This window comes from Mixophyes fleayi, chromosome 12 (assembly GCF_038048845.1).
Source record: "Mixophyes fleayi isolate aMixFle1 chromosome 12, aMixFle1.hap1, whole genome shotgun sequence".
Classification (NCBI taxonomy): Eukaryota; Metazoa; Chordata; class Amphibia; order Anura; family Limnodynastidae; genus Mixophyes; species Mixophyes fleayi.
In genome coordinates this window covers 73,392,980-73,664,460 of record NC_134413.1, presented here as the reverse complement: position 1 = coordinate 73,664,460, position 271,481 = coordinate 73,392,980, and the positions used below count along the sequence as shown (strand labels likewise).

Here is a 271,481-nt window from a genome sequence, read left to right as displayed (position 1 = left end):
TGAGCAGCAGCAGCACCCACAGTAGCAGCAGCAGCAGCAGCACCCACAGTAGCAGCCGCAGCACCCACAGTAGCAGCAGCAGCAGCACCCACAGTAGCAGCAGCAGCAGCAGCACCCACAGCAGCAGCCACAGCGTGGACATCACCAAGACCAATCCAGACAGAGGAGCTACTCTGTCTGGTGAAGGCAGAGCAGAGCAGATAGTCACGGAGCCAGAGCACGGCAGGGAGCCCGGGCGGACAGCATTAGCAGGACCGAAGAGGAGCTACGCTGACGTTGCGAGCGGAGGACCTAGACCAGGTAAGACCCCAGTGGAGGACCACCTCTCCCGGGCCCACGCCCGCAGGCTATCGGACACTATTTACTCGGGCCCAGGGCCTTCTGCCGGCGTCCATTAAGTCCGCCTTTCCGTTTGGTAGCTCCCGTTAGACCCAATAGGGCACCAGGCCCTGAGTAGATCCCATAGGGCGCGAGGCCCTCAGGTCACCCCCAGGCTTTAGGCCCCGTCTTTGAATCCTGTCTTTGTTCCCTCTTTCCCTTTTCCTATCCGTATCACCCTTGGGGCAGAGTAGGGCAGGAACACACACACTCTGCTTTGATATTGTACTTTTCCGTGTTAATAGTGTCCTGGGTATTGTACTGTGCAATTGAGTATTGTATTGGGAGTATTGTATTGGGGGGTATTGTACGGTGTAGTGGGTGGTTGGGGCGTGTTGTGTCTCCCTGCAGGGGTCGGAAAGTGGTGTGTTGGGACTGATCGCCGGGTGGACTCAACTCGTCCCCGGGCCGTGCGTACGGCCTGGGAAGGGCAAGTAGGCGAGCTACGTCCCACCCCAGGGAGAAGGACCGAGGAGGGTTTCCCGAGCCGGTAAGTATTGTCTATCCCCTTTCCCTTCCCCCTTCCATGTAGACTCTGGTGGGGGCAGATTCTTGGGCGGCGGTGTGGCACGACTGGGGTAGATCAAGGTCTCCCTCGGTGCCTTGGAGGTAGTGTAGCACAGCCCTTCTGAGTTCCGAGGGCGGTTCGGCTGTTCCGCGGTTCCACTGGGGCAGTGCAGCCCTGCCCTTGTGAGCTCCGGGGTTGGTCACGGCCGTCCACGGTTCCATTGGGGTGTCTGGCCTGAGTTCCGGCAAGGTTGCCTGACGGTTCCAGGGCAGACGGTGTCTCGAGGGGTAAGACGGAGTCCGCCCGCACGCCGGCAGGAGACTGACGGTTCCGGGTGGGGACTGTGATATCTCGCGGCGCACTGCCGGCGGAGTGAGTCTTGTCCCCCACACTTGTGGCCCTCCCCAGAGGGGAGTAGGGAGTTCGGGCGAGAACGTTCTCTACCCGAACTCTTGGAGCCGCGTGGCTTGGCCAGAATAAAACGGAGAGTTGCCAAGCGGGGCTGAGTAACCCTCTAGTCCTGGGCGGCATTCCGGACACCCCCTTCCTCTTCCCCCATTGTTTTTGTGCCCTCTGTTCCTCTCGCACGCAGGAGGGACCGTGACTGCAGCAGAAGCCCATAGCGACCCTCGGGATCAGGTGAGAATCTTTCCTCATTACAGGGGACTCTTCGAGACGTTCATCAGGAGTACCGCCCTCACAGCAACAGGTTGCCAGATGCACAGCTTTTATGCCGCTATTATGATACGCTGAGACCATACTCTACATCAGTGTTGACTAATCTGTGGCACCTGTGAACCTGTGGAGAGATTGCATAGGAGCGAGGGAATAAAAGAGATAGAGACACAGAGAGAGAGAAAGAGAAGGAGAGAGAGGAAGAGATGGGAAGGGAGAGAAAAGTAGTGAGAGAAAAAAATTGCAAGAACAAGGGAAGAAAAGAGAGAGACACAGAAAGACAGAGGGAGAGAAATAGAGAGGAGAGAGGGGGAAGAGGGAGGCAGAGAGGGAGGGAGAGAGAGAGGGAGAAAGAGGGAGGCAGAGAGGGAGAGAGAGAGAGGGAGAAAGAGAGAAAGAAAGAGGAAGAGAGAGGGGGAGAGAGAGAGAAAAAAAAAGAGGGAGAGAGGGGAGAAAGAGAGAAAGAAAGAGGGGAGAGAAAGAAAGAGGAAGAGAGAGGGGGAGAGAGAGAGAAAGAAAGAGGAAGAGAGAGGGGGAGAGAGAGAGAAAGAAAAAGAGGGAGAGAGGGGAGAAAGAGAGAGATAGAAAGGGGAGAAGGAAAAGGGGAGGGGGGGAGACAGAGGGGTCTATATATTAAATCTGATTTTCATGTCAATTCCCTGAAAATGGCTGTTTTCAGGGAATAGCGGAAAATTGAAGTATGTTCCTAATCTATCAACAGTGCGTCGAGTAGATATCATAGATATCTGCTGCTTTGCATTTTTTCTAATTACAAAGCAGCCTCCATCGATGTCCATGGGGCCTCTATGTACCGCAATTTAAGTATTGAAAATGCTTTTACACATACAGTAACATACGCCAGCTCAGGCACATACAGCTCAGGCTGACGCACATTACCATAGGTGTAGATTTTCAGCTCTGCTGTATGGGGAGAGCATTGCAGTAGAGGGATCGTCAGATCTTCATCTTATCGCTCTTCTCTACGGTCACTATCGCAAAAGTGGGCACTTCGCGATAGTGACCATAGAAAAGATAGGAGAGGTGACTGCTGTTCCTGTTGAAGTTTTTTATTAAATACACATGATCTTTCAATCCTTATCCTTTATGATAAAGGATTGAAAAAAAACATCCTAGTAGGTTAATTGGCTGCTATTAAATTGCCCTTAGTCTCTCTCAGTCAGTGTGTGTATGTTAGGGAATTTAGACTGTAAGCTCCAATGGGGCAGAGACTAATGCGAGTGAGTTCTCTGTACAGCGCTGCGGAATTAGTGGCGCTCTATAAATAAATAGATGATATTGATGAAAATAGAAACTGCTGTATTTTATAATGAACACTAGAGGGCAGCAATCACCCAGATAAATATACAGAGACTGAAAAGAGTATTTTGTCGATATCTCACAATTATTGTATGGATTGCCTATGGAGAGAGGAATAAATAGCTCTTCTCTCTATGAATAAAAACATATTTGCCTGTCTAAGGCTGCGTACACACTACATGATTTTCCGACCAATGGGTTATCTACAACGATTGTACCTACAACTAAAAAAAAAGTCCTGATCAGTAGCCGATTCCTGTGTACACACTATACATGACTTACACGATTTACCGTCAGATCTGTGCTCTTCATCTGTCATAACCATTGGGTGAAAAGATGGTGACTCTGTAAATTCTATGGAGATCCTGATCCGTTAGTACATACACACTGCAGGATTGGAAAGACATCGTTTCATAGCTGAACAAGATTTATAGTTTTGTTGAACAATCAAATTAAACAATACCATGAGCTTTGGAACGATTCTCGCTCATCGCTGGAGCGTACACACCAATGCGGTATCGGGCCGAACGGTCATTTTTCGTTTGATTGACCCAATACTCGGCTGAAAACACTGTAGTGTGTACCCAGTCTAAGCTATATCTTACCTATCTAACCTCATATCTATTTAATATCTATCTATCTCTGAAATACCTTTCTCAGTAGTACCATTGTTCAGGATTATTTCAATTAGAGAAAAAGTGTGAAAAGCAGAACTGGTATCACACAGTAAAAAGTGAGCAGATATGTATTTACCATCTATACCGCAGCCTCTACGGCTGTACAAGTAGTGTGCAAAAAAGAAAAATACTTGAAACAACAATATAATTGAATAGAATGTTGGGTCACCAGGTAGCATTGAGGTTGTAGTGTTGCTTTGTGACCACCATTGCCTGGAATTGTCACTCAACTGCCACCCACCGCTGCCCTTTGCTGATGAAGTCACACGCTGACATAATATTTGACGACTTTGCTTAGGAAATATTAGCAAGTTGAGCTGTCTTGGTCAGTAAACCTACAGCTCAATGAGCCCCAAAAACTACCCCTCTTCCAGCCATAATTCCAGATCAGGGCAGTCCAGGACTGTTATATATGCCGCTGACATTATTTGCTTAATTAATGCATAAGCTATACCTGTGTGGAACTCTTGCTTTCAATATGCTTGGTGTCCCTCATGTATTCAGGTGTTTCCATCTCTGTCCATTATCTGTTGATAAAGGTCCGGTGAAAAGTGACAGCCCCCCTCCCCCAGGGAATGCTGGGACATGTTTGCTTATTAAAAGTACAGCATTACCTATGAACCTTCTGTATCTTGATGCAGAAGCTGCAAATCCTGATTACAATAATATACACAAGTTTATGTTATTTCTTTTTTTTTTTTTCATCCCTGAAAACAGTGAGAGTGTATCATCCATTCTGTGGGACATTTACTGTGTGTGTTATGTTCTCACACGAATATAAGTTTACAGTCATCTATCATCATCATCACCATTTATTTATATAGCGCCACTAATTCCACAGCGCTGCACAGAGAACTCATTCACATCAGTCCCTGCCTCATTGGAGCTTACAGTTTACATTCCCTAACACATACACACACACAGACACAGACAGAGACTAGGGTCAATTTTGATAGCAGCCAATTAACCTACTAGTATGTTTTTGGAGTGTGGGAGGAAACTGGAGCACCTGGAGGAAACCCACGCAAACATGGGGAGAGTTCTCTGTACAGCGCTGTGTAATTAGTGGCACTATATAAATAAATGGTGATGATGATGATGATACAAAGGAAAAAAAGTTATTCTAATGTTGATGATAATCGATTCAGCTATTAAGTAGTTTATAATAGGGATGAGCGCGCTCGGATTTCTGAAATCCGAGCCCACCCGAACGTTGCGGATCCGAGTCGGATCCGAGACAGATCCGGGTATTGGCGCCAAATTCAAAAGTGAAACTGAGGCTCTGACTCATAATCCCGTTGTCGGATCTCGCGATACTCGGATCCTATAAATTCCCCGCTAGTCGCCGCCATCTTCACTCGGGCATTGATCAGGGTAGAGGGAGGGTGTGTTAGGTGGTCCTCTGTGCTGTTTAGTTCTGTGCTGTTTAGTTCTGTGCTGTTTAGTTCTGTGCTGTTTAGTTCTGTGCTGTTTAGTTCTGTGCTGTTTAGTTCTGTGCTGTTTAGTTCTGTGCTGTTTAGTGCTGTGCTGTGCTGTGCTGTGCTGTGCTGTGCTGTGCTGTGCTGTGCTGTGTTCTGCAGTATCAGTCCAGTGGTGCTGTGTGCTGTGCTCTGTCCTTCTGAGGTCAGTGGTGCTGCTGGGTCCTGTGCTGTGTCCTGTTCAGTCCAGTGGTGCTGTGTCCTGTGCTCTGTGCTTCTAAGGGCATAGTTATTTCCCCATTATTCCCCTGTGTTTAAAAAAATAAAAAAAAGTTTTTTTTATAAAATACCAAAAACTACTTTAATATTTTTTAATTACCACAAAATTTTCACAACCAATCCTGCAGTATAAGCCCATTGGTACTGCAATATTACCAAGTTCACACATTCAGCAGTAAAAGTCCAGTGGTACTGCAATATTACAAAGTTTACACATTCTGCAGTATCAGTCCAGTGGTGCTGTGTCCTGTGCTCTGTCCTGCTGAGTTCCGTAGTGCTGCTGGGTCCTGTGCCGTGTCCTGTTCAGTCCAGTGGTGCTGTGTCCTGTGCTCTGTGCTTCTAAGGGCATAGTTATTTCCCCATTATTCCCAAGTTTGTAAAAAATAAAAAAAAAGTAAAAAAAAATAAAAAATTAAAAAAAAAAAAAAAAATATAATAATTATAACCAAATTTGCAAAACCAATCCAGCATTATAAGTCCATTGGTACTGCAATATTACCAAGTTCACACATTCAGCAGTAAAAGTCCAGTGGTACTGCAATATTACAAAGTTTACACATTCTGCAGTATCAGTCCAGTGGTGCTGTGTCCTGTGCTCTGTCCTGCTGAGTTCCGTAGTGCTGCTGGGTCCTGTGCCGTGTCCTGTTCAGTCCAGTGGTGCTGTGTCCTGTGCTCTGTGCTTCTAAGGGCATAGTTATTTCCCCATTATTCCCAAGTTTGTAAAAAATAAAAAAAAAGTAAAAAAAAATAAAAAATTAAAAAAAAAAAAAATATATAATAATTATAACCAAATTTGCAAAACCAATCCAGCATTATAAGTCCATTGGTACTGCAATATTACCAAGTTCACACATTCTGCAGTATCTTGTGCTACATATAATGGAGAGCAAAAATTTGGAGGATAAAGTAGGGAAAGATCAAGACCCACTTCCTCCTAATGCTGAAGCTGCTGCCACTAGTCATGACATAGACGATGAAATGCCATCAACGTCGTCTGGCAAGCACGATGCCCAATCTCCTAGTACAGGGCATGTAAAATCCAAAAAGCCCAAGTTCTCAAAAAACAGCAAAAAAAGAAACTTAAAATCATCTGAGGAGAAACGTAAAGTTGGCAATATGCCAATTACGACAAGTAGTGGCAAGGAACGGCTTAGGCCCTGTCCCGTGTTCATGACTAGTGGTCCAACTTCACCCAAGGATCAAAGCCCTCCTCCCCCCCCCTACAAAAAATTTAAGAGAGTTATGCTGTCAGCAACAACAACAAAACAGCAAAGAACTCTGCCTTCTAAACAGATGACATCACAAATCCCCAAGGCGAGTCCAAGGGTGTTGTTGGTTGTGAACCCTGACCTTCCCATCACTGTACGGGAAGAGGTGACTCCATCCAGCATTTGCAGCACGCCCTCTGCATATGCTGGAAGGATCACCCACAGTCCAGTTACAGATTTGGCTAATGAAGGTGTGAATGTTGTGCACTGGGAGGAGGATATTGATGTAGCTAGCGCTGAGGAGGATGTTGATGATTATGATGCAGACAGATACCAAATTGCATTTCTCAATTTCTATTTATATTCTAGATTATATAACGGCTGAAAAGTTTTCTGTTTTACTCCTAGTGGAGAGGGGATCTGATGCAGACAGATACCAAACTGCCTTTGTCCATTTCTTTGTATATTTGAATTGCTAGTTCTACAGTCTATGCAGGCTGCTTTATTTATATTCAACTACAAGTGTAGGGCGGGGGGGGGGGGGGGCATAGATAGCCACCAAAGTAACGTGGTCCATTTAATTTCACTTTCTAGCTCCACAGTCTGTGCAGCCTGCTTTTTTTTATCTTCAAAGTATTTATATTTACAAGCCTTGCAATCTAAATTAACTAGAGGTAGTGACGTGGTAGAACTCCAAAAGGCAGTTTGGAAGCCCCTGTACAAACTGGCTCTATTTTTTAACTGAGTTGTCCCCCCTCCAGTGTGTACTCGGAAAGAGTTTTTAGTGCAGCGGGGAACCTGGTCAGTGAGCGGCGAAGGAGGTTGCTTCCTCACAACGTTGAAAAAATGATGTTTATAAAAATGAATAATCAATTCCTCAATGAAGTACAGCACTGCCCTCCAGACAGTACAGAGGGACTGTGGTTGTGGAGTCCAGCGGGGACGAATTGATAATGTGTGAGGAGGAGGAAGTACACACTGTAGGGGGAGAGGAATCAGAGGTTGAGGATAAGGACGACATCTTTCCTCAGTAGAGCCTGTTTAGTTTGTACAGGGAGAGATGAATTGTTTTATTGGTGTGGGGGCCCAAACAAACCAATCATTTCAGCCACAGTTGTTTGGTAGGCCCTGTCGCTGAAATGATTGGTTTGTTAAAGTGTGCATGTCCTATTTCAACAACATAAGGGTGGGTGGGAGGGCCCAAGGACAATTCCATCTTGCACCTTTTTTTTTGGCATTATGTGACCATTCAACAGTCGTTTGCCATGTTCAAAAAGTAAAAGAAAATGCCAACAAATTCAATAAATTAAATCAAAAGTTAAATGCCCTGTCATTATTTAAAACAAGAGGTTTTGACGTGCTAGAATTAGTGTAGTGTTAAGATGTTATAAACACTACACTTGGAAATTGGAGGAGGTAATGTGGCCCCGGTATCAAATTGGGTACCGGGGCCACCCCACTATGCAGTCCAGATACTTGTTTGGTGGAATTCCGACACGTGGAGGGTTTTTAAATTATATTGTGGCCTCGGTACCAAATTGTGTACCGGGGCCACCACACTACGCAGTCAAGATACTTGTTTGGTGGAATTCAGACCAGTTGAGGGTTTTATTATTATATTGTGTGGACCACTCTATCTATACCACACTACAACTCTATACCACTCTATTTCCTACTTTATTTCTATTTAATTCTATTTCCTACTTTAATTCTATTACTAATTAATTAACATAAAGAGGAACAAAAAAAAAACAATTTTACCAAAAGTATAATATGACTTAGACTTACAAACACTACACTTGAAAGATCGTGCCTTTAAATGAAAAAGTAAGTCTTCATTGCACGACTATGTGCAACAGGGACAGTTTTTTTCTTTACAAAGTCAACTAATAACACTTGGACCCTGTCTGTCTTTAACATACTTAATGGGATCTCAATGACGAATTGTCTGTAGCATGTTTGGAGGAGGTATTGTGGCCCCGGTATCAAGTTGGGTACCGGGGCCACCCCACTACGCAGTCCAGATACTTGTTTGGTGGAATTCTGACACGTGGAGGGTGTATTTATTTTATTGTGGCCCCGGTATCAAGTTGGGTACCGGGGCCACCCCACTACGCAGTCCAGATATTTGTTTGGTGGAATTCTGACACGTGGAGGGTGTATTTATTTTATTGTGGCCCCGGTATCAAGTTGGGTACCGGGGCCACCCCACTACGCAGTCCAGATACTTGTTTGGTGGAATTCTGACACGTGGAGGGTGTATTTATTTTATTGTGGCCCCGGTATCAAGTTGGGTACCGGGGCCACCCCACTACGCAGTCCAGATACTTGTTTGGTGGAATTCTGACACGTGGAGGGTGTATTTATTTTATTGTGGCCCCGGTATCAAGTTGGGTACCGGGGCCACCCCACTACGCAGTCCAGATACTTGTTTGGTGGAATTCTGACACGTGGAGGGTGTATTTATTTTATTGTGGCCCCGGTATCAAGTTGGGTACCGGGGCCACCCCACTACGTAGTCCAGATACTTGTTTGGTGGAATTCTGACACGTGGAGGGTTTTTTAATTATATTGTGGCCTCGGTACCAAATTGTGTACCGGGGCCACCACACTACGCAGTCAAGATAGATAGATGCGTATCATAGATAAAGTACATTCAGTGGTGTGGGGCAAATTGAAAAATATTCAAAATGCACTGACATTATCAAAAACAAGAGGTTGTCACACGCTAAAACTCCAACATGTATATGATGGAGAGGATGGAGGAGCAGCCGTATGTGTAGTGTAATGCAGACCTGTTGAAGGTTTTTTATATATTTTATTGTGGTGCCCAGTGCCCACTCCTCTACGCAGTCCAGGTACATTTATTGGTGCGATTCATAAAAGTTCAGGGTTTTTAATATATTGTGGTGACCCACTCCTCTACGCAGTCCAGGTACATTTATTGGTGCGAATCAAACAAGTTGATGGTTTTCTTATTATATATATTGTGGTGACCCACTCCTCTACGCAGTCCAGGTACATTTATTGGTGCGATTCATAAAAGTTCAGGGTTTTTAATATATTGTGGTGACCCACTCCTCTACGCAGTCCAGGTACATTTATTGGTGCGATTCATAAAAGTTCAGGGTTTTTAATATATTGTGGTGACCCACTCCTCTACGCAGTCCAGGTACATTTATTGGTGCGAATCAAACAAGTTGATGGTTTTCTTATTATATATATTGTGGTGACCCACTCCTCTACGCAGTCCAGGTACATTTATTGGTGCGATTCATAAAAGTTCAGGGTTTTTAATATATTGTGGTGACCCACTCCTCTACGCAGTCCAGGTACATTTATTGGTGCGAATCAAACAAGTTGATGGTTTTCTTATTATATATATTGTGGTGACCCACTCCTCTACGCAGTCCAGGTACATTTATTGGTGCAATTCATAAAAGTTCAGGGTTTTTAATATATTGTGGTGACCCACTCCTCTACGCAGTCCAGGTACATTTATTGGTGCGATTCATAAAAGTTCAGGGTTTTTAATATATTGTGGTGACCCACTCCTCTACGCAGTCCAGGTACAATTATTGGTGCGAATCATAAAAGTTCAGGGTTTTTAATATATATTGTGGTGACCCACTCCTCTACGCAGTCCAGAAAGATACCTTGTTGCAACGTTTTGGACTAATAACTATATTGTGAGGTGTTCAGAATACACTGTAAATTAGTGGAAATGCTTGTTATTGAATGTTATTGAGGTTAATAATAGCCTAGGAGTGAAAATAAGCCCAAAAACTTGATTTTTAAACTTTTTATGTTTTTTTCAAAAAAAATCCGAATCCAATACCTTAAATCCGAACCGAGACCTTTCGTCAAGTGTTTTGCGAGACAAATCCGAACCTCAAAAATAACGAAAATCCGGATCCAAAACACAAAACACGAGACCTCAAAAGTCGCCGGTGCACATCCCTAGTTTATAACAATTTTAGATGCAGTTACTTGCTGTGGCCAGCAGGTGGCATGCTCTTCTCAATTTCTATTTAATCAGCTCATGTTTCATGGGGTCGGTTTGTGGTCAGTGGGTTTTCTTAGTGCAAGGGGCTTTTGGAATAGAAATAATAGTATTTGGAACATAGGCATGAGACTTTAAAGTATATTTCTCTCTTGAAGCACAATACAAACTGCTTATATTATATATTTGCTCATAATCTGTTCAATATATGGACTCCCTAGTGGCAGTCACATTATAAACAAATTAGAAGTGGGAGATTTAAGGTGATTACAAAATCAGCATACGTTACTGCTAACAACTAGAGATGAGCGGGCTCGGATTGCGCTAATCCGAGCCCACCCGAACTGTGAGGATCCGACGGGATCCGAGCAATGTTCGGGTATTTCCGGCGCCCAAAAAAATGAAAGTGAGGCTCTGACGTCCAAGTCTCACGTCGGATCTCGCGAGACTCGGATTGCATAAATTCCCCGCTCGCGGCCGCCATCTTCAGTCGGGCTCAGATCATTGAAGAGGGAGGTTGTAGTTTTAGTGGTGCTCCGTCCTGTGTCCTGTCACTCTGTCCTGCTTAATATCCAGTGGTTACTTGGTCCTGTGCTCTGTCCTGCTGATCAGTCCAGTGGTTCTTTTTTCCAGTGTTCTGTTCTGCTGAGTCCAGTGGTGCTGTGTCCTGTGCTCTGTTCTGCTGAGTCCAGTGGTGCTGTGTCCTGTGCTCTGTTCTGCTGAGTCCAGTGGTGCTGTGTCCTGTGCTCTGTCCTGCTGAGTCCAGTGGTGCTGTGTCCTGTGCTCTGTCCTGCTGAGTCCAGTGGTGCTGTGTCCTGTGCTCTGTTCTGCTGAGTCCAGTGGTGCTGTGTCCTGTGCTCTGTTCTGCTGAGTCCAGTGGTGCTGCCTGTGTCCTGTGCTCTGTTCTGCTGAGTCCAGTGGTGCTGTGTCCTGTGCTCTGTTCTGCTAAGGCCATTGTTGTTTTAAAATTATTAAAAAGTTATAAATAAAAAAAAATTCTAAAAAAAGTCTAAAAAAATTTCTACTGCAATATATATAAATACGTTCACTGTTCCTGCAGTCCAGAAATATTAGTACCAGAGATTAAACTACGTTCACTGCTCCTGCAGTCCAGAAATATTAGTACCAGAGATTAAACTACGTTCACTGTTCCTGCAGTCCAGAAATATTCGTACCAGAGATTAAACTACGTTCACTGTTCCTGCAGTCCAGAAATATTAGTACCAGAGATTAAACTACGTTCACTGCTCCTGCAGTCCAGAAATATTAGTACCAGAGATTAAACTACGTTCACTGTTCCTGCAGTCCAGAAATATGAGTACCAGAGATTAAACTACGTTCACTGTTCCTGCAGTCCAGAAATATTAGTACCAGAGATTAAACTACGTTCACTGTTCCTGCAGTCCAGAAATATTCGTACCAGAGATTAAACTACGTTCACTGCTCCTGCAGTCCAGAAATATTAGTACCAGAGATTAAACTACGTTCACTGTTCCTGCAGTCCAGAAATATGAGTACCAGAGATTAAACTACGTTCACTGTTCCTGATTGGTTTGTTAAAGTGCGAATGTCCTGTTTCAACAACATCAGGGTGGGTGGGAGGGCCCAAGGACAATTCCATCTTGCACCTCTAGCAAACTCTTGCAAACTGCCATCCTGTCTGCCACTGCAGTGCCACTCCTAGATGGGCCACGTGTTTGTGCCGCCCACTTGTGTCGCTTAGCTTAGACATCCAGCTACCTCGGTGCAACCTTTTGGACTAAAAACAATATTGTGAGGTGTTCAGTGTTCAGAATAGACTGGAAATTAGTGGAAATTAATGTTATTGAGGTTAATAATAGTGTAGGAGTGAAACAAAAACAAAAATATGGATTTTAGCACTTTTTATGCTTTTTTTTAAAAAAAAAATCAGAACCCAAAACTCAAAATCAGAACCAAAACCTTTCGTGGGGTGTTTTGGCAAAACAAATCAGGACCCAAAACCTCAAGCTAATCAGAACCCAAAACACAAAACACCAAAAGTGGCCGGTGCACACCCCTACTAACAAACCACCTGTTTGTTTGTTGATCCAATTGAATAACATGTGGAATTTGCTTTCACAAATATGATAGTGTGTAGCAAGTACCTTGTGAATATGAGTCTCAGTAAACATTGCTGTTATGACAAGAAGGCAAATGCAAGATAAACATTACACCCTTCTCTACTTCATGTTGAATTTAGTTTCACTTTTACACCCAGTTGACTAGACAGTTACTTGACATTACAATGTGATTTTTGACACAACAATTGGCCCATTTTAGTATAAGTTTACAAAAGAATAGTTTACATAATGTATAATTGTGTCCTTTCATCTGTTTGGATACTTTGAATGTAAGTGATAAGCATGATATTGTTGTTTTGTCGTGATCTATTCTCCTAAACATAAAATTTACTTTTTGTCACATTTAGCTCCACACTGTAGTGCATACGCTGGCCACAAGATGTCGACAGAGCCCTTCATTCCCAGGTATATTTATTTTACAATCATCATCTTCATGTTTATAGAATATAATATGACAGGACTCAAACATACTAAACCTGTGTATCCTGGGCCAGATTCATTAAGGAAGTTAAGCAAAAAATTGAGTAAGTTTGTGGACAAAAACCATGTTGCACTGCAAGGGGTGACAATTAGTTTATTATTTTGCACATAAGGAAAATACTGTCTGTTTTTTCATGTAGCACACAAATACTTCATAGCTTATTTGTACACTAAAATTTGAAGTTAATCTAGGGGAAAAAAGTCAGCATTTTCCTTATGTGCAAAATAATAAACTAATATGCACCCCTTGTATTGTAACTAGAGATGCTCAGGTTCGGTTCCTCGAGAACCGAACACACTCGAACTTAGGAGATCTGAGTACTGAACCGAGCCGTCTCGGTACTGTCGCGCGCCCTCGGAATTGAAAATGATGCAAAACTTCATTGTGACGTCGTCGGATCTCGGATCTCACAAGTTTTGAATTCCTTTTTAAGACCCAATGGACTCCCATTTTTCTTTTCTGCCACTGCTGTGTGCCAATGTGTCCTAGATGTGCTAGGAACTGCCGTGTGTTTGTGTCATTGCTCTGTCGCTTACCATCCAGCCAGGTCACTGCAGCATGTGTCCGAATGTGTATGAAAATAATATTGTGATCTGTGAGGTGGTCAAAATTGACTGCAAATGACTTGAAATTAGTGTTATTGAGGTTAGTAATAATGTAGGAACAAAAAAAAAAGAGCAAAATTATGTGATTTTAGCAAATTTTAGGATTTTATTAAAAAAATCCAAAACCAAAACCAAAACACACGAGGGCGGTTTTCCCAGAACCAAAATCAAAACACGAAGCTAATCTAGATCCAAAACCAAAACCAGTTCACGGGAGTCCGTGAGCAGCTCTAATTGTAACATGGTTTTTGTAAAGGAGAAAACTTAAGTAAAAAAAATAAATCAGGCCCACTGGGCTTATATTAAACATGTTATGTGGTATTTCATAAGAAATGTGGAATGGTGCCTGATAAAATCCTGTCTAGCTGTGATACTTTTGCATTCTACTAAACAATTTGCATTTGGAATACCCCTCCTCCCTGTATTTGCCCCTGGTGTCATGAAATACTTCTGATGGGGAATAATTAATGACTGGTTTGAAAGAATAGGCAAAGATTGGAATCAGTCTTAATGTCCAGGGACTGTACCCCTTCCATACATCCCACGGCTCCAGGGACTCTCATACATAACTATGCTGGAACTGTCTCCATTGACTACCAGATTGCTGGTGATGTAAAACATGTCCCTCATTCAGGGTACTGCTGTACTCAGCTCAGCTAACTTGCAGCGACCACCCCCCACCTCCTCTATGGGGCACTTCTGAGGGCTATAACAATGACGTCTTCTCCCCTCTTTCCTATGAGGATTCACTTGCAGGGATCTCACCTTCTGAAATATTGGTGCTCCATGTTGCAGTCAGGCAACACTCCCCCCCTTAATGCCTGGGCTTCTCTGACTGCCCTCTGTGGCTTAATATTCTTGACATTGGGGTCTTTACAGACACGCAGTAATGGGAAGGGGGAGTCCGGTCTGGGAATACAGTGATTGACTGACGGGCTGACAATGTCTGCTAGCTGTCTGCCCTAACTTCAGCTTGCATGCTGACCCTGTCTGCCTGGACTCTGCCTGTACATTAATCTGTCACCAGCTGTCCTCTCCTTGGTTTCTGTAGTTCTGCCTCTGGAGGAATTGGATATTTAGTAGCTTCGCAGGTGCTGATGTGCACCTGTAGCTCCGCAAGTGCTGCTGTGCACCTGTAGCTCTGCAACTGCTGCTGTGCACCTGTAGCTCCGCAAGTGCTGCTGTGCACCTGTACCTCTGCAACTGCTGCTGTGCAACGGTAGCTCTGCAAGTGCTGCTGTGCACCTGTAGCTCCGCAAGTGCTGATATGCACCTGTAGCTCCGCAACTGCTGCTGTGCACCTGTACCTCTGCAACTGCTGCTGTGCACCTGTAGCTCCGCAAGTACTGCTGTGCACCTGTAGCTCCGCAAGTGCTGCTGTGCACCTGTAGCTCTGCAACTGCTGCTGTGCACCTGTAGCTCCGCAAGTGCTGCTGTGCACCTGTAGCTCTGCAACTGCTGCTGTGCACCTGTAGCTCTGCAACTGCTGCTGTGCACCTGTAGCTCCGCAAGTGCTGCTGTGCACCTGTAGCTCTGCAACTGCTGCTGTGCACCTGTAGCTCTGCAACTGCTGCTGTGCACCTGTAGCTCCGCAAGTGCTGCTGTGCACCTGTAGCTCCGCAAGTGCTGATTTATTGCTTTTTATTATAAAGAACAAATGTCCACAAAAGTTGACCCTTCTTATAAAATGGGCAGCACGGTGGTTCAGTGGTTAGCACTACTGCCTCACAGCGCTGGGGTCATGAGTTTGATTCCCGACCATGGCCTTATCTGTGTAGAGTTTGTATGTTCTCCTCGAGTTTGTGTGGGTTTCCTCCGGGTGCTCCAGTTTCCTCCCACATTCCAAAAACATACTAGTAGGTTAATTGGCTGCTATTAAATTGCCCTTAGTCTCTCTCTCTCTCTCTCTCTCTCTGTGTGTCTATGTTAGGGGATTTAGATTGTAACCTCCAATGGCGCAGAGACTGATGTGAGTGAGAATTAGTGGCGCTATATAAATAAATTGTATGATAATGATAAAAATAGAAACTGCTGTATTTTATAATGAACACTAGAGGGCAGCAATCACCCAGATAAATATACAGAGACTGAAAAGAGCATTTTGTCGATATCTCACAATTATTGTATGGATTGCCTATGGAGAGAGGAATAAATAGCTCTTCTCTCTATGAATAAAAACATATTTGCCTGTCTTAGGCTGCGTACACACTACATGATTTTCCGACCAATGGGTTATCTACAACGATTGTACCTACAACTAAAAAAAAAGTCCCGATCAGTAGCCGATTCCTGTGTACACACTATACATGACTTACACGATTTACCGTCAGATCTGTGCTCTTCATCTGTCATAACCATTGGGTGAAAAGATGGTGACTCTGTAAATTCTATGGAGATCCTGATCCGTTAGTACATACACACTGCAGGATTGGAAAGACATCGTTCCATAGCTGAACAAGATTTATAGTTTTGTTGAACAATCAAATTAAACAATACCATGAGCTTTGGAACGATTCTCGCTCATCGCTGGAGCGTACACACCAATGCGGTATCGGGCCGAACGGTCATTTTTCGTTTGATTGACCCAATACTCGGCTGAAAACACTGTAGTGTGTACCCAGTCTAAGCTACATCTTACCTATCTAACCTCATATCTATTTAATATCTCTCTATCTCTGAAATACCTTTCTCAGTAGTACCATTGTTCAGGATTATTTCAATTAGAGAAAAAGTGTGAAAAGCAGAACTGGTATCACACAGTAAAAAGTGAGCAGATATGTATTTACCATCCATACCGCAGCCTCTAAGGCTGTACAAGTAGTGTGCAAAAAGAAAAATACTTGAAACAACAATATAATTGAATAGAATGTTGGGTCACCAGGTAGCATTGAGGTTGCAGTGTTGCTTTGTGACTACCATTGCCTGGAATTGTCACTCAACTGCCACCCACCGCTGCCCTTTGCTGATGAAGTCACACGCTGACATCATATTTGACGACTTTGCTTAGGAAATATTAGCAAGTTGAGCTGTCTTGGTCAGTAAACCTACAGCCCAATGAGCCCCAAAAACTACCCCTCTTCCAACCATAATTCCAGACCAGGGCAGTCCAGGACTGTTATATATGCCCCTGACATTATTTGCTTAATTAATGCATAAGCTATACCTGTGTGGAACTCTTGCTTTCAATATGCTTGGTGTCCCTCATGTATTCACGTGGTTCCATCTCTGTCCATTATCTGTTGATAAAGGTCCGGTGAAAAGTGACAGCCCCCCTCCCCCAGGGAATGCTGGGACATGTTTGCTTATTAAAAGTACAGCATTACCTATGAACCTTCTGTATCTTGATGCAGAAGCTGCAAATCCTGATTACAATAATATATACAAGTTTATGTATTTTCTTTGTTTTTTTTCATCCCTGAAAACACTGAGAGTGTATTATCCATTCTGTGGGACATTTACTGTGTGTGTTATGTTCTCACACGAATATAAGTTTACAGTCATCTATCATCACCATTTATTTATATAGCGCCACTGATTCCACAGCGCTGTACAGAGAACTCATTCACATCAGTCCCTGCCCCATTGGAGCTTACAGTTTACATTCCCTAACATACACACACAGACAGACACAGACAGAGACTAGGGTCAATTTTGATAGCAGCCAATTAACCTACTAGTATGTTTTTGGAGTGTGGGAGGAAACTGGAGCACCTGGAGGAAACCCACGCAAACATGGGGAGAGTTCTCTGTACAGCGCTGTGTAATTAGTGGCACTATATAAATAAATGGTGATGATGATGATGATACAAAGGAAAAAAAGTTATTCTAATGTTGATGATAATCGATTCAGCTATTAAGTAGTTTATAACAATTGTAGATGCAGTTACTTGCTGTGGCCAGCAGGTGGCATGCTCTTCTCAATTTCTATTTAATCAGCTCATGTTTCATGGGGTCGGTTTGTGGTCAGTGGGTTTTCTTAGTGCAAGGAGCTTTTGGAATAGAAATAATAGTATTTGGAACATAGGCATGAGACTTTAAAGTATATTTCTCTCTTGAAGCACAATACAAACTGCTTATATTATATATTTGCTCATAATTTGTTCAATATATGGACTCCCTAGTGGCAGTCACATTATAAACAAATCAGAAGTGGGAGCTTTAAGGTGATTACAAAATCAGCATACGTTACTGCCCATTTTAGTATAAGTTTACAGAAAAAAGTTTACATAATGTATGATTGTGTCCTTTCATCTGTTTGGATACTTTGTATGTAAGTGATAAGCATGATATTGTTGTTTTGTTGTGATCTATTCTCCTAAACATTAAATTTACTTTTTGTCACATTTTAGCTCCACGCTGTAGTGCATACACTGGCCACAAGGTGTCGACACAGAGCCCTTCATTCCCAAATGTATTTATTTTACATCATCATCTTCATCTTTCATGTAGCACACAAATATCAACTTTAAATGTCAGTGTACAAATAAGCTATCAAGTATTTGTGTGCTACATGAAAAAACAGTCAGTATTTAACTTATGTGCAAAACAGAATACTAATTTGTAAGGATGAGCGGGCTCGGATGTCTGGAATCCGAGCCCACCCGAACAGTGTGATTCCGAGTCAGATCCGAGCGATATCCGGGTATTCCCGCCGATTCCGAAACTTAAAACGAGGCTCTGACTCATAATCCCGCTGTCGGATCTCACGATACCCGGATCCTTTAAATTCCCCGCTTGCCGCCGCCATCTTCACTCGGGCATTGATCAGGGAAGAGGGAGGGTGTGTTAGGTGGTTCTCTGTCCTGGTAGATCTCGTGCTGTGCTGTGCTGTGCTGTGTTCTGCTCAGTCCAGTCCAGTGGTGCTGTGTCCTGTGCTCTGTCCTGCTGAGTCCAGTGGTGCTGTGTCCTGTGCTCAGTCCTGCTGAGTCCAGTGGTGCTGTGTCCTGTGCTCTGTCCTGCTGAGTCCAGTGGTGCTGTGTCCTGTGCTCTGTCCTGCTGATTCCAGTGGTGCTGTGTCCTGTGCTCAGTCCAGTCCAGTGGTGCTGTGTCCTGTGCTCTGTCCTGCTGAGTCCAGTGGTGCTGTGTCCTGTGCTCTGTCCTGCTGATTCCAGTGGTGCTGTGTCCTGTGCTCAGTCCAGTCCAGTGGTGCTGTGTCCTGTGCTCTGTCCTGCTGAGTCCAGTGGTGCTGTGTCCTGTGCTCTGTCCTGCTGAGTCCAGTGGTGCTGTGTCCTGTGCTCTGTCCTGCTGAGTCCAGTGGTGCTTTGTGCAGTGCTGTGTCCTGCTGATTCCAGTAGTGCTGTGTTCTGTGCTCTGTTCTGCTAAGGGCATTGTTATTTCTAAATTATTCCAAAGTTATAAAAAATTTATTAAAAAGTTATAAAAAAATAAATATAAAAAAAATAAAAAAATTATAAAAAAATTATACGAAAAAAAAAAATAGGTTGAAAAAATTAGGTAGTACTATTTCAATTCAAATTCACACTACGTTCACTCTTGCAGCTGTCACTAAAAATAGGTACTGCTGTATAACTCCAGTCCAGTGGTACTCTCCTGTGCCACAGATAATTTGTAAAGGCTTTGCCCAGTGTGTGTGGTTTAGGGGTACGCTCTCTTGTGCTGCATATAATGGAGACCAAAATTTGGAGGATAAAGTAGGGAAAGCTCAAGAACCACTTCCTCCTAATGCTGAAGCTGCTGCCACTAGTCATGACATAGACGATGAAATACCATCAACGTCGTCTGCCAAGGCCGATGCCCAATCTCCTAGTACAGGGCATGTAAAATCCAAAAACCCAAAGTTGACTAAAATTTCCAAAAAAAGAAAATTAAAAACATCTGAGGAGAAACGTAAAGTTGCCAATATGCCATTTACGACACGGAGTGGCAAGGAACGGCTTAGGCCCTGGCCCATGTTCAGGACTATTGGTTCAGCTTCACCCAAGGATCTAAGCCCTCCTCCTCCCCCCCTCTCAAAAAAATTGAAGAGAGTTATGCTGTCAGCAACAACAACAAAACAGCAAACAACTCTGTCTTCTAAACAGATGACATCACAAATCCCCAAGGCGAGTCCAAGGGTGTTGGTGGTTGATAATCCTGACCTTCCCATCACTGTACGGGAAGAGGTGACTCCATCCACCATTTGCAGCACACCCTCTGCATATGCTGGAAGGATCACCCACAGTGTAGATCCAGATTTGGATAATGAAGGTGTCAATGTTGTACACCGGGAGGAGGCTATTGATGTAGCTGGCGCTGAGGAGGAACTTGACGAGGAGGATGCTGATGTGGTTATTGTAAATGAGGCACCAGGGGGGGAAACAGCTGTTGTCCATGGGATGAAAAAGCCCATCGTCATGCCTGGTCAGAAGTCCAAAAAATGCACCTCTTCGGTCTGGAGTTATTTTTATCCAAATCCTGACAACAAATGTATGGCCATAGGTAGCTTATGTAAAGCTCAAATAAGCAGGGGTAAGGATCTTGGCCACCTAGGGACATCCTCCCTTATACGTCACCTGAATAACCTTCATAGTTCAGTGGTTAGTTCAGGAACTGGGGCTAGGACCGTCATCAGTCCAGGGACACCTAAATCCCTTGGTCCTGTTCGATACACACCACCAACACCCTCCTCGTCGACTTCCTCCACGATCTCCATCAGATTTAGTCCTGCAGGCCATGTCACCAGCCAGACTGAGTCCTCCTCAATACGGGATTCATCCGAGGACTCCTGCAGCGGTATGCCTACTACTGCCACTGCTGCTGTTGCTGCTGGTAGTCGGTCATCTTCCCAGAGGGGAAGTCGTAAGACCGCTACGTCTTTTACCAAACAATTGACCGTTCAACAGTCGTTTGCCATGAGCACAAAGTAAAACAAAATTAAAACAAATGAAACAAATTAAACTAAAAGTATAATATAACTTATAAACACTACACTTGAAAGCTTGAGCCTTTAAATGAAAAAGTCACTCTTCATTGCACGAAGATTTGCAAGAGGGAAAGTTTTTTTGTTTCCAAAGTCAACAAATAACACTTCGACCCTGTCTGTCTTTAACATACTTTATATGATCTCAATGATGAATGGTCTGTACCATGGTTGGAGGAGGTATTGTGGCCCCGGTACCAAATTGGGTACCGGGGCCACTCCACTACGCAGTCCAGATAGAGGCGTATCAGATATTAAAAAACGTTGACTGTTGCTGCCAAATCCAAAATTAATCAAAATGATCTGTCATCGTCTAAAACAAGAGGTATTGACACGCTCGAACTACACCCTGTATATGCTGCAGAGGATGTAGGAGCAGGCAGCTGTGCAGTGGAATTGAGACCATTTGAAGGCGGAGGTATTGTGGCACCGGTACCAAATTGGGTACCGGGCCCACTCCACTCCGCAGTCCAGAAAGCTACCTCTGTGCAACGTTTTGGACTAAAAAAAATATTGTGAGGTTTGAGGTGTTCAGAATAGACTGGAAATTAGTGGAAATGATTGTTATTGAATGTTATTGAGGTTAATAATAGCGTAGGAGTGAAAAACAAACAAAAAACTAGATTTTAGCACTTTTTATGCTTTTTTAAAAATAAATCAGAACCCAAAACCCTAAATCAGAACCAAAATCTTTCGTCAGGTGTTTTGGCAAAACAAATCAGAACCCAAAACCTCAAGCTAATCAGAACCCAAAACCCAAAACCCAAAACACTAAAAGTGCCCGGTGCACACCTTTACTAATTTGCACCCTTTGCATTGTAACATGGTTTTGTCCAGGAGACTGAAATAAGAAGTTTCTCAAGTTAAGATCCTTAATGAATCAGGCCCGTTATGTGGTATTTCATAAGAAATGTGGAATGGTGCCTGATAAAATCCTGTCTATCTGTGATACTTTTGCATTCTACTAAACAATTTACATTTGGAATACCCCTCCGCCCTGTATTTGCCCCTGGTGTCATGAAATACTTGTGATGGGGAATATTTAATGACTGGTCTGAAAGAATAGGCAAAGATTGGAATCAGTCTGGGAAGCAATTGGTTGGGAATCAGAAACACATGTTTTATTTGATCTCTGTCAATTGTCAGCCTCATTTATCCCAAGATGGTTCAACCTACCACTACCATCATTTAAAGCAGATGGAGGTGACAAGTGGTCTGACACTTGGCCTGGAACCTCTTATCTTTTACTCTTTGGGGTCTTTGGTCAACTATCCTACGTCTTGCATCTGATCTGAGTGAAGCAATGCTAATTTCCCCAGCATAGAATACAGCAAATGTGTAGGACAGATTGTGTTAGTTCATACTTGCCAACTCTCCCTGAAAGTCAGGGAGACTCCCTGAAATAGGGGTGATCTCCCTCACTCCCTGAAGAGTCTGGCATTCTCCCTGATGCTGAGCCAGTACAAGACGTGGTTGGCTTCGCCATCTGTGGCATGATGACACAGTTCAGAAATTGTGTCCTATGTCTATGTATTGATGCCTATGGAGGTGGCCATTTTCATGGAGACCAAGATTTAATCAAAGACTGACAGGTAAGACAACATGACTTCAGTAATGGAGACAGAAATGTAAAAGACACTTCAGTCTCTAGAGATTCATTAGCTGCTTTTCTTTAACGCATAGTTGCCTACTCTCCCGGAATGTCCAGGCGACTCCCGCATTTCTGGGAGACCTCCCGGGAGAGCAGGGCAACCTCCTGGCTCTCGTCCCCGCAATAGATAAGTGGCAGGGGGCGGGGCTTAATGACGCAAATATCGCATCATCTTAGCCACGCCCCCCTGGTGTAATTGGCCAAATTGTGGCAATCATTTAGGGGGCAGAGTCAAAATGATGCAATTCATCAAGCCCCGTCCCCGCACGCCCACCTCCCCCGGGATCTCCCTGAAGCCAACGAGGAAAAGTAGGCAAGTATGTGTTAGTTTACAAAAAAATATTCAATATCAAACATAGACTCAATCTGCACACGCCAAGTCCATTTGAGTTGAAAAACTGTTTGCTCCATGTACATCAACATTTATTTATACAGCCAGTGGTGGGATTCAAATAAATTAACAACCGGTTCTCTGCCCGAATGACCGTTTTAAGTATACAAAAAGATGATATACCGAAAGGTAGTTTAATATTTAACATTGAATCACAATAGGAATTAACTTTAAATATAAGCAATAAGAGAGTATAAATTATTTAGACATTACACAGACAATAGCAAAGTAATAAACAACAAATGTTATAAAAGCTGCATAATGATAAATTATTTATATCAATATCAAGAGACAGTTATCTAGTCAAACCCAGGTGTGTGTGCGTGTATAAAATATTTCTTATTTTATGCTGCTAATGTCACTCAAGATAATAATGGTAATGAGTCATGTTATGCCACACAGTAGTGCCCCCAATTCAAATTATGCCACAGTAATGCCCCAGTTCATATTATGTCACAGTAATGCCCCTCTTCATCACACTGTGCCATGCTGTCTGTGCTCCCCCTTCACACTCTGCCATGTTGCTTTTCTCCCCCTTCACACTCTGCCATGTTGCCTGTGCTCCCTCTTCACACTGTTCCATGCTGCCTGTGCTCCCCCTTCACACTCTGCCATGCTGCCTGTGCTCCCCCTTCACACTGTGCCATGCTGCCTGTGCTCCCCCCTTCACACTCTGCCATGCTGCCTGTGCTCCCCCTTCACTCTCTGCCATGCTGCCTGTGCTCCCCCTTCACACTCTGCCATGCTGCCTGTGCTCCCCCTTCACACTGTGCCATGCTGCCTGTGCTCCCCCCTTCACACTCTGCCATGCTGCCTGTGCTCCCCCTTCACTCTCTGCCATGCTGCCTGTGCTCCCCCTTCACACTCTGCCATGCTGCCTATGCTCCCCCTTCACTCTCTGCCATGCTGCCTGTGCTCCCTCTTCACACTCTGCCATGCTGCCTGTGCTCCCCCTTCACTCTCTGCCATGCTGCCTGTGCTCCCTCTTCACACTCTGCCATGCTGCCTGTGCTCCCCCTTCACACTCTGCCATGCTGCCTGTGCTCCCCCTTCACACTCTGCCATGCTGCCTGTGCTCCCCCTTCACTCTCTGCCATGCTGCCTGTGCTCCCCCTTCACACTCTGCCATGCTGCCTATGCTCCCCCTTCACACTCTGCCATGCTGCCTGTGCTCCCCCTTCACACTCTGCCATGCTGCCTGTGCTCCCCCTTCACACTCTGCCATGCTGCCTGTGCTCCCCCTTCACACTCTGCCATGCTGCCTGTGTTCCCCCCTTCACACTCTGCCATGCTGCCTGTGCTCCCCCTTCACACTCTGCCATGCTGTCTGTGCTCCCCCTTCACACTCTGCCATGCTGCCTGTGCTCCCCCTTCACACTCTGCCATGCTGCCTGTGCTCCCCCTTCACTCTCTGCCATGCTGCCTGTGCTCCCTCTTCACACTGTGCCATGCTGCCTGTGCTCCCTCTTCACACTCTGCCATGCTGCTTTTCTCCCCCTTCACTCTCTGCCATGCTGTCTGTGCTCCCACTTCACACTCTGCCATGCTGCCTGTGCTCCCCCTTCACACTCTGCCATGCTGCTTTTCTCCCCCTTCACACTCTGCCATGCTGCCTGTGCTCCCCCTTCACACTCTGCCATGCTGTCTGTGCTCCCCCTTCACACTCTGCCATGCTGCCTGTGCTCCCCCTTCACACTCTGCCATGCTGTCTGTGGTCCCCCTTCACACTCTGCCATGCTGCCTGTGCTCCCCCTTCACACTCTGCCATGCTGCTTTTCTCCCCCTTCACACTCTGCCATGCTGCCTGTGCTCCCCCTTCACACTCTGCCATGCTGTCTGTGCTCCCCCTTCACACTCTGCCATGCTGCCTGTGCTCCCCCTTCACACTCTGCCATGCTGTCTGTGCTCCCCCTTCACACTCTGCCATGCTGCCTGTGCTCCCTCTTCACACTCTGCCATGCAGCCTGTGCTCCCCCTTCACACTCTGCCATGCTGCCTGTGCTCCCCCTTCACACTCTGCCATGCTGCCTGTGCTCCCCCTTCACACTCTGCCATGCTGCTTTTGCTCCCCCTTCACACTGTGCCATGCTGCCTGTGCTCCCCCTTCACACTCTGCCATGCTGCCTGTGCTCCCCCTTCACACTCTGCCATGCTGCCTGTGCTCCCCCTTCACACTCTGCCATGCTGCTTTTGCTCCCCCTTCAAACTGTGCCATGCTGTATGTGCCCCCTTCACACTCTGCCATGCTGTCTGTGCTCCCCCTTCACACTCTGCCATGTTGCTTTTGCTCCCCCTACACACTCTGCCATGCTGTCTTTGCTCCCCCTTCACACTCTGCCATGCTGTCTGTGCCCCCTTCACACTCTGCCATGCTGTCTGTGCTCCCCCTTCACACTCTGCCATGCCACAGCGAACAGGTGAGTATTTTAATTTTGTTTAAAGGACCCTGCTCCCTCCACCAACGAAGAGGGTGGACTCAGTCTGTAGCCACCAGTTCACTGAACTGACCCTAAAATTAGGTTTCGGTTCTGGCGAACCGGTGAGAACCGGCTGAATCCACCCACTGTATATAGCGCCAGCAATATCCGTAGCGTTGTACAATTGGGAACAAGCACAGTAATAAAACAATACTGGGTAATACAGACAGAGAAGTAAGAGGGCCCTGCTCGCAAGCTTACAATCTATAGGACAATGCTAGTTTTGATTCATGAGGGTAAGTGCTACATATTGCATATTGATCCAGCCAGATTGCGAAGGTAAAAAGTATTCAGTGGGCTGTGTGATCAGTCACACAGCAATGTTGGTCAGACGGTTGCTGTCTTGTGTTAGCTGTGTAGATGATGGTTTTAGGGTAACCTAGGGAGATTAAGATGGGGGTTGAGGAATATTATAAGCTTCCCTGAAGAGGTGGGTTTTCAGAGAACGCTTGAAAGTTTGAAGACTATAGGAAAGTCTTATTGTGCGAGGGAGGGAATTCCATAAAGTGGGTGCAGCCCGAAAAAAGTCCTGTAACCAGGAATGGGAGGAAGAGATGAGAGTGGAAGAGAGACGCAGATCTTGTGCAGAACGGAGGTGTCGAGTTGGGAGATACTTTGAGACAAGAGAGGAGATGTATGTCGGTGCAATGATGATGGCCTTTTATGTTAGTAGAAGTAATTAATATTGGATTCGGTGAAAAACAGGCAGCCAATGTAGAGACTGACAGAGTAGCTCAGCAGAGGAAGAACGATTCTAGGAAAATCAATCTAGCCGCAGCATGCAAAATAGATTGTAGGGGTTTGAGTCTGACTTTGGGAAGACCAGTAAGGAGGGAATTGCAATAGTCGATGTGGGAGATGATGAGGGCATGAATTAATTTTTTGCAGTGTCTTGTGGGAGATACGTGCGTATTCTGGAAATGCTTTTTAGATGTATGTAACATGATGTGGGAAACAAAGGTTAGTTGTGAGTCAAGGATTACACCTAGGCAGCGATCTTATGGGGGGGGGTTATGGTCATGTTATCAACAGAAATAGAAACATCAGGCAGGAAGCTTCTATTGTTGGTTGGGAATATTATTAATTCTGTTTTTGAAAGATTGAGTTTGAGTTGGCGAGAAGACATCCAAGATATAATGGCAGAAAGACAGTCAGTAACGCGAGACAACACAGATGGTGAAAGATCAGGAGAGGTTAGAGAGATTTGTGTATCATCCGCATAGAGATGATACTGAAATCCAAAGGAACTTATTAGTTTTCCAAGAGAAGTGGTATAGATAGAGAATAGCAGAGGACCTAGGACTAAGCCTTGTGGAACTCCAACTGATAAAGGAAGTGGAGCAGAGGTGGATCCAGAGAAATTAACACTGAAAGAGCGATTAGATAGGTAGGATGAGAACCAGGATAGGACAGTGCCTTCAAGACCTAGGGATTGTAGCATTTGTATGAGGTGAGAGTGGTCAACAGTGTCAAATGCAGCAGAGAGATCCAGGAGAATTAGAAGAGAGTAATAACGTTTAGTTTTAGCTGTGATCAGATCATTGACAACAACCTTGGTCAGCGCAGTCTCTGTGGAGTGTTGGGAACGAAAGCTTGACTCAAGGGGATTCAGTAGGTTGTTTGCAGAAAGGAAGCGTGTGAGGCGAGTATAGGCAATTCTCTCGTGAAGTTTGAAGGGGCATGGGAGCTGGGAGATGGGGTAGTAATTTGAGAGAGAGTTTGGGTTAGAATTAGAGATGGTCACTGACGCCCGTGTTTTGGTTTTGGATTCGGTTTTGGATCTGGATTACCGTCGTGTTTTGGTTTTGGTTTTGCAAAACCGCCATTGCGTGTTTTGGTTTTAGTTTTGGTTTTGTTTGGTTTTGTTTTGCTATTTTGTTGGAAAAATCAATGTTTTTGGGCCTAAAATAACCCAATTTAGTGCTCCAACTGTTTTAGAGATAAGTAATCTAATTGTTGAGGTAATAAATCATCCAAAAAACAGTTTAATTCTTCGTTGGTAGGCCTTCATTTATTCTACACACAAAACAGATTGTCTTCCTCTCCATCTATGCATATTGGCAATGCAGCCATCGTCTTTGGATGTATATTACACCCTACACTTACAGTTAAATATGTAAAGAAATGGAAAAAGGCAGTTTGGTTTCTGGCTCTATAGGCCCCCCTCCACTTGTATAAAATACCAAAAAATTCAGCCGTTATAGACTGTACAATATTAATTGACATGGAGAAAGCCAGTTTGGGGTCACTCTGTCTATGACACCCTACCCTTAAGGATAAATTGCCCAAACGGCAGCCTTTCAAGACGGTATGTGATATGGAAATGCCACAAGTCCCTTTCCTCTTTGGGGGTAGATTGCACCCTACACTTACAAAGAAAGTTTTAAAAAGATGTTATCGTCATCATCCTTAGCTTCATCCTCACCCTCATCAGTGTGTACGTCATCATCACAGACTATCAATTCATCGCCGCTTGAATCCGCCATTAGAGAACAGTCAGTGCTTGGATGTCTTGGATGGTGAAGGCCTTCCTCGTGGAAGATGTAGTTCATTTTTATAAACATCATTTTCTCCACATTTTTGGGAAGTAACCTTCTACGGCGATCACTGACTAAGTTCCCTGCTGTGCTGAACACTCGTTCAGAGTACACACTGGAGGGTGGGCAGCTTAGGTATTGCAAAGCAAGTTTGTACATGGGTTTCCAAATGGCCTGCTTTTCTTCCCAGTAAGGAAAGGGACTGTCTGACATTTCCATATCAACTACCTCTTGAAAGTAATCCTCCACCATCCTTTGCATGTTTATACTCGTATTGGATGGAGTTATGGCAAAGTGATACATTTTTTTGAAAAATCCTTCAAACCAGCCCAGATGTTAAATTGTTCTGGTCTGCCCCCTGCGTCTTCCCTGCTTCTTTTTTGGAAATGTAATTTTTACGAGCAGCAGCAGCTTGAGAAAGTGAAGGAGGACGCATTGTCAAGCCGAGGCCCAGTTCAGCGGACAACTTGCTGAGCAATAGCTCCTTGCAAAAGTTCACATCTCGCTCGTTTACAAGTAAAGACTCAATGTAGGTTTTAAACCTTGGATCAAGCACAGTGGCCAAAACGTACTGATCCGAGTTCAAGATCTTAATAACTCGAGGATCATTGTGAAGCGAATTAAGTACTTGATCGACAAGGCCAACATACTTTGCTGAATTGCTTGCTTTCAGCTCCTCCTTCATTTTCTCAAGCTGCTTTTCCAATAGTCTAATTAAAGGAATGACTTGGCTCAAACTAGCAGAGTCTGCACTCACGTCACACGTCACAACTTCAAATGGCTTCAGCACCTTGCACAGGACTGAAAGGATTCCCCACTGTGCAAGAGTGAAATACATCCCCCCTCCTTTCCCAATGTCATGGCTTGTGCAATATGCTTGGATGGCTTTGTGCTGTTCCTCCATCCTCTGAAGCATGTACAGGGTGGAATTCCACCGAGTTACCACCTCTTGCTTAAGTTGGTGGCAGGGCAAGTAAAACTGCTCTTGGAGCTGCTGTAACCTCCTACATGCTGTGGCTGAATGCCTGAAATGGCCTGAAATTTTACGGGCCACCGAAAGCATCTCCTGCACCTCACGGTTAGTTCGTAGGAAGCTCTGCACCACCAAGTTGATGGTGTGAGCAAAACAGGAAATATGTTGGAAATCACCCAGCTGTAATGCTTGCACTATATTGTAGGTGTTATCAGAAATGACATATCCTGGGGAGAGTCCGAGTGGTATAAGCCATGCATCAATCACATCTCTCGGTTTGCGTAACAAATTGTCAGCCGTATGCCTGTTAGTGAAGCCGGTGATACAAAGAGTGGCCTGCCTGTGACAAAAGTTACGTAGTGGTGTACATGCTGCTGCTGTTCCTGCTGGTGAAGGTGAATGACCAACCCAGTGGGCTGTCACAGTCATATAGTCTTTGGTTTGGCCACTTCCACTTGTCCACATATCTGTGGTTAAGTGGACAGTGGGCAGAATGGCATTTTTCAGCGCAATCTCTAAATGTTTACACACTTTTTGGTATAGTTGTGGAATAGCTTTACGGGAGAAATGGTGTCGCGATGGAATTCTGTAACGCGGACACAAAACCTCAATTAACTGTGAAAAACCAGCTGCGTTTATTGTGGAGATTGGACGCAGATATAACACTAACATTGCAGCCATGGCGTCTGTGATTCGCTTGGCGACTGGGTGACTGCTGTCATATTTGCTTCCCCTCGCAAATGATTGTTTCACAGTTAATTGCTGAAATGTAGGACTGCTCATTTTCTTGACCTGCCTCTGGGATGACGATTCACCCCCAGCAGCAGCAACAGCAGCAGCAGGACTAACGCTTTCTTCAGAGGAATCAATAATAGTGCAGGAGTCATCCAGCCTTAAGTGGGATGCCGGGCTAACTCCGAGCGCTACTGAGGATATTGATGAGGATGGTGTGGTGGGTGTATTTTGTAGCCGCCGGGATGTCGGTGAGCGGAGGGTCTTAGCTGATGATGGAGTGCTTGTAATTTTTTGGGAAGAACTTTCAGCTTTTCTCAACACTTTGCCATGAACTTTCGTCAAATGACGTAACATAGACGAGGTTCCAAGATGGTTAAGGTCCCTCCCTCGACTGACTGTGGCTTGACATACACTACAAATGGCTATACAATTGTTGTCTGGAGTTGGGTAGAAATAATTCCACACATAAGAAGTGGATTTTTTTTGTTTTATGCCCAGGCATGACAATGGCCTTTTTCTTGTCACGTGCCAGAACTGCTGCCACTGGTGCAGGACTTACACAAACAACCTCATCCTCATCAACATCCTCATTAGCGCCCTCATCGCCTACACAAATCTCCCCCTCATCCTCTTCTAATTCCAAAGTGGCATCCTCAATTTGGGTATCACCGGCTACACTCGGGCTATTAAGGCACACATCAGCAGAATGCTCACGATTAGACATCCCACTGTTGGATGGACTCTCCACAGGGATTGTTGTCATTTGTGAATCAGAGCAAACATTCTCCTGTAATGCCTCACTGTTATCTTGCAACTCGGCTTTGACGCGTAACAGTAGTTGTGCACCAATTGTAGGCTGGGTAACTTTTTGGGATCTGCCACTAATAGCCAAAGGTGAAGGCCTCATTCTCTCTTTGCCACTGCGTGTGTAGAATGGCATGTTTGCATTTTTTTTTTTTTTATCGGCACTTAACTTTTGCTCAGTAACACATCTTTTTCGTTTCAATACAATAATTATTATTTTTTTTTTTTTCTTTTTTGCATTGATTTGGAAACACTCTGTTGTTTGACATCGCCTTGGCCAGATGACGTACTGGGAACACTAACATCAGGACTGGTGACAGAACCTGGTTGCTCATTCTGATCATATGTGGACTGCTTTGAATCCATTCTGAGCGCAAAGCACTTGTAGTGCTAAAAATTAGTTGGTAGATACTGCTGACAGATATGACTTTTGACAGACAGAAATATTTATGCACAATTAGAGAGGACACCCCAAAAGCACTGGGGAGTGCTAAAAATTAGGTGGTAGATACTGCTGACAGATATGACTTTTGACAGACAGAAATATTTATGCACAATTATGGGGGACACCCCAAAAGCACTGAGGAGTGCTAAAAATTAACAAAAAATAATAAACCTCTATCCTCCTCTCTTCTCTAGCGATTTTTGTTAGAGCAATTGCAAGAAGAATATTTGATTCTCTGTCCCTGCTCTAATCAGCCTGTGACTACACCCTGCTCTCTCGCTCTGTCAAATGGCGATGGATTGCTGTGGAGGCGTGTATTTATAATGTTGAAGTATCGCGAGAACCGAGCCCCGAGATCCGACGACGTCACAATGACATTCGGCCTCGATTTGGAGTCATAACGGGCGGGAGAGTACCGAGCTGCTCAGCTCGGTACTCGGATACCCAAAGTTCGGGTGGGTTCGGTTCTCGGGGAAACGGACCCGCCCATCTCTAGTAATAAGGGACCAAAATTTCTCATTGGCAACTGGTGCATGTTCTTGATATCTTACATACTTTCCAACCTTTGAAAAGTGAATTCCGGGAGATCCTGAGAAGGGCGTGGTGGGAGGGGGCAGGGCGCAGTCAGTCTACAACACAGCGCACTGCGGAGACTTTGAGTCGTGGCTACTTGGTGCAACATGTGGCCATAGGCTGGCATAAGAGTATGCGTCCAGTTAATTTTGAAAGGAAAAAAAAAGGTTTCTAAATTATAGCAACTATCATCATCAGCTATTTATATAGCGCCACTAATTCCGCAGCGCTGTACAGAGAACTCACATCAGTCCTTGACCATTGACGCTTACAGTCTAAATTCCCTAACACACACACAGACTAAGAGAGACTAAAGTCAATTTAATAGCAGCAAAGCAACCTACTAGTATGTTTTTGGATTGTGTGATGAAACCCATGCAAATGTGGGCAACATACAACCTCTACCCAGATAAGGTCATGGGAGGGAATTGTACTCAAGACCCCAATACTGCAAAGCAGAGGTGCTAACCACTAAGCCACTGTGACTGACTTCTTGTCTAGTCACAGTCGGAAAAACCCCCGGCTGTAGTCCTGGTGGGAAGTTTGGATTGTGGGTCAGAGTGGTGAGAGGAGACAATATGTAAGAAATGTGTATTAGTTTCCTCAAACAAGCCCAGCGTTGGAGGGTAGGGCCAGCTGTGGGATGTGGGGCAGTCTGGTGAGCCAAGGAGGAGATAGAGAGGGACCTTTAGAGTATAGCAGAATGGTGGCTCAGTGGTTAGCACTTCTGCCTCACAGCACTGGGGTCATGAGTTCGATTCCCAACCATGACCTTATATGTGTTGAGTTTGTGTGTTTTCTCTGTGTTTGTTCTCCCAGCTCAAGCGAAATCACAAACTTATTTCTGCAAGTCTGGGAGGAAGAGGAATAAGACTTTTAGTAGGGTGTTCATCTTGATAATATTAATCCTCCACAGAAGCCTTAGGAACACCATGTCCTATATTAAGAGCGTAACTTGAATATTAGTGGAATATAATTCCCCGTAAACAAATTTGAGCCTGCCCTGTTTTTTTATCTTGAATCTTCTTCAATCCACTGAATTCACCCAGATTTCTGACAAACTGAAGTAAAATCATTACTGTCACCCACTGATTTCAAATCAGTGCCACTGAACCTGGGTGATTTTACTAGATTTCTCCTGATTTCAGTGAATTAAGGAAAATTACAGATAAAAACAGGACTGGCTTTAAAAAGTCCTCCTTTGATGGAATTATACAAATGTACCTCTGCACACCTTCCTTTCCTTATGTCTGATATCCATTGTTCATGGGTTTTTGCATTCAATCAAATAAGACTGGAAGTATGAGCCAAAACCCCGTCCTGGTATTTTTCTTCAAATTTCTTCAGTTCACTGAAATCAGGGAAAATCAACTGAAATCACCCAGATTCAGTGAGATTGATTTCAAATCACTGCAATCATCCCTTGATTTCAAATCAGTCCCACTGGATCTGGCTGATTTCACTGGATTTCAGTGAATTGTGGAAAATAGCCAGAAAAAAATAGGACTGGGGTTTTATGTGTAGCTTTTCCAAGCCAGGCTTCAGTCTGGTGAGAACCGAGAGCAATAAAATACCCACTGCTTCTTTGTGTCTCCTCTCTGATATTCATTGTCCACAAATAACAATAAAATACCCACTGCTTCTTTGTGTCTCTTCTCTGATATTCATTGTCCCCAAATAATCAAGAATTTTAGCAATTCATCCAAACGCGGGCACTCGCTGTGGGCAGTCTTTAGACCCGAGGCAACGCTACAACACAGCGCACTGCGGAGACTTTGAGCCGTGGCTACACGCTGTGACATCGGGCCATTGGCCGGCGTAAGAGAAAAAGATGTGCCTAGTTAATTGTGAGGATAAAGTTTCTAAAGTACAGTAACTGTCATCGGCTATTTATATAGCATACACAGGGAGAGCGTACAAACTCCACACAGATAAGGCCATGGTCGGGAATTGAACTCACAACCCCAGTGTTGTAAGGCAGGAGTGCTAACCACTAGGCCACCGTGCTGTTCTCAATGCAAGAGCCATGTATGTATCATTTATTGATCTAAAATAAATTCCAGTGAATCCGGAGGATTTTATGTATTTTCCACTTAGTAAAATTCTCATGTGCCTGGGAATTAAAGGTAGATCTTGGCCTCTTAGAGAAACAACCCTACTAATAGAAGCTAGATACTAATTCCTAACAGCTTTCAGGACAAATACCTGCTGTGGGAGGGGCAGATGGGTGTCTTATAGGCGCTGTTGAGAGCTTATTGGCTGAATCATTGGCCCAACCCTCTGACTGGGCGGAGCCATGCAACCCCTTTAACTTATTTGGACATAGCAGGGAAGTCATCGATGGAGCAATGATTTCTGAAGCTTCGGATTTCAATAAGTAAAAGTTGCATGTGGGTTTCTGCCGTTGCCAGATGTCGAGGAAGAAGGAAGAGCAGTTCAAAGGCTATACCTGACAAATGACAAGAAACTCAGAACAAATTACAGGCAGCACGGTGGCTTAGTGGTTAGCACTTCTGCCTTACAGCACTGGGGGTCATGAGTTTGATTCCCAACCATGGCCTTATCTGTGTGGAGTTTGTATGTTCTCTTTTGTCTGTCCTCCCAGCCCAAATGAAATCACAAACTTATTTCTGCAAGTCTGGGAGGGGTAGGAAGAGGAATAAGACTTTTAGTAGATTGCTCATCTTGATCAAACTAATCCTCCCCAGAAGCCTTAGGAACGTCATGTTCTATATTAGGAGCGGAACTTGGGCATTAGTGGAATATAATTCACCATAAACAAATTTGAGCCTGTCCTGTTTTTTTTATCTTGAACCTTCTTCAATCCACTGAATTCACTCAGATTTCTGACAAACTGAAGTAAAATCATTACTGTCACCCACTGATTTCAAATCAGTGCCACTGAACCTGGGTGATTTTACTAGATTTCTCCTGATTTCAGTGAATTAAGGAAAATTACAGATAAAAACAGGACTGGCTTTAAAAAGTCCTCCTTTGATGGAATTACACAAATGTACCTCTGCACACCTTCCTTTCCTTATGTCTGATATCCATTGTTCACAAATAATTGGGTTTTTGCATTCAATCAAATAAGACTGGAAGTATGAGCCAAAACCCCGTCCTGGTTTTTTTCTTCAAATTTCTTCAATTCACTGAAATCAGGGAAAATCAACTGAAATCACCCAGATTCAGTGAGATTGATTTCAAATCACTGCAATCTCCTTTTGATTTTAAATCAGTCCCACTGGATTTCAGTAAATTCTTGAAAATAGATAGAAAAAACAGGACTGGGGTTTTCTGTGTTGTTTTTCCAAGCCAGGCTTCTTTCTGGTGAGAACCAAGAACAATAACTTACACCCTCCACCTCTTTGTGTCTCACATCTGATATTCATTGTCCACAAATAATCAAGAACTTTAGCAATTCATCCAAACGCAGGCACTCGCTGTGGGCGGTCTTTAGGCCCGAGGCAACGCTACAAAGCGCACTGCGGAGACTTTGAGCCGTAGCTACATGCTGCGACATCGGGCCATAGGCCGGCATAAAAGTATGTGTCCAGTTAATTTTTAAAGGTAAAAAAAAGGTTTCTAAATTATAGCAACTATCAATGTCGGCTATTTATATAGCGCCACTTATTCCACAGCGCTGTATAGAGAACTCGCTCACATCAGTCCCTGCCCCATTGGCGCTTACAGTCTAAATTCCCTAATGTACACAGATTGAGAAAGACTAAAGTCAATTTAATAGCAGCAAAGCAACCTACTAGTATGTTTTTGGATTGGGAGATGAAACCCATGCAAATGTGGGCAACATACAACCTCTAATCAGATAAGGTCATGGGTGGGAATTGTACTCAAGACCCCAATACTGCAAAGCAGAGGTGCTACCCACTAAGCCACTGTGACTGACTTCCTGTTTAGTCACAGTCGGAAAAACCCCCGGCTGTAGTCCTGGTGGGAAGTTTGGATTGTGGGTCAGAGTGGTGAGAGGAGACAATATGTAAGAAATGTGTTTTAGTTTCCCAAACAAACCCAGTGTTGGAGGGTAGGGCCAGCTGTGGGATGTGGGGCAGCCTGGTGAGCCAAGGAGGAGATAGAGAGGGACCTTTAGAGTATAGCAGAATGGTGGCTCAGTGGTTAGCACTTCTCCCTCACAGCGCTGAAGTCATGAGTTCGTTACCCAACCATGACCTTATATGTGTTGAGTTTGTGTGTTTTCTCTGTGTTTGTTCTCCCAGCTCAAACGAAATCACAAACTTATTTCTGCAAGTCTGGGAGGAAGAGGAATAAGACTTTTAGTAGGGTGTTCATCTTGATAATATTAATCCTCCACAGAAGCCTTAGGAACACCATGTTCTATATTAAGAGCGTAACTTGAAGATTAGTGGAATATAATTCCCCGTAAACAAATTGAGCCTGTTCTGTTTTTTTTTATCTTGAACCTTCTTCAATCCACTGAATTGACCCAGATTTCTGACAAACTGAAGTAAAATCATTACTGTCACCCACTGATTTCAAATCAGTGCCACTGAACCTGGGTGATTTTACTAGATTTCTCCTGATTTCAGTGAATTAAGGAAAATTACAGATAAAAACAGGACTGGCTTTAAAAAGTCCTCCTTTGATGGAATTATACAAATGTACCTCTGCACACCTTCCTTTCCTTATGTCTGATATCCATTGTTCACAAATAATTGGGTTTTTGCATTCAATCAAATAAGACTGGAAGTATGAGCCAAAACCCCGTCCTGGTTTTTTTCTTCAAATTTCTTCAATTCACTGAAATCAGGGAAAATCAACTGAAATCACCCAAATTCAGTGAGATTGATTTCAAATCACTGCAATCACCTTTTGATTTTAAATCTCTCCACTGGATCTGGGTGATTTCACTGGATTTCAGTGAATTCTTGAAAATAGCCAGAAAAAAACAGGACTGGGGTTTTCTGTGTTGCTTTTCCAAGCCAGGCTTCTTTCTGGTGGGAACCGAGAGCAATAAAATACCCACTGCTTCTTTGTGTCTCCTCTCTGATATTCATTGTCCACAAATAACAATAAAATACCCACTGCTTCTTTGTGTCTCCTCTCTGATATTCATTGTCCACAAATAATCAAGAATTTTAGCAATTCATCCAAACACGGGCACTCGCTGTGGGCAGTCTTTAGACCCGAGGCAACGCTACAACGCAGCGCACTGCGGAGACTTTGAGCCGTAGCTACACGCTGTGACATCGGGCCATTGGCCGGCGTAAGAGAAAAAGTTGTGCCCAGTTAATTGTTAATGGGGGAAAAAAAGTTTCTAACTTACAGTAACTGTCATCGGCTATTTATACATCAAACACAGGGAGAGCATACTTACTCCACACATATAAGGCCATGGTTGGGAATTGAACTCACAACCCCAGTTTTGTAAGGCAGGAGTGCTAACCACTAGGCCACCATACTGTCCTTAATGCAAGAGCCATGCATGTATCATTTATTGATCTAAAATAAATTCCAGTGAATCCGGAGGATTTTATGTATTTTATATATTTTCAACTTAGTAAAATTCTCTGTGTGTTCTCTTTTGTCTGTCCTCCCAGCCCAAATGAAATCACAAACTTATTTCTGCAAGTCTGGGAGGGGTAAGATCTACCTTTAATTCCCAGGCACATGAGAATTAGGGTTAGGGTTAGGCTAAAATTTATTTTAGATCAATAAATGATACATACATGGCTCTTGCATTAAGGACAGTATGGTGGCCTAGTGGTTAGCACTCCTGCCTTACAACACTGGGGTTGCGAGTTCAATTCCTGACCATGGCCTTATATGTGTGGAGTTAGTATGCTCTCCTACTTTAGAAACTTTTTTTCCCCCATTAACAATTAACTGGGCACATCTTTTTCTCTTACGCCGGCCAATGGCCCGATGTCGCAGCGTGTAGCTACGGCTCAAAGTCTCCGCAGTGCGCTGTGTTGTAGCGTTGCCTCGGGTCCAAAGACCGCCCACAGCGAGTGCCCCGCGTTTGGATGAATTGCTAAAATTCTTGATTATTTGTGGACAGTGAATATCAGAGAGGAGACACAAAGAAGCAGTGGGAATTTTATTGTTCTCGGTTCCCACCAGAATGAAGCCTGGCTTGGAAAAGCAACACAGAAAACCCCAGTCCTGTTTTTTTCTGGCTATTTTCAAGAATTCACTGAAATCCAGTGAAATCACCCAGATCCAGTGGGACTGATTTGAAATCAAGGGGTGATTGCAGTGATTTGAAATCAATCTCACTGAATCTGGGTGATTTCAGTTGATTTTCCCTGATTTCAGTGAATTGAAGAAATTTGAAGAAAAAAACCAGGACGGGGTTTTGGCTCATACTTCCAGTCTTATTTGATTGAATGCAAAAACCCAATTATTTGTGAACAATGGATATCAGACATAAGGAAAGGAAGGTGTGCAGAGGTACATTTGTGTAATTCCATCAAAGGAGACTTTTTAAAGCCAGTCCTGTTTTTATCTGTAATTTTCCTTAATTCACTGAAATCAGGAGAAATCTAGTAAAATCACCCAGGTTCAGTGGCACTGATTTGAAATCAGTGGGTGACAGTAATGATTTTACTTCAGTTTGTCAGAAATCTGGGTGAATTCAGTGGATTGAAGAAGGTTCAAGATAAAAAAACAGGACAGGCTCAAACTTGTTTATGGTGAATTATATTCCACTAATCCCCAAGTTCCGCTCCTAATATAGGACATGACGTTCCTAAGGCTTCTGTGGAGGATTAGTTTGATCAAGATGAACACCCTACTAAAAGTCTTATTCCTCTTCCTACCCCTCCCAGACTTGCAGAAATAAGTTTGTGATTTTATTTGGGCTGGGAGGACAGACAAAAGAGAACATACAAACTCCACATAGATAAGGCCATGGTTGGGAATTAAACTCATGACCCTAGTGCTGTAAGGCAGAAGTGCTAACCACTAAGCCACTGTGCTGCCTGTAACTTGTTCTGAGTTTCTTGTCATTTGTCAGGTATAGCCTTTGAACTGCTCTTCCTTCTTCCTCGACATCTGGCAACGGCAAAAACCCACATGCAACTTTTACTTGAAATCCGAAGCTTCAGAAATCATTTCTCCATCGATGACTTCCCTGCTATGTCCAAATAAGTTAAAGGGGTTGCATGGCTTCGCCCAGTCAGAGGGTTGGGCCAATGATTTTAGCCAATGAGCTCTCAACAGCGCCTATAAGACACCCATCTGCCCCTCCCACAGCAGGTATTTGTCCCTAAAAGCTGTTAGGAATTAGTATCTAGCTTCTACTAGTAGGGTTTGTTTCTCTAAGAGGCCAAGATCTACCTTTAATTCCCAGGCACATGAGAATTTTACTAAGTGGAAAATACATAAAATCCTCCGGATTCACTGGAATTTATTTTAGATCAATAAATGATACATACATGGCTCTTGCATTGAGGATAGCGCGGTGGCCTAGTGGTTAGCACTACTGTCTTGCAACACTGGGGTTGTGAGTTCAATTCCTGACCATGGCTTTATCTGTGTAGAGTTTGTATGCTCTGTTTGTACCCTGTGTTTGCTATATAAATAGCAGATGACAGTTACTGTACTTTAGAAACTTTTTCCCCCACATTAACAATTAACTGGGCACATCTTTTTTTCTTACGCCGGCCAATGGCCTGATGTCGCAGCGTGTAGCCACGGCTCAAAGTCTCCGCAGTGCGCTGTGTTGTAGCGTTGCCTCGGGTCTAAAGACCGCCCACAGCGTGTGCCTGTGTTTGGATGAATTGCTAAAATTCTTGATTATTTGTGGACAATGAATATCAGAGAGGAGACACAAAGAAGCAGTGGGTATTTTATTGTTCTCGGTTCCCACCAGAATGAAGCCTGGCTTGGAAAAGCAACACAGAAAACCCCAGTCCTGTTTTTTTCTGGCTATTTTCAACAATTCACTGAAATCCAGTGAAATCACCCAGATCCAGTGGTACATGTATTTTCCACTTAGTAAAATTCTCATGTGCCTGGAAATTAAAGGTAGATTTTGGCCTCTTAGAGAAACAACCCTACTAATAGAAGCTAGATACTAATTCCTAACAGCTTTTAGGACAAATACCTGCTGTGGGAGGGGCAGATGGTGGAGTATTACTGCTTTGAGGACAACGCTTGCGTCTGCGTCTACTGCACCTTGGAAAACGAGCATCGGGGACACCGGATGGTGCCGCTGAACGAGGCCTCCAGTGTAAAGAAGGAGACGCTGGACAATATCCTGAAGACGTTGACGGCAAAAAACGAGAGAGTCTGCGAGCTAATCCGCCCGGACCGAGCTGGCCCGGAAGATGCGTCACGTTGATTCGCTGTGTAAGACGGGCGATCCCTTAGCGGTCTTAGAAGAAAGGGAATCGGAAAGAGAGGACTTTAGTCAGGTTCGGGAGATTGATGATAAAAAGATAGACAGACAAGATGAAGAGAAGTTAACACCAGTTCAGTTTTGCTTTTTGATATTGATAATAGTGGTCGCGATATAGATATTTATTGGCAAGGAGGAAAAAACGTAATCCATAGATTTCCTGTATTTCAGACTTGTCACCGGGTTTGGCCAATAATGAGGACAACCGAGGCCTCTGTCTCAGGATCCAGATTTTCAGGGGCAGCAAATTATTACGGTCGCTAATTTTCTTGCTACAAAAGTCTAATTAATCATCTGTTACCCGTTTGTGCGACTGGTGAGAGAGGCCGCATCCGTGTTTATATCACACAACAAAATCCTTAGGCCAATCCGTGTCCTAGGTACTAACACATGTTTTCTACAGGTCATGGGTGACCTTTAATATCCTTTTCTTTTATTATGCATGTTTGGTATTATATTATACTATACTATCGTACATAAATGCGTTTTAGATAATCGGGATTGGTAGGAATATATAAATATTGTGCATGACATATAGATAGATATATATACAGGCAAACCAAGGGGGTTTCCTAATGCCTGGAAACCCCCCCCCCCCCAAGCCTGGGGCACTGTATAATTGAGGTGGCTGGACCCTGCCCCCGCTTCACACAGCTCTGCTTGTAAAGGGAGAGCTGTGTGCACCTAACAGTAGTGCAGGCAGCATTGCCCATGTATATTATGGGGATAGGAAGAGTTGGAGCTAATGAAACGGAAATAATAATCATTGCATAATAAGTACTAATAGATATTAGGGACCTATGATTGCTTTTTACACTGTATATGCTGGATCAGTTACTATCTCTTATATATTGTATTAAATATTTTATTAATATTGGCTTCTAGTTAATGTTTTTATTTTGTGTTCTTTACAATATAATGCTGTTTGGAGTTTACTATATATAAATCCCATCCTGTATTTTTGGCAAATACTACAATTCACTGAAATCTCTGGAAAATCAACTGAAATTGCCCAGATTCATTGAAATTGATTTAAAATCACTGCAATCATCCAATAAACAAATTTGAGCCTGTCCTGTTTTTTTTTATCTTGAATCTTCTTCAATCCACTGAATTGATCCAGATTTCTGACAAACTGAAGTAAAATCATTACTGTCACCCACTGATTTCAAATCAGTGCCACTGAACCCGAGTGATTTTACTAGATTTCTCCTGATTTCAGTGAATTAGGGAAAATTACAGATAAAAACAGGACTGGCTTTAAAAAGTCCTCCTTTGATGGAATTACACAAATGTACCTCTGCACACCTTCCTTTCCTTATGTCTGAAATCCATTGTTCACAAATAATTTCGTTTTAGCAATCAATCAAATAAGACTGGAAATATGAACCAAAACCCCGTCCTGTTATTTTTTCTTCAAATTTCTTCAATTCACTGAAATCAGGGAAAATCAACTGAAATCACCCAGATTCAGTGAGATTGATTTCAAATCACTGCAATCACCCCTTGATTTCAGATCAGTCCCACTGGATCTGGGTGATTTCACTGGATTTCAGTGGTTTTTGAAAATAGTCAGAAAAAAACAGGACTGGGGTTTTTCTGTGTTGCTTTTCCAAGCCAGGCTTCTTTCTGGTGGGAACCGAGAATAATAACATTACACCCTCCACCTTTTTGTGTCTCACTTCTGATATTCACTGTCCACAAATAATAAAGAATTTTAGCAATTCATCCAAACGCGGGCAATCGCTGTGGGCAGTCTTTAGACCCGAGGCAACGCTACAACACGGCGTACTGCTGAGACTTTGAGCTGTGGCTACACGCTGTGACATCGGGCCATAGGCCGGCGTAAGAGAAAAGATGTGCCCAGTTACTTTTTAAAGGAAAAAAAAAAGGGTTTCTAAATTATAGCAACTCTCATCTATTGATCTAAAATAGATTCCACTGAATCCGGAGGTTTTATGTATTTTCCACTTAGCAAAGTGAAATAAAAAAGATAAAAAACTGATAATCGGACAGTAACTTGCACCAACCAATCATCAATCCGCTTTCATACCTCTCCAGGTGTTGTGAAACTACAAGCCCCAGCATGCTTTGCCAGTAGACAGTCAGTCATCAGCTGGCAAGGTATGCTGGGACTTGTAGTTTACCCAACATCTGGAGAGCCACAGGTTAGAAAATTAAAGCAGACATCTCATTGGTTGCTTTAGGATATTGAAGATTTACCAACATATTGGTATTTCATTTACCAATATATTTATATGGAGAACGACAGACATCGATATGAATAGAAGCCGCCTCTACCTCATGTTCAAAGTTATAATCAGATTTACCCGGATCGGGGAAGGTGGGGATGGGTTGAGGCACTTATAAAAACTGGTCCACGGCTGTGCAAAAAATATACTATAACCTTTAGGAACCAGCTTGTTCAGCAAATGAGAGTTAATGTCCGGTTGCTACGGGTTACAGCAGCTTTTTTTTCTTTTTTTTGTTGCACCGGTTTTCAGCACCGTCCACAAAACAGAACTGATTTTCTATCTTTACATTTTGGGACTTGAGGGATCAGCATTAAAACATCATCCTCGATCTATTCTCTTCAATGCCAACAGAAATGACTGTCATTGATACAAGGGGTAATTGGCCCATGGCCGGCTCTCCAGGAATGTCCCTCCTTGATCCCGTTTCACGTTCTTCTGCCCTTGCTGAACTAGGGACCCCCCAACCACCACCACCACCACCCAATTGTGCGCTCTCCACCGCTTGAAATAGACTTAAATGTTCTTACACCACAAAACTCCTAATTTTGCCATTTGGTTCCAGTATCGGAGCATTGCTGTGGCGAGCCCACGTTCAACAAGAAACACCCCAAACCACCTAGTTCCCTCATCAGAGGTCACATGATTGCAATTGCCCTGTCAGTGTGCTGGGGGGCAGCAAGCTTGAGAGGTGAGGTTTATGGTCATGTTATCAACAGAGATAGAAATGTCAGGCATGCTCTTGTTGGTGGGTGGGAATATTATTAACTCTGTTTTAGAAAGATTAAGTTTGAGTTGGCGAGAGGACATCCAAGATATAATGGCAGAAAGACAGTCAGTAACGCGAGACAACACAGATGGTGAAAGATCAGGAGAGGATAGATATATTTGGGTATCATCTAGAAAGGATGTTGATTCAGCGCTCCCTATGCAAATAGATCTGTGTAAACTGCAGCCAGATGATACTGAAATCCAAAGGAACTTATTAGATTTCCAGAACAGCAGAGGACCTAGCACGGACCTAGCACGGAGCATTGTGGTACTCCAACTGATAGGGGAAGCGGAGCAGAGGTGGCCCCAGAGAAATTAACACTGAAAGAGCGATTAGAGAGGTAGAATGAGAACCAGGATAGAACAGTGTCTTGAAGCCCTAGGGATTGCAGTGTTTGTATGAGAAGAGAGTGGTCAACGGTGTCAGATGCAGCAGAGAGATCCAGGAGAATTAGGAGAGAGTAATAACGTTCAGTTTTAGCAGTGATCAGATCATTGACAACCTTGGTCAACGCAGTCTCTGTGGAGTGTTGAGAATGAAAGCCAGACTGAAGAGGATCCAACAGGTTGTTTGCGGAAAGGAAGCGTGTGAGGCGAGTGTAGGCAAGCCTCTCTAGAAGCTTGGAGGGGCAAGGGAGCTGAGAGATGGGACGGTAATTTGAGAGAGAGTTTGGGTCAGAATCTTGTTTTCTTAGAATATGAGTAATTACTGCATGCTTGTATAGTGATGGAAAGATGCCAGTAGAGAGCGAGAGATTACAGATTTTAGTTAGAGGTGAGATGAGCACAGGAGACAGGGATCTACCAATTTGCGAGGGAATAGGATCAAGAGGACAGGAGGTAGAGTAGGAAGATAAGAAGAGCGTAGAAACATCTTCTTCATTTGTGGGGTCAAATGAAGAGAGAGTGTCAGAAGATGCTGGGAAGGAATTGAGCTGATTGCTAGTTGAGGGAGATGATACCATTTCAAGTCTGATCTTATCAATCTTGTCCTTGAAGTAGGAAGCAAGATCCTGGGCACTGATGGTAGTCGGAAGGTTTGGAGTTGGAGGGGGGAGAACAGATTTAAAAGGCGTTTGGGGTTAGAAGCCTGAATGCAGCTGAAAGATTGGAAGTGTGTTTGCTTGGCAGCATCCAGACTCCATAACATGTACATGGGGGTCCTTTCAAAATGTTGCTATGCGGCTCACAAATGTCACATCTTAGGCACAGGAAAAGAACTGTCCTTGTACTTTTTTATCTTCCTCTTTTTACGTCTTTCAACTTTTGATTTGAAAATCTGAACGAGAAAGTAGGTGGTTCCTTCATGTGTACTTTTGTAGCGTTGCACTATGGGGGTGCCAAAATCACAAACGCATTATGCTAATCTTCCTTATTGACTTTAATTATTTTCAGTCAGGTACGTCTCATTACACTGGTGATGCAAATCTGCTGTTACTCTGACCAACCAATCAGCGATTAGCTTTCATTAGTCTAGTTGAAGTTAGACAATAAAAGCTGGGGTCTGATTGGTTGTTACGGCTTACTGTACATTTGTGCTTTGTTAGTAAATAACGCCACATGTCATTCAAGCCATTACGTGTATCAGTGTAGACAATTTAAAAAGTCCCTGCTTGATGGTATGAAATGTATATATACTAATAAAAAATAAAACTGGAAGGAACATTAACTAGACCCCCTATGCCTCCTTTTCCTCATTATCATCTGTCATGATATATGACAGTATCCTGGAACGGCACCAGCAAACCTTTTGGCATTACTCTGAAATAATCCATATATTCCCCGGCCGCTCATCAACCATCTGTAACTTACCCATGATGCTTAGCGAGGGGGGTCTCTGGGGGGTATTTTTACTGAGAACAATTGATGATTTTTTTTGATCCTGGAGCTCCTGCGCTGTCTTCATAGGTCTGGATAAAGTATGGCGTTAACTGCCTGGCATTCCTAGTAGTTACTGACATGTAATTACCGAGACCGGCGTGTCCAGTGTGCACTGCTGTAGAGGGGAATACAGGACATCATCATCATCATCATCATCATTTATTTATAAAGCGCCACTAATTCCGCAGCGCTGTACAGAGAACTCATTCACATCAGTCCCTGCCCCATTGGAGCTTACAGTCTAAATTCCCTAATATATACACACACTCACACAAAGACAGACAGAGAGGGAGACAGACAGAGACTAGGGCCAATTTTTTTTTTTTTTTGATTGCAGCCAATTAACCTACCAGTATGTTTTTGGAGTGTGGGAGGAAACCGGAGCACCCGGAGGAAACCCACGCAAACACAGGGAGAACATACAAACTCCACACAGATAAGGCCATGGTCGGGAATCGAACTCATGACCCCAGTGCTGTGAGGCAGACGTGCTAACCACTAGGCCACTGTGCTCAACATCCACCTCTCTCCGCCTTTGTTCTTAAGCTCACGGACTGTGATTAAAGACCCGCGACCAGTGAATTATTCTTAATAAAATACAGAAGCAGCCCAGCCTTATGATTGGCATCAGCTAGATTAGATCATGTGATCTGTAGGGTGTTATAGAGATACAGTAGGACATAGGATTGATATTACACTAGGATATAGTGCGCACCGAGGGTTGTAATTAGAGATGCTCAGGCTCGGTTCCTCGAGAACCGAACACACCCAAACTTAGGGGATTCGAGTACCGAGTCGAGCCGGCTCGGTACTGTTGCGCTTTTTCTGAATTGAAAACGAGGCAAAACGTCATTGTTACGTCATCGGATCTCGGATCTCGCGAGTTTTGAATTCCTTTTTAAGATCCAACATAAAGGAGGGTGGGAGGGAGGACGGACCCCCATTTTTCTTTTCTGCCACTGCTGTGTGCCAATGTGTCCTAGATGTGCTAGGAACTGCCGTGTGTTTGTGGAATTGCTCTGTCGCTTACCATCCAGCCAGGTCCTGCACATTGAAATTACTTCCGGGGAGCGGGTGGCCCTTACAGCCGTGATTCTGAGCGGCCCGGGGGGCCGATGCCCCCCTGCCCCCCGGCCCAGCCCGCCCCTGACCCCTGTCATTCTTGTTTTTTATGGCACTGAAAGCTAATATGTTATAATATACACGTTAGGCTATTATATGTAAAGACTTTCTGATGTCCTCACTTATAATTGTTGAATTCTGACGTCATGTCACCGTTCTTTCAGAAACAGTGACGTGATGTCACTTTATGTTATAAAGAATAATGCATCCTTTACCCTAAAAAAAATGAGATTAAAACAAATAAGAAAGTAAAATATATAAAAAAAATCAAAAAATGTCATATTTTTCAGCCACTCCTGTTTGCTAAAATGGTTTATTTAAACAGATGAAACATTTTTCCCCCTGTTAATTTCCTGTACTATTGCCATCCTGAGATGTGTTTTCACCGGAGAAAGGTCTTTTCTCCCTTTCATAAATAGACTCCTCGGTGTTTGCCGAAGTTGGCTTGGCTTGACGATGTGATTTGTGTCATCACGGCATTAATTCGGCCATCTTGCATGCTGGCAACTGCCCTTACGGGTGAATTGTATACTGTCTTGAGAGCCCTTGAGGTTCCCCCAAAGTTCAGGGGTCTCTCGGGCAGAGTAAGCAACTATGTTTGTGTTAAAACGGAAATGAAAAGACAAAAAATATTTTGACATTCCTGCGCTTTGCTGGGTCCACTGAAATCCAGAGTAACTTTAGCTGTTACTATACTTTACCTCAGTAAACACATTGTGCATGTCTAGACCTCTTAGCCTTTAGCTTCTCATACACAGTATGCAGAAATGTCCTCACGGCTTGCTTACGGCTTGTCTGCTAAAAACCCTAATCGCGCTTAAGCATTTTTACAATCCAGAACAGATCCCCTTCTTTTTCCGCTTAAAGACATTAGAAAATACATCTGCCGGGGGCCTTAGTCCACTCTAAATTAGTCACAATTACCATAAAGTGCACCTTTAATGTGTCTTTAGAGAGAATTGATGCTCCTGAGCACTGAGCGTCCAGCCTGGAGGGCGGATGACAGGGAAAAAATTAGGATACTTGGTTACAGAAAGGATGTCAGTCCTGTGCTCCCAGGGACAGTGATTTAACGGTCTTTATACATGACGACTGCAAATTTTCCCAAAACAGGCAACATCTACATGAGAGAAATAGGTGCATACATATATATATATATATGTGTGTGTGTGTGTGTGTGTATATATATATATATATATACATACATGTCTCTCTCTCTCTTTCTCTATAATATATATATATATATATATATATATATATATATATATATATATATCCCTGTATCATCAACATATAAAATGCTTTTAAATGTTTACAGCCCGTATAAAAGCTGCTTAAATCACTCCGTAGTCCGTATGGATTCTGACAGAACTGGTAAGGGAGCTGACTCTGCAATTTAGAATCCGCAAGATATCTTTATTTACAGTTCCCATTTACCACGCCTGAAACTTTCAAATGAAGCTTTTCTCTCATTGAGGAAATTGACAGGAAAAAATAATATATCGACCACGGTTTCGTCAGGCCTTCACTCTCCTCAGACCTTAAGTACAGTATATGGAGAGAGATTTATTTTTTGTGGTAAAGAGGGGAGGAGACTCGACCTTTTGGGTCCTGAGATGGAGCCAAACGTTAATTACATCTCACCGAGTTATACTCTTCAGTGGTTTCAGATGGATGGGAGCTTTGCATTTGCACAACTGAGATGAGGGAGAAAAAAAAATAGCCACTTAACTGATTTAACCATCAATGCATTGATACCGGTAAGAACCATTTGGCTTTTCTGGCCAGTGTCAATTGCTATGAAGAAAAAAAAAAATGTTTATTATGTGGTGTTAAATATTTTAAGGATATTATAACTCATTTTGTATATTACTAGGAAATTCATTATTTCCTTCATTATGTTTTACTCACACGCCCGTTTTACCGCACAGACTGAGAATTTTTCTATAATCTTTGTGAATATGTAATCCCAGTGTCAGACTGGAAAGGGCCACTGGGGAAATGTCGCACCACTGGAGGGGCGGGGCTTTCTGTATTGATAAATTTGGGTGATAGGAGAATTTATGTCACCATGATAAGCGGCGGTAGAAAGTCAGCCCTTTCGTCATATATTGCTAAATGGAACCAATAGTTCTTGACATATATGGTATATAATTTGTGGGACGGACACCCTTCTGGTGATGCACACACAAACAACTTCTTGCTTTGTACTTTGTTTTATTTGTCAGGATGGCAAAGTAACTCATAACATGAAGTTCCACACACATTCTATTGCTAAATTACCAGACTATCTCCCTAGTCACCGGCCAACTTATTTGGCATCAGTCACAACGCATAATGAACAACTCAGGTTTTTATACTATACACCCTTCCAACAGACGTAACTCGATGGACAGGTGGCAATCCCACCTTTGCCTTTATATGGGAGTTCTCTTTAGGTGCTCTGTTTGATTAGACTCACTGCAGACACACTCAGTCAGCTGCTGTTAGATGTGGAAAAGGATACCTATAAACCACTTCAAAACATGTAAGTTAAATCACACTCTATACTATTATTTTTTCACACATATGTCCTCCAACTGTATATCTATAACTTAGGTGCACTGTTGCACTGTTGCACAGATGTGTAACTCTGTTTGCAGCCTTTCTCTACAGACTGTCAGCTAAATACCCAACTGCTCTCTTAGAGGCCTGTGGAAAACCACTCCCTTTGTCACTATATATATATATATATATATATATATATATATATATGTTGTGATATGTATATCTTGTGACACTAACACCTGGCAGATGACAGATAAACTACTTCTTTCTTGAAGGACAGTTCTTTTATTGTACACATCACCAATCCAATAATACACAGCATGCACTCTTGTCAGGATGACCAGGCTACCCCAGGTCTGGCTAGACATAGACCTCCTGCCTAGTCACCGGGCAGCTAGCTCAGCATCGGTCGTGCTGCACAATAGAACAATAGAGGTTTAAATACAATCAACCCCTCCCCTTAGTCTATTTAACTCCTTAGACCCTGCCTTCCACCTGTGTATGTTCAGACTAGGACTCTCCTTCTGCAAGGATTTAACCCTATCTGCCACCTTATCCTGCAGATTGTAAATCAAACCCTTACAATTTGGGTCATAAAAGATTCAAGATCTACAGTGGCGCAGACAGGGGCAGTTATGTACTAGGGTTAATTACTTTTTTTGGTAGATTTACTAAAGCTTCTAAAAAGGAAAAATGGAGGTGTTGCTTAAATCAACCAGCCAGATTCTAGCTATCATTTTCTATCTTGTACTAGGTAAATGATAGCTAGAATCTGATTGGTTGCAATGGGCAAAACCTCCACTTTTCTTTTTTAGAAGTTTCATTAAATCTACCCCTTTATGTTTCTTCTTGAATCCTTGACTGTAGGGCGGGGCATTTCACCTTGACCCATCCCCCAAGGCTCAGAAAGGACCCCTTAGCCAACACCATAATCTATACACAGTTCCTACAAGTTTGTAAATGTCCTTATACACTACAGTAGGGAGTATAATATTCTTTGTAAAACATCAATAACAATATGTTATCTTTATTAAATACACCGTTGCATCTCCTAAACCATTTATACAGGTAAGAAACGTTTAAGTAACTTTTGTAACTAGACTCACTCTAGACTGGTCAAAAAAAACCAAAAAACTGATGAGAGTAATTAATCCGTTCTGTTATAAATATAAGACAAGGATTAAATAACGAGTACTCGCAATATCTTGTACGTATTAGTGACTATACGCTGCGGGTTCTATCAATCTGCCATCAAGTTCTAAATTTCACTCGTGTTGCCAGATTTTCATAATCTTGAACGTCCACAGGCATCTCAATGCGGTTTTTCCTCATTGTATTCGTTACCCTTCCAAGCTGTTTATAAACAATGTAAAAGTTATCCATAGTGAAAAACTACAGCCAAGAACCATCACGACGCACTATTTCTTGGAAAATATTGATTTATTGGAGAGGAGGTTTGAATACAAAGGACATAGCTGTGCTCTCATGTCTGCGCTGTACAATTACAAATAAATAATAATTATAGAGGAGCACATTAGGACAGTTTCGCTCAGAATTGATTTCTCGGCCTATGTCCAGGAGTAACAGCCCAGGGCGGAAACAGCCCACCCCAAAGCAGTTTTAAATAGGCCTAAGGAGGCCTGCACTGCTGATAAATAGGGCACAGAGGCGCTAAATGCTATCTATATAATTTACTGGAGGGTTGAATGGCTATTCTAGAGACTGAAGGCTCCACTTAAATCGCTTACCTCTGTGTCGGAGAGGCTTTTCCCAGACCCCATTGAGATTCTCTCTGCAGGTCGGGACTAAAACACAAGCTTCTGGTAATGGATCATGTCTGACACAGAGTGGAGGCTGCTGGCTAAATAGACATACAAATCTCACACATGTCTGCTGATATTTCCACAGCACAGGTAGCTGACACACATTACATAGCTCCATAGTCAGAGCCCTTTTGCAATCTTTTATCCTTTGTATCCTATCATCATCATCTATTTATATAGCGCCACTAATTCCGCAGCGCTGTACAGAGAACTCACTCACATCAGTCCCTGCCCCAATGGAGCTTACAGTCTAAATTCCATAACATACACAGACGGACTAGAGTCAATTTGGTAGCAGCCAATTAACCTACTAGTATGTTTTTGGAGTGTGGGAGGAAACCGGAGCACCCGGAGGAAACCCACGCAAACACGGGGAGAACATACAAACTCCACACAGATAAGGCCATGGTCGGGAATCGAACTCATGACCCCAGTGCTGTGAGGCAGAAGTGCTAACCACTTAGCCAACATGCTGCCCGTTAGATTTTCTTGTCTTTGTGCTTCTGTACATACTATATGAATATAGTGATAACTCTGCACAGAACCAACATGTATTATTACAGGCCTTCACAGATCGGGGGCAATTTGATCCTCCTCCACACACTTTGGGTCTGTGTGATGCCAAAACACAGGGCCTGCTACTACTATACTCCTACATCGGACTAAAACAATTTACAGAAGTACACATCGACACAGGGACACACACTTGACCTGGTTTCCAAAGGCCTCAGGTTTTATATTTATCTAACGTCTTCTTTGCGTTCCTGCACTTTTCCTTCAGTCTTCCTTTTCTTCTTCCGGCGTCTTCTTTCTTGTTTTCACCGCTGTCTCTTCTCTTTTCCTCTCCGGCGCCTTCCTTCTTGATCCCGCCAGCTTCTGTCTTGACCGTGGCGTCTTCTTTCTCGAGCACCATTCAGGCGATTCTCCTCCATAGAACTGATACTACGCCGCACAGGTAATGGCTATATAATAGCGATCACGTGGGCGCGGAGCAGTGACGCATGAGCACTGATTGGCGTCGCCAAAATTTCAAATGGCCGGAGGTGAGCCCTGATTGGCGCACGCCCTTACTGTAAATTGACTGCGGCCAAACGCCACTTCCCAGCCCCGTTCCCTTTCCCGAAATCACGGGTTATAGTAAGTGTACTATGCGTACGAAGACTGAGCCGACAGGACAGCACTTTTTGGCGTATGGGCCGGATTTGGACATGGGCACACTGATTTTGCGTACAATACGCTCAAAATTGGCAGATACATGCCTTAATGACTCAGGCCCTAAGTGTGTTGGCTATTGGCACTAGATTTCGTGAGAGGCAGCTTAAGAATGCTCATGAAAACTCTCTGAGCTTTTGTAAGCAGAAAAAAAACAACACAGGTACCTGACTAATATGTCATCACTCAACACTAATGTGATACGAGTGGAACACTGAAAACATTAATGACATCCAAGCATATGGTATGTGATGTTGACGCTTTGCTTTATCAAACGTTTTTGAAAAGTGATAAAAATGAAATTAATAAACTAATAAAAAATTAAAAAAAATAAAGTAAAAAAGTATGCACTTTTCAATTACAGTTTATTATGAGCCAAAACATAGTCAAACCCTCCAATAAAGTACTCATATTTGGTATCCCTGTATACGGTAATATAGTTGCAGATTAAAATAAGCAGTGTATTTTGTGGGCTCAATTTATTTCGTGAGAGTAGCTAAAAGAAGTGAAAAGGTACATTTTTTTTTAAAAAAAAATATCTGTCAATTTCCCCCCGTTATATTGCCCATATTTTCCAAAGATATTACCTGACTATTCCCGGTGATATCAACACAACACAAAAGGCAAAGAAACTTGTGTCCTGCCGTGTGGGGGGTAAAATCATCTCTGCAGGACCTCCTGACAAGACGATAAGGTTAAATAAGGCTAGGAAGACAATAGAGCTTTTTCGCCCAATAGTCGTGCAAAATAGTCAACATACGACCGTTCGGTGGGATGTCGTGTTAGTGTGTATAAATACATTATTATTATTATTATCGTTTACACAGCACAAACAGTAGACTATACAGGGTAAAACAATACAGAACAATAAACACAAAGTACCAGAACTTCAGAAACTCCAGGCAGGCAAATACTATAAAGACGGAGCGGAAGAACAGGTCTGGAGACAGGAGGGGAGAGGGGCCCTGCTCATACGAGCTTACATCCTAAGGGAGGGTAAACAGACCAGGCACAAGAGGAGCCAGTGAAGCAACGGGGAGAGTAAAAAGGAGCCAGGGGAGAACCAGAAGAGGTGAGAGGTTAAGTGGATGGTTGGTAGGCCTTAAGGAACAGGTGAGTTTTAAGTGCCCGCTTGAAGGAGCACAGATTGGGTGAGAGACGGATGGAGCGAGGGAGGTCGTTCCAGTGAAGGGGGGCAGCTCGGGATACATGACGGTCTAAAGTCGTCCCAAAGTGCCGATTAGATTGGTCGTACTGTTTAATATTTTCCTCCCAATTACCTAACGATTATGTAGTACGAGGGTATGATTTCGTGACCGATTCCTGGACGAAGCACCTCAAAAAGTGAATGTAGAAGTGCTGTAGGTGTAATAATTAATTTGTTCATTCTGAGACTGAAAATTTCGTTTCAGAGTCACAGAAGCTAGTGGAATTTATAGTTACATTGTGGAAAAGTCAAAGTGTATTTTGTTCAAATATCGTGCTGTCATTCTCTAACCGACTACACTGCTTTTGGACCAGATGATCTGAAGGCAATCGTGTATAGTGTGTATGCATGAATCACCCGACAGATCGGATTTTTAGTCGTAGGTACAATCGGTGTAGATAACAGGTTGGTCGGGAAATTCCCCAGTGTGTATCTAGCCTAAAGCCTGTCTTGAAAGGTGTTTGAACAGGTCATAAACAACTAATTTGCATTTACACAGACTTTATAGTTCTCATAGTGTACACACACTACAGTGTTTTCAGCAGAATATCGAAATATTAAACGACTGATTGGCCTGATATCACAGTAGTGCGTACCCTGGAACGATGAACGATTATCACATGAAATTGTTGATAGAGATTTTCAAACTGAGCTGAAAATCTTGATCAGTAATGGATTGATGTCCTCCCAATCCTGCAGTGTGTAAGCACTCAGGTCCGGCAGTGTCCATAGATCTCTATGGAGTGGGCAGAGTCACCATCTTTCAGCCGATGGTTATGACAGATGAAGAGCACACGGTAAATTATGTAAAACGTGTATAGTGTGTACACAGGGATTGGCATGCTGATCGGGACTTTTTTTTTATTAGTCGTTGGTAAAATCATTCTAGATAATACATTGGTTGCTATTGGATGCCAAATCTAGTCCTTTAGAGATCACTACCCTAACAAGCATACGCGACTTCCTTAAGGCCTGGGATACACTGAAACAATTAACTCCCGACTTTGCTCTGTCGATTCTAAGCCTCTCTATGTTGATCCCAAACTTGCACCCGTTGAGTTGAAATGCACAATGTATGATTAAATTAAATAACCTCTTTAAGGATGCTACCCTCATACCCTTCTCCCATTTACATGAACATTTTCATATTCCTACTCGGGATTTCTATAAATATTTACAGGTCGGCCATTAGATTAAATTCCGGACTTGTTCTTCATTCACCCTGATGCAAACCCTCCTTTCACAAACCATCGTTTGTCTTCACTTAATCGTACTAGTAGCATCTCCTCTTGGTACACGCTCCTTCTCTCCTCTATAGAGGCTTCTCTGGGTCAGAGGAGACGATTAGGTTTATGATAACTCTGGGTCAGGGGAGATCATTTGGTTTATGATAACTCTGGGTCAGAGAAGATCATTCGGTTTATGATAACTCTGGGTCAGGGGAGATCATTTGGTTTATGATAACTCTGGGTCAGGGGAGATCATTCGGTTTATGAAAACTCTGGGTCAGAGAAGATCATTTGGTTTATGATAACTCTGGGTCAGGGGAGATCATTCGGTTTATGAAAACTCTGGGTCAGAGAAGATCATTTGGTTTATGATAACTCTGGGTCAGAGAAGATCATTTGGTTTATGATAACTCTGGGTCAGAGGAGATCATTCGGTTTATGATAACTCTGGGTTAAAGGAGATAATTTGGTTTATGATAACTCTGGGTCAGAGGAGATCATTCGGTTTATGATAACTCTGGGTCAGAGGAGACCATTCGGTTTATGATAACTCTGGGTCAGAGGAGATCATTCGTTTATGATAACTCTGGGTCAGAGGAGATCATTCGGTTTATGATAACTCTGGGTTAAAGGAGATAGTTTGGTTTATGATAACACTGGGTCAGAGGAGATCATTCGGTTTATGATTACACTGGGTCAGAGGAGATCATTCGGTTTATGATAACACTGGGTCAGAGGAGATCATTTGGTTTATGATAACTCAGATGAAAGTAAATTGTGATTGATTAGTGTAAAGCAAATGCCAAAGTCTTCCTGAGTAAGAGTGTCTGCTCTTCACAAACAACCTTGGTGGTGGCATAATTGGTAAGACAGAGTTAGTGCCTGGCATAGACAAGGAAGGTGGAGTGATAGTCAATTACCACTTCACTTTGCTGGGCCAAGCTATACCTCTGTGTGCGTATGAGCCAGCTTAATTGTTTCAAACAGATTTGACCTTTCAGTTTCATTAGTAAAATAAGTAAAAAAATAAAGTTAAAATACATTGCATGATTGTATTAACTTTTGGAGAAAAACTAGAGAATGAGGTTATTTTATAAATAGACCCTATAATGTCAATGTGCCCTTTAAACACAGCATTAACAACAGGCTTCTATGCTGCCCTCCGGTGGACAAAATACAGTGTATGATTAACTTTTGATTCTATAATAATTAATTGGCCATTCTATCCATTTATTCCCGAGATGGTTATTTTTTTTTTTAGCTATTTTTGAAAAAGTGCTGATGTTGCCTATAGCAACCAATCAGATTCTAGTTATCATTTATTTAGAACATTCTACCAAATGATAACTAGAACCTGATTGGTTGCTATAGGCAACATCAGCACTTTTTCAAGCCCACAGTTTAGTAAATATACCCCTTTGTTTGAGCCCCCTCTTATCCACCCAACCATTTTCCATTTACAACCCAATGTATTGCTATCTGGGTGTGTCCAAGGAATCTAAAACACCCTGATCTATATGAAGCTGCAACAAAGCAAAGTGCATGACACTATTATTAAGTTTTTGTGCATTGCAAATATTCCATAAACATTGTATGTTGATAATACACACAGTAGGGCAGTGATGGCTAACCTGTGACACTCCAGGTGTTGTGAAACTACAAGTCCCAGCATTCTTTGCTAGCTATCAGCTAGTAATCTACTGGCAAAGCATGCTGGGGCTTGTAGTTTCACAACACCTGGAGTGTCACAGGTTAGCCATCACTGCAGTAGGAGATGAGAATCACCGTGTCTGCTCAGGTTACTGAGTGTGTTTTGGCTCAGTTAAATTACTCACCTTCCCTCTATATATAAAAGACTTGGATTTTGCACAATTATCGTGAGCTGATCGTCTACGTCCGCCACGATGATGATTCAACAGTACCATTTGCGATGCACTTTTTTAGTTGAATAAGGTGAAGTTAGACGGCCAATGGATTAAAATACCTCTGAAAGTTAAAACGCAATTATTTTACTATTGCCGCACCCTAGGGAGCTGATTCCAGGCCAATGCCTTTTAAATGTTGCTGATGAGTTGCAGAGCAGTGAAAGGGTCAACGATTTTTCCTCTGCAGTGTCCTATGTCCAGTGATTTTGTGGTCAGAGGTAATGCACTCCACTTACAGAGATGGAACAGTATTAATGTGCTCCAAATACAACCGGGTATTGATCGTTAGACAGAAAGATAAGGGAATAAAGAGCAATGGGCTGAGAGATGGTAGGACCTGGTTTGATCATCAACTCTCTCGATATTAGAACATTATTATTAGACAATGATATACTGAATTATCTATTGTGCATTATGGGCAGAGCAGATCAGCAACAAGTTGCATAACCTACTGTAGGGGAACTGGGAGATGCAAGTGAAAAATAATGTGCTACAAAGTCCTAACTTACCATGACATATGTTTTTATGCTAGTTATTCTTGCACTATTGTCCCTTTGTATGAGATAAATACACATTTTTGTCAAGCCATGGTGTTAGGCTGGGTACACACTACAGAAAACTTCTCCCGATACAATATCGTTAACGATTTTACCAACGACTGAGAAAAAAAAGTCCTGATCAGCAGCCGATTCCTGTGTACACACTGTACACGTTTTACATGATTTACCTTCAGATCTGTGCTCTTCATCTGTCATAACCATCGGGTGAAAAGATGGCGACTCTGCACCCTCCATAAAGATCTATGGACACTGCCGGTACTGAGTACATACACACTGCAGGATTGGAACAACATCAACATAGTTGAATGAGATTTTTATTCCGGTTTAAAAATCAAGTGAAACGATACAATGTGCTTTAGAGTGATAATTGTTCATCGTTGGAGCGTACACACTTAACGCGATATCGGGCCGAGCAGTCGTTTATCATGTGGCCCAATAATCGGCTGAAAAACCTGTAGTGTGTACCCAGGCTTAATCCATGGCTTGGATTGAAGAGAGAGAGTCTCACTGATTAAATAGTGTAGATAAAACATCAAACAGCTCAAGTTGTGTCACAGTATGGAAACCTTTACATGTACTTGTGATCACTTTTATATGCAGCGAGATCACCACACCGACTTGTTGGCAAATAACTCTTATTTATTTAATTATAAACGTAGCTGCAATGGTGGCGGGAGAACACTGTACTCGACCTTGTCCATCGATAACCGCGCACTGTTTCTTAAACTTAATAGGACATCCGTCCCCAGGCATCCCGGAACCTGCACCCCTCTGGGCTAATCATAGAGCATCGCAAGTACAGCCCAGATGAGCTGTACTTGCACCAAACCTAAGCCGACTCTTTGAAGGGTTCGGGTTCCAAACGCCTGACTACATGAATGTGTGCTTTAGTCACTTTGTTTATCCTGTACAGTGTTCATCTGCCAAATTAAACTCTGCACCAGCCACTGGTCGGCAAACCATGCCGCTTTCGCGCTTACCAAGCACCTCCTGTTACCTCCGGGGGTTGAACCACAACACCTGTACCATACCAACATGTGGTGCCAGGTACATCCAAAGCTGAACCACAGCCCATACCTACTACGGCTTTCAACATATGTACCATGCCAAGGCCCATTGACTTGTGGTGCCAAGTACATCCAGAGCTGAACCACAGCCCATATCTACCATGGCCTTCTACATCCGTACCATACCAAGGCCCATCGACATGTGGTGCCAGGTACATACAGAGCTGAACCACAGCCCGTACCTACTACTGCATTCGACATCCATACCATACCAAGGCCCATCGACATGTGGTGCCAGGTATATCCAGAGCTGAACCACAGCCCGTACCTACCACAGACTACAACATCCATACCGTACCAAGGCCCATCGACATGTGGTGCCAAGTGCATCCAGAGCAGAACCACAGCCCGTACCTACCACGGCCTTCATCCACAAGTCACCAGGTACATCCAGAGCTGAACCACCGCCCATACCTACCACGAACTACAACATCCGTACCATACTAAGGCCCATCGACATGTGGTGCAAAGTACATCCAGAGCTGAACCACAGCCCATATCTACCACGGCCTTCTACATCCGTACCATACCAAGGCCCATCGACATGTGGTGCCAGGTACATCCAGAGCAGAACTACAGCCCGTACCTACCACGGCCTTCATCCACAAGTCACCAGGTACATCCAGAGCTGAACCACCGCCCGTACCTACCACGAACTACAACATCCGTACCATACCAAGGCTCATCGACATGTGGTGCCAAGTGCACCCAGAGCAGAACCACAGCCCGTACCTACCACGGCCTTCATCCACAAGTCACCAGGTACATCCAGAGCTGAACCACCGCCCGTACCTACCACGGACTACAACATCCGTACCATACCAAGGCCCATCGACATGTGGTGCCAAGTGCATCCAGAGCAGAACCACAGCCCATATCTACCACGGCCTTCTACATCCGTACCATACCAAGGCCCATCGACATGTGGTTACAAGTGCATCCAGAGCAGAACCACAGCCCGTACCTACCACGGCCTTCTAACCATAAGTCACCAAGTACATCCAGAGCTGAACCACCGCCCGTACCTACCACGGACTACAACATCCGTACCGTACCAAGGCCCATCGACATGTGGTGCCAAGTACATCCAGAGCTGAACCACCGCCCGTACCTACCACGGACTACGACATCCGTACCATACCAAGGCCCATCGACATGTGGTGTCAAGTGCATCCAAAGTAGAACCACAGCCTGTACTACCACGTCCTTCATCCACAAGTCACCAAGTACATCCAGAGCTGAACCACCGCCCGTACCTACCACGAACTACAACATCCGTACCATACCAAGGCCCATCGACATGTGGTGCCAAGTACATCCAGAGCTGAACCACCGCCCGTACCTACCACGGACTACGACATCCGTACCGTACCAAGGCCCATCGACATGTGGTGCCAAGTGCATCCAGAGCAGAACCACAGCCCGTACCTACCACATCCTTCATCCACAAGTCACCAGGTACATCCAGGGCTGAACCACAGCCCATACCTACCACGGACTACAACATCCGTACCGTACCAAGGCCCATCGACATGTGGTGCCAGGTACATACAGAGCTGAACCACAGCCCGTACCTACTACTGCATTCGACATCCGTACCATACCAAGGCCCATCGACATGTGGTGCCAGGTACATACAGAGCTGAACCACAGCCCGTACCTACTACTGCATTCGACACCCGTACCATACCAAGGCCCATCGACATGTGGTGCCAGGTACATACAGAGCTGAACCACAGCCCGTACCTACTACTGCATTCGACATCCGTACCATACCAAGGCCCATCGACATGTGGTGCCAGGTATATCCAGAGCTGAACCACAGCCCATACCTACCACAGACTACAACATCCGTACCGTACCAAGGCCCATCGACATGTGGTGCCAAGTGCATCCAGAGCAGAACCACAGCCCGTACCTACCACGGCCTTCATTCACAAGTCACCAGGTACATCCAGAGCTGAACCACCGCCCGTACCTACCACGAACTACAACATCCGTACCATACTAAGGCCCATCGACATGTGGTGCCAAGTAGATCCAGAGCTGAACCACAGCCCATATCTACCATGGCCTTCTACATCCGTACCATACCAGGGCCCATCGACATGTGGTGCCAGGTACATCCAGAGCAGAACCACAGCCCGTACCTACCATGGCCTTCATCCACAAGTCACCAGGTACATCCAGAGCTGAACCACCGCCCGTACCTACCACGAACTACAACATCCGTACCATACCAAGGCCCATCGACATGTGGTGCCAAGTGCATCCAGAGCAGAACCACAGCCCGTACCTACCACGGCCTTCTAACCATAAGTCACCAAGTACATCCAGAGCTGAACCACCGCCCGTACCTACCACGGACTACAACATCCGTACCGTACCAAGGCCCATCGACATGTGGTGCCAAGTGCATCCAAAGTAGAACCACAGCCTGTACTACCACGACCTTCATCCACAAGTCACCAAGTACATCCAGAGCTGAACCACCGCCCGTACCTACCACGAACTACAACATCTGTACCATACCAAGGCCCATCGACATGTGGTGCCAAGTACATCCAGAGCTGAACCACCGCCCGTACCTACCACGGACTACGACATCCGTACCGTACCAAGGCCCATCGACATGTGGTGCCAAGTGCATCCAGAGCAGAACCACAGCCCGTACCTACCACGGCCTTCATCCACAAGTCACCAAGTACATCCAGAGCTGAACCACCGCCCGTACCTACCACGGACTACAACATCCGTACCGTACCAAGGCCCATCGACATGTGGTGCCAAGTGCATTCAGAGCAGAACCACAGCCCATACCTACCACGGCCTTCATCCACAAGTCACCAGGTACATCCAGAGCTGAACCACTGCCCGTACCTACCATGAACTACAACATCCGTGCCGTACCAAGGCCCATCGACATGTGGTGCCAAGTACATCCAGTGCTGAACCACAGCCCATACCTACCACAGCCTATGACATCCGTACCGTACCAAGGCCCATCGACATGTGGTGCCAGAGCTGAACCCCAGCCCGTACCTACCACGGCCTTCATCCACAAGGCACCAGGTACATCCAGAGCTAAACCAGAGCCTGTACCATGCCATGGCTTCATGCCATGGCTTGCTTTCTTTGCTGGCCCATTATACCTCCGGGGCTAAACCATAACACCTGTACCATACCATGGCCATATCTGCATGTTGGCCTAACATACCTCCAGGGTTGAACCACAACACCTGTACAATAGCACAAGCCCGTTCTCCAACTTGCTCCTAGTACCTCCGGGCCTTCACCCACACTCCACTGACAGAACTGGGCCGGTGATTTCACCCGTAGAATAGGTTATGGCAGACATCTCTCAGGATGAGGCCATCTGTAGAATTCATTACATAAGGGTATCGATCTAGGGTTCTGTTATACAGGGTGGTATCTAAGGACTTTGCTTTGTGATATATACACATATATTGGGGGTTAGGTATAGGAACAAATATATACTGCCTGGTTGGATGCCAGGAGAAGCTGGCACAATATCAAACAATCAACATCACTTCATTAACGATCATATGTAATCACGGGCTGCCTCCGTCAATTTTGCAAATACTCTTACAACAAAAATCTTTAAAGGCTCTTGTTCCAATCATTGATGCTCATCTTAAATAGACATTGTTAGTGCCGATAAATGAATTTTACATGAGATAAAGTCAGCCCTGGATTGATTGCTGGATTAAAGGGAACAGAGAGAATGTTGGAATGTCTGTGAATGTGATATGCCAATTTGTCTGTAGGTGTAATACATAAGTAGCCTTTCTGATGTCCATTAAATTAAATTACTGGTACATGGGTGTTTTTACTGTTATCATTATTATAATAAGTCTACAGTGATATCATGATCATCCTCTCATTAGATGGGGATATCACAAGTAATTCTGGTGTATTGGACAGTAGTAATCTGTTTATTACTTAATGGAGATATAAACTGGTGTAAATAATATTTGTACAAACATAACCTTGTGATGTTATCATTTATATTATTATTATTATTATTATTAATGTTTATTATTAATTTTTATTTATAGGGCGCCATTAGGTGTCCATAGCGCCGTACAGGGACAAATGAATTACAATACAAAGTGAGACAGCACACTACAGTAAACAATAAGCACAGTAACTCAGTAAGCTCAATGCACAGCTAGAGAGTACGGGGGAAGGGAGAGGGAAGATCCGCATACGACGGAGCCCAAGAGGGAGGGCGCGGAAGACAGGGAGACCCCCAGAGGGGTTGGGGGTGGGAGCGAGAGGGGACAGGGGGTGGAGGGTCCTTGGGGAGGAGGGCTAGGTAGCTGGAGAGCAGAGTTAGAAGTGGTGGAAACAGGAGGAGAGATATGATAAGATATGATATGATAAGAATTATGGACACTTATGCTTTATTAAGAATATAATATACCTGTTATAGATTATATAGGAGATAATGTTCCCCCTGTTGTAAATGATAAGGATATTAGAAATTACCAAGCCATTACGTGGAAGCATAAGGCTTTTATAGATATCACGGAAATCTGAGGTGCTTGTAACATCCATTATAAATGTATAATGTGCAGAAGGGAGTTCCAGATGGCAGCAAAATTTTGGCGGATGGTCCGGTGAAAAAACAGTATAGTTTTTTTTTTTGCCTTTTATTTAATCACCTTTATGGTTTTTAATAACCTTCGAATTTATACTAGGTGGTGCATTCTCCTCCTTTAATCAAACATTTAAGGCCTGATTTACAGATGAATGTAATGATTTGTCATAGAGCGTTTTCATGTCTGTATTTCCTACCTTAAGATACGTGCCACCTTAAATTTAATGTAGCTTAAATTAAGGCTTACCTCAAAAGGGTAACTTGCATCTGCCCGCCTATATATTGCTACACAAGGATGTAAATCATACTCTCCAACTTTGGCAAGTTGGCCTCTGGGAGATTCCGGGGGGAGGTGGGGGGGGGACTCGGCCTATCGCGTCATTTGGCCCCACCCCCTTAACCGAGATCACAATTTCTAGCCTATTACAGAAGGGGGTGGGGCCACGATGATGCACAAATCGCGTCCTCAGCTCCGCCCCCACCACTTAAGTAATGAAGTGACCAGGAACCAGGATGTTGCTCTGCTTTCCCGGGAGTCTTAGAGACCTCCCAGAAATTTGGGAGTCTCCCGGTTATTCCGGGAGTACAGACAACTATGATGTAAATACCTCTACTCTGCCTGTCCCAAGTGACTGCAAGTGCAAGATATATGTAAATGCAGATGCTATATGTGCACACACGCAGTGCATCAATTTTGTACCAATAATCATGGCAAAATGCACTTCCGGGCAACTCTAAATCGGGCAGAAATTACTTTTAAATAACCATAGGTGATAAGCCTTGTAGAAATCAGTGATGGTTATTTTCACCTCCTCGCTGGTAATCAGGATAGAAAATCTGAAAGAGGTTTTATTTAATGGATTATTTTTTTTATTTTTTTTCTAAAACATCCATAACTTTATTTTTACACCGTTAAAGCAGTCAGATTCTCCTCAGGTAATTTGCAAAATAAATCTATTTCACTTTTGGCCAGACTTTAATTAAACATGAGCTCTGGTTGACCACAGGGCACGATTATAGCCTATAGTACTTCCCAGTAAAACATCAGCCTCCTTATCGATGACTCTACAGTTTATTGTAAGTAAATCTATATGCTCCCAGCAGCACAGGGGTTAAAAAGTGTTTCCACATTAATATTTTTTCCATAGATGTGGCAGTGAGGTAAGCACCCTGATATATGGGCTTAAGCAGGTTTTTTTTTATTATTTTTTTTAAATGGAAACTGTTTTTGGCTAAGTGAGAACATCCAAGAGAGCTACGTTGAGGCTCATCACAGTTTCCATTTTTGCACTGTTGCAGGAGGTTCGGAGTTGAGCACTCAGTGGAGATGCAAATTACAAATAATTTATATGCTGAGATGGACTGGCCGAGATGACTTGCTAAAGGATTAAGTGTTTATAATATATTTTACTGAATCGACAGCATATTCTATCATCACCATTTATTTATATAGCGCCACTGATTCTGCAGCGCTGTACAGAGAATTCACTCACATCAGTCCCTGTCCAATTGGAGCTTACAGTCTAAATTCCCTAACATACACACAGACAGACTAGGGTCAATTTTGTTAGCAGCCAATTAACCTACTAGTATGTTTTTTGGAGTGTGGGAGGAAACCGGAGCACCCGGAGGAAACCCACGCAAACACGGGGAGAACATACAAACTCCACACAGATAAGGCCATGGTTGGGAATTGAACTCATGACCCCAGTGCTGTGAGGCAGAAGTGCTAACCACTGAGCCACCGTGCTGTCCCAATTTTAGGGCTTTGTCATGCTTGTCCCATGGTGGGAATGTTGGGGGAATGGAGGTATCTAATGGGTAGCCTAGCATTTTACAGTGCAGCCCTCTGGGGATGTGGCCATAACCCCGTCATGGCATGGCACACCCCCAGGGGAGGGCTGACAAATTTTAGCCTGGGGGGGCACGACTCAGCAGCCTATTAGAAACATTTTAAAGGAAAAAAATGCAAGTGGCCCAGTGACCCAGCCAAAGGTAGTCCACTATGGGACCAGCCCGGGGGTCAGATGCCCCCCTACCCCCCAGCCCAGCTCGCCCCTGTCACAATAGCTCCACCCAAGTGATATCTCTATTGATTTAGTAAATGTGCTGTTCAGGAGGAAATATTATGTTGCTATAAGCCTTTTTCACAGTGCTGCCCTCCAAGTTCAGCCAAACTAATATTTTCATTTATGAACGAGACAAGACTTATTCTAGCAGAAAGTTAATTTCCAAAGTATTGGCTGGAATTAATTCATTTTTATCAGGAACTATCAGTCTATGCATACTAACAAAAAAGGGATATTAGTCTACTGCTATCGTCTAAGGATTGGTGAAGAGTAACACCGGGTTCAATGTTGTGGCACATGCCAACGGCCCGATATCACTGCCTAACTATATTGTAATGTGTGAGGCTATTTCTGTCGGTGGAGGTAGTGTACTAAGATCACAACGTCCCAGGAACAGCCTAAAAGCAACTACAGCCCCTACCAAGTGCCTTAATTTGCCCACGGGCGCCGAGATTTCTGTCAGGGGACAAAGTTTAGTGGCCTAAGATGGACACATTTCGAGAGAAGCACTAATTCAAACTGTTAGAAGCCGCTCCAGCCACGGGCATTGCCGCGACTATTCTCTGGCCCCGCCTGGCGTCCTGGCCGCCTCCTTGATGACCGGGACGTCACTTCCTGTAGTTGGTCCCGCCTAAACAACAGCGCTTGTGCCCCAGCTATAGCAACCGGACAACAGAGCAACCGGGCGAGCCTCTGCAAGCCTGCGGGCTAATTAAGTTGGGCACTATTAGCTAGTCTCCTCCTGATTGTTATTAACAGGGCAAGTTCTGATTGGCCAGTATTAGTATTTAAGGCAGGGAGGGCTTAGCCTCCCTGCCGGTTCTAGCGCTCACTGACCCAGTTTGCTGACCTGCTCCTGTCTGTTTGTTGGATCCAGTCCTGTGGATACTCTGCCTGTTGGATTTCCTGTTGTGACCTTCTGTCTGGACTTTGGACTCTGCCTGTTTGCCTGTGACCCTGACCCTTTGGTCTGTACCTTGGACTCCGCTACTTTGCCTGTGACCCTGACCCTTCCGCTGTGGTTCTGCATTACCAACTCACAATACGCCTGGAGTCAAGTCTTGGGGGCATCTGAGTACCGGTGAGCATATAAAGCTCTAAGGGAAAGGCGGCTGCTATAGGTGAAGACCTCCGCCATCTTGTTCTGTGAGTTGATGATCAGACCGTCAGCCTAACACAAACATGCCAATTTGGGCATCCTTGTCACGTAAGGAGTAGGCGCTTTTGCCGAGCGGTGCAGAAACTAGAGTTCGTTTTGTGGAAGGAGTCTATTGAAATGAGATAAATATCTGGAGTTGGAGCGTTGTTAGAGGCGATCCTTGGTGTGTGAGGAGGCACATGGCAATTTAGACTCCACAAAACTTCTCATTTTGCACCTGCTCAGAAGTTAATTTCCAAGCGCGCCCCGATCAACATAACAGAAAGATTCCCAGACAAAATAGGTGACACTTGTAATAAAGAGAGTTGCAAGTCTTGCTTTGCAATATGGAGCCTCATTAAAAGGCTTAACGGTCAATGTTCTCACATAATAATGTCTTTTTGTTTTTTTTGCATACAGGGAAAATACTCCCTGCGTCTGCACATAGCACACAAATACCAGACAGCTTTGTTTTCACACTGTAATTTAGAGTTGAGCTAGGACATGCTACCTCCGAACTCTAGATCTCTCCAATCGTGTATTTTTATACCTGCTCCCACCAACCTAGTTTTGCTATCTCACAAATTTGCCCTTTTATGATTTGTTCTAAACTCTGATTCATTAAAAAATGCAAATGGCGATCCGTGCTATATTTCACGTTAATTTGCTCTGCGCATGCTGAGAAATGAACTATACGCCTGAGAACGTAACTATGTGCAAATCATCTTCGAGCGCAAAGGACCCTTACTACAGCCTACGATTTCATGGGCGTAACGGAGAGGGGACTGGGTGTGTGCACGTAGTCAATGTACAGTAAGGACGTGCCAAGCTCGGGCGCACGCAGCAGCACTGATTCAAGCTTTGGGCATCTCTCCGATACGTATCACTTGCACCAGCTGCAGGTCAGGTGTAAGTGCCGATTACTAGTGATGACGGCTGTGTGTGCATGCTAGAACATGTGTTTGCATGCTAGAACATGTGTTTGCAATCCGGAGCAACTGTAAGAATGCATTTTATGTACAGTAGACATTAATAACATCCTGATAAATGTATTTTAAGGGGAAAAAAGCAAAGTTTTTTTCTAATGTTTATCCACTAATGACTATATTATTAGCAGGTAACAATAATTGATTTTTTAATTTGTTTTGTCTGTGTGTTCTGATGAGACGTTATATTCCACATATGTATTGTACGCATCCAGCAGTGTGTTGTGTCTGGCTCTATATGGCAAATGCCGTATATGCAGAGCGTACCTACACCTGTATTTATCAAGAGAGGTTTCTTTGGATCCGCTTGTAGTTGAGTACGGACGTGCGTCTGCCCGAATTATGTGCATTTTAAAAAGAAAACTCACTATCCGTTCGTTTTGCATGCCTTAATGAATCAGGCCCCATATATCCCGTTTTCCCTTTGATCCCACTGTGACACTGTCATTATTTTTATCATCCTATATTGACAACGCACCAGAATACTGGACAGCTGTCATCATCATCATCACCATTTATTTATATAGTGCCACTAATTCTGCAGCGCTGTACAGAGAACTCACTCACAGCAGTCCCTGCCCCATTGGAGCTTACAGTCTAAATTCCCTAATATAGACGCACTCACACACACACACACACACACACACACACACACACACACACACACACACACACACACACACACACAGACTAGGGTCAATTTTTGTTAGTAGCCAATTAAACCTACCAGTATGTTTTTGGAGTGTGGGAGGAAACCGGAGCACCCGGAGGAAACCCACGCAAATGCGGGGAGAACATACAAACTCCACACAGATAAAGCCATGGTCGGGAAACAAACTCATGGCCCCATTGCTGTGAGGCAGAAGTGCTAACCACTGAGCCACCATGCTATGTACAATAGCTATGGCCCCGTGATCATCCATCAGTCTGCACAGAACATTTTATAATTTAGCAGGCTGCAGAACAATCATTTAAACTCTGGCTCCTATATTGGACTATAACATAAAGAAGCACCACCCTTCCAATCATCATGTTAGAGATTAGGGATGTTCACTGACCCCCGCGTTTTGATTTTGGTTTTAATTTTGGTTTTGGATCTGTATTAACTTTGTGTTTTGGTTTTGGTTTTGGCAAAACAGTCGTCACATGTTTTGGTTTTGGATTTGGATCTATATTGTTTTTTATTATTTTTTAAACATTTTTTTAAATTGATAAAAAATGCTAAAATCACAGAATTTGCCTCTTTTTTTGTTCCTACATTATTATTAACCTCAATTACATATATTTCCAGTCAAATTTTATCAAGTGACAAGAACACTGCTACCCCTCCTGTTTCTGTATGAGCAATGGCAATGAGCAATGTCACTGGAGACTGGAGAGTGACAAGAATACTGCTCCCGCTCCTGTTTCTGTATGAGCAATGTCACTGGAGAGTGAAAAGAACACTGCTACTCCTGTTTCTATATGAGCAATGGCACTGAGCAATGTCACTGGAGAATAGAAAGTGACAAGAATACTGCTCCCGCTCCTGTTTCTGTATGAGCAATGTCACTGGAGACTGGAGAGTGACAATTCTATTTCTGTGTGAGCAATGGCACTGAGCAATGTAACTGGAGACTGGAGAGTGACAAGACACTGCTACCCGTCCTGTTTCTGTATGAGCAATGTCACTGGAGACTGGAAAGTGACAAGAACACTGCTACTCCTGTTTCTGTGTGAGCAATGGCAATGAGCAATGTCACTGGAGACTGGAGAGCGACAAGACACTGCTAGCTCTGTTTCTATGTGAGCAATGGCACTGAGCAATGTAACTGGAGACTGGAGAGTGACAAGACACTGCTACCCCTCCTGTTTCTGTATGAGCAATGTTACTGGAGACTGGAGAGTGACAATACACTGCTACTCCTGTTTCTGTGTGAGCAATGGCGCTGGATCTCCTGGTGAAAGAGGTACTTACGGTATATAAAACCTGCGAGACACAATGACGTGATAACGATGATGTTTTGCCTCGATTCAGATCTGAGGAAGCGGGAAAGTACAGAGACGGCTCTGCTCGGTACTTTGATTGGTGATGTTCAGAGGGGTTCGATTTTTGCAAAACCGAGCCTGAGCATCTCTATTATAGATGACACCTGCTGGAATAGGAATAGGACAGAGAGCAGGAATATGTTTCCGCTTTGATGTGTAATAATGTCTTATATAGGGTTTAGTTGCTCATTAGTCAACACAGAACAATAGGAAGGTAACATGTGACCCTAAGTACACATGACTGCGCATTCACAATGTCCTGAGGACAGACGACTAAGATACTGCTTGGCAATCAGTGAAATCTATGGCCACTCAGTCAGTACTGACCCTCCCAGTTATATTCATCTTCCCTTCTCCACTAAGCCTTAGTGACAGCCATAAGTGTGCGTGCAGGGACAGACTGTGCTAAGCCCATCTGCTCTCCACACTGCCGGTTACAAGGCTTCTCTCCCCCCAGGGCACTGCGCGCCCAACAGGTACAAATGACAGGATCAATCTCAACCTAATGCAATGCTAGGAGATGGGATGTCTAACTATGCCAGCCTGGCAGAACGTCACAGCAGAGAGGGCACCTTGAATTGTAAAGAGGCTGCATCTCATCCACAGACATGCCATAGTAGTGTGTGGTCCTGACCAAGACAATGTCCAACAGAGGTTTAGTTTACTGTTTTCTCTCTAAAACATCCACGTATGTGGTCAAATCGGAACAACACAGTGCACAGGAAGTGTGGTCATGTGATGAATGCATATGTGTAATCCTTGACTCACACCCAGGCGCGGGCTGACGGACGTCAGCCCGGGGGGCACTTCCGGGATGCCACCCTGCCCCCCGGCCCAGCCCGCCCCTGCTCACACCTATCCTTTGTTCCCCACATTGACTCTATGGGGCATATTCAATTGTCCGGATTCCCCGCCACGTAAAAACTACTACCGTTATTACGGTAATAGTTAGCTGGATTTCAGCTCACGGCTCAGGGAGCTGAAATCCAGCGAGAAAACTACCGTAAAAACGTTTTTTCCGCGCACTATTACCGTAATAACGCAAGATTTTTGGTGTTTCCACCGACAATTGAATATGCCCCTATATCTAAATAATGTTACATACATCTAAAAAAGGAATTCGCACATATCTCACACAATACACTGCAAAAACCTTAATTCATGCACTTATCATCTCCCGCATTGACTATTGCAATTCCCGCCTTACTGGTCTTCCCCAAAACAGACTCAAACCCTACAATCTATTTTGCACGCTGCGACAAGACTGATTTTCCTTGCAAATCGTTATTCCTCTGTTGAATCACTCTGTCAGTCTCTACACTGGCTGCCTGTTTTCTACTGAATCCAATATAAAATACTTTTACTAACCTACAAGGCCATTAACAAAGCCGCACCAACATACATCTCCTCTGTTGTCTCAAAATATCTCCCAACTCAGCAACTCAAGATCTGCACAAGATCTGCGTCTCTCATCCACCCTCATTACATCCTCCCATTCCCGGTTACAGGACTTTTTTCAGGCTGCACCCACTCTATGGTATTCACTCCCTCGCACAATAAGACTCTCTTCTGGTCTACAAACTTTCAAGCGTTCTCTGAGAACCCACCTCTTCAGACAAGCTTATAATATTCCTCAACCACCCTCTTAACCTCACTACATTACCCTATTACCACCCGTTGCACAATTTCACACAAGACAACTACGCCCTGACCAACATTGTTGTGTGACAGGATCATTTAGCTTACAAATCACTTTTACCTTTCCAGTCTGGCTGGGCCGACTGCAAATGTAGACTTAACCTAATGTGTCAAACTCCCACTGTCCCATAGATTGTAAGCTTGGGAGCAGGGCCTTCTCACCTCTTTGTTTTACCCAGTTTGTTTATCAGTTTACTATGTTTGTCCCCAATTGTAAAGCGCTACGGAATATGTTGGCGCTATATAAAGAAATGATGATGATGATGATGATATGTGGTCATCATTTGGTTAGTGACAGCCATCCCAGGCAACATCTGAATAATCCTGATCAGAAACTGATAGGGATCAGCAATCTTTGTTTGGGGCCTGTACCCTCTGTATATACGGCCAATTAGGAAACTTCCCTTTACAATGCAGCGCAGCTTTAAATTTAATCGCCGAAGACGCTGAACACGCCGGAGATGAAGAATCCGGACATTAATAAATTTACCCCCTAGACTTAAAATGTAATTTGAAGTAATGTTGTCCGAAGTAGCTTAATGATAGGTAGCACGGATGAGTCCATCAGGACCCCAAATACTGACTGTTGCTTCTTCAGCCAATACTACTGCAAATGCATTTTAAATAAGTTTAATATTAATGGTGTTTTAGTCTAGAGGCCTCACTGAGTCTATACTATCTGATACCTAAATCAATAGGTTATCTTACCCGTCTCTGTTCAGCAATTTGGTTGGGGTCCTTCCTTAGTTATCCTACATTACCTTGTATTTACTGACGGCCCCCACTGTAGCTGGCAGAAAAGGCTGATCTTCAGCCAGCAGGTTTACATTTGGGAGGTTAGTAGGATTGTACTAAATGTAGTAGGTGATTGGCTGCATGTGATGACCAATCCGGAGCAGCTTTCACGTATATATCCCATAGATTGTAAGCTTGCGAGCAGGACATTCTTACCTCACTGTCTGTATTACCCAGGATTGTTTTATTACTGTGTTTGCTCCCAATTGTAAAGCGCTACGGAATATGCTAGCGCTATATAAATAACTTAAGGGTTTATACATATCTAATTATGTTAACCGTGCTCTCTTTCTGTTAGGAGGGAGGCGGACAAAGAGTGGCTAATCATTGGACAGATTTGCTTTGCATAAATGCACTGAGTGGATTGGTTGATTCATAGATAGGGGCAGGGCCCAAAGCTCAAGTCCTTCTAAACTTACTTTATAACTATCTTTAGTTGCTACATTAGTCAGCGGCAACTGTCTGAATTCTCTTATATGTGTCTACTACTCTTTATGAAGTCCCAACACATGGAATGACTGATCTGCAGTCTAAGATCCATTTAATAAAGTGTCATTTCTCAAAGTCCCCTCATGGTCTGTGACTCACCATGATCTATGGGTTGTAAATGTTGGTTTACTGTCAGTATCTTGTGTGACTGAATACATCAAAAGATACATTGTAACATCAATGCATTGCCAAGTTGAGGTGACTCTAACCAGTCTGCAGGCTAATCTATAATGGGATAGTTATGGGTACAGAGATAAGTGCATGAGACATTGGGTTCCTGCTGCATAGATAATGACATTAAAGGACGGAAATCAATCCTAGGTAGTAGATTCACAGGTATCTGGAAGGTCCATGTGGCCCCTGTTGCTAAACCTCTGATTGGCTACAAGCTAGTCTAGCCTTGTGAATGTTCTAAAGCTCTGATTGGCTAAAGATTGGTCTAGCTATGTGAAAGTTCTAATGCACTACATTAGGTTGGTCTAGACCTGTGAACAGTCTAATGTTCTGATTGGCTGCAGGTTGGTCTGGACCTGTGAATGTTGTAATGCTCCGATTGGCTGTAGGTAGGTCTAGTCCTGTGCATGTTCTAATGCTCTCATTTGCTACAGGTTGGTGTGACGACTATGTAGTATATCTAATGACTCATTGCTATTTTCTATTGAATTCATGTATGACAATGTATTTTGTATGTAACCTTGTAATATAATCTCAACGTGTGCTTTGCTAGATGACTTGAACTTATGCAATTGCCAGCAATCTTTTGAAACTAGCCAGGCTCGGGATAGATAAGGGTCTTGGGGGAGTTTGAACCTAAAGTTGTAAACTGTCTAGCCCAGCAAGAAGGAGCAGAGGTGAGAACTCAAGGTCTTGTGAACATTCCGATCTCCAGCTCACCTTAAAGCCCTGAGATATTTGAGAGATCAATCTGTCTTTATTAACCGCTAAACTCCAAAGGTGGGGGTGAGAGTTATGAGGAAAATGGGTTTAAAATCTTCTGCTCTTAGACATCAAATTGTTCATTTCTCTGAGGGAGCCTGTGAAGGCTGATATGTGCCATTACTCAATGTGTTTTCCTCACACGACAAATCCTGAACTTGTAAGTAAGGACTCTGGTTTTATTTCCTATTTTATTTTCCGAAACTCTTTTGCGCAAAACCTATTGTATGTCTGTTTATTACCTTTTTGTAAATAAGTCTTGGAAATATTTTTCAGATTCAACATATTTTATGTAGCGTATTTCTCCGTGATTCTTTGTGAACTTACGACGCCCAGAGAGGCTCATGCTACAGGTGTATGTGATTTAAGTGTGAAACAGTAATAAGTGGTTCTGCTGGACATAAGGATACCATAATAAATCCTTTGTGGAGGCGGAAAAGGTGTATTCATTGTTAATTAACTAAAGCAGCACCAGTCACGGACAACTGTTCAGATTGCTGTATCTTGGACAGGTTGGGCGTTCATCACAGTTGGTTTAGCCCAGTTCTAATGCTTTGACAGCTAAAGATTCGTCTAGCCTTATGAGCATTCTAATTCTCTGATTGGCTACAAGTTGGCCTATCCCTGCGAAGGTTCTAATGTTCTGATTGGCTACAGGTTGGCCGATCCCTTTGAAGGTTCTAATTCTCTAAAAGGCTACAAGTTGGCCTATCCCTGTGAAGGTTCTAATTCTCTGATTGGCTACAGGTTGGTCTAGATCAGGGTTGTCCAACCCGCGGCCTGCGGGCCGCATGCGGCCCAGCACGCCTATAAATGTGGCCCAGGAGGAGTTTTGGTTGTGGCGAGGGGGCAGCACTGTTAATGGAAAAAAAAAATCCTGCAAAAAAATAGAACAGAAAATACTTACCCTGCGGTCACGTCAGCTGGTACTCCGGCTCCCTCCCTTGTCTCCTCCTCCGTGCGGCGCTCGCAGTGAATGTCGGGCGTGATGTCATCACGCCCCCAACATCCATTACGGAGCGCAGCACAGAGGAGTCACCCGCGCGAGAAGAACAATCAGCAGCACAGAATTGGAGAAAAGAAGAGAAGAGGACAGGAGAACAAGCCGATTAAAAGGTAAGTTAAGGGGGATTTTTTTTATTATTTCAAGGGACGCTGACCAGTGAATAAAAGTCACCTGGTCCTGGAGCATCATGGTCCTTATCTCCCTGCTACATACTTCTACTTGTAATACTAATGGGGCATTATATATTATTCTCTTTGGCCCATTATAAGTTGTTATCCCTTAACTAACATAGTGGTGTAATTATCAAAACAGGTCACAATTTGGGGTCACAGTGATGTATATGTCAGGTACCGCAGGCCTGGTCAGGGCACCCTGATATACAATGCCTGGCTTAAATGCACTTTATTGATATTGCATCGAAACAATACAAAAAGTGATTATAGTATAATAACTAGAGAGGATTTTTTGAACAGAGCGATTGAAAGGTAAGTATAGGGGGATTTGAAAAAAAAGTGAGATATATATATATATATATATATATATATATATCACTTTTTTCCTCATATATATATATATATATATATATATTAACTATGTTTTCTATGGTTTTTGGATGATCAGCTATCGTTATTGTTAGCATATCTTATGTGCGGCCCAAACCAACGCATCGTAATCCAATGTGGCCCAGGGAGGCTAAAAGGTTGGACACCCCTGGGCTAGATCATGAATCTTCTAAAGCTCTGATTAATCTAGCCCTATAATGTTCTTCGGAACTTAAATTGATTAGAAATTGAGGAACCCTGGACAGTAATATCATGATGTTTTATTTTGATTGAACGCCAATGGTTTTCACTTGTTTTACAAAAGGAGATAAACACCGGAGAAGCTGTAATATACAACGACATCAATACAAAGTGCTACAGACATTACTGTGAAAAAAATTGTTGTCGAAGGGCCCTTGCCCAAAGAGCTTACAGTTTAAATTAAATAATATTAATACTATGATCGTTCTACAAACAATAAGGACAAAGATGGAGGATGCAGGAGGATTGTGTTGGATCTTGGTCTCAAGTTAAGTCTGATGAAATCATATTAATATCATGACATATACAAGCACAACAAGTGGAAGGGTAGAGATGCCAGAAGGTCTCTGTCGAAAGTAACTCTTAAGTTCTGGAGAACTTTGGCACAAAAAAAATGTCTCCACTCTTGTTCTAAATGTATTCCTGTTTTCTACATTTAAAACCATCTTGGACCCATCAATGTGTCTTGAAATGCTTTAGTCTATTAAATCATAATAAAGTCACTCCATAATTTCCAACACAAATATAATTTATATACAAAGTATACTTTGAATGTGAACACCTTAGGAATGGCATGCCTGAGATACAGAGAACTAGGATGATACATTTTAAATATATGTAGAATTTTGTTAAGATTCCTGTAACATAAATATCTCTTTAGAAGTTAGAGCTGTCCAACAGTTCTCTAAACCAAATTCAATATTCTACCGATTGATGAGAAATATAACATATGTGATCTGTCGACCAGAAGACTTTTACTTAAACATTCTATTTGTCCTTTAGCTTTTATGATTTGAAAGTGATTTATTGAAGGAAAGTCTTATTAAACGTGTTGTCCACTTTTGAATGCCCAACTTCGAATACTAAACTTTCCCCTATGTATATGCAATGGGTGGGGGCGATGGGTGGGATGGGGTGGGGTAGGGTCCGGGGTGGGGTCTGGGGTGGGGTCCCTCCCATGGGAATCACCTCCGTTACCCAAATCTGAGAGCTGTCTCCCGCTGCAGCTCTCTGATTGGCAGACTAATTCCATCCATAGGCCTCAATAGAGCCCTACACTGCAATGCATTTGTTTAGCTGCATGGTAAGCAAACACAATTTACAGTTGCAGGTCTCAGAAGCAGGTAACGTACTAGACATACACATACGACCAGTCGTTCCATAATAATATGTCTAGGGGTGAATCAATAGATGTGTATTTCATAATGTAAATGCATTGCATAGTCCGTACATCCATCGTTCATCCTGCTATCCCCTATTTGTATGCACTTCATGCCGTCAGTGCACAAAATTTGCTTTTGGTGCACAAGAATGGACAAACTAGACCCAGAGCAAAGGGTATTCCACAGTAAATAAACCCATGTTCTAAATTCCTCCCTAACCATTAATATTAATTTACAGTCCCTATTTTGGCACCCCCATCACACTCTCCATTTAGACGCATTTGCTGTCTCCTGCTACAAAGAGAGCTAAAGATCAGCAGAGGTACCAGCTATATGTCCATGCTGAAAGGATTGGATTCCAGAAAAGGTATTTAGTACAAGGGTTACGTAAAGTAGAAAACCTCCCTTTAAAATTAGGATTAGGAGGTGTGGTCATACTGTATTCCCAGAAACAGTAATGTTAAATAAGCATTGGGGTGACTAATTATGTCTGACTTGTTTTTGGTGGTAAGCTGTACCCATCGCGGTGCCAACAATGTGACAGCTCAGTGGTGTTTGATATTGAACCAATGTCCTATGCATGAAATTCCCACCGAAATCTCTAGTTTATAGACCTATTTTGTACTTATTACAATTCTACTGCTCAGTGGACCCAACGCTTTTATTAAGCACGCGTGGCTCTGATATATATGATATAATAAGCTTTGGTAGACCTTGTTTGGAGAGCACGGCTAAAAAGCACTTTGTTAAGTAGACAATGCAACTTCAATTGGCGACCAGAGTTTCAGTTATGAAGTGTCAATAATATGTATTCATTATACTTTATACGTTATCCAGTGTTATATGTAGCTCTACATTATGCTGATAAACAGTGGAATTCAGAAACTTGCAATCTTTGGCTGAGAGCTAATAAAGTGGATTGGTTCATTGTCGCGACACGTACAAGGCAAGCAATATAAGCAAGTAAACGTCAGAAGACACTGGCAATATGTTATACTCTCAGTTCAGAATTCTTTGTTTCTCCTCATTGCTTTACAGGCGGTCAATTGTTAGCTTTAAATAACATGCTTTGCGAAACTCCATAGGTTTGCGAGATAACCTGCTTCTTGGCTAAGCGATGCCATATTTGCTTCTTGTCCATTGTTAGATAAGTGTATAGATTGTAGATGGTGGTTGACCAATAAGAGGGATCACCTTATTAAAGCAGGAAACTGGCTACTTCCTTAGTGGATGTATTTTAGATGGGCACATGGAATATCACAGTCATTAGCTTGAAAAAGTCCCACAGTCTATCAAGTTAGACCATTAATTTTCTGTTACTCCTCATTCTGTTGTCAATGAGATAGGTGGAGCTCTCAATATTTGTATTGACGACGGTTGACTTTGTATTTGTGTGATCTGGTTACAATTCTATGTTTGCCTATTGAGCTCTAGTTGGCCGCTCAGCGTTTCAGTTCTGTTGGCAAAGTTCCGCCTCTGTCCTTGCATTCGGCAATGTATTCTGGAACGGGTTGTTGAAGTTCCCGATCCTCATTTAGTTTTAAAGGCGTACCTACAACTGGACAAGTAAGACATGATAATCTGCTTCTCTCCTAGGAGCTTTCTTCATTATAAAGTCTCTCAAAGCCCATTGCGTGAAGATTCAGGAGAGTTTTGAGATCTGGGATTGTCCATCAGTAGGATGATATTCTTCATGGACATCAGTAGGAGGAAATAATTTATGGACTTTAAATATTAGCAAAGCTGCTTTGGGAATATAACGGATTGGTGGTTTTGCGGAGGGTGTTCAAGCTTTTCCTTCGTCCGCTTTGGTCCCAGTTTATATGATTTCCTGCATCCCTCTACTGCAAGATGTCCAGGTATACTGGTGGAGCCTTGACCAGGGCTTGAAGCTTTCCATGGATCTCTTTGATATTGAGCCTCTGCTGGGGCTCTCTTTGCCAGCAGCCCTGCATAATGGAATATACCTCAGTGGGGCAGGTCCTAGGTCTCTCCAGTTCTCGCCCTTGGGTGATGCATTCAATTGCCTAGAAAAGAAAATGTAAAATAAGTCGCCTTTAAATGGATACAGAAAAATGTGGTAGCCTAGGAGGACAAAACATAGATATTCTCTAATTATATTGTCAATTTCAGTTCTACTATGACTAACTTGAATTTTTAAATTATACTTTTCAGAGACTTTAGGAGAAGGTTTAAAAATGTATCAGGAACATAGCATGCAGAGAGAAGAGCCAATGATAAGTTGTATGTGCAAACTGTTTCATATATAGGTGCATAAGGACAGTTATGGTGATACAGTCTATTCTGCTCCTTCCACTATCTAACTCTCAGTTCTTTTTGCATACCTGTGTTCCTCTCCTCACATCATGTCACTGTCCCTGTCACATACAGCCCTGTTCTCACTAACACATCACTCCTTTCTGGATATACTCTGTGCTGCTGGGGGACCGTGCTCCTTCCACTATATAACTCCCAGTCTGTGGCTTCTTGCTGTCTCCATTTCCCTCATCACATCATGACACTGCCCCTGTCCCCTGTCCTCACTAACACATCACTCCTCTCTGGATATATTCTGTGCTGCTGGGGGACCCTGCTCCTTCCACTATATAACTCACAGTCTGTGGCTTCCTGCTGCCTCCATCCCCCTCCTCACATCATGTCACTGCCCCTATCACATGCAGCCCTGTCCTCACTAACACATCACTCATCTCCTGATATACTCTGTGCTGCTGGGGGACCCTGCTCCTTCCACTATATAACTCTCAGTCTGTGGCTTCCTACTGCCTCCATTCCCCTCCTCACATCATGTCACTGCCCCTGTCACATGCAGCCCTGTCCTCCCTAACCCAACTACACGTGGACAGGTCACTGCCTCCTACAAGATCATACTCTCATCTCCTGCAATATCCTGTGCTTTTGTGAACATTCCAAATGGTCTGATTGGCTATACTATGGACATTCAAATGCTCTGATTGGCTACATTTGTTTTGGTGACCACCCCATTAACACTGAGGACATTTTAAACAAGCAAGATTGAGACAATAAGGTGTTGAGTCCCTAGTCAACTGCACCTTCATAATATTATTCCAAAGATGTAACTACAGCAGCCCATGTAGCCGGGGGCAAGGTAAGTAATTCACTTTACAAGGTGTCTTTAAAACCTGAGACAGATAGCACCTCTCACTGTGATATCAACAGTCATTTGTACGGATTAGCACAAAAGTAGGAATTTTCACTACCGGGACCATAAGCCAGGAACCAAGTCTAAAACATGGCACCATTGTGTAAAGATCAGCCATGTATCTGGGTGAAAGAGATACTTGCAGTGGAGAGGTGCCTAGTATCGAGAGGAAACCTGACCTCTAAAGGTCTCTTCTATGATGGTTTTCTGAGGATAAAATTAATGTACATATAGTTCAGGCAACTGGGTAAAATTGGCAAAATTGTGATTTGTGCTCTACTGTGTTGGGTTCTGTGATCTTAGGGGCAGATTCAATTCCCTAAATCTCCATGCGAGGTACCTGTGGAACGGCCATGAGACACTTTGTGTGGATATTTTTTGGCAGAAGTACCGATGAATTTTACTCATGCCCCATAGAGGTGCGAGCAAAACTCAGCGTCACTTTTTACGGTAGCAATGGTAAAAAAGTGTTCTTAGGAACATCGCAGACCCCTTAGTGTGAGGTTGCCTGAAAGGAGATCTGTTATCGGCACAGTGAAGGCAGCTATTTCGATTGCTGAACCCGCCCTCTTCCGAAAAAGAATCACCAGATTACTATGAAATTCCATGATAATTTGATTGCATGTCATGTTTATGAGAATGAACACGGATTTATGTGTATTATAATAATTATTATTTTTAGTTATTTTTATTAATATTAATATCATATAAATGGGCGCCCGGTAAGTTTCTGAAAATCTATACCCTTTCTTTCGCTTTGTGTCTATAAAATGCTCCTCAACGGGTTATTACTCAGTGTAACTTAACAATGTCAAGTACCTGTAAATAAAATTACATGTCAAAAATAAATAATGTTGGGTTAGTAAATTTCCCCTATCTCCCTGCCAAGACGCCCCAGGCTTGAAGTAACCTAATTCTTCTTGATGTAGTAAAGAGCCACTTATCTGGGTGTCTCTCGAGGTCATTAGCTTCTCCGGTTCCTGAGAAGGTCGGTTACAGGACCCACAGGGAAGTGGAATTAAATTATCTACATTGCGCATTGGAAAAATTAAAATCAGATTCTTTCTTTCTTTTTTTTTTTTTTCGAATTTATTTATTGAGAAAGCTTTCTTGGCATAATTCAATAAAAGAAATAAAATTGAGTTCTTAAAACTCAAGTTGGCTGTAATATATTTTATTACGGCTTCTTTACCCCAGATTCTCTCCTCCTTAGATTCGTGCTTACTAAGCTCTTCTAATTTGGCGTTCTCTGTACGGACTAGAGTCTATACTCATGGATTAGTTATACTCTTGTACTCAAAGCAGAACCAGCACTTCAAAGTACATGGAGGTCTTAAAGTTACAATTATTTCTTTATTGATATACACTGGTCAAGTGTTTCAGTAACCCACAAACCAGTATACCGGTACCCCATTGCCCATTATCACCCACCGCACCAGAAGCATTGATCTGTCTGTTCGGTAATGTGGGAATTGCACGTATGTATAAAACCAAAGCGACTACGTCTCTGGAGCTTCACTCGCGTCTACCGATAACTCTTCACTCTTTGAATAGATACATGGTGCACAAATTTCCAATTGGAAACTCAATAATATTGCGATCTCTAATTTAAAATTGGCCAAAGGGACTCCTCTTAAAAGTTGCTAAAGTTTAACATGGAAGGTGCGTATTCGCAAGGCAGATGTCAGATGAGTTTAATTATTGCAAAGTTATGGCACCCTTAAATTTATAATGAAATGCTCAGCTAAAGCAAGACTATACCGATAGCACGATGGCTTAGTGGTTAGCACTTCTGTCTCACAGCGCTGGGGTCATGAGTTCAATTCCCGACCATGGCCTTATCTGTGTGGAGTTTGTATGTTCTCCCCGTGTTTGCGTGGGTTTCCTCCGGGGGCTCCGGTTTCCTCCCACACTCCAAAAACATACTGGTAGGTTAATTGGCTGCTATCAAAATTGACCCTAGTCTGTGTGTCTGTGTATGTTAGGGAATTTAGACTGTAAGCTCCAATGGGGCAGGGACTGATGTGAGTGAGTTCTCTGTACAGCGCTGAGGAATCAGTGGCGCTATATATATATATATATATATATAAATAAATGGTGATGATGATAGCCGACGCCACAGGTATAGTGATGTCAGTCTGCGGGGTCGTCTTGTAACCGCACTAATAGTCCTCAGTCATGATAGAAGCAGCCACATCTCATCCAATTTGGCTGAATACATGTGTGGTGAAGTTGGACATTAAACCCGCCGTTGGATGCGGGATCAACCCAGATGTGGCTAGCTTGACACTCACTTGGCCGTAGATTATCTGCAAGGCTTACACTGTTCACTTAGGTGTCAACGCAGTTGGGAGTTACCACCCTACAATATTGCAATAAACTCCTAAAAGACCACATAACCTCCTTTCTTATTATTCAGGATCCGAATCTAATAACACATCATGTTACCTCTGTATTGGAAAGCTGGTACCACGGCTGCTTCCCGTAGGTAAAAATCTCCCACAGCACCACGCCGAAACTCCATATATCACTTTCCGTGGTGAATTTACGGTACAAGATGCTCTCGGGGGGCATCCAGCGAATGGGCAGCATAGTCCGCCCCCCAACCTGAAAAAAGAGACCGTATAATGAAAACGTTTTCTTCCACCAGCATTCAGTCTGACAATATGCACATCGTTTATATTTGTTTTTTAATAAAAAACAGACAAACATTGTTCCAGACAGGTATTTGATTAGCGGACAGACAGGTGATATGTACTTACATTTGCTAACTATGTTATGGGTTAAAGCAGATTTTTGGCACATTGCAGGAGTAATTTATGACGGCGTAACACATCTATATACACGCCTATTTTATGGGTTCTAGCATTGAGCAATTTCACAGTTCATTTTTGAAGGTTGGACTCAACAGCGAAAGGGTTGAAAACACCACGAATAAGCACAGTCTACAAATAAATTTAGCCCTCCCCCTTAAATTAAACATTTTCTCCGGGTGTTTCGGTTGTTTCACCCAAATTGAGAACAGTTTGTGTCTAGGGGTATATTTACTAAACTGCGGGTTTGAAAAAGTGGAGATGTTGCCTATAGCAACAATGCAAGGGGTGCAAATGAGCTTTCTGTTTTGCACATAAGTTAAATACTGACTGTTTTTTCATGTAGCACAAAAATAACTTTAAATTTCAGTGTACAAATAACCTATCAAGTATTTGTGTGCTACATGAAAAAACAGTCAGTATTTAACTTATGTGCAAAACAGAAAGCTCATTTGCACCCCTTGCATTGTAACATGGTTTTGTCCAGGAGACTGAAATAAGAAGTTTCTTAAGTTAAGATCCTTTATGAATCAGGCCCGCAGTTTAGTAAATATACCCCTAGATGTTGGAAACCCCTAAAATGCTTGCAATATTCAGTACAACATGACACCAATCCTTAGCCGAAGCCCCGAGGACAAGACAATCTTGCTGATCCTGCAGTAGATGTCATATGCACCACAAATCTTTTCTATGTCTGTCAAAATATCTGCACTCTTCCCAAATACAATTTTTGTGTCATCACGATCCATTGGCGGACTTCCCAATGCTTTATGACATTAGGCAATGTGCTCATTAATTTAAAACATATGGAAAAATAAAGCCCTGCTTACTGAATCGCATTCTTCGCCACCGGCCAACAGATAGTTAACGAAAGTGATATTGTGACCCCCCCCCTCTCCCTAAGATAACAGACAGACCCTCATCACTTGCTCCTCTTTGTTCCCCGTTAAATCTATTTCCCTGGATTGAAACCTTTTCCATTCGCTAAGTGATTTTCTTCTATTCCCATCATAAGACTGCATTAAATATGAATACGGCTCTGACAAAGAGGCAGCTTAAGGAGAACTAAAAGGGAAAGAACTAGGCTGGGGCAATTCAGCATGTCACAGGTTCAAATCCCGCAAGAGCCCTTGAGCGGTATGAAGACGGATGGACTCTCCTGGCTGCGCAGCAGATTTGGCAGGTACTTAAGGTGCAATAAAAAAAAAATCTGACTGGACCAATGCCATAGCCAGCACATGGCGGCTAAAGGCCGGATAGTATCCGTTACTCGCAAACGCAATGTCTTTTTATTAGGATGCTCATCAAGCAGAAATCCTAATTGGACAGGGCTTTTCCAACGTCTCAGTTTGATCATGTGTTCTGAGAGATTCACTGACAGCGCAGTCAGGTTTTCTTCCACATACTGGGAGAGATATTGTACTGGATCTGGGCGGCATCCTCTAGCTGGTTACTGCTGGTGCCTGGGTCTAGGCTGTAGTGGGACTTGAACTCGCAGCCCGTGAGGTATGCTGCATTTTTTGTGCGTTCAGCTGCAATTTTCTATCCATTTATCTACAATGGACTTTATTCAAAGCACATTTTTAAAATATCAAATGCAAAAGGCGAATTTACGAACAGCACGGTGGCTCAGTGGTCAGCACTTCTGCCTCACAGCGCTGGGGTCATGAGTTTGATTCCCGACCATGACCTTATCTGTGTGGAGTTTGTATGTTCTCTCCGTGTTGGCGTGAGTTTTCTCCGGGTGCTCCGGTTTCTTCCCGCACTCCAGAAACATACTAAAAGGTTAATTGGCTGCTATCAAATAGACCTTAATGTGTGTGTGTGTGTGTGTGTGTGTGTTAGGGAATTTACACTGTAAGCTCCAATGGGGCAGGGACTGATGTGAGTTACAATATTCTCTGTACAGCGCTGCGGAATTGGAAAAATGGACACAAAAATGTCTCTGGTGTGCCTTTAAATTGAGTATTAAAAGTATAATTTTTTTTAGCTAAATTCACAAATGCTGCAAACTACGTCCCCGATTCATCAAGGCACGTATCTGCATATTTTGAGAGTATCGTATGAAAAAAATCACTCTATGCATGCGCGGAACTGGGAGATACAGCTGAGAATGCAAAGGACACTTACTACAGCTTGCGATTTCGCCGAGTGAATTGGGCGTGAAAGGGGTGTTTTGCTGTAGTCAATGTACAGTAGGGGCATGCCAAACTCAAGTACACACAGCCACGTCCAAACACGGGGCCAAATCCAGCTCTGTGCGTCTGTGTTTTTCTACCGCATCTCTTGCTCCAGCTACAGGGCTAGTCTAAGTCCTAATCAGTAGTGATGACAGTCATGCATGCTATAACATGAGTTTGCAATCACAAGCAACTGTAAATACGTATTTTATGCTCAGTAGACATTAACAACATTCTAATAAATGTATTTCTTGGGGGAAAATACTGTTTCAACATTAATGCTTTTATTATTATCAGGTAACAATAATGCAAGACTCTTTTTTTATTCTCCTGTGCGTCCTTTGGCAAATTTATAATCCACAAAGATATTGGACGTATCTTGCAGTGTCTTGTGTAATAGTGCACAGCAGATCTGCCTCAGATTTTAAAAGCACACATTTTGTAAGGTTGATTAACAGATCAAGGGGTATATTTACTAAACTGCGGGTTTGAAAAAGTGGAGATGTTGCCTATAGCAACCAATCAGATTCTAGCTGTCATTTTGCAGAATGTGCTAAATAAATGACAGCTAGAATCTGATTGGTTGCTATAGGCAACATCTCCAATTTTTCAAATTAGATGAGGTGTTACTGGCCATAAGTATGATATATCGTTCGTGTTGTAACCATCCCTTCCTTACTTTATCTTTTTAACAACCAGAATGGCAAAAAGATTTGTTGTCATTTTAGCTATTTTGGTTGCTTATCTATTTTAATAGCAGTCCTACTGCCCTGTTAATACAATTCAAAGCACCCATGTGGTCATATTGAACGACAACGCAAACAGTCATTCTACCCTTAACGCACCCCAGTAACAATGTCCAGGGTGTTTCAGCCATTCTGAAGGGGCTTAATGCCAGATTTACTGGTGTAATAGGATCCACGGCCAGGTCCAAAATGAGTAAATTATAGACTTCCCAATTATAGCTGAAATAGAGCTTAAATCAATTTACTCTTTAAGTGCTTTGACCAGACATATTAGGGTAAAGGTTGGGGTTAATAACTCTAAATGTAACATAAATAATCTAACATTAATTATCTGAAGTTGACATTCTAAGACTGGCCGGCTTAACCCTGCGCTCTCAAAGTTGTGGGGTTGTATCTGGAGTTAACTGAGTTCAAGGACACTTCTGGATTTACAGTGAGTTTAGAGTTCGGTAATAATGGAACACTTAATTGTAAAAGAGCTAAATATTCACCAAGGTGGTCTATTCATTTAACGGTCATTTAGTATTTCAGGATGAATTATTTAAATATATTAAAGACATATTCTTGCTTAGCTATGATGTAATTGGTTGCTATGGGCATTACCTCCACTTTTGATTTTTGAAATGTTTGATAAATCCAATCCAAAGTATGCAATGGACGGTGTTTTGCAATAGAGGGTTGGTAGCATCATCCTATTAGGTTAAGCCCTTTAATTAATAGACAGCATTACAGCATACCCTCAGCGTCCCACTTTTATGCAAAACGGTCCATATTTCTGGGGTGTGGCTTAGCAGTGAGGAGGTGTGGTCACATCAAAAAGGGGAGTGGTTTGTCCAGAATGGGCCTAGCTCGGTCATAGCAAGGCTTATTTTGTCCCAATCTTTTCATTGGAATGTGGGGAAAATAGGCCTACAGTTGTCCAATCATAAGTTTTTCCACAATTCTGATAGATAATGGCTGCAGAAATTAGGAATTCTGATAGACACCCGTTTCCACTGCCCAAAAGCACAAATATTCTGAACTATGATCATTAAATGACTTAGTGACATATTACACGCTTTTCGCATACTAATGCCTTAAAATGTGTACTCGGACTCTCTGTAAAAACAGCTCCTGCAAATAAACAAAATAATAATAAATGATAAACATTTGATAGACCTGAAAATTAAAGTACAGGGCAACACGGGGGCCTGTCACATTTGTATTAAACAGGGTAACAGTGATGTAAAAAGAGAAACGCGTGGGGTGTACAGAGCAGAAGTCTGACCAGTTCTCATGCGGAGCCCCACATGGAGCACATTCTTCTATGCTCACTGCCGAGCAGAAGGAGTCTGGGAAATGTTTATACTACTTAGTGCACTAGGACTATGTTAAAATAGTATTAACGCAACATAAATGACAGATAGTCTTTAAATGTACTATATTCATTATTCTTTTAGCTCTATTACTCCTCTACGCACACCCACATCCAAAGTCATCTGTAAATAGTTATAGCATTCCGAATACAGGGACACACCATAAAGTTGACCGGAAGACTATGAAACTCCCTAATTATAGTGATCCTATCATTCTTTCCAATCAATAAACAACCGGATCAATCTTCAGGGTGGCTACACACTTTCACTTCATTGTGATGAACGAATGGATCTCAGGAAACCAATACATTCTGATCAGACAGTGAACACCTGATTCAATCATCTTCAATCAGAATTTTGGTTCTTTCTAATCAGATGAGATCAGATTTTGGTCAGATAAATGTAATAATTTTGACAACCCCACACGTGCCAACGTTGGTCTTCTGAGACATTCTTACATAGCTATGTTCTTACCCGGTAATAATCCGTGCTGTAGATATCTCGTGACATCCCAAAGTCACCAATTTTGACGACTAGGTTGTTGCCCACAAGACAGTTCCTTGTAGCAAGATCCCGGTGGACAAAATGGAGGGATGCCAGGTAAACCATGCCGGAAGCGATCTGACTGGCAATCTGCAACATCTGGGTCAGATTAAGCTGTCCGTAAGGTTGTCCGTTGCCGTTATCCAGAATCTTGGCATCTGGTCCATGGGATCTGAAAAAGAGATGAAGATATTTAGATGTTGGAGCCCATCTAGAACATGAGAGATGTCAGCTAATATAGATAGATCCATTTATCAACTACCACCTCCGTAGCACCAATACTCTATTGAAAGACTTGGCGTTCCCGAGTTGTATGTGACGCGTTTTGCTTCATTGCATCCACATCCACATTGCAGGCAGGTTAGCACCCTTGCTGTAGGATTGCCTGCCCACTCTGGAGAGCGGGAGGTCTCCCCCTAATTCAAGAATCTCCCAGGCATTCAGAGAGAGAAGGCAACTATGCTGTACTTTCCTTGGGACAACCTTTATATATACATGACGCATTTCACAAGGAAAACTGCAGTGCTACCAGTATGGAAAAAACCCACATTCAAATATACAAAAGTGACTCGTGTAATAAAGACAGTCCCGAACACTCATAGTCATCATTAGTTTCAGACATTAATGTGGCTATACGGAGCAGGATTTTTACAAGAGCAACAAGAAAAGTGGAAATGAATGAAGCAAGTAGTCCTAAAGTTTTAGTAGGTTTACTGTGAAGCGACGTGTTTATTTATTTCATCATGCACATTTCTAACAGGGCCTACGAAAAAAATGTGCACATTTCTTCTGGAGGCAATTCCAAAACCAGAAAGTCGCTGTGCTCCCTTTTTAGTGGCCCAGTGTACAATACGGTTTACTCCCTGGTGGCCCAATTTATTATAAAGCCCATTTCTTAGCAGCCTCGTGTAAAATAAAGCCCCTTGAAATCACAAGACATCGGAAGCGTCCCTCGCGTTCGTAAAAGAATTGCATGCACTTACGTTCACCGGCGTATAGTCCGGTTCTGAACATGCGCAAAGCAATATTTGCGCAAAATACAGCATATATCGCTATTTATATTCCATAATATATCAGGCCTGTATTTGTACAATGCCTAATAAACTATTTGCACCGCTGAAGCAATCCTTGCCAGGGTCCATACATAAAAACTACAGATACCTAGGGTGCATTTGCCCACTTTACCAGTTCTCCCTGATTACACTGTAAGATTCTCCATAAAATATCCAAATCCTAATTAACTTGTATCATCATCAGCAGCAGCTATTTATATAGCACCACTAATTCCGCAGCGCTGTACAGAGAACTCACTCACATCAGTCCCTGCCCCATTGGAGCTTACGCTCTAAATTCTCTAACATACAGACAGACAGACAGACTAGGGTCAGTTTGAAAGCAGTCAATTAACCTACTAATATGTTTTTGGAGTGTGGGAGGAAACTGGAGCGCGCGGAGGAAACCCACGCAAACACGGGGAGAACATACAAACTCCACACACGTCATGGTTAGGAATCAAACTAATGATTGGGCAGCACAGTGGCCTAGTGGTTAGCACTAATTCCTCAGCGCTGTACAGAGCACTCACTCACATCAGTCCCTGCCCCATTGGGGTTACAGTCTAAATTCCTTAACACACATACACAGACACAGACTAGGGTCAATTTTGTTAACAGCCAATTAACCTACCAGTATATTTTTGGAGTGTGGGAGGAAACCGGAGCACCCGGAGGAAACCCACGCAAACACGGGGAGAACATACAAACGCCTCACAGATAAGGCCATGGTCGGGAATTGAACTCATGACCCCAGTGCTGTAAGGCAGAAGTGCTAACCACTTAGCCACCGTGCTGCTATCATGATTATAATGATGATCCCAGTGCTGTGAGGCAGATGTGCTAACCACTGAGCCACTGTGCTGCCCCAGTATCATCCACCCATTATGTTCAGTGGTACTGTATTCAGTGGAGTGTATTCTGTTATCCCTAATTACCAGGAACAGTCCCAGGGTTTAAATATTTGTCCCTATTTTTCAACATTTCCAAGCGTTGTACAGTACAATTCCTCATTTTCAGCACAGTAATAGCAATTTCTCATATTTATTCTTCTTCTCTGGGCTTTATAAGATAATATTTAATACAGTAGAATGTTTAAACTACAAAATAATGACAATATACTCAGTATTCATATCATGATGGGAGTTTAAGTAGACAGCTCCGTACATGATGTTTGTGGATGTGACGTAACTACAAGATGTCGGCCCCTGAAAAGATAAGTTCTTTAGTCTCAGTGTAACAATAACCATAAAAAATGGTGTCTCTCCGATCTCCCCATCAGGACCCGGACACTGTAGAATGGCACTGACAGCCCATCGTCTATGTCTAATACCTGCGGGGCCAATCAAAGTCTCTGTTTATTTCAGCTGATAGACAATCTCCTTCTATTTAAGCCTCTCAGACGGCTAATCTAATCAATATTGCAAAGAGGAGTGCATTAGCAGAGCTGGCTTCCTAAAAGAGGCAGATCGGAGTAGGGGGGGAGCCGGGGAGGAGAGCGTTGGCTGAAGACAGTCAGTAGAGATGACAATGGAAATAAGGATGGGGTCTAAGGATTCATCTCATGGGTGTGGCCTACGACTAGTCTTATTAGTACGGCAACTCATTGTCCTGTCCTATTTTCGAAGACCACAAAGCGTCACCTGTGTTATGTGGGACCGGGAATCTCTCCGGTTCCACAGTGGGCTATCTTGGGCTGGGTTAGTGGGCCACCTCCATTTTTTTCCCTGCATAATGTTCCTAATAGGCTGTTGAGTCGTGTCTTACCCCTGGGCTAAAATTTGCCAACCCTCCCATGGTTATAAGGGTATAAGTGACAAGTCACAAACACACATAGTATAATAATTATATTCTGATTTAAATATATGGGTTAGCAGGCTAGGGATGTATAGAGACGGATGTATACGGTATATAGTAGTGTTAGTGGTGGTAAGCCGGACAATATTACTCTACCTCTATCATCATCATCATCTATTTATTTATATAGCGCCACTAATTCCGCAGCGATGTACAGAGAACTCACTCACATCAGTCCCTGCACCTTTGAAGCTTACAATCTAAATCGCCCTAACACACATACAGACAGAGAGAGACTAAGGGCAATTTAATAGCAGCCAGTTAACCTACCAGTATGTTTTTGGAGTCTAATGTAATCAAACAAATAAATACATAACTAGAGAAGTCATAATTATTGAGCTACATGGATTCCTGGATGATTGCAAAAATAAATATGTAAAATTAAGAAAAAATGTGATCTGACGTCAAACCTAACATTGTTCCTCTAACATTGGCCTCATCAAGGGCCTGATTCATTAAGGATCTTGCGAAACTTCTTCTTTCAGTCTCCTGGACAAAACCATGTTACAATGCAAGGGGTGCAAATTAGTATTCTGTTTTGCACATAAGTTAAATACTGACTGTTTTTTCATGTAGCACACAAATACTTGATAGCTTATTTGTACACTGAAACTTAAAGTTGATATTTGTGTGCTACATGAAAAAAAAAGTCAGTATTTAACTTATGTGCAAAACAGAATACTAATTTGCACCCCTTGCATTGTAACATGGTTTTGTCCAGGAGACTGAAATAAGAAGTTTCTCAAGTTAAGATCCTCAATGAATCAGGCCCCTAGTGTTTAATTGAGCTAGGTGACATAGGAAAGCACAAAGGGGAACAGAGGTGCCTTTAATCCCTCTGTTAGAGCAAAACTTCTGAATGGAAAGTTTAAAATATGAAGAAAAGCACCAACCTTTGCTAGTACCAAAAAGCTGCTTCACTGGCTTATTAAGTACTTATATCTACCCAATGACAAGACTGACTGTTGTACAGAAAGGATAGAAGACTCTATTAGACCCTTTGGTGAATGCTCCGCTTCCTACTGCTATGGCTGGTGACCCTTTCTCAATCCTCCCGCGACACTGTTATGTGGGAACCCCCCCTTTCCTAATACGCTCATCCCCATACATCCCCATACATCTGATGCCCGCTGCCATTTCGCTTCAAAGGTCACATAAATCTTTGGTTTTGTTCATGTGAGTTGCACCTGTACGCGATCCATTTGTCCGATTCTTTGTACATACGGTCATGAAAGAGCTGGAGTATAGACAAACTGCTCTGATTTACACAAAGGTTTACACATTGCTCCATTGCTAATTGTCATTGCTGAAATACAAATAATAGGGCTGGCAGGCTTGGTGTATATCTGCAGTCCCATTGTACTGTGTTATATAGGTAACATACAAAGAGGAGAGCTCCATTGCTAATTGTCATTGCTGAAATACAAATAATAGGGCTGGCAGGCATGGTGTATATCTGCAGTCCCATTGTACTGTATTATATAGGTAACATACAAAGAGGAGAGCTCCATTGCTAATTGTCATTGCTGAAATACAAATAATGGGTCTGGCAGGCTTGGTCTTCTAAATCTGCAGTCTTTGTTTGAAAGTGTATGAAAATAATATTGTGACCTGTGAGGTGGTCAAAATTGACTGCAAATTACTTGAAATTAGTGTTAATGAGGTTAATAATAATGTAGGGGGGGGGAAGCAAAAATATGTGATTTTATAAAAAAAAAATTGAGATTTTAGAAAAGAATCGGGATCCAAAACCAAAACACACGAGGGCGGTTTTGCCTAAACTGAAAACCAAAACACGAATTTAATCCAGAACACGGGGGTCAGTGAACATTTCCAGTTGTAAGGCCCCTTCCAAACAATGTGCAGACCCTCACTAGTGAAAAAGATTATTTATAAATGAAGAGCATTGAAGACTTTGCAAACTTCTGCAAATTCGCCCACAGATCAGACTGCATGATGCCCTGAGAAGCTACAAAGCTACAACCGGTGACCGGCAGGCTTCTGGCAAGTTGCAAATGTTAAAGATCTTGACCATCTGCAAAGTATGGCTGTCACAGAAGGGTACCCAGGAGTATAAGCCCCTTCTCTCCAAAATAATCCCCATTACAGTACAGCATAGGTTAGCAAAATGACTTGTGAATGAATCACAAGACTTCTACAACAATGTACTTTAGATAGACCAAACTGGGGGGGCAAATGACAGCGCTGGACACTAAAGACACCGCCCACCGATTAATGACCAAAGTGGAGTTGCTTGATCTTAAGGCACCAAAAAACACACACAGCATACCGACACAAGAGCCTCACACAAATTGTTAAAAAACCGCGGCAGGGACTGTTGTGAACGATTACTTATTCTCTGTAAAGTGCTGCCTAATATTTAGGCATATATAAAAATTAAGGTTAATAAATAAATGATATTTAAAATTGAAATGCAGATCCTTTTTTTGTCCTATTTTTGCCTGTTTACCCATAAAATAAAATATATGCTAATAAAAGGAAGCTCTATCGGCGGGGCTAAGAAATGAAAAATATTTTCGGAGAAACCGGCACAACACCATAGCATGAAGTTGCAAAGTTAGCAGCTAAAACATTCACAGGTAGACATTGGCTTAATACTGACGCTGTGTTACCCTCAGTCACTAACATCCACCACATCACAAGACAGAAGTAATAATACCACTGTATAGGTCATTGGTACGGCCTCATCTAGAATACTATGTCCAGTTCTGGAGGCCGTATCTTCAGAAGGATATAAATACACTAGAGACTGTACAAAGAAGGACTCAAATGGTGCATGGCCTACAGCACAAAACTTACCCAGAAAGACTCAAAGATCTTAATATGTATAGTTTGGAACAGAGAAGGGAAAGAGGGTACGTGATAGAAACTTTCATATACATCAAGGGTCATAACAAGGTGCAGGAGGGAAACATTCTACAAAGGAAGAGAAGTATTAGAACACGAGGACATGTACTGACACTGTGGGGGAAGAGAAGTATTAGAACACGAGGACATGTACTGACACTGGGGGGAAGAGAAGTATTAGAACACGAGGACATGCACTGACACTGGGGGGAAGAGAAGTATTAGAACACGAGGACATGTACTGACACTGGGGGGAAGAGAAGTATTAGAACACGAGGACATGCACTGACACTGGGGGGAAGAGAAGTATTAGAACACGAGGACATGTACTGACACTGGGGGGAAGAGAAGTATTAGAACACGAGGACATGCACTGACACTGGGGGGAAGAGAAGTATTAGAACACGAGGACATGTACTGACACTGGGGGGAAGAGAAGTATTAGAACACGAGGACATGTACTGACACTGGGGGGAAGAGAAGTATTAGAACACGAGGACATGCACTGACACTGGGGGGAAGAGAAGTATTAGAACACGAGGACATGTACTGACACTGGGGGGAAGAGAAGTATTAGAACATGAGGACATGTACTGACACTGGGGGGAAGAGAAGTATTAGAACACGAGGACATGTACTGACACTGGGGGGAAGAGAAGTATTAGAACACGAGGACATGTACTGACACTGGGGGGAAGAGAAGTATTAGAACACGAGGACATGTACTGACACTGGGGGGAAGAGAAGTATTAGAACACGAGGACATGTACTGACACTGGGGGGAAGAGAAGTATTAGAACACGAGGACATGTACTGACACTGGGGGGAAGAGAAGTATTAGAACACGAGGACATGTACTGACACTGGGGGGAAGAGAAGTATTAGAACACGAGGACATGTACTGACACTGGGGGGAAGAGAAGTATTAGAACACGAGGACATGTACTGACACTGGGGGGAAGAGAAGTATTAGAACACGAGGACATGTACTGACACTGGGGGGAAGAGAAGTATTAGAACACGAGGACATGTACTGACACTGGGGGGAAGAGAAGTATTAGAACACGAGGACATGTACTGACACTGGGGGGAAGAGAAGTATTAGAACACGAGGACATGTACTGACACTGGGGGGAAGAGAAGTATTAGAACACGAGGACATGTACTGACACTGGGGGGAAGAGAAGTATTAGAACACGAGGACATGTACTGACACTGGGGGGAAGAGAAGTATTAGAACACGAGGACATGCACTGACACTGGGGGGAAGTAGGTTCAGAGGAAATGTGAGGAAAAACTACTTCACAGAAAGGGTAGTGGATAAGTGGAATAGCCTCCATCAGAGGTGGTAGAGGGTAATACAGTAGAGCAATTTAAACATGCTTGGGATAGACATAAGGCTATCCTAAAATGGAAATAAGAATTAATTAGGGTTGGAGGCTACCATAGGTTAAAATTGGTCAGACTAGATGAGCCAAGTGCTTCTTATCTAAAGTCAAATTATATGTTTTTCTGTAACATCAGATGTCTGCTTGGTGGTGACCTGGCGGCAGCGGTGAAGAACTGACCTGAGGAAGCGGTTGAGGTCTCCGTGCTTCATGTACTCAAACACCATGATGAGCGGCTCTCCATCAGTGCACACGCCATAGAACTTCACTATGTGTTCGTGTTGAAGGACAGTGAGAAGCTCGGCCTCTCGCTGAAAGTCCTGACGGGCACTCTCTGTAGCTTCTTTCAGAGCCTGAAACCAGAAACAACGGCAAAATATTCAACGTTACCAAAACTGAGCTAGAGTAAGAGTATTATTATTCTAATATCTAATACTATGTTGGAGAGATGATGTATTCATCATTTCTATGCCTTCTCCGTCAACCTCGTCTGTGCTTGTTCTGTTTTTATTTGTGATTTGTTATACCAACGCGTTTTGTGGAGCCCCACAATTTAACTATGACGATGATCTGTCCCTAGGTTTTTTGGCCTTCTGAAAAGTTCTGGCAATATCCAGGACACTGGGCCACTCTTCAATGGGATCTATTCTTTTATGTTAACTGAGAAAACTAAGGGGCAGGTCCCATTGTTTGCACAAACAAATATACTAGGATATTAGGCTCACATTGGACGATAATAACATTTACAGAAAACAGGGATTATTTCCTATTTAACATGTTCTGTTCTCATGGTCTAGAAAGGCTATTAAGGAAGAACAGATAGCATCAGTTCTGTATTTTCCATACAGGTATCCATGGCAGCATTGTTCATGGGAAGCATAGAAATTATTTTATCTCAATTGGGGTTTGTAAGAAACAATGGAAGATGGGGTGTTGGATAGAGAGCCAGGACCATGTGGGGTTCAAACTACCATTGGTGTCCAAAATTAAGCAATTAATTTATCATCGTTAATTTATACTCATTTTATCCAAGTGACCAAGTAAAATACATAAAAATCATTTATTATAATTAAAGCAAAATGAAAAAAAAAAGATTTCCCTTGAAGGAAAAGACATTATTTTTCCTAAAGCTGTGAAAAGACTCCCATAGTGTGAAACTTTAGATAAAGGTAAATCAAGAACTGTTCACATTAAATAATTATAGACATTGGTTCACGAGGAGTATTTAGCTTTCACTATATCATGTTTGACTATTGGAATATTCACAGAAACGCGTCATCCGTCAGTTAATATGTATCCAAAAAAACCAGGCTCAGCACATTGACGACATCACTCATTTAAAAAATGTTTGTGGCATGAGATGACTTCATACACAATAAATATTTCATCCCTAATAATTCCACATTACCTTTACGGCTACTAAAGTCTTCTCATGGTCTGGAGTCAGGTTGTAGCATTCAGCCAAATACACCTTTCCAAAAGCTCCCTCTCCCAGCTCCCACTTTGGTTGGATGTCTCTTCTCTTGATGTGCTGGACACCTGTAGAGTAGAAGACATCTCCATGTTATTGGCCAACAGAAAGTCACAGCTGAGTACTGGTGCTGATCAGCTATTTATTTTAGCTTGCACACGCATGTCATGGGATCCCAACAGAGGTGGTTCTCTATAGAATGTATGGCATATCTGACAATCAGAGGACCTCAGGAACAGACTCCGGCACCCAAGCTGGGGTCCTGAACCACAGATTGCTCACCTCCGACTTGGCCTTTATCAGAAAGTAGCTCTTAGTTACAGGTATTTGGATGGAATATAATTTTAGAAAAGTCTAACTCACAGGCATCACAAAAGTATTGAGGGTTCTCGATAAAGTTGGGTTTCATCCCATCCAGCTTCCCTTCGGCAGAGGTGAGAGGACTGGATCCAAAATTCATGAAGTGTAGAGACATTGCCAGGTCATCTTCTTGTGCCAACACAGCCGCTCCTATAAACAAATTAAAGGGAAGATCTAAGGAATATTTGGTGGACCAGGGTTCCCCACCATCCTGGGGTAAAGACTGATGTCTATGGGGCATATTTAACAATAATCGTTTTATTTGGCATGGTCATTTTCATTCCTTATCGCAATGATAAGGAATGAAAGATAGTGACCATTTATCTGCCAGAACGGCTGCCACAATAAACGTCTGTCCCGGCGAACGCAAAGTGACCACCATGGCGGAAGATAGAGCAGGACGGTTCGGTGGGGTATCCGAAGATCCCTCTACCGCAATGCTCTCACCCATAGACTTCATGGCTAACGCCATTGTCCTGAAACGATCTTTAATCTTTGAAAATCTTTGATTTTTTTAAAACTTATTCAATAACAAAAATAGCAGTCCCCATAGAAACCTGTGGACCCTAGTATTTGACTGTGATTGGGCCACTGATGAACAGACAAACTAAAACCCAAAAATATATCCTAGAATGTATGCTGGGCAGATATATTAGGTGATATGATGACACTTCTGTATCAACACAGTCTTTGGGATATAAATCTAAGCCAGATAAGAGCAGATGAAAGGGTTGTTGCGATAGTGTATGAAGTCCCCGTAGACCCAAACAGCATTGATTAAGTACAAGTTCCAAATGTGATAACTGGTTTTACAAATGCACGTGGCCGCTCAGAAATGTCTCAAGCAGACTTTTTTTTCATTAAAGCTCTGTAAGATGAGCTGAGATCCAAAAGGATAACAAATCAATACATCTTTAGGAAGGAAGGAAGATACAAAGACTAGGCGCAGAGCACAATATATAATATAATAATCTCTAAATAGGTTTTGTGTATAGCTAAATATGTACAAACACACACACACACACACACATTTATCGATCTAAGCTCTCGTCCTGTGCCGTCATGGCTCCTAATGCTGTAGTAATGTACCCCATGTACAAACACATATACTCTCGTGTGAAAGTGTATATGATCATATAACATACCTCCCAACTGTCCAGATTTTGGTGGGGCCTGAATCATGGACCTCGAAAGTGCGGAGCGTAAAAGTGGACATTTTTGGGAGGATCTGGGAAGGGTTTTTGGGGATCATGGGTGGGGCTTATTCTGTCTTGATTTTGCATGTCTTAAAGTTGGGAGGTATAAATATAATATAATATAAACACTAAGTATCCATGCCTTTAAAAGACATATAGTGACGCCTCTGATATATCTCTAGATCTACAATAAACCTTGCAATAAAAGTCACAGCCAAAGATAACATAAAGAGAGGAGAAAGGTCGCTGTAGAAAGCTATTTGCGAACTCTTTTAACAATACATTGTGATCTTGACTTGTGTGTTAGCGTTGACCTTGCTAAGTCTGCTGAGAGCAGAAAGGGTTACACAAGCGGCTCTCTAGCTCTGTAGACTTTAGTGCTGAGACACATGCTACTTTTCCATCTCACACTCAGAATCTTCTGCGCTATCTCCAGCCTCCAGGCCCTTGGGAAACAGACACATCAAACCCATTTAAGGCTTGAATGAATTTCAAAAGTGAATTAGCAGCTTCTTACTGCTTGGCGCAGGGGGGGGGGACAAGCTCTAATGAAGTGTGGCTCTTTGCAAAACACTTCTTACTTTGCCTCAGTTAAAGTTGAGAAAATGCAGATAGACATATTGCGCGAAAACAATTTTAAGAAGGTTGCGATTAACCCTGAAACCTCTGCGTGCTTTCCTCGCCGTGACTGGTCGCCAATAGTTTATAAAAATTATAATTTTAGTTGCGATACGGTTTTTAATAATAGATTCCTTTAAAAATTCTTTGTGATCGTATCCCTTTACCCTGCAAACCAAACTTATTAGCCAGGGATTGCAAACAAAGGAAAAAGTGCTGGTGTATGTTTATTTATACAAATAAATAGAACGACTTAAAGTGCTTAAGTAAGTAATATGTCACAATAGACATCTCTTATTTAGACAACCTTGGCTTCACCTTTGGTACATCATTTTTCACATGGCATCAAGCATGCCTCTAAGCCAGCGAACTCTGATTTATTGAGACATCCAGAGTATAGCTTGTGTTACCAACTTTCCTGCGTTGTCTTACCATGTTGTGCATTGTTGCAGGAACTATTGTTTTGTGTTTAGTCCAGTGTTACAGTAGTAACAAGCTATAAATTTTCCTGAATACAAATCCCACATTATCAACAATTTTATTGCATCCTTCTCCTGCCCTCTCTATTGATATGTATTGATCACACAGTCCTGTGAGAGGTCTTGGTGAAATGGAACGGAAAGATGCGAGTCTGTCACCGCTGACATTGTATACAAATATAGCTTTAAATTAGGGAATATATTCTGACCCGAAGAAGTTCATTATCAGGGGTACAGCAGCGGATGCAATTGAACTTGTTATAAGGGCATAGTGGTAGGAAGAGATTAAAGTTAATGTTGAAGGGGTACTCCGCTTCTACTGCCTAGCCAGATGTGTCTGCATGTAATGCTCTTAGATACCGCAACAGATCTGCTGTGTAGATACAATTGCATCTGACGCACTGAGTTGAGTTTTTCAGCTCTTGTATCCAAGGGTAGCAAATAAAAAAAACAATCTGCCTATATAACATTTTTGGAGATACCATATCTTGACATATCTCGGTATCAGGGAAAAGCAGTTAGCTAAATTAGAATGGAAGGACCTGAAACAACTCAACATCAAAAGAATGGGAAGACTCAACAGATCTCAATGTTAGAACATTAGGAGAACATGACACACATCAGAAGAATGGGAGAACATGACACAGCTCAATACCAGGAGAATGGGATATGTCAATATTAAAAATACATAAAACTTCTCAGTATCACAAAAACAAAAAAAGAGGCTACACCTCACATCAAAAGAAGGGGAGGAGGTTTCCTAATATGCGATACACCACAATAACTGTTGTGATTTTACTGTGCATGCTACACAGTGTTATCGTTTTGCTGTCTGTATTTTCTTGATTGACCACTGAAAATAAAAAATTATAAAAAAAAAAAAAGAAGGGGAGGAGATGATACGACTTAATCTCTGAATACATTTTTGTAGGAAAATATGGCAGGCCTAGACCAGTGTGAATAAATCACTAAGACAGTTCCTCTTTCATCCTTTTCTATGTGGTGTTTTAAAGTACATCACTGTAAATGGTAAACAGACCTATGAGAAGGTGATGAGCAAAGGAATCGTGATTGACCAACTTCAAATTATGGAAAAGGGAAGGAGAAGAGTGAAAGGTGGACATGGGAAGGAGGAGAGTACAGAATGGATTTCGGAAGATGGACATGAGGAGGATAAAGACGGATATGAGGAGTCAAAGGGTACAGAACGAGCATGGGGAGGAGAAGACTGAAAGATGGATATGGGGAGGAGAAGACTAAAAGATGGATATGGGGAGGAGAAGACTGAAAGATGGATATGGGGAGGAGAAGACTAAAAGATGGATATGGGGAGGAGAAGACTGAAAGATGGATATGGGGAGGAGAAGACTGAAAGATGGATATGGGGAGGAGAAGACTGAAAGATGGATATGGGGAGGAGAAGACTGAAAGATGGATATGGGGAGGAGAAGACTGAAAGATGGATATGGGGAGGAGAAGACTGAAAGATGGATATGGGGAGGAGAAGACTGAAAGATGGATATGGGGGGAGAAGACTGAAAGATGGATATGGGGTGGAGAAGAAAGAAGAGTGGACATGGGAAAAAGAAAGTTAAGGATAGATATAGGGAGGTGAGGAGCAAAGGATAGACATATGAAAGAGAAGACTATAGAGTGGACATGGGGAGGAGGAGAAGAATGAAGTTGGATATGGGGATGAGAGTTGTTAAACATGGACATGGGAAGGAGAACATGAGACAAATGAGAGTAAAGAATGGACGTAGGGAGGACAAGACTGAAGGACAGAAATGGAAATGAGAAAAGTAAGGGCAGAACATATGGAAGAGGATGGACATGGTAAAGAGAAAGTAATGGAAAGACATGAAGCGTGAACATGGAGAGGACAAGAATGATGAATGGAGTTACGTTGGAAACGAGTGAAGGATGGAAATGGGAAATAGAAAGTAGAGTATAGACATGGGGAGGAGAAGAGTTAAGGGTGAAGACAGAGAGGAGTGAAGGATGGACATAGGGAGACTAGTAAATGATAGACCTAGAGAGAAGTATGAATTATCCACATGGGTAGGAGAAGAGTGAAGGATGGATACTTTGAGAGAAAAATAAAGAATGGACATGTTAGAGAGAAAGTGAAGGGTAGACATAGGAAGGAGGAGGGTAAAGATTGAATAAAGGGACTGAAGATGGTGGCCAATGGGCAACAATTTATTTCAACCTTAAAATACAGTTTTATCTATTAGAGTTTAATAATATGGGAACAAATATAGGAACAAATAATATAGGAACAAAGTTGTTCAAAGACTGTGCCAGACAATAGTACTAAAACTAGGGAAACTATTGCTGTAGAAATACCATTATTTAAATATAACTCAATTAGGAAATATTATACAGGGCAATAAAACTATGGGGCTGGCCCACATGTTAATTTAAAAATAAAATAGGTTTAAATGACATAATAACTAGTTACATAATGACATAAACTATCACATGACACATGCCAAAAGAATTATGTTAATTTGTGACTAAAACGGTCGAGGTTAATTCATAAAGTGAAAAACTTACGGTTGATTCCAAACTTAGAATGTCTCCCACACTTATTAAGTACAATCAGCATGACGAGCAGGAACAAGCAGGCGAAGACAGCCAGTCCCACAGCAACCGAAACCTGATGGGAAACACAGACACAAACTGAGCCTGCTGTACGTCACCAAAACTCCTTCTTATCAAGAGGTGTAACGTGAGAGCCTCAGAGCACTCTAAGTCATCTGGGAATATAAACTGGAAACTTCATGAAAGTGATATAACCCACGTAAGATATTTAGCTAAAGAGGATTTTAGTATTTAAGGATAGTATTTAGGTAACATAGGCAAACCGAGGGGGGGGGGTTTCCTAGTGCCTGGAACTCCCCTTCCCCAAGCCTGGGGCACTGTATAATTGAGGTGGCTGGACCCTGCCCCGCTTCACATGGCTCTGCTTGAAAAGGGAGAGCTGCGTGCACCTAACAGTAGTGCACGCAGCATTGCCCATGTATATTATGGGGATAGGAAGAGTTGGAGAGCAGCCAAGCACTGTCTAATATTATAGCCACACCCCCATGCATGCTGGTCACGCCCACTGGTGGCGTGGTGTGGAAACTCCCCTCTACAAACCCTGCTGCGTTTGCCCCCGGGTAAATAGTTAAAGTGGATCTATTGGCGTTATATATGAGAATACACTCGTCGCCTCCTAGAGGCGGACAAGTGAATTTCTCCAGTCCTCGATGGTTTCCTTAATTAATAAGCTATGTATGGCGAAAGTAGCAGAAGATTTGGGAACTATTTGGGAAATCTGGATGCATTTAGTCTATTAATACCCCTGCTGCAGTGAAGACCACTGGAGTGAAGGTTTTCCTGGCAAAGTACAAAGTAGGCGCACTTGACATACATGACCATTCCCCTCGCAGTGCTAAACATACTGCCTGATTCCCACCATAACTGGGAAACCACGGGCACCTATGGTACAAACTAACCGTAGACTTTCCAGAGGAGGGCTAGTGCCTCCATGGAGGAGAGTAGCAACAGAACCCCAGCTTACCCCAATCCAGAGATGGCCAGCCCCATACCGAGAAACACTGGGGCTCTTCCTGGGCTGAGGGAGATGGGGTACTTAAAAAGCTTGGTACCAACTTTATATATGGTATACAAGTATACCATAAATTATTTAGAATGATCCATCCCTGGTCTACTGGGCATTTGGTTTTAGTCTCCGAATCTCCGATGTTTCGTTTTTAGAGTCCTAGCTTAGATTTCCGGGTGGCACTGAATCTGTCACCATTACCGTTTCAAAAAAGGCAAAGAAAATTACCTTTATCTAAGCTAGGTAGCACAGTGGCTCAGTGGTTAGCCCTTCTGCCTTACAGCACTGGGGTCATGAGTTCAATGCCCGAACCATGGCCTTATCTGTGTGGAGTTTGTATGTTCTCGCCGTGTTTGCGTGGATTTCCTCTGGGTGCTCCGGTTTCCTCCCTCACTCCAAAAACATACTGGTAGGTTAATTGGCTGCTATCAAATTGACCCTAGTTTGTGTGTGTATATTAGGGAATTTAGACTAAGTCCCAATGGAGCAGGTACTGATGTGAGTGAGTTCTCTGTACAGCGCTGCGGAATTAGTGGCGCTATATAAATAAATGGTAATAATAAATAATATCTTTAGAGTTTGATATTAATTATGGTTTGTTTATTATTGATGTACAAGTGGTATTATTTATTTAGAAGACTTGTTTCCCGGATCTATGTATGTTTGCCTCCTGTCTAATCAGTAGTGGAAAAAGAAAAGCAAAACATCACCTGTTGTTAATACTAAATTAGGATATTATGCGTTATTTTGTATGGTTTAATGCCACAATAACTTGTGGGATTTACTATTAATTTGCAGGAATAAATATTCATTTGTGTGTTATTGCATTCATTGAGAAGGGTACTTTTACATTTGGGGATAGATGATAAATCTGTGAGGTTTTGAATTATTTAGGAGTATAAAAGTTTATTAAGATTCAGCAAACTTTATCACCACTAGAGTGTGTTGTGCTACAACATACAAGACGATGGCCTTCTAGTAATATTACTATTATTAGAAGGTTTTATAAGACTTTCATTTCCTTTTCGAATTTTTTTCCAAATAAAACCAGTATTTATTACGCATCAATTAGTGGTTTTCCGCTTTCACCTCAGACTAGATTTTTTACGAATGCCGAACAAATTAACACGTTGTCAAATGCACTTAAATTATATCTTGCTGGGTAATTGCTTAGTGTTTGTCTTGTGGTTCCTTAAGGTGTGCGCACATAACCGGGTTAGATGTCTGAGGTCCAGGCTTTAATGTAGCTCCAGCAACAGATTTCTAGGTAACTAACTTACCCCAAATGTGTTGTCTTCTACTGTCTCAACTGGGTTCAGGAATGTACTGTTGCCTCCACCTGCGAAATAATAAAATATATATATATATATTTCTATGATGTATACCGTCATAAACTACACTAAAATATATAGATGTCTACCCGCTTCTGCTGGTCAAACATTATCACGCGGAAAACGGTTGGCATATTTGCATTTGAATATAAATAAATTACTTATTGTGTTTGTATTCCTTTGCAGTGTTTCCGCCAATGACCTGGTAATGGTTAATTAAAAGGCCATCAAGTCAGGAAACCTAAGATTTTTAAAAAAATCAAAAATCATTTATATATCTGGGCAGCACAGTGGCATAGTGGTTAGCACTTCTGCCTTACAGCACGGGGGTCATGAGTTCAATTCCCGACCATGGCCTTATCTGTGAGGAGTTTTATGTTCTCCCCGTGTTTGCGTGGGTTTCCTCTGGGTGCTCCGGTTTCCTCCCACACGCCAAAAACATACTAGTAGGTTAATTGGCTGCTACCAAATTGACTCTAGTCCATCTGCTAACAATAATTGACCCTAGTCTGTGTGTGTGTGTATGTTAAGGAATTTAGACTGTAAGCTCCAATGGGGCAGGGACTGATGTGAGGGAGTTCTCTGTACAGTGCTGCGGAATTTGTGGCGCTATATAAATAAATGGTGATGATGATAAGGATGATCTACCTCTCCACCCCATATTTATATTAACGCCATCATTATATACTTGATAAATAGGTTCCCACAGGTAATGCCTGCAGGGGTATCTCTGTGGATAGCAATATTATCACTGGCAATGACCGATGACATGTATAGAGCGAAGCGGAGAAAGCCAGGTCACTGTAGAAAGCGTCCGTATTCGCTAGTAATAGGATTTTTCGACCTTCGGTCAATCTGACCCCACAAAATAAATATGCAGGTTCAAAGCTAGGGTCTTTTATATAGGAAGTATCTTTACATTATTTGCATCTAGCTTCATGAAAGAAATACGCAGTATAGACCCCTAGCCCCAGAGCCTAAATTAGGACATTGCCTCTTACCATGTCTCTCGGTCAGTCATTTAGGCTAAGAAGGCAGCACTTGCCTGTCACAAGAGCAGGCTTAATTTTGCCATAGTCTAGAGGTCCCTCAGGCAGTGCTGACTACTCAGAGTAACATTATTATCGTATTACATTTGTCAAAGCAAGAAATGACACTAATCCACTTTATAGAGCAGATAGGTCTATTTTTTTTTTATTATATTACCTTCATATGTACTATGTAAGTCAGAAGCAGATATGGTAACTTACAGGATCTGCCCAACCATGATCTGTGTACGAGGAGGGGGGAAACATGCACAAAATCCACAAAATATGTTTTATATAATATGCTATAACCACTGTTAGCTGCAAACTAAATACAGATACACAAATTCACCAATATGTAAGTTTAGGTGTCTGTTGCACTCGGGAAGTGCTTTTCTCTGCACGCAAGGCTTGACGCATGCAACACTCTTGATTTACGAAGCCACTGGCAAACTTTCATGAATAGACATATCTTACATGCATGAATAATGAGCTACAGGAGACAACTGTTTGCACTTCGCTGATCAGCAAGAGCACATAAAATCTCAAATCTAAACATGTCCGTTTAAGCTGGACAACCCTACTGGTTCATCGCCTGAAATCTACACTTATCTAGCCAAGATAATTTGCAAAGTCAAGAGATGCAAAACAGCTTTAATGGCATTCAAAAATTAATGAGTTTGTTGACAGAAACAATTAGGCAAACCGACTTACCCCCAGGAGACAGGGACACTGAAAAAAATAAAGAAAATAGAGTTAGTTTCAGTAAATTCTAATCAATGAAGTTTTTAATACAGTACAGAACTTTACTTTGGAGGATAGATTCAATAAATCTTCTAAAAAGGAACAGTGGTGGTGTTGCCCATAGCAACCAATCAGCTTCTAGCTATCATTTATCTAAAACATTCTAGAATATGATAGCTAGAATCTGATTGGTTGCTATGGGCAACACCTCCACTTTTTCTTTTTAGAAGCTGGGAATAGTTATGGTTTAATCGCCAGTTTTTTCTGTAATGGTTTAATTTCCTCACCTGGGATAGGCACCTCCGGGTCGAAGTTGAAGGGATTCTCCATAAATATGCTGTACACGCTCCTACTGTCTTCCCCCAGCCAGTTCCTCACCAGCAGTGTGTAGTTCCCATTATTGACGTGCGTTGGGTTATTGAGGTACAGGCAGCCGTGGATTAGTGTATCGTTTTCTCTGTACACCAGTGGTTTGGTGAACGTGTACGCGTTCATAATTAGGGCCTGGCCGTTGAACTGCCAGCTGAGATCTGGTGCTGGGTTCCCGTCTATCGAGTACGGGATACAGGAGTGATATTGACGTATAACCTCTCCCAACACCTTTACCACCGCTGGAACTGAGAGAGAAAGATGGCCAGGATTAGCTATGGAAACATTGTAGTCAATATAACAGTATGAAGATCATACATACTGCATACCTAACCTGGGTTAAATTAAGTATTTAATGTTGAACCATACTTGCCGAGAGACTACAGAATTTCGGGGAGTCCTCCTGATCTCCAAGCAGGGAAGGCCACCCTCCTGCATCCTGCTTAATTTTATTCTGAAATGGGCAGGGGGAGTGGCATTGATGATTGTGTTGTTGTGCCGCTGGGGGTGGGGCCATGATGGCCCAATGCCTTGTCTCCCCCCTTCCCCAGACACAAACATTTGTCCCTTTTACTTCCCCTCTGGATTTAACATAAACTTAATTAAGTCCATGCTAAAGGACCAGTAAACTGAAGATATAAACTCTATCACTATAAAAGAACTACTACAATAACATCTGTGTAAAAGTTTCAGGAGTTTATCAGAACTGAAGATATTTTATTGGAGGGGCTATTTACCAAAGTAAGGAGTCTGTAGTATCAAATATCCTTCTACTAGTCATAGATGTGAAATATCAATCTGTGCGTGGCTAGTTTAGTATCCTGCCAATTCTGAAGACACCAGACAAATACTCCCGAGACAGATCTGGAATCTATCCAGAACTAACCATTTAGGCTGACAGACCATGTCTGGGATTGGTCTGAAATGAACCTTTCCTTCAACAACTAGGTGAAGAAGTTAAAATGGTAAAAAAAAATGCACTGTCCCCTCTAGGGCCCTGCCACATTAGGCCTTTGTGAACCTGTCCTTGTACTGTGCATGGTATCAACAGCCCCAAAGATTAAACAAACAGTGCTACAGTCCAAATGGAGACACAGCCCAGCACGGGTTAATTACAGGGTGACGTTAGACTTAAACCACACTGTTTTATTAGAATAATTCAGAGTGCGATTCCATTACACTTTGTGTGGCTATTGGTTTCTTGAATTAATTACAAGGTTTTTCCAGTGAGTGAGATTGCCTTCCCATAAGTAAGACCATGCTCTCAGATCAAGAGCAGGCTGCCAGGAAGAGATGATTCCTTGATGAGAGTATAGACTTTGTTCTATTGAGTGATGATGTCTCACCAGGAATATGCTTGTCTGAAAGGTCATCCTCTACCTGTCTTAAGACCCAAGCTACTAGTAAAAGTCCTTGTGCTTCACCAACAATCCCTCTAACATTATTTTTTACAGGAAAATGTGGAGTTGTAATATGGAGACATACTGTAGATTCAGAAAAGAGAGACAGAAAATGAAGTTTAAACAGTCTACTTACAATGGACATCTATCTGGACAGACTTTTTGGTCGGGCCAGCCATGTTCTCGGCCCAGCAGGTGACATCACGCTTGTTGAACTCTTTGGAGATGTTGAAAAGATGAAGGAATATCTCTGTATATGGACCATCAGATTGCTGTATGGACAATAAGGTGAATATAACCAGCTTTTAAAGATTTTTTCAAATGTTTTCACCGTAACACATTCACGAAGTTGCAATATACTTGGGATGGAATACAGAAGGTCATGTACCAAATTGAGGTCTATCAACTTAGCTATGAAGCTGAGGGCTCATTCTACTGTACTGAGAATTGTCTGGTGTACCCAGCAGGACTGTTTCTAGGCATATGTGGTTAGTACAGGCCACTGGACTAACCTCACTAAAGAAATCCAAGATACACTTACTGGAGTGGTTTCCTCTACGAAAAAATACAATTATTATTATTATTATTATTATCCTTTATTTGTTAGGCGCCACAAGGTATCCGCAGCGCCGCACACAGTACTAACAGTAGACTATACAGGGTGAAACCATACAGAACAATGAACAAAAAGTACCAATACTTCAGAAACTCTGGCCAGTCATATGCAGTAAAAACGGAGCGGAAGAACAGGTATGGAGACAGCAGGGGAGGGGGCCTTGCTCATACGAGCTCACATCCTAAGGGAGGGTAAACAGACCAGGCACAAGAGAAGCCAGTTGAGGCAAGAGAAGAGAAGGGAGGATGAGCAAAAGGGAGGAGATGGGGGTTAAGTAGATGGTTGGTAGGCTTTGAGGAAGAGGGGAGTTTTGAGTGCACGTTTGAAGGAGCACAGAGTAGGATAGAGACGGATGGAACGAGGGAGGTCGTCCCAGAGAAGGGGGGCTGCACAGGAAAAGTCTAGGATTCTGGAGTGGGAAGAGGTGGTAAGAGTGGAGGAGAGACGGCGGTCGTTGGCCGAGTGCAGGGAGTGGGCAGGAGTGTGAATGGAGAGGAGGTTAGAGATATAAGGGGCAGTAGAGTTGGAGAGAGCCTTGCAAGTGGTGGTGAGGAGTTTGAAAAGGATTCTGTAGGGGAAGGGGAGCCAGTGTAAGACAAAGCAGAGAGGGGAGGCAGAGGAGGAGCGGCGCGAGAGGAAGATGAGTCTTGCGGCCGCATTGAGTATAGAGCGGGGGAGGGGAGAGATAGGAGTGGGGAAGGCCAGTGAGGAGAAGGTTACAATAATCGAGGCGGGAGATACAATCTAAGGTTATATAGATTTATAGCCTTAGAAAACTTACATCAGGTTATCTGTGATTTATATTAGTGATCAAGTCACAGGTACTGCTAATACTATTATGGTTTTAAATTTCAGTTAGAGGCTAGTGAAAATAAAGACATTGTATTTTTCTCATGGACTCCCTTCTTGAACTCCATGAGTTCATGGACTCCCTTCTTGGACTCCATGAGTTCATGGACTCCCTTCTTGGACTCCATGAGTTCATGGACTCCCTTCTTGGACTCCATGAGTTCATGGACTCCCTTCTTGGACTCCATGAGTTCATGGACTCCCTTCTTGGACTCCATGAGTTTATGGACTCCCTTCTTGGACTCCATGAGTTTATGGACTCCCTTCTTGGACTCCATGAGTTTATGGACTCCCTTCTTGGACTCCATGAGTTCATGGACTCCCTTCTTGGACTCCATGAGTTCATGGACTCCCTTCTTGGACTCCATGAGTTCATGGACTCCCTTCTTGGACTCCATGAGTTCATGGACTCCCTTCTTGGACTTCATGAGTTCATGGACTCCCTTCTTGGACTCCATGAGTTTATGGACTCCCTTCTTGGACTCCATGAGTTCATGGACTCCCTTCTTGGACTCCATGAGTTCATGGACTCCCTTCTTGGACTCCATGAGTTCATGGACTCCCTTCTTGGACTCCATGAGTTCATGGACTCCCTTCTTGGACTCCATGAGTTCATGGACTCCCTTCTTGGACTCCATGAGTTCATGGACTCCCTTCTTGGACTCCATGAGTTCATGGACTCCCTTCTTGGACTCCATGAGTTCATGGACTCCCTTCTTGGACTCCATGAGTTCATGGACTCCCTTCTTGGACTCCATGAGTTCATGGACTCCCTTCTTGGACTCCATGAGTTCATGGACTCCCTTCTTGGACTTCATGAGTTCATGGACTCCCTTCTTGGATTTCATGAGTTCATGGACTCCCTTCTTGGATTTCATGAGTTCATGGACTCCCTTCTTGGATTTCATGAGTTCATGGACTCCCTTCTTGGATTTCATGAGTTCATGGACTCCCTTCTTGGATTTCATGAGTTCATGGACTCCCTTCTTGGACTCCATGACTCCATAAGGTTGAGGAATGGCCAAACATTTTACATAACATATTGTCTATGGTTTTAAAAGTTTTCAGATTACATATAACCCTCTCCACAAGGGTGTAACTATTGGGCAAATAGCAAAATAAAGATTTCATGGGGTGAGAAGCCAGTGATACATATCTACTAATAGCTCCAAAGGCCTCTGCACTTGGGTGCACACAAGTGGTCTGGCGTCTGAGTAGTGGAGCCCTGTTTGGGCTTTCAATTCCCTCACATTGGAACTGAAAGATCAAATGGGCTCTACCTTGTGAGCCCCAGTAAATGTATTATCTGAAGGACAAAGCCAAATCCAATTCAAAGCAATAGATCTATGTGTAGGCACATTCTGTCTCGTAAAATATTCCGTTGTTAACAGAGAATTAGTACTCTCATTATAGGTTTTTAAAGCATTGTGTGTAGTATTTTTCAGTTAAAGGAGCTTTAAACCTAAAATGTTCTTTCCATAATTGAGCACAGTTGGGTGGAAATTCTGACATAGTATTATATTATCCCTCTGTAAAGGCTATTAGTAAACTCATAGCACCTCCAATCTCTTTGTCTTCTATCTGTCATTTTTCCAGTCCTTTCTGGAATTGACCTCTAGACATTGTCCCTAAAGTATTGTATTGTGATAGGACTATTAAATCTCAATAATACTCACTGAGAGCTCTTGGAGGAGATAAATGGATAATGGCGAGCTCCGCAAGTAAGGTAACGTTCTAGAGCAAGGACATTTTTATACATTCATCCCTTAATACAAATGTAGGGTTGGAGTCCCTTATACAAAGATGATTTTATTAATTTATTTGTTTTATTAATTGTAGATGTTTCTGAGACCTTTTCCACCGCCCCTCTATAGTCTACTACTATCTTCCCAATTATGTTGCCCAAAACTACTCTATGATCCATGATTCTCATTTCAGCATATATGTTGTAGAACGGAATCCTGGCTCTAGCTAAGACAGGAAACTGGAAATAAAGAGATGTAGGGTGGATGGAAGACCGTTATATAAGGGAAGGGGCTCTCTTTTAATTTTTTTTTATAAAGGGTTGACCCAGCACCAACACAATGCTGGCTAGACAGGTCTGCAGTGGACTTCATAGCTTTCCTTCATAGTCTTAATACAAGACACATAAAAGCAATTTAAACTTTGGATTGAACCAGCGCCATATTGAATTTCATCCCCTACTTACCTCAATTTCGTTCTGAGGATTGACATCTGGTAAAATCCAGGTGGCTGTCGGCCTGGGCTCACCAGCTACATTACACTGAAGAGTTAGATTATCCCCTTGCAGAACTGTGAGGTTTTGTTCCGTAATGTAGACATCCGGTCGATCTAGTGACAAACACAACGCAACGTGTCAATGGATTAAGCTTGGTGGTCATATGTTTCAGCTTCCAGCTTCATGATGTAAAAGCATATATCTAAAATAATAAGATAATCAGACCTGGGGGAGGACTATTTAGATTTACAAATCCCTCATGGACTTTTCTTTCATTTATGAAAGATTGAAAATTGAGCGATATTCTAAACAAACTGGAGCTTCAACTTGGCTCGACTTAATCCAACAAAGCAGTATGACATTTGACATATTGTCTAGTAAATTACTTTTATACTAAATATAACTAGTTTATTGATGTAAAGTTTTAAGGTTTCTATTAATCTCTAGTTGTTATACTATCCAGAGAGAAATGGGACACATACCACACTGAGTGATGTTTGCGTCCTCTATGAAAATCTCCACATTGTCCATCCAGCAGCTTAGAGATTGGTTTCCGAGGTCAGCCCAGCCTTCGTCCCTACGGATCTGAATCCAACGCATTTCACAGGAACACTGGAAAGGATTTTCAGTCAGGACTCTGGAAGAGGGGATAGTCAAGCATCAGGAGAGTTGAAGATCACACCATGGTTAAACTTCTCAACCCTCAAGGAACCCCAACTCTCAACAAAGTAAAAGGTGAATTAGTCTAATTGATAGGGATGGTAATAATCCCCAAAGAAGAAACTCTCCACACACAGCCTGTTACGGGTACATAGGAGAGAATTGAGAAACCTTGTCATAGACTAAGGCCTAATGTAAGCATGAATTTTAACCTAAAGAAATTAAAGACTAATTCTAATTAGGTGACCTAATATCTAAAATAAAATAGACAGTAGTAGGAGTAGTAGAAGAGAGGGGAACTGCACTGGGCATCTGAAGGTAAGTAATACATTGTATTTTCACTTAGGAAAGAAGATAAGTAAAACTTGCATTAACCTTAATACTGGCCTTAAATATTCCATCTGCAGACTAATATTATCACCTTTGGCATTAATATTATCACATGTTGTCCTTTTCAACTAATCTGCAAGCTAAAATAACACCCAGGGGTAAATTTATCAAGTTGCGGGTGTGAAAAAGTGGAGATGTTGCCTATAGCAACCAGTCAGATTCTAGCTGTCATTTATTGAGTACATTCTATAAAATGACAGCTACAATCTGATTGGTTGCTATAGGCAACATCTCCACATTTTTAAACCTGCAGCTTGATAAATTTATCCTCCAATGTTTAACCGTGACCTGTTCCTATAGCCAAATGTCATTAATGGTTATTAGTTAAAATGACTGTGCTTACAATATGTTATAGAAGAATAATATGTTTTATTTGATGGTGTAACTAAAAATAAACATTATACATTGGGATATGACCTAGCTGAACCAGACATAGTTTAAATGTAGTGAAATATAAAATATTACATTCATTATTTTCTTAATACATAGTTGGAAAATAGAATGTGTATTTTGGTTCGTTTAGAACACATTTCCTAGATAAAAGCTTAAGGGGTAGATATATCAAACATTCTAAAGAGACAGAGTGGAGTTGTTGCCCTTAGCAACCAGTCAGATTCTATTATTTATCTAGCACATTCTAGACAATGTCTTCAGATACAGATTAAACAGACACAGAGTAATTGTTATGTTGAGAGAAAGGTTGACCTACAACTCCTGGAGAGGTAGACTGTAGAACGTTTTCCATGACAGCGAGACCAGAGAGTTAGAAGACAGGTTACTGTTGACAGAAGAAGAGAAATTAGCTTCAACGTGATTTTAAGCAGATCTTTTTTTTGCAGTATTTGTGGGATTGAAAGCAGGACAGTTAAAGGTGGTGGTGTAACAATATATTGTGCTGAAACCAAACCTGCACCATGATCTCATCGTCATCATACCAGCACTGTCTAAAGCTGGGTACACACTACACTGTTTTCATCCAATAATAGGCTCAAACAGCCAACATACGACCGCTCGTTCAAAAGTCGGGTCAGTGTGTGCAGTGACACGATGGTCGAAAGTCTGCCCAAATGGACGATTGTCGCCTCATTTGGTTGGTCGTACCATTTAATATTTTCGTTCCAATCTCGTTTCCGCTGTGTAGTGTGTATAAACTTCCGACCGATCCACAACAGTGAGTACGAAATTACAGTCATTGCTCACGACAACATGGCTGTAAAAAGTCGCTAAAGGGACGTCCGCTCTTCCCTTTATCGTCCTAAACAAGGCTAGTGTGTATGCAGTCCATGGACCGAGCGATCGGACCATCGATCGCATGTAAAATCGCTCGGCATAAAATGTTGGTCGAAATTTCTGGGGTGTGTACCCAGCTTAATTGTCTGGTCAAAATACCAAGAGGGGCGAAAGAAAGCCTACCCGTGGGCCTACAAGACTGATTTAGAAATACTCCATGCAATTATTTCAATGGAAAGATCTCCCCCATTATGTCTCTGATCACTTGATGTAAAACTGGTCAGCAATACCTGAGTGTTATCTGTGCATATAGACTAATGTCATTTTATAGTCCATCTCTGTAAGGCTGGGTACACAATATACAAAACTTCTCCCTATGCGATATCCTTAATGACTTTATCAATGATTAAAAGAAAAAAAAAGTCCCGATCAGCAGCCGATTCCTGTGTACACGTTTTACACAAATTACCGTCAGATCTGTGCTCTTCATCTGTCATAACCATCGGCTGAAAAGATGGTGACTCTGCACACTGCATAGAGATCTATGGACACTGCCGGTCCTGAATGCTTACACACTGCAGGATTGGAACCAAATTGTTCCATCGCTGAACAAGATTTTCAGTTGGGTTTAAAAATCAAATGAAACGATACAATGTGATTTGGAATGATAATCGTTCATCGTTGAAGCGTACACACTAATGCGATATCGGGCCAAACGGTCGTTTATTGTGTGATTGGCCGATAATCAGCTGAAAAACCTGTAGTGTGTACCCAGCCTATGCTAATTCCCTGATGCCTTGATAGAGATAATGTCTGTCTCTGGTTGAACTTTAAAATAGACTGAATACTTTGTGAAGTAATTACCTAGTGTTTGGAACCTATTGACAGCTCTCATTTTGTATACATCCATAGCTCAATATTCTGGACTCGAAAAGCTGCACCTGATCTGCCCAAACCACACCTCTTTCACATGGGACCACACCCGTTTTCTAGGGAGACATGCCCCAATTGATCGTTGGAAATCAGGACAACCCCAGGAAAATTAGGAATGTTGGCAGGTATAGATACCTGCATAGCAAATGTTACCAATGCATTTATTCATGACTCTTTCTTTATACTTTAATCTATTTTAACGGTAATATCATACCTCTCAACATTTATCCTGGCAAATTCGGTACAAATGATGTTCCGTCTGCCAAAACCACACCCACAATTCACACAGACCCCTCCCTTCCCCACCCACTTTCTGACCAACCACACCCACTTTCTGACAAAGCATCACCCACTACAGCGTAAGCCCTGCCCCATCCACAAAATAGGACAGTATGAAGTATGTAATATATAATCCCTCTATATAACTAAGGTTTATTTCTCCTTGATTGTTCCATTCTAGGCAAAACGCTTAATTTCTCAACATATTTTGAATTTATTTTATATCGTGTCACCTACACTGCGCGGAGGCAGCCATTTTGTGGACTGGGCACACTTTGTTGAGAACGCTGCCTCTCAATGCACTAGGAATGAGGAAATAATTTATCAAAGGGAGAAAAGCCCTAATAAAATGGTGTTTGCATGAAGACTATTCAGCAAGTCTTATGGAGGTACAAATCTCAAAATAGCATTAACGGAAGGCCGGAAGTGAAAAACATTATTTATTGATCATGCAAATTATTTTTTATTTCAGTCCAGATTGGTTTAAAGTCAAGCCCCCATGAGAACAAGACAGGGGATACTAAATGGTATCTACCTGGACAGTTTTTGCTGTGGCAACTGAGCCATACTAAAATAATATTGAATCTGTTAAGAGTCGCGGCGGCCACGGGCACCGTTGTGAATCAGCTATTGCCCCGCTGAGCGTCCCGGCCCTCTCCTTAGTGACCGGGACGTCACTTCCGCCAGCTGGTCCGACCATTGCCAGGACAATGGGCGGACGGCGATTCCCTGCACAGTGCACCCCGGCAAACAAGACAGCCGGGCGCAGGCGTGGAAATCTCCCCAGCCTGTGGGCTGATTAATGTGGCTTTGATTAATTAATCCAGGCATCTGTATTGTTACAGGGCTTAGCCCTGATTGGTTGCTCTGTGTACTTAAGGCGGTGAGGCCTGAGCTTCCCTGCCGGTTATAGCGCTTCTGACCCAGTCTTGCAAACCTGCTCCTGTTTGTTGTACCCTGTCCTGTGGATACTCTGCTGAATTTTCTGTGTATGACCCCTGCCTGGACTTTGGACTCTGCCTGTTTGCTCGCGACCCTGACCCTTTTGGCCTGTACCTTGGACTCCGCTACCTTGCCTGTGACCCCAACCTTTGACGTGTTTATTGACTACCCTGTTTGCCTGTGACCCTTGACCTTGGCTATCGTTTGACTATCCGCTGATTTCTACCCAGTCTCCTGGCCCGCCGCTGTTGTCTGTATCACCAACCCACACTACATCTGGAGCTAAGTCCTGGGGGCATCTAAGTACCGGTGAGCGCATCAAGCTCTAAGGGAAAGGCGGCTGCTATAGGTGAAAACCTCCGTCATCTAGTTCTGTGGGTTGATGATCAGACCAGCAGCCTAACAGAATCACAGGCAATAAATCTCACAGTGATAAAGAGTTACACTTATTTCAGCGATAAGATAATTGAATTAAATAGGCTCTTTAGCGCCTTGCAATTATTAGTCACCAAGTACCTGAGTGATGTCACTGATTTCTAGGGAGCTGATGAGCATAAACATTAGGTCAGTTCAAAAAAGGCTGCCTCAATTATTGTGGCAGATATAAATATATGGCATTAAAGCACATTAAACATATATCTTATACATGGAATTCGGTGTTCAATGTCGACTCGCTGTCAGTATTGGCAGCATTTATCTGGGTGACGACAGATCCAAGCAGCTGCAAATAACAATGGCACGTGGCTACACCCCAAGGATCATTTGCACACAGCCCTGGGTGGTGGGGATGGATAGATATCAGCTCTTGTCAGGTCAATGATTGGCCACAGGGGAGTGAAAATGAGCGTCGGCTGTCAGTCCCCACGCTCAGTCCCTCCTGTACCCAGCTGCTGAGAGATAGTATTCTGCTGTAAGCATCGATTTCAGCCAGCGAGACATCTGACGCGAATCGCTTTTCACTGTCATTTATGGCGCTGAGGTCCGTCCTGCCCCACACTGCCTGCAAAAACACAAACGTGCCCGTCTAACACCAAGCTACTCATTTTTTTTACAGTCATTTGTTTTTTTGCTTAAGGCAGGAATCAGGGAACTTTTTTACCTTTTACCCCCAAGTGTATTTAGATACGCCGACGTTACCCCCTTGATTTGAAAGGAAGGAAATCATATATTAATAATTATTGGAATTCAAAATTTTATTGAATCTATTCAAAATTTCTTTGAAAGCTTCAACTTCAAAACTTCAGGTTTTGGAGAAATTATGTTGCTTCATTTTAGATACGAGAACATCAATATTGGGGCATTTTGATGGCAGAGCAATTTGGATACAGTCTTCACCGACCAATCGATTTCTCTGCTTTGTTTTTATGTTCGTTAGAGTGGAAAATCCTTGTTGGCAAAGGTAGGTTGTTGCAAAAGGCAGCAACTTTTTGATTTCCTCCTCATGTGCAATTTTGATGTCTTTGCAGCTGTTGACATCCAAAAATATGACAGATCTGCTTTGTTTTCAAATGCAATACGTGCTTCATTATTACATCGAAGCTCAAGAAGTGCCTCTGCCAACCCTTGAGGCTCTTCTGGTACAACAGCAATTTGACATTTAAAGGGGTCTACAATCCAGCTGACAGCATGTGAATCGGCAGCACTACCCTTAGGGAATTTCATTTTTACCCCATTTGGGGTAATTTACCCCTGTTCCCTGACCACTGGCTTAAGGTGATTAGACTAACTTTATATGACTAACAAAAAGGAGACCTATTTATCAAACTTTCACGGCTTTCATTTTTTATTTTATTGAAAAATGACATATTGCTGCCATATAACATTATTCTATCGATGTAGCTGCTGAGAGATATTCAGCTGTCACTGCGACCAATGATAGTTACTTACTGCTGTTTAGTCCCATGGGAGGGGGGGGCAATAGCCCCATTGAAAAAAATTATTGATTTAATTATTTTTCTACATTCTCGCTTTCTGTTAATGCCGTCCTAAGATTAAGATTAACAGAACTGGTATAAGTACAAGCACAATACTAGATATGGGCAAGTCTTTTGCAAATCTCCCTGCGCTTAATGAAATACCTTCCCTCATCTATGAAGCTTTTTAGCTGGATTCCATTGTAAAAGACATGTACCGACACTAGGGGCAGTGATAAGGCCCAGTAATGGGGTCCAGGCCAGAGAAATCTAACCCTTCGTCATCATCAGCTATTTATATAGCGCCACTAATTCCGCAGCGCTGTACAGAGAACTCACTCACATCAGTCCCTGCCCCTTTGGAGCTTACAGTATAAATTCCCTAACGTACACACAGACAGACTAGGGTCAATTTGATAGCAGCCAATTAACCTACTAGTATGTTTTTGGAATGTAGGAGGAAACCGGAGCACCCGGAGGAAACCCACACAAACACTGGGAGAACATACAAACTCCACACAGATAAGGCCATGGTCGGGAATCGAACCAATGACCCCAGTGCTGTGAGGCAGAAGTGCTAACCACTAAGCCGCCGTGCTGCCCAACCCTTGTTAAAAACAAGTGAAAGAGCCTTTTGCCAGCCTTTACGCAGACATTTTTTGCCTCTTCACCGCTTGTTAAATAAACCCCTAAGAACAGAACAGTGAGAATTGCATGCAATATGCACAAAAAGTGGAGTTATACTGTGCGTTCGTAAATACTGAAAAATGAAGACTTTCCCAGGGATAAAACATTCCAGGGATGGCCCTTAAAAACCTGGGACTGGCCCTTGAGATTAGGGATTCCTGGATGGGATGTCCAAGTGATTGATGGCGTGTACATTACTGCGGGTCCCCTTCCATGATGGGAAGGGTACCTGCAATAATATTTTGATTGGCAGAGAAGCCGTTTCATAGAAGTCCTTCGTTACACACTAGGTAGAAGGCTGAATCAATAACCCAGTGCGGTGTCCAACCGGGACGTTATAACAGGGACCCTTCACCCCAAGAATTCTTGGCAACAGATGCAGTGTTTATGTTCTCATAATATTTTATTATCTTATATTTCCCAGTCAAGAGATTTACTACTTAGACAAACGTTAATGCAGAGCAGAATCCTGGCTGTAACGTGATCTCTTTATCAGCCACTTTCTACAGACTTATAACTACAGCTGGTGCAGGAATAAGAGAGTAGCTCATACATGCTAGATGTCAGTCAGGGACCACGTGTAGGATGGGTGTTATCCCTTCTCAGGGAGGTGATGTCTGTGAGCAGATCAAATGTCTTTATCACACTGATTAACAGATGTGAGTGTTAGCTAAAGAGCTGCATGTCTGGGAAAATAGACCCAGGTACTACTCTCTTCATAATTAAAAGCTTTTTATTTCCCACAAAGCGACTACTGATTTTACTCTCAGTCTCACTGCTGTAAGTAGCAATATTTTGCAGATATCACATCCTTATGTGGTGCTTGTTTTGGGGTCTGACTATAGGAGTGGTCAGCGACTAGCAAAATGCCACCATGGTTACTGTCCATAGGCAAACCGAGGGGGGGGGGTTTCTAGTGCCCGGAAACCCCCCTCCAAGCCTGGGGCACTGTATAATTGAGGTGGTTGGACCCTGCCCCAGCTTCACACGGCTCTGCTTGAAAAGGGAGAGCTGCGTGCACCTAACAGTAATGCACACAGCATTGCCCATGTATATTATGGGGATAGGAAGGGTTGGAGAGCAGCTAAGCACTGTCTAAAATTATAGCCACACCCACATGCATGCTGGTCACGCCCACTGGCGGCGTGGTGTGGAAACCCCCCCTCTACAAATCCTGCGTTTGTCCCTGCTGTCACTGTAAGTTACTAAGTTACCATGGTTACTCTCACTGTTAGTTACTAAGGTCACCATGGTTACTCTCACTGTTAGTTACTAAGGTCACCATGGTTACTCTCACTGTTAGTTACTACAGTCACCATGGTTACTCTCACTGTTAGTCACTACAGTCACCATGGTTACTCTCACTGTTAGTTACTAAGGTCACTATGGTTACTCTCACTGTTAGTTACTACAGTCACCATGGTTACTCTCACTGTTAGTTACTACAGTCACCATGGTTACTCTCACTGTTAGTTACTACAGTCACCATGGTTACTCTCACTGTTAGTTACTAAGGTCACCATGGTTACTCTCACTGTTAGTTACTACAGTCACCATGGTTACTCTCACTGTTAGTTACTAAGGTCACTATGGTTACTCTCACTGTTAGTCACTACAGTCACCATGGTTACTCTCACTTTTAGTTACTACAGTCACCATGGTTACTCTCACTGTTAGTTACTACAGTCACCATGGTTACTCTCACTGTTAGTTACTACAGTCACCATGGTTACTCTCACTGTTAGTTACTACAGTCACCATGGTTACTCTCACTTTTAGTTACTACAGTCACCATGGTTACTCTCACTGTTAGTTACTACAGTCACCATGGTTACTCTCACTTTTAGTTACTACAGTCACCATGGTTACTCTCACTGTTAGTTACTAAGGTCACTATGGTTACTCTCACTGTTAGTTACTACAGTCACCATGGTTACTCTCACTGTTAGTTACTACAGTCACCATGGTTACTCTCACTGTTAGTTACTAAGCTCACTATGGTTACTCTCACTGTTAGTTACTACAGTCACCATGGTTACTCTCACTGTTAGTTACTAAGGTCACCATGGTTACTCTCACTGTTAGTTACTACTGTCACCATGGTTACTCTCACAGTAAGGCACTACAGTCACCATGGTTACTCTCACTGTTAGTTCCTCAGAGACAATTTGACACAATGATAGTGTTCTATCCCTGTGCCACTACTATACACTGTATAAACCTGGCTTTATGGTACTCCATTCCTAAATATAGTTGCATTCAGGAGCCAGTTTGCTCTTACTCGCACCCCTGAAGAATACATCTAAAAAAAAATTGGTGCTCCGAGTATCATACAGTTATTGGAATGATTTCAGGTCTGTTCAGAGGTCATGTTGTGTTTTGAAATTTGAAAATCATCTGATAGTAAATCATGGCCTGGACCCTAGATCAAGGTCCCCCCCCGTTTAAGGGCAAGACGCCAACAACAACATCAACAACGGGAACTGAAAAGCCAAACAAAGGAAAACAATGATGCAGTAGAACAAGACAAAAAACACAAATATAAAACAACAACTGCAAAATAAATAAACACAGTGTATAATGAGCCACAGATGACCGGCCTTTGTGGCATGACAACGCATCCCACAGAACTTAACTTCCTTTTATCGCGGACTCTCTAAGTGACAGGACCTTCTGTGACCTCACGTCGTCTGTTTATGCTTTTGTCATTTGCAATTGAGATGATTGATTGCAACTGTCTTTTATTTGATGTCCTAGTTTCTATGGAATCCGCTATCTAAAAACAAACATTTATTTACCTCATCTTAGGTTGAGCTGATTATTCATGTTTGACAAAATGGTGGAACGTTTTTGTATTTTTTTATTTCGCTGTCTCTTTTATCCCCAACACATTAATGTCGTCCAAATATTGTTTAATTGCCCACGGCTCCGTCACTATCACCAGTTGGAACATGTCAGAGATGAAAATGTTCGAATTAGTTGACTTTACTTTAATATGATGTACAGAAAATGTTATTTTTTATGCATTATTAGCATTTTTAACAATCCATTTAAGTATCCATATTGCATGGTTCACAGGAGATAATGGACCCATGAATTCCTGTCACAAAAATAAAGAAATCTGATTTTATGGCCTTTTTGGAGAGGGCTGAGGTGTTGCCTGCTTTGGGGGTACACAGGCACATTCATCTTGGGGCTAGATTTACTAAACTGCGGGTTTGAAAAAGTGGAGATGTTGCCTATAGCAATCAATCAGATTCTAGCTGTCATTTTGTAGAATGCGCTAAATAAATGACAGCTAGAATCTGATTGGTTGCTATAGGCAACATCTCCACTTTTTGAAACCCGCACTTTAGTAAATATACCCCTTGGTCTGCAAACCCCAAAATGTACTTTTTATGCAGAGATAATGGCAACATTTTTCAAAGGGAATTTTTTTTAAAATATTTTCTTCTTTAAATAAAGCATTTTTAAGGAATAAATGTTTTTAATTTTTTTTTTTATCAAATTTTAACTAATTTTAAGCATATTTTTTCCTTTTTATTTTTTTCCACCTTAAAGGAACAAAAGCCCATGAGGGTCAAAGATTTAATGACTAGATAACAAAGCATTCACAGTCTATGTAGTAGCAGATAACTTTGCAGGTCAGAAATTGGGACTAATTATGTCTACTCGATGTGCACGCGATGCACCAGCCACGCCCACAAGGCCACACCCACATATCGGTAATCTCCACTCTTCTTGGGTGCTTTGTCGACAACTGTCCCCCAAAAATCGGGACCATTAGGGGGGGTGGTTTAATTAATGACTAGCCAGCCATAGGATAACCCACTGTTTGTGCTCAGATCTGATGAGGTAATGTGGGGCCCCTTTCTGAGGCCAAGGGCCACCACTGTCCAACACTCATTAGCAAGAGGCTAACGCAATAATAATGAGCATTATCTGCTTTGGTCATCTGCAGACTTTTTTCTTGCTACCTCTTACACTTCCTTGATCCTCAAACCCATATTTATGTTGTAACTTACAATGCAATAAAGCTTCGCTTAAAAAGAAAAAAACGGGGCCCCGTGATGGACAAAGTAGTTTTGCTAATCTCCAGATTTACCAGCAAGATGGACGAAAAATAATGCAGGAAGCAGCAGGTACCTTCACTAGAGGAGAAACACAGCACCCAAAGGAGCCGAAAATGCCTACCTACGAGAAACACATTCCCATCAAACCTTAAAATAAGGCCATCGTTTTATTTTTTTTTAATTACCCATCCAAATCACCTCATCGGTGAGAATTCCATTAGCACCGCGTGGCCTTGCCAGAAACGCTCTTCGGCAATTAGGAACGCTCCAGGAGAACACTTAATAACTTTTTAAAAAAACAACAGCAAAACAAGTGCTCAATAAGCCGTTTTATTAATGACAAGACGAAATCAGGCTAACTAAGCAGAAAGCCTCTCAGGGCTGCTCAGAGGAGATAATCAGTGACAGGAAGTAATATGGCGGAATGGGGGTAGGAAGGAGGGGGTCTATTGTTCCAGGTAATCTACAGTATTGCTGGAGCTCAAGCAGGCCAGTGTCACATCGGCCTTTTGGAACAATGTGTTTTTCCAGTCAGAAAACGTGACACACGGCATTAAATTTGAAATCTACATGTAATGGGCAATGTGTCTCCGGAACAGTCCGCGGAGACGCATAACGCCCATGTTTGGGCTGAAATAGTTTCTCCTCATAGAGGTTCAAGGAAAAATGACCGAAGATTCCGGCAAGGTGCGGTGATGTGCCGGCGGCACATCGAGGCCAATCTCCCCTGTAGTGCGTTCACAGTTCACCGTGTGACAGGGAAACTAGATTTCCATATAAAAGCTGCGTGTCACTAAACCAATGTCTGGCAGCTTCCGTACACATAGTTTTTTTTAAGACTGGAAAAGGTAACTTTCAAAATGTGACACCAGTCTCAGATTTATCATCCACGGTCCTGTCCCCTCTTAGTCATACTCGCCAACTCTCCCAGAATGTCCGGGAGACTCCTGAAATTCGGGTTCGGTCTCACGGACTCCCAGTAGAGCTGACAAATCTCCCGCATCCCACTACTGCGTACCAAAATGACGCGATTCTCGGTGAATCGCGTCACTTTGCCTCCCCCCCCCCCCCCCCCGCGAAAAAAGGCATTTCTGTTGCGTGGGCGAAAATGAAGCATTTGGCCGCGTCCCGCTCCCTCCCGCCCTCCAGTCACGCCCCTCTCCCGGAAACAAGTTTCCGAAAGTAGGCAAGTATGTTCTTAGTACATTTGGACATTTCTGTTCTAAAATCTCATTGAAGGACCAGTACGCCCTACAAATAAATACTTTTATTTAATCCCTCCCCATCTAAGGGAAAAGGTCTGTGCTTCTACTTCCCTCCCCAACACAGCTGTGGAAGGTTTCAGTCAATCCTGTGCCATAGTGGGCTGCTTAGGCTTGTCAGCAGGCTCTTGCAAACAGGACATGCCCTACCATTAGGCGCACCTAGGGTGCCAGGATGTAGGGTATGCCTAAAACGCTGAATGAGTAAAATTATATCATTCATTCAGTGTTTATAATGCCCCCGTGGGCCCCCACACTCAACACCAAGAGCTGATATGGAGCAGCTTGTTACCTGTGAAGCTGCTCATCCACGTTGCTGATTGGTTGGGAGTGTGGCGCTGGGCTATGATGTCACAACTCAGCGCCAGACTCTTAGTCTGACACGAACTCAAGGTGTCACTTCCCCTCACCAACGCCTGCTCAGGTAAGAAGCACAAAGAGCTCATTTAAGGAGTATATTTACTAAACTGCGGGTTTGGAAAAGTGGAGATGTTGCCTATAGCGACCAATCAGATTCTAGCTGTCATTTTGTAGAATGTACTAAATAAATGACAACTAGAATCTGATTGGTTGCTATGGGCAACATCTCCACTTTTTCAAGCCTGCAGTTGAGTAAATATATCCCTTAGTGTGCGAGCAGGATCTTCTTATGTCTTCTATTACAGCGTTTGTTCCTAATTGTAATTTGCTGTGTAGTATGCTGGCCCTATGTAAATTAATGTTTATAACTATAATAATTTAATGCTTCCTTTATACTTAACCACTAAACACACACTTGCAATCAAATCAGCTTTTTCTAGAACACTGATTTAGTCTGCAACCCCTATATAATTAATCTTGCCTGATTTTTTTGTCTCTAGTGTGACTGAGTTAAGCAGGTGAAAAAAATGTGAGTACCTACTGATTAATCACTATTAAAATGGCACATATATTATATTGGTCATACACACAGTTATCTGTAGCAATATTGTGATACTATGTGGTCCCAAAATTATCTCCAATGCCTGCAATAATAATCCCATCAAATTCAATTGGATCGTTATTGGACAGGTTAAACCGACCACTATATACTTAAAGGTAAAACGAGGAGAGAACCATAGCTTTCTTCTCTGTATATAAGACACGATTGTTGTTCGGGGGGAGAACACAGGACTTTACTTACATGTGAGTCATGCGAGGGTTCATCAGAAAAGCATCTTCCGAAATATGCTTCAACCCAGTGTTTGAAATGGTCCTGTGCAGAGACAAAAACATAGTTATAGGCAGCAGTAAAACACGTTTTATTCTCTCTTTATATTAATAATGGAATGAGCAAAAATTGTCACGTGATGACATATATGGTATTGTATGACGTGGTACATATTGTAGTCTTACATATACAACATAGACAAGGCTGCAAACAGTCTTATTAAAACAACGTCATCAACAGGGTTAGTACAGACTGATATCTTTTCAAACTCACTTGACATCGGTCTAAAGAATTCTCCAGCGCACAAATAGATAGGTAACAACAATGTCCTTTTTCAGTCGGCAGAAGAAAAACTAATTATAATATTTGGATTCCCCATTATGTTTTTATCTATGATAAGCCATTCATTTTTAGTCCCTGAATTAAAGGCACTTAAATTCAATCCACAGTAGCATGTTCCTGTGAACTAGGGGCCTGATGCACTAAGGATCTTAACTTAAGAAACTTCTTATTTCAGTCTCCTGGACAAAACCATGTTACAATGCAAGGGGTGCAAATTAGTATTCTGTTTAGCACATAAGTTAAATACTGCCTGTTTTTTCATGTAGCACACAAAAAATTGATAACTTATTTGTACACTGAAATTTAAAGTTGATATTTGTGTGCTACATGAAAAAACAGTCAGTATTTAACTTATGTGCAAAACAGAATACTAATTTGCATCCCTTGCATTGTAACATGGTTTTGTCCAGGAGACTGAAATAAGAAGTTTCTTAAATTAAGATCCTTAATGAATCAGGCCCTAGGTGTTAACACCAGGGGCCTGATTTATTTGAAAAAAAAAAAGGAAGTAAATTTGCACCTGGGCAAAACCATGTTGCATTGGAGGGGGAGGTAAATTTAAAATGTGGGGACAGATTTATAATTGGAGTAGAGCGTGTCCTAAATCAACTTTAAATTTCAGTGTAAAAATATAATGTAATAGTATTTGTGCGCCTCACGACAAAAAACAGCCAGTATTTTCTTTAAGTGCAATATAATAAACTAATTTGCACCCCTTGCATTGTAACATGGTTTTGTCCAGGAGCAGATCTACTCCTTTTTATTCTCGCTTAATGACTCAGGCCCCAGGTGAGCAGATACAAAATGTTTCTCGTACTGTTGACGTTGATAACAGACGATAGGAGATCGCAAGGGAGTGCTCATAAAACAAACCGGCTGCTGAAACAGTTATAAAAATATATTAACGCTACTTTAATAAACAATAAATAACCGTCAGGGTTGACAATGACTTATGAGCGCCATGACTGTATCACATCCGCTGTAAGGAAGTTGGGGATGCCCTAGTGAACTTGTTCCCCATCTTGCCTCCAATTATACTCTCTACTCGCCTCACCCCAGGCTCAAGGTCATATCCTTGTTCCTCACACTTCCTGAATCATCTGTCTTTCGTTCCCCTTGTGGCAATCAAAGAGCTGATGACAAGAAAAATGAATGTCTCTCCACCCGGAGACAAGTAAGGAGCAAAACAGAGAGTTGAGTACTCACAGATTCTTCAGCTCTCTGAAGTTCTTCATGTCGACCCGAGTTAAGTTCAACAAGTCCTTCTGGTTCTCGATAACACTGTTGAATAAAACACGCACATCAATCAAAGTTTAAGGATCCCCCTGTGGAAGTGGAGTCAGAGACCCTCAAGGCCCCTAAATGTCTACAAACACAATGTCACCTCCAGTACACAGCCTGGGTCATTATATTGTGAAGCTTCACTGAGCAAAATCCTTCACCTTTATTTGACTGCTACAGCCCTGCCGATGTAAATTAGCATCATTAGAGAAGGATGTTCTAAAGGTATCGCCATAGAATCGTCTGCCCATACGGTTTTATTTCCCTGGCCTAATTTTGGTGCTGGATAGTTAAACCAATATTACCACCATGAATCCCTATTTGTCAAATTTGCAAAAGCGACACAAGATTTGTGTAAACGGAAATACAAGTGCTTTAATTTATAGACGTGTAAACAAATCATGATAACCTTGGAGAAGAAAAGCAGTTTACTATAGGCATCTACGAACATCACAAAGTAGCAAACTAACAACATCACAGTGTATCATCGTCATCTATTTATTTATATAGCGCCACTAATTCCGCAGCGCTGTACAGAGAACTCATTCACATCAGTCCCTGCCCCATTGGAGCTTACAGTCTAAATTCCCTGACATACATACTGAGAGAGAGGGAGAGGAGGGTCAATAGCAGCCAATTAACCTGCCAGTATGTTTTTGGAACGTGGGAGGAAACCAAAGCACCCGGAGGAAGCCCACACAAACTCCACACAGATAAGATCATGGTCGGGAATCAAACTCATGACCCCAGTGCTGTGAGTCAGAAGTGCTAACCACTGAGCCACCATGCTTAATGGTTAGCACTGTTATGTACATAGATAATACATTGACATTTTACACATGCACGGATGACAATGTTTACGGTTTGCCAAAATGGAACTTGTACTGTACAGTACATGTGGAAATTGGCAAATTACTAATGCCGTTTGAATGTAACAAATGTGTCATTATTTGTTATTCGACTTACTATAACCCAGGTTTTTCTGGATAATTGAAAACCATATTAGCTATATAATGCACAAGCAATGCTAATATATATATATATATATATATATATATATATATATATATATATATATATATATATATATATATATATATATAAACTCCTGTAAATAGTATTATAATACGTGGTCAGTTCCGATGTCATCACGTATAATCGGTGAGTTCTAATGTCAGCACTTCAGTGTGTATTATAAGGAATAACGCATCCTCTAAGGTCAATTATTACGGATATCACAAGTCACCTTGGAAATCCATGACCTGTATAAAATTTATCATAGTTGCCGACCTTTGAAAAGTGAATTCCGGGAGATCCCGAGCAGGAGGCGTGGTTGGAGGGCGGGAGGGGGTGGGGCACGTTGGAGGGCGGGAGGGGGTCAATCGCATCATTTGGCCCCAGCCCCACAACAAAAACGCCATTCTGTCGCGGGGGCGGGGCCAAAATGACGCGATTCAACACTAATCGCATCATTTTTACGAGTAAGTTGCCGTATGCGGGATACTTGCCTGCTCTCCCGGGAGTCCGGGAGACCTACCCGGAGTTTGGGAGTCTCCCGGACATTCTGGGAGAGTTGGCAAGTATGGTATAAAAGCACTCAACTTTTTAATAAGGGAGCTCGTTAGTGAATTATAAGATGCTTACTAATTACAGTAGGATGTGCCTAACCCCATAGGTATGAGGCTGTCCGTATTGCTGTGATTCCTACTTGGTATTGACAGTACCCTATAGACATATGACTGGCATGTCAATAATATGTCTTAAACCAGGGCCACCCACGTTGCAGACAAGTGTAAAACACTGCATTAGCCAGAAGCTCTAGTGAAGACCACCTTGAACATTGCTTCGTCCCTTAGGGGGTCTATATTCATACCAGCTGCACAATTGTTTTCAAGGAATTGTCCTTTGGTCAGCGGTTGAGATCTAACAATCCTTTGAAGAGGAGACCCCCAGAGGTCTAATGAGAAATGACAATCACAAATTACCAGCATCCCCCAAGCAATGTGACTCCCAGATCCCGGTCACCCGGGTCCGATAGAGTCCAAATAAACTCTCCCAGTCCGCGCATCTTCTTAATATAATTTGTTAACACGGACGTACATGATTCCGCATAGATAGCTTCCAATAACCAAAGCCGGAGTCATGGCTAAGTATTTATGTTTCTTCTTTGTCCATGTTTAATTCAAATGAATAAAATGGATATTTATTCCAATACGCTGCCAAAAAAAGAGCCCTTCATATCCCCAGGTATCAGGAATGTGAAAATCAGTCTGGTTTTTATAGAGGACCTGTGGTGTGGTGCATGCGTTATTAACGGCAGCAGAGCGTTATAAGTCCTGTCTCTAGGAGATGTCACATGAACATTGCAGAATAGTGCAGCATGCTGAAGTGATCACATGCTTTCCCAGTTTCCCCTCCCTCTTATTTGGTATAGACAACTACACAGTGCCACTTCTCTTGTTTTGTATGGTGGATGTAATTCCAAGTATCTGATCTCATTCTAACCATAAGGACAGCTACATAGTATAACTTCTCTTGTTCTGTATTGGGATGTAATTCCAAGTACCTGTTCTTATTGTGACCATAAGACCAGCTACATAGTATAACTTCTCTTGTTCTGTATTGTGGATGTAATTCCAAGTACCTGTTCTCATTCTGAACATAAGGACAGCTACATAGTATAACTTCTCTTGTTCTGTATTATGGATGTAATTCCAAGTACCTGTTCTCATTGTGAACATAAGGACAGCTACATAGTATAACTTCTCTTGTTCTGTATTATGGATGTAATTCCAAGTACCTGTTCATATTGTGACCATAAGGCCAGCTACATAGTATAACTTCTCTTGTTCTATATTATGGATGTAATTCCATGTATCTGTTCTCATTCTGAACATAAGGACAGCTACATAGTATAACTTCTCTTGTTCTATATTATGGATGTAATTCTAAGTATCTGTTCTCATTGTGAACATAAGGACAGCTACATAGTATAACTTCTCTTGTTCTATATTATGGATGTAATTCCAAGTATCTGTTCTCATTCTGACCATAAGGACAACTACATAGTATAACTTCTCTTGTTCTGTATTATGGATGTAATTCCAAGTATCTGTTCTCATTCTGACCATAAGGACAGCTACATAGAATAACTTCTCTTGTTCTGTATTCAGGATGTAATTCCAAGTATCTGTTCTCATTCTAACCATAAGAATAGCTACATAGTATAACTTCTCTTGCTATGTATGGTGAATGTAATTCTCAGTACTTGGTCTTATTCGGACCATAAGGACAGCTACTCCTTTGCGTTTGACTTGTTTTGTATGCGGAATGTGATCCCTGATGTCTTCATTTAAATCCTCTGTGTACTATATTTCCCAGAACCCCCCGCTCTCCCATCGCTGTTTGTGTACATGGATAGACAGATGACATGACTCTCAGACAGATATTACATTTCACCCCCCCACTGCTCTCCCCCCATCCCACCGATAACACCCACTCCTAAAGTGCGTGCTGTTAATGAAGTGGGTGTCAGCTTACAGCATGAGGTCATCTCTCTACATCTACAGAGAGGGGTTACCCTTTTTTTATCACCTTCCAGAGATTGCATCTACTAAGGACTGCAATCAGACAGATGAAAACATGGTGTCAGATTAATGGATACTGAGTATCACACACACACACACACACAAATTATGGCTTGAATTATTCTTCTGTCAAAACAATCATTACTGGCTGCCAAATAGATGGGATCCATGATAATTTATAGTAAGAGGGTCTTTTCTATATCTACGTGGGGTTAGTGTTTGTTAACAGACCACTAAATCCCAACATTGTCATTGTCATGTATGAACCATGAACGTTGTTACCTGACCTACCAATGCAGCTTACACTCCATTAGAAATATTGGAACCCCCCCTCGTATTCAGTACAGTGTCCTGATAGGGTGTGATACAGGTCAAAAAGCTGAGACTGAGTTGCTTTGACTGCACTGGCTCCGCCCCTGCGCAGGAATCAACCAATCAGCACTGTGCATTTTTTTTTGCATGCTCATTTCATTCTGTGCCTAGTATTAAAGGGGAACTCCACCTTCTCTTATTTTTTTATCGTCCATTAATATTTTATTACCTTTGGATATGGCACCAATTACACTTAGACCTATTCATTGGCTGATATTGCATCTGCATAGCAGATATTTGTTTGCATCAAATCTAATCAAATCTGCCTAGAAAACAATATTGTATTTTCTTGAGTTCCCCTTTAAGAATCTCAAGAAAGTAAAGCTGCCGAATCGCTGGTAGTGACGCGTGAGTTCATTGTTTTATCCAGACAAGCCAACGAAATGCGTTGTGTTCTTGCCATTCAGGACAACAACTTGTAAACCAAACAGACGGAAAAGCGGTCCTATATTCGAGCATATATGGTAACCGTTAAACAAATCCAAGTTCTCGCTTTAATGTGAACGGCGTATTTAATAAAATTCAATTGCCGCATGTAAACATGTTACGTTAAACAACACACTATCAAATATTAATGCATTAAATCCCTCTCAGTTATTTACAATGTCCTTGGCATTGCTGATAGTATTTACTGTTGAACTGTTTCCAGGTCTCGGAGAGTTTAGTAAGCACAAGTGGAAGCGATATACCAGAGGGAGGAGGCCCCTCCCCGGAGATTTGACTGATAATGTTCATTTACTGACTGATGCAGAATGCACAGACTAGGTTCATTCCCGATCGCCTCATCGGACATAATGTATTTTCTATCGTCTCGTCCCATATGCTCCCTTTTCCCTGGTGCTATACCCATAAAATAAGGAGCTTCTCTGAGTGGTCAGGCTACAGGACAACATAGGATTATCCATCTGCTACCCCTCTTATGCTTCATGAGAGCTCATGTAACTAATAACTAGAGATGGTCACTGACCCCCGTGTTTTGGTTTTGGATTCGGTTTTGGATCTGGATTACCGTCGTGTTTTGGTTTTGGTTTTGGTTTTGCAAAACCGCCATTGCGTGTTTTGGTTTTGGTTTTGGTTTTGTTTGGTTTTGTTTTGCTATTTTTTGGGAAAATCCATGTTTTTGGGCCTAAATTAACCCAATTTAGTGCTCCAACTGTTTTAGAGACAAGTAATCTAATTGTTGAGGTAATAAATCATCCAAAAAAACAGTTTAATTCTTCGTTGGTAGGCCTATTCTACACACAAAACAGATTGTCTTCCTCTCCATCTATGCATATTGGCAATGCAGCCATCGTCTTTGAATGTATATTACACCCTACACTTATAGTTAAATATGTAAAGAAATGGAAAAAGCCAGTTTGGTTTCTGTCTCTCAAGGCCCCCCTCCACTTGTATAAAATAGCAAAAAATTCAGCCATTATAGACTGTACAATATTAATTGACATGGAGAAAGCCAGTTTGGTTTCTGTCTCTCTAGGCCCCCCTCCACTTGTATAAAATACTAAAAAATTCAGCCATTATAGACTGTACAATATTAATTGACATGGAGAAAGACAGTTTGGGGTCACTCTGTCTCTCTAGGCCCCCCTCCACTTGTATAAAATACTAATAAATTCAGCCGTTATATACTGTACAATATAAATTGAAATGGACAAAGGCAGTTTGGTATCTGTCTGCATCAGATCCTCTCTCCACTAGGAGTAAAATAGAAAACTATTCAGCCGTTATATAATCTAGAATATAAATAGAAATTGAGAAAGGCAATTTGGTATCTGTCTGCATCATAATCATCAACATCATCATTAGCGCCCTCATCGCCTACACAAATCTCCCCCTCATCCTCTTCTAATTCCAAAGTGGCATCCTCAATTTGGGTATCACCGGCTACACTCGGGCTATTAAGGCACACATCAGCAGAATGCTCACTATTAGACATCCCACTGTTGGATGGACTCTCCACAGGGATTGTTATCATTTGTGAATCAGAGCAAATATTCTCCTGTAATGCCTCACTGTTATCTTGCAGCTCGGCTTTGACGCGTAACAGTAGTTGTGCACCAATTGTAGGCTGGGTAACTTATTGGGATCTGCCACTAATAGCCAAAGGTGAAGGCCTCATTCTCTCTTTGCCACTGCGTGTGTAGAATGGCATGCTTGCAATTTTTTTTTTATCGTCACTTAACTTTTGCTCAGTTACACTTCTTTTTCGCTTCAATACAGTAAATTTTTTTTTGGTTTTTGTTTTTTGCACTAATTTGAAAACACTCTGTTGTTTGACATCGCCTTGGCCAGATGACGTACTGGGAACACTAACATCAGGACTGGTGACAGAACCTGGTTGCTCATTTAGATCATATGTGGACTGCTTTGAATCCATTCTGAGCGCAAACCACTGAGGAGTGCTAAAAATTATTGAGTAGATACTGCTGACAGATATGACTTTTGACAGCCAGAAATATTAATGCACAATTAGGGAGGACACCCCAAAAACACTGAGGAGTGCTACAAATTATTGAGTAGATACTGCTGACAGATATGACTTTTGACAGCCAGAAATATTAATGCACAATTAGGGAGGACACCCCAAAAACACTGAGGAGTGCTAAAAATTATTGAGTAGATACTGCTGACAGATATGACTTTTGACAGCCAGAAATATTAATGCACAATTAGGGAGGACACCCCAAAAACACTGAGGAGTGCTACAAATTATTGAGTAGATACTGCTGACAGATATGACTTTTGACAGCCAGAAATATTAATGCACAATTAGGGAGGACACCCCAAAAACACTGAGGAGTGCTAAAAATTATTGAGTAGATACTGCTGACAGATATGACTTTTGACAGCCAGAAATATTAATGCACAATTAGGGAGGACACCCCAAAAACACTGAGGAGTGCTACAAATTATTGAGTAGATACTGCTGACAGATATGACTTTTGACAGCCAGAAATATTAATGCACAATTAGGGAGGACACCCCAAAAACACTGAGGAGTGCTAAAAATTATTGAGTAGATACTGCTGACAGATATGACTTTTGACAGCCAGAAATATTAATGCACAATTAGGGAGGACACCCCAAAAACACTGAGGAGTGCTAAAAATTATTGAGTAGATACTGCTGACAGATATGACTTTTGACAGCCAGAAATATTAATGCACAATTAGGGAGGACACCCCAAAAACACTGAGGAGTGCTACAAATTATTGAGTAGATACTGCTGACAGATATGACTTTTGACAGCCAGAAATATTAATGCACAATTAGGGAGGACACCCCAAAAACACTGAGGAGTGCTAAAAATTATTGAGTAGATACTGCTGACAGATATGACTTTTGACAGCCAGAAATATTAATGCACAATTAGGGAGGACACCCCAAAAACACTGAGGTGTGCTACAAATTATTTAGTAGATAATGCTGACAGATATGACTTTTGACAGCCAGAAATATTAATGCACAATTATGGGGGACACCCCAAAAGCGCTGGGGAGTGCCAAATATGAAGAAAAAATAATAAACCTCTATCCTCCTCTCTGCACTAGCGATTTTGGTTAGAGCAATTGCAAGAACAATATGGTATTCTCTGTCCCTGCTCTAATTAGCCTATGACTACACCCTGCTCTCTCCCTCTGTCAAATGGCGATGGATTGCTGTGGAGGCGTGTATTTATAAAGTTGAAGTATCGCGAGAACCGAGTCCCGAGATCCGACGACGTCACAATGACGTTCGGCCTCGATTTGGATTCGGAATGGGCGGGAGAGTACCGAGCTGCTCAGCTCGGTACTCGGATACCCAAAGTTCGGGTGGGTTCGGTTCTCGGAGAACCGGACCCGCCCATCTCTACTAATAACAAGGGTCTGATTACAGCAATGTGCTATAGCGGCCAATCAAATGTGTGCTTCCATTTTTTAATCTGTGATAAAATAATGATAGCTAGAATCTGATTGGTCGCTAAGGGTTACAGCACATATCTGCACTTTACATTGTCTGATTAAACAAGACCGTTGAGGGCAATATAGGGAGCAGTATTGTTAGTATATGCAGAGACACAGAATTTGTGGAGGGGGGGGGGGGGGGATTTGGGACAAATGTGAGTTTTTTATAAAACGTGTTTCTTTTTCTATTTTGTTTGTTGTATTTTAAAATATATTTTAAATATAAGTCTTGACAATAGTAATAATCTTGACAATGCATTCTTGACTTATTTAACTGTATGAGACCCCCCACCACGAATGCTGGGAGACTAGTTTATTTCGAAATGTGCCCTCTTTTTCTAGAAATCCTCTTATTTTTAAAATTACCCCCTTCCTGAACAATTGGGAGAGGCTTGGAGGGGGGGCAGCCTTGTCGTTCAGAAGCTTTAGATATGTCATTGGGGGAAATGGCACGCTCATCATCAGCTATTTGTACAGCGCTGCGGAATTAGTGGCGCTATATAGAGAAGTCACTCACATCAGTCCCTGCCCCATTGAAGCTTACAGTCTAAATTCCCTAACATACACACACACACAGAGAAAGAGACTAGGGTCAATTTAATAGCAGCCAATTAAACTACCAGTATGTTTTTGGAGTGTGGGAGGAAACCAGAGCACCCGGAGGAAGCCCACGCCAACACGGGGAGAACATACAAACTCCACACAGATAAGGCCATGGTTGGGAATCAAACTCATGACCCCAGTGCTATGATACAGACGTGCTAACCACTGAGCCACCGTGACGCTCCAATGCGACATGACCATGCCCTTGGTATAATTTGGCCAATCCCCCTTTTTTACTGTCCTGATTCCCCAACTTTTCTTTTATTCATGTAATTTAAGAGACATGGCCTCCAAAACGGTACACAGTGCTCAAGGTGAGGTCTTACCAGTGATATTACAGTGTAAAGTGGCCTCTTGTCTGCTACAATTTCAAAGATATAATAATAATAATAATAATATGTAAGTAATATCAGCTTAGCAGCTACTAGATATACTATGTGGTATGTAATACACTTCACAGCTTTATAAATTATTAAGCTTGGAAAATTTTCACACTAAATAATGTTATTTATTATTATTATTTATACTTATTATTATATTGTATATTGTTATTTGTACCACAATGCCAATTAAAACATCAAAATAAAATGGATATAAAATATCAACCACGAAAACCCGATTATGAATTATTATTATTTATTTCCCTCTATTTTACATCTTTCTTTCTACTTTGTTTTTGCAATGTACTATTTTTTCTATGCAATAAAAATATTTAAAATACATGACAGACCCGATAGCGTTCGGGGCCATCGATGTTTCTTTGAAACCTCTGAACACAACATAGTGAAAATCTTACAGTCTAAATTCCCTAATACACACACACACACACACACACACACACACTGACAGACTAGGGTCAATTTTGATAGCAGCCAATTAACCTACTAGTATGGTTTTGGAGTGTGAGAGGAAACCGGAGCACCCGGAGGAAACCCACGCAAACACGGGGAGAACATACAAACTCCACACAGATAAGGTCATGGTCGGGAATCAAACTCATAACCCACCGCTGTGAGGCAGAAGTGCTAACCACTGAGCCATCGTGCAGGAGTGCAGAGCTGGTCCATCATTAGGGGATCTTATCAATGACTCTACAAGGAGCTCAGGTCCCTCGTTATGATCCAATTACACCATGAACTGGTGTTTCGACAATTTACAGCCACTCTGCTCGCTCATTGGGCCGGACATGTTCCAAGAGCTGACCATTAAGAAGAGAAGGGACAATGATCTGAACATCCTGTGTCATGGCGTCACACACTGTGCACCTTGGCCCATAAACTACAGCGATGCCAGATAATGATCCCATTGAAATAGATGGAGTCATTATCTAACATGTTGTAAAATGAGGTCATAAGGTGACTGTATGATGCCTGCGAGTGCAGTCATCTTATGACCACTGTCTCACTGGCCAGTCATTCTGAAGAAACACTAGGATAAAACTAGGTAACGACTACATAAGTGTGCTGGAGAGTGGCAGCCATTTTGTTGTAGCACAGACAATTTCCCAAAATAGTTACTTAATCCCTTTGGAAACACTAATGCTTAGACTAATAAGCTCGTACCAAAACCTGTCCCCAATTACGGAGAGTGGCAGCCATTTTCATGTAGAACAGGAGGCACAGCAGAAATACAGGAGATTAGTCACACTCGTTTATGTTAATAAATAATAGTTTCACAATAAGACAGAGTGACTGGTCCAAAGCCACAAGGAGCAGTACTAGGATTCGAACCAGGACTTCCAGCAAGTCTCGCAATGTCATTGCTATCCAGCCAATGCTTTCAAGTACAAATGTGTCATGTACCAGGGTGACAGGAATAAACAGTTCTGTCTGATGATATAAATACATGCATGAAAAGCACAGAAAGACCTCCCGAAAAACAAAGTAGTTAGTAAAATTTGCAGAAGGAAGTGTTGAAGCCAAAATATTCAACTGTTCAGAGGGTGGAAAATCCCTCACCCAGCTATGTTCATATTCTTCTAACCTTAATAAAAAGCCCTCTTACTCAGGTGATAAGTATTATTATTGCACTAATGTTCCAAAAAAAAAGTCAAAAGCTTAAAAAATAGTTTAGATTTATTAAAAAATAAGTAAAATGATTGAAAAACCTATGCATTAAAAAAATAGATTTTGACCTTTTGATAAGTCAGCCCCCTAATGTCGTCTAGTGTTACTGTACAATTAGTTATGTAGTAATCTGTATGTCATAATAGTCAGGGACAAAACAGATTCTAAATACAGCCGTAATGTCACAGTTGTAATGATAGAGAAATGAAAGAGACGTTCCAGGATTTTTCCTGTGAGATCAGATGAACTATTGGAGAAAGAGTTATAGTTTAAGCTTCCCAGCCAAGATATGACCACTGAGACCCCTGATTATAAATTACGCTGTTGGACCACTCTTCGTAAGATTGCACTGACCCACATCAGTTACTCGCAGTCATTGTCTAGCTTGTGCCAGACAGATGAAAGCTAACTGCTGATTGGCTGCTGTGGTTCAGGACAAAGGTGCTCAGGACCAGCAGTGTCCATAGATCTCTATGCAGTGTGCAGAGTCACCATCTTTTCAGCCGATGGTTATGACAGATGAAGAGCACAGATCTGAACGGTAAATCTTATAAAATGTGTATAGTGTGTACATAGGAATCGGGAGCACTTGATATGTATTTATAATAGAGATGCTCACTGACCCCCGTGAACTGGTTTTGGTTTTGGATTTGGATTAGCTTCGTGTTTTGGTTTTGGAAAAACCGCCCTCGTGTGTTTTGGTTTTGGATTTTTTAGAAAAATTCTTAAAATATGCTAAAATCACATAATTTTGCTCTTTTTCTGTTCCTACATTATAATTAACCTCAATAACACTAATTTAAGGTCATTTGCAGTCATTTTTACCACCTCACAGATCACAATATTATTTTCATACACTTTTGGACAAATACTGCAGCGACCTGGCTGGATGGTAAGCGACAGAGCAATGGCACAAACACACGGCAGTTCCTAGCACATCTAGGACACATTGGCACACAGCAGTGGCAGAAAAGAAAAATGGGGGTCCGCCCAGACTCCCACCCTCCATGATGTTGGATCTTAAAAAGGAATTCAAAACTCACGAGATCCGACTACGCTACGATGACGTTTTGCCTCGTTTTCAATTCTGAGAGCGCGCAAAAGACAGAGCCGGCTCGGCTCGGTACTCAGATCCCCTAAATTCGGGTGTGTTCGGTTCTCGAGGAACCGAGCCTGAGTATCTCTAATTTATAATAAACTAAACAACAACTCGCTAATAATAATAATAATAATAATAATAATAATAATAATAAACAATGCTACACAGTAGTATCACACTTAAGGCTGATGGATTGATGCTGAGTTACAGACCGTCGCTGGGACAAAAACCTTTTAGAACAGTCCCTACGATCTCTAATAGCCTCTAATGCTGCCAGGATTCGATTAGGAGCAGTGATTAAACTTGGCTGCTCTTAGTCAACTGTGCTCACAACTCCCCGAGCTTTCTGGTGTAAATAGAATATACCATAGTATACCTTGTTCAACACATGTTCTGTGTGTCTGATAACATCTCCTGGCACTAGGTAGGATTAGCGTCCTGAAATTCCCACAGTACATTTGTAACACTAAACTCTCAGGCCCCTTCCCGCTACCCTTAATCCCAGTCCCAGGCGCAATTCACGGCGGACTGCAGTAATGTAAGATTTTATTACAGAATAAATACATTATACACATACATAGCTCACCACACATAACACTATATTAGCAGTCCCCTCTAGGATATATATTATGTCAGTGCAATAGTAAGCTTCCTGCTCCTTCCAATGATATGACATATAAATCATTATAGTCTTGATATATGATCCAGATCACACATGAAATTTTGGTTTAGCGAAAAATGGGAGGAGTATCTAGCATAGAATATAACACAATAAGGCGAAGAAAGCACACAAACTAAAATATTATATATATGTATACATGTTAAAGAGAGGGTGTTAACACTTTCCTGAAGGCATGGTCATGTCATGTTGGGCCGTTCCATGCCCCCCAAGTCTGGTGAAGTGCAAGGCCTGCCAGTACTGGAATTTGAATATTCAAGATTTCCCCGCCCTCTTCTCTATCATTATTCCCGATAGAGACTGGTCCTGCTACAATAGCAGGGCCAACACCCCCATTTATTTCCTAGATCTCTAAGTCAGTTCTGGCTTCACAGAACCTCGGGGTAAATGTATCATTCTCCGTATTCTGCAAGTCGCCGGAAATTGGCGACTTTGCAGTGAAAATTTAAAGAGGCGAAACTTGCTTTTACAGGTCATCGCTGCTTTAAAATTTTTACTGCAACTTGCAGAATATGGGGAATGATACATTTACCCCCTGGACTGCTTTGGTCAGGACCTGGACTGATCCTATTGGTCAGGAGACTAACCAATGTGGTCCCCTTGCCACAGTGACAACCAGCTTTTCAGCACTGTACTCAACCCCCCAGAGGCCCTGCCCTGCAAAATGCCCCCTGGGTTGTGGGAGCTGGCATATTAACAAGATTAGGACACCTGAAATGGCAACTTTGCCATCCCAGTGGTCCCAGTATAACAGACAGGGGTCCTTGCCCATCTTACCAAGGAGTAAAAAAAAACACACTCACAATTTTAAAATAAACTTTAAACTTTATATATAATATGTAGAACATATAGGTTTTTTTTCCCCCCAGACAAATAATAGCAGCTTTAATCAGTTTATACAGATCGGAGCACAAAAAAATGATGTATTTAATGCTTTTTATTAAATTATTTTTTTCAGAGCTCTCCTAATATTAACGCCATACTGAGACTATTAACAGAGCAGTTATCGTGGCGGGACATGTACCATTGTGACACTTTACCAGCATGAGGAAGCAAAGAGGCGGCAATATGTAACACTGGCTGGGTTATTCCTAGTAAATAACGGTTACCCCCTTAATATATAGAGGGCGAAGCAAAAATCATTGCGGTTTTGGTGGGACTCACGCCCATGTCAGCAGTAAGGACAATCAACTATCCCCTTGTGCCCTGTCCTTAACTTAGAAACCATACTTGACTACTCTACCGGATTCCGCCCACTTCCCCACTTCATACCTCCCAAGTGTCCTGATTTCAGCGGGACAGTCCCAGTCTTTGGGCTCTGTTCCGCCCGGGGACATGTTTGTCACAGCATAGTCTGTGACCACGCCCCGTCACACAGTGGCCATGCCTCCTTTGCAATGTGACCACGCCCCCTGACCCGCTTCCGGGGACAGACATGTTTGGAGGTATGCTGCTAAAGAGCAGGGGGTAGGAACTACATGGCGGAATTCACTGCAAGCCGCGTTATCATTGCTCCTCCCCCGATAAGTGATGATGCAAATTGTGGCATCGTGCTGCAGGAGGCAAGGCCGTCATCCTGCCTCCTTCACCTGCTAGTTGGACCTTCCTTCAGCGATCTCCCAGAGGTAAGGACTAAAACATAGGCAAGTAAGAGAGACACCTTCAAACACTCTTTTTCGGACATAAAATCATACTTGCCAACTTTGGCAAGTTGGCCTCTGGGGGAAGTGAGCATGTGGGTGCGGGGGCTCGACGGAAGGCATCTATGGCCCCACCCCCTAACCGTTCATCACCATTGTGAGCCTATTACAGCCGGGGGCAGGGCCACGATGACCTGTGAATCGCATCATAAGCCCTGCCCCACACCAGTTAACCATCATTACTAGCCAGGAACCGGGAGGTTGACCTGCTCCCCCAGGAGTCTGGGCGGACTCCCAGAAATCCATGAGTCTCACGGATATTCCAGGAGAATAGGCAACTATGCATAAAACTGAAGCAGCACTTCCAGTATCATCCTGCGCACTGCGCAGTTGTGTGTGGATAGGTGCAGGCTCCACAATTTTAAGATGGTCTTTGCAGGATGAACAAATCCCGCCGTCTAATTTGGATCAATTAAAGCTTATTGTTTAATGGTTGCGATGAGCTGGTCTTACTGGAAGTCATGTCTCACTTAACCAAAAGTTTTAATACACCTCCACATCCTGTTCTGGGAGACACAGATCAATCAACGCGTAGAGCTTTTCAACCTGCAAAACTGTCTGGTTCTGTGTTTGATCTTCTTTGCACAACAGCGCTCAGAATGAGATCAAATCAGTGTTCGGGACAGTGATACGTTAATGTGCGTAATTAATTAGTGATTCTTATTTAGCCTGGCATTGAAGCCCCTCATTTGATATCATTGACCTTTCAGTCAATGAAAGTTTGAGAGATTAAAGAGGTTTTAAACTCCATTACCCGCCAAACCTATAAATTAGCTGAGATTACGATCTGCGACTGCCTCTTTAATGTTGCGTTATCTGTCTGAGCTGCAAAGCGACATCTAATGGAAGCCATACTGTTTTCCTGCTTTGCTAATGTAATTGGTTAAAGACCTTGCTGTCTGTATCTCCTCAGACTCAAGAAAGATCAAAGAGACAGTGTCCTTCTCATAATTAATACAGCAACGTGGTGCATGGATTATAAGAGAGACTCATTTTATTTGTAACTCACTGAGAACAGGTGACAAGTTAATGTACTGTCGCTGACTAGATGTGCTGGGGGCACCAGCTAGCTCTCAGTGGTTGAAGCAGTACTCTGTTGGAAGGCTGAGGGTAAATGTATCAAGCTGAGAGTTACCGGCAGGATTGAAAAGAGGACAGGTGACTTATACATGCCGACTCTTTCGGAATGTCCGAGAGGCTCCCGGAATCCAGAGTTCTCCTGGACATTCTAAAAGAGTTTGCAGCAGAGTAGTGGCCTCCAATCACCTTCTCACATCATGACACTGCCCCTGTCACATGCAGCCCTGTCCTCACTAACACATCACTCGTCTCCTGATATACTTTGTGCTGCTGGGGACCCTGCTCCTTCCACTATATAACTCTCAGTCTGTGGCTTCCTGCTGCCTCCATTCCTCTCCTCACATCATGTCACTGCCCCTGTCACCTACAGCCCTGTCCTCACTAACACAATCACAGACGTGGCCAGGCCGCTACCTCCTTCAAAATCAGCTCACTGGTCTCCTGAATGACTCTGTGCTGCTGTGAACATTTCTGTCATCTGATCGGCTACAGACTGTTCTACTCCCTCCCACTTCAAAACTGGGGATTTGCCGGTTTTTAAAAGTGTGACGGTGAGGTTCTGGTGGACAAGTGGTCATGGAACATGTATTGTGAGAAAAATAGTAGCTACCTGCCAGGAACTATTTACTATTTATTCTGAGTAACATTGCTTGAGATGTAATAAGAGCTCAAAGGGGTAGGATGCATAATATGAATGATGTTTTTTTGGAAGCTAATAGTGCGGTTGTTAAGATTAACCCTTTTGCTACCAGAGCTCCGTGCCATGATAGAAACTTTCAAATATATAGAGGATTATAACAAGGTACAGGAGGGAAACATTCTACAAAGGAAGAGAAGTATTAGAACACGAGGACATATACTGACACTGGGGGGGAAGTAGGTTCAAAGGACATGTGAGAAAAAACTACTTCACAGAAAGAGTAGTGGATAACTGGAATAACCTCCCATCAGAGGTGGTAGAGGATAATACAGTAGAGCAATTTCAACATAAGAATATCCTTACAAAGAACTAAGGACCATATAGGGTTTGAGGTTACAAAACTCCATATCGTCCTCTTGTAATCTGGTTCAAACTCCTAGGCAACCTCTCCCCGGGAATCCAACAGTCCCCAGTCAGCAGAGGGAGGACACCTCCAGGATTAGCCTGGAGATGTCCTGGTTATCTTAAGCTCAGTTACTGCTTGACTGGATACCGGAAAACTGAGCAAGGAGTGGACGTGCTAAACCTTCCTGCCCCCAACCAGCCCAACATTAAATAGTTACACCCCAAGCCCGACTTTAAAGTAATATTTTTGTTTAATAAATAGGCCTGCTACCCTCCAACCTGTGCCAAAAATAAATTAATAGCATTTCCATTAAATAAGTATGCCTAATTCCCCCAGCGAGTCCCGAGTATGAAGTTAAATGCAATTTCCCACAAAGAGCCTCAAAATGAATTTATTGTTCCACATTCCATTGATAGACTCTCCAAAGCCACATTACATTTATATCCTTTTACCGTCACTAACTTAATATTAATACCCCCACATAACATTAATACCCCCACATCCTCCACCAGCATTCAAATAAAATTAATACCCATTGCCAAACCCAATAAACAGTTTCCTGCTTTCCAGTTGAATTGGTGGATATATTCAGGGACAAGCATTTCCACACCTGACTTTGATCTTTGAAGTGGGAGAGGAGAAGAGAGAGGAAGAGGAAAGGGGAAAGAAGAGAGAGAGAGAGGGTTGGGTGGAATGGAATGAGAGGTGAGGAGAATGGGGAGGAGAGAGTGGAGGTGAGGAAAGAGGGAGGAGGAAGTGAGGGGAGGAGAGGGGGAGAGGAGGGATGAGGGCCAGGCGAGAGGGGAGGGGAAGAGAGAGGGACAGGAGGGTGGAATGGAAAGAGAGGTGAGGAGAAAGGGGAGGAAAGAGTGGAGGTGAGGAAGAAGTGAGGGGAGGAGAGGGGGAGAGGAGGGATGAGGGCCAGGCGAGAGGGGAGGGGAAGAGAGAAGGAGAGGGGAGTGGAATGGAAAGAGAGTTGAGGAGAAAGGGGAGGAAAGAGTGGAGGTGAGGAAAGAGGGAGGAGGAAGTGAGGGGAGGGAAGAGGGAGAGGAGAAGTGTAGGCCAGATGAGAGGGGAGGGGAAGAGAGAGGGACAGGAGGGTGGAATGGAAAGAGAGGTGAGGAGAAAGGGGAGGAAAGAGTGGAGGTGAGGAAAAAGGGAGGAAGAAGTGAGGGGAGGAGAGGGGGAGAGGAGGGATGAGGGCCAGGCAAGAGGGGAGGGGAAGAGAGAAGGAGAGGGGAGTGGAATGGAAAGAGAGTTGAGGAGAAAGGGGAGGAAAGAGTGGAGGTGAGGAAGAAGTGAGGGGAGGAGAGGGGGAGAGGAGGGATGAGGGCCAGGCGAGAGGGGAGGGGAAGAGAGAAGGAGAGGGGAGTGGAATGGAAAGAGAGTTGAGGAGAAAGGGGAGGAAAGAGTGGAGGTGAGGAAAGAGGGAGGAGGAAGTGAGGGGAGGGAAGGGGGAGAGGAGGGGTGTAGGCCAGGCGAGAGGGGAGGGGAAGAGAGAGGGACAGGAGGGTTGAATGGAAAGAGAGGTGAGGAGAAAGGGGAGGAAAGAGTGGAGGTGAGGAAAGAGGGAGGAGGAAGTGAGGGGAGGGAAGGGGGAGAGAAGGGGGGTAGGCCAGGGGAGAGGGGAGGGGAACAGAGAGGGAGAGGAGGAGAGAAGGAAGAGGGAGGGGAGTTGAAGGGGAGGTGAGGAGAGAGGGAGAAGAGCGGGAGGAGGGAGGGGAGAAGCAGATATCCAATCCAGAAGAGGCGGTTACAGCGCCGTGTACAGACATTAAGCTAGTGACTATTTGTCAGTGTAGGTTGTACATCAATTGCTGCTTAAGCGTGGGATCGCCATTGTCTTAAAAACTACAGTGTCAAAAGAGGGAATACATCATTAGCTGCTCATCGCATACCTAAATATGCACCTCATGCAGCGACACATGGTTTTGCTAAAGAGTAATATTACTCCTTCTAACCACATTTACACTTAATAATAATAAGGCCATAATGGCCGGTGCACATTAATATGAAGATTTCCTTTCCTGAAATGATATACACCCTCGCCTCACTATCTAATCTCTGCTTGTCTTTCTTCGTCACTCAACCACTGAACTGTTGGCCTATTTATGAATCCAAGGCTGCGGGTGATCGACAAACATATATTTTTATGTGTAATTACATGGACACACGTCAAATTATATGTGACAGCTGCACGTTAGCGGTGGGCCGCTGCACCTCACTCCCCACCGCGGGGGTTCATGCGAGGAGGCTGATAGCGTGCAGAGAAGAGGAGAGGGGTGATCCTAAACAGATCGTTAATGAGCTCTGCCCCTGGGGACATCCATTAAATAATATGCCAAGTGTTGCCTGTGTATGGAAAATCGATACCCTCCTCTCCCCTGGCTGGGGACCATAGTGGAGCGGTCTGAATTTCTAAAACAAAGGTCCCTTCACTCAGTCTCAGAGTGAATAGGTTAGCGAGAGCACTCTGAGGTGACCTGTCCTCCATTTTGTCTGGAGCGATAAACACCTGCAGCGTTTCTTCAGCTCGACTGTCCCACATTAAAATGGACCCCTGGTCACTTCCCATTAAACTAGCAATGCTTAGATGTTTGTATATATATATATATATATATATATATATATATATATATATATATATATATATATATTTATTAGAGATGCTCACTGACCCCCCGAGAAGTGGGTTTGGTTTTGGATTTGGATTAGCTTCGTGTTTTAGTTTTGGATTTTTTAGAAAAAATCCTAAAATATGCTAATCATCACATATTTTTGCTCTTTTTTTTGTTCCTACATTATTATTAACCTCAATAACACTAATTTCAAGTCATTTGCAGTCAATTTTGACCACCTCACAGGTCACAATATTATTTTCATACACTTTCGGACAAATACTGCAGCGAGCTGGCTGGATGGTAAGCGACAGAGCAATGACACCAACACACGGCAGTTCCTAGCACATCTAGGGCACATTGGCACACAGCAGTGGCAGAAAAGAAAAGTGGGGGTCCGCCCTCCCTCCCACCCACCGTTATGTTGGATCTTAAAAAGGAATCCAAAGCTCCCGAGATCCAAAATCCGACAACGTAAAAATGACGTTTTACCTCGTTTTCAATTCTGAGGGCGCGCAAAAGTACCGAGCCAGTTCGGGTGTGTTCGGTTCTCGAGGAACCGAGCCTGAGCATCTCTAATATATATATATATATATATATATATATATATATATATATATATATATATATATATATATATATATATATTGTACATTTTCTTCATATCATATGTACATATGTACTTTTCTACAAGCATTAGAAAGAGTGCAATATTAATTTGTTATGTTTTACATGAACCATTTAAATAATGCTATATTATTATAGTGATGCATTTTTTAAACGTATACATTTGTTTAAATGATTATTTTTATACTTTTTGAGGCGTCACAGGAGAAGTACCCCTCTGATCAAAGATAAGTAATTAAGTACTTACCACAATAGAAAAACAAACCATTATTAGTAAAAAGTTTTTTGTTTGCCTGTGTCAGGTGTATTTTTGTGTGAGAGGTGAAGTCCAGTTAATTGCGTCCATGCTCTCTGTGCTGTGGTGGAGATTAATCTTTCAGCACACAGACCTGTGGATGTATAAACAAGACAGAAAACTTAAAAGCTTTGTAAGCTGATAACTCCCAGTACGGAAGGGTCTAGCGCTCAGTCATCCAGTCCTCCCCTCCCCTCCAACTCCCTTTACACCCCTACAAGCTCATTACAAATACACCGGCTTCTTTTATTACAGGGCAATTAACCCTTTAGCCGCTACTGTCCTTGGGACAGAAGATGTAACTGCGTGGGATTGGGAGCGCCTGACAGTCCATGACGGCTTTTCTAGTGTCAATCACAGGGGGCCCCTGAGGGAGAGGTAACCCAACTCCTGTGGTGATTTGCGGTCAGCACTTGTAAAAGCTTTCAGTCATTATCACACCCTACTCTGCTACAAAATGGACTATAAGGCTGAGCATGTAACCTGTTGCCTCTCCCTGTGGGTACTGCCCACACCTGCGTCTAGGTGATGAATGGAGGCGTCTTAAAGACTCTTCCACTAGGAAAGAGTCCTGCTTCTTAATTTTTTTTTAATAAGTATTTATTTATTAGTGGAGATTGACAGCCATGTGTATTATATGTGTATGTGTATACAGTATATTGCATTGCTTTATGTGTTATCTGATGTTGCAGTCACTAAAGCCATTTTCACCAAGGCAATCTCTACTTTTGCATTTCCCCGACACTTAGGGTTCCAGGGGCTGGGTTGGGGGGGAGAGGGGAATTTCCCCCTGGGTTACTCCCATAGTGGGCTCCCTTGAGCTGGGTCAATGGGTTACCTGATTTTTTGTTCCTTTAAGTGTTCCTAATAGGCTGTTGTGTCGAGTGTCTCGCCCCGGGCTAAAATTTGCCATCTAGCCCCTGTTGGGTCTAATTATTAACTTTATTTAAAATGATTAGATAATTAGATACTACTTACTTTTTAATAGCCCGACAGATACTCAAAAATGTGTCAACAAAGTGCTGCGGAGTCCGTCTCTAAGCATCCATACTCAGATTTTTGTCTTTCTTTTAGTAGTTGCCAACAACACATAGGGATAGATTTACTAAACTGCGGGTTTGAAAAAGGTGGAGATGTTGCCCATAGCAACCAATCAGATTCTAGCTGTCATTTATTTAGTACATTCTACAAAATGACAGCTAGAAGCTGATTGGTTGCTATAGGCAACATCTCCACTTTTCCAAACCCGCAGTTTAGTAAATATATACTCCATAGAGTTCCTCTCTCTGTCAATAAGTAGAATTAAGTTGCTTGTTGCGCCGATAAAAATATACATTTTGGCTTTATTTCAACAAAAATATATCACGGGGCAGCTGGACAATACCCAGCTGCTTCAGCGATACCAGCCCAGAGCGGAAAGTGTTTTTTTCCACTCATTCATGAGAAAATTTTTAAAAAAAACAAAAAGGTCAAAAAAATATATTACATTTTAGAAAAATACTTTAAAACCTTTACTTGTTAAATGCTTTATTCATGTGATAAAGCATTTTTTTTTTCAGTTATTTTAATATGTCATTGTCTGTTTTCAGTTCACAAGCAATCAGGCTTCTTGCCCGAATACTAAATCCTTTTAAAAAATACTTTGCAACAATACGGAACTGACTAGTTCTGTGCAGTTGGTCTGTATTATAGATTAGGGTAATGTATGAGATACAGAGCAGAAGACATTTATACCCTGTTGTGATGTGACATGCCTTACGACGCCCGCTATATGAGGCATATTAGGGTCACGCTCCTGGCACAGAGACGTGGGGTAACATGGACTCATTTGAGAGGAGCTTTTTCTGCTCTGGATGATTGACGGTCAAGGCCGAATAGTGGCGTTTTTCTATGTCTCACGTGTGTGTCCTTGCATGCCTGAATTGGTCGAATCGGATTTAGTTGTGTGTGAGAGAGATATTAAAATGCACCACTCGTGGTGAAGGAACGGCGAACTTGAAGGCGTTCCCTGATTTACGAGTTGTCACAGGGACGATTCACAGCTCAAAAGTCCTTGACACACCAGAAGTCACATTACTGATGATTTTCAGTTCAATGCCGCTTGTTTATTCAATCGACATGACCCGAATAGCACATAACTGAATACATCTAAACCAACGTATATAAATGTCAAATACTTACCAGCTTTTCATTTTTTTGGCACTACATATGACCCTACCCCCATGGCAAACTGACGTGAAGACTTCATTTCACTGGACGGTGCCAAAGTGACGCGTTTCGCCTCATCGAGGCCCCACGTCGCTTCAATATGAAGTGGGCAGGATGCGGGAGAACTGCCTGCTCTCACGGGAGACATACCCGGAATTCGGGAGCCTCCTGAGCATTTTGGGGGTCTCCCGGGCATTCCAGGATAATGGGCAAGTATGTGTTATATTACAAGCCTCCCTATTGAACAAGAAGTAGTACTGTGCGTGCCAGTCGGTCAATACCAGAGCTTAATTTTTGCTGGAATGCTGCCAAATGGCATTTTTTATACTCAGAACGTGAGACAATCCTATTATACTGCTCAGATCTACTTCATACATATGTATGAATCCCTGTCTCTATTGCATATGTTACTAATTTACATTGGAATATTTAATTTTTACATTGGTAGATGCTGTACCGGACCTATAAATGCGCTCTCCTGTATAAAATGCCCGTGGTAGGACCACCAACTCCAAAGACCGCAACACGATAAGTTTTGTTGTGTTGGAGAAACAGACTTTGCATCTCGCCAAAAACTGGCACCATCCCTGAATTGATCCCTCCACCCCCCCTTTGAATTTCAATTAACACTTAATCTTGTAAAAGGAAATCTTGTTTATGCGTGTGGGCTTGAGATCCACCTACAACACCCCCCCCCCCCTCCCCCAGATCCTACTTTTAATATATGCTAATTCTATGCACTTTACAATAAATCCACCGCATTCGCACAAATGTAATTTCATGGTGTTAGAGTACATCATCATCATCACTAACTATTTATATAGCGCCACTAATCCTGCAGCGCTCTACAGAGAACTCACTCACATCAGTCACTGTCCTATTGGAACTTACAGTCTAAATTCCCTAACATACAAAAACACAGACTAGGGTCAATTTGTTAGCAGCCAATTAACCTACCAGCATGTTTTTGGACTGTGGGAGGAAACCAGAGCACCCGGAGGAAAGCCACGCAAACACGGGGAGAACATACAAACTCCTCATAGATATGGCCATGGTCGGGATTTGAACTCATGACCCTAGTGCTGTAAGGCAGAAGTGTTAACCACTGAGCCACCATGCTGCCCCAAAGCCTTTGCTTTCTTAAATGACTCTTAAATGACTCTTAATAAGGTTGGGTACACACTACAGAAAAATTCTCCTGATGCGATATCCTTAACGACTTGCAATATCCTTAACCAACGATTAAAAAAAACAAGTCCCGATCAGCAGCCGATTCCTGTGTACACACTATATACGTTTTACACGATTTACCGTCAGATCTGTGCTCTTCATCTGTCATAACCATCGGCTGAAAAGATGGTGACTCTGCACCCTCCATAGAGATCTATGGACACTGCCGGTCCTGAGTGCTTACACACTGCAGGATCGAAAGACGGAACGACATCGTTTTATCGTTTATAGAGATTTTTAGTCAGTTTATAAAATCAAATCAAACGATACGATGAGCTTTGGAACAATAATCGTTCATCGTTGGAGCATACACACTAATACGATATCGGGCTAAACAGTTGTTTATCGTGTGATTGGCCCGATAATCAGCTGAAACCCTGTAGAGTGTATACCCAGCCTTAGTATATATAATAGCTTGCAGAATGAGAGAAGTGATATTGGGCAGTTTCTCTGTGTTAATAAGTTTCTGGTCAGGGACACAAAATTTTGCAACAGTCACCCAAACACAGTGGTTAAGAGCGGCTGCAAAACACATCACACTGCAGGGGCGAACGGAGGATTGTCGGGGGGGGGGGGGGGACCCCAAACCCCCCCCCCCCCCCCCCCGCGAGAGCTGCCGCGCATGCGCAGCAGCTCCGTTTCTTCAGCGCTCGCGAAGAAGCGTCCGCGGCGGTGCTGTATACACTACAGCACCGCCGCGGATGCCTCTTTGACAGCGCCGCGGCTGCTGTATAGGACAGTGCAGCTATAGCGGCCACTTAGTTAGCGCAGGGGGGGGTTTCTGGAGACTCAGAAACCCCCCCTGCATGCGCCACTGCACTCAGACATACTACATATGTAAAATTGCGTTTGTAATGAAACTAAACAGTAAATAGTTAGAATAAAGGTTCCGTCTACTTTGTTTTGTGAAAACACTGAATATTTTTACTCTTGCAAAAACACAGCCTGTTACACCATAACATCTCTCCCTCCTGCTGATTCCTAGTTCCTGTTGTTCCATCCCACTGACCATATCTGTAACAAACTTTGATTTTTTTATATATATTTCCTGTCAACAAGGTGTTATCATAACTTCTTGTATGCTTACTTTCTCTCTCCAGAGACCCCCCCCCCTTATAGGCTGACATAACTTTCTAGTGTGTTTCAAGACAGTTTACAGCTAAATTGATTAACCCAAGAGGAGGGGGAGAGAGAGAGAGCGAGGGGTAAGGATAGTTAACCCTGTCTCTGCTGGGGAGAATACGGAGAGAATTTAACTCTTTTACAACAGGGAGGGTCTATCGGCCGTGATTGCGCTCTTTAAGAGCTGGGTGGGTCTAGAACAAAGACCCCTTTAGCGGATACACCAACCAATATTAAAAACACAAAGGTTAACTTACTAAAAGTCCATTGGTTTGAGTTTTCTCATCAGAGCGATGCAAGGCAAAAAGTATTTTTCTCTATGTCAAAAAATGTATAAGGCTGCGTAATACTAGGTTCTGAGCATCGTATCGTGTCCAATCTATTTATTAGCCAGATCAAATCATATCAATGAAATGTTTGTAGCAGCACAGAGTATTTCAGAGGGGGGCATGCTGATCTTGTGATTGTGTTAGTGAGGACAGGGGGAATAGGCAGTCTGTGCATTAGAGACAGAACAGAGACAACCAGGGAGCCACTTGCTAAGAGTTAAACAGTGGAAAGAGCAGGGTCCTCCAACAGCACAGACCTAAGAAATGTGAACAAATGACCACTTTATAATTATTATTATTATTATTATTATTATAATTGTCATTTATTTTTATTGCCACAATATTATTAGACTTCATATGTTTCATTCAGAGCATAAACACAGTTTAATGCACACAAATAAATTCCGTCATTAGTAGAGACGCTCACTTTGTTTTAAAGTCATTTTTGAACCGTTTGCGTCAAATCAACTCTAAATATTCTCAAACTTTAAATACACCACAGACTGGTTGGAGCTGATTCAAAGACGTTTGAGAGTTAATGGATACATTCTATAGTATTATTAACAGTTTTCCATACGACTGACAAACTCAAACTTCAAATGCAAACAGTATTTATAATGTTAAAATACGATCAAATGTAACCAATAAGCTCATACATGCAACATTTTCTAGTTTATTTTAAAGCATTTGGTTTGAAATGCGAGTATGGAACTTGAACTTTAAAACACAAAATCCAGGTGTGACCGTCGAACTCAAATTGAATCAAGCCAAAAAAAAACATGTATATAACGTAATAAGTTTGAGGCTCCTTAAACCAGACAAATTCAATCGCGTTTTGAACAGGTTTGAATAATTTGAGCATCCCTAGGCATTTGTTACATACTTATAATAATATTGTTATAAAGTATTAATAAAACATTCTAAAAAATAATATAATGCCATACGTTTGTATACCCTACACTACCAAGGTGGAGGTTTTATCCAGTACTCATTATCAGGAATACGGATTGTTGATCCAACTAACCCCTCACCTACTCTGCTCGCTCTTCCCTCTCTCCCCTGGTATCACCGTTCCCTCTTGTGTCTGTTTCGTCCACCCTCCCTTAGGATGTAAGCTTGTTTGAGCAGGGCACTTCTTCCCTTGTGTCTCCACACCTGTTCTTCTGCTCCGTCCTTACTCCATTTGTCTGTCCCGGAGTTTCTGAAACACTGGTACTTTGTGTTTACTGTTCTGTACTGTTTAACCCTGTATGGTCTACTGTTTGTACTACGTACGGCGCTGCGGACACCTTGTGGCGCCTAACAAATAAATGATAATAATAATAATAATAATAACTAGGAACACACAAATGTTTTTCTTACTTTTTTATTTTGCAAAAGGTTTTACAATATTAGGTGGAAATTTTACAGAAATCTCCACCGAAAAGTCTCACGGAGACACTTCGTGGCTAATTGAATTCCCCCTTAGTCATAGTATTTACTGTGTGTAGTTTAATCGTAAAGACATTTCGATATTATTGACATTTTCAAGATCCGACTTCTCGTTTACTGATTGTCCGCAAATGTGCGTATGATCAGCACCCATGCCATATAGCGCAAATTTAAATACCAATCCATTCACAAACAGGAATTTGCCTCTTTTCGCATACATGCTTAAGATATATACTTTCAGAACTTATTTTAATTGACATAGGCACCCCGGTTCAGCTAACGCTTATTAAAAACAGCACTGGTACTGTTCTGTTCCTGCTCAATCTCTAACTGATGTTGAACGAACAGCCGTGCGGTCCTATAGTAGCACAAATACTACACCTTGGGAGGTAATCCATCACTCCATCTAACTGCCGGAACTCCCTTTCAAAGCATTCCATTAAAACATCAACCCAGCGGGAGAGCCTTGTCATTAGCCGGGACAGTGCCATTAAAGACGGGACCATTATACATGTTTACCATAATTTCTTGATTGTTAAAATTACATGGACTTTTTATTTCTAACAGAATTAAGAGTTGCATGAGCTGGTAATAAATTTAATAATGCAGAAAAATGTGGATCTTTAAAGTGACAGTCCGCTATATCGAAGATGTGTAGGTTGAACGGTATATTTGCTTTGCAAGAAGAATTTAAACATTACCGTCCAATACAAAAATTCTTTAAAAAAAAAAAAAAAAACAAGTTGAAATTCATTTTAAAAAGAGTTCATAGTTGGGACTGTTCATTTAACAAAAGCAGGATATTATTTATTAATATTGTATTTAGTGCCGTAGACAGAATGGTTTTCCTGCCTAGTCAAGCGTTTGGTGCCTGAGATAGTGGAAGATAAGATAGTCTTGTCCAAAGCGGACACACAGGGACATGGGACAGGGAGGACAAGTGGGGCGATGGCCTTGGACGCTGTGGTGGATCGGGAAATGAAGGCTGCCGGGAACCATGATTGCGCAATATACCATAGTGACACCACGGTAATTAAAATAACAGTAAGTAAACATGGCTAATTTTTATTAATGCGGCTTCAGTGGCACCAAATCTTGGTCTTGGCGCGAGTACCATACTTCCTCGCAACAGCCAGATAATATAGAGCAGGTGTGTAGAACATCTTAGATACAGCTATAGCGGAATGTTCCGCCACTGAGTTCTGCAACGCATAGAAGGATAGAACAGTCATAGTATAGATTGCACATATCAGCAACAAATATTTTCTTTGGCTGCTGACTTAATAGTAGTTTGATAAATCACACAAACGGATGAATACAGAGAATTGTATACTATATGGATATCATCATCATCACCATTTATTTATATAGCGCCACTAATTCCGCAGCGATGTACAGAGAACTCACTCACATCAGTCCCTGCCCCATTGGAGCTTACAGTCTAAATTTCCTAACATACACACACACACACAGACAGACATAGAGAGACAGACTAGGGCCAAATAGATAGCAGCCAATTAACCTACTAGTATATTTTTGGAGTGTGGGAGGAAACCGGAGCACTCGGAGGAAACCCACGCAAACACAGGGAGAACATACAAACTCCACACAGATAAGGTCATGGTCGGGGATTAAACTCATGACCCCAGTGCTGTGAGGCAGAAGTGCTAACCACTGAGCCACCGTGCTGCCCACTGAGACACCCTGCGCCAATAATCTGCGTATGTGTGTAATGTTGCAGCTATGGGTGAGCAACAAGCAAAAATATTCAGGGTAATCAACATATGCCAAATATATCAGCCAATAAGCTTGAACTATACTGAAGTTCATCAATTTTACTATTTGTACCAGGGGTCGAAGTGGAAACAGAGAAGTGGCGGAATGGAAAACGTAAATGAATGGAAGTTCATCGTTTTACTAAATTAATATTTTGATTTTTATAATGGTGTTGAACTTTTCATTGCACAGTGCTGATGATAACACATTTGTGCCTATTATTCACAAATGTGAATATTGTGACACTTTAGAAGAAGATGGTTTGCATCCAATATGCATTGTTCCGAGTACAGAATTAAAAGTTGAGCCCTTAACCAGCTGCTGTGGAACCACAAGTCCCAGGGTGCCCACATGTCTCACGGAGAGCCACAGTTTGGTCAGGAATGATTTAGAACATGAATATTACCAATATTATCAATATTACCATGATGCTCTGGAAAATACAGTTTGTTTAGCAGGTAGAATATGATCCACCAAAAGGTATCACAACCTGCAAACTATACACACAGAATGGTTTAATCGGTTGGGCATGAGTGACGTCTGTAATCTCTGGTGTTCTGAAGGAGTTACAAGCTCAACAAACTCAAGTTCTCTACATTCTGACTCAGAATGCTGCATTGTATAGTGATTCCAGGTCTACAGATTACCTCAATCTCTCTATACCTTACACCCCTCACAGAGTGTAACAGTGACAGCTACTGAGGTCAATAATACCTTACAGGACTGACTCTGTGCTGTGACAGACATTTAAACAGACACAAGAACGTAGAGAGGTACAGTCACTGTCCTGTCACAATCAGGGAAAACTGTTTAGAACTGATGAACTATTGATAAAGTTAAATAAACTATCTGAAGAGTTTTTCAAAATTCAATATTATAACCTAGCAGTCAGCTGAACGAATAAGTGTCTGCTTAGTAGACGATTTTAGCGAATATCTATCTATCTATCTATCTCATATCTAAACTATCTAGCTATCTCTAGTTATCTCATATTTATTTATCTATCTATCTATCTCATATCTATCTCATATCTATCTATCTATATATCTAATATCTATCTATCTATCTATCTCATATCTATCTAATTATCTCATATCTATCTATCTATCTCATATCTAATCTATCTAGCTATCTCTAGTTATCCCATATCTATCTATCTTTCTATCTATCTATCTAACTATCTAGCTATCTATCAGCTATCTCATATCTATTTATCTATCTATCTAGCTTACTAGCTATTTGAGTTGAGGAAAGTTTCCGAATTTCGTGCAAATTGAACCTCCAGGCAGAACGTCCCTTTCTGCAGAGGCTCGAAGTACAAATATTCCATGGACCACTTTTGAAATATTTGCTTATCTATCCAGCTATCTATCTCATATCTTTTTATCTTATATCTATCTAGTTCCATCCATTAGATTACAAGCTCTTTGGGGCAGTGCCCCCATTCCTCATGTGTCCTTGGAACTTCGTTTATTCGACCGTGTACCTTAAAGTTTAATTGTAAATATAACGTTTTTCCGGAGCTATATCTGTCTGTTTACCTATCGGTATCTATCTATCTAATATCTATCTATGTCTATCTATCTATCTAATATCTATCTATCTCATATCTATCTATCTATCTAATATCTATCTATCTCATATCTATCTATCTATCTAATATCTATCTATCTATCTAATATCTATCTATCTAATATCTATCTATCTCATATCTATATATCTATCTATCTCATATCTATCTATCTATCTATTTCTATCTATCTATCCATATAGATATATTTCTGAAGGAAAGCACTCTCCGACAAGCAGAAGCTAACCCAGCATACCACCGCACATAGATACATGTAATTGATGTTTGTTATATGTATGAGCCCAACACTTATATCACATTGACACCATCAGACTTTATAGTACATAGGGGCCACAATGTTGTTTTTCTCTTTACATAGTTGTCGCTGCCTCCAAGTTCCCCCACTGTTATCACAGACAAACTTCTGTTCTAAAACTTCTACAGCACAAGCCGAAGTCTCAAAGCTTTAAAGTAGAACAGAGGGAAAGGCGACACTTACGCTTCTGTGATATTCTCCACATCTCTGAAAAGCGAGATGTTGCTGATGGTGTTGGGCTCCAGACACTGAATCAAGGTCCCGTAACACCTGCAGTACTCGGGGCAAGAGGTGGCCCCGTTGGGCATGACGATGAGGAGGAAGAGGCTAGCCAGCATCCAGCAGGTGGGACGTACGACTTCCAAAATCATTGTAGCATCCAAGCAGGACCCCGACCTCTCCATCTTCCAAGAGGTTCGTCTTCACTACCTCTCCCCGCTGCTCATCGCTCTGAGCTCATTCTACCACTGCTAACACACTCAGTGAGAGGAGACAACCCCCCCCTCCTGCTTTCTCCAACCCTCAGGCTGCTCCCATTTGAGCTCTAGAGGCATCTGCCCCAGTGTAGAGGCGAGTGCATCAGTTTAGGATGAGGAGGGGCTGAATTTCCCTCACTGGACACACACACAGCAAAGTGGTGTCCACATTAATAAATACTTAAAGACAGCAATCAAGATGTCCACGGTTAATATTTATTTCTCATTTGTGTCCCTCAAGTAGATTGACCCTCTGCATCTCAGGATAGGGATGACACATTACTATCCCACCACATCAGGAAGACAGGCAGTGACTGTCAGAAGCAAGCCGGGATCATTAAGGGAAGAGACGAGCATGTACCTAAGGAGAGAGGGAGAGTCGGGCTGCTTTGCATTGTTCTGGAGGCTGAGGGGGAAAACTGTAATTGAAAAGCAACATGTCGATGTAGAAAGGTATTTGCAGTTTGTTTAGATAACAAATGAAGCAGATCTAAATTCTAGAAGTGAGAAAAATAATCTACGTACAGATGAGAAGGAAAGATGGACAGTTTAGAGAAGGCAGCATATATATATGTTTTTTGTGCAGAAGGTTCAGGTTTTCATACAGGCAAACTAAGCGTCTGCCTAGGGGCAGAATAAAAGTTGCGCAGTCAGTTTAATCTTCATTCTGTTGATACTCGGTCCCTATTTATGAAAAATAATTACGACAATAAGGATATCTTTTGTTTTGGTTCCTGCTTATGGCGGCAATAAAGAATCGCTTCTCGCTAAATATGCCACAATATTTTCATTATAAATTGAGCGAGAAGTGCATTAGTTTTTTTATTGCGGCGTTAAAAAATGTTTCTGTAGATTTGCCCGTGCCTGGGACCAGTTTGGGCGTTCAGTGCCACTAATAAAAGCGCAAATAAGTGGTTTAAAAACAAAAAAGATAAAATATACAAATAAATGAATTAGTTAAAAAGAAAATATAAATATTTATCAAAGAAAGAAAAGCTCTATTGGCAGCGAAAATGGGCGTTTTCACTGACGATAGGGCTTTTTTTTTAAATTGTCCCATACATTAAGGGGTTACCTCTGGTGATAGCACTCCAATTGCCAGCCTTTACCCCACTGGTGGTAAGATTGTACCACCACAATACTTTTGTTCTGTTATCTCAGTATAATAAAATCGGGACTGTTCCACTTAAATCAGGACAGTTGGGGGGTATATCTAAATCATACTTGCCTACTTTGAGGAATGTCAAAGTGGTGGGAGGGCAGAAAGGGGTCGGGGCATGGCGAGTCGCATCATTGTGTTAAAATTGGCATTTTTGTTGCGGGGGCGGGGTCAAAATGATGCAATTTGACATGAATCTCATCATTGAGGCCCCTTGGGGATAGGATGCGGAAGACTAGTCTGCTCTCCCAGGAGTCCGGGAGAATTTGGGAGTCTCCCGGACATTCCAAGAGAGTAGGCAAGTATGATCTAAATGCAAAAATATTGTTAAAAGCGACATGTTCAATGTCATCTGGCAGGAGGCAGAACATGCTGTGCTGTGCAGTTCTACAACACTGAAGAGCCAGAGGAACTGATAAAAGTAGTGTAAGTAACTGAAGGTCCACTTACATTGCAGTTTGTATTCTGCCCTGTCTGCTTCTCCTCTGTATCTTCTCCAGAGCAGTGCAGGGGAGTGGAGTCCATTCACATGGGGAGCTGGTATTCTATCCTGTCCGCTTCTTCTCTGTAACTTCTCCACAGCAGTGCAGGGGAGAGGAGTCCATCCACGTGTGAAGCTTGTATTCTGCCCTGTCTTCTTCTCCTTTGTAGCTTCTCCACAGCAGTGCACGGGAGGGGAGTCCATCCACGTAATGAGCTTGTATTGCCATTCAAAGTATAAAGGCTATGTAATCACAAGTTTGATATTAAAAGGTATCTTACTACACTAAAAAATACACAAAACAATCATCATCATCGCCATGATATGGAGGAGCATGAATACAGGGGGTGGCCATGATATGGAGGAGCATGAGTACAGGAGGCGGCCATGATATGGAGGAGCATGAATACAGGAGGCGGCCATGATATGGAGGAGCATGAATACAGGAGGTGGCCATGATATAGAGGAGCATGAGTACAGGAGGTGGCCATGATATGGAGGAGCATGATTACAGGAGGTGGCCATGATATGGAGGAACATGAATACAGGAGGTGGCCATGATATGGAGGAGCATGATTACAGGAGGTGGCCATGATATGGAGGAGCATGAATACAGGAGGTGGCCATGATATGGAGGAGCATGAATACAGGAGGTGGCCATGATATGGAGGAGCATGAATACAGGAGGTGGCCATGATATGGAGGAGCATGAATACAGGAGGTGGCCATGATATGGAGGAGCATGAATACAGGAGGTGGCCATGATATGGAGGAGCATGAATACAGGAGGTGGCCATGATATGGAGGAGCATGAATACAGGAGGTGGCCATGATATGGAGGAGCATGAATACAGGAGGTGGCCATGATATGGAGGAGCATGAATACAGGAGGTGGCCATGATAAGGAGGAGCATGAATACAGGGGGTGGCCATGATATGGAGGAGCATAAATACAGTGGGGGGGGGGGCATTATATGGAGGAGCATGAATACAGGAGGTGTCCATGACATGAAGGAGCATGAATACAGGGGGTGACCATGATATGGAGGAGCATGAATAGAGCGGGTGGCCATGATATGGAGGAGCATGAGTACAGGAGGTGGCCATGATATCGAGGAGCATGAATACAGCGGGTGACCATGATATCGAGGAGCATGAATACAGTGGGTGGCCATGATATGGAGGAGCATGAATACAGCGGGTGGCCATGATATGGAGGAGCATGAATACAGCGGGTGACCATGATATGGAGGAGCATGAATACAGTGGGTGACCATGATATGGAGGAGCATGAATACAGCGGGTGGCCATGATATGGAGGAGCATGAATACAGCGGGTGACCATGATATGGAGGAGCATGAATACAGCGGGTGACCATGATATGGAGGAGCATGAATACAGTGGGTGGCCATGATATGGAGGAGCATGAATACAGCGGGTGACCATGATATGGAGGAGCATGAATACAGTGGGTGACCATGATATGGAGGAGCATGAATACAGCGGGTGACCATGATATGGAGGAGCATGAATACAGCGGGTGACCATGATATGGAGGAGCATGAATACAGCGGGTGGCCATGATATGGAGGAGCATGAATAGAGCGGGTGACCATGATATGGAGGAGCATGAATACAGCGGGTGGTCATGATATGAGAGAGAAGCAATAGTCCCCGCCCCGGCTATGATATGGGACAGAATCAACACGGGGAGAGTCATTGTATTGAAGAGGTTCAATATGAGGGACCATGATTTAGGAGAGAATTCATATGGGGGCATGGCAGGACAGTCCTGGGGGTAAATGTATCAAGCTGAGAGTTTTCCGGCGGGTTTGAAAAACCAATCAGATTCTAGCTATCATTTATGTAGTACATTCTACAAAATGATAGCTAGAATCTGATTGGTTGCTATAGGCAACATCTCCACTTTTCAAACCCGCCGGAAAACTCTCAGCTTGATACATTTACCCCCTGATCTTTGTTCTGCAGTGTTGTATCCAGGCTCTGGTTATAATTACAATAAGGAATCATCATGATCCTAAATATGTATTTCTTAGTAGTAATATTAGCAATTAATTTGTAGTCACCCAGAATGTCTCCATGCTGTCGCTTCTTTTCCTCTGTCCCTTTCACTTCCTGGTCACATGTCTGTCCTGTGTTGATGTATTCTTAAAATGACGAGTGTAATATATATCATACGTGCCAACGTGTTATTCCTCCCCTCAGGGAGATCTAGGAGGGGAGGGCAGGTTTTCAAAGGGGCAGCCTAATTCTTTATGGTGCTGGTAGCACTGAACAGCCCTGATCTGAGGCTAGAACTATGACTAGAACTATGACCAGGATAGAACCATGGCCAGGATAGAACCATGGCCAGGATAGAACCATGGCCAGGATAGAACCATGGCCAGGATAGAACCATGGCCAGGATAGAACCATGGCCAGGATAGAACCATGGCCAGGATAGAACCATGGCCAGGATAGAACCATGGCCAGGATAGAACCATGGCCAGGATAGAACCATGACCAGGATAGAACCATGGCCAGGATAGAACCATGGCCAGGATAGAACCATGGCCAGGATAGAACCATGGCCAGGATAGAACCATGGCCAGGATAGAACCATGGCCAGGATAGAACCATGGCCAGGATAGAACCATGGCCAGGATAGAACTGTGACCAGGATAGTATGACCAGAATAGAACTCCGGCCAGGAAAATATATGGCCAGGATAAATCTATGACCAGGATAGAACTATGACTAGGATAGATCTATGACCAGGATAGAACTATGGCCAAGATAGATCTATGACCAGGTTAGAACTATGACCAGGTTAGAACTATGACCAGGTTAGAACTATGACCAGGTTAGAACTATGACCAGGTTAGAACTATGACCAGGTTAGAACTATGACCAGGATAGATCTAAGACCAGGATAGAACTATGACCAGGTTAGAACTATGACCAGGATAGAACTATGACTAGGATAGATCTATGACCAGGACAGATAAATAAACAAATGTAGCAGCAATAACAAATCAAGATAAAAGCGCGAAACAGTGGAACATAGAACTGAGTGATGAATCAAGTGGACGGAGATTAAAAACTGAGATTTGTGTACATAATTAGTTGGCCTCAGTTAACAAACCAAGTGAAGGTGTTGTGATGCCTATGTAAGTGTCATAGGGAGCAGGTTTAGAGGAACAGGCTATAAAATCTCAGGGAGGAGTCATCCAGTCCACTTGGATCCAGGAGAGCTGCCCTCCCTCCCATTCCCTGCTGCTGAATCCAGAGTTTATTAGCTGGTTCTGGAATTAGCCTTCCTGCTGGTGTGTTCTGGTGCAGACTTGAGGGCTTGTGAGCTGCGTGGTGCACTAGCTCTGGTATCTGGTATGGGTGCTGGTGCAGCCCCAGAGGTATGAGGACCCACGTGATACTCGGGCTATGTTATCTTGTATGGGTGCTGGTGCAGGGACCATGGTACTGCGGCTGGTGCAGCCTTCGGGTTGGCAGGAGAACACTGTACAGTTGGTGGACAAGGTTGGTGAAAAATCGAGTTAGATACTGTGCAAGCACCGCCTCTGAGGACTGGCTTGTGGTGCAGGTTCAGGTTCTGGAATACCTGGGATTATTGTCCCAGTTTAAGGAAAAATTACAAGGGTGCTCTCAGGCAAAATTGTGGATAAGTACTGATGTGCCGAGAGTGGGTGATCCGTTATGGGACATACGGATTGGCATTGGGCGTTTGCCGATCTGCTTACAGCGTTCTCCCTCCACCATATTAGTGTGTGGTTAGTTAAACAAACAACTTTAGTTGCCAACAAGTCGTGTGGTGTCTTTTATTATATATGATAATCGTTAAGGTTAAGATTAAGGGTTTATAGTTATGTTAGCAGCCGTTAAGCATTTTAAGGAAATCAAAATACACAAGACACAGACAATCGCAAACACAGAAAAGACAAGGCCACAGAATAAGACAAGAACTATGACTAAGGGCTAGATTTACTAAGCTGCGGGTTTGAAAAAGTGGGGATGTTGCCTATAGCAACCAATCAGATTCTAGCTTTCATTTATTTAGTACATTCTACAAAATGATAGCTAGAATCTGATTGGTTGCTATAGGCAACATCCCCACTTTTTCAAACCCGCAGCTTAGTAAATCTAGCCCTAAGGCTATGACTATAACCATGACTAAGACTGTGATTCACCAATATCATATACAAAGCAGGCTGGACGCAGAGACAAGCCACAAAATGAGCACTCTCCTGTGGTTTAAAAGGCCTTACGTAGGCCTGGAGATTGCTGGGAATTCAGTGTAGCTGGTCTTATTAAGGCAGAGAACACAGATACAGAAGGGAGTAATATACCACAGTCCCTTCACCAATAGCCCGGAGGTTAAGGGTCAGACATTAAGAGATCTATGTATGACCCATCGTATCCTCTTATTAGTTATCATTTCTTATCGCATTGATAAAAAATGATATGACATCATCATTACCCTATATTTATATAACGCCACCAATTCCGCAGCGCTGTACAGAGAATATTTGTCATTTGCATCACTTCCTGCCCCATTGGAGCTTACACTCTAAATTCACTCACACACAAACTAGAGTTAATTTTGTCTGCAGCCAATCAGGGCCATCTTAACAGCATTATAGGCCCCTGGGTAAAGCAGTGCACTGGGGCCCTACCTACACAACCACTCACAGGAAGAAAAATGTAAATTATCGACAAAATTAAGCTTATATTTATTGGTACCTCCAACAAAATCAGTGTTTAAACAGTAAGAAAACATGCTGTACAGCAGAGATTAATCCCCACAAATGTTTGGACGAAATAACATGAGCCTTAAAGTTGAAAAACAAGAAATTCAACATAAAAAATGGTACTCAGTTGGTAAATCATACAGAGGGAGATGGCATTTACTTTGAATTATTTATTATTAATCCAGGGTTCAACACAAACATTTGCAAAATTTATTTGCAGAAAATTGCTTTATAATTGGCTTGAAGTCAATGGTCTTCAGGATGTCATTTTCCATACACATGAGTGATAGCCTTGTTACTAATGCGGTAATCTTTGGTGGTAAATAAATAGGCCCCTTAAGCAAAAAGGTCCTTGGCTTAAGTCCGCAGCAGAACCACCCTGTCCCCCATCCCTACCACTGCACCTCACCCCTCTGTCTGTGATAACTCAATGCCTCTGAAAGAATCCGATTATTTTTCCCATCTTTGTGTACACCATCTCAATCAACTAAAATAGTACAAAATATGGCAGCGAGCAGTCAAATAGTTAGCAGATAAAGTCCCCTGAGTGGGCCAATAGCCTGAGGGATACCATAAAATGCCTGTCGTACACATTCCCCTCTGCTAGACACAGCTAAGCCACCAAAAGGTTGCGGTTCCGTTAACGCTCGCTATGCATTGTTCTGCGGAATGTTGAAGGTTTTTAGATTTAGCAACCAATCAGATTGTAGCTATCATTTGCTAGCATGTACACCATAAATGAGAGCTAGGATCTGATTGGTTGCTATGGGCAACATCTCCGCTTTTCCTTTTCAGAAGGTTTTCCAAATATACTGTTATTATTATTTAATCCTAATGTACATTTAATAAGGTTCACATGCCAGCCTCATAATACACCGTTACCTGAATATAACAGATTCATCCATTTTAGAGACAAGCAGTGTTAAATCTAGTTCATCATCCTCTGCCTGTCTATAACTACAGAAACATCAGTCATAACTCAAGCTATGGCTCCTAGCCAATTCCTACATATCTGAGCCATCTTGAGATCCCTAGAGGTGCTTATCTACAGAAAACGTTCCCAGGTCTTTTCTCGCTCTCTCTCTCTCTCTCTGCTTCATAAAAGGTTTATAATGAAACAATTCTCCAATAAGCCACGTTATCAAGGCCGACTGCTCTACCTCTCCTTGACCCAGTGTAATAGATTAAGACTGTTCAGTCCCTCCTAACAACAGCCCATCGATAAGACAAATGTACGGACTGCAGCTCTACCTACACGTTCCCATTGAAGCAGCTCTACATCTGCTTTAATTTAATGTAGTAGCACTGTAAGCTCCTTGCACAGTAAGTTTCCTATCTCAGGTCCTGCTAAAGATTTATGATCAGAAAGAGTAGTGATAAAAAGCATATGGCCTTTAACACATCTTCATTGTGCTTTCAGGGCTCAATGTCTTGGTCCACCTTTCATTTGCAACTGTGCGGTAGGCTGACACAGTGGTTAGCATTTGTTGGCTTGCAGTACATAACGAGCAATTTTGATCAGGGTCCTATGTACATGCAGTTTGTATTTATGAATCTCGATGAATTTGTGGGTTTTATCCCAGAGTCCAAAAACATACTGGTATGTTAACTGGCTTCTAGCTGAACGTGGGTCCACTATGTGTTTGTGTGCCGATAATAGGGAATGATTGTAAGCTTCACAGGAGCGGACGGAAATGGGAGAAAACCTATCTGATTGTACAATGTTGCATAATAGGTTTGTGTTATTTAAATAAAGCATAATTATAACAAGAATGGGCAGCACGGTGGCTCAGTGTTTAGCACTTCTGCCTTACAGCACTGGGGTCATGAGTTCAATTCCTGACCATGGCCTTATCTGTGTGGAGTTTGTATGTTCTCCCCGTGTTTGCGTGGGTTTCCTCCGGGTGCTCTGGTTTCCTCCCACAATCCAAAAACATACTAGTAGGTTAATTGGCTGCTATCAAAAATTTACCCTAGTCTGTGTGTGTGTGTGTGCGCGTGTGTGTGTGTGTGTGTGTGTATGTTAGGGAATTTAGACTGTAAGCTCCAATGGGGCAGGGACTGATGTGAATGAGTTCTCTGTACAGCGCTGCGGAACTAGTGGCGCTATATAAATAAATGGTGATGATGATGATGATGATGATGATGAAGAATGGGCAGCACGGTGGCTCAGTGGTAAGCACTTCTGCCTTACAGCACTAGGGTCATGAGTTCAATTCCCGACCATGGCCTTATCTGTGTGGAGTTTGTATGTTCACCCTCTGGTTGCGTGGGTTTCCTCCGGGTGCTCCGGTTTCCTCCCACACTCCAAAAAAACATACTGGTAGGTTAATTGGCTGCTATTAAGTTGACACTAGTCTGTGTGTTAGGGAATTTAGACTGTAAGCTCCAGAGATTTTTAGTCAGTTTATAAAATCAGATGATACAATATGATGTGCTTTAGAACGATAACCTTTGATCGTTGAAGCATACACACTAATGCGAAACAAGGTCGAACGATGTGTTTGGCCCGATAATCGAATGAAAAACCTATAGTGTGTACCCAGCATAAGAGCTTAAACCAATGCCCTGCTCACCGGAACTTGGGTTTGGCAATTAAGAAAGTTGAACACAGTTTTGCATGCGACTTCGAGCAATGCTGACTCACCAGCATTTTTTGCCTTACTGCTGTAGAACTAATAACAGCTAATGTGACTCAACTAAAGCCAGTGCTTTCTTTGTAAGAAAAAAAGGTGTTGGAACTCACATCACATAGCCAATCACTGTACACACACCCACACACGTCAGTTGTGTAACGAAAGCTCTCAGTGCGCGACCACGCGACCAATCACAAGCTGAGCAGCGCCACAAGCCGAGCAGGACCATGACATCCAGCGCGGACGAAGTACGCATGCATCGGACTGGCCCGCAGGCACCGTTTTATTGATGTTGCCGCCGACCTGCTACGCTCGACAGGGCGATTCAAGTCCACGTGGACCAAATATCAAATGTTCAAATATTACTTTTAAAACTTGGAAACCGTTGAAAAAAGGTGCCGGAACTCAGTTCTATGACAAAAAAAAGCACTGACTAAAGCGATTACTTAAATGAATCTGTTGACTTGGCTGCTAGTACTATGATCAGGTACTCAACAGCTACAGAACAGGAATGGAGACAAGTGGAAAGTTACAGTCCTACAGTAAATGAGTGTTAGCTCTTCAGGCACGGGAGCTTGATATCTCTTAAAGAGCCTGATTTCATAAAGGTTGTTTATTCTACAAAAATAATATTTTAAACAAGCGAATCATGCTGCAATAGGCTGAGATGTAAAGGATAGACTATATAAACAGACTATTAATAGGCAATATTTAAATTGTTACCGTTTATTTACCCGTACCTGGCAGCCATTGTTACTATCAGTTGTGTCTGTGTACCATGTCAGCTTCTCTATCTTCATCACATCTGTTCACGTGTTATCAAACCTGCATGTGCGAGACCAGAGTTTACTTACTATGACCCACAGGTGAGAGAGACTGAGCTACAGCCTTAGCGATTGACCAAAGTCAATACCAGGAGTTACGTAGGACACACTATCACAATACACCGATGCAAACGGGTTACACAAGGATATTATATCTATATACCCTTCAGTTTAGTTGATTCTATTTATGAATTTAAGACAGCCTCTCGTAACTCCCTCAGTCTTCTCTCCTGCAAGCTGTACATTCAATAACTTTTAAAACAGGAATTTCATTGTGTGGAATTGAATTTAGCAGTAGGTAATTTTTCCATGTAATATCCCATTCATACTGCACCAAAATCCCGGGTTTTTGCCGGGGCGAGCTCAAACGACCCGGGTCTTGGTGCAGTATGAATGGTGTTTCTGAGCTGGGACGCTCCGAGCCCCGGCAAAAACCCGGCTTGAAAAACCCGGGATATTGCCGGGGCGGCAGTATGAAAGCGGTATAATAATCAAGTGGTGTTTATATACGTATAAACGCCTGTAAATATCTATGTAAAGTGTATCCACCGTTCATTAGGAAAAGTGTTTAGCAGAGTAAGACGAAACGCGTCGGACCTGTTTGTATGGATAAAAATTCTTCTGCCAGGAGCAGATATTGAATGACTGAAAACAGAGCTTTATGGTCCCTATTTCACAGTGGCCACCCTGTGGTAATTATAACTGCTATGTCACTCCTGTGGATCTGTCTGTACCCAGACTGGGTTGTGTCTCTGGAGCTGGACTGGTGACTACGTGGACAAAGCTGGGTGGCCTGATCATGTTACTCTGCATGCAGTGAATGGACTGGGACAGATGGTGATTACTCTAGCAGGGGAGAGCAAACAGGAACTGGAACCGGAATGCAGTAACCAGAGGATCACTGGAACCAGACTAGAACCAGAATTCTGTAACCAAAATGCAGTAACTACAATGGATGGAATCAGAATGCAGACTGCACTGTCAGAGCTGCATTAATAGCAAGACTGCACACTGCTGAAACCCAGATTGATGTCTGAAATACAATGTTGCACTGGCAACAGGTAAGGGCTCCAGGAAGTCCTTTTATAGTTGTTGTTGATTCATCCATCTCAGCACTCTGAGTTGCTGAGATGGATCAGGTGACTATATCCAAGATGGCAGCTCCCATGAACTGGTTTTGCAGGGAATCTGAAATAGAGGCTGTTATCACCTGATTGGCTGAGAGGAATAATGTGACCGAATCCAAGATGGCCACGTCCATATTCTGATTCTGGAGGGATCTCTGGAGTGAAGACAGACTGGACAGCATCTTATAGAGAGGTCTGAAACCAGCAGAGCCTGAGGGCCACAGGGACAACTTGGAAAGGCAGCGAAGAGGTAAGTGACAGAACCTGAGAGCCTGGTGTGTGACACATTAACATTTTCTTACACTATTTAGTTTGGCGATTACATAACTGTGTGTACTACCTACTGTAAATTATTATAGACATTAGAGTACTTGTCCCTCAACCTCGTGCTTTTATATGGTCATAGAACTTATTGGTGTGGTGACTGCTTACAGGTATATAATTTACAGTAGGGAGTGCAAAATCCCATATGAAAGTACATTACATTTACCAAAGGGGGTCCCTGAGCAGTATTTTCTTCGGTAAGTCCACAAGCACAGCCTTGTAGTTATGCAAGGGACAGTCAACTCAGAACTCTAATCTCTTAATAGGACAGAAGCTCATGGAGATGATAATTTATTAGACTTTTCTGCAAGTGCTTTATGGAATGTAGTAGTCTAACGTTAGCCAATCATAACCTAGGAACTGATTTATCAAAGGGTGAAAACGTGTTTTTTTTTGCCCTATACATCAAAGGCATTACCATCGCCGACAACATTGCGATCCCCGGTGATAACTCCCTCCACTGATAACTTTCTGAGGCTTTCGCTGGTAAACCCTTCCTCATTCAAAGCAAAGTACCGCCTGCAGTATCTGTTCTGTTATTATCAGTTTAGCATAACAGATTAAAATAAATTTTAATAATGTTTTATTCTATAGCATTTTTTTAATAAATGAAGATTTATATTTTTTTAATAAATGTAATCTAACATTTTTTTTAAACGTTAGTGGAGCTAAAAAAAAACAAAAATGGGGGTGTAAATGTATCAAGCTGCGAGTTTCCAGTGGGTTTGAAAAGTGGAGATGTTGCCTATAGCAACCAATCAGATTCCAACTGTCATTTTGCAGAGTGCACTAAATAAATGAAAACTAGAATCTGATTGGTTGCTATAGGCAACATCTCCACTTTTCAAACCTGCCGGCAACTCGCAGCCTGATAGATTTACCTCTTGGGCTTTCAGTTCCATACAAGCTGGCTCACGTTGGAGCATATCAGGCTAATGTTGCCGAGGCAGCAGAGAATTGTTATACTGCGTTGATATTTTTTATTGTTAAAGCACCGCAATAAAAAAAAATCTGATATTTCCCCGCAATTAGAACTCTTGATCAATAAGCTCCTTAGTCACACAGGATGTGGTGTATTATGTGAATAGACTGTCCTTATAGTCTAGCATCATACTGCAGTGACAAGTGAAGTTCGAGGCCACTCTGATACATTCTAAAGTTATATTGCTCCAAAAACATTCTAGTAGGTTAATTGGCTGCTGTCAAAATTGACCCTCGTCTCTGTCTGTCCGTCTGTTAGGGAATTTAGACTGTAAGCTCCAATGGGGCAGGGACTGATGTGAGTGAGTTCTCTGTACAGCGCTGCGGAATCAGTGGCGCTATATAAATAAATGGTGATGATGATGATGTTCCACCCAAGAGCAGGCAGTTGGTTACATTTGGTGAGAACAATCTCCTTAATGTCTAATTCTGCCCAAAACTAAAACTAGAGTTTTGGAATTAAGTAACATGAATTAAAATACAATATCGTATCATCATCATCATCATCATCATTTATTTATATAGCGCCAACATATTCCGTAGCGCTTTACAATTGGGGACAAACGTAATAAACTAATAAACAAACTGGGTAAAACAGACAAAGAGGTGAGAAGGCCCTGCTCGCAAGCTTACAATCTATGGGACAATGGGAGATTGACACATGAGGTTAAGTATACATTTTGCATCTTGGCCCAGCCAGACTGCAAAGGTAGGGTGACTCATAAGCTAAATGATCCTGTCACACAATAATGTTGGTCCGGGGGTAATTGTCTTGTGTGAAATTGTGTAACAGGCTAAAGGTAGTGAGGTTAAGATGGTGGTTGAGGAATATTATACGCTTGTCTGAATAGGTAGGTTTTCAGAGAACGCTTGAAAGTTTGTAGAACAGAGGAGAGTCTTATTGTGCGAGGGAGAGAGTTCCATAGAGTGGGTGCAGCCCGAAAAAAGTCCTGTAACCGGGAATGGGAGGATGTAATGAGGGTGGATGAGAGACGCAGATCTTTTGCAGAACGGAGTTGCCGAGTTGGGAGATATTTTGAGACAAGAGAGGAGATGTATGTTGGTGCAGCTTTGTTGATGGCCTTGTAGGTTAGTAAAAGTATTTTATATTGGATTCGGTAGAAGACAGGCAGCCAGTGTAGAGACATACAGAGTGATTCAACAGAGGAATAGCTATTTGCAAGGAAAATCAGTCTTGCCGAAGCATGCAAAATAGATTTTAGGGGTTTGAGTCTGTTTTTGGGAAGACCAGTAAGGAGGGAATTGCAATAGTCAATGCGGGAGATGATTAGTGCATGAATTAAGGTTTTAGCAGTGTCTTGTGTGAGATATGTGCGGATTCTGGAAATGTTCTTTAGATGTATGTAACATGATTTAGATATAGAGTCAATGTGGGGAACAAAGGATAGGCGTGAATCAAGGATTACACCTAGGCAGCGAGCTTGTGGGGTGGGATTTATGGTCATGTTATCAACAGAGATAGAAATGTCAGGTATGCTCTTGTTGGCGGGTGGGAATATTATTAACTCTGTTTTAGAAAGATTAAGTTTGAGTTGACGAGAGGACATCCAAGATGAAATGGCAGAAAGACAGTCAGTTACACGGGACAACACAGATGTCGAGATATCAGGAGAGGATAGATAGATTTGGGTATCATCCGCATAGAGATGATACTGAAAGCCAAAGGAACTTATTAGATTTCCAAGAGAAGCGGTATAGATAGAGAACAGCAGAGGACCTAGCACCGAGCCTTGTGGTACCCCAACTGATAGGGGAAGCGGAGCAGATGTGGCTCCAGAGAAATTAACAGTGAAAGAGCGATTAGAGAGGTAAGATGAGAACCAGGATAGAACTGTGTCTTGAAGACCTAGGGATTGCAGCGTTTGTATGAGAAGAGAGTGGTCAACTGTGTCAAATGCAGCCGAGAGATCAAGGAGAATTAGGAGAGAGTAATGGCGTTCAGTCTTAGCAGTGATCAGATCATTAACAACCTTGGTCAGCGCAGTCTCTGTGGAGTGTTGAGAACGAAAGCCTGACTGAAGAGGATCCAACAGGTTGTTTGCGGAAAGAAAGCGTGTGAGGCGAGTGTAGGCAAGTCTCTCTAGAAGCTTGGAGGGGCAAGGGAGCTGAGAGATGGGACGGTAATTTGAGAGAGAGTTTGGGTCGGAGTTTTGTTTTTTTAGAATAGGAGTAATCACTGCATGCTTGTATAGTGATGGAAAGATGCCAGTAGAGAGTGAGAGATTACAGATTTGAGTTAGAGGTGAAATGAGCACAGAAGACAGGGATCTACCAATTTGCGAGGGAATAGGATCAAGAGGACAGGAGGTAGAGTAGGAAGATAAGAAGAGCGTAGAAATTTCCTCTTCATTTGTGGGGTCAAATAAAGAAAGGGTGTCAGAGGGTAGTGGGAAGGAAATGAGCTGATGGCTTGTTGAGGAAGAGGATACCATTTCTAGTCTGATCTTATCAATCTTGTCCTTGAAGTAGGTAGCAAGATCGTATGATCTGAAATGCTGTGATCCCCTAATTCAAAGACTTTTGCGATGACTAATGGTCCAGTATTGGAGGTTCACTCTTCTTCTCAGTTGAGGTTTGTTCCAAACATTGTGGAAAGGACCTTCTGCTGAACTGCTCTGGCTGCCTTTTGTATCCAGATTCATCACAGTAACCCTGGAAATTGTTACGGTATGGATACCAAGTCCACCAACAATGAATACATAACTCACAATTCTGTAGGTAAGTGGTGAAAACCATATTAATCTAAACAGGTTTATAAACATAATGTACCCTGTACAGCGCTTCTAATTATGGCATCTTGAGTCCTACCAACTGACGTTGAAGAACGCCAGCTGTCAATCGCTACTCTGCAGCTTGTCAGTATGTCTTACACATAACCGAGCTGAGCCCTGTCTGTACTCAGCGGCCTCTCCTTTGAGTGGACAACAAAACCTCCATCCCCAGCCACACATCCGGTGTCCCAATTTCACAGCAAAGCCATATTCAGATGCACAATTGTTATCCCTTGACGTGTCAGATGTAAGCCAACCATAAGGTTTAGTAGCCATGAACCATCAACAAAGTAGAGGCTCTCTAATCCCAGGCTCCACTTTGCCACCAATTGACTAAATTATTTGCTCCACAACTCCAAACCCATCTTAAACCCTGTCCAAAACAATAACCAACAGCCACACTCTGTCATCTCTATAAAGTCCAAATTCTTCATGACACACAGCCAAGCCTCCCATTGATATGACTAATAATCCGATGGCCTTGTTGACCTTCTTTCTAGAATTCTCCATCACCACAGGTGATGTTGAAAACCTCCAGCTTCTCTTTGGTCAGATGTAGGACCATATAATCTTTACCCTTGACCATAACATCATATCTAATTTAGAAAATTAAATCCCAAAAATGTTTCCTACTGAAATAAATCCATCCTTCATGTTTAAGGATAGCTTCCATTGTTTCACATCGTTCCCTGATCTTCTCCATCAACTGGAGTATCTGAGCTCATTCCAAATAAGTCCCTCTTAGCCAACAAACATTACCAGGGGATAAATATATCAAGCTGAGAGTTTTCCGGCGGCTTTGAAAAACCAATCAGATTCTAGCTATCATTTATTTAGTACATTCTACAAAATTATAGCTAGATTCTGATTGGTTGCTATAGGTAACATCTCCACCTTTCAAAACCGGAAAACTCTCAGCTTGATACATTTACCCCCAGGACTCTGAAAATGTCCATTTGTGCCATAGAAGGCCTCACTTCCTGTTAGAAGCTGCAGAAGGTATGCTTTACTCAGGACACGGCTGCTCGGAGCTAGATAATTAATTATGCACGGCTGAGCAATTTGACGTTACCCTGTTACTCTGGCTACTGTTGGATTCTGACCTAGGGCGTCGCCATCTTTGAATGCTCAGTACCTGAAGCCGAGTGTTTTATTTATATGGGTGAGGCGGGTGTTTCGCTCAGTCACTATATATTCTTGTCTCACTGTCTCTTCTGGGCTAGTGATAGTCTGATCTTCTTTTATTAGTACTCTCAGCTACTGTGAACCTTTGTGACTTGTCTTCTGCCTGCCCTCTTGCTTTGGAAAATGGATTACATTAGTTTTCCGCCTGCCAAACAAACTTTGCTTTGAAACACGGATTTTCTGGTCTGCCACCTGCTAGTGAATCCTGCTTCACTTATTGATTTTGTTTATTTACAACTTGCTTCTGAAATTGGAACAGTGACTCAGACTAGGATTTCCCATCTGCTTTCCAGGGCAGATTATTGAACATTACCACCTGTTAGAAGATTAGATTACTGGTGCTGAATACTCTGGAAGTTTGCTTCTATCCAGGGCTAATTGATTACCTGTCATTATACACTTGCAGTTACACACATCACTTGAAAAGGCTGCTCCTGTTCATCCAGCTACAGCAGCAAGCAACTGCGCTCCTTCCGGGGCTGATTTTTCAATAGTATTGTTATGATGATTTCATGCTAATATATCTTATCCTTTATAAACTTAGAACCTGCTTAAGTAAGTTTGCACTACTGTAAAGTAAGTCCTGGGGGCATCTGAGTACGAGTGAACACATCACACTCTATTACGGAAAGATGGCTCCTAAAGGTGTACTAGACAGTTGTGTAAATATTACATTAGCCTTGGTTCCTGACACTTCTATTCTTCTCCTTGCTATGTAGCCTCGGTTCATAATACTTCCACTCTTCTTCTTGCCATGTAGCCTCGGTTCCTAACACTTCCACTCTTCTCTTTGCCATGTAGCCTCGGATCCTAACACTTTCACTCTTCTCCTTGCCATGTAGCTTCGGATCCTAACACTTCCACTCTTCTCCTTGCCATGTAGATGAAGGCTTGGCCGATTAGTTGACACTACAAAGGCAAAGAGCATTGCAGGTTACATAGTATTTTAATGCCAGTCTCGCATATGTCTTATGTATATTCCAACACCATCTACCTAATTATTCAATTTGATTTGCTGTCTTCCCTCCATTGCTGGATCAATGGCTGCTCCCATTCTCACTCACACATCTCCTCTTAGCATGTTCGCAAATTCCAAGCTGACTTCAAGTTCCTATGTGTATATTGAGTTAACGGTGCTCTTTATTGGTAGTTCGTGTTACGAGCCGCCGCGGCTCGCTTCCTGGGTCCTCTGGCGTCCCGGCTGTCACCTTGACGACCGGGACGTAATTTCCAGTTCCTGGTCGGCCGTTGCCAAGGCAACGGTCCGACGCTTCTAATCTAGCGCTGCGTCCCGGCGGTACTAGTGGCCGGGAGCATGCGCGCAATTGAACACAGCCTGTGGGCTGATTAATGTAATTAATTATGGGGGCTGTGTGAGGCTCAGAGCTAGGCTCTGATTGGTGGCTTGTGGTATTTAGGGCAGTGAGGCTCACTGCCGGTTATAGCGTTCTGCCCCCAGTCCTGCTGCCTGCTTGTGTTCTCTGTTTGGTTATTGCTACCTTGGATTGACTACCCGTGTTTTGACCTCTGCTTGTTCCTGGACCTGTGAACCTTCTCTTCTGACCTTGACCTTTTTGCCTGGATTCCGGATTTTGCTTCTTTGCCTGTGTGTCTGACCCTTCGCTTGTCCCTGGATTTTGTATCTGTGCTAGTGACCTTTGACCCTGGATTCCTCTTCACTACAGCCCGCCAATCACTCCACTCCTGGGTGCTCCTTTAAGTCAGTATACGTTACTCGACCCTCGGTCGGCCCGCAGCCAAGTCTGTCCCCACCACTAGGGGCTCCAGCGAACACCGGGCCTTCAGAGTAGTCCCCGAATTTCACTGTACTGGCTTGGGAGTTCCTAACAGTTTGGAACCCTCCAAAAATCCTAAGCTGAGAAATTCAGCTGTATCCTAATTGGGTTAACACACTAACCAAATATTTAGCCTGTCTATACTGAAGCCATCAACCCATATCCGGACCCCTCTTACACGATACCAATCTGGACCATTGTGAATGGCCAACGAGCCCAAACGTCAGCACTTTATTCCCCACCATCTGTTTCCTGAATACCCTAATTTACTCTGCCCAACCCAAGCAGCCATAGAATGTTTGAGTCCGCTATAAGATCCATATATCCAATCAGATGCACACATTTGCTTTGGCCCCTTTTCTGATACAATGCTGAAGTATACTATAAGAAAACCTGTATACCCAATCCTCTATGAATCTTTTTCCTTTACCAATGTCACGATGGCCGCCCTCCTCCTACGTCCAGACCGCTTTCCCCGTAAACTCAAAATTATCCAGATATAGCCCCCATCGAACTACTCTCAATATCTCGGGGGCAGGTGAGAATAGGAAGAGTACGGGCACATGACTATGACTTTGTACTTTCCGTTCGTATGGTTTCCAACACTATTTTACTTCCCTTTCTCCTTTTTGTTACCCCTTTCCTTTTAAGAGCTCAATACATGTTGTCATGGCAACATATATCCCACCCTATTGGCTATTATGCTCCGAATCTGGTATTTCCTCTAATAATGTACTGTTGCCCACCCGTGACCTTACGCATCATCCCTTTTTTTTTTTTAGCTCTGCTGATCTGCTCCTTGCTTTCTGTACAGCTCTGCTGCCTTGTTTTGGGACATATTGTCATATTCTCTTGGCGGTACTATCCACAGAAAAGGACGCTTGGCAGGAGTACATTTCCACTAAGTATGATCTTTCACTGTACTGCTTACCATTGCTTCCTGTTAGCATGAGAGCATAAATCTGATATGATTAAATAGAATATTAACTATCGGGCCCAAAATAAAATATTACATTTACACATAGAAGTGAACCTGAGTTTCCCCTCAGATAAATGTTTGTTTTCTTTTTAAAACATTTGGACAATTAGTCCAGTAGGAGGTAATTAATTTGAACAGACACTTTGTGAAGAGACCACCTTAGTATATGCAGATCCTAGGCCTCCATCGTTTTGATCATGTATTCCACTTCCCAATTGGCTTCCTTTCAATAGGTATTGTAAACACAAAAGAACCACTAGGTGTAAATTAGGGAGAGCCAGGTGCCTAGGTGAGATCCTTGTAGACACAGGCAACATTTGAAGGCTGCCTATACAGGTATATAGAAATATGAACTTCAAAGAAAGGTCTTTCATATTTTGGGGAATCTGGGTGCCACTCCATACTGAGGTGCAAAAACCACACCCGGGTTGTGAATTATACTTACTAACGTTACCCGGGAACAGCTATAATTAAATAAGTAAAAAATAGTTAAAATTTTTACAAGCGCTCTTATGTAATCTAACAGGTAATATAGTGAACAAAAAGGTATAGTTATATTGCCTGTGATGACACTTTGTCACTGGATTGCACCTTATGGTATATTTCTCATGTTTCACATAAAGGAAAAGAAAAATCACAATAGTGTGATACAATCAAACATATAATCATCTAATATAGTCCCACAGAGTTCATATGTCTAAAAAAGAAATCCCTATATTATCTGTTAGATAGCATAACAGCACTTGTAAAGTTTCTAACTGTTTTTTACTTTATGTTTATTTTGGGTTTGATGTATATCCCATACTGAAATTTGTCAGGCAGCAGTTATAAGTGGTGCGCTGTTGGATTTTATATACTTATTTTTGGTAGCTATAATCACATCTTTGGGAAAGGTATGTCATATTGCTTTGATTCCATCATGTTTGGTATTTACATGTGCGGGAGATTATAACCGGTTTATTGATGGGAGAGTTATGTTTCTGGGATATATCTGAGAAAAGCTAAGACAGGTCAACACTTAGGAATAGTTTTGAGCAAGCCTTAGGTGACACCCAAGGGACATTTCCGCCTCCCACATTAGCATCCACACTGCCCTGTGAAGACCGTCCCATTTGAGTTTGCCTAAAAACCTGTGTTGTGAAGGGACAAGGGGTCAGTTTCTTGGGGATCAATCTAATTGAAGGACTGTCCATCTTTTCTGCCTACTCCCAGGCATACAGATTACTATACGTGATCCTCTGTACTTTTATCCCATTTGTTTTTATAACTGTTTGCAATTTTTTTTTTATTTGTATGTCAACTCTTAATCTAATGGGTTTCTCTTATCTGTAAGCATTGTACCTTTTGTATATTAAATCTAACAATTTAATAGTTCTGTCCTTATTGCACTAAACGAATCCATTGCCTGTTTAGAAGAGACAGACTGCTTGGCTGGGTGAACTCTTTAGAATGCAGTGTGTGAAGGGTTAACTGTTTAGCTACCAGAGCACAGAGTGTGCACAATTGGGTGATTAAGTCATAGGTTTGCTACGGGCCTTATACGTAACTGGTGGCAGTTGCTGAGAGGTGTGAAGCGTCTGTGTTGGGAAAGGGACCAGCAAAATCTGTAGCCTGAAAGAGAGGTGAGTGTGAGGTTTAGGCTGGAATCCTGTGTGTTCCCTTACAGTAAGCGTCCAAGTCACAAGTGCGCAGAGGGCGGTTTGCGACAGATAAAGGGGTTCAGGAGCGGTTTCCTGACAAAATAGAGGTGATATATTGTATGACTGTTGGAATATATGATAAGATATTACATCAGGGAGTAGCTAGAGGGGCTTATCCTTGACAATTCCTAACATCTTTACTTCCCTTACTATCTCCCAGTGTGATATCGTTAACAATTTTACCAACGACTGAAAGTCCCAATCAGCAGCCGATTCCTGTGTACACACTATACACGTTTAACACAATTTACCGTCAGATCTCTGCTCTTCATCTGTCATAACCATCGTCTGAAAAGATGGTGACTCTGCCCACTCCATAGAGATCTATGGACACTGCCGGTCCTGAGTGCTTACACACTGCAGGATTGGAACGATATTGTTCCATCATTGAATGAGATTTTTAGTTCGGTTTAAAAATCAAATGACATAATGAGCTTTGGAAGATAATCGATCATCATTGCAGTGTACACACTAATGCGCTATCGGGCTGAACGGTCGTTTATAGTGTGATTGGTCCGTTAATCGACTGATAAACCTGCAGTGTGTACACAGACTTAGTTTTACTACAAAATTATGAATTTTGGAAGGGTAGATTTTAATCGGCTCTCAAAAGCCGTGTTAGTGCCATGGAGAATGCATGGGATTTTTTAAATATATATTTCAATTAAGTACAATTTGGCCTATGGCAACAATATTCCTTGGGATAGAAAGACACCAATCTAGCTAAACAGGAAAGTATTTGGGGTGAAATGGAGAGAAATGAAACATTTAAATGGTTCATTGGGGATGATATAGAGAAACCTGATCAACTGAAATTTGTTTTTTCTTTTTGTTCAGTGTCAGGAATACTTTGTGCAGCAATATCCCATGCACATCATTAGATGTTACATTTCCAACCCAAGAGAAGGGGAAATTTACACTTAAGCAAGATTAAGAGAGATAAAGCGTGTGACCCAAATGCCATCCATCCATGTGTGCTAAGGGAACTAAGTTCAACAGTTGATATATCTTTATTTTTAAAATGTATGGACTCCTTCATGTCTGTGCCAATGCCACAATATTGAAGGAAAGCAAATGTGGAGATAAAATTGTAACCTGGGAATGGTATAGCTGTTAATCTACCATGGGGGAGGGTAGTATTCAGAATAAAACATCAGCCTGGCTTCATGGAGGACCAGCCATGCCAGACCAATAGGATTAGTATTATCAGGAGGCAAGATTAACTGGAAATGAATGCCTATGTTTGTTATTAACGTTTGGTTTTAGCGTTCAATAACGTTCCATGTAACAGATACATTCAGATGAGCGGACTAAGTCTAAGGGGAAAATGATGTATATATGGAGAACTGCTTCAAGCATAAAATACAAAGGCTAGATATAAATGGAAAATATTCAGATGGTGCTAACTACCTTAATACTGATGCCTAATCTTTTTATTTATGACCTTGTACAAGGCCTTGAATGTAAGTTGACTATGTTTGCTGATGAAATTAAGCTATTTGGTGTTAACACAGAACAGTTTTAGTAACTTGCTACAGAAAGGTTTAAAATGACGAACAGGGAAGATTAAATGTAAATCTTGTATTGTGCACCTAGGCTATGGTAATAACTATGCTACTTAAAGCTTAAATGGGGAAAACTGTGATGAATACTATGTAACATTACTCTCCTATGGGTCAAAGCACTTAAAGAGTAAATTGATTTAACCTCTCAGCTATAATAGGGAAGTCTATAATTTACTCAATTTGGACCTGGCCGTGGATCTTATTACGGCAGTAAATCTGTTTCTTACAGATCCAAAGGCAGTTTATGCCTCTTCAGAATGGCTAAAACATCATGGATATTTTCCACTGTGGTGTGCTACCAAACAGCCCTTAGTTGCACAAGAGAGTCCTCCTATAACAAACATGGAGACGTCATGTGACTCACGAGGGCATAAATGGGGCAATGGTTTATTTTAGTCTTGTTCTTGCCCTTAAATTAAATCCGTTTTACATTGTTGCTCAATATGACCACATGGATGCTTTAAATTGTGTTAACAGGGTAGTAGGACCCCTGTTAAAATAGGTAGCCAATCAAAAAAGACAAAATGACAACTATTCCGGTTGTTAAATAGACAAAGGAACATGAACTGTATTTCAGTGCCTGAGAAACATCACATGTTGGGAACTAGCTTAGGCTGCCTTGTAGATGGTCTGGGACTTTTCATCCACTTTGTCTGAGGACTCAGTAAGGCTGGGTGCACACTACAGAAAATTTCATCCAATGCGATATCATTAGCGATTTTGCTAACGACTGAAAAAAATAAAAAATAAAAAGTCCTAATCTGCAGCCGATTCCTGTGTACACACTATACACGTTTTACATGATTTACCGTCAGATCTGTGCTCTTCATCTGTCATAACCATGGGCTGAAAAGATGGTGACTCTGCACACTGCATAGAGATCTATGGACACTGCCGGTACTTAGTACACACACACTGCAGGATTGGAACAACATCGTTCCATCGTTGACCAATATTTTTAGTTCGGTTTAAAAATCAAATGAAACGATACAATGAGCTTTGGAACAATAATCCTTCATCGTTGGAGTGTACACACTAATATCGGGCCGTACGGTCATTTATCATGTGATTGGCCTGATAATCGTCTGAAAACGCTGTATTGTGTTCCCAGCCTAAGTGTTTCCCTTAGAGACTATACTTTCACTGCAGAGACGGGCAGGGCCAGCAGTATTTGGAGTTGTGCCAAATTGAGGGTATAGCTTGGCCTGTTGGAGCATTTTCCGCAGGAATCAGGGCGTGGCCTGGTGCTAAGTGCCCTGATTTGTACATTGGCAATGTATGGTGGTAAGCAGAGAGACCCCTGGGACAGGTTGGCAGATGGCCTTCTGACCTACTGGATTGCACTACACTGTTCCTGATTTTATTTATTTTTTTTAACAACAAAAGAATTCTATTTGTTATTCTTTACTCTCATCTGATTCTGACTGTGCTATTTTACCCAGACCACATATTCGTTCCATGAGGTGAATGAGCAGGCGGGAAGCAGTGAGTCATTGTGTGATGGATCTGGTATCGGAGAAGTCCATTTGCCAGAAGGGAAAGAGTCTTGGTCAGCGCAGACAGAGTACAAAAGGGCCAAGGCCAGTATACGGGTAATGAAGCAGAGAGGTAATCAAAGTGTTAACAAAACAGTATTTATAAGATTTTTGTTTTGTTGCCCTCAGTCCCCCTTGAGGTTTAGATCCTGTCTGTCCTAGGTGAACAGCCATGAAAATGTGTTTTGCAAACAACCTTGCTTAATTTATATATAAATCCTATTTGTTGTTGATACAAGAGTTGCCGTGGCGGCTCTAGAGGAATTTTCACGGGTGCGAGAAGTTCCCCTCGAGCTGGTAGAAGCGCATATCAAGAAGGTGTAAGAGGCGGCCAAGGCACTGGGCAAGGTAGATCCTACCTATGGGCTGCTTGAGAGCAGCTGCATAGCAAGGACCGCCCCTGAGGAGCCAGAGAAGTCTTCTGTGACTGCAGAAACCACCAAGATGGAAACGGAGACTCCAGAAGCTCCTCACGGAGAAGCAGAATGAAGTTCTGCAAAAATACATGTTCCATTGGGGAAAATGAGGCGCAGATTTCCAGAACTGTACAACAGGTTTTTTGTTTTTTTAAAAAGAGATGACAAAGAGAAGACTATTCTTACCCGAGCAGTTTTGGGTAGATGGTTCGGTAAACCGTTATCAAAAGTAATCCGATACAAACCACAGTAATCATGTAAGGTAATCTGGGAGCTGCTGGGTTTAAATAATCTAGTGCATCCGCTGATTAGAGGCAGGTGAAATTCATTGAGTAATCAGCAATCAGGACTATCTTTTAATAAAAATGGGAGACAAGAAAGGCAATGGACCAGCAGGCAGAATCCAGCGATTGGGATACCTCTCTAGTGCACGCAGCAGTGTGTGGGTGATTGAATGTGAATGGGGAAAGGGGCAGCTTAACGCTTCCAAAATGCTAGGCACGCCCCCCTTTGTTGCGCACACAAGAAAGGGCCCTCCTCAGCAGGATTTGTTCCTGCCACCCAACCCAGTACCAGACAATACACTTAGAATACCGTTAAGACATGTGCTTCAGAGAAATCACAAGACTCATGTATTTATTGTTATTTTGGGATTAAATCTCAGTATTAACCATTCATTTGTTTGGCACTTTTTTCTCTTTTCTTTTTCTTTGCATTTACCCCTTTCTGTAAGAATTACATTCCCAACAATTGAACAAAGCAAGACGGACAAACAGAAGAAGGATGTATGCAGCAAAGAAGTATCCACCCTTTTAGAAGATGAGAACATGTGATACAGATGAACCAATCGGTGTCGGTGCCCGTGTTTCATTTTAAAATAATACATGTACAGTAATTGTACTGTAAGTGGACCAACCGCCAACCATACAAAATCTAATATATATAGGAACAAACAGCTGCTGCTACTAATATTAAATTGCTGTCCTCTCTGACCCCAGCCATTGCTGATTCTAGCACCCAATCTTATCTGTTCATGCTCACTCCCCATTGTGCTAATTGGGGGAACAATGGAGGAAGAGTATAGAAAACGGATATATATTCATCATCATCATCATTTATCTATATAGCGCCACTAATTCCGCAGCACTGTACAGAGAACTCACTCACATCAGTCCCTGCCCCATTGGAGCTTACAGTCTAAATTCCCTAACATACACACACAGACAAAGAGACAGACTAGGGTCAATTTGATAGCAGCCAATTAACCTACCAGTATGTTTTTGGAGTGTGGGAGGAAACTGGAGCACCCGGAGGAAACCCACGCAAACACAGGGAGAACATACAAACTCCTCACAGATAAGGCCATGGTCGGGAATTGAACTCTTGACCCCAGCGCTGTGAGGAAGAAGTGCTAACCACTAAGCCACCATGTTGCCCATATATACCTGGTATACAGCAGCTGCATTAATGTGTCCTGCGTACATTTTAATTCAGAATAAAGTGCACGTCAGCCGTTAGAAAGTAGGATGCGTATACAGTATGGCGAAGTTTTTGCAAACTTCAGTTACTCCATTTATTTCATCAGTACTAAATCCGCGCAGTGCTTACTTATCAGAAAAGACGACAGACAGAGCTCTATAGGGATAAATTGTTTCTATTATGTACTCTAGCTCCCGAGTGGCCACCGTCTCTGGAAGAGTCGCCATAGGAAGTGAAAACTGCAGCTGTGGCCTCCTTGTCTGGTCATAAATCACAGCACAGGTCCCCTCCACACCCCTGCCTGTGTATGGGATTTCATGGCACCCTTGGGGTCCATCCGCCTCACTTTTCTCCAATGTTCAATCCTGTTGCAAATCACCGCCTAATGACTTCTTTGGCAGGATATAAATTGTGCTCACCTTAGGTTTTTTTTCTCTCCCTACAATGCTCAGCCTCACTTACATCGCCATTAATCCCTGATAAATTAGCCAGACATATATGCTGATCTGTGTCAAGGTTTCTCTGCCTATGAACCAGCTGGAGATGTCCCCATTTGTCACTGGAGAGAGGTGGCAGGTTTATGGACTCGGACGATGGGCTCGACTTCATGAGAGGACATCATTTTGTTTCTCATGACACGGTTAGAAGTGGGAATTGGACTCTGGGACCCGCTGCTGAGTGCATTAAAAGGCCATGCCTTCTCATCAGAATGCAATTAAGGTTAATTAGATAATGCTTCGTCTTCAACCTTTTTTTTCTTTTTTTTTTTTTTTCCTCGTTCAAAAGTTCTCATCCAGAAGTAGATGTGATACAGGGTGGCTGAATACAACGCTCAGTTGAAATGAACTGAAAGTTTCAGCCAGTCGTAGGAATATACCCAGAGAATGACCAAACCAATGACTTTGAAACTGTAGCAGTGAGAACATCGGGTGGATGGTTTGGGGTTTCTAATGCAATTTAGGATATTGGAGGGTAAAATGTGGGACCTCAGAGATCTATTTTACAATATATACTGATCATCCACAACATTAGAATCCCTGACGAGTGAAGTGATCATCACCATCTAATTATATAGTGCCACTGATTCCGCAGCTCTGTACAGAGAACTCACATCAGTTCCTGCCCCATTGGGACTTACAGTCTAAATTCCCACACACACACACACACACACACGGGTCAATTTTGTTAGCAGCCAATTAACCTGTCAGTATGTTTTTTTGGGGGGGGATTTTGGGAGGAAACCGGAGGAAACGCACGCAAACACGGGGAGAACATAAAAACTCCTCACAGATAAGCTTGTTACAATGACGCCTATCAAGGAGTGGGATATATTAGGCAAAAGTGAACAGTCAGTTCTTGAAGTTGATGTTTTGGGAGCAAGAAAGCTGGGCAAACGTAAGGATCTGAGCGACTTTGACAAAGGCCAAAGTGTGATAGCTAGACGACTGGGTCAGAGCATCTCCAAAACGACAGGTCTTGTAGGGTGTCCCCAGTATGCAGTGGTTAGTACCTACCAAAAGTGGTCCAAGGAAGGACAACCGATGGACTGGCGCCAGGGTGCCCAAGGCTCACTGATGTGCGTGGGGAGCGAAGGGTAGCCCGTCTGGTCCAATCCTACAGAAGAGCTACTGTAGCACAAATTGCTAAAAAAGTTAATGCTGGTTATGATAGAGAGGTGTCAGAACACACAGTGTATTACAGCTTGCTGTGTATGGGGCTGTATAGCCGTAGACCAGTCAGAGTGCCCATGCTGACCCCTGTCCACTGCCGAAAGTGCCTACAATGGGCAAGTGTCATTTCAAGATCTGACTGTTCACTTGTTGCCTAATATGCCAGCCCTTGACAGGTGGCATTGTAAGATGTAAAGTGTAATATAACAGAGCACAGACTCCATCGGACAGGCCCAGTGGCAGCTGGTTACAAACACTGAATCAATGGTTCTCAGTACAAACCGCCTTGCAGAGACCTGAAGAAACTTGGCACAACCACATGGCACTTTGACACAGATGCCATTAAAAAATGTCCCTGGCACTTGGCACAGACATCGCACTAGCTATGGGCTCCATTGCACGTTGGCACAGGTCCCAAAGCACTTAGCACAGACCAAATTGCACACGCCCCTTGACATTTGGTTCAGTCTTTGTTACACAAAGCTCATGGCAATTGGCACAGACCCCCGTGGCACAAACTACATAGAAATTGTCACAGCGCTGCACATGGCACCTGTCACTTAGCACAGGACACCTCACTCCTGGCACAAACCCAGTGATATTATATACATTGCAAATATCCCATGTCACTTGGCACAGAGATACCCATGGTACTTGCCACAAAGTCCACTTCAGGGCACTTCATTACACGGTGACATGTTACTGCATAGACATAATGTCACCTGGCACAGAGACTCCATTACTCAGACTCCCCGCCACTTGGCACACATCCGACAACATGATGGGCAAACCTCATGGTACCTTAGCCAGAGCTATGACCTCTCTCCCCGAATAGGCCTAAACTGTAGTGGATGTTGGCAGCAGCACCCCAGCTGCAGGTAGTCCAATGGCTGAGACACCACTAACATGGAATGCGATTGTCTCCTACTATTGGATATAGAAATTGTGAGTAGTTCACTCATAACTAACCACGTTGCTTTTTTTTCCCCCCTACATTATTATTAACCTCAATAACACTAATTTCAAGTCATTTGCAGTTAATTTTGACCACCTCACAGGTCACAATATTATTTTCATACACTTTCAAACAAAGACTGCAGATTTAGAAGACCAAGTCTGCCAGACCTATTATTTCTATTTTAAACAATGACAATTAGCAATGGAGCTCTCCTCTTTGTATGTTACCTATATAACACAGTACAATGTGACTGCAGATTTAGAAGACCAAGTCTGCCAGACCTATTATTTCTATTTCAGCAATGACAATTAGCAATGGAGCAATGGAGCTCTCCTGAATGTCACTGTAGACTTTGAAGAACACTGCAACCCCTCCTCTTTCTATTCTACCTATGACGCTGGGCAACTGCTCTACAGACTGCCAAGAACTGTGCTATCCATTTTGTATCCCTCTGTTAAATGGCGCTGGATCGCCGTGGAGGGCGGTACTTAGAGTCCAAAGCTCGCGAGATCCGATGACGTAACTATGACGTTTTGCCTCATTTTCAATTCCGAGGGAGCGCGAAAGTACCGAGCCAGCTAGACTCGGTAACTCCGATCTGCTAAGTTCGGGTGTGTTTGGTTCTCGAGGTACCGAGCCTGAGCATCTCTAGTTTTTAGGAGACCCGTAACAAGTGACTATTAGATGAGGGAATGTAGAAGCAGCTGCAGAAAATAATGTTGGGGATGTATTGTGACGTGTTGAGGTTAGGTACTAGACATGGTGGCAGCAAGTATGAATTAAGTTCATGCCTTTGGGATAATGACTCTCCATGCCTGCTCTAAGCCACTGCGGGACTGGCCTGAAGAGAGTCGTGGTGAGAGGGATATTTGCGTCAGACATATCTATACGCTAGAATTAAAGTTGCATGTATCTTAACGCGCAACTCAAAATACAGCCGCGGAAACATAAGTCTACGGACGCATTTTTTGCATGTACAAAAAAGGTTAAGCTTGTGTATAGTGTTTTCATTTAGTACAATTGAAATCCCATGTAAGTGACACACTTTGATTTATACTACAAATTGAACCAGGGATGAACAACAAGCAGCTCTCCAATTACACACCTGCGGTCTGTGCTCCTTTCCCCATTGGCCACCAACGTTGACCTGCGGCCCCAACTCTTATTAAATTAAACAGGGAAAATTAGGATTTACATACAAAAAACAACAAAAACTAATAATCATGGACAGGCTATAACAATGTCGATAGTCTTACTTTAAGTTTTGTACTTTACAAGTTAACCCGTGCATGATACTCATGCATTCTAGTCAAATCAAGCTACTTAAGGTGTTAAAATGGTTCTTGTCATCTTCATCGCCACACACACACGCCGCTAGGCTTTTATATATTAGATAATGCTAAGAATTTAGTAGGTCAATGTAGTATATAACTCCGCCCAGCAGGTGGCGCTGCAGCTTGAGCACTGTCACCCGGTAGTTTTTTACACACACACACACACACTAACACAGCATGTGTGTTCATGAGGTAAAATTACCTCACGAAAATGAGTTTGAGCCCTACCAAATTTCAGCCCTTTTTGAAATTTTTTTCCCTCACACACTAAGAATTTAGTAGGTCAGTGTATAACTCTGCTCAGCAGATGGCGCTGCGACTTGTTTTTTTTTTTCCACACACAGACGCCACTAAGCATGCATATATATATATATATATATATATATATATATATATATATATATATATAAATAAATTATATATAGTGATGAGATCTCTGGTCATTCCATTCAACTGAATGTGCTTAGTATCATTCCAGGAGTTTCCTATCATTATAACATGGAACATTTACAGAACGGTGCATTGCTACAATAATATTTTCACTTGTTTTTACCTGATGAGTAACAATGTTCAGATATTCTGTGGTATTTACACTTTTTTATACTGCTATAAAAGGTACCCAATGTGTTCCACACAAGCACACACACAACGATTGCAGGATGGACTTGTAACGCCTGCGGGGAACAGGACAGACACACACAGAAGAACTTACTTTGTAAACGATGGTCACCTCCTGTCGGCTGCCCCAGCCGCAGTCCGATCCCAGCAGATCCGCAGCCGCAACCCTTGTCATCTCCAACCACGTCCCTCTAAGAAAGAGACAGAGATTACGGCCGTGCCTACCAGGTAAGGGCTGTCCGAGAATACGGCAAAGAACGAGGACACGGTCAGTCCAAGCTCACTTGCCGCCTCCTCACTTTGCTCTTGCCAAGGCGCGAGGGACTACAGGCACTTAAGACCAGGAACAGTCCCGCCTCAAGTACCTCGCACCCCTCCCGGTGAGGGCCGAACCGAAAGGGGGAATCGAGCGTGATACTCACCGGGACACTCCCACTTCCGGTCCTGCTCTCCTGCAACTTCCCGACACCTGCGGATGACAAGGAACACACAGCCTCCCTCTGCACTCTCAGTGAGACTAAGATGGCACCCACAAATGCTAAACTGGCTACAACAGCGACCCGACCCTAACAACACTCTAATGGTCGGCAACGCAACTAGGTTAAACAACTAAACACTAACTAGGTGTGGTGCACTAACGGAACTGCTCACTAACCACTACGGGGAACACCAGCCAGTGTTCACGGACTACTACGGAAGGCGGTTCTTAACCCCCTCACCCAGGTCGTACCAAGGGGACTGTCTCCTTACTATGGGGTCACCCACGGACCCTAAGGACCGGCTGCACCAGGCCCGACTGAGGCTCACTGGAACAGCACACTAACCCGGGAGTCAACTGCCACACGGGACAGCCGATCTAAACTGAACCGCCCCCGACTGCCTTCACCTGGATATCGAACACGTGTCCTTGCACCCAGAACCGCCAGAGAACCTGCACGGAACTCTGGCTTGGGGACCCTCAACCAGAACCACGGGCCGCCCCTGGAACTGAATCAAGCTGTGCTGCACTGCCACTGACTCACTCAGTCACCCCCTCTGGGAACCAGTGTGACCCCAGGGACCTAAGGGACGGGAAGACTACATGTGCTCTCCCCTAGCTATGTGTACAAACTGGTAACTACACTTATCCCCACAGTGCAGGTTAGTACAGGACAGCACAGGAAACAAGAGCCTACCTTTAATGGGGGCCTGACGTCTTGCCCCTGGAAACAATTATGTAGCACACCGAAAATACAGTAATACAAGCAATACTCGCCCCACAGACAGAATAAATACAGTAATACAGTACTTTACATGCTACTCACCAGAGTACACAGCTGCTAGCCAACCAGCTGGTTGCTACAGCACCAACAGGATCCTCCCCGCTCTACTGTACCTCCTACTCTGTGTACTCCCCTCACAAAGGACCGCGTCTACACTCACAAGGCTCTCACGCCTCTGGCACACCAGGGCCTTCTGCCCTACACACCATGGGCCTCTCTGCCCAGCTGCCTACAGAGCCTTGCGCTCTGGGCCTTAGCCCCCTCTCTAACTGAGGGCTCTGAGCCCACTACCTAGGGCCTTGTGCATTGCTACCTAGGGGCACTAGCCCCTGCCTAAGTAGGCCTGGTGGCCTTCCTAACTCTGGGCATTCGCCCACTGCCTAACTCCTAGGGCCTTGTGCCCTTCACAAACACTTGGGCTTATAGCCCCCTGACCAGGCCCTATGGCCTCTAGCTAACTAAGGGCCTTGTGCCCTTATACACATTGGGCCTATGCCCACTCACTAACTAAGGGCTTTGTGCCCGTTAAACTCAATGGGCTACTTGCCAATCCTCATAGGGCCTATTGCCCAAACTCCTGGGCCTTGCGCCCCTACAACTTGCCCACGGGCCTTATGGTCGACCGTGGCCACGGGCCTAGTGCCCGACCTAACGTTGAGTGTACTTACCTGCTCTGTGCAGGATGCTCAACTTGCCACGCCGTGTTCTCTCTTCTTTTCCGGGTCTTCCAGACCCTCCAGCCGGTGGCGCCTCTTCTCCTGTTCGGCGCGGACTCTGCTGCTGCTCCAAGGGCTGGGGCACTCTCAGCCCTTACAAGGGCTCTCCGCCGGCGTCTCCGGCGTGGCCTTCTTCCTTCCTCTTGGGCGGGGGCGCTCTTAGCCCTGACAAGGGCTCCCTGCCACTTCCGGTGTCTGCTTGATTGGAGTCTTCTTCCGCCGCTCCGGACGTCCCACAAAGTCCTTCTCTGTCTCCGCCGCCGCACTTCTGAGGAAATGGCGCCGGCCGGCGGTTTATATGCTCGCCGGGCGCGAGCCGCGATTGGCTCGCGTATCCGGCCGCTGATTGGCCAGCGGAGAAAGGTGAGCCCTGATTGGTTCATCCTTCCTCCGCTGCCCAAACCTGCAGGAAAGAAGCTATACTCACCAGCGCTGGATCGTCGGACCGGTAAGTAACCTTCCTCTTCTTTCTTCACCCTCTTGCTGGGCACCGCCATCACGAGACTCTTCAGCCCCTCCGGGGGCACAACCATTACGGGGATCTTTGCCCTCTTCTCGGGCACCGGTTTCAGGGCTCCCGGGGACATCTCCACAGACTCTTAGCTTACAATGAAACAGCAGCATGTGGAATTCATGATACCAGTGTTCTTCCAAACCATCAGAGTCCGGTGTTTGTATTCCTTAGCCCACGTCAACCTCACCTACCTTTTTTTCCCATCGACAGAAGTGGAACTATGTGATGCCATACTCGATACTCTATACTCTTTACAAGTGTGACACATGCACCCTTCTGGTGATGCAGACACAGACAACTTCTGTCTGAAAACAGTGTTTTTACTGTTCCATCACATTTCCATCAGGAGGACACCAGGAAAACTATCACTGGTTAGACATTGGCCACTGTTTGGCATCGGTCGCAATGCATAGCAGCACAAAACAGGTTTTTATAGTTGAGACTCCTCCCACAGCCTTGGCTTGACGGACAGGAGACGGTCTCCTCAGGTGCTCTGTAATTGCTCTTTATTGCAGACACACCCCGTCAGCCTGCTGTAGCTGGTCGAAAGACACTTGCATGCTTTGAAAGACACTTTTGAAGCATGTAAGTTAAATCACACTTTATACTGTACACATGTCTACACCTGTATACCTTACCATAGGTTCACTGCCATATCTGTGTGTACCCTGGTCTTCAGCCTTTACCTGCAGACTGGCAGCTGAATAGCTGATTCCTCTCTTAGAGGCCTGTGGGAAAACCCTTCCCTTTGTCACACAAGGTATAACAAATTGCATATTCTATGGTTTATCGGTATAACAAACTGCACACGTTATGTCAGCCTCCGTTGGCTCCCTTTTATCAGTCATATGTTTCAGACTACAGGACAAGATGTTACCCATGTGTGAAAACCTTAGCGGTATTCCTGATGGCAGGTCTCTGTTCATCTCTACAATGTCGGACTCGATGTCTGTTAAGTTTTACGTCTTGCTCATTGTTCCTCTGAATTTTACACACTTACCCGATCCTGGTTTAAATTAGAGATGCTCAGGCTTGGTTCCTCGAGAAGCAAACGCACCCAAACTTAGTGGATCCGAATACTGAGCCGAGCCGGCCCGGTACTTTCGCGCTTTTTCAGAATCTAAAACGTCATCGTTACGTCGTCAGATCTTGGATCTCGCGATTTTTGGATTTCTTTTTAAGATCCAACATAACGGTGGGAGGGAGGACGGTACCAAGGACAATTCCATCTTGCACCATTTTTCTTTTCTGCCACTGCTGTGTGCCAATGTGTCCTAGATGTGCTAGGAACTGCCGTGTGTTTGTGTCATTCCTCTGTCGCTTACCATCCAGCCAGGTCGCTGCAGTATTTGTCCCAAAGTGTATGAAAATAATAATGTGATCTGTGAGGTGGTCAAAATTGACTGCAAATGACTTAAAATTAGTGTTATTGGGGTTAATAATGATGTAGGAACAAAAAAAAGAGCAAAATTATGTGATTTTAGCATATTTTAGGATTTTTTTTTCTAAAAAAAACAAAACAAAACCAAAACACACGATGGCGGTTTTGCCAAAACACAAAGTTAATCCAGATCCAAAACCAAAACCAGTTCACGGGGGTCAGTGAGCATCTCTAGTTTAAATAACACTATCTGCACATACTATGCTGTCTGTGATTGCCCAAATGTACCTAATAAACTGTCTGTGCAGTATATATTTCTACCAAGTGGGTCAGGAAGCATGTTTGTATATACTCTCCGTGACAGTGATCACTGTCATCTTGTGTCCAAGTCTCGATCCTGGCAGCGAATAGGCTTCTCCCATCTCAATGTTGGACCGGAGCCATCTATCAAATCCAATTTGTCCGAGTCTTGAGTGGATGAGAGCAGATTGTGTTTCTTATGCTCATCGCTGCCCTGCTTGTCAGGTCACATACATCACACAATGATTATTAAACCATTTTGACTGTGTTAAGTTACTAAATATTGATTTGACGTATTGGCTTCATCTCAAAAGGGCAGCGAGAGTCAGAATGTGCCAGTATATCTGTCATATTAAGCCCAGGTGACTGGGCCGAGCCGATCACCCCTCTGGGATGACGGGGGAGGGTACAAAGGCACAGGAACAGCACAAAATGTTATTCCATAATATGCTGCAATAATTCTATTTGTATAGGGAAGGAGTTTTCACAATAAAGAAACTAAAATGTTCCTTTTTTTTTATTTCCGAAGAGCCGGTGTCTGTTCCAACCGATGATAATTTGTTTTCTAAAATGTATTTCTTTCTTGCCTCCTATAACGATATAGAGGAATGTATGAAAAGGTGACTGCAAAGTCCAAGTGTCTGCTCTTTAACCCTCACACCGTCCACTAGTATATTGACCAGAGAAGAAATAGCTCCATCTAGAGGCAAGACTCGGTTCAGCAGCCTATTAGGAAGATTTTAAAAGGGAAAAAATGCAGATGACCCAGCCCAAGGTAGCAAAGTATTATATATATATATATATATATATCTGCTATATATTGCCAAAGCATGCTGGGACTTGTAGTTTCACAACACCTGGAGTGTCACAGGTTAGCCAACACTGACTTAGACTGTGGAATGATTGTTGGTGCCAGACGTTGTGGCTTGTGTATCTCTCAAACGGCTGATCTGGGATTTTCACGCACAGCAGTCTCTATGGTTTATAGAGAATTGTGCGCAGAACATAAAACATCCAATGAGCGGCAGTTCTGTGGGTGAAAACGCTTTGTTAATGAGAGAGGTCAGAGGAGAACGTCCAGACATTAAGCTGACAGGAAGGCGACAGTAACCAAAATAACCATGTGTTGCAGCAGTGGCATGCAGAAGAGCATCTCTGAACCCACAGCACGCCGCACCTTGGAAGTGGACGGGCTACGGCAGCAGAAGACCACACGGGATTCCAATCCTGCCAGCTAAGGCTGCAGTGGGCACAGGCTAAGGCTGCAGTGGGCACAAGCTAACTAAAGATGGACAGTTGAAAATTGGAAAAAGCTCTCTTGACCTGATGACTCAATTTCTCCTGTGACATGCAGATGGTAACACCAAAATTTAGCGTAAATGACATGAAATCTTGGGATCCATCCTGCCTTGTGCCAACGGTGGAGGTGTAATAGCGTGGGGAATGTTTTCTTGCCACACATTAGGCCCTTTAACACCAATTGAGCATTGTTTGAATGCCACAGCCTAGCTGAGTATTGCTGCGGACCACGTGCCTCCCTTTATGGCCACAGTATACCCTTCTTATGGCTAACGCGCTATGTCACAAAACACACGTCATCTCAAGCCGGTCTTGTGTACATGACAATGAGCCCCAGCGTACTCCAATGGCCTCCACAGTCACCTGATCCCAGTCCAGCAGACTATCGGGGTAAAATTCTCCGCCTTTGCCAGCAATACCTCCTGGTGAAGGCTATTAAACAAGGATTGCTGCAAGTCGTCTTCTCAGAATGGCGAGAACAGAAGAAAATCGTTGAAAAAATGTTTTGTTTGTTGAATCTAAAGTTGAATCTTTTTTTTCCGCCTTAGTGCAACTGAAAGCCCAAACCTGGCTCCCACATATCCGCAGAAACTGGCCCAGCAAAGGGGGTAAGTTAACCATTTCCTCGCCGGCCTAGTCTAGCTGAGCATACAAAAACCGCCTCGGTGATAATTTTTTGGGTAAATTGTGGTTTAAAAGGGATTTTTTTTAGCACAATACAAAAATCAGCCTTATCTTTGTGGTAAAGGGTCTATTGATAGATAGGTCCCTGTGTTCTAGAGGGATCGAGTCAGGATTGGGGTGGGGTCACCAAGAGACAGAGATGAGACCTTATCTAGAGCCAATCTTGAAACAAGACATGCTTCAGTAATCAATCTCTTAGGGGAAGATGGTGTTCCTCCTCCTCTAAATCCAAAAAAAAAAAAAAAAGCCCTTTGTAATGCTTGTAAATTTGCTGATTCCATCATAGAAACAGGTCTGCACTCTGGAGATTACACTATAAATCCCGTGTGGCTACCTTCCCACACCTCCGAGTAATATTCCCTCTCTTCCCATACACAGATGATATGCATCTCGTTATTGCCATCTATCTATTATTTACAAACTGCTACCAGAGTGCACGCATTAGCGAAATGCCACTCGTCGGAGTGGCTGTTCTTGGAGGCAGCAGGGGAAGAGTTAATCCAGCATTGTGTTGCTGTTTGGTTGTGTATTGGGGCGTGTGGCTATTGCCCAGTGGACGAGGGAACGGCAGGAGACACGGGCAGGGGTACGGCGCTTGGTAGAATGTAACCCTCTAGAATTTCTTTCAGTGTTTGAGATGGGTATAGAGCAGTGTTGGCTAACCTGTGACACTCCAGGTGTTGTGAAACTACAAGTCCCAGCATGCTTTGCTAATATATAGCAGCTTATTGCTGGAAGGGTATGCTGGGACTTGTAGTTTCACAACACCTGGAGTGTCACAGGTTAGCCAACACTGGTATAGAGTAACAGCAAATGCATATGGATAATCCTTGTGCTGTATGCAGTGCCCTTGGTCATCCAAACTGAAACACTTTTGGTTCTCTTGCGTTGAGACGTTATGTTAATGAGAACCTTCCATGTTTAAAAGAAAGTCCATTTTACATAGGTCATTGTGCACCGTGTGCAGGAATGCCATCAGAATCTGTGGGGTCCAGAATGAATTAATCGGGCATACCCCTCCCCCCCGCTCCCTCTTCATAGTAAATGCTCCGTTCCCCCATCACATTCCAGTAAATAATCCGCTCCCCCCCAGCCATCATAATACATGCTTTTTGAAGCGGTGCTGCAGTTCCCAGTCACTGATAGCATAGGCAAACCAAGGGGTTGGCGGGTTTCCTGGTGCCTGGAAACCCCCCTCCAAGCCTGGGGCACTGTATAATTGAGGTGGTTGGACCCTGCCCCCGCTTCCCACAGCTCTGCTTGAAAAGAGAGAGCTGCGTGCACCTAACAGTAGTGCACACAGCATTGCCCATGTATATTATGGGGATAGGAAGAGTTGGAGAGTAGCCAAGCACTGTCTAATATTATAGCCACGCCCCCATGCATGGTGGTCACGCCCACTGGTGACGTGGTGTGGTAACACCCCTCTACAAATCCTGCGTTTGCCCCTGGATAGACTGGGAGGGCGGCGCACAGTGATGACGTCACCGTGCTACACGCTCCTAGCCAGGAAGGTGGTCAGTCAGACTAAGGGGTGGGGCAGTCCAGGGGACCCGGACAGATGGAGGTGTCTGTCTGGGCCCCTTACAACTGTACTGGGTGTACCCCACTGATGGCGGTCCAGACTATGTGTCCCCTAAAAAAATCCACTAATGTTCCTTCTGCCTGGGCGAGAGCATGACGTATATGTAAATGCTGAATGGTGGCTGCAGAGTCTGACTCATGCTCGGTCCTGGTTGTCTGTTCTACATGTCAGCTCTTCCGCCAAGTGCTACGTAAAACAGGCCTTTAACATGACCATTCCTCTTTAAACTCCGTCACTGGCTGTCAAAAGTGCCTTATTGGATCCCAAATTTATAACTGGTTACACTGTGGTGTAACGATTATAAATTGCACTGTGGTGTGTGTACCTGTTTTTTTAATAATTTGTATTCAGAAGTTTGGATAAATTTGGACCCGATTGAACCACAAGCACCAGCATGCCCTTCCGGTTACTGGTTTTTCAGTGCAGATAGGAAAATATACTTCCACGTTAACTGTAGTTCAGGTGTAAGATCACTAACCAAAATACGGGGGGGGGGGGGGGGAGGGAAAAAAAAAACACAAATATTTTAAAATAAATTTTAACAGAAATAAAGCACTTCAAAGTAAAATCAAATATTTTTTCCTTTGTTGTCCAACAGGAAATTCTTTTTATTTCATAATCCTAATGGGAAAAAAATCAAAACATTCTCATTGTGACAATGCTAGCTACGATGTGATTGGCTGGCACATAAGAAAACATTTCTGATTGGCTGAGCGGGCTAATGGCACCGCCGGTCAATTCAGATCCCAGTGAGTAAGTGACAGGGCTTGTAACCAGAACTCTAGTGTTGTCTATAGTTTTCTTTTACCCATTGGGTTACAAACATAGAAGAATTTCCCATTGTACTATGATGGAAAGAATATATATATATTATATATATATATATATATATATATATATATATATATATATATATATATTATAATAAAGTGGTGAATGAGTTTTGGGTGACTTTGGAATAAGAATTTGGGTGTAAAAAGTCCTTTCTACGCTTAGACGAGAGTGACAAAATATGAGTGGGACATAAGTTGCCCATTTGTGTTTTTACTTCTGTAATTTGTTCTTTAAGATACATCCAACCCAGGGGCAAATGCAGGATTTGTAGAGGGGTGTTTCCACACCACGCTGCCAGCATGCATGGGGGCGTGGCTATAATATTAGACAGTGCTTGGCTGCTCTCCAACTCTTCCTATCACCATAATATACATGGGCAATGCTGCCTGCACTACTGTTAGGTGCACACAGCTCTCCCTTTTCAAGCAGAGCCGTGTGAAGCGGAGACATGGTCCAGCTACCTCAATTATACAGTTCCCCAGGCTTGGAGGGGGGTTTCCAAGCACTAGGAACCCCCCCCCCCCCCCCTCGGTTTGCCTATGCAACCTAGAATAGAGCTCATAGACGCCCTCTGAGCAAAGATGCAATAGTCAATGTGATCAAGTTAGCTATGGCCTATAGATGCAGTCATCATCATCGTCTTCCATGGGCAAAGTTGTTCTAAAAAAATAAATACACCCAGCGTTGGTTCCCGCTAAAACAAAGGGACATTGAACCTGCTAAAGCAGAAACAAGGATCATGCTAAATAGGCTGTGCCAGTCACACGGGAAGAGGGAAACCCTTAGCGTGGTATTTCCCCCAGTGGCAATTTTGCCATACCAGTTGTCCCAGAATAATGGAAAGATCGTCAGCGGCCGGTTATAGAAGCGATGGGAATGGGCAGCAAGCACAGCCGCAGAAGGTCCCTGGTGGTATCATCATTTATTGATATAGCGCCACTGATTCCGCAACGCTGTACAGAGAACTCACTCACACCCCGGAGGGAGAGGGACTAGGGCAGGGTTTCCCAAACCCAGTCCTCAGGGCTCCCTAACAGTGCAGGTTTTCTGGATCACATGTGACATAATTAGGACCACCTGTGGATCTGTTACAATGTGTCAGTCAGTAATGATTACACCTGTGCTCCAGCAAGGAGATATGGAAAACCTGCTCTGTTAGGGAGCCCTGAGGACTGGGTTTGGGAAACTTTGATAGCAGCCAATTAACCTACCAGAATGTTTTTGGAGTGTGGGAGAAAACAGGAGCACCCGAAGGAAACCCACGCAAACACGGGGAGAACATACAAACTCCACACAGATAAGGCCATGGTCGGGAATTGAACTCATGACCCCAGGTGCTGTGAGGCAGGTGTGCTAACCAGTCAGCAACCATGCTGTTATATTAACCGGGAATGTGTCTGCCAGCAAGTCCTTCAGTGAAAATAATATTCCTCATTTCTTAATTATTTTTTTATAAGCAATGCTGTTTTACAGAAGAGACACGTGAACGCTTGTTTGTAAGCTGGCCTCTAATGTGTGTGTATTTAAGCAATTTCCAAATAGAGGCTGGGTATATCCTGAGCCAGTCTGGAAATCCTTTTTGAAGCTGGGTCAGCAAGAGAAGCGGTGGCCGGGGCGTTACGACATAAGTGGCATCAGTAAGTCCCAGCTGCCCCCCACCTCTCCGGACGGGTAGGTCTGAGAAGTTAGTAACTACGACTAAAGTCCATACTTCATGCTTGTGACCTATCTACCACTAGTCCATTGCTGACATCTAGTGGCTGACCTAGGAAATGTCATGATATATTGGTGAATATACAGCCCATGCTGAATTTAATTCAGATGCACATGTTTCTCTTTTATAAAATATATATTCATGCTGCTTAGTAGACACAAATTACTTTCTATAACTAATGTAAATTCTGCATTCCTCCATCTACAGTGGCCTGTCCTCACCTTTAATGCAATACACTTCTAAACAATGCAAGTCGTATGAGTGCACTTGAAGCTCTGCACCCATAAGTGTGACTGTTCCTACACCAGCTGCTGCATCATTTTTAGGCCCGATAACATTTTGTGAGGGTTCCCAGGTACATTAAACAGACAATTACTCACCTCATCAAGCTAACTGAAGCTCCCTCTACTTATCAGTCTGTAGCTGCTGTTATAGTCACCAATAAGAACCAATCTATACCGTTAACCAATCACAGGCTTCCTATTGCTTACTAGGAGAGGAGCCAAGGCCTGATAACTAAAAGGGAGCTTCTGTAACCCGTAGCTGGATAAAAATGGTCTACTTGTCTAGCGTTGACAGAGTAGATTGTAGAATGTGACTTCTACAAGCCGGCCCAGCAATAAAATACTATGGAGGGGGCGTCTGAGTGTTAGTCACCCTGTCCTCCAACAAACTAATATAGACACAAGTATGTGCCTACAGTAAAAACATCCAACCCAGCACCATTACACTAAGAATGGGTGTGTCCTAGAGATTTAGGCCCCCAGCCGTCACTTCATGATGTAGGAACTGGGTGACCTACGAGCTAAAAGCCTCTATGCTACTTTCTGTACTCATGGTATCTGTTCCAAACTTGTGACACTTTAATTATAGATTGTTTTAGTATAACTACCAAATGTTCTTTAATATAGAATGTCTTTGTATAGATTTATTAAAAAAAATCTCTAAGCATTCCGTTCATAAACTTTTAATAACCTGTATTGAGCAATTATTCACTTTACTTTTGCCCTGAATTTTGTCTAGTAACATACATGAAATATAGCAATTTAAATTGATAGTACACACCATAACTAGTGAGGCAGTGATTACAGATTTAAAAATACTCCCAATCAAATAAGATTATGCTGTCAATAAAAACAGATAAAAACTAGGTTGACTATGAAAAAACTATATTTTTAAGTTGAACAATTGAATTTATCCTCCTAACACCTGTTGTACTAACTTATTATTTATTTTATAATGTATAAATATATTTTTATAGTAAAATAAACCATGAAACGGAGGTTCGCCCACCCTTAAAATACTGACAAAAATGATCATAGTATTGTGAGTCTTTGTATATCTACAGTCACAATGGTCGTAAAACGAGATACCAGATGCAAGAAAAAGGGGCTCCGAGCCCTACAGTAGTCCATGGCCTCTTATCCCCCCCAGTGAAAATTTTAGTTCTTATCGACCTGCCCAAGGGCTACCAACGGGTCATGATTTCTGTCTGTAGACACAGGTGCGATAATTACTGACCGAGCCACATAGATTAACTCTCCTGTGTATGATTAGAGAGCCTGAAAACATGTTAGTAGAGGACCAAATTTGGGCACGTCTGTTCTACAGAGATGATGGTTGTAGCATGCGGAAATATGTGCTGTAAATAACGAGGAAGGATTAGGTCTACATGGGGGTCCGATGGCAGCTGCAGTTTTTGCAATTTAAAAAAAACAAAAACAGCTGATCCGTTCCCCCCTCTCTTACCTTGTGTGTGTTTGTGTCTCCTCCCTGCTCTTCGTGTGTATGTCAGTCCTTCCTTGTGTGTCTCTGGGATCATTCTCTCTGGCCTCCCTCTGACAAGTCACAGGAGCGGCTGCCATCCCATGCAGTGCAGCTTCTAGAGAGACAGAGAAGTCTCCTACACAGCTCTGCTGAATGCAGGTAAGTGTGAGAGAAGGGGGGGGGGGGGTATTTTCTTAATGTAGTAAGAGAGGGGGGGGATTTATATTAATATAATGAAGTGAGGTGATTTGTCTTACAGTAGTGAAGAATGAAGGGGTTATTTTTTAAAGTAATGAGGGAAGTTTTTTTTTTTATGTAATTGGGGAAGAGGAGGGGTATGTGTATGACGCTAATGAGGGGAGATTGTCTTACTGTAATGAGGGAAGGGGAGTGGGGTTCTTCTTAATGTAACGAGAGGTGACCTATTAATTTAATGGTGGACTGTGGGTGAGGAATAATTTTGAGGGCGGCTATTTATTAAATGTGCATATAAATTATTTAATGCTGGGGATGGTTGTGGGAAATGGTTATATTTATTAAATGTAAATGTTATTCATTTATTGCTGGGGCTGTTTGGAGAGAATAGATTTATTTATCAAATGCAAATACTTTAATATATTTTAATGTTGGGGCCTCATTAGTAAACGTGGGTGCTATTGATGGGAGTGGTTGGAGTTTTCTAAATTACATGTACATATTTTTTTTTTTCCCAAATAGGGCCCCCAACATTCCAGGATCTAGACAAGCAGCAGCTACAGGTGGTGAAAGAGACAAGAACAGGTAGGAGAGAGCAGGACAATCTGCCAGCTGTCCTGAATCTGGTGGGGCAGTCCTGAATTTGGGTGACTGTCTCACTTAGGATTCTGTCCAACTGCAAGGACAGTTGGGAGGTATGTCCTGCTTTACATCGTACTGCTTGTGAAGGCAGAGCTGTGTGCATCTAACAGTAGTGCACACAGTATTGCTTGTGTATTTGTCTAGAATGATAACCATATAACATCAGGGCCCCCCTGGCTTAAGTGCCCCGGGCCCCCCAGAGCCTTAATCCAGCTCTGGGGATTGGGTCTACCCCCCTAATGGGCTCAAATGACCTACAAGAAATTATCTATATATCTACATATCCATGAGAGAACTGTAGTGCAAGTTAGATCACTTCTCTGTATAGGGAAAGTAGATCTGCTTAGTTAACCCCACATTACCCCTGACCCACAATGCACAGGCTACATTACCTCTCTGCCGGGCAGTAGACTTTGCCCCATGGTTTCCTTGTTATGTTCCTGGTGTCGTACCTGCAGACACAGATGTCAAGACCACCACTTCATAACGCTGACCCATTCGTTGTTCTAGCCAGCTTCATTTATAGGCTGTACCATAGTGTAACCGGGAGTAGATGGTCCTTCACGTATTAATGCATCTCCAACAAAGTCAGTGTCAGCCCCTCAAACAGAAAATATTAGCGGTGCTTAATCCTTACCTATGCATAGACATACAGTGTAGAAGTGGGTCAAGTGTCCAAAAAGTGTTTTCAAAATCAGCATAAAAAGTTATATTCTAGGCACCTGGCTGAATTGGGGTTAGTGCACCGTATTGAGTACATTACCCAGAGGCAAGCAGGGCCTACCCCAGGCTGGACCCATAGTGGGCTAACTTGGGCTGGGTCACCTGGATATTTTTTCATTTAAAATAGGTTGCTGAGTCGAGTCTTGGCCCCCGGGCTAAAATTTGCCAGCCCTCCCTTTACATTACCGGGCATATTTTTCAACAGGCGAAAAGCCTCATTGATTACTCTAACAGTGCCAAGATTCACCAGCATAGGGAAAACCTATTTGATACCTATTTTGTTACCACCAGAAATCGGTTACCTATTGTTTTTTTTTTTAAATTCAAAAATAGTTTTTAAGCAAAGTTAACTTAAAATAAATAAAATCCCTTTTTTTTTTTTTTACCCCCATGAGGCTAAGTTTGAAGCATTCAGCAGCAGGTTTGTTTTCTGCAAGATCCATGCAAAAATAATTTAGGAGAGGTCACACTCAATGGACCAATGTTTTTTTTTTTTTTTTTTGTTTTTTTTTTTTTTTTTGCAAACATGCTTTGTAAACTAAATCTACAAACTAGGTAAATACCACTAATTTAGACTTCTTTATCAGGAAAAATGCCATCTTTGTAATTGATTCCGGGCAATTTGCTGCATGCAACAGCTTTCCCTGTAATTCATGCAGTTCTTCAAAAAAAAAAAACATTTTTTCATTATTCTAACTGTGTATTACTATTATTTTTTTACTATTGGTGCATCACAAAAAAAGCAAATTGCTACAGTACCACAAAAGACGGGAACCACTGAAGTTCACACAGCACGTTTTATAGGTCCATAGTCTTGAAAGGATTTTTAATCACCTGTGTATACAGTTCTATTATTAGATATTATATAAAACTAAAGAGGCAGAAAATGCACACAGTACATCAATGTCTGTCTGTTCTCCAGACCTGTGTTGCTAAGGGCCGCTGGAGGGTTCATCTATAAAAGGTCAGTACTCCATAAACGGTACACAGGGTCTAATGACCTCTGAGTACTGGGCAAATATTAGGATGTTTTATCTCAAAACAGACCCTTTTCTCTTCTTCAGAAGAGGGGCCAAATGACACACACGTTCTGTTCTGTAGGACGAATACTGCTAAGTCAGTGGAAAAAGGATGATATGGATGGCAGAAAAGTGACCATTAGGATTTGCAGATCATTACTATCGCTGTCACTTCACACTAAGTATTGGCCCTAGTCTACAGAGAGAACGTTTGAAAAACAAAAAACCAATGTCATTTAAGGGGTCAAAGGTCAGCTCTGTTGAACACGATTTTCCTAGAAAGGACAAGAACACAGTCGTCTACTCTGCCTTTCCATTCAAACGGAGACAGATGGCTGGGCCATAGAACGTAATTTCTGGGCTATGGTGCCGATGCTTCTTGGGGCCTTCCCTCCCCTCCAGAAACGGGGGCAGCCCAAGCAAAATTGGATGCTGTGCAGGCAGCCTAGGAGGGAGTTTGACAAGCGGGACCGGTAGAAAGCAGTCAGTCCATGCAGTCACTTCGCCCAGCCGGGATTTGCAAGGAGCCCATGCGTCCCACACAATAATCTGTCACCAGCGGGCCCCAAAGGGCCATCCATGTCCATCTGGGCACCCATGGTGGCAGGGATAATATATACATATTTGAAAAAGTATTTCAAACAGTGTTTTAGGACGAGGGCCTCACCATACCAAGAGAGAACAGTCAAGCCAACAAGATTTTGTCAAACATCCTTTAGTCAAACATTGAAACTTTGACACATTTGTTATTGTAGCAAGATGGGTTTTTTTTTATAGTGAATTATCTCCAGTTTTAGGGTTAGTTTAACTGCTTGTAAACCAGCAGGTCATGCGTGAACGCTGCTTGAACATACCAAGGAGTTTAAACCGTGATTACACATTTCAGACGCTCAGTGTCCGGCGCGTGCTTTGACCGCGTCAAGGTGGCGAGATGGAAAATGTAGGTTTAATCTTAAAAGACCAATTTTACATTTGGTTAGTGGTTTGGTTATTTTATGTACAAAGCAAAAACATACATTTCTGGCACGTCATTTCAAGACAAATCTTTCTCGGCTGTCCATTAAACATTGATGGCAATAATAGGAGAAACTGTATAAGTGGAAATACATTTCCACAATCAAATGCTTTCATTGACACTCATGAACAGACGTAGGCCTCGGAAACTAAAATTAGAAGAGAAAAACAACCACACAAATAAAATTTTACACATTCTTGATTTTAATAAAAACAAAAACATAAAACAGCATTGGAAAAAACAACACACACAACCTTGCCTTACACACGTGTAATTAAACTAGTTTATTGGTGGTGCGGGGAAGAAAAATTAAGGTGACCGGCTTTGTTAATATTTAGGACAGTGGACAATGTTGCCGTTTACCGAAACGTCATCCGCATAGACATCACTCTTGGTCAACGTGTCCTGTTGGACAGACGCATTTTGAGAAAGGATTAAGGCACCACAGAAAACAGAAAAACTGGCATGGGTCATAGTTCAGAAATCCGATGGTCATCAAGGTTAGCTTACGGACCTGTAAAGTCATTAAAGTGCACTAAAACAGTTTTCAAGTTAGAGGACAACTTGTTTGACCTTGCTGGGTAATATCTGGGGTGAAGAATGACTTCTAAGCTTCAGTCCTAAACACTGTATGTTACACGAGCTTCAAATGGGGCATATGACTGGTTGGTCATTTCGAAAGAAGCCACATTAGCATGACACTTATCTGAAACCACATACTGCTAGGGACTGACTAGAACAGACGATTAAATGCAAAATTTGAGGGTTCCATCAAACGTCATTTTACAACGCTTCAAAAAGTAGACTCTAAAATTGTTTAAATTTCAACTATATATTTATCCGTTATCAAGTTATCTGACCTTTCTAAGTGCTGGGAAAAATGTATCTTGGTATGAGTTTACAGGAATTAATTTACCTTGAAATCACAGTTCTGGCCTTTCTTGAAAAACTCCGGTAAGTCACCAAGTTGCTTGAAAGTGCTTTCTAAGGAAGGTTGATATCTACTGCACCTTGGGGCTCTTTTCTAAAATAACGGTTTCTTTCAAAAAACATTATGAGCTAATGAGACAATATATTCCTTACACAAATGTGTTCATTCAGATATAACAAACATTAAAATATTCAAATTAATAAAAAAAAAAAAAAAACTAGGACACCCCCTAAGCTACAAACTGATCTCTGCACTTGTCTGTCCTCAAAAGATCTGACAACCCAGCTCTTTGTTATGAATTCTGCAAGCATTGATTGATTTTTGCCAGATGTAACTTAACTTTATTTACAATATAGCTATAATTTAGTACAAAGTAAAACGGTGCCCTTACCTTTTTCTTCTATGTTCTACTATCTTCTAGAGACAACACCTTTAATAATACAAATCTAGCACCCAAATACGGGGGAATTCAATTCCCCCCCCCCCCCCCCCGAATTAGCGCTGCGTTAACTATTACCGTTACTACGGTAGCTTTAACTCTGGCTTTCTGCTCGCAGCTCAGGGAGCTAAAGCCGGCTTGGAAACGAACGTATTAACGGTAATTAAGCGCATTACTGTAATTATGGTGATTATGCGCAGTCAGCATTACTTTTACCCGTAACGCGGCCAATTTAATTCCCCCTATAGTGTCCATTTGACATTAAAAAAAAAAACAACACATTTAAAAAGTTAAACATCACACTTCTCAGATCAACCCAACAAGTCCATTGGGCAATTTTATTCTGATCTCCAACGAGTCCTTCAAACGCCTGCTAAAGATTCCACTTGGCAGGCATGTTTTTGGACTTAATTTAAAGGTATGCGCGTCTAGACTTGTTTCATCAGTTCATCACTTGACCGTAAGAAGACTTCTGTGATTGGATGCCATTCCATGCCTTTTGGTTTTTTCCGTCGAGACACAGCTAGAGTCCTATATGGGGTTGCATACAGGCCTTAAATAGCAGCCTTTTCAGTGCTTCGCAATCCCGTTCATGTGATAAACGTTCTTTTTTACGTTAGCGTTTCCTTTGCCGTTTATGGCATTTAAGGCATTGTCTTTCTGAACCGCGCACAAAGAAGAAAAGTTGATGAAAGAAGGAGCGGGAGAGTGCTCCAAAGGAGTCTTCTGAGGTTGGTCCGGTCCGGTGTCGGACATGTCGGTAGACCCCCTTCGCTTATGGTGGCTGGTGTGGAAGAAGGAGACCTGCTGAAAACTGGGCTTCAGCTCCTCTTTAATACTCTCCAAGATCTGAATGAACGACGGTCGTTTTTTGGGATTTTTCTGCCAACACCAGTGCATCAATTCATGGCTGAAGATAGAGCAAAAACAAAAAAAAGTTAAAACTATAGCACTGTTCCTACAATTAAACATGATTACTGTACCAGACACCTCATACCAAATGCGAACTACTATACTTACAACCAGAAGCTTTTTTTTTTTGTCATTGAAGGCTCAGAACGGCGTTCCGGCACCTTTTTTCTATGGGTTTTCAAAGTTTAATTAATTTCAACACTTTTTTTTTCTTTCTGCGTTGCTGCTACAGCCCAGTGCAATATCTTACTGTGTGTCCTGCTTCCAGCTACAGCAGCGTTGTGACGTCACAACGCTGCCAGAGAGAGGAGCTGCGATCAAGCCGAGAAGTAAGAAAAGAAGAACAGAAGGCAAGTACAGACTACAGAAAGAGGGGGCTACAGAAAAACAAGGGGGGGCTACAGAAAGAGGGGGCTACAGAAAAAGGCGGCTACAGAAAAACGAGGGGGGCAGAAAGAGGCGGCTACAGAAAAACGAGGGGGGCAGAAAGAGGCGGCTACAGAAAAACGAGGGGGGCAGAAAGAGGCGGCTACAGAAAAACGAGGGGGGCAGAAAGAGGCGGCTACAGAAAAACGAGGGGGGCAGAAAGAGGCGGCTACAGAAAAACGAGGGGGGCAGAAAGAGGCGGCTACAGAAAAACGAGGGGGGCAGAAAGAGGCGAGTTTCGATACCTTTTTTTCTTACAAAAAAAAAGCACTGGTTACAACCAAAGTCTTGCACAATTATGCCCTTACACTGTGGTCCACGGATTTTATTCCAGCATTTTGGTTTATTAAAACATAAAAAAAAAAAAAGAAAAGACAATAAAAAAAGACAATTAAAAAAATAAAAATGTAATCATTTAAAACTTTCTGGTGCACTCACTATATATGTTTCACAAAGCAGATTCATACACAGAGGTGCAGGATAGACACTAGGCTCAGCATAGAGGAGTGGATTATCTATATCATTTATACAGGTGTGTTAATATCGATCACTATTTCATAGAGTTCAGTTATACTGTGGAGTCATGTTGATTACGCGTCTACTTGTTTCAGATTGATCCACTTAAGCAAGCGAGAAACCATATCTGTGCCAACACCTTTTGAGGACATATTTCAGCCGGTTTTATTGGAAGTCACTTCTCATTTTTATGCTATTAATTGAACTTATTAAAATTACCTTTTAATACACAAATGGTTCCCAGAATATTGGTTTTTATAAAAGCATTTAAGGGGGTTGTACGCTGGGAATATTATATGGAGTTTAAAAAGGTTTTTTTTAAAAAACAACCAGGATCTTTTTAAATACTTGATAATTTTAATAAAATGCAAGTTTTAAAAAAAATTATCCACTTAATGCACAAGGCATATTTTAGTTTAAGCTTGGCGATTGTTCCCCTTTAAAATTGTATCACATGACTACAAATTCTATGCACAATTACTCTAGACATCTGTGATGGAGATCCCCTTCTCCAAACAACAACTGCAGGTAATTCATGGTCATTAACCTTTCCGGTAAGGAAAAGGACAATACTCCCTAGATACAATTGTAAACAATGCAGAAAGAACAGCTGTGTGGCGTCATATTCCACAATGGAAATGAACATCTCTGTTGGACGATATCAATGTCAGACTGAAAAGCACACTGTGCTTTTCAGTCTGTGCTTTTCAGACTGAATGCAGAAAGAAAAAACATTGCATATAGTAAAAGGTGGCACATAGATGCAGGAGGGCACATACAAGCCAATAAACTAAAAGTAATCTGTGGGTATCAAAAATGCCCGTCAAGTAAAATACTCACAGTCTATCGGGACAATTTTCGGGCTTCTCCAGAATCCCATTGTCCATGACAAAGTGAAGGACCTGCTCGTTGGCCATGCCTTGATAGGGCTGCTCTGCTAAAGTGGCGATTTCCCACATGACCACCCCAAAGGACCTGTGGAGAGATAATGTAAGTAACATAACAGTACTGTATCTAGTCTAGGAGTGGATTTAATCGCGGTTTATATTTTTGCAAATCAAAAGGAATTGGAGAAAAAAATAAAAATAAAACTGACCGTTTTGGATTGTCAGCTGTCAATCATCACCCTCAGCCCACACCCACTGTCCTCTCACAGCCAGCTGTCAATCATCACCCTCAGCCCACACCCACTGTCCTCTCACAGCCAGCTGTCAATCATCACCCTCAGCCCACACCCACTGTCCTCTCACAGCCAGCTGTCAATCATCACCCTCAGCCCACACCCACTGTCCTCTCACAGCCAGCTGTCAATCATCACCCTCAGCCCACACCCACTGTCCTCTCACAGCCAGCTGTCAAGTATCAATGTCTAATCACACCTAAAGTGGAAGTAGGTTATAAGAGACTTGAGAGTCTCCCTTCAGACACAGACCAACACACATTTATGGGGCACCAAGGTATGCCCTTTTAAAGTCAGTACCCATCTCTGAATTATCTGAAGCTAAAGAGCTTTGATGGCAAATTCCTGATACCCCAAGATTAACAGAATCCACTTAAAATTGCCGTTGGCACCCAAAATTACACATGGGGTGGCTTTTTTTAAACTAAGCAAATCCCAAACTTTCCTGGTTTTGGCATTTAAAAAAAGATGGGCAGCTACATCATCATTTATTTAAATAGCGCCACTAATTCTGCAGCGCTGTACAGAGAACTCATTCACATCAGTCCCTGCCCCATTGGGGCTTACAGTCTAAATTCCCTAACACACACACACACACACAGACTAGGGTCAATTTGTTAGCAGCCAATTAACCTACTAGTATGTTTTTGGAGTGTGAGAGAAAACCGGAGCACCTGGAGGAAACTCACGCAAACACGGGGAGAACATACAAACTCCACACAGATAAGGCCATGGTCGGGAATCGAACTCATGACCCCAGTGCTGTGAGGCAAAAGTGCTAACCACTGAGCTGCCGTGCTGTCCTACATAGTGATTAAAAGAAAACTGAAAGTGCTCCCTGACTCACACACTTTCAAACTTATTCTCAAACAGAGAGAAAGAGAATATAGATACTAATCACTATTAAAGGGTGATGTTCATTAGTAGGTATTTAAAATGTATTTTAATCCCAAAAACACTAAATATACATATATACATACACATATATATGTATATATATACACACACACACACATACATATACACACACAAAGCCTAGTGTGAAATAGTAGGATAGACAATAGGATCAAATATATAAGGAAACAAAATGGGTTAAAATAAAAAACAAACAAAACTTCTTGTATTGAAAGTAGTGCGACGTCAGAGTTTTTACGAAAATACCCGCTAATTTTCCCTTGCGTCCAATAGAGAATGGATGGAAAACGTGCGTCGATTTCTTCATCGTATTAGCCGGTAATGTGCGCAACGAGGCGATGTCCAGCGGCACTTAACGGCTAATTGAATATGCCTCCCGCCCAAAGATGAATAACCTATGTAACCACCCCAAGCCTAGCATCCGGAGATACGCACCAAACGTCTGAGTAGGGGGTAAAGATTCCGTCTTTTAGAGACTCCGGAGACATCCATCGTACGGGAAGTAGCGACTTGCCGCCTTTCCGGTAGTAATCCGTTTCATAAATATCCCTAGTCATGCCAAAGTCTGCAAGAAAAACATGGAATCAGCCGAGGTTCTATCGGTGACCTGAACATTCCGGCTCCACCTGGTCACATTTATACCGATCTGCCTCTCCCTAGGGCTCGTCTTAGATAGACTCAGAAAAACGTGGTTTGACTGCAGCCCTTAATTATGACTTACGGCATTTCTTTGAAATAATACACTTCACATGTGAAGGGGGAAAAAAAAAATGGAGGTCAGAGGTCACACAAAAGGCAATCTGGGTGCATGTTCAAAGAAATCTGATATGCTTAATATCCATGTAAAACAACAGTAATGTTAATATGGATGTCACTGTATGGGGACTGGCTAAGTGACATCATCCGCACTGTGATACACAACAAGGAGAGCACTGAAGGCTACTCCATCTGTAACTTGGCCTTGATGGCAAATTCTGGCTCACACACTTTGTATTTTGGAAAAAAAAAAAAAAAGTCGCTCAGTACTACTTAAGACAAACGAGAAACCTCTCTATTCCAGTCAACCTACCACCGATCTTTACAGTAAGATCCTCGGACACCATGCAGTTACGGGCCGCCAAATCCCGGTGTACAAATTTTTTGGCACTCAGATAAGCCATCCCGTCGGCTATTTCCCCCGCCATCTGAATCATTTCCTTCAGCGACGGTGGCGTAGCGTTATGGTTGTTCTGATGTGCAGGAGAGAAATGGTTAGAATTACCTCAATTACGATAACCAAAATTCAATTTTTGGAGGGAAAAAAAACCTGCAGCTGAAAATAAATGTCTGTATTTTAAGAGATGAAATAGTTTCTAGAAAATATAGGTTATAATTCTTTTAAAATGGGTAAATAGAATGGTTTAGAAACATCCTGCATGATTAGTCATATAATCAGCTCATAGTGGTGCATTGAAAGAATGATAGATGACCCAGACAGATAGGGGGACCCCATGGCTGTCCCATCCACCCCTTCTAGTGTAATTACTGTACAGGTATGGGATATTGTACCCAAAAAGTTGCCAAATAATGGGTAGATTCAAATGTACATTGACTGCTGCACTTCTACTCTAAGCTGTGTCATGTTGCTATGGGAAACAACAACACTGCTCAGTAGATACAATTGTAAAGAATGCAGAGTGGACAGCGGGGCTGTGTTGTATCCCAGGGCTATGGTCTCCTAGTCACTGTGAGGAGCACTGCTGAAACATGCAAGAAGGACAGTAATGGCAGGGACAGAGAGACGGGTTTATAATCAAAGTAAAAAAAAAACAGATCCATTACAAAACATTTCCTGGCCAACGATCGCTTCAGTTCACTTTACTTTCATCAGTAAAGAGAACTGAAACGATCCCCATTGGTCTTGTACTTGCGGGAGGAAATCTACAAAAAGGACTAGATCAGTGTAATCTGCACCACCCAGGGAATCTACAAAAGGACTAGATCAGTGTAATCTGCACCAAGGATAGAGTGATGAAATGAAAAATATTTTTTAAAAAAAATTCTATTATTAAAGCTAGCACATTATACCAAAGTCTGTACCTCCTCCTCTGTTCTGAGAGAACGTAGGTAGCTCTTCAGGTCTCCTCTGGTCATGAGTTCCATGATCACTAAAGCTGGTTGTCCTTGTGACACGACCCCTAGCAGACGAACCTGCCAAAGACAAGACACAATGGGGACATTTATGAAGCCCGTTGTACAGTTAACAGTATAGAAAAAAACAACCAATCATAGGTTTGTAAACTAGTAGAATAGAATCTGATTGGTTGCTAAGAACAATACCACTTTTATAAGTAGAACATTAACTGCTGGGCAGTTTTCATACATAGCACCAGCTAGCCAATGACTCATCCAGTAGAAGAACACTTGGGGCTAGATTTACTAAGCTGCGGGTTTGAAAAAGAGGGGATGTTGCCTATAGCAACCAATCAGATTCTAGCTTTCATTTTGTAGAAGGTACTAAATAAATGAAAGCTAGAAGCCGATTGGTTGCTATAGGCAACATCCCCACTTTTTCAAACCCGCAGCTTAGTAAATCTAGCCCTTGGACTTTTATTATGAATGTGACAAACGGAGAATTTGGCATATTACTTACCACATGGTGACAGAGGAACGCTTTCATCACAGAGGCCTCGTTCAAGAACTCTATCCTCTCTCTCATGCTGGCCAATTCATTGACGGTCTTCAAAGCTACTCTCGTTACAGACTCTCCCTTATCAATGTCCTTGGCGACACCTTCATACACCATGCCAAAGGAACCTTGCCCCAGCTCTTTGAGGATAGTTATTTTCTCTCTTGGAAACTCCCACTCATCCGGAATGTACACTACAACATGAGTAACATTAACATTGTAATGATACAATTCAGATTTTATTGTTCTAATAGTCAAACAATCACATCATCATGTTTGTATGAAAACATTACTAAAACTCACTTATTATGAATAGAATACCCCTTTGTTGTAGAACAAGCTGCTTCGTTAGACCTTGGAAATGGTTTGACTTCCTGCGAATAATCAGGGATATCCTAAAAATCTGCCCTGTGTGCTCAAAGATTGGAGTGGTGTTGTCCTGCCTTAGAATACTAGGTCATGTCAAGTAAGAGTTTGGCAAATGTATTGTCTATTTATGTTCATCAACCTACCCAGGTAGAACAGAGGTGAGCATCTCTCTCCTGGCTCCTCACCGTTACCAAAAGGAGTCATGTCAGATGGTGAGCATCTCTCTCCTGGCTCCTCACCGTTCCCAAAAGGAGTCATGTCAGATGGTGAGCATCAGAATGAACAGATGCCATTATCTTTGAATGCAGTGGCACCTGCACTGTCGCCACTATAACAACTGTAATACGAGGCGCCGGGCCCCAGCAAAGGCCTCCCAGGGGCCCCAAGCAAAGGCGCCGGGCCCCAGCAAAGGCCTCCCAGGGGCCCCAGCAAAGGCCTCCCAGGGGCCCCAAGCAAAGCGCCGGGTCCCCAGCAAAGGCCTCCCAGGGGCCCCAAGCAAAGCGCCGGGTCCCCAGCAAAGGCCTCCCAGGGGCCCCAAGCAAGGCGCCGGGCCCACAGCAAAGGCCTCCCAGGGGCCCCAAGCAAGGCGCCGGGCCCACAGCAAAGGCCTCCCAGGGGCCCCAAGCAAGGCGCCGGGCCCACAGCAAAGGCCTCCCAGGGGCCCCAAGCAAGGCGCCGGGCCCACAGCAAAGGCCTCCCAGGGGCCCCAAGCAAGGCGCCGGGCCCACAGCAAAGGCCTCCCAGGGGCCCCAAGCAAGGCGCCGGGCCCACAGCAAAGGCCTCCCAGGGGCCCCAAGCAAGGCGCCGGGCCCACAGCAAAGGCCTCCCAGGGGCCCCAAGCAAGGCGCCGGGCCCCAGCAAAGGCCTCCCAGGGGCCCCAAGCAAGGTGCCGGGCCCCAGCAAAGGCCTCCCAGGGGCCTCAAGCAAGGCGCCGGGCCCCAGCAAAGGCCTCCCTGGGGCCCCAAGCAAGGCGCCGGGCCCCAGCAAAGGCCTCCTAGGGAGTCAATGTTCTGCTCTTGTAGGAACCTTAGGAGGTGCACTACGGCTCTGCTCCTCCCACACAACTGATAGAGTCCATTCTGTAAATGTCTCAATGGACCTGAACAGTTCCACTGTACTTTACAAGCACCTTTCTGCCATTTTAGATGGGGGAAATTTGCGATTTTGGAGATGTCTGCAGGCAGGGGGGCATCGCCCCCCCCAGGCCGTTCAGTCTAACCCCTGTTTGGGTCCCCCCGTGGATGTAATATTACCAGCGGCGCACAGGCGGCCGCATCACATGACACGCGATGCGGCCGCCTGTGCGCCCCTGGGCTGAAATTTGCCAGCCCACTTCTGTCTGCAGGTGTTAATCTCTTTTAAAATGTAATTTTTTCCAATGTAAATATGAATCTGTATACATCAAGCAGTGAGTAAGCAGGGCCCTCTTAATAACATCTTGGGGCCCCGGGCACAGCAGTGCACCGGGGCCCCTATATATACACAAAAAAAAAATAAAAAAAAAAAAATGATTATATATATATATATATATATATTATATATATATATATATATATATATATATGGCCCGTCGAAGGCAGGAAAAATAAAAAAAAATAAAAAAACCTGAAAAAAGAAAGAAAATACTTACCGTGCTGTCAACTGGCGATCCGGCTCCCTCCCTGGTCTCCTCCTCCGTCGCGCTCCGCTAAGGATGTCGGGCGGGCGTGATGACGTCACGCCCGACACGCACTGCAAGCGCGATGGAGGAGGAGACCAGGGAGGGAGCCGGATCGCCAGCTGACAGCACGGTAAGTATTTTCTTCTTTCAGGTTTTTTTTTTTGTTGTTTTTTTTCCCTGCCTCCGACGGGCCCCCCTGGGGGCAGGGCCCCCGGGCACCTGCCCATTGTGCCCTATGGGAAAGACGGCCCTGTGAGTAAGGTCTGTTTTCGAACACACTTCCTTCACGTGATCACAGTAATCAAAAATAAGGATAGAATGCAGCAACATGTAAGACAGAGAACATCCACAAAATCTGTACTCAGGGCAGCCATAAAGAAGTCTTTAAAGGTCCGGTCGCACTCATTATGGAGCTAGGTAACAATACTGTAAGCCTGTATGACCTGCATCCCAAATACTTTTTGGGGTACAGGTCACACCATATTACGACTACAGAAAGAATATTTTGATACTCACTCTCAGAGGCACTAAAATACTCAGGGTTAACGGAGGTGTACATCGTGCCATTGGGGTAGCCATCGTTCTTTCTGCAAATAAAAACAGATAAAAAAAAAAATGTGATTTTGATAGCTTGACCTTATGTTAATGTGTTTAATAGAGAAAAAAAAAAAACGGTTATAATTAAATCTTATCTCATAAAAGGAGAGTGCTGTTCAGGGGCACCTCTGCTTTTAAAACTATTAGAGGCTCACAGAGCTGCGAGCAATAATCAGCGTTGAAATTACCGTAGCAACAGTAATAGTGCGCAACAAAACAACAACAAAAATTATAAAAAATTTCCATTTCTAATCATAAATGACTATTAACAGGTAACATTAAATATTTTTTAATTCTGTGCGTTCCTTTGAGATTTCATAATCCACATACGTATTGTACGTGTCCTGCAGTGTCTGGTCTAGTACAGCAGAGTGATCCTACACCCAGAGTCATCACCACACGTATCCTGAGATCCGCTCCTTGCCGACTCCAGGAGTACGCAGAGATGATTTACGTGCCGCTGAGAACAACTGCACGATGCGCTCAGTATACTGCCTTAATGACTCAGGCCCATAAGTGTGCAAACAGCGCACCCCAACCAACAAGAAATTACAGTTCCAGCTTCTAACTAATGCGGAAACTAAATACCACCTTTGGCAAAAAGCAAGGGACCATCCTGGGGATTGTTTTGTCTTCATGAGAGATGAAAATAATCACTGCCTCATGCAAGAATCACACCCTCTAACTACTCTGAAGACCACCGCTTTAATGACCAATACTGAAGGGAAGAGCTGTCCTGAAAGCATATACCAGGATGACACAGAAGTTCTTCTAGAGACACTTTGGTGGTGTCCTTAAAAAGGACACTACTGCTGGGATGTAGTCGTCGTCGTCCCCCAGATTGGATAACAAGGAATTTATCATTGGAGCCTTCATTCAAATATCAGGTTTGAAAAGTGGAGATGTTGCCTATAGCAACCAATCAGATTCTTGCTATCATATTATAGAATGCACTAAATAAAAAGGTAACTAGAATCTGATTAGTTGCTATAGGCAACTGCTCCACTTTCTGCCAGAAACTCGCAGCCTGATACATTTACCCCTAGAGGTCTTGTATTTTTAAAGTTTAGTCAGAAGGTAACTACAGAATTCTGTCCAAACAAGGAAAGATAGGCCCCACAAATAAAAACAAGCAAAAGAGGAGTATACTGGTACAGTATACATGCCGAAGGCGGCTAGAGGATCATAGGCAAACCGAGGGGGGGGGGGTTCCTAGTGCCTGGAAACCCCCCTCCAAGTCTAGGGCACTGTATAATTGAGGTGCCTGGACCCTGCCCTCAATTCACACAGCTCTGCTTGAAAAGGGAGAGCTGTGTGCACCTAACAGTAGTGCACGCAGCATTGCCCATGTATATTATGGGGATAGGGAGAATTGTAGAGCAGCCAAGTATTGTCTAATATTATAGCCACGCCCCCATGCATGCTGGTCACGCCCACTGGTGGCGTGGTGTGGGAACCCCCCTCTACAAATCCTGCGTTTGCCCCTGAGGATCCAGTTCTACTGCTCCAAGATACTGCTGGCTAGGAATCATGAGTAATGAGAAGCACAGTCAATTGACTCCCCCAAATCAATCCAATGCCCGGCCATGCTACAGGCGTCAGGTGAGGTTTACACACATACATAAAATTCATCAACACATACATACACAGACTATCTTTTAAGCCAATATAATAAAAATACATTTATTGCACGTCGGTCCCAGATGCAACATTTCCTACTTGTATTACTAAGTAAACAGACGGAGTATTAGCAGAGCGTCCGCAGTGAATCAGTTAGTGACTACAACAAGCCTGCGCTAGTCTGCTCTGGAATTAAACAATAAATCTCTCTTCTCTTCCCACTCATCTGGCAGCCTATATGCTGATATTTTCAGACAACAAAAACAGATCAGTTTATTATTTTTTTTCCTGAACAACGATCAGAGGTGGATTGTAGACCCATTAACAGTCACGTACTCGCTATGTAGCATTCTTGAGAGGAAACAAATATGGTTACAGACAACACGTTACAGACAAGTGTATAAGGATGTCGCAAGTTGAAGAGGGGTGGGATTGTAGATAGTCTTCGTTATTGCACAACGCACAATTTTTCCCGTTCCCTTTCAAAAACCCAATGTCTGGCTTTTAGGCACTCAATATTATTATTATTATTTATGGATGCGACAGTTTGTTTTAATCTGCTGCCATTTTATCCAAAGTATCCCCATAAACTCTACAATCTGCTTGCTTCAACACTGCACCCACTAAACCAGAGTCGGAACTAGTGAGCTGTGGTTCCCGGTGCGGGGAAGCAGTGCCCACAGCTCACTAGTTCCCTGTGCATTAGGCCCCATTATCTCCATGTGCCCCGGTACACCACACCTACCGCACCCATGGTAGTTCCACCACGGCACTAAATATTTGGAGCGCAAACATTGTTTGACATTTTAAACATATGGGGTGAATGTATCAAGCGGAGAGTTTTTTGGCGGGTTTGAAAAACCAATCAGATTCTAGCTATCATTTATTTAGTACGTTCTACAAAATGACAGCTAGAATCCGATTGGTTGCTATAGGCAACATCTCTACTTTTTCAAACCCGCCGGAAAACTCTCAGCTTGATACATTCACCCCATGGTCTTTGACCAATGATACCCTTCCAATATCCGTAGCCAATAAATAATCAATAAAATGCTATGGCTTATAAAGAAACAATGGGGGAGTTTATACATGGGTCAAAGGGAACAACTAGCAATACCCATGAAGGTCCATATTTATGACATATAGACCTGAGAATTGCTAACCTACCAACCTTTACCATCCAGTAGAAAAAAACAAAAACAAATCATCCACCCACATGTTTAATTACTGGAAGAATATATTTAATACAGTTGGAACATTGTGGGGGGGGGTTAGACAAAGGGGATCTGAAGTGGTGGAGATCCAAGCAGGGGGTTGGGAGTGGGGTGCAGAACAAATGGGCAACCTGGGACGGTTTATTAAGGAGCGTACATCATGTATCTAGACAATGAACCTACCCCTTCTTATTGTAGAAGAAGACGAACACGGCCAGACAAGCGATGATCAGCAGAAGTAGAATCGGCATCACCTTGAGCAGCAGGTAAAAGTTCTCCGACTGTTCCTCCGCTGTGGTCAACATAAGAACCGCATTATGTCATCATAAAATATATTACAAATATACTGTACTATCGCAATTCTCCTTACAGATGTTACACCCCCAACATTTTTGGAAGCATGGGTCTTGTCTAATTCATAGTTACTTCGTAGGGTTGAGAAAAAAAACAAAAACAGAACCTTATGCTCTACTTACATTTAGATTCCAAAAATGGTACCCTATACTCAAGTAGAGTTCTAATTAGTGTCTTATGCAAAGGTAATACCATGTAGGCGTCAGGTGCATTATCCCTACTCAGCTTTCTGTCGACTGGTATTTCAAAGCCCTTTGTAATCTTAGTTTTCTTCCAATTGTATTCCACTTTAGTTTGGAAAGTAATAGCAAAATCCAAAATATATCACACCACCAGTTTGGAACTTACGTCCTCATAAAACCTAAATTATATTTGTTAGGCAGCTGGTCCTTCATGAAACAATGGTGACACTATTATTATCAATATTATTCTACAATACATTTCTCAACAGCACGACTCAGACTTCCTTCAAATAAATTTACCCACACCTAAAATCAGGCTTATAGGTCTATCATTTCCTGGTTAGGATTTTGTTCTATAAATTTAAAAACAAGAACCAATTGGGAGGAAGTCTTATAAACATAAGAAATACTGATTACTGAACTTAGTTCCTTCAGCACACATGGGTGTATGCCACTAGGCCAGGGGCTTTATCTGTACTAATCTTGTTTAGTTACAAGTGCACACCCCTTCTGTCTCAAAAAAGTAAAACGTAATTGGTATGTATAGGCTACTGCCGCACAACATACTTCCCGGCATCGTTTCCTCCTTTGCTAATGCAGTGACAAAAATACACCTTTATAAAAGATCAGCTTTCACTTTACGTACTACGATTATTTTCCTAGTTTTTTCACTTGGGGGCCCCAATAGTATTAGTTTTTGTTGTTGGTGTTAATGTAGTAATTGAACCATATCTTGGGATTAGACTTTGCCAACCTGATTTCCTGTTTTACATACTTTGCTACATTCCTTGTAGGACACAAACGTTTCCCTGTTAAGCGCTTTCTCCCGTACACACCGCAGTAACTTACTAGGGCCGAGAACAAAAAACACGACGGGCTCTGTCCAGGATCCGTTGCCCGCCAAGGATGTGGCTCTGATCCGGGCTGAATAGTTCCCAGGTTGCACAAGAGTAAAGTGGACGCCATTGTAGCGTTGGAATCGTTGGCGGGAAACACACACAACGGTTGAAGGCCCTTCCTGAAAGAGATAGGCGGTTACAACATAAGCAGACACCAAAGCTTTACATTTTTTTTTAAACATGTAGATGCTATTTAGGAATATTCTGAAGAAAAAAAGAAAAAAAAAAAAAAATGTAGTTAAATTATGTTATAACCCCTTTAACATTGCTGCGAAGCCAACACATTACTACAGAGCATGCTCACACCTACCTCATGCTCACGCTTGTACTTTATCTCATACTTTAAGATCAGCCCGTTGGGATTCTGTGGTTCCACCCACTTCATCAGGATGGTGTTCTGACCGGTGGTGACCCAGGTAATATTATCACCAATGTTATCGGCATGTGCTATATGGAAGTAGAGAAAGGATAGATATGTTTTCATAGTTACCAACATTAGTACACGCCAATATCCCCTAGCATTTTGTATGTTGAATATTTCCATTCCCAGTATATCAGTCTCGGCTGCCTTCGGTACATTACAATCCTCACCATGACATGCTAATATTCACAATTTTTGTGCTCCAATCTATGACTTCTTCCCCCTTTTCTGCACGCCAGAACCACAATGAGTATCTGTCCAACGGCATCATACCAGATACCGACATTAAGGACTTAAAATTGGAGCGTTGAATGAAAAGGGAGACTTGAGATATGGTTTTGTTCTTTGGTCTCTCTCAATCATCACATTGGACCTTAGACCCGGAGCTTTTGAATAGAACTTTTAAAAAGGTTGAAGAACTTACGGTCTGGCATCGTCCTAGCAAACACAAAGGTTGCGGCACTGCACCCAACAACATCTGCGGCATGGTTGCAAGCATGGATGTCAATCCGATACTCGGAGAAGTGTCGAAGGTTGGCTATGACCATTCTGTCCCGGAAGATCTTGTCCTTGTAGGCGTACGGCTTCGAGTCTGCTCCGGTGTTGTTGACGTTGTGGCTGACGGTGCCCTCGGGTAATGACAAATTCATGTGATCGCCAATTATGCCGGATACATCTCTTCGCTTCTTCGGTGATCTATGGAGGTTCCAGAGATCACAAGTATGATAGAAGACTCATTGGGAGATTATCTTACTGTATATTGCGTGGATTGTCCTATATACCATGACTGCTAGAATACACACATTTTCCTAATGAACACTGGAGTGATATTAGGACTCCTTGATTATAATGCAAAAAACATACATATATATAGTGCACATTTTAACAGCACTTGTGTATTAATAATGTGTAACACCCATCTCAGAGACCGCAGAGTGAGCTCCTAGCTATAAATATACAAAGACATCCTTCATATGTGCATTTACACAATGTATTTTCCACATCCACAAGAGATCAGAATCACTCACAACATATCATATGCTATACATTTAAAAATACATACATATTACACATGCCAACACTACTTAGCAAAGCCATGCAGGATGATCAATGCAAAGATCCAATTTGAAAGCACAAAACTTTAGCAGATAGATTCTGTAGAAGGCGGATTCTGGTGGTAGTTTGGAACATTCATGTAGATTATCTTGTTGCCGTTTCGATCATAGTCTGTTCTGCTAAACTTTGTGTTATGAGTATTTCTTATGATCTGATTGGATAGCGCTGTGAAATTTCCAGCGATCTGATTGGCTGCTGGTTGTGAAATGTACAATGCTCCAAAAATGGGCAAATTAGGCTTATGTAAATGAAAGCAAGATTTTATTAAATTAAATTAACAGGGAGCACTGTGGATAAGAGAATCTCTTCCCATTTTCAGTAGATAGCACCATATGACCAATGTCTGGGAAACGACCAGGGTGTAGCTGGTTTTAGTAGATCATTTTTAAGACTAGTCAAAAATCGGTCAACTTCAGGACAGTCTACAGCATTGCTAACTAGATCTTATTCAACCTCACAATGTTACCATATTCCACAATAGCCATTTATGTAACGTTATAAATGATCTTCTGAAATTTGTATTAGGTCACAGATTTGGCTTCCTGGAAAGTATTTGCGTATGAGGTAATGGTATGCAGGGCAAAGTGCCACTTACAAAATACTTACCCCCCCCCCCCCCCCTACCCCCTTGTATCTCCAGTAACCCTGCCACTACATTCCACTCAAAAGAAGGCCATTTTAGAGTAAGATTGCATCCAATCGCTGTAATAATGTACATAAGCCATACCACCAGCAGACGACGGAGGCGAGGAAGGAAGCGAGCAAAGATATCTAGAGTGCGGTAACGCTAATTAAACATTTCAGCTGTGAATGAGGTGCAGACCAGCTACATTGTAGGACATTTGCTTAAGGCCTCTTCGGACCAAACCATCAGCACGATTGGCTGATCTACTCATACAATAGATTTAATTGACCACAAGAAGAGTGGAGGTCCCAATAGAAAGTTGGAGACAACCGATGAAGGAGCGGAGACAAAACAGAAGAACTTGGTTGAGTCAAACTAAGGGTTTTCGCCAACATGTAGATGGAAATCATGGTAGGCTGTACCCACCTATGTGTTCCAAACTAGTTCAGGACACGTTTCAGGGGTCTTAACCCTTCAGGAGGTTCACCTGATGGTAAAACCCAGTAACGTTGTATTGGGTCACCCGCTTCACAATAAACATACTCTGAACTCGAGCTTGGGACACATAGGCGAGTGCCTTGTACCCTCGTTGGCAGTAGAACGCCGCTCCATCTCCTTCACCGAATTGCAAACCAGAGTCTGCATACACTCAACTCTCCGCAGCGGAAGGGTTTAATTTCACTTTGGCAAAAAGGCGATCTAGCTCACCTTTGATCATTCTGGTCGATTAAAGTCACTTTCCAAGGAGGCCTATAAATAAATACAGTGAAATATTACATGCAGACATTTTTTAGGGTTCTGAGCACCCCTTATAACTTGGTCATTGCAAGACTAGCGCCAACTGACGATCAATGTATACTGCACACAATTTGTATTATGAAACAAGATTTTTTTTAAATGTATTGCTACTAACTTTTCTGCTACCCCTCGTAGTAAAACCCTCCCCCCCATATCTGAGTGGCTTCTAACCTATCAACTTGAGCGCTAGAGAATTCAGCTAAGATGCATCAAGGAGGAGTCCCAGGGAAACGGCTGCATGCAACAGTCCCAGAGCGCCGGTTATCGGTAGAGGAACCTTAGTAAAATCCTTCATGCAGGCGGTAGTGCAGCATAAAGGGAGGTTTGACAACGGCTACACATCCAACTCTGTTATATAAGCAGATCCATATCTGCTGCGGAGACGCGGAAAAGTTTAAAAACTTTGTTTTACTAACCCAAGTTTATAGTTCACCCTTCCATTTATTAACGATTTTGCCTGCCTCTGAACTCTAAATGTAAGAAGAACAGGTGAATTAGACGCCCAATCACTACCCTCTATCCAAGATGTGGTGTAGCTAGTGGATTATACAATGGTAATACCATATATGGACCAAAAGGGTGGAGTTTTATTTATTTTTCCAGATCTCTGGATATTTTCTTCGCTGGCCAGTCTCACGATCACCAGAGTACCTTCAGGGAACAACAAACAAAACCTGACTCTGCCAAATGTAGCCCGATACAAGAACAAGTAAAGGAAAAGTTATGTCTTGTAGCCTCTTGGTCATTTTTTTTTTCCCCACCACAAGTTACTAAAATAATCAGTTTACCCATACCCTCAACATTTGGGATTCCGCATCAGCACAGGAGGCGTGGTCACACCATGCTGGGGTGTGGCCATGTCACGTGGGGGAGTAACTATGTCACAATGGGGCGTGGCAACAACCCCACTGTGCCACACCCCATCTTACGATGCCAGATTCCCAAAAGTTGTGCGGTTTGGGTAAACTGATTATTTTACTAACCTGTTGCTAACTCAGGAGACTTTCAAAGCGATAGGTTGCCCTGTATTGTCCTCCCCTCACCTACAAACAATTCAATTGCCCTGCAGACAAGCAGCAAACAGACAATGCCTCTCAAATTAAATTAGGAATGTTAGGAGGTACGAGTTTATCATTATCCAAAATTATCTTTAAATTTCATGATCATTTTCCTTTATATGTTAATATAATTTAAATGCATGTACCTATAACAGCCCCAAAAAGGAAAAAAAAAAAAAAAAAAAAGAATGACTAGCCCTACTTGGAAGACTGGGCAACACGGCGGCTTAGTGGTTAGCACTTCTGCTTCACAGCACTGGGGTCATGAGTTCGATTCCGAACCCTGTGTTTGTGTGGGTTTGCTCCGGTTTCCTCCCAAACGCGAAAAACATATTAGTAGGTTAATTGGCTGCTATTAAATTGCCCTTATTCTCTCTACCTGTGTGTGTTTATATGTTAGGGCATTTAGACTGTAAGCTCCAATGGGCAGGGACTGATGTGAGCGAATTCTCTGTACAGCGCTGCGGAATTAGTGGCGTTATATAGATGATGACCAAAACGGATTTAAAAGCAAAATTTATTGATTTTCACTTTCATTTCACGGGAGTCTTAACTCCCCTGCGCTAACTCTCCAATTCTTACTTTACACATACAAATTAACCTACTAGTATGTTTTTGGAGTGTGGGAGAAAACCGGAGCACCCGGAGGAAACCCACGCAAACACAGGGAGAACATACAAACTCCACACAGATAAGGCCATGGTCGGGAATCAAACTCATGACCCCAGTGCTGTGAGGCAGAAGTGCTAACCACTACGCCACTGTGCTGCCCTGCTTGTTTTCCTTCAACATGTTTTTCTGAATAGGTTTTTCTTAAAAAGGTGTTACACAAGACAATATCCTGTTTTAAGAAGCTGCACTCCGCATGCAGGAAAACAGCTGAAGCAAACAAGTGCTTCATAAAAGTGTATGTGACTTCTCCTGCAACTGTGAAGTAAGGAATTAAAGTGTTGCTTGGAATCCATCTAGATATTATATAGAGCTAGTAAAAAGATTCCCCCCCCCACTGTAAATTATTTTCCTGCTTCGTGAAAAACAGCTCATGTGGCAGAAGCCTTTGAATTCTGTTATTGTAGCATTCTCATTTAGTTTGGATGGAGGAGACAATCGGATATGGTTAGTCTATGTCAAAAGGGACAGCTGCACACTTACTTTGGTATGAAGATGGTGTTCCGTAGAAAGTTCTCAAATTTCTTCTGAAACGTCTCTTCGTCCAGATGTAGAAGTTGGCCACCATTTTTTTGACACGGGCAGCACTTTTCCTCAGAATCCAGATTGTCTTCATCATCGTTATCGAACCTGGTATCGGCACTGCTGGTGGGCAACTTCAGACCTGCGTGAAAACAAAAGACGGAGCAACAAGAACATGCGGGATAAGTGTAGGTGAATTTGCGTCGGCCTAGAACATAATTCTCCAAACGACATTTCAACAAAAGCATCTCAGATACAGGAATCCTAGAGCATAGTGAAAACTTCTAATGTACTTAAATGTTTTTGGTTATGTCCTTAGGTCTCCATCCTCCTTCTCACGGGCCCTCTAAGCTAGTGATAGGCAACATGAAGTAGCTGTAGTGCCGCATGAGCTGCCCTCCAGCCTTCAAAAGGGGAGGCACAGCGGAAGGAGGGAGAGCCCTCCCTCATCCTCCGGTTGTGCTGCGTGACCTCCTAGCACTGTGCACAGGAAGGCTAGGAGGGGGTTACATGCAAAGGCTTGGTGGGCCGTAGGCGACCCGTCAGCCACTTGTTGTCCACCACTGCTCTAAGCTTTAAGTATTGATGACCTTCTGTCTTTCCTGGACAGACTAAGCCTTATGGAAGGTCTGTAAAGTGGATTTAAAGCCATTGCCCTGCTGTAATTCTCTTGCCTATACAGCCATGTATTCAACTAGCCTTTATATTGGCCTTGCTAAACTATTTAGTTACCGTAAAGTAAGGCTCTGATTAGCCCCACAAAATATATATACATACAAAAAAAAAAAAAAAAATCTTGTTTACAAATTTTATTGTATTAATGTGATCTACACTTCCACCAATAGGTTGTTTAGATTACAATTTACACACTAAGTTTTACTTTACAGTTCTACTTAGATTTATGTAGAACATGAGTTTGGTATTTTTATATCTTTCCCCTACATGTCCCGGCTACAAGGCAATACTTTTAATCACATTACAGAAGTAAAATGTTATCTTGGAATAGGATTTTTCCATTCCAACGGCCACATGATAAGTTTGCCCCAGGTCTGGCTTTAATAGTCGCCGTTTGCAGTCACGATTCCAGAAGTCACTAAGTGCACAGACAGATCAGAACCTTCGTAGTGGTCACCTTTCCTTCCAATTAGGAGGTATTTTATACGGACCTCCTCAACCATATATACGCTTTATTTATTTATTTATTTGAAGTAAAAATACAAGAGTCACACCTTGAAGAGGTCTTGATTGTTACATGAGCCAAATTGGCTTCACAATTATTACTGTAATAATTATCTACATTATTAATGTAGATGTTGTCTGTGGGTTGTTTCTTCCTTATCTACTTAGAAGCATGGCATATGGAAGCCTAGATGGGATATAGAACTGGTAATTATGCATTAAACACGCTCTCTACACATTATGCTAGATGAGTAGGTATCAATCTGAAATGAAACAGTCACCCAATTTGTACATTAAACGGTTCATGGCTGTCTATCTGGTGGTTTGCCAACGTAGGAAACCTCTACCGCCTTCTCTTTACCAAGTACCCACCCCGTGTTGCAGATCTTTAATAAGTTGCCCCATTCATTTGAACTGAATGACGTCCTCCCGTTCCTACCCCCACTCAATATAAAACGCACAGATACGTGTAACTTACCTCTATTGAAAATAAGTTCAAACCTCTAACCTGGTATTTAAACCAGGGCCCTTAATTTATTTAGCACCTGTGAAAGTTTCTAAACATATTTCCTGTAATTACGTCACTGTTGACTAAAAGTTATTTTTTTCTTTATCGGTGTGCAAGCGTAGCTAGTTACTTGTACAAATTAACAAAATCCATTAATAATAATTGGTAATACCCAACAGCCTCATAAACCAGGAACGCAATATCCCAACGTAAACAGCATGAGGACCCTTTTTTGGAGCGTTGCTTCCCACAGGAGTAAAACGCAAGAATATGATTCCCACACCGTAAACAAAAAACAGGCCACCCCTTGAGATCCACCAGTAGTTTGATGCCATACTACCAGACCCAGATAATGCCCAAGCTTGCCTTTGGTGCAGTAGTCATTGCTGTAGAGAGCCTGATCTTCCACGATCTGCTGCCAGAGCACCAAGTAGTAACTGATGTTCCCGTTGCGTTGAGTCGGCGGCTTCCAGCGGACGATTAGGTGTGAGGAGGAGTTTGACATGATCATAACGTCTTGAGGAACAGTCGGGGCTACGGCACAAAAATAAGTAAAAAAAAATTCAGTGTATGTTCGAGTTAACCAAGTTCGTTAGCTACGACCATTGAACCATTACCTCAACTGTTACCTGTAGTCTTCCCGTCTGGAGCTTCTAACTGTATACCTAGGAGAGAGCTGCCAGACATGGTGAACTAACACATCCTAACTATTAACGCATCTAGGATGGCGCGTATGGTGTGTACTTTGCGCCGCAAACACGCCGTGGCTCCTGCATATCTTACACTCCGATGAAAAGGTGCTTGAGGGGGTTGTCCCAATGCAGACATATCTTTCAAGGTCTTCCAACCTCTACAAAGCTTTACTCTTTTATATCTGAACAAATGTTAACATGAGTGGGATTCTCCAACCTTCACAAAGTTAATTTAGGCAGTGCATCATTCAACAATCTAAAACTCGGTGAACTTGCAAGTGTTGGGTGGGTAGCTCGTGTTTATTGAGAGCTTATATACTAAAATGATAGATGGATCACGAGTGCTTAATGATCGTTTCATGCAAAACACATCTAAAAGTGTAACTTGGAGAGGACAGCAATCACAGGACTAGGACCCCAAGACAAGTCCTCAGGGATAACACAATGCTCACGCTCAATTCTGGGATATGCTCTATGATGAGGTACGCCCCACTGCTGGCCGGATTCCCAACGTGTTGCGATAAATATTGCCATACGACCTTCAGCGTCTTTCCCCTTTAAGTCTAAAAGCATACCACAAGGACATAGCGCAGTACAACAGTGAAGCCTTTCCAAATCTGTAGTTAAACAAAAAAGGTCTTTCTAACCAGCGCTGATCAATTTTATTAGTTATCTTTGGTTGGGTTCCAGGAACAAAGTTGGTTTCAACTGGCCATGTAGAAGATGATACATGCACCAAGGTTTGTATAAAAGCCAAGAAGAGAGGTACTCGAGGTTCTTGCCATTTGTTTTGGTGTAAACTTGTATATACTGTACTAAATGATACAACGTAGTCTTGAATGTCCTCATCTCACCTGTGCTTTTGGCACTCGTTCTAGTGCTTCTTTTCAGCATCTGTTTTTAGAAACAATTATGTATAGTGCCAGGAGGATCTCAGGAGTTCCGGAATAACCGTCGTTGCAGAGGGCGAATTTGTTACAGGGCCTAGAGGAGAGGCTGGTCCCATAACTGCCACACACTACAACAGCAATGGTTCCGGCACTGCCTGCACCTATCGGCACATGCTCAAAAGAACAGAGCTGGGGGCATCACTGGCCAACCAAAACATGCTTTGCTATGGAGCGGCAACGTATGATCATCATCCGATATTTATATAGCGTCACCAATTCGCCAGAGCTGTACAGAGAACTCACTCACATCAGTCCCTGCCACATACAATCTAAAGCCCCCAACATACAGACACACAGACTAGGGTCAAGTTGATAGCAGCCAATTAACATATCAGTATGTTTTTGGAGTGTGTGAGGAAACCAGAGCACCCGGAGGAAACCCACGCAAACATGGGGAGAACATACAAACTCCACATAAGATAAGGCCATGGTCGGGAATCGAACTCATGACCCCAGTGCTGTGAGGCAGAAGTGCTAACCACTGAGCCACCGTGCTGTCCCAGTGTTCCACCACAGGTGCACAGTTTGCCCAAGATTGTTGTCTACAAGAAAGTTTTGGAAAATATATTTATTGGCCATTCAAATCTTCATGTACATTTATCTTGCAAGTTGATAATACAGACATGAAGACTTTTAATCTTGTTTTTTTTTTTGTTTCACTAAATTGTTGGTGGCAGCATAAGAGAGAACTTGTTTATTGCAAATCACAATTTCAGGCAGTGAGTATACATGTAAACCCACAGGCGTCTCTACACCCCTGCTGGGACCCAGCTTGCTTTGCTGTGGCTTTCCGAATATTTTGATTCCAGGAAGTTCTGCAGTCAGTGTGTTGGGACAGTTGATAAGTCAACGTTCCGTTACACCCTGTGTCAGCAGACAAGTTCGCAATAACACCAGCAGGTCGCTGCCACAATTACATACCATACAAACAGTGCATGTCCCAGGGCCATGACGTTATAGAAGAGAACTAAATATTTGTAAGGAAAGGGTCAGGAGGACGTTAAATTGTCTGGCCTAGTTCGTAGCTGTGGAAAGTCTACTCTAACGTGAATGTAAACGTAATGATTCTTTGGGATTCTACATTGATAGATGAAAAGACGTTGTTCTATCAGAGAACTCTCCGTTCACCAAAGCGATGCAATAGACAAGGCAAACATGGGTATTCCTACCTGCTGGTTTAGTCCGAATATAAACCACATCACTCTGGGCTCCAAAGTTCCTTCCCTCCTCCGCTGCGTTCAAAGTGATGGAACGGACATAAATCGCATATTGCGTCCAAGGTTTCAGGTTATATAAAGTGATACTTGGTTCTTGTTCGTTGTTCAGAGGCAGCTCGACATCCACAACATTCCAGCTGTTGGCCCCACAGGCGTCCTGCCCTAGATACTCCGTCATGTTCTGAAATGGTCTTTAAAGAAAAAAAAAAAGCCAAAATAATTCGGTCAATGAGTACGTGATTACATAAATTTGATTGATTACGTCAGTGGGTTCCAAACTTTTTCAGTTCAAGGCACCCTTAGGGCCTCCACAATTTTTTCAAGGCACCCCTAAGCCAAAATAATTGCCAAGTAGTCCCCCACCTTGCTTACCACTGGCCCTGGCACCCTTGTTAGATTGCCGAGGCACCCCGGGGAGCCTAGGCAGACCGTTTGGGAGTCACTGGATTAACTCCAGGATTAATCACCACCTACTCATGAATCGCTCATATTTTTTCCCCTTACACATGCGGACATCCCATAGCCTCTTCAAATTCTTAGGAGAGATACAACAAAGTTCCTCGATACCGTTTAACAACGGCATTTGATAGGTTGTCTAAGGTAGATCTTCTCAACTGCGATTCTCAAGTTCCCCCAACAACTCTGGTTAGGTTTATTTCCTTCTGAAAAACTTACGATTCTTTGTAGTGAACAATGAAGCTCAACAGGTCTCGGGAATCTGGCGACTGATATCTCTCCCATCTTAGGAAGATGCGGTCAGATTCCGTTACGTTGATGACAAATCGCAGAGCTTGGGTGTTGCCTTTAATAATAATAAAAAAAAAAAAAAGACAAGATCTTTCAATTTCATACAGCCATGGAGGTGACATTTTGGAGACAAGTAGCATTGATGAGAAATGTATGAAGAAGTGAGGGAGGTGACAGTTTGGAAAGACTCACAGGACGCCCGGTCTCCATTAGTGCGTGGATTTATATCCGCCTTGTTTTGTCTCCCCTTTGTCCCAGTCAAGTCCTCTGTATGGTAGATTTCCGACAGGCAGAGCTTTGGGTTGAAAGCAAAGTATAGTTTTCCAGTAGGGATAGAGAGACTCTCGTGGTTGGGATCCCAGAGCTGTTGAAGGTTTTGGTTGTCCAAGACATACAAAGTATAATTCCTGAAAGAAAATAAAGAAAGAGGAAAGATGTGAAATGATGGAATCAGAATTTGGCCACTGTTTGGCTTTAAATCGGTCTTTGCCTAAACACGAGCGAAGCCCAAAAAGGTTGATGGGCAATTGTGTCCCATATATGCACCTGCAGTAAGTAACGTGACCAGATTGTGTCCCATATATGGACGTTCGGTAGTAAGGTCGAATGACCAAATCATGAGGCACATGGATCATGGACATAATGGGTTTTCCAGCACACCAAATCAATATCTGGCTAGTCTAGATTGGATTATGTTCAGGGTCGCTTTTCACTTGTGGCTAACCTATTGAGCGATATAATCACACATCGAGTGATATCTGCCAAATCGTGTGTGGACAATTTTAAAAAGCCATCGAACCCAAAATGCAAGTTGATAATTGATCTAGTAGAAAGTAGCACATTTTTAGATGTAATGCATCTTTAAATATTTTCAAGTTTATTTGTTTGAATAACAGAACCAAAACTACCCATCTTGTAAGACTCACATCTTAGCAAACTTACAAGTACTGTGTACAGAACAGGGGCAGGTCTTAGATATGATATTTGTGGTAATGTCTGAAAGGGAGCTTGCTGTGTGAATATATTGTTCAGTCTCTTACCCATCCACCATGGAGTCTCCTCGGATAAGTTTCAGATTTTTAAAAAAAGACAAGGAGACCAGAGCAAAGGAGTGCTTGATTTTTAGAAAACCTGTGATGGTCTCGATAAGACCCAAACTTCCCTGTAGCTCAGAAGCCAGGTTATCTGAAAGCAAAACAGGAACAGAATTTTACTAGTGGTGTAAATGATTTGACCAGACAAATGGCACAGACTTAATCTGTTTGTAAAAACATGACATACAGGAAATGAATTACAACTGCCAGATTCTTTGGTTTTACAAAGGATTCCTGGAGTTCCAACGGTTGGCCAACGCCAAGTTAGAAAACGTCCCCAATTTCTCCGCCCGTTCTCTATACTGCTTCAACCATTCAATACTTAACCAACTTTATTTCAAACATGGGAGGACACGCACTTCCTCTGCGAATGTTGAAGATCAGGCTGCCTTCAATGTGCGTGCAACCAGTCAACTCTTTGGCAGTCTGAATGGAATCAATGGCTTTGGTCCCAATTTTGCACACCTTTGGACAGCGGCCTTCACACTTGTGGCAAAAGGTACTGTGATAAAATACAACATTATTTGTAAAAATACAGAATAAAATAAGTCACATCTTATTACAAGGTGATCAAGCCCAACTTTTTCACGGATGCAAGTCTTTTCAGAGATCTGTCTCGTTGGAGCCCTTCCGGAAAGAAGGGTTTATGGGAAACATGCCCTATTTCGAATGCAGCATTTCTTCTAGAATTAATGATAATACTGATGCCATAGAAACATTGAAAACTCTAAATATTCATGGGAAATGCCAGATTACGAGTGGTAAGATCCAGTGATTCGGCCTGACTTAACAAATGAACAGATCCCAGTCCACACATGGTGGACCATTTGGCACTCATGCTAAACAACAGTGTTACATGGGGCCTAACCAGTGTAGCTGGCAGATAACGGCACACATGTACCATGCGGTCTTTTGCCAACCAACATTTTCCAGCATGCCCAATGAAAAACAAAATTACATATCTCGAATGGGTTTGCTGCTCAATTCGACTCAACATGGAACAATGAAGAAGCAGTTTAGTAGCTCTTTGTATGGTCAACCTTAAGATGAGTAGAAGTGTGAAAACAAGACATCTGTTTTGAAGTTGCATTAGGGAAAGATTAGTTGTGTTCATGATGGGATTTACCTTGGTCTGGTTAGTCAGAGAGTTACACACCTGCTTTCATTCCTGGTATACCCCGACGGACACTCGGAGAGACAGCGGTTCTCATAGATAACAAATTTGGAGGACTCCCGGGGGTTCTCTGAGACTTTACGCAGACTTTCGCAGTACTCTGAGGTGACACAGCGCCAACCTTCATACTCGTACGTCTTAGATGGGCAGGAGGGCAAGCACTGTTCGTTGAAGAGGAAGTTGCGACAAGCCACACAGGCGCGATTGTCTCCGTGCCAGGTGCAGCCTCCCAGACACTCGTGGTGACAGCATTTACCGCTGCTTGTGCAGGCAATATCTTTACCACAGTTACACACTGAAAACAGAGAACAGCGAACATATTACAAGTCAATAAAGAAGCTACATTGGCATTTTAACAGGTAATTACACCAATAACGGAAGCCCTTGGCTTGATATTTTGAGGGCAATCAAATAAAGGAAGTCAAGTTTGTCAAGTTCCTTTATGTTAGTGGGAAATATAATTAAGAGCTGCAGAGATGCACTGTGTCTTCTGTCTCCAATGATATTATCCATTTATTTTAATCTCTAAGTACACCAGTTGGCTGATAACACTTGTAACTCCTTCTCCATTGTGAATGTAATTCTCTGTACCCGTTTCGTATGTATGGATGACTGGACAGTTGGGGAGGAAGTCCAGGGCCTAGAACTGTAGGTACCAAATAGTTGCCCCATGCAGTAGAAGTCAAGGTATGAACTTGAATGAACTTTTATGCCAGCACAGAAGGAAGTTTGGGAGTAGCCAGAGTATTGCAACTTGCACAAATGCAACCACCCTGTTAGATTTACTCATATGGCTACCAGAGAATGATGGTTGTACCCAGAGTCGGTTTAAGCGGAGAGGAAGCACCTGCCCCGGGCGCCCCGGCTCATAAATCCCGCTGCCGGAGACTTATCAGGGGCTGCAATGAGACCTATGGGGGAGAGAGGGGCTGCAATGAGAGTGGCATGAAAGGGTAAGAAGAGACACTATATCCTTAATTTTAGACAATAGTGGCCCCTTGTCTTAAATGCTCCAGGCCCCTCAAAGCCTTAATCTGGTTCTGGTTCCACCATGTGGGTGATCAACAACTACCCTGGCAACATAGAATGCTTGCTTATTCTTTTGTGACCCTGGTACTGGGTGATAAAGCCGATAATTAAAAAGTAAGTATAGGAATAAGAGTCCTGCACAGAACCCAGGATGGTCTCAATCTGCTGCTATGTGATTGTATCATGGTTGACGACACTTGTGCCGCACATCAATCCGAGTGCATTGCATGCAACATGTTGATGCATTTAGTTTGCATAAGAGTAACCATGACGACCACACTCACATGCTGGCATCTACGATGCGGAGGTCAAAAGAAATATTGCCCCAATCTTATTTGAAACAAAAAGGAAGAAACGACCAGCTTATGTTATAAAGGGTTTTCAAACCTGAATCTTACAGGCTTGACTATATTACATCACACACATACAAAGGACATGGACAGCTGCGTGCAGACAAACTTACAGTAGCTTAAATCAGGTAAAGGTTATTTCCCCTGTGATTCCAAAGAAGCAAGTCAATTTCACACAAACATCCTAAATAGCTGTGACACACTGGAGTGGTACCACCTTGTGTCCATTTCATTATCAATGTACTACATTTTAGGTGTTTAAACATTGACACAAGTTGAGCAAACGAAAACGCACAAAGCAACAAGGCTGCGGTAATAGGAAGATTCCACGGTATCCAGGGAAACGTTTGAGGCTGCCAGTGTTGGCCAAGGATACCAGGCACAAGTTCCACACTGGGATCTGGGCAAAAGTGGCACCGACTGTGTATTGTGCCCCCGGGCACTAACTGTCCTTCGTCTTGTTTACAAGCCAAACACATCCAATAAAACAATGTTTCAATATACAAGACCTCGTCTGCCAAACAGGTTACCATTATATTCATCTTGATTGCACAAGTTTCTGTTGTGAATTGAAACTTTCTTCGGTACAAAGTTGGCCAACTTATGTATCAACAGGGCCACGCCAAGAGTCTAGCAACCTTTGCTCTACTTTCTGAAAAGAGGCAGAGAAAACCAGCATGGAAAATAACAGAATACCAAATGAATTGATGAAGCACCCCATTTACAGGTGTACTTTTATTTCATTATATAAAATAATGTTGTGTCACCAATATTTGTTTCTATTAAAGTGCATTGGTCACCTACACACTGTGGAGGTGGCCATTTTGTCCTGCTTTCTTGATCAAAGCCAATCTAACCAGAGTCTGAAAGCCTAGGGTAGGGTTTTCTCCAAGTCCAGTGCTTGAAGGCTCCCAACAGGTCTTGGTTTCAGGATTTCTTGAACCATGCACAGATGAGATCTGTTTTGGTTTGATCAGTACTAACCCCACAGACAGAAATTCTAATAACATGACCCGTTAGAGGTTCTCAAAGACTGGAGTTTGGAAACACCGGACTAAGTCAGCTAGTTTTTACCCTACACCTTATCTACCAGTTTGGTTGTCTCTGGATTCATCCGAGGCGATCTCAGAATATTTTTAGCTATACAAAGACGACTACTAAATCATCATCACGCAAATGGTCCATTTCTGATGGGATATTAAACAAGTTTTACAAGCAATGACAAATCAATACGAAAATAAAGCCGAGAGGAGCTGAGGGCCACATGTGGCCCTAGAGCCACATGTTGGCCTAGAGCCATTTACTAACTTGATGGTGCCAATGTCCATTAAAATGTAGCAAGCAGACATTTGAGTTCATTAAAGTGGCCCCACACGCTGGAATATCGGCAGAGATATTGGACAATTTGCCTGAAAACCATCAATTGTCAGACATGTTGGAAAGTTTGGTGACAAGATGGCCGCCATAGACCTGTGTGTGAGCGCGCAATTACCATGTGTTACTGCACTTTGAGGCTGGTACGAAAATAAACCTTCTGTGAGGTAAATATAACATCATTTCATGGTTTTATGTGGTGAACCATGAAATTAATATAAAGTTATTCTTAACTAGAGCAGTATGACAGAAAAAGTTAGACAAGAAATCCATGCACCTTTGTTACGGCATTCAGACAGTTTCCAGACTTGCTGAAGTAAGAGCTGGCAGGGACGTAAACAGAGCAATGTGACTGTTTAAATGACTTCTCTTCTATGCATGGAATTATAATGCCATTCACCTCATTGCTAGGCTGAATACTCAAGGTCACCCATATGAAAAAAGTGCTTCCAGCCACCACAATTACGTGCCTAACACTACAAAACCAAGGCAGACTGAGGGCATGGAAAAGTTTGAGGGGGGATATTTGCATTTAAAAGACACGTCTGGACTCTCACTGTATACGTACAGACATTTAAATAAAGAATTTCTGAGGGGGCGAGGGAAGATTAATTATATCCATGTTTCACATTACGAAACACGCATTTGTGGAAGTGTTTATGCAAAACTATCGCTATTTTTCAAGAAGAGCAACTGACAAACATATCAGACAAACAAGCAAAAGACGTGGCTCAGGACAGTAAGTGTACAAATCACAATATGGGCTTCAGTTACATAGACGGGGTAAAAAAATGTAAATAAGGTGTACAAACGAGATTTATTTTTACAACTAAAATATTTTTGAACAGTATTTCATAAAAAAAAAATAATAATAATAATAATAATTTGTTAATTTGATGCGAATCTGGGAGGGTGGCCTAATCTGCCAGGAGTACGGGCATAATCTCTATGCGAGATAGATAATTGAATACACACCAAGGTTAACCTGTTCGGTCTTAATGCACACTGCCATATATTGTGAAAATCAAACACACAGTGTATCACCCTAAGAACCTCATAGCAACTATCAAGCACAGTGGTGGAAGGGTGGTTTGACATGTCTTTGCAACCACTGGACTAAGATGTCTCACGGTCATAGAGTCCACCATGAACGCCTCTTTAAATCAGAGTATTCTAGAGGAAAATGTGACGCAATGCTCTCTGGCCACCAACCTGAGCTTGGCCATATTTGATTATGCAACCATGACACTTTATCCTAAGCATGCCAGCACATTTACAACTATGTTAGAAAAATAAAAGACGGTTTTGGAATGGTCGAGTAGAAGTCTAGACCTAAACCCCATAGAGATGCTGTGACGGGACCTTAACAGAGATTACAAATGCCTTCATTCAATGAACTGAAGCACTGTTTTAAGGAGAACCAGGATCGGTGCTACCACAAGTAGTCTTGATGACAAAACACGTAGGGTTGTGGCCCGACACGTCATTGAAGGAAGCACTAGTGGTATCATATGCTGCTAATTTCTCCTGAAAAGTAGTCTGATGAACTTGCAGGAGATTATTTTGCTTATAAACATTGGTTTTAATGTTATGCATTTACTATTTGTTTATTGATGCTTAATAAATTGTAGAATTTAATGCACACACATACATATATACAAATACGCACACATTTTAAAAGGATATCTAAATGTACATGGTTACGCTGTAATATAGAAAAATGTGTAAGTAATTTGGGTTACTGCATAAATCAAATGGTGTTATTGATACTTTATAAGTAGAGTCTCATAAGAAAAACATTTATTGGTTATATTCGGTGCTTGGTGCAATTTCCTATTAAGACACTATATAGACAACCCAGTCTGTGTTTCTTAGCTCCGACCGCCCAGTGCAAGGCTTAGCGGATTTGTATGACTGCAGCAGGGTCTACAGAGGATACCACAGCGGTCTTGTATATAAATAGTTTCTCCTCTTGTGAGACAATGTTGATAAGGTGCATTATATACCGCCCCTTAGGGTGTCTAAGTGCACGCTGTTGGGTAGCCCACTCTAATATCTCCCACTAGGGACTGGGATGCCTCAGTCACTAATAAATGCAGACTCTGAACATGTGCTGGCGCTGTAAATGGTCTTCCACACTTAAAAGCCAATTTCACTCATAGTTAAGTTGGCCAATAAACCTCATTGTCTAGGCTCTTGTTACTTTATTATCCTCTACCACCTCTGATGGGAGGCTATTCCACTTATCCACTACCCTTTCTGTGAAGTAGTTTTTCCTCACATTTCCTCTGAACCTCCTTCCCCCCAGTGTCAGTACATGTCCTCGTGTTCTAATACTTCTCTTCCCCCCAGTGTCAGTGCATGTCCTCGTGTTCTAGTACTTCTCTTACCCCCAGTGTCAGTGCATGTCCTCGTGTTCTAGTACTTCTCTTACCCCCAGTGTCAGTACATGTCCTCGTGTTCTAATACTTCTCTTCCCCCCCAGTGTCAGTACATGTCCTCGTGTTCGAATACTTCTCTTTCCCCCAGTGTCAGTGCATGTCCTCGTGTTCTAATACTTCTCTTCCCCCCAGTGTCAGTGCATGTCCTCGTGTTCTAATACTTCTCTTCCCCCCAGTGTCAGTACATGTCCTCGTGTTCTAATACTTCTCTTCCCCCCAGTGTCAGTGCATGTCCTCGTGTTCTAATACTTCTCTTCCCCCCAGTGTCAGTGCATGTCCTCGTGTTCTAATACTTCTCTTCCCCCCAGTGTCAGTACATGTCCTCGTGTTCTAATACTTCTCTTCCCCCCAGTGTCAGTACATGTCCTCGTGTTCTAATACTTCTCTCCCCCCAGTGTCAGTACATGTCCTCGTGTTCTAATACTTCTCTTCCCCCCAGTGTCAGTACATGTCCTCGTGTTCTAATACTTCTCTTCCCCCCAGTGTCAGTACATGTCCTCGTGTTCTAATACTTCTCTCCCCCCAGTGTCAGTACATGTCCTCGTGTTCTAATACTTCTCTTCCCCCCAGTGTCAGTACATGTCCTCGTGTTCTAATACTTCTCTTCCCCCCAGTGTCAGTACATGTCCTCGTGTTCTAATACTTCTCTTCCTTTGTAGAATGTGTCCCTCCTGCACCTTGTTATAACCCTGGATATATGTGAACGTTTCTACCATGTCCCCCTTTTCTCTTCTCTAAACTATACATATTAAGATCTTTTAGTCTATCCGGGTAAGCTTTGTGCTGTAGGCCATGCACCATTGTAGTTGCCCTTCTTTGTACAGTCTGTAATGTATTTATATCCTTCTGGAGATATGGCCTCCAGAACTGAACACAGTATCTAGATGAGGCCGTACCAATGACCTATACAGTGGTATTATTACTTCTTTCTTTCTGCTACTGATTCCTCTCCCTATACAACCAAGCATCTGACTCGTTAATGGAAGGATTGAAAAAGACAGGGCCCAATACTGAAGCCTGGGTGACACCGCTAATAACTCATGCCAGTCTGATTACTTCCCATTTATAAGTCACCCTTCAACCAGTTGGAAAAAAGTTTTAGGATTAAAATAAAGCATTTTTTTTCCTTTTAATAAACCTTATTTTTAATTTACGGAATCTGGAAGTGGAAGTTCAAGTCCAGGCTTCTAGTTCCAAGTATAGACAGGACTTCTGATCTCTTCATCCCACAAGAGAAGACAAAACTAAACTCAGGAGACGCCATTGTAGGCAAGGCGTAGCGGAGGTTCCTGCTTTGCCTCCACACCAACTCTTTCCCAGCCCCCTTTTTGAGCCTCCCTTTCCTCTCTGCCCATCGTTAACCCTGGGTCTTGACAAAGTCTCACCTTCAAGAGATAACAAGGGGTGAGAGTGCCTGCTGTACAAGGCTCTCGTAGAGACCGTGCCCCTGCGTACACATGATGACACTTCTCTTCTATCTAGCGATAAACACACCTTTAGAACAAACATTTTTTGTCCATGACCCTATCCCTTTAAAAAGGGTTTCCTAAGCGCTGGCATGCAACGGCAAAAATACACAGTCCATAGACACCCGCCGACCATATCCGGTTTATGGCTGGTGGAAAAACTTGGCACAATTTGCCCATATTTGATATGTAAACATCAAGCCAGACAAGGATGTGCAGGAAAGGTCTGTCACCACAGAAGAGGACATCCTGACTTCAGAACCATGACGCTTATGTAACACAGTTGTCGGAGCACAGTTCTAACAATTTGGTTTCATATAGGAGGAGTGTTTGACACTACAAAATTCATGCAGCAGGATGACAAAAGCCAGACATCACTACTCTGTGCTGCTGGGGGACCCTGCTCCTTCCACTATATAACTCTCAGTCTGTGGCTTCCTGCTGCCTCCATTCCCTTCCTCACATCATGATACTGTCACATACCACTCTTAACCCACTGACACAATCACACAAGGTCACAGATTTAAACTTATTACTGATGTAATCCCCCAGCCCAGTGCAAACCTGTGTAGAAGGGCTGGGTGCCAAAAGTTGAGTTTTCAGCAGTAGGGGTTGTCCAGCCCGCCCCAGGGCCAGAGGGGGCCCTCCAGACACACTAACAATCCAGAGTTGCACTACTTGACTACTTGTCTGCAGATAACCAGATTACCTGGTTTCTGCGAGATCAGTCTTCTTCAACATCGGAAACTACACGAGACTTAACGCTACTCTCCTTAGTTATTAACAATGTACAGCCACAAGCGCTGTCCACTCTGGTGGTCCTGTTGCCCAAATCAAGCAGCCAAATGCGAATGGATGGCGTTCCCCCACGACCTGAAGTTTATTACTCTCCAAAAATGCTCCCTGGTGCTTGAGCATGCTATAAGCAGAATGTTGGGAGTGTAATAAAACTTCAGATTTATTCCAATCACTTAAATGAATTTCCTAGGCTTCATGGTATGCGCCCATAGCTACGAGCAAGAGAGCCACCTTTTGTAAAGCCACTTTCTCTACCTATACATTGGACTATTACCATTGCAATAGTGAAGGGGTGGGGGGGATGGGGGGGGGGGGGGGAGAGTGCGTGCCAGCCCTCACCATGCCCAGGGTGGTCCCCATCATGATGAGACCACACCCCCATACCGCTGCCAGTGAGACGGATTTTGGGAGATATGTTATCAGAGATTAAACTCGTAGTGTCGTCTACTACTTATCAGTTTACAGACCTTTAGGTTAGTTGGTCTAATAATAAACATGTCAATTGGTTTATCCCTTTACCTAGAGTGTGGGAGTTTCCACAAGTCACATGTAGAGAGTTGGGAAATCAACTTCTGGGGCATCTTCCTACACCACAGACAGAGAACACGACTTGGGTTTCTAAAAACGAGCTTACCGTAACCGCAAGGTTTTCCCACCCCTCTCCCAACCAAATGCACAGAGGTAACCAGTAGGACAAGTAGTAACGTTCTGCCCCTTTTAAGGTTAGAAGGTTGCCCATCACAGCTTTTAAAGGTGGAAGGCATTTCTCTAAATGGGAAAAACTAAAAAAACTCAGTAACTGATACACTAATTGCTTTCGGCTTTCCTGGGAGAGGGTTAATGTATGCGCTACAAAGTTCTATTAAAACAAAAAAGGGGATGCGTCACAAAAGCGAGGAGCGATCACACACGGCTAATTTGCTTAAAGAAAAATAAAATAAAAGTGTTTGTCGTCAATTATAATACTATTGGAGGCTCATTTTAGTTTTGAGAGTCTTATTCATTTAAAAAGTTCAACAAGATTTGAGGGGGGGGTTAATAAAAAAAAACGTTTGGGAGAAAACTAGTTCTGATACGAGAGAGATTTAGGGGCACATTTATCAATATTAACATAAAGTGAAAAATAGTTTTCAATTCTTATCGCAATGATAAGGATTGAACTATTTCTCTCATTTATGTACAACCCTGCACAGAAACAGCAGTTCCGAAAAACTGCTGTTTCTGTGATAAAAAAAAAAATCATACTTACCCCCCTCTTCGGAACGCGATGTCCCTGGATCACCTCCTCGTCCTCTTCAGTCTTCTTCTTTCATCAATTGCGCATGTGTAGTTCACATGCGCACAAACATCTCCCTCGATCTCTGCAACTATAGTTTGCAGAGAGCGAGCGGTGATTGACAGGGAAGGATCATGTGATCCCTCCACACATGCGCTGTCCAGCTCTGCTCTTCGGAGCAGAGCTGACAGCACTGAGATTTCTCATTTATGATAATGTATGCCAGCTTCAGCTGGTGTACATTATCAAGACAAGTTCCCGAAAAAAATCTTGTTAGATTGCAAGAGGGAGCAGTCACCATACTATTGAATGGTGACTGCTCCCCAAAACGAAGCAGAATGCAAAGCAGCAGATATCCACGATATCTGCTACGATGCATCTTTAATAAACATGCGGGGGACACATCGGGGCATGGATTCTATGTTAAGTGCACGTTAGTGCACCATCACAATTTGTTAAATATACCCCTTAATTTGGACACCAATATGTATGGATGACAGCCCTGGCCAACTTCTGTCGGGATTGCAGCCATCGCGTAACAAACAGGCCCTACTAGGTTAGCCGGTATGAGAAATGAGTGTTTATTCCCCAGATGTCAGACGAATGTTTACAGTAAACATAGGATCCTGCATGGCACGTGTTCCAGAGAGTTACCTGCAGCCTGGAGGGCAAACACAGCTCAGGATAAACCAACATTCTCTCCAGATGCCACGTGGCTAAGCCTGCACCCTTTAACCCCTCAAGCTCCAGGATATCCCTGCTGGAGCACAGGTGACATCATTAGTGCATTTGATTTAAACCACCTGTGCACAAGCAGGGATGTCCTAAAAATCTGGACTGGGCTTGAGGACTGTAGTCGGGAAACACCATCCTAGTACAACTTAAGTCCACTCTTATAGACACTGGCACTTGCCTTAATCTTTTCCTCTTTGACGGTTGACTCTTCTACATTAATTGTAAGCTTTTCAGGCCAGAGGTATCTTTTGTGTTATGAATAGAAGTTTCCATCTCTCTACTGCTACTGTTGCTTTTTCCTGTTATTTAAACAGGCATTGATACAGGCCAGCTCCTTTAGGATATAATATATTGCAAATTAAGGTAATGCCAATGTTCCAAACCTTGAGATATTTAACATTGTATTTAAATTTGCTGTGTAAGCGATCACAAACTATTGTTCTCTGTTGTCAGCAAATTTCGACTAAAAGTCGTTTAATCTGTCTAGCAACAAGAGCACTGATAACATCTGCTCCCCTACCCCAGCCCGTGATCACAACATCTTTCTAATAAAGCCCTGAAACTTTGCATATAGAGATTTGTGAATGTTTCAGAGGCTCATTTCTACAAAGCAAACTAATGTCTACCGGTTAGTGGTTCAATCATTTACATCAGCAATTTCTCAACCTACAGATTATTTTAAAAATTAGAAAAAACAGATTAGAATTACAGTCAAATGTCTTTTTTTCAGAAGGACAGTGGCTCTATGGTTTATTTTGTATGGTGTGCAGATGTAATACACTGCTACACACAACATGGGCTATTTACCATTTAGTGCAGCAACAAGTTGCGTTAAACAGGCCCGCTTTTGTACTTCAATCCCATTGACCCATCTTTTATAGTGTTCTTTTAGTTTAGTGATAGACAATTAGGAATCATTGGTTTGTATTTCAAAGAGCTTCTACTGCAGACAGCACACAGCAGGACAGTTCCCAAATTGAGGACCTCTTTGTTCGATACAAGAACATTTTTAACAATGCATCTTGCAGGAAAGGTTTAAGGCTTCTGTAATTCTAACACATGTTTAGATGTCACCCTCCCTTAACAATTGAACGCATGAAATTATTTAAAGACAGTGATTTATTTTTTAGCCAATTATTCTGACCTTTCTGGCAGTGACGTGACGTCCAACAACGTGGTTCCTCCACTCCATTTATTACCGTCTTCACACAGGAGGAGTCCAGGATCCCCGGACAGACGTCCGCACATTCCTCCACCGGCTTGTTACCCACTATGTAGTGGTTATCCACCGTGTCCGACAACAGAGACCAGTCTATGGTGGAAATGTGGCAGAGCTCCTGATTCCGTTCAATGCGTACTGCCCCTCGTAGGATGTTGGTGAGGCTGTGAAGGCCAACCTCTCTCAAACGGGGCATCTCAAAGATCACCAGAGAGTAGTGGAAGAAGAGATCAGTGCCACGGATGATAGACAGGTTGGGGAAGAGTTCCTCTAGACTCTCCAAGCCGTAGACGCGAAAGAGGAGAAGGTACTCTGTGATCATCGTCAAACGGGGGAAACTCAGGCCTCGGAAATCCTCGGGTTTGGTTCCAAACATAAGTAATATCTGTAGATTACCTTGGATAATGGTGCAGTTCTCCAGCCTATGGAGCTGGGATACATCATTCCGGATGTCCATGCTTCCACAAACTAGAGGAGAAAAGAAATTAGTCATGAGAGAACCCATAGATGATGCCATAACTACTGGACAACTACGAGCCATCCATAAAACACTCGCACATTCTGCCTTTGATGATTGACATTTAGTGGATACAGACCCCTTTAAAACATTTTTCAATTCAGGCTTCTGTAGGTCACTTAAGGATTATGCTAAGCAAGACATGCAATAATTTAGGGTCCTGTAAAAAGAAACATTTTTGCACTGCAAATAATAAGGAAAATGTATTAGAATTAATATTATTTTGCTCATGAACCAGATTTCCTTAGTCTTGTCTAGAGCAGAGATGCACCGCCTGTGGGTCACAACCTCCAGTGGGGACCCCAGAAATTATTTTTAGGGGGCCCTGTGTCAGATATGCAATACAGTCTATCGGGAATCAACTCTCTTGGGGTGTCAAAATAATGGCAAATTAATGCTTTGGGGTCTCTGCTAAACAAAAGTTGAGCATCATTGGTCAAGAATGTATTTTAGCAAATTGCTTAGTCCCAAGCGAGTACATAAAGTGGCCCCACAATAGGGATTTGGACGGATATGGGTGTGGCCTAACTTGTCCTGATTTTTCCATTCAGGAACGATGCTACAAACAGTGGGATACAACCAGTGTTTCCACTTAATGTTCTTAATTTTAAAGAACAACATACCCACCTCTGGCTTCCGAGTCTTTCAGCGGCGCATGCATGGGGGTCATTCAGCCCAATTTATTCCTGACCAGGGAACATTTTCTCTGTGAATGGTTATTTTTACCACCAGTAATTCTTGTATGTCTATCAAATAACACTGTAATAATGCCCCTATTGCCTGTGATAGTAAATTACCAATAAAGCAAACGAAATAGTTACATAATAAAGTTTACAGTTGGTCTTTGGGGTTTCAATAGTGTTTCCAACCACGAGAACTGTGCTTCTTAAAATATTGATATTGCAGTTTATAAGTAACAATTATAGAAATAATAAGAATTATTTACCCAATATAAGATACAACGTATGTCATTGCACACAGTAATTGGGAGTTATCACCATCATTTCCTGTGCTGTACAATGCACATTAAGATTGGATAAATAGATGGTGTTGTAAAGGTTAGACATCATTTAGTTTGTTTTTTTAGAAAGACAAAAGTATAGTACCACCACAGAATGTAGGAATACGGAAACAAATGAGGAAAGGGGGAGAGGTGAGGGGCGAGGGTCAGCGAGGAGAGAGGAGACATCCATGTGGAGATAGCAGAAAGACAGTTGGTTACACGAGATAGTACAGAAGGAGAGAGGTCAGGGGAAGAGATATAGATTTGGGTGTCTTCAGCGTAGAGGTGGTATTGGAGGTGAAGAGAAGAGGTGTACAATGAAAAAGTAAAGGGCCAAGAACAGAGCCTTGTGGGACCCCAACAGATAGTGGGAGTGGAGGGGAGGATGTGCCAGAGGTAGAAACACTAAAGGAGCGGTTCGATAGGTAGGAAGTGAACCAGGAAAGGACTGTGTCACAAAGGCCAATGGAGTGAAGGGTGTGTAGGAGAAGAGGGTGATCAACAGTGTCAAATGCAGCAGAGAGGTCCAGGAGAATGAGTATGGAGAAATGACCCTTAGACTTTGCAGTAAGTAGATTCATCATTATCTATTTATATAGCGCCACTGATTCCGCAGCGCTGTACAGAGAACTCACTCACATCAGTCCCTGCCCCATTGGAGCTTACAATCTAAATCCCTTAACACACACACACAAACAGACACTAGGGCCACTTTAATAGCAGCCAAGTAACCTACCAGTATGTTGTTGAAGTGTGGGAGGAAACCGGAGCACCCGGAGGAAACGCACGCAAACACAGGGAGAACATACAAACTCCACACAGATAAGGCCATGGTCGGGAATTGAACTCATGACCCCAGTGCTGTAAGGCAGAAGTGCTAACCACTGAGCCACCATGCTTGATCACTTTTGTGATAGCAGTTTCAGTGGAATGCTGGGGGTGGAAGCTGGTTTCAACGCATTTGCCGTTGTGAATCTCGGTACTAAAAAACCAAGCCCCACCATACTCTGGTTTGTGCCAGAACATGCAGAAAAGGTTCACCAACCGTTATTTACTGCAGCCCCGTCTGACAGCAGCAGAGTGTAGTGGGGACCTGGAGGCTGCTTCCAGTGATCCTGTGCTGTCTACAACTTGTCAAAAAAAAGCTGCCCTGGGGTTCAGTATTTAGGTGGGTTAAGGAGTGACTGAACATTTTTGTACCTCTCGGGCAAGGCATCACGTGATGGACTACTCACTCAGGCTGCGGCTAATCACGCTCCCTCTGACAGCCAACACCATTTGCCCTGAGGAAGTATGAACGGCCTAAAACACTAGTACAAGTTGTGTTTTACACTGCATCAACAAGATCATGGTAAATTAAACAAGTGCTGTAAGGGGTCCGCATACTGCAACCTGCATGAAGGTTAAGAAAGGAACACTCCACTTTGATCCATATTTAAAAGACAACTTTTTGTTCTCTTACGTTTATAAAAATAAATAAATAAATACATATGAGCTTTATATAATTGATTTTATTTTTTGATAAATATTGAAATATTAGAGATGTTTCGGAGATCAAGGCAATGGAAAAACGCTATAGATTCCCTACTGTGAACATGGCCAAAATTACGTTAAAAGTGCATTTCCAGCACCAAGAATACTAGACCCCATTTTTATGAATAGGACAGAGGAAGAGACCTTTTTTTATGTATAAAAGAATACACAGACAGAACTGAAGTATTCAAGGTCCAGCACTAGATACGTTGTCCTTTTATTAGCATTTGTATGTAGAAAACCTTCCACCGGGTATCAGATGCAAATCGTTATGGAAACACAACCGGTATTACAAATGAATGTGTAGGTTGCAAAGACAAACGTTAGATTTCTCAAATAAGTTTGTGGGCAAAGTGCATAGTTGCCGAGAGTCCCGGAACATCCAGGAAACTTCAGAATTTGTAGGAGTTCTCCCAGACTCCCAAGAGAGCAGTTCAGTAAAGTGGACTGGGATGGGTATCACGAAGATGTGATTCGCATGCCCACGACCCCACTATCGGAACCAGGAGAATGTGTCCATCATCAACACACAGAGGTGGGAGACATTAATAAGACTGAGGCCTACTGAATGGCCTCATGCCTAACTGGTGGAATCAATTCATATTTTTATACTTTTTATGCCCATGGGGCATAAAAGTCTCCCAGAAAGTCAAGTATGTGATAGCTCCAAGTGAAAAGATACGCTGAACGTTGGTCCAACCAACATAGTACCTGCATTGCTGAGATGCAGACATCCCTATTTGCACTGGGAAGGACAGAGAGCATTGGTTTATTTTATGGTAAAATGGTGCGTTAGTACAAATTCACTTGACCGCACATCAGGGACGGGTCAAGATGGCACAAGAAGCATTGAAACAAGTAATTCATCATCATTTATATAGCGCCACTAATTCCACAGCGCTGTACAGAAAACGCACTCACATCAGTCCCTGCCCCATTGGAGCTTATAGTCTAAATTCCCTAATATACACACACAGACTAGGGTCAATTCGATAGCAGCCAATTAACTTCCTAGTATGTTTTATGGAGTGTGGGAGGAAACCGGAGCACCCGGAGGAAACCCACGCAAACACGGAGAGAACATACAAACTCCACACAGATAAGGCCATAGTCGGGAATCGAACTCATGACTCCAGTGCTGTGAGGCAGAAGTGCTAACCACCGAGCCACCGTGCTGCCATTCAAAGACCCTTCTCTGTCCAAAGAAAGTAATGTAATGTGAAGATCAAGCGGTCCACCAAGAATTCATGTCCTCACACTGACTCCATAATAACATATTTACCCCAACAACAGATCATTGCACAAAGTAACGAGTTCCTGTTCACTTTACCTATTAAGTCCATTTACTGTAAACAGGTTATATTCTTGGCTGACAACAAGGCTGAATCAGATATAGGAGGTACAATTTTGCATAGATCAGTCCAACTAAAAAAAAATAAAAATGTTTATTTATAGCATAATATTGGTTCCAACTCAACTAGAATTTTTTTTTTTTTTTATTTTTTTTTTACATTTTCATAGAAGTTTGGGGATTTTAAGTACTTTAAGTTGTTCAGCCCAGCAAAACACGATGTACCCAAAATAAAACGGTATACAAGGCTATTCCAAAACAGGACGACATTCTGTGTCAGTAAAAGACCTGCACATCTCCAGCATTCCACTGGCAGACAAGGAGTTAACAGCGGCACCTCCTAGAAATGCTGGTTATACGGCTTCCTGGAGGGGCAAAAATAACCTGGCTGCTGTTTTTGATATTTTGCCCAAAACAATATACGATGGTAAATACTCAGATTTCAACATCTGCTGTATATACAGTAAACATATGCACTGTGTTGATTGACTGTTGTGTACATTAGGTATAATGCACGGTTACATATCTTACAGCTGTCCTGATTTGGACGGAACTGTCAGGAAGGGCGTACCACCAACTAGTGAGGGGGATGACCTGACGCAGAGTTGAACGTACGCCTGCGTAGCGTAAATTGCGCGCTCGCTCTGTGCACGCCCACAAAACAAAAAAAATAAAAAAAAAAATATCTTCCTATTGATGTGTGCCACGCGGCATATTTGTGCTTGAAGGGGTGTGATGGGATATGGAAGTTGGGTTCCTATGTAGACCAAGTACAGCAAGGTTGGGTTTTTGGAATTGCAAGCCGATGCAGACCCCAACACAGATATGCCTTTTACAGCCGTATTATTTGCGCCAGCCTTGTGTCTGGCGCAAATACACATTGATAATAATGAGAATCGCCATCACTAGCCGACTGCTTCTGAATTGGCCGATTGTGAATTCACCTCTTAGGCTGCAAATTATGTACCGATAATTGCTTTTCCTCTAAAGCATCCACGGCAGCCCTATCAAATGGGTTATCTCCGTGCCCAGCTGAACAGAGACATGCAAAGGAAACACCTCACTAGATCGACCATGTAGCTGTCCGACCAATCACGTCTTTGGGTAACTTACCAAGCCGTTCCTGAAAAATATAACGTACAACATAGATGGGAAATAATAAGGCTGCCAGAGTCCATTGAAGAAAATAAATTAACAGTACATAATTTCCTCCTGGCAGCCCTCAAGAATGGCATGTACCCAAGCATTTATAGAAGCTGGGCAAAAAGGTAAACTGACCAAAGTATAAACGATTTTTATTCATCCAATGTCTGAAGAATCTTTGCGCCGAATCGTCCATCCTTAGAGGAGAACAAATCAAGGAGATAATGTCTGATGACCATCCCGCCACGTTACAGATGTAGTTTGTTGAAGCATGAGCCTTACGTCTCCGAAGAGCAATGAGCCTTCGCAGGGAAGTCTAGGCAGGTTCTTCTGGCTACTACAGTTGTTGATACACTTCTGGGTGAAAATGTGATGGTGTCAAATAAAATAATCAGTCCTAGTTGTCTGGAAATGGGAGCCATGGACACTCCCGCTTTAAATCTTGTTTTGGCAGAGATATGTAGTTTCTTGAAACATTTCTCAATTTTTCTATTTGTTGGATTTATTAATGGTCCTCCATCCTCTAATGGTAAAGTAGTCTATGCTGATAGATTAGCCACAGCGGCATCCATTTTCAGAATTTCATCCTAATTCTGAAAGTAGATGAGTGAAGACAAGAGGGATGGAGGGGGTGGGGGTGGGGGTGTAAGGAGGCAAGGGGAGAAGGAGGAGGGGGGGGGAGAGAAAGGAGTCAAGAGGAAAGGAGTGGTCACATTATATAACTAGTGACGCATTTCCTTTTCCTGTCTGCGTTCAGCAGAGCGAGCAGTTAAGCCATTTGTGAAGGCCACCAGGGAGCCCAAGGAAGAAAACAACTGTTTGCAAAGTTTTATCGCACTTACCACCTGGTTCATATGGGCGTGTAATACACCCACTGTAAACCTAGCACATATGCAACAAATATAGAATAGGACGTTTCTTGAGATTACGGCCAAGTTGCGTTCAACTCTGGAGTACGTCCTGAATATCTGTACCCAATTTCATACCTCCCACCATTGAATAAGTGCAAAATCTGGACTAAAAGACTGACCTGATCAGCCCAAAAACCACCCCCCAATTGCTGAAAGCCATGCCTACTTTTCAATAAACCATGTTGAAATCAAATCGGACTGCTGGAAGGTGTGCATGACTGCCGTCAGGCATTGAACTCACTCCACGGCCAACGTAATTTTTGGAACTGAATGATTTTAAATCATTCTCAGCTGTCCTAGGAGGTCCATTGGAGGCCCACGTGCATGGTGGCTTTAGGTCACATTTGTTGGAAGCTTTAGTCTTGTTTACTTACAAATAAATGAAAGTCACTTTTAGGGCTGTTGGTCATCCGGGGGGTTATAAATCTCCCAGATTCCATTCTCCTAAAGGGAGAGGGCTTAATGTCAACAGTCTCCTCACAATGTTCACATTTGATAACATTAGTAAAGATATATATTGTACCAATATTTACCCAGCCCTCCCTCAATTGTCTTACTTTGCAGTTTAATCTGAAGTGATATTCTAAGGCTGGGTACACACTACAGGTTTTTGGTGTCCATAGATCTCCAATGATTTTACAGTCTCACAATCTTTTCAGCCGATGGTTATGACAGATGAAGAGCACAGATCTGACGGTAAATTGTGTAAAACGTGTATAGTGTGTACACAGGGATCGGCTGCTGATCGGGACTTTCAGTCGTTGGTAAAACCATTAACGATGTTGCATCGGGATACATTTTCTGTAGTGTGTACCCATGCTAAGTCTTGTATTCACGTCAGTTTGTTAACCAGTAACAAGATGGTCATTTCTGCAGGCTCCCAGTCAGAAATTCCACAAACACCAGACACTTCGTCAAATATTCTATTACTAATTAAACAGAAACCGTGGCTGATCATGTGTCTTGATCACATGTTAAGTTAAAAGCGTACCTGTAGCTTGCATACAGTGGCAGCCATTTTATGGAAATGCAAGCTACCAATGGATTAAGGACCAGACACCATGATGTCCACAAAACAGACTATTCCAGTACGCCTAAGAGACGGACAATGTCTGCTCTCCCAGACATAAGCCATACCTCCCAACGGTCCCGATTTTGGTATATAAGGGGTGGAGCTTTACATGACAGTGGGTGGAGTTTGCTAGAAAAAAATGTCCATTTGTGGGCAGGTTTGTACAGAAAGGGGCAGGGTTAGAGTCCCACTTTCAGGATTCTAAATGCTATGAGGTATGCATTTGTAGCATACTTGCCTACTTTGTCAATCCATGTTCCAGGAGGTCCAGGGACAGGTGGGCGTGTGGAGGCCCTAACCCCTGCCCCCTAAGCTATCATCACCATTTTGTCCTATACCAGCAGGGCCACGATGACGTGCGAATCACATCAATAAGCCCCACCCCCTCCATTTAACTTTGCAAACCGTCCGGGAATCGGGAGGTTGCCCTGCTCTCCAGGGAGGACTCTCAGAAATTCAGGAGTCTCCCGGACATTCCTGGAGAGTAGGCAGATCACTAGAGAGTAAGCATAGTGCAGAATATGATAGGCTTATATTGTTCCTACAAAAAACAATTCTCCAAAATGTGATCGATCTTTCAGGGATGTCTACGCCTCAGATATAGTGGCTGGGCAACATCACACTGACACAAAGTTAATAATGACGGAATGTTTAAATTAAATCTGCCCAAGGACTCGGGCACATGAAATGCATAGAAACAGGAAACAATGAAAAACATGTAATACCACCAGAAAAACAAACCTCAAAAAAACACAAACACAGGAACAAAAAGCCTCAGAAACCAGACATTTGCATTGGGATAACTTGCACTGATAAAAGCAGGCACCTGATTGGTCGCTACAGCTACCTGGGTGCTTACAACAGGCCCTTGAGGACGAAGCAGCAAACGGTTTAATGCTTTTTTTAGTCACAAGGATGTATGGGCGAACGCTTTATACCTCAAAACTTCCTGTGACTGCTATATGCACCTGACCTCATGTTACTTCCCCTCATCTGGGCTGTGTCTCTAAACTGAAAACCCGAAACTGACGTCTGCAGATGTAGACATACCAAGTAATCCGTCAAGTAAAAGATAAAAGCAAAGAAGGAAATAACGTAACAGCATATGAACCATTTTAAAAAGCAATTTCTGACAAATTCTATTGTAAACTGAAAAAATGCTCAAAAAAAAACCTCCAAATGAAATAAAAACTTTCCTATTAACCATCAAAACACCAAAAGGGTATATTTACTAAACTGCGGGTTTGAAAAAGTGGAGATGTTGCCTATAGCAACCAATCAGATTCTAGCTGTCATTTTGTAGAATGTACTAAATAAATGACAGCTAGAATCTGATTGGTTGCTATAGGCAACATCTCCACTTTTTCATTTTTGCCAGGATGCATGTAACAGAGACAGGCACCCCAGCTGCTGTGGAACTACAAGTTCCAGCATGCCAGAGACCATGTAACAGATAGGTACCCCAGCTATAGGCAACATCTCCACTTTTTCAAACCCGAAGTTTAGTAAATCTAGCCCCAAATGTCAATTTTATTACACCATGATCCTAAAGTAGATTTGATTTAAATTGACACAAAACGTTCTGTGACATATTCCCCTCATTCGGCCAAGAAATTTCACCGCCGAAGTTTGACGTTCCCAGTACCACCCCTCCACGAATCGGCTGTTGTCCCAGGTCTATTCATAGGGGGGAATTTAATTAGCTGCGGGCGTACCCGAGACAATTTGCAGAGGAGATTTTGACAGAAATCTCCGGTAATTTTTGGTGCAAGGAAAAAATGAGTGGTGATGTCTACCGTAATTGCCGGCAGTGTGCACGGCGCTATGACCAAGTACCACAGCAACAATTGAACCCCATTCCCCTACTGGGGGTCTCTGCGGACTGTTCTGGAAACACATCACGCCATATTGAGTCTGGCGCTAAATTAGGGAATCTTGAAACTTAAAATATTCCCAAACCGTGGACATTAATGAGATATATATATATATATATGATGTTCATATCCTGGCAATAATTTACAGCTACATGACTAGCCTAAATAGATTAAAGTGCATGCAATAAAGAAATAATATAGTATACATACAAGTATATCACATGAAATATTTCAGAAGTAGCCCATAGAACTCAATTACAGAGCCCCACCACCAGCATGTAACTACATACATCCCTAAGCTACAGACACGATATATAACATGACACAGCAATGCATATTCCGCAGTACAACATACAATCTCACAGCCACCTACAGATTACTGTATAAAATCAAATACAAGAGCCACTTACAATCGGTCATCTCGCCACTAGGAGTGAACACAAGAAGGACCAGCAGGGCTGTGTGTAAGACAATAATGAAGATGCAGGGGGCTGATCTTGCTGGTCTCTCCATACTTGCAGGGCTCCAACTTTGAAACAAAAATCTACTAAAGTGCAAGGAAAAAGTCTCAAAAAGTGCAGATAAAATGGGCTAAAAAAATAAAAAATAAAATAATGAATAAAAACAAATATAAAATCAAACCTCCATCAGGCTACCAGTACCTGAGGCATGGTGCCTGGGGAGCACACTGCACATCCCACACTGTAGCTGCAGACAGACCAGTGCTGGATTATAGCAGAGTATAGTCCTGACCAGAGGGACTGAGAGCACCTGAGTGGGGAGGGGCGTGGCCTAGCATTGGATCCTTCTATTACAGCAGGTGTATCTGATGCCTGCCAGGCTGACACGCCCACTGTGCAGCTCATTGGCTGCAAGAGGGTAGCCACGCCTCCCAGTGCTATTCCACTAAACTCAGTATAATAAAGGTGAGCTAGGAATTATGGCACAGAATCCTGGTATGCAGAGATTTGTGCAAAATCAAAAACAAAATCCATAGAGATTTATATATATATATATATGTGTATATATATATATATATATATATATATATATATAAATAAATGTATATATATATATATATATATATATATATATATATATATATATATATATATATATATACACTACATATATATCATCATCATTTATTTATATAGCGCCACTAATTCCGTAGTGCTCTACACATACATATATATATATACTCTCCTTTAAAGCATTTTTACATATTAGAACAAAATTAACAATCATCTAGTTCTCACCAAGTCCTAAAATTTAATATACATTTGGCATTATGTATTAAGCCCATACGCGCCAACCTTAGAGTCTAGCCCTCTGGGAGATCCCTGAGGAGGGTGAAAGCTGGTAGGGGTGCAACGAATCATGTCATTTTGGCCCCGTCTCGGCAACGTTATTTCACGGGCATGACGGGTGGGGCCAAAATGGCGTGATTCCCCGCAAATTGTGTCATTGAGGCTCCCGCTTCTAGTGAAAGTTGGCAGAATGCGGGAGAATGGGCTGATCTCCCGAGAGACCTACCCGGAATTCAGGAGTCTCCCGGACATTCCGGTGCATCTAGTTTCAACCAGATACTTGACGAGGTTCGGCGGGATCCCCTACACTGCCCTTCTCCTCCTGGCAGCGTGTTGGCGGACAGCAGACTGCTTGTCTGAAAAAAGATGGCGGACAGTGCCCCAGATGTAGCGGGATTCTCTATCCTGCCGGTCCTGACCTTTTTTCCAGACGGCTGACCAGCGGACGGGAACTTCTGTAGCGTGTATCTAGCGTTTAATGCATCTGTCTAGCTACAAATGATCCCATGAAATTATTTTTAATGTTGGCAGTTATGCACCGGTTCCTAGTAAAATCGAACTCTTATGAATATTTGCGTCGGTCAACAAAATGGCTACCTCCACGCTGCGCAGGCAACACGCAGGTTTTATTTGTGTTATTTTATTTTAAATTGATCATGGATATTAACCCATCCCCTACTCAGATAGCTCCTAGCAGTGGATCAATGCAAGGTGCGCTGAAACTTTCTTGGAAGCCGTACAGACAGCTCGCTGGCCTCGTGGAATTTCAACCCGAGGCTGCTGGCAAAGTTACATTTTTTTCTCTCCTTTATTTTGGGTTCTCCAGCAGTAAATATTTACCCTGAAAACTCTGACTGCAACAAATCCTCAGGATGCATCAAGATACCGAATTGTTTGTTAATAACACAGAGAATAGTCTCTTAGCTGCCAGAGAAAAGGAATTAACTGTTTTCTTACTGGGCACAATAAACTCGACAGCGGAATTACTGTGTGAACAGTCTTGCGAGGCCAAAGTTGTGTCCCTGAAGTTGAAGAAATTGGGCACCTCAACGCCCAATGCTATTGAGGTGCAGGGGAGAGTTGGATGGGGGACAAGGGGGTTTGCTGGATTATTCTGTAAAACAGTTTACTCCAGCCTATAAACCACCTGTACTTTCCACCATAAAACATAACAAAATAACTAGAGAAAATATGTGTCAACTTGTGGTCGATAGATTTTGTACCTCATGAGTTCGATTCCCGACCATGGCCTTATCTGTGAGGAGTTTGTATGTTCTCCCCGTGTTTCCGTGGGTTTCCTCCGGGTGCTCCAGTTTCCTCCCACAAACCAAAAACATACTAGTAGGTTAATTGGCTGCTATCAAAATTGACCCAAGTCTCTGTGTCTGTCTGTGTGTGTATGTTAGAGAATTTAGATTGTAAGCTCCAATGGGGCAGGGACTGATGTGAGTGAGTTCTCTGTACAGCGCTGCGGAATTAGTGACACTATATAAAATAACTGATGATGACGATGATGAATATCTCTCCTACAAATATACACACGCCCCTCTGTGTACAGTGACTCCTATCTACTTTCCCTCGGGTCTGTACTTGCAGTTTTCTTGCCACAGTGAGCAGAAAAAGAGCAGTCACTTGTTGTTCTTCAAAAGTATCCATATTAGTAAAATAATTTGTTTATGCGCGAACGAAGTACAATGTACACGCGCCAACGGATGTATGAAGAAAACGTGCTACCTTCGATTTTTTATGAGGTTTGGGGTGGTTACTATTGAACATGCTCTGCCTCTTATTTACATTTCTTGGGGATATCGTTACACGGGCCTCATAAGTCGTTTCAGTGCGTACAAAATTCTAATCTTTGCTCACGACAATAAAGCGGTATAAAAGTCGCTGTCCGGACAGTCGGTCTTTCGTTAGTCGTCTAAAACGTGACTAGTGTGTAGAGCGATCGGACCTTCGGTCAAAGGTAAAGTTGTTGTAGATAACGCAGTGGGCGGAAAATTCTTCGGTGTGTGCCTAGCCATAGAGGTACCCTTTAACCTTTAACACTATTTAGCAATATATATATATATATATATATATATATATATATATATAAAACAAGGAGACAACAAGGCGCCTCATAGTGTACTATTATTAAATATATACATATTACGGTTAAGCTGGGTACACACTACAGGGTTTTCATCCAATTATCGGCTCAATCAGCCGACATACGACCGCTCTTTCAAAAGTCGGGTCAGTGTGTGCAGTGACACGATGGTGGAAAGTCTGCCCAAATGGACGATTGTCGCCTCATTTGGTTGGTCGTACCGTTTAATATTTTCGTTCCAATCTCGTTTCCGCCGTGTAGTGTGTATAAACTTCCGACCGATCCACAACAGTGAGTACGAAATGACAGTCATTGCTCACGACAACATGGCTGTAAAAAGTCGCTAAAGGGACGTCCGCTCTTCCCTTTATCGTCCTAAACAAGGCTAGTGTGTATGCAGTCCATGGACCGAGCGATCGGACCATCGATCGCATGTAAAATCGCTCGGCATAAAAAGTTGGTCGAAATTTCTGTAGTGTGTACCCAGCTTTACTTAGCCATAGACCTAGATAACATCTCTATCTCAAAGCTCTAATAGTACCGATATAATGCATAGATACAGTACAATCACATTCGTATTAATCAGGGTCCCAGCCTCTTAGTCTCTTCAGGAATGAGGACGAGTTGTTTGACCTGGCAGCCAATAAAACAAAGCAATATTGTTCCCCTCCAGCGACACAGATTATGTCAATTCTCTTTGCTGTTTGATGAAGATAACAAAGACATGGCAAACGTGTTGTATCCTCTCTTCCTTAGGCTGGGTACACACTACAGTGTTTTCAGCAGATTAACCGGACCAATCAGAAGGTGAACGGCTGATTGGGACGATATCACAGTAGTTTGTACATTGCAGTGAGGAACGAGCACACACAATCCTGCAGTGTGTACACACTCACGATCAGACCTCCATACAGAGTCAGGAACTTTACAGCAGATGGTTATGACAGATGAAGAGCACAGATCTCCCTTTGTCGCAGTGGGAAATGTCGTTAATATTTAGCAGTCCCTGACGGCCCATCGGCTTAGCCGATGCTACAAAAATAAATGTAACTTTTCCTTATCTGAGCAAATACATATTATGTGCACAGTACTTTATAACTTTTCAATTACTGTTTCGCCGAACGTCCCCAGTGATAGCTGTTCTCCGGCCTGGAGACTTTGGTGAATAGGGAGAAGCCCTAAGTCCAGTGAAAACTCCCATTTTTGCCAGATCTCCCTACAATAAATAGACCTCTGGTGCCACAGAAACTCTGGTGTGGCTTCTACATCACAGACACATGGCCTGGGCTTGGAGGATAAAGATGTCTATAGCATTTACATCTCCTGCACCACTTCCAATAGAAAATCATTCTGCAGTTGCTGTCTGATGGCTGCCATATTTCTGTTAAAGTCCACCCCACACTCCCACATTATCGTCATGAGGCGAGACGAGCACCTTGCCTTCGGCGGCTTTAGCGGCAGACAGAAGGCTGGGAAACTTGCAGAAGAAGGATCACAGCGATTGCATTATGTGATCACTTCCTCCTTTACTAAGTGTATGAGACGCTTCCCTGTCACCTGCTCCTCATTCACAGAGTAAAGGAGAGAGCGTGCTGTGATTGGTCTAAATGATCGCTGTGCACTTCCTCTCCATGAGAAGTATCAGTCTGGGGTGAGGGGGTCTCTATTCACGGTCTGCCGAACACAGCATGTAGCATTGGATCACTCCAATCTCAAGACACTAACCCAGATCAATGAATAAATGTTACAGCAAACTGTTTAAACTCTTTTTCACTTATTCGCATCTCGCTCTTAAAAAAGGATAAGAAGAGAGAACTCTCTTTATTGCATAATTTCCATTGCTCTCAGTAAATACAGCCACCCAGTTTTAGACATCATCATAACAGTCCACAGTCAACAGATTACATGAACTGACTACTCTTTAAAGGGAATCCTCTTGTTATGTGTGAAGAAGGTTACACAACCCTCCTTCACTGACTAGTGTACTGATGAGGACTGCACAGGAGGAAGCAGGGAGGCAGGTGGTAGAATTCTAGAGGCAGCAGCAGAGAGGAGGCCCTCCCCTCTCACCTCTCTTTCCCTCCCTAGTACCTCAATTCCTAATCTCAGTGCCATGTGATTTGTTTACTACAAAAGGAAGTGCACTATGACACTGAGAGCAATCCCTGGCTGCTTGCTTAATTATACAGTGACTATGTAGCCCCTGTTCGCTAGCGATATGGTTTAGATACATCTTCTCAGTAGCTACCGCTGGATGAGTCAATCCCGGGCTAGTTCAGTTTTCCTCATCTCTGGTTTTGGTGAATATAAAGTGAACAGGCGCTGCCACGCAAGCAGGCTTAGAGACAAGTTAGTCGGTGAGCTGCTGCCACAGGCGTTGTAGCGCAGTACAATCACAGGAATGACCGCCAGATACTCTCTTGCTGAAATAAATACGCATCTATAGTACATCTCTTAGTCTCTCTCCTGCACAGTTCTTTTGGTTAAACACACAAGAAGGCAATGATTCAGATCGGTGGTCACAAGAGCTAACGTTCTTTTTGTCCGCAAAGGGACCTGATTTTTCACACTTTATAGAAACAATTCTCCCAATGTAATAAACACATTCAAATGTATGACAATGAGACGTGTGATAAAGGTGGTGCCCTCGTTAACACAATTTATTTAAGACATAAATGAAAATCCATTAAAGAGTATTTTAACTTAACCGCAGAGTGAAGTAGTGATACTGGCTGACATCTGTCGTTGGTTAATGACTCAATTACAAGGACGGCAAAGTTTAATAAAATTTAAATAAAAAGCAATTAAATAAATAACTCCTTCTCATTGCAGTGATTATGTTCAAGTATATAATAAAATAAATATTTGGGGGGTAAATAAGAGGAGGGGGAGAGACAGGGTACGGGGGATGGGGAGGGGTACAGGGGCACGCATAGGATTTGTAGAGGGGGGTTTCCACACCACGCCGCCAGTGGGCGTGACCAGCATGCATGGGGGCGTGGCTATAATATTAGACAGTGCTTGGCTGCTCTCCAACTCTTCCTATCCCCATAATATACATGGGCAATGCTGCGTGGACTACTGTTAGGTGCACGCAGCTCTCCCTTTTCAAGCAGAGCCGTGTGAAGCGGGGGCAGGGTCCAGCCACCTCAATTATACAGTGTCCCAGGCCTGGAGGTGGGTTTCTAGGCACTAGGAACCCCCCACCCCCTCGGTTTGCCTATGGGGTAAGTGAGTGGAGAGGCAGAGTCTACTGCTGACTCTTCTATAAGCGTTAAGGGGAAGGGAACAAAGGAGCAGGTTGAGAGACAGCCCTGTAACATTAGCTTTGCACACAGCGCGTTTTACGGAAGCAGGCCAGGGGCATGACTCTATATATGCCTAGCATGGACAAAACGCATTTCAGCAAAAGGATATATTCTGTGGTTAGTAAATAAGTTTCAGTATGTCAGATCTCTGTATATAAGATTCTAGCTGTCATTTATTTAGTACATTCTACAAAATGACAGCTGGAATCTGATTGGTTGCTATGCAACATCTCCACTTTTTCAAACCCGCCGGAAACTCTCAGCTTGATACATTTAGCCCCAGATCTGTGAGCAGTCTGATGAGCTGATTTTTCTGTCCTGCTGGATGAATTCGCATATTTTAAGATGAGACACACAGACACACACACAAGTTGTTGACCAATTTAGTCAAAAACAAGCACGTTGGCTGAGTAGACTGTGTCTGATATCACCCCATATGGTTTATCCCAGGCGCAAATCAACAAACACTACAGCACTGTGTGCAAAAGTCAATATTGACGGTGAACTGAGGGTTCAAGAGGCTTTATCAAGTTGAGGAACAATAGAAATAAATGTCAGCTTTTCTAAGGTCTCTCTACCTGATAACAGATGGCTCCTGTAACATCGTTTCCCTTTCATCTGGGAATTCCTGCAATGTTAGACATGTTGACTTCTGTTGTCCTATAAACACAGATTTGTAGCATTACAGCAGTTCTGTGCACTAAGGATCACACACACTGGTGTCGTTTAAGCCTCTCCATAGTGTCGGCAGGGAGGTGTCTCGGGAGCACCCCCATTGTTCTGCTGATGCACCCACAAATAAAATGGAAGAAAAGTGGGCGCATAGATAGCTATTGTGAAGGTGTTTATGTGCCAAGAGTGAGGAATGTCACGTTCAGTATTTCTCCTATCCAAGGTGGGGGGGGGGGGTGTTTTCTGTGCACAGCAGACTTCCTGTCTTTAAACCTGAGCAGCAGGAAGTGGGCCTCTGTTGATGAAATATAATGTCAAACCTCAAACTCTTTTGCCAGGATGTCAGTTTTCAGAAAACTTGATTCATATGCGATCAGACGGTGATTTACATTTTACATTCTAAAGTAATGAGCTGTATTAAAGAAATAAAGCATATTCGCCAACTCTCCCGGACATTCCAGGAGACTCCCGAATTCTAGGTAGGTCTCCCAGACTCCAAGGCCATTCTCCCGTATCCTGCCCATTTCCTAGTGGCAGAATGGAAGTTTCCATGGCGCGGTTCACTGTCAATCTTGTCATTTTGGCCCCTTCCCCGCAGCGCAAAAAGGGGGGGTGAAGGGGGGAGGGAGTATTTAAAATATAACTGCAACACTGATTTAGAGTCCACAGCCCCAATCAGTCCTTTAAACTAGAGAGTGCAGAGGTGTCAATCGAATGTATAGATAACTCTTTCAACCTTATTAGGACTCATTATAGAAGGTATAGGTTCTGTGCGCTGTGAGATATATACCCACGGGTAGGTGAATTGAGATTAAAATGATAAAAATTAATGTTTGAAAGGAAAAAAGAGAGAAAATATATTGCCAAACAAAAATACCAACAATGCAAGACCTAAAACTAAATTTAACAATGTAATAAATCCAAATTTGAATCCAATCATCATCTATTTATTTATATATATATAGCACCACTGATTCCCCAGCGCTGTACAGAGAACTCATTCACATCAGTCCCTGCCCCATTGGAGCTTACAGTCTAAATTCCTTAACATACACACACACAGACAGAGAGAGAGAGACTAAGGGCAATTTAATAGCAGCCAATTAACCTACCAGTATGTTTTTGGAGTGTGGGAGGAAACCGGAGCACCCGGAGGAAACCTACCCAAACATAGGGAGAACATACAAACTCCACACAGATAAGGTCATGGTCGGGAATCGAACTCATGACCCCAATGCTGTGAGGCAGAAGTGCTAACCACTGAGCCACCGTGACAAAACGGTGGTTAATGTTGGGAATATACTTTATAGAACTTACAAAATTTGTGCACAATTACCCAAAAACAAAAATCAAAACATTTCTAGCAATATTCCAATATACAGAATTTAAGTCTACAATTAAATAAAAAATGTTTTGCCACATTTTAAATACTATTTTAGAAGAGATTATAAACTTCCCTAAGTAAGTTTTTCCAATGACGAAATGGGTGAAAGTTGAGAGTGTAGAGAAAGGTTGGTTGGCCATTGTTTTGTATAAACAAAAAAAAATTAGTTTCCACCAGGGGAGGCAAAGTTTAGCCCGGGGGGCAAGACTCCACTCAGCAGTCTATTAGGAACATCTTACAGGGGAAAAAATGCAGGTGGCCCAGTGAACTAGCCCGAGGTAGACCACTATGGGACCGGCCTGGGGGGCTAATGTCCCTCCTGCCCCTCAGCCCAGGCTGCCCCTGGAGTTTTTGAGAAGTGCACAGATCCCCAGTTACCAAGACTAAGATAGATTTAGAGAAACTTCTGAAACGGAGGCCGGGAATTGGCCCAAGGACATATAAGCGCCCAGACTGCAGTGGCGGATCCAGGGGGGGGCGATCGCCCCCCCCCCCCTAGCAGGGGCTTGCTGCCAGCGGCTGCACAATATGTGCAGGTCCGCTCGGCAGGGACAGTGTGCTGCCCGGCTGCTCTGATTGTGTTTAAAACACAATCAGAGCAGCCGGGCAGCACATTGTCACTGCCGAGCGGACCTGCACATATTGTGTAGCCGCCGGCAGCCTTGAAGTCGAAAAGGGGGCGGGGCCTAAATCCCCCCCCCCTTAAATCGCCCCGGGTAGGATACTTTTCTAGATCCGCCCCTGCCAGACTGGGTCATAAAACGGAAAAGTTGAGCCCTGCGAGAGTTGATATTACTGAGCCTGTATCCTATAGTTGACCAAGGAATCAGGAAGGGTGTTGGGGAATGGCCTGACCCGGGGAGGTTTTATAGGGTGGTCTCACTCTCTCTTTACTGGAAAGTACTGGGCTGCTGTTGGTGGATCTTTAGGTGGAAAGTACATTATTGTTCCTGTTTGGGTTTTTTTTGTTTGTTTTTTGTGTGCCCCCGGCTCTACACCACCTCTTTTCATGTATCGGCGGCTGTATTTCCATGTATCATCCCTCCACGTTTCAGGTGGTCATCAGCACCCCATGTCGGTGTGAACTGTGGGGTATTCTTTTGTATAATAGGCCTGGGGGGTGGTTTAGCTCATAAAGTGGGCATTTTCTCAGGGGCTAGGGTCATCCGATGGTTAGGATTTAGGGGGTCTGATCAGGCTTTATAGTCAGGGGCTGGCTGGGGGGGAAAGAGAGGACTCTGCCCCCCTAGGCCGGTCCGATAGTGGACTACCTTTGAATGGATCACCTGTACTTTTTTACCTTTAAAATAGGCTGCAGAGTTGAGTCTTACTGCCCCAGCCTAAAATTTGCCAGCGCTCCCCTGTTCATTCTTAAGTTCATCGTCCCTGAATGAAAGCCTGCCCATCAGCATACATCCGTGTGACGGTAGAACAACTCTCCTTTAAAAGGAAGGTTCATCGCTAGTAACACTCCCCCTTGTGGCATTATGGGGTACTGTCTTACCGGGCGGGTCCCAGCTACCGAGCTAAACACGGGACAGTGGAGCTTCGCTGCCGAGAAGGGTCCGAGTACGTTTTCGGTTGCCGCAATTTTGGTGTCAGAATGGCCGGTAGCTGATTGGCCGTGCTTTTTTTTCGTCACCACTTTAATTTATTTTCAATTAAGCTTTGTTACCTTTCTTTCGCCAAAATGCATCAAATAACATTATTCGTTAGGTAAGATAACTCTTCATAAGGGCATTTAGGGAAATATTAAAGATAAATCGAATGCTAGACAGCTTGAAGGTTAAAGTGGAGGTGTTGCCTATAGCAACCAATCAGATTCTAGCTGTCATATATCTAGTACATTCTAGAACATTAGAGCTAGATTCTGAATGGTTGCTATGGGCAACACCTCCACTTCTCTTTTTAAGAAGCTTTAGTAGATCTACCAAATAGTAAGAATTTTCGATTTAGATCACAAAAGTTAGCACCAGATTAACAATGAGGCTTTACCATGCTTCACATTTTGTCATTACACAGACAAAATCTTTCACACACAAAAAAAATAATTGTCAACTTTGAACCCCGGCCTAGAGCGAGCCCAGGTCATCCCATTGAAACAATTAACTTAATTTGATGCCTATGGAGGTGGCCATTTTCATGGAGACCAAGATTTAATCAAAGACTGACAGGTAAGATAACATGACTTCAGTAATGGAGACAAATGTAAAATACACTTCAGTCAAAAAAATGTTTTCAAACAAATTTGGTCGTTTACCAATTTTTTCCTCATAAGGGTTAGAGGGTTAGTCAGGGTGTGTCTCAGTGATGTCACTGGTTCCTAGCAACAAAATGGCTGCCTCCACTGTGTGTAGCAACAGGTCCACTTTCTGTAATAAACTCGCTCCCCTCTGACTTCATTTTTGCAACAAACCCCCATTTCTAAGTTAATGCTCGGAGGCAGAAAAGTGATGGACAGATTAGCACAACGAATAGCATGGGAGGGGCAGGTGTGTAACTAGAGTTTTGGGATACACACTTTTATAACCAGTAAGAAAAAACACATTAAATACACGTGGAACAGTGTGAGGTCATAAAATGGAGCTGGAGAGGGCTGTTCCGATACATTCTCACAAGTAAGCGAATATATATATAATTCTACCAGATGTATTACTGACTCCAGTATATATCTGTCTCCCTCTAGTGGTAGAAAATGTAATAATAATTATCATAGTTACAGAAAAACTCAGCATTTGAAAGGAATCTACTATCATCATAATCTACTTATATAGCACCACTAATTCCGCAGCGCTGTACAGAGAACTCATTCACATCAGTCCCTTCCTCATTGGAGCTCACGGGAGAGAGAGAGATTAGGGTCAACTTGAGAGCAGCCAATTAACCTACCAGTATGTTTTTGGAGTGTGGGAGAAAACCAGAGCACCCGGAGGAAACCCACGCAAACACAGGGAAAACATACAAACTCCTCACAGATAAGGTCATGGTTGAGAATTGAACTCATGACCCCAGCGCTGTGAGGCAGGTGTGCTAACCACTGAGCCACCGTGCTATCAGAGATCTTTTTTTCCCCACTAGTATCAAATCAATCAAAAGTAGACATAAATGGCAAAAATTAATTGTAAACTTTCGAACCAGCCAAAGAGCGACCATTCTTTGAAAATCAAGTGAATTCTTTCGAATTTGTAATTCCCCCTTCAATGGCAGTGGCGCCCCCCCCCCCCCCCTGTGCTAACTAAGTGGCCACTGTTCTATACAGCAGCCACGACGCTGTCAAAGAAGCGTCCGTGGCGGTGCTGTAGTGTATACAGCACTGCCGCAGACGCTTCTTAGACAGCGCCGCGGCTGCTGTATAGGACAGCGCTGGCGAAACGGAGCTGCTCTCTCTGGGGTTTTTTTTTTGTTTTTTTTTGGGTCGGCGGGGGAAACCCCCCCCCCCCCCCCCACCGACAATCCTCCGTGCGCCGCTGAATGGGGTTGGTAAATGTCGAAAGTCCGTTAACATGAAGGGGTCCGTTAAAGTGATTGAAATTTCACAGCATTGTTGATTTGTTCCCCACAACTACAGAGATTTAATTAGTCTCCATTGATTATGATAAAATCTGGGAGTCCCCGGCACTCCTCTCACTACCAGCCAATCACAAGGCCATTGTTGAAAACCACTTGTGATTGGCTAGTATCCATCTTTCAAAGATTACCCCCTATTCTATACTTAACACTGCAGCAATCTTCAGAAATTTTGATATATATATATATATATATATATATATATATATATATTTTGTACTGTAAATTCTCATTAATAAATTCAGTGATTTCAAAATAGCTTTTTACCCCACCATGACTGGCCACTGGGTGGCGCTGTTTAACATGTAGGGATGATTCCTATTGGTTAATAGAACAAAGGCCACGGACAGATCAGTAGGGTGCACTCCGGCCCCTTACAAACTTTTGCTACGGGCCCCAGAAATGTCCTAAAAATGAAAACAAAATATTCAAAAACGCAGTAAGGAGACATACTCAAAAAAAGATATTTATTTCGGAAAAAAAAGTAATTTTTTTTTTACTATGATTAAAAGAAAATGCACCTTTAGAACATAAAAAATATGTTTGTAACCCAACTCTTCAAAAAGATTCTTTAAAACAAACTCAAACCAAAGGAGATGCCACAAACTTTGGCAACGTCCTATCTTCTTGGCAGTTCTTACGATTAAATTACTGAAGAGGGTGATGTACGACTCTCACCCACCCCTTTCAAGTTCTTTTCTTTTCCATTTTTTTTAAAAAAAAAAAACCAAATAAAAGTTACCATGCAGTTTTCACATGATAGTAATATAGATAGTGGTAAAGTAAGAAGCACTCAATGTAACATGTCCAAGGCAAGATTGGCAGGCTGCCGTGGGTGGAAGATGATGTTTAAGAAGTCCCTCTGACAGCGAAGGGTTAATGCATGCGACATGCTGGTTTGGTTTTTCAATTAATACTGCCGGTTAGCAGTCACATGCAAGCAGATCCGTTTGGTGCTGGTGGGTGGGCTATGCCGAGATGATAGGAAGCCCACCCATGCCTCCTCTTGCAGGCTTGTCTCTCCTGGGTCCTGGTGTGTACGCCGAGCCCTGTTGTCTTCAGTACTGCAGGAAGGAGAGGGAGGGGGCTGCACATTCTCGAGAACGGAGGGGTGTCCTTATCGGCTCAGGAGCAGCTGCTTAACCGCCTGCGTAGGAGAGTGACGGGCTTGGTCTTCTCGTCCTCCTGGTCACTTTCACACTGCCTCTGAAAAAAGGCGACACGTGAGCAGTCGGTGAGATTTAGGTGTAAATGTATCAAGCTGTGAGTATCCGGCGGGTTTGAAAAGTGGGGATGTTGCCTATAGCAACCAATCAGATTCTAGCTGTCATTTTGTAGAATGTACTAAATAACTGACAGCTAGAATCTGATTGGTTGCTATAGGCAACATCTCCACTTTTCAAACCCGCCGGATACTTGCAGCTTGATACATTTACCTGGTGTTAAGATGAACAAATATAGACTACTTTTATTTACAAAGATCTGAAGCCTTAGAAATCACTGTTCTACCTAATGATTATTTTCGTCACCTCCCCCCATATACTACGGGATCCCTATTAATTGCATGTACTAGACAGTTTACAGTTATTAATAGGGAATGATCAGTGAGGGCATAGCAGGTTTTACCGTGTATGTAGGATCTGGGACCTCGTTCCTTACCAGCTCCTCGTCATCTTTGACAGGTTTACACAGCAGCTTCATCCGGCAGAGTCTATTGCAGGCTGACACCATGTTGTACGACAGCTTGAAAAGAGAAGTGATAAGATTTAGTGATGGCACACACATGCCCCGGGCCTCTTACCGCATACTAACACCACCAGTGACCCTCTTCTATCGCAGTGTTCTAAATTAGAACCCTGAAAACCCATGGCAGCGTCATTGTATAACGTCTATGATTATCCCATAGAGAAGCTTCAAATTAAGCAAAGATTCGTCACATAATACCCCCAAGCTAGTCCGAAATGGAGCCCAGACAACAGCATTGATCTATGTTCTGTTACTCATACCTGCCAACTCTCCCTGAATGTCAGGGAGACTCCCTGAAATAGGGGTGATCTCCCTCCCTCCCTGAAGAGTCTGGCATTCTCCCTGATGCTGAGCCAGTACAAGACGTGGTTGGCTTCGCCATCTGTGGCATGATGACACAGTTCAGAAATTGTGTCCTATCTCCATGTATTGATGCCTATGGAGGTGGCCATTTTCATGGAGACCAAGATTTAATCAAAGACTGACAGGTAAGACAACATGACTTCAGTAATGGAGACAGAAATGTAAAAGACACTTCAGTCTCTAGAGATTCATTAGCTGCTTTTCTTTAACGCATAGTTGCCTACTCTCCCGGAATGTCCGGGAGACTCCCGGAGTTCTGGGAGACCTCCCGGGCTCCCGGGAGAGCAGGGCAACCTCCCGCTTCTCACCCCCGCAATAGATAAGTGGTGGGGGGCGGGGCTTATTAACGGAAATATTGTGTCATCTCATCAAGCCCCACCCTCTAACACCCACCTCCCCTGGGATCTCCCTGAAGCCAACAAGGAAAAGTTGGCAAGTATGGTCTTAGTATGGTAAGTGGCACCTTCTATTTAGGGGGAGGATCCCGCTACAGTAGGATCACAAGACTGAGGGGACATCGTGACTGTCATTAGCTGTCAGTTGTGTTATGTTATTACATTCTGCTGAGAAAATTTAAAGTATAGAGTAAGGCCCGACCTCCGGCACCTTAGACATGGTGAAAAATTCAAATCCTTGTGCGGGGAGCATAAGGAACACATTGCACTCTCACAGGTGCAGCAAAAGTAGACTTGTGACACCCTAATACTTTCCTACTTAAAGGGCAACTCCACCCAAAATGTACTTTTTGGGTGGAGTTGGGCAAGATTAATAAAATAACTAATATGTACTTACCTCCACCCTCACTGTCTGTAACAGTCCGAGCAGAAGATCCTTTCTCCTGCTCAGGAGGAGTATCTTTCAAATTCCTAGCAGAGTTGTCAAGGCCCCTCCCCCCACAACCTTGCCATTGGGATAAGCTAGTGTTTAAGTTTTGGGTGGAGTTATCCTTAAGCGACAACATGCCTCTGTAATAATTATTAGTGCAATTTTTTAACTGCCTTTTATGCTTAGTTATCTGAAGAACTACAAGTCATAGCATGTCCTAAAACCGTTTGTGGGATACCATTTTCCTAACCAGTCTCTACAGCAGGCAACCCATACGAATGCAGAGCTACATCTGTTCTATAGATCAACCCAAATGCAAAGGTGGAATCAATTACCGCATATTCCATTTAACGCGCCATTATAAAAACAAAAATACTTTCAATTTTAATCGTTTGATTTTTCCAAATCCCTCACCTTCCACTTCCGTCTCGCATTAAACTTTTTGAAATTCTTCATATTGATAGAGGACCGACTCCTATTCACGGCCTGTTTCCTGTTCAGCGGCTGTCAATGGAGACAGAGAATTCTATTTAGTGTACATAGAGACTTTCATACTGAGCGGAGGCGGCACCTGCTGGCTGCGAGAGGGTACTGCACTACCCTGCACTAACCTTAATCCATGGGTGAATGAGACACTCCACTGCCGTCAACCTGTCACTATAGAGAACAAAACAAAAAGGAACAACATTATATAACATGCCATTGCTGCCAGATAACACAATAAACTATGTCTATACTATATTTTGTAAGCTTGTGTGTTGTTAGTAGCAATGATTACAAAAATTAAACTTATTCTAAAAAGTGATGTTAAACGTCATTAATGAAATAGTAATTAAGTGATTTTTAAAGCAATATGGGCTGTTGAGAAATAACCGCTGTGGACAAAACTGTATTGAATTCAGTTTAACTTGTATGTTATCATTAAATGGACAGCACGGTGGCTCAGTGGTTAGCACTTCTGCCTTACAGCACTGGGGTCTTGAGTTCAATTCCCGACCATGGCCTTATCTGTGTGGAGTTTGTATGTTCTCCCCGTGTTTGCGTGGGTTTCCTCCGGGTGCTCCGGTTTCCTCCCACACTCCAAAAACATACTGGTAGGTTAATTGGCTATTAACAAATTGACCCTAGTCTGTGTGTCTGTCTGTGTGTATGTTAGGGAATTTAGTCTGATGTGAGTGAGTTCTCTGTACAGCGCTGTGGAATTAGTGGTGCTATATAAATAAATGGTAATAATAATTATAAATCATTAACAAACTACGTTCTATTGTTAGAAGCAACGTTTGGGTCTTCCGGGTTTTCTTCTGTTTTTACGCAGATATGTTTGGAAAATTGGTATTAATTTTGACAGAATTTTAAACTGTGCGCACGGTTTGGATTTGTGTTGAAAATCTGCAGCTCGTAATATCAGAGAAAATATTACTAACACCGCAGTAGGCCCGTGGCTCAGGGTTTAGTGTATAGAGATAAGTAAGCAGTGTATTCAGATAGCGGGAGAGACCAGTAGAATACTTGGATGTACAGGGAGAGGTCTTAATAGCAGGAAGACAGAGGTTAGATTGGCACATTACAGGTCACTGGTTAGACTTCACCTCGACTACCGTGTACGGTACAGGGAGCCCTATCTCCAAGGAAAACATTAATGAAATAGAAACCTATCAGGAAACAGTACTAGAGATGACCACATACAGCCGAGAGCAGAGACGGGAGAGAGAGGATACGATAGAAACCTTCAAATATATCAAAGGTGTTATTAGAAGGCAGGTAGGCAGAAATTTTAAAAGAAAGGATTTGTAAAACAAGAACACGCTGGGGCTGATGGATAGTGGGTCGTAAGCCAGTTAGCGCAGCGTATCTTTCGTAAGATCCGTGGAACAGTTTCTCAGCAGTTGTGTTGGAGGCTTGTGCCGTAAAAGAATTCCAAGAATGATGGGACTTAACTGTTAAGTTAAAATATTTAAAAAAAAGACAAAAAGAACAAAACACAAATAAAAAAAAAGAATGGCAGACCGCATGGCCCTGTAGAGTGGGAGAGGATTTTGTGGTTAGAGGTCAATAGTTAAACCTGAAATTACGTACCCAGGGTCTTTAAGCAGCAGCTGCTTAATGAAGTCTTTGGCCATGTCACTAGTCTGCTTGAAGTAACGATCGTCAAACTCGTAGTTCCCAGACACCACGTTCGTCAGCGTTTCGGCGTCAGTTTCACCTTGGAACGGCGACAAACCGCTGAGTCTGCGGGAAACACAGAACACAGTCAGGTCCGATCACCTCCGCTGGATCCACTGACACGTAACATTAATGGCACTTTACAGGCTGTATGTTAGTATGGCCACATGAGACGTGGATAGAATGTACTCACAGAATGTAGGTAATCACTCCAATACTCCTAGAAAAGAGAAAAAGAAAGAAAAATTAAAAGCAAGAGATGTTTAAACATTTCTGCATCATAAGTTTTTTGGCCACTTTAAACCCATCGTCTGCAGAGAACCCCACCATTAATGTAGGGAACAGTGACTGACTGTGGGGGTAGTAAAATTTTCTCCCCACAATAAATGATCTATAAGCAAACGTTTTTGCTATCAGATTAATCTCTCAGTATGTACTATGCATTATCACCACAAGATGGAACCAGTGAGATGTGAAAGCCATCTAATTATATCATTCTTGATCAGATTCCAGCTACTATTTGTCTAGAATGCAGGAGACAAATGACAGGTAGAACCTGATTGGTTGCTATGGGCAACAACTCCACTTTTCCTGTTAGAAACTTTAGTAAATTCACCCCTTCGTCTTGGAAACAGCTCTGGAGGAGGGGAACGTTACACCTATATCTTCTAGTGTCTGCATGGGACAGGAGTGTTATATTGACAGGACCCGACGACGCAGACTTACCACATGTCAGTCGGTGGTCCCAATTGTTCATAGTTTATAACTTCAGGAGCTGCAAAAATAAAGATATCAAATTAAATCTGCAGCTTTTAATTTGGTTTAATTTTTAAATGGTTCCACAGTCAGTAAATATGTATTCAATAAACAGGCTCTGCCAACCGTGTCACATGATGTAATAGTGTTCCAAGATAAAATCATGTACCAATAAATGTACTTAATGTAATAGTGTTCAATACATAATGTAATCATGTATCATTAAATGTACTTAATGTAATAGTGTACCAATACATAATGTAATCATGTACTAATAAATGTACTTAATGTAATAGTGTTCAATACATAATGTAATCATGTATCAATAAATGTACTTAATGTAATAGTGTACCAATACATAATGTAATCATGTACTAATAAATGTACTTAATGTAATAGTGTTCAATACATAATGTAATCATGTATCAATAAATGTACTTAATGTAATAGTGTACCAATACATAATGTAATCATGTATCAATAAATGTACTTCATGTAATAGTGTTCCAAGATAAAATCATGTACCAATAAAAAAATCAGCCATGTGGATCACATCTTATAATGACCAACATACCGAGTTCTCTAACACGGGTAAAAATTAATTAAAGGCCATGTCCAGCCAAAGCTAAAAATGTAGTTTCAGGTGCAATTAGTTGACCCAAGAGGCTGTCTATGGATTCCGGCAACTTGGCAGGTCCCTGGTGCGACCAAGCAGAAGATCCTCATTCCTGCTTGGGTGGACCTTGTTCGGGTCAAAATAATAAAAGACTCTTCCTGGTCAACTTCTCATTGATATGAACACTGTATTCTATTTTTAGGCCAATTCCACCTAAAACTAGCTTTTTAGTTTTGGGTGGAATAAGCTTTTAACAAGTCATAATGGTTGGTTTTATCTTACCGATGTACTGAGGTGTCCCACACAAGCTCTTGAATACTGCCCCATCTTCTATTTTCTGGGCCAAACCAAAGTCAATAATCTTAATCTTGGGGTGTGGCACATGTTTCTCCAGCAGCATAATATTTTCAGGCTTTAGAGGAAGAGACAGAATGCAACATTAATGATATAGCAAATCTGACCTACTGGCATCTAAATCACATGAAACCATCTGCCTGACTAGGGTCAATTTTTGATAGCAGCCAATTAACCTACCAGTATGTTTTTGGAGTGTGGGAGGAAACCGGAGCACCCGGAGGAAACCCACGCAAACACAGGGAGAACATACAAACTCCACACAGATAAGACCATGGTCGGGAATTGAACTCATGACCCCAGTGCTGTGAGGCAGAAGTGCTAACCACTGAGCCATCGTGCTGCCCTTAGTGCAACTTTCATTTTCAATTATTTTAAAGCAATCCGTTACAACTATAAAGTATATTAATCTGTTAGGTTTTCCCTTCCTTAACAGTTCTACAAGCCTTGTATTCAGCAACCACAGAAGTGGTGGAAGTATTGGAGAATCCGTATTGATATAAGCTAGATTGCATTGAAACTTCAAACTTTTTCCATTTTAAAATAGAAAAACAACCACTCAGCATAGGAAATAATACACCAAGACACACAATTTATTTATGTGGTAAAAAGATCAAAATAAGAGCGAAGGCAGGGGGTACTCTTGGCACACAGCCTGACCTAATTGGACTAAAAACAACCATTAATAGAAACTTGACTCTGCTATCTAAGGTCAGCGTTATCTAACACAGCCAGAATTCTGCCTTTTCCTCTCCATTGTAGTCTATGTTCATGCGAGAGGAACACAGACAACAGAGATTATAACAGGAGGAACATGCAGAGGTTAAATGCCACATTCCTGTAGCTACAACACACTGCTGCTTTGTAGCCTTGCGTGCCATTAGCTGAAATAATCCAGAACTAAAGATGGATGCAATTATTTTACATCAGTAGAACAAAATGACCAATTTTATTCAACTATCTAATGTGGAACCAGAGTGTGTATCTTCTCATGACCACAAGGTGGCGCTGCTCCCACATATAAGCTGTCTACCTTTAATAGACTCAACATTTTTAACATTATTAAAGCATGTTCTGACCAGCACCTCCCTCTTCCCCCTTCTGCCGCTGCTTCTCCATTAACAGACATTAGGATGAGCAGGAGGTGACAGTCGCAGGTACAAGGGAGCAATTTCAGGGTTGTACCTGCTTTTGTCACTATGCGATTGAATTATTCTAATTATTCATTCAGAGGTTTCTGAACCATCCATTAGATTGTGCAGTTCCCTTAAATGCCCAGTTAGGGGCAGTGCACCTCTCATAAAATCTTACCTTGAGATCAAAGTGTGCAATATGCCTTGTGTGCATGTAAGCCACCCCTTTCAGTATCTGCTCCAGGAACTCTATGGCCTCCTCCTCTGTCAGAGCTTCCTTCTCCGCTATAAAATCAAACAGTTCCCCACCTCGTATCCTGCATATGCAATAGAAAACAGCAAGGTCAGACATGGGTATTCCTCCTAACCAGACGGGTAATATGCATCAACACCCAATGGTAATAATCATCATCATTTATTTATATAGTGTCACTGATTCCGTAGCGCTGTACAGAGAACTCACTCACATGAGTCCCTGTCCAATTGGAGCTTACAATCTAAATTCCCTAATATACACATACAGGCTAGGGAGAGACTAAGGTCAATTTGATAGCAGCCAATTAACCTACTAGTATGTTTTTGGACTGTGGGAGGAAACCGGAGCACCTGGAGGAAACCCACGCAAACACGGGGAAAACATACAAACTCCACACAGATAAGGCCATGGTCAGGAATTGAACTCATGACCCCAGTGCTGTGAGGCAGAAGTGCTAACCACTGAGCCACCCTGCCGCCCCGATAAATCAGCCGATAAGGATTTTAAAGGACTGCTAATCCCAAATGTGTCATTTGTATATGTGACTTGAAAATGTACCTTTCAACCGTACCCTGACTTCCCCTGCAACTCTGATTAAATGCAAATGGTGAATAAATATTAACGACCCAACAGCCTGAAGCTAGCTATATGCGAAGAATAATCAATTAGGCAAACTAGGGTTAGAGAATAAAATAATGTTTATGCCAACCTGTGGCTCTCCAGATGTTGTGAAACTACAAGTCCCAGCATGCTTTGCCAGCAGAGAGCTGGCAGTGTATGCTGGGACTTGTAGTTTCACAGCACCCGGAGAGGCGCAGGTGGTCTAGGCCTGGTTTAAGCCTTGAAATGTTGTCATATTGCGCAGTAACATTACAAAGAGGTGTATTCCCAATTTCAGATTATGAAACGCAACAGAAGGGTTAAATATTAAAAAAATAATAATTGTAAAATGGGTCAACAACATGTGTAATCTGTTCTCATTAGATTTTATGCTTTTATAGAACCCCTCCATCTGAAAAAAAACAATAAACCTCAATTAATGTACAATGGCTTTTCTTACAACGACAGTGATGTAAACAAAACATCGTACAGGATTTTGTAACATTAAACAGAGCAAATTGTAATAAATTATTTCCAGCTACAAAAAGAAAAACAAAAAAACGTTTTCTCCTTCCAAGTAATACTGATTAATGGGCCACCCAAACAACAAGCAGCTGTGTAAACAGGGGCCCAACCCACTCTGTATTTACCCCAGAGAGTGGATTTAGACTTATCCACTGCATAATAATTACTTAATTGAAAACATGGAACGCACAGCTGGGATGTAGGACTGAAGATATGTAAACACGTCAAGCGTCCACTTTATCCATGTAGAGTTGTTATATAACGCGGGCGATCATTATTTTTACACTAAGCTGTAGGACATTCGTAATGGTCCAAAAATACTAAGGTCTAATTCCCCTATAGACAACTCCAGCTGACGCTGCCGAGCTAGATGAAAGACCTTACTTTGCATTATGCATGCTGTAAAAAACATTTCTGTTACCTAGAAGACTGCAAGCCTCTTATATCTATGGAGCCTCAGGAGTTTTGTGCATAGATCATGGACATATTTAGTTAAATAACCGTTCCAAATAAGGTCAGCGAAACTTTAAAACATTCCATCACTATTAACATGAAAAATAAGTCACATTAAGCCATAAGCAAAAATAACCAGGTTATTATTGCAGTTTTGCCTTGGAATAAACTGAGAGGTTATTTTATGCTGCAGGTTTGCATCCACCCCTGTCCCAATCTCCTAGTTCTACAGCTGCAATCATAAAGATGGAGTTACTGGTAGGATAGAAAGTAAAAGCCAAATGATGGACTGAATGGAAGCAACGGAAGAGTTAAAAAGAGGAAGGTGACATAATAGAGGTCAGGGCAAGTTCCTCTAACAAGACGCGTTTTAGGTTGATAACCTGGGGATCCTCGTAGGACTCAGCTGAGGAAATGATCAAATATAAATTCTCGAGTAAGAACACAGGTCTGCACATTAACTCCACATGAATCCAACTTGTTCCAAGTACCGCTGGTCCTTTGTGTTTTCAGTTCCCAGAACTGACATAGGACGGACGCTTTCTTTATGCACAGCAATAAAATACAGCTTATGAATACAGCTAGATTTATAATGGGTTTTAGAGCAGCCGGGGAACATTACAGCCAAAGAAGCAGTTTCTGTTACAGGCCCAGATCAAACACTCAACTTTGCTGAAACACGGCAGAGAGAGAATCCAACATGATAGAGGAAAGGAAGAGACACACACTCTGGAGAACGAGAGTAAGAGACACTCTGGAGAATGAGAACGAGAAAGAGAGAAATTCGGGAGAACCAAAGCGAGCAAGAGCGGGAAAAAGCAAAAGCGAGCGAGAGACAAACTCGGAAGAACGAGCGAGACCTAGAGAGAGAAAAACTCGTAAGAACGAGCGAGACAGAGAGAGAGAGAGACACACACACAAACTCAGAAGAACGAGCGAGACAGAGAGAGAGAGACACACACACAAACTCAGAAGAACGAGAGAGAGAGAGAGAGAGAGAGAGAGAGAGAGAGAGACACAAACTCGGAAGAACGAGAGAGAGAGGGTAGAGAGAGAGAGACAGCCAAACTCAGAACAACGAGAGAGAGAGAGGAGAGAGACACACTCTGGAGAACGAGAGTAA

General features: G+C 42.7%; 3 protein-coding genes across 10 annotated transcripts in view; all 3 read right to left on the bottom strand.

Annotated features, from left to right (window-relative positions):
* Positions 1 to 73,704: 73,704 nt before the first annotated feature.
* NTRK1 (neurotrophic receptor tyrosine kinase 1) lies at positions 73,705 to 185,505 on the bottom strand. Of its 2 annotated transcripts, none has more exons than XM_075193377.1 (17): positions 184,936 to 185,505; positions 124,267 to 124,341; positions 122,692 to 122,763; positions 110,920 to 110,988; positions 109,643 to 109,797; positions 109,131 to 109,273; positions 105,593 to 105,728; positions 103,975 to 104,304; positions 103,658 to 103,675; positions 101,868 to 101,926; positions 99,534 to 99,636; positions 94,685 to 94,831; positions 94,259 to 94,389; positions 93,031 to 93,203; positions 85,617 to 85,857; positions 80,497 to 80,655; positions 73,705 to 76,894 (listed from the first exon to the last, which is right to left on the bottom strand). In XM_075193377.1, the coding sequence occupies exons 2-17, from the start codon at positions 124,293 to 124,295 to the stop codon at positions 76,709 to 76,711; spliced, it is 2,151 nt and encodes a 716-aa protein (XP_075049478.1). In that variant the 5' UTR covers positions 124,296 to 124,341; positions 184,936 to 185,505; the 3' UTR covers positions 73,705 to 76,708. The 2 variants fall into 2 exon arrangements, with proteins under 2 accessions (XP_075049478.1, XP_075049477.1); XM_075193376.1 differs by lacking the exon at positions 184,936 to 185,505 and adding an exon at positions 154,223 to 154,570.
* Positions 185,506 to 200,671: 15,166 nt separating this feature from the next.
* Positions 200,672 to 248,983, bottom strand: INSRR (insulin receptor related receptor). 2 transcript variants are annotated; one of them, XM_075193283.1, is made up of 22 exons: positions 248,646 to 248,983; positions 238,757 to 239,299; positions 228,126 to 228,438; positions 227,329 to 227,471; positions 226,916 to 227,060; positions 226,068 to 226,282; positions 225,804 to 225,930; positions 225,081 to 225,319; positions 222,636 to 222,803; positions 220,544 to 220,724; positions 218,244 to 218,285; positions 216,219 to 216,490; positions 215,684 to 215,820; positions 215,324 to 215,492; positions 214,122 to 214,230; positions 211,024 to 211,094; positions 208,443 to 208,672; positions 207,890 to 208,000; positions 206,880 to 207,039; positions 206,246 to 206,375; positions 204,556 to 204,690; positions 200,672 to 202,771 (listed from the first exon to the last, which is right to left on the bottom strand). In XM_075193283.1, the coding sequence occupies exons 1-22, from the start codon at positions 248,746 to 248,748 to the stop codon at positions 202,432 to 202,434; spliced, it is 4,083 nt and encodes a 1,360-aa protein (XP_075049384.1). In that variant the 5' UTR covers positions 248,749 to 248,983; the 3' UTR covers positions 200,672 to 202,431. The 2 variants fall into 2 exon arrangements, with proteins under 2 accessions (XP_075049384.1, XP_075049385.1); XM_075193284.1 differs by lacking the exon at positions 218,244 to 218,285.
* Positions 248,984 to 261,289: 12,306 nt separating this feature from the next.
* Positions 261,290 to 271,481, bottom strand: part of LOC142108855 (death-associated protein kinase 2-like) — an 89,832-nt gene continuing 79,640 nt past the window's right edge. For 5 of the 6 annotated variants that reach the window (XM_075192785.1, XM_075192784.1, XM_075192783.1 and 2 more), the window contains 9 exons: positions 268,703 to 268,841; positions 267,320 to 267,449; positions 266,392 to 266,440; positions 265,859 to 265,885; positions 265,579 to 265,731; positions 264,114 to 264,159; positions 263,917 to 264,006; positions 262,195 to 262,311; positions 261,290 to 261,774 (listed from right to left, as the gene is read on the bottom strand). In XM_075192785.1, the coding sequence (XP_075048886.1) occupies positions 261,694 to 261,774; positions 262,195 to 262,311; positions 263,917 to 264,006; positions 264,114 to 264,159; positions 265,579 to 265,731; positions 265,859 to 265,885; positions 266,392 to 266,440; positions 267,320 to 267,449; positions 268,703 to 268,841 (832 nt within the window). In that variant the 3' untranslated portion in view covers positions 261,290 to 261,693. The remainder of the gene's footprint in view (positions 261,775 to 262,194; positions 262,312 to 263,916; positions 264,007 to 264,113; positions 264,160 to 265,578; positions 265,732 to 265,858; positions 265,886 to 266,391; positions 266,441 to 267,319; positions 267,450 to 268,702; positions 268,842 to 271,481) is intronic. The other variant, XM_075192787.1, reaches the window with a different exon arrangement.

Coding starts and splice junctions, on each gene's coding strand:
- NTRK1 (XM_075193376.1), bottom strand. CDS start 154,443: ATGGAGAGGTCGGGGTCCTGCTTGGATGCTACAATGATTTTGGAAGTC. Junction 94,390..94,684: donor TCAATACTTTTGTGATGCCT/GTGAGTTAGACT, acceptor TCTACTCTACAG/GTGTCCAGCACATCAAGAGA. Junction 93,204..94,258: donor AGACTTTAGTAGCCGTAAAG/GTAATGTGGAAT, acceptor TTCTGGTTTCAG/GCTCTGAAAGAAGCTACAGA.
- INSRR (XM_075193283.1), bottom strand. CDS start 248,748: ATGGAGAGACCAGCAAGATCAGCCCCCTGCATCTTCATTATTGTCTTA. Junction 228,439..238,756: donor GTCACGTCACTGCCAGAAAG/GTCAGAATAATT, acceptor CTCTGTTTTCAG/TGTGTAACTGTGGTAAAGAT. Junction 211,095..214,121: donor TTCTTCTACAATAAGAAGGG/GTAGGTTCATTG, acceptor TTTTATTTGCAG/AAAGAACGATGGCTACCCCA.